Source organism: Epinephelus fuscoguttatus, linkage group LG7 (genome assembly GCF_011397635.1).
Source record: "Epinephelus fuscoguttatus linkage group LG7, E.fuscoguttatus.final_Chr_v1".
NCBI classification, from domain to species: Eukaryota; Metazoa; Chordata; class Actinopteri; order Perciformes; family Serranidae; genus Epinephelus; species Epinephelus fuscoguttatus.
Window position 1 is genome coordinate 23890295 of NC_064758.1, and position 288358 is coordinate 24178652.

At 40.9% G+C, this 288358-nt stretch overlaps 8 protein-coding genes and 2 long non-coding RNA genes across 16 annotated transcripts in view; 7 read left to right on the forward strand and 3 right to left on the reverse strand.

Moving 5' to 3' along the window:
- Window positions 1-2623: 2623 nt before the first annotated feature.
- erbb3b (erb-b2 receptor tyrosine kinase 3b) lies at window positions 2624-27264 on the forward strand. 2 transcript variants are annotated; one of them, XM_049581534.1, is made up of 28 exons: window positions 2624-2948; window positions 5746-5900; window positions 5993-6179; window positions 8181-8306; window positions 8396-8458; window positions 8614-8732; window positions 10562-10703; window positions 11837-11950; window positions 12032-12149; window positions 12235-12308; window positions 13616-13706; window positions 14494-14696; window positions 15086-15218; window positions 15313-15406; window positions 17185-17342; window positions 17437-17493; window positions 18732-18873; window positions 18987-19106; window positions 19207-19305; window positions 19412-19597; window positions 19685-19840; window positions 19973-20048; window positions 20158-20304; window positions 20385-20482; window positions 22431-22607; window positions 22721-22792; window positions 23090-23381; window positions 24659-27264. In XM_049581534.1, the coding sequence occupies exons 1-28, from the start codon at window positions 2876-2878 to the stop codon at window positions 25579-25581; spliced, it is 4395 nt and encodes a 1464-aa protein (XP_049437491.1). In that variant the 5' UTR covers window positions 2624-2875; the 3' UTR covers window positions 25582-27264. The 2 variants fall into 2 exon arrangements, with proteins under 2 accessions (XP_049437491.1, XP_049437492.1); XM_049581535.1 differs by having other exon boundaries at window positions 23485-24779.
- A 1729-nt stretch (window positions 27265-28993) lies between these two features.
- Window positions 28994-39885, forward strand: pa2g4b (proliferation-associated 2G4, b). Its single transcript, XM_049581293.1, has 13 exons — window positions 28994-29226; window positions 31256-31384; window positions 31466-31571; window positions 31688-31757; window positions 32296-32388; window positions 34933-34996; window positions 35107-35185; window positions 35269-35347; window positions 35443-35576; window positions 35677-35771; window positions 38457-38584; window positions 38764-38817; window positions 38918-39885. Exons 1-13 carry the CDS (start codon window positions 29139-29141, stop codon window positions 38975-38977), a joined length of 1179 nt encoding a protein of 392 aa, XP_049437250.1. The 5' UTR covers window positions 28994-29138; the 3' UTR covers window positions 38978-39885.
- A 962-nt stretch (window positions 39886-40847) lies between these two features.
- On the forward strand, window positions 40848-41734 carry LOC125892208 (uncharacterized). The gene is made up of 4 exons (XR_007449716.1): window positions 40848-40921; window positions 41020-41046; window positions 41293-41315; window positions 41406-41734. It is a non-coding gene; the product is annotated as an uncharacterized LOC125892208 (long non-coding RNA).
- Window positions 41735-49310: 7576 nt separating this feature from the next.
- On the forward strand, window positions 49311-70163 carry esyt1a (extended synaptotagmin-like protein 1a). Its single transcript, XM_049580669.1, has 31 exons — window positions 49311-49942; window positions 50970-51011; window positions 52991-53125; window positions 54743-54816; window positions 55035-55107; window positions 55194-55283; window positions 55380-55435; window positions 56962-57082; window positions 57261-57437; window positions 58620-58702; window positions 58858-58906; window positions 59208-59297; window positions 61183-61278; window positions 61367-61438; window positions 62149-62235; window positions 62475-62624; window positions 63090-63272; window positions 63368-63544; window positions 63635-63717; window positions 63824-63872; window positions 63962-64051; window positions 64919-65014; window positions 65232-65303; window positions 65404-65490; window positions 65587-65733; window positions 67416-67546; window positions 67695-67787; window positions 67890-68021; window positions 68101-68206; window positions 68898-68947; window positions 69061-70163. Exons 1-31 carry the CDS (start codon window positions 49619-49621, stop codon window positions 69086-69088), a joined length of 3243 nt encoding a protein of 1080 aa, XP_049436626.1. The 5' UTR covers window positions 49311-49618; the 3' UTR covers window positions 69089-70163.
- A 1147-nt stretch (window positions 70164-71310) lies between these two features.
- On the forward strand, window positions 71311-120047 carry fmnl3 (formin-like 3). 5 transcript variants are annotated; one of them, XM_049580605.1, is made up of 26 exons: window positions 71311-71882; window positions 92668-92751; window positions 92856-92936; window positions 94843-94919; window positions 98588-98671; window positions 99179-99319; window positions 100242-100350; window positions 100467-100543; window positions 103056-103149; window positions 105820-105894; window positions 105998-106108; window positions 106233-106382; window positions 106996-107097; window positions 107305-107668; window positions 108157-108252; window positions 108364-108488; window positions 109338-109540; window positions 109623-109926; window positions 110016-110096; window positions 110236-110365; window positions 111443-111603; window positions 111780-111881; window positions 113762-113854; window positions 113975-114098; window positions 115435-115556; window positions 118583-120047. In XM_049580605.1, exons 1-25 carry the CDS (start codon window positions 71769-71771, stop codon window positions 115524-115526), a joined length of 3174 nt encoding a protein of 1057 aa, XP_049436562.1. In that variant the 5' UTR covers window positions 71311-71768; the 3' UTR covers window positions 115527-115556; window positions 118583-120047. The 5 variants fall into 5 exon arrangements, with proteins under 5 accessions (XP_049436562.1, XP_049436561.1, XP_049436564.1 ...); XM_049580604.1 differs by having other exon boundaries at window positions 115435-115547; XM_049580607.1 differs by lacking the exon at window positions 115435-115556 and adding an exon at window positions 116069-116112.
- A 3309-nt stretch (window positions 120048-123356) lies between these two features.
- On the reverse strand, window positions 123357-241815 carry lrp1ab (low density lipoprotein receptor-related protein 1Ab). Its single transcript, XM_049580070.1, has 89 exons — window positions 241201-241815; window positions 224445-224585; window positions 208629-208766; window positions 197901-198020; window positions 197486-197614; window positions 196894-197154; window positions 187010-187172; window positions 184735-184957; window positions 183623-183812; window positions 183380-183523; window positions 182980-183216; window positions 182605-182785; window positions 180998-181220; window positions 179963-180152; window positions 179736-179858; window positions 179286-179426; window positions 177756-177881; window positions 176967-177083; window positions 176774-176854; window positions 176516-176683; window positions 174757-174939; window positions 174012-174209; window positions 173594-173839; window positions 172659-172856; window positions 170530-170734; window positions 169861-170025; window positions 169374-169618; window positions 167769-167900; window positions 166559-166786; window positions 166239-166413; window positions 165098-165192; window positions 164807-164956; window positions 164572-164712; window positions 164207-164335; window positions 163474-163605; window positions 163223-163357; window positions 162998-163127; window positions 162727-162853; window positions 161502-161653; window positions 161201-161325; window positions 160538-160912; window positions 154405-154594; window positions 154010-154214; window positions 153723-153915; window positions 152568-152693; window positions 152338-152466; window positions 151823-151942; window positions 151499-151612; window positions 151219-151368; window positions 151008-151130; window positions 150757-150873; window positions 150497-150625; window positions 150234-150359; window positions 149938-150078; window positions 149585-149772; window positions 146774-146957; window positions 146594-146679; window positions 146368-146487; window positions 146046-146233; window positions 145724-145929; window positions 142742-142930; window positions 142215-142363; window positions 141866-141959; window positions 141606-141722; window positions 141322-141441; window positions 140602-140724; window positions 140384-140509; window positions 140166-140282; window positions 138880-138986; window positions 138428-138560; window positions 138117-138239; window positions 137871-137993; window positions 137565-137702; window positions 137301-137438; window positions 137038-137157; window positions 136675-136928; window positions 136390-136568; window positions 136152-136258; window positions 135116-135235; window positions 134818-134994; window positions 134528-134668; window positions 134199-134372; window positions 133277-133438; window positions 132872-133043; window positions 132545-132646; window positions 131506-131579; window positions 131331-131424; window positions 130345-130489; window positions 123357-125228 (listed from the first exon to the last, which is right to left on the reverse strand). Exons 1-89 carry the CDS (start codon window positions 241271-241273, stop codon window positions 125091-125093), a joined length of 13626 nt encoding a protein of 4541 aa, XP_049436027.1. The 5' UTR covers window positions 241274-241815; the 3' UTR covers window positions 123357-125090.
- On the reverse strand, window positions 126380-130334 carry LOC125891100 (uncharacterized). The gene is made up of 2 exons (XR_007449605.1): window positions 128310-130334; window positions 126380-127104 (listed from the first exon to the last, which is right to left on the reverse strand). It is a non-coding gene; the product is annotated as an uncharacterized LOC125891100 (long non-coding RNA).
- On the forward strand, window positions 158282-159319 carry LOC125891099 (galanin receptor type 1-like). Its single transcript, XM_049580071.1, has one exon. The coding sequence runs from the start codon at window positions 158282-158284 to the stop codon at window positions 159317-159319; it is 1038 nt and encodes a 345-aa protein (XP_049436028.1).
- Window positions 241816-252872: 11057 nt separating the features above from the next.
- Window positions 252873-278665, forward strand: LOC125891771 (RNA-binding motif, single-stranded-interacting protein 2-like). 2 transcript variants are annotated; one of them, XM_049581265.1, is made up of 14 exons: window positions 252873-252997; window positions 263303-263499; window positions 267009-267067; window positions 269229-269320; window positions 271478-271635; window positions 273570-273649; window positions 273754-273863; window positions 273969-274015; window positions 274108-274201; window positions 274419-274469; window positions 274615-274725; window positions 276439-276519; window positions 276610-276700; window positions 278139-278665. In XM_049581265.1, exons 1-13 carry the CDS (start codon window positions 252926-252928, stop codon window positions 276685-276687), a joined length of 1230 nt encoding a protein of 409 aa, XP_049437222.1. In that variant the 5' UTR covers window positions 252873-252925; the 3' UTR covers window positions 276688-276700; window positions 278139-278665. The 2 variants fall into 2 exon arrangements, with proteins under 2 accessions (XP_049437222.1, XP_049437223.1); XM_049581266.1 differs by having other exon boundaries at window positions 252875-252997; window positions 263306-263499.
- Window positions 278666-288104: 9439 nt separating this feature from the next.
- The window catches only part of senp1 (SUMO specific peptidase 1), a 9958-nt gene continuing 9704 nt past the window's right edge, over window positions 288105-288358 (reverse strand). The window contains exon 18 of the mRNA XM_049581898.1: window positions 288105-288358. This exon is cut by the window's right edge and continues 924 nt beyond it. The gene's annotated coding sequence lies outside the window, so the exon portion shown is untranslated.

A 288358-nucleotide genomic window follows, 5' to 3' on the forward strand; every position in this document is an offset into this window, starting at 1 on the left:
AGATTTTGGCTCGCCCATTGGTGTACTTTGGGCAAAAAAATTTGAAAAGTACTGATCTAGTCAAACATTCTTACAGCTACATCCGCTCCTTCCTCATTGAAAAACCTAGAATCTTTTCACTTAAAGAAGCAGTATGTAGGATTTAGCGGTGAGGACTGCAGATTGCAGCCAGCCGAAACTTCTCCCATGTGCCAAGTGTGAGCTCCCTGTTAGGATTCCCTCAGTGTTCAATGTTCAGGAGCTTTGTACCAGGAGCTGAATTACCCACAGAGGTCTTCTCCTCTCCTAAACAAATGGACACTGTGATTTAAACTGGTAAAAACACAGAATAAAGCAGTTTTATGTTACAATTCAGTGCTTCTCCAAGCTCTTCAGCTCATTGACGAGGGGCTGCTAATGACGGTGGCCGACACAGTTTAGTTTGTCTGTTCTGGGCTACTGTACACACACTGCAGTGCAACATGGCCCGCTCCCTTTGTAGATATAAATGGCTCATTCTAAGGTAACAAACACAGGACAATGTGTATTTTTGGGTGATTATACACTAAAGAAAACATACTTATTATATTGTATTTCTGCCAATCTCTCTTTCTAAATCCTTCACACTGTTCCTTTAAATTAATGAATGAAATTGGTCAAGATTCTGACTTCAGGATTCGCACTAGCTGACAACCAAGACAAAAGCCAGATTAATTAACAGCACATATTACAAGCTTGCTTATTGAAAATGTGCCGGTGGACATGGGCTGCCTGGGAGAGAGCAGGTCAAGTAGGTGGGACGGACATGGATCTCTGTGGTCTTTCTCTTTTGGCCTTTCCTAACTACTGCCATCAAGAGAAGTTTGGCACAATCAGGTAGTTTCCCTGTGGAATTGCTGCACTCCACAGAGAGTCATTTTGTCTGGGCCAATCAGAGGTCCGTGTAGGGGAGAGTGCTGCTGTGTCTCCAGGGGTGTGACAGCAGTATGTGGGTCAGAGCTGCTCCCGGGGCCACCAGCCCCCAGGGCCCCCTGCAGGACGGCCACAATAGTAGCCCCAGGGCGGATGCCATAGCTGGGATTCCCACCCGTAACCGGGACGCCTTCGCCCAGGGCACAGACACACTGGCAGCAGCCCCACAATCAATTCATCAATCTCTGAAGGGAGTGGCAACCGCAAAAGGCCACAGCAGTCACCCCCACGGCTCGCCTTGGAAGGGACAGGGCCACCAGGGCTGACACTGAGGCTGATACCACGGTGGCCAGACGCTGCAGTAACCATCAGGGCCTTTATTGAAGCCACTTTTCTTGACCTGACAACAGAGAAACCCTCCTGAGAATGTGCACATAATCACCGAACACTCATTCGTTTAATTTCCACTGTGATATTTCCACTTTATAGTGTTTCACTGAGCAAGAACTCACACTGACTTGCTGTTTATGTAACTGAGTCAAGCTGTGAGATTTTCTTCCAGCTCACTGAGTAATGGGGCTCCGTAAAGTTTTCCATCATTCGATAGGCAAGTGGACAAATCACAGCTGATGATTTTACTACGAGAGATTGTTCTTAAACTTACGGGTCAGAGAGTGATCATGTAAAAACAGCCATGTAGGTGCAAACACTGGCCGAGAGTCCACCTCCCACAGACCCTGCTGCAGCTCTGATATCTGAGCACCAATCCTCAGACTCTGTCTCCTCCTGCTGGATGGAAAACTGCTGGCTGTGAGTTCAGCTTGATGCACAGATAATTCATGTGTACCTACACCATGTTACATTTAAAGAGGCTTTATTTCTTAGTGACTTGGTGATCACATCAAAAGAGATCAACACTGTAATCATATTTTATAATGATTAAATAGTCCTACTATTAATAAAATCCCCACATACTTCCAAACAAGCAGCAACTGTCCAGCTATCTCTCTCTCACACAAAATAAGATTAACAGTACAAGTGTCAGAAGCAGTTACTGATATCCATCCATTAGCGACTCGCAGCTTCTTGTTCAGGAATCTCGCCTGCTCTGGGGCCATTTTCTCAAATTAAGCGTGTTCTTGTTTTGGGTTCAGAAGTCACTTGACCATCTGACAATGTGGCCCATTGTGACAGGCTGCTCCATACGCATCAAAGAGGTGATTAACCAGTTGACAGGGCTGCTGGGACAATACTGCTCTTTACAGGGGGAAACAGTGCAGCCACTCACAGCACTGGGCTGCTGACTGGGAGACCACAGCACTGCTTGCACATGCAGCAGCTGACAACATGAAACCAAAATAACTGCACATAATGGGACGAGTAGGGAACATGGTGTTCACAAGGATGATTTGTTTGCCATTTTAGAAGCTGCATATTTGTATTAATTATATTTCCTATGTCTGTTTGGAGGTATTTTATTTGTTAAGAGAAAATAAAAGCAATATTTTATAATAAAAAAAATAATATTCCTCATGTATCTTAGAGGCTTTTACCCGCTTAGATGCTCGGTGCAACAATTAAAGCAGCAGCTCCTGAAAAAATGACGGACCAGTCTCTGATTGGTGCATAAATCGGGCTCCTGGCCAATCACATGTCCCTGTCTGGGAGGGGAAACCCAGCTTCAAAATAAACTGCCACTTGTTCGTTGTTTGCAGTTTTGCAATTGGCGCGATTTATCTGCACTTATTACTAATGTTTGGTGCGAAGTTTTAAAGGAGGAGTTGTATTTCTCCTTCACTTTGACCACATGATATTGGATTATATCTTTCCTCTGTCTCTCTTTATATCTCGTCTTCCAGAGACAGAACGTGGAGCCTTATTATTTTTGATATTTTTTTTATACACATCCATACTTTGGCTTCTCGGAGGACTACCTAAAGCTGTGTGATATGATAATATATCACTGAATAGATTCGACTACAACATGATCCAGTGGCAAGTCATTTTACTGTGTGTGACGTGGAGGCTACAAACAGCATCATGCCAAACCCATGAAGGTAGGGGGATTATTAATTACATATCAGAAACTTTGTCGTGCATCTTTTAATTAAAATTGTTAAACCAATTTTTATTTTTATTTATTATTATTATTTTCCTGCTTGAATTCACGTGTTGGCACTTACTCTTCAGCATTTGTCTGCCCTTAAAGGTCACAGCTTTTAACATGATATGCAACTATATATTAGAATATGATAGAATAATTAACATTTATGTCATCTAGACTCGTTGGAGGCCAAGATGGCTGCATTTTTTAAAAAAAAACTGTAAACCTTAATTTCTTCCTTTTTCTTTTTCTTTGTCATTATCATTATTATTATTAATTATCTTATCAGTTATTTCCAGCTTGAGTCCACCTGTTGGCACTTAATCCTCAGCATCTGCCTGCCCTGCAAGGTCACAGCTTCTAACATGCATTCCTGGAGTACAATATATAACATGATAAAATGAAACACAATTCAACAGAAGAGATTATAGTAATTAACATGGATGCCATCTGGACTTGTCAGAGGTGAAGAGGGCAGCATTTTAACCCTCATGTCTTCTTTTTCCTTTGTCTCAGCTCACACAGTACTCACTGTACTCTCCTCTCTGAGAGCTTTTTTACTGTTATTACCAGGCTCTAATCAAGGCCTTTAATGCAGCAATATATCAGCACTTTATATACTGTTAGTGACGACTTGCAGCAACATTAATGTCATGCTAGAGACAACATTGCCTGCATGGCAACGATCCCCTAGTTGTTAAAAGCTACTGAGGACAGCTGGTCCTGTTCATGTTGATGTAAATGCAATCTGCAGATGACTGTTTTTATGATAATGACAGTTTTCTTTTTGAAAGGTTACTCAGTTGTTTGGGTGATGCAGGCATTTTTGCATGCATGTGTAGTCAAAGATATGCAACTCTCTCACTTCTATTCTATGTTCACTCAAGAGAACCATGCATAAAAGTAAATGCATGGGGATATGTTATGGTACAGCAACATGCAACAAGCTTCCAAGGTTGTAAGATTCTGGTTTATACCTCTGCATGTTCCTGAAGGAGACAGGAGATGTGACTTGTGTTTATGGCTGCAGGTGCCACATCTTTGCACATAAATGTTCAGCCCCACAGTTTTTGTTGGTCAGTACGAGATGGTGTGCATGTCTCCTTCACGATATTTCCCTTCCCTCTGCCAGAAAGTCCTACTCACACACAGCCCATTGTCTGTTGGTATGATCTCAGCAACGCAGACCCCTCAGAGACACACACACACACACACACACACATACGTACGCACCATGTGCACACACAGAAGCACTGTCTGTCACTGCATCACTCTTCAGTCACTGGGACACACAGTCCACATTTATAGCATTACCACAATGAGGAACTTTGTCTGGGAAGAGCCCCTCTCCCTCGACCCTCAGCCTCCACTCCATCAGCCTCAGGCCTGGACTGCTCTGTGTACCAGGGTTACAGCCTGCCTGTTTTACTCTTCTTCACATCAAACTCTCCAGTCAGCACAGCAGCACACACAGTGACAGGAAGACTCACAAAACCTAAAAATACTTCAGAGACATATATAACCCCCACACTCAGACATTCATCAGTTCTTTCCTTTTAAAGCACCATATTGTGTTTTTGCCTGTCATTTTCAAAGGCATGCTACATTTTGGGTTGTTTTTTTTCTACCAAGCTAAGGTTAGTTTCCATTCATTTCTGGATGGTATTAAATTAAATTAGGAGACAACAACTCTTGAAACCCTTTGTCAAAATCACATTACAGCTGTATTCATAGGTGTAGATTTCAGGTGGGACACAGGCAACATGTCTCCCTTAATAATAATAATAATAATAATAATAATAATAATATATTTTATTTATCAGCGCCTTTCAAGACACTCAAGGTCACTGTACATAGAACATAATATTTAAAACATGTGCATTTCTCCCTCCATTAAAAATGTGAGAGTAACAGGACTTTTATTCAGGCAAAATTAAAGACACATAAATGGACACAGAAGAGGAACACAGCGGTGCATAGAAATTCACCAGAATGGAAATGATGTGTTTGGTGTCAGAATTTTCTTGTGAAGGACCCCCAAACCCCCATTTTTATTTTATATGATTTCTGATTTATATGCAATGATAATGTAACAGACAAAACATAATACAGACTTGATGTTCGTGCTGCGATGTAAAGTATATGGTCTGTAGTACAAGGATTTACATATCTAAGATACAAAATCCTTATCTACTCTGTGAAAGAAATAGCTGTAAAACACAACTCAAAGAGGGGCCTGATTTCACGATTCTCCAAAAAAAAAAAAAATCATGGACGGCTCCCAAAGCTCAAACACAATCCCTTAACACCCATTTTAAAATACTCCAATATAAGTGGGATAATGAGAATATATGTAACTCCAACCATGTTAAATGAATTCAATCCCAATACCCCTGACATATGTAATAAATATGGAATAAAGGGTACGCTATTTCATTGCTTATGGAACTGCCCAAATATCCAGGTATTCTGGATAGTGTTTTTGGATATCTTTTCACATGTCATAGGTGTCAGGTTGTCTGTTCGCCCCAAACTGTGTATCCTTGCAATTTTTCCTGTAAACTGTAAACTAAGCAAGGCAGATAAGAAAATGACACGCTACTGCTTACTACAAGCATGACACACTATAGCCAGACTCTGAAAATCCACTATGAGTTTTACATTGACCCACAGTTCTCTTCACCAGTCTTTAAATAACCCTTTGAGTATCTCTTGTTCTGATATATATCTTTCTTCACTGTGTACGTCAGTGGTGTGTCCTGGTACGCAGAACGGACTGAGCTCCACAGGTTCTCAAGAGACTCAGTACAACCTGATTAAGGACCGCTATGACAGCTGTGAGATCATCATGGGAAACCTGGAGATCACTCAGATTGAGAGTAACTGGGACTTCTCCTTCCTCAAGGTAAAAAAAAGCATCCTCTTCCTCTCTGCCTTGTCTTTTATCTTATTTATATGTGCAAAGCGTAGACCTGTGCTCCTCTTCTTTCCCTCCAGACAATCCGTGAGGTGACTGGCTACGTCCTCATTGCCGTGAACCACTTTCAGGAGATTCCTCTGGGACAACTACGAGTCATCAGAGGAAACAGCCTCTATGAGAGACGCTTTGCTCTCTCTGTCTTCTTCAACTACCCCAAGGACGGCTCCAACGGCCTGCGGCAGCTGGGGCTCGCAAATCTGACAGGTAGAATAACTGATAAAAAAGAAGCATGGACTAAAGCTGTCCTATGTGCAAGATTTGAAAAGCATTTTTTCTGAGATCTAAGGCCTTTAAAACAGTGAGAACAAAGGCATTAAGACTCAATAGCATCAAAAAGAAAAATGCAGGCCGTGCTATCAGTGGTGCCTGGGAAATTTTTCACAGGGGTGGCCAGATGAGACCACTGAAAATATTGAGGTGAAACACCAAAACCAATTTTTATGCAATTCAGCCATTTACATTTTATTAAGGCATATTTAAGGGTATGGCCACTTGACTGACAGGCTGTGTGTGAGGCATTGCTACAGTCTATAGGTGTTTCGCACAGAAATCTTGCACACTGTTTAACTGTTCTATTTGTTGTGAAAATCCGCAATATGTGCCGAAATCAAAGGACACATTTCCTCCTTTGTCTTGCTACACTGGGGTCACCTGTCTGGCTGGCACCACTCCCGCTCTGTCTCCACATTCTGTGTGTGGTCCACATCCTTCTCCTCGTTATCCACCTGAACATTACTATCTGAGTTATGAAATGATTCTGTGCACCCTGTTCCTTGTTGCGGCAGTGTCCCACTGCCACATTTTCTTCACCGATTCTTGGTCAAACGTCTCTAAAGTCTTCTGATGGATGCAGATAAATGCAGAAAATCCAACCTGTTTGGAAACTTTTAATGACGAACGAAAGTTTCGGACTCAGTGTGCAAACATGATTAACACGACATGAAGTTGTATTTATTTTTAGATGTGCAACAATTTCGGGCAAAGTGTGAGTCCTTATGAGTCAGATTCACCCCTTCACCTCCACAGCTCTACCTTCTCATCCAAATGTGGTCACCTGTGGCTCCAAAAAAACAAGATGGCAGCAGCCGAAATGTTGAACTTGAGGCAACAGAACAGGAGTCGAGAAACTACTAGGTGACATCATCGTAGCTGTGTCCATACAGTCAAGTTTAAAAACATCCCATAGAGGCGTCTAATTATTTTTTGATTACTTTGGTGGGGGAGGTCAGTGGGAGGCCAGCATTTGTATCAGGGTTGCCTTGCCCCCCTTGGCCACCCCTTGAGGGCACCACTGCAGGCTGCTCCTCTAAGTAAACTTCTTTTAGTTTTGTTGATGTGCCATTTCATTGGCAGAGAAATACAGATGTTGACAGATGTTATAGTGTAGCAGGACAAAATGTTGTTCCTAAGTGGTATAAAAACCAGAGGTGGTGATTTATGGCAAGGCATGCAAGGACTCGGTTTTAGTCTCCTCTCCCTGATTCCCCAAATCTCTGACATCTAAGAGGCCTTTTTCACGGCACGTATTTTGACTAGTTGTAGCAGGAAAAGCACAGGTGTTACTAATAACATTAACGTTGGCTGTGTTCTGATCAAGTGTCCCTGTAAACCCTGACAGTGTGACTGTGAGCCAGTGTGCACAACACCAGGACTAGGGGTCTCATTTATATACATTGCGTATGCACAAAATGAGTCCTGAAAAAGGTGTACGCCATTTCCCATGCAAAAGACCTAGTGGAAGAAACTCTGACCCATGCTTACGAACTGTTGAATATTCTGCATGCAATTTTTGGCTTTTGTCTGTACGTATGTATTAAGTATGGATCCTACAGCTTGCTTTATAAATGAGACCCCAGGACATTGTTGCTGTAGCTATAGACATATTTATGTTTTCAACATGATGATAAAATACTGAGGAGTGGGACAATTTCGGCTCCAAGAATCCATTTAAGGATCTAAACAGATATTAGAAAGAACCTATGGGGCCTCGCAAATATTTCATATGTATCCTAATTAAAAAACAAGATTATTAAGGTTGTTTATTGCCTGTACTTCCACCCTTGCACACACTGGTATACACACAGGAAGCATTTTATATTTTACCCAGTGACTCTGATTCGTGGGCTGCAGTCTGAGCATCTGCTGAGGGATATCCTGTCTACTCTCTCTTTATATAAATGTAATTTTTCACACATTTCTTCACAGAGATTCTGGCAGGAGGAGTGCAGATTATCAACAACAAGTACCTGAGTTATGGCCCTTGGATCTTCTGGCAAGACATCATCAGAGACAACAGTGCTCCTATTGACATCCACTACAATGGAGAGAGAGGTTGGTGCTGGTCCTATTTCACATATCCCCAAATTATCTTTCGATTGTCTCTTTCTTATAAGTGCTCCCTGTCTTTGTCTCTCTCTCAGGCCCATGCCACAAATCGTGTGGAGATTACTGCTGGGGGCCAAATGAGGACCAGTGTCAGATCTGTGAGTGCCCAATTGTTCAGATTTTCTCTCTCTCCTCCTTCGCTGTCCTCACTGTGTCTCTTTTCATAGACAGAAAAACACACACACAAAGACACAACACTCACACATGCACAGTGGTGACCTCTGTTCAACCCCGTCTCTCCTGTGTGTCTCAGTGACTAAGACGGTGTGCGCTCCGCAGTGTAATGGCCGCTGTTTTGGGACGAGCCCCAGGGACTGCTGTCACATAGAGTGTGCAGCGGGATGTAAAGGCCCTCTGGACGTGGACTGTTTCGTAAGTACTTCATCTTTGATGAAATGAAGAGAAAGGCAGTCTTTGCAGACACACTGTGGGTTTTTCATTCTTCAGTAACAAAGGAAGCTAAAAAGAAGCTTTGGAAACAATGATTTCACTCCTAATTTCAATTATATGCCTCCAATCCCATTTGATTCTATCGTAACATATACGATTTTAAGGACCTTAGAGGTGGATTTTATCCCGTGAGAAACTATGCACGCACTTTTGATTAAACTCGCATCTTCCAGGCAGCTAATGGTTTTTGTTACAGTAACACTGTACAGCAGTGTGGTATGGAAATCCCCGTTTGGTAACACACTTCAGCATACAGACTGTTTTTAGATCTTTTTGTTTTTCATTGGTAAATCTGGCATTTAAGGCAGCTGCCGAACACAAACAAATGGATTATTCTCTCTGAGACATCAGCTTATGTTTTGAATTCTGGGTTTGATTTTCAAACAGCATGTGAAAACAACAGTTCATGGCAGCTGACTTTACAGTACTGAATGCCTGGAGGATAAACAAGACTAAGAGACTGAGTTCACAGCCCAGCTAGCAGCAGTATAGGCTCTACCATGGATGTATAGGCTGAAGAGAAAACAGCATTGGAGGCGTGGCTCTGTTCATTCCTATGATAGTTGCTCACTGGCGCATTAAGCCAAAAAAAAGTTCGACTACCTGCGTGTAAAATAACCTGGATCTTTCTTTCTCTCTTGAGCCAACTGGCTTTATTCACATTTACAGCCTTCTGCTAACTTGAATGGGGATAAAATGATTTATCCGTGCAGCTCTTGTAGATTTTCAAAATATGTTATTAGGCCGAATTGGAATTTGGGATCAAACCCCAGTAGTAAAAGAGGTCGGGGAGGGACTGATTTATAGAGGACAGTTGTTGAGAATTTTTCTATTGAACCCTATTAAACAAAGTTTTAATGCCTCCGTTAATGCACAATGATATCACCAATATGCAAATGACCATATGAAATCAATCAGCAGTTTTTAGTGACTATTGCTAGTCCTGTCTACTTTTATTGGAAAACAGTTGGCAACACTGTTGGCCATTTATAATATTGGCTTTAAAGTCAGACTCACTTCCTGGGGACCTGGGCTCCACTACCAGAGGTACTTCAAACTAAATGCTAACTTTTAGCATGCTATCACGCTCACAATTATGACGCCACAGTGCTGACAGTGGATATAATATCAACCATGTTCACCATCTTAGTTTAGCATAATAGCATTCTTTAATTTGCTAACTGGAATATCATAAAGATAAAATAGAGTTTGACCTGATTGTGCTTGATGAAATGTCAAAGGTCATCATGAAGAGAGTATGAATCTGCAAAATTTCACAGCAGTCCATCCAAAGTTGTTGAGATTTCATGAAAAGCAAAAATGTCTCTTGGTGGTGCCAGAAAAAAAAAGTCAGAGGATCACCAAAATCTGCAAAATAATCTACTGAGTGTCATAAATTTCTGTACAAGATTTGTTCTGTAGATATCTGAGTCAAATATGACCAAAGTCAGACATTTTACATCCCCATAGAGCCATGCTGCTACCACGGCTAAATATCAGCCTAAAAGCTTATACAGTGTTATTTTGGAATGCAGTTAGAGGTCATATTAAACAGAGGTGATTTGTATGATTTTAGCAAAAACCTGAAAAACATGGTAATAGGTTCCTGTGAGATGATTTCTTTACTGTGTGAACCATAATGGATGATGACAGTAACCATAAGTTTGACTCATGTGATGTCATTGTTTTTAAACAGATATTTCATTTTGTCTGTTCGTCATGTCTGTTTGTGTCTGTGTGTACTTGTATAGGCATGTCGTCATTTCAACGAGTCTGGAGCCTGTGTGCCTCAGTGTCCCCAGACTTTGATCTATAACAAGCAGACGTTTCAAATGGAGACCAACCCTAATGCCAAATATCAGTATGGATCCATCTGTGTCTCCCAGTGTCCCAGTGAGTCGCCTGTGCTTGTTTGTGTGTCTGCATCCTCAGCATGTTGTCTTATGACTTTTGGTGCAACATAAAACGTAGCCTGCTTCAAACAGATTCTTATGTGGATGTCTAATCAGTGTTGATGGTAAATGTAGTCAGCTGAAGCGATCAGTTCCTCAGTGTGTGCTATGCTGACAAATGAAGCAGAGTACTCCTGCTCACCAAGCATTTCCAGCAGCACCTACATGTACCACGATGCACTGTGTGCAGTGTATCACCACCAGATGCTATTACCTGGTTGGCACAGACATAATATCTGTCCTCTCTTCCCTGCTGGTCTTGGCTGTCTTTTCCAGTTTATCTTTTGGATCCGGAAAAAGGTCTCTCGCACAACTCTGTCCAAGCTAGGAGTAAAACTTTAGTGCATAGTTACACATCGGCTCTCTCTGGGATGGTGTCAGCACCTGCATCCAACAAACACTGCACACAGTGAAAGGGAAATTCGCTGCAGCAGAGTGATTCAGCTTCTGCTGGCATTGGAGGGCAATGTGAACAAAGGCACCATCAGCCGGTGTTGGCTCTCGGCAGCTCAGGTTCTTTAGGGTCCCTAGTGGCCATATCTCTCTGCTGCATTACTTTGGCTGCTACATTAAACTATGACTCGACTAAATATGGCTGAATACCTGAGTCAGCCAAAACACTGTAAAATGTATCCTCTTCTGTAACATCCTCTGCACTTTTGGCTGCCATTTTTGCTCTTGGAAATGTAGCTGGTTTAGAAATTGAAAGCCTTTATTGTCATTGTAATGCATACAATGACAATAGAAGTGCTGCTTCACTTGGTGCAAGGCAATCAAAACACGCACACACACACACACACACAGAATAAGAAGATAATACAATGCAATACAAGCAAAGAGAAAAAGAATATTCTGTTTTTGAGCACACAAAATGATGGCAAAAGATGCAAGCAGCACAGATTTTTCAGCAACCGTTATGACACGGTCTGAGGAATTCATTGATCCAATCGACTACATTTACCATCTACACTGATTGGACATCAACATAAAAGGTGGTGAATTTGCCCTTTAACCGACTTCCCCGATATTGCAAACCTGTTTCATCATGGGTTATCTCTTTCTTTCCCCTTGCAGCCCATTTTGTGGTGGACGGCAGCTCCTGTGTGAGCGCTTGTCCTCCAGACAAGATGGAGGTGGAGCGAGAGGGCCAGAGGCAGTGTGAGCTCTGCAGTGGACTCTGCCCAAAAGGTTAGCATTAAAAAATACTGTTTGGTTGTTACACTGAGATTATTTGTCAGTCATCGAAGCTAATGATGGTCGTCCCTGTAGTGTGTGAAGGCACCGGCGCTGAACACAGGCAGACGGTGGACTCCAGCAACATCGACAGCTTTATCAACTGCACCAAGATCCAGGGCAGCCTTCACTTCCTGGTCACAGGGATTCTTGGGTAATTGTGTGCCCTGCATGATGGAACTCAGAGTGTGGCGATGTACGGTCAGCTTGTTAATATGATTTGTTTTTATTCTTCATAGAGATGACTTTAAAAACATCCCGCCCCTGGATGCCAAAAAGCTGGAGGTGTTTCGCACTGTCAGAGAAATAACAGGTGTGTGTATATACAGTTAAGTTTACTGTACAGACTCAACGATTTTCAAAGTGTACCAGTATGTTTTAAATTGATTTCCTTCCTGGTTCAATTCATTTCAGTGTAATGTAATTTTTTTAGACTGCTCCATAGTCTTGTCAGAGTTACATTCAGTCATATGGTAATAGAGCTGTTTATAAATATAGTAAATACCATAAATACGTGGGGATAGGTGAGAATACAAAATTGGGTTTTCATCTGATATCATGTAGGGCCTGAATCACTAATATTGATACCGATCCTTAAAAAAAGCTACTTATGTACTGTCATGTAGGAGAGAGCTGTCTGCTTATGTGACAGCTAATGATGACCAATTACAGTTTAAAAATGTAACATTAACCAATACTAAAAGATCTGATTTCACTAAAATGGTACTTTCACTACCATATACCTGGATATTTATTGTGTGAGCCTCTCTGAAAAGACTCAGAGGATGCTGAGGAATCTTCCTCCTCTTTCCTTCTTTTCCGTTTTTCTCCACTTTCGTTCAGACATTGCTGCAATTATGTGTCAGATTAGACTTGTCAGGGTGCACACTGCAGTGTATGTTGTTTGAGTGCACACAACATGACAACAGCAGTGAATAAGCAAAGAGTACACGCACTAGATGTGCTCAGTGGAGTGTTGTTGGCATAGACACTTTTACTCTTTAAATACAAATGGGTACATTGTTGAATAGAGAAACTGATCCCTTTTTTGGTATTGATCCTATTAACACTAAAATTGATCTTCAAAATGAAAATGTACTATCTATATTTTGTTATCAATCCGTCCACCCTTGGAAATAAGTCTTGGATACAAGACAGTAGAATGTGTGTTGTTGTTTTCTTCACCCAAGATACCTATTGCACAGCCAGACAGCTAACAGAACAATGTCCCAGTATCAGAGAACAAAAAACTGAATATGTTTAAAAAGTGGCCTATTAAAAAATACGTAATACGGAGAATCATATAAAAGGTCTCAAAAATACCAGGAAAACTCATCACTATTGCAATATGTGTTCAGAATGTATCCAAGTCCCTTATTTCAAACAAACTACCTGCAGTTATTGTGTTCACTATCAGTTCTTCTGTACTGTTATTTTTATGCACTGAATATATTAGATAGCCATAAAATATGTCACTTATCCAAGAATCGTCAGTTTACTCACTGATAGATAAAGGTTGGTAATAGCTGGTATTTGCAATATGCTATAAATGGTCTATAACAGCTGACACTACTTTTTAAATTCTGATGTTTTAGTGTTATCACTGTGTTTGATTGTCAGATATCCTAAACATCCAGTCGTGGCCCAAAGAGCTGAATGATCTGTCTGTTTTCTCGAGTCTCACCACCATTCAAGGGAGGTCGCTCTACAAGTAAGGCTTGTTTACACACACTGATGTGCACGTTTAGTAAAGCGTCAGTCAGAAAATTAATTCAGTAAAAGACAATAAATTAACCAGATAGAATGAATAATCTGTCAACACCGATCTCTTGTTTAAATATATCTTCATTTTTGTCTGGCCTTAGTTTGGCATCATAGTTTGTCTTCTGTCTTCATAGTTTTGTCTATTGTGATATCGCCTCTGAGTTTTTTTTTGCTTTTGTTTTGCTTTGCTTGTCAAAGCACTTTGTAAACTTTGTTTTTTAGGGGGTTATAATTAGTATTATCATAACATCTTCTAAAGAGTAGATATTTAAAGCCATCGAAGCCTTTAAGATGTAATTACACCTGCTTTTGGCTTCAGGCTGGTTCTGGTTCTTGTGTTTTAATCTCATGTCGGTCTGTATTACATGTGAAGTGTGTTGCATAAGCGTGTGTCATTGCTGCTCTCTCACACACTCCACACCCTCCTATCTACTATAAGCTGCTCTCTGTGTTAACACCTCATGACAAGCCCCCGTATATTGTGCTGACACTTTCTAACCTCTCTCCTCTCTCTGTGCTGCACAGCTGTGAACAGGTATGGACTTCATGTGTGTGTATGATCCCTATAATGTAGATCCCCTAGCTGCAATATGCCACTCGGTTTAGATCTAAAACAACATGTTATCCTTTGCTATATGCTCATTTTCAAATATTTCTCTGACTGATCTGAATGTATTTTTCTTTGTTTTCTTTTTGTCTGTGTCCTCCTCCGTCCTCCAACCCTCCAACCAAAGGCGTTTTTCTCTGATGGTGATGCGCATCCACACTCTTACCTCACTGGGTCTGCGCTCTCTCCGGGAGATCAGTGACGGCAGTGTGTACATCAGTCAGAATGCCAACCTCTGTTACCACCACACCATAAACTGGGCGCAGCTGTTCAGAGGCCGCAGAGTTCGAGTCAACAACTTCAACAACAACAGGCCGCTGGCTGAGTGCGGTGAGGACAGACTGAACAAAAACTGCCCATAATCCAAATAAAACATTGATTTATTTTGTTATTCTTTGAGCTGCTTTCTCTGGGACTACAAATACTGATTATTTTTTTCTTAAAGACAAACCCAAATATATTCAGTTTACTGTCATAGAGGAGTAACGAGAACCAGAAAATATTAACATTTAAGAAGCTTGAATCAGAGGATTTGACTTTTTATTTCTTGAAAAATTACTTAGGCAGGTTAATCAATTATCAAATTAGTTGATGATTAATGTAGTTGAATTTAGTCTCTATATTGATATATTACATATATTTTGGTCTGTAAAATTAATTCCACACGTCATCTTCTCCTTCAGTTAACTGATGCTCTTCTCATGTTGTTGTGTGTGTAGTTGCAGAGGGCCATGTGTGCGACCCGCTGTGTTCAGACTCAGGTTGCTGGGGCCCGGGACCCGACCAGTGTCTCTCATGTAGGAACTACAGTCGAGACGGCACATGTGTGGGCAGCTGTAATTTTCACTCTGGGTCAGTAAATCCATGCATTTGTTCATATTCTTGCTGATATGTGTTGAATTTATTCATCTTATCTGACTCTATATTTTGAACATCGTGTCCCCAGAGCTCCGAGGGAATTTGCAGGACCTGATGGCGAATGTGCCGCCTGTCATCCAGAGTGTAAGCCTCAGAGTGGGAGAGCCAGCTGTACTGGACAGGTAATCACTTTCAGTCAGTGCCTTTGTATGGATTCTGACTTGCATTTGTCTGTTTACCTGATCTTAATATTGTGGGGGGCCTGGCTCTACAAATGTACATAAAACGTGTCCTGCCACAGTGGTATATATATATAATCCTTTTTTTGTCCCACTTCTTAACAGTTTCACTTTGTTTCACTGAGTCTCCCCTCTTCTAAACTCAAATCTACAACCCTGATACAGTTATAAACCATTTTCCAGCAGAATTAGGGTGAATATGGGGGTTATTCAAATGCGTGAAAACCCACTTAAAATAAGCAATAGACTCATTTCCTATAGCCAGTAGACCAGAGCAGTGTACACGACCCTGCAGCAGACCAGTATGCCTTTCTGGGTTTTTTTAGTGGTGTATCTCATTTGACGTCACAGATATAAATATATAGAGCCAATGAAAATGTATGGGGAAAACTTCTTAGTCAGTCTCTTCTTTCAAATTCTGTACCGACTAATTTGGAATGATGTTCGAGTGCTGCCTGAAAGGAGATGGTCAGAATTTGCGGTGGCAAATAATTGCACTGTTCAGCGAAATGGGCGAAACTAGCATGTCCAACTGGGTGTCATGTTTCCATCACTGCTGATCAGTGGCGTAAGGTAGTTACAGTGGGCCCCAGTGCACGTTATTATGATGGGCCCTCGTGCACACTGATCTTTTCATAGATTATATATAGCTTATGTTGAATAAGCATATGATTTTGTTTCAGATGCTACTGACTATTTCACAAAAAATGATTGTATTGCCTTTTTCAAGGGTATATATATATATATATATATATATATATATAGCAAAAGGCACCTTTTTGAATTTAAGGAGAGTTCAGTCAGACAGCTCATGTTTTAAATGTTTGTTTCAACAGCAGAACATAGTTAGAGTTTGGCGTCTAGAATATTCCCCCCCTTGGTCGAAGCCTGCAGGTGGATGATGGGGCTGAAAGACCAAGCAGCAGTACTGATGCAGGGCAGCAGCAGCAGCACAGACAATGCAAAGGGAAAGCTAGGAAGATTTTGCAGCTTAAATAGACCGCCATATTAGGAGGGCATGTTTTGTGGATGACATATGTAGAGTGACATATGACAAGTGTGTATGAATCAGTGCAGCTTGAGCTGACTTCTGAAATAGCTTGCAGGTGTTGCTCCATTTCTTGTTTGAATATAGGCATATTTCTAAGGTGACAGTCACTCATAAGGGCCTAGAGAATGGGCCATTTATATTTACGCCCTGCTGACGATCACAGGCAATCAGAGCCGGGGCTGATAAATACACGTGACTACTGCAGAGTCAGACAAAAGCCAGATATTAATGGGTGTCAGTGTTTTTTTAATCCAGTGGGAAAGGGGCTATATAAATACTGTCTAGACATGAGTTACTGTTTGCCCTGCATTAGAATAAAATTGTTCTGCTGACTATCTAATCATCTTTAAACCTCTGACGTCCTTGAGACACCGTCTGTCCAAAGTAAAAACTACAACTAATCTATACAAAATGCTGACGAAGTCGCTGCCTGCTTCCATTAAGACATTTTGTATCAACTCTCTGCCACTCCTCGTCCATCATATATAAAATCATATGCAGCAGCTAATGGTCTTAATTATTTACTCTGTGTTGGAATCAGTCTGTAGGTAGAACACAAACGCAGTTTCTTGCACCGTTGCCCAGTTCATTGCAGGTTACAATGCCTCCCCATGGAGTTATAAATAACCTCCCTCATCATATTTTCTGCCTTCCTCTAATTCTACGACAGGGTGCAGATGAGTGTGTGGAGTGCGCCAACCTGCGAGATGGTCCTTACTGCATGTCGTCATGTCCCACTGGTGTGAATGACGGACAGAGGGGACTGATCTTCAAATACCCCAACAGGGAGGGTCACTGTGAACCATGTCACCACAACTGCACACAAGGGTGAGACTGGACTCAAAGTATATCTTTGTATTTTCATGAGTTTATCCACAGATGTGTCACAGTAATTAAATAATGATGTGTTTATCTGTTACAGGTGCTCAGGCCCAGGGTTAAATGATTGTTTAGAGGCAGTCAGGCTGGCAGTTAGTAGGTGAGTGTTTCCCCCTGCTGGTGAATATAAAACACTACACTGTTGCCGTTTCTTTAATATTTTCCTTAGTCCTGTTTTGGTCTCAGTTTAGGTGGGATTGACTATAACACTACCCATATGTGCCCAAAACTATATGTGGTATGATAAAGAAAAATGCCACAACAATTATTTAATTATTCATTAGTCCTGAAATCTGGTACCGACATACTTTGGGCAGTATCTAACAGTACAACTTGAATTTTTTTAAATTACATTTTGTTTATCAAATGATTTTGATTTTATTTTTGTATTCCATATTTGTGCATATCTTTAATATTCAACTTGATATGAGTGCATAGATACCAAAAACTTGACTGTGCTCCCTGTAGTTTCTGAGATGCAACCATGTTCTTAACATATCTTATTTGGTCTTTGGGCACATGGGATTGCTGCTTTCACTAAGATATAATGGAATATTAGAAAAACTGTGGTCCCATGTGCCTAAACACTTGATATAGTATTATAAGAAAAATGAACCTTTCAGCTAAAAGGTTTGATTATTAAAATTAAAAAACAATAAGAATTTGATTTGCAGGCACAAATAGGTAACGGAAATGACCCCCTGTCTTCTGTCTCTTCCGTCTTCTCTGCCCAACAGAGCAGAGTGATAAACTCAGTCTCTGCAGTCCTGTGCTTCTTTCTATTTTTCACTTATAGATCTTTATACAGTAATGTAAACTTATTTAAAACCCCTTTAACATATTGATCCTTTGCGTAAGTTTCAATTCACATATCTCATGTGAGCACACTATCTGGCAGCACTCAGTGCCCATGACCTGTGACATATTATTGAGAAGCTGTTTCATCCCATAGAAATCATGCACATAACTAATGAACTAATGGAAACTGTAATGCCAGTCTATTATATATATGTTTTGTTTAATATTCCTTACTGACCACCTCTTGCAGTGTGAGTATTTATGGACATCAGTAACTTTGCCCTTCTTTTGGCTTAATGTAATTGGTCTGCTTCTGTTTGTGCACGACATGCATAAGAATTCATTCCCTGTTTGTTTACTGATCAGTGTCTCAGCTGCTGGAGCAACCAGCTGACCTCACATCGACCTTGAAGAAACCCAGTTTTTGATGAATTAGATCTGCTTGCTGCCTTTGCCACAGGACATCAGTTTCTGACAAAGCAAAGCCTTTTTTTTTTTTTTTTACCTCTTATCAGCATCTCTTTCTGCTTCACTCTGCAGTGGTCAGATCACAGGCATCGCTTTAGGTGTCCCGGCTGGCTTGATTTTCTGCCTGGTGTTGTTTTTCCTGGGTGTGCTGTACCACCGAGGCCTGGCTATCCGCCGCAAGAGAGCCATGAGGAGGTACCTGGAGAGTGGAGAGGTAAGACTTCAGAGACCATCCAGCCTCATAAGCTACTTCTGCTTTGGCTGCTGTGTGCATTTGTATTCAGAGAGGGAAAAATCATCTGGGGATTAATCTTGTGTTTTTGGCAGAGCTTTGAGCCACTGGGTCCCGGAGAGAAAGGTACCAAGGTACACGCCCGCATCCTGAGACCCTCAGAGCTGAAAAAAATTAAAGCCCTTGGCTCGGGGGTTTTTGGCTCAGTGCACAAGGTATTTATTAACCTCTTAACTATATATGTGCAGATGTAGTTTTAGTCTGAGGCCTACCCAAGTTTCACAGACTCCTGCTGTACATCTAATTGTGTTTAAGGGTTTTTGGACTCCGGAGGGAGAGACAGTGAAGATCCCCGTGGCCATTAAGACCATCCAGGATAGCTCAGGCCGACAGACCTTCACTGAGATCACTGATGTGAGAATCAGAGCTTCCCAAAAGTTATGACATCACACAAATAGCAATTAATGTGACATATAAATATGACATTTCAGAAGTATAAAAACTATTGCTCTCTGTGTAGCATATGCTTTCCATGGGCAGCCTGGACCATCCCTACATCGTTAGGCTGCTTGGCATCTGTCCAGGTCCCACTCTGCAACTGGTGACCCAGCTCAGCTCACAGGGCTCCTTACTGGAGCACATCAGGCACCACAAGAACAGCCTGGACCCCCAGCGCCTGCTCAACTGGTGTGTGCAGATTGCTAAAGTGAGTGCATCTGGACTTTATGAGCGACCAAATGTTGTGAATACCAGATTATAGAGAGCATATACTGAACGTATGTTTGTGTCTCAGGGTATGTACTACCTGGAGGAGCACTGCATGGTCCACAGGAACCTGGCTGCCCGCAACATCCTGCTGAAGAATGACTATCAGGTCCAGATCTCTGACTACGGTGTGGCAGACCTCCTTTATCCCGACGACAAGAAATATGTCTACACCGACACCAAGGTTGTTATGACTCACTCAGTTTGAGATACACTCTGAATTGTTGAGTCAGAGCTAAGTGTTTCTCACTGTCTCTTCCAGTAATGTAAACAAAGCGATCTGAATGACTTGTCTGCTATTTGTCTCTTAATCCAGACACCCATAAAATGGATGGCTCTTGAGAGCATCTTGTTTCGGAGATACACCCATCAAAGTGACGTTTGGAGTTATGGTAAGAGGCTGTGTGTTTGTGTGAGTGTGTGTAGTGTTACACACTATGTACCAATCAAATAAACTTTTGGCAGGCAGTGTTTAAATGTGGCGTCTCTCCTCCCGAACAGGGGTGACAGTGTGGGAAATGATGTCATTTGGGGCGGAGCCTTATGCATCCGTGCAGCCTCAGGAGGTGCCGAGTCTGCTAGAGAAGGGCGAGCGACTGTCACAGCCCCACATCTGCACCATAGATGTCTACATGGTCATGGTTAAATGTGAGTGTGTTAAAACATTGCAGCCAGTATGCACATACACACAAAGACTGGATCTAAATTGTTTTGCTTCTTCTCTTTAGGCTGGATGATTGATGAAAATATAAGGCCGACCTTCAAAGAGCTGGCCAGTGACTTTACCCGCATGGCAAGAGACCCACCCAGATACCTTGTCATCAAGGTGAGGCGATCATGGTCATTTATCTTATAGCCAGGTGTGGAGTGGGGGGTCAGGGGGTTGGCTTTTGGGGCTCCAGCCTTGAGTGTTTACTCAAAGGAAATCTGTGTAAATGTTCTAATGTTTGATTTATGGGGCATCCGGTGGCTTAGTGGGTAGATAAAGCATCCCATATAGAAAGGCAATGTCCTTGCCGCAGCAGCAGCAGGTTTGATACCAGCCTGCAGCCCTTCGCTGCATGCCATCCCCCCTCTCTCCCTGTCAACACCCAGATCATCCTATCCGAGGAAGAACGAAACCATCCTATCCAGCGAAAAATAATCTCTAATATACGATTCAGCGTGTTGATGACCACATTTACTTGGCATTGTAATTTGCAATTAGGACAGCCCAGATTATTACGGCATACATTTAAATGTGGCATATTTGTCAGATAAACATTCATTCTGTGAACTCCACTCCAACGTAACGTAACAAAAATTGGTTTCAAGATTAGAAATGCTGCTTACGTAAATTCCTACCTTACCTATGTAACTTGAAAATAGTAACATCAGCCAATTTTTTCCTCTTTTTAGGTGGCAGGACTGAAAATTATTCATCTTCAACATTTGTTGTGTGACGGTTTCAGAACAATGACTGTATATAAAGATGGATGATGCATCTCTGCTTCCTTCCACAAAAATGAAGCCAAAATGTCCCGGATATGGCCGCTGCCATGTTGTACTTGTGACATCATTTGGAGTCTTTGCAGAGGCAACATCAAGATGCAGTATCAAGTTTGAGCCATCAGACCTATTTCAAGCAGCACCACTGATTGCTGACACTCAGTTGACGCACAAAGCTGTCATTAAACCCCTTTTACAGCATCAAAAATTAATTAAATCCAGTCAAAGTAAAACATAACCATGCACCAGTGTGATAAGAACTACCTAAAATTGCATAGACTATGACTTTGAAAAAATTTATTTGACATTTATTTTGATCTTTTAGTTTGGCCCATGTCTCATCTGCTAACATGAAGTGTGCAGGCTTTATGAGATGTACTGCAACCAGCCACTGGGGGTGATCGAGATGTTTTGGCTTCACTTTTGAGGAGCAGTCTTGTCGTCCATCTTTATTATATAGTCTATGTTTTAGAATGATGAAGACAGTTGTAGAAAAATTAGATACAAAATAGGGAGTAGGGTCTACAGGATGATATTTTAATTTGGTAAAAAAAAAAAAAAATTTTCAAAGGGCTTGAAAAAAAAAACGTGCATATATTTGCCAAAAATGGGGGAAATATCTCCCCTGGGGAGCCTGGCCGCACTCCAACTTGGGCAGTGACTTGCGGGGTCAGAGACCAATGAAAAAAGGTGTCCTTTTACGTTGGCATGATGCATGGCTGGCGGCCATTATAGTTTAGTGGTGCCCGGTGGTGTCAGGGGAAAACGCGGCAGGACAAAGACTAAAGTTAGGGTGGCAAAAGGCGGGCTGAAGGAGTGGTGGATGGGTTCAAACACCGACTTTCAACTGAGAGAGCGGCATCCGCGTCTCGTAAGATTTTAAAGCCAAACCCTGTTCTTTTTTCCTAAACCTAACCACATGCTTTTGTTGCCTAAACCCAACCATGTGTGTTTGTTGTTGAAGTTAAAAAACGTCAATTTGCGGTGTTGTACCAACGTAGTTTATTTTGAAAGAGACTGTATGTAAACGTTAAATTTCCTGTGAAAACAGAAGTGTATTTTGAAAGAAGACAATGCATGTAACAGGAAGAACTTGACACTGTGTCCCAGAACGTCAACAACCAATGCACCCAGGGTACCTTGCACATCATATGTTGACGTGGAAAGCATGCCTCCAGACCCCCTAGGTTTGGAATTTGCCCCAAATGTTTACAACATCTGGCTTCGCCCCTGCTTACAGCTGATTACTTTGACTTTAAACCCTTTACTTCCGTGTATTTCTGTAGACTGAAGGAGGAGAAGCTGCCTCGGTAGAGATCCATCGAAGAGAATCCGAGCGAGGGCTTCTGGAGGAAGATTTGGAAGCTCAAGACGAGGAGAGACTGGAGGATGGTTTGAATACTCCTCCTCTCCAACACTCTCCATCTTGGAGTTTGTCTCGTTCACGGATTAATTCTTACAGGGTAATGAAACACACCTTAGATTAGATAGTCAGATACTTTTTTTTTATCATATTTGTGACTGGAGCAGAGCCAAGAAAACCAGCACATAACACTTTATCTTCCCTGATTTGTAGAGCGGTACCTCTCAGGCCGGACCTATTGGATACCTGCCAATGACCCCCAGCCCTGTGGACAGTATCCGTCAGGTGATACACACTCACACATTCACACAAACAAACACATTCCCACCCTGTAACTGCACAGGTGATACAGTGGATATATTAAGCTGTAACTCTGAACAGCTTCTCTTTAATCAACATTATTACCACACTTTGCAAATAGCCATAATAAAATCAATCTTACGACCCAGCGCTGCCAGCAGGTCATTACCTCAGGGAGTGAGACACATTCAACGTGTCATTCTGCTCCCATTCGTCTTGTTTAAAAATAAAAGGATCCATTACCTATGAGCTGCTGCATCAGTTTATGTCTTTCTGTCTCAGCTGTGGCTTCAGAGGTCTCGACTGAGCTCGGTGCGGACGCTGCCTGAGAGGTCAGAGTTCAGGGGGAGTGGCAGAGAGGCAGAGCTGCGTGAGGAAGGTTTACGGACTGGGAGTCTTCACAGATCCAGGTTTGGCTCAGAAAGGGGTACGCCTCGTATATCCATCAGCCGGCACAGGAAGCTCTCATCAGCATCAAGTCCATCCTCGTATAAAGTGTGGACGGCAGAGGAAGAGGACGAGGTGGACCACTATGGCTACGTCCTGGCTGGGTCCCCTGTTACTCCAGAGAGAGGTAATGTGTCAGCAATAAGATGGGAGTATGATGAGTCATCATAGTACTTGCTTGACTCAGGGGCTCGCACACATTTTACATTTCAACATTTCATATTTTCCAGACTTCTTGGGAGATTTTTCAGACCATATTTGACATCTGAGTCCAAATCACCAGCCCTCAGAAAACTTGCATTTACTCATTGTGGCTGTTCAGCTCACACTCCTACACAGAAAGTTGGATAACGTTCCGCTGTCGGAAATCTCTGCGGAAAGAGGAAGTAAACTAACCGGTGCTACCTATAAATGTATTATTTTCCTTTAATATATTGAATAAATGATGTTATATCCTGCTGAGACCCTGTGTCCTAATATGAGGCTGTGTCTATTTGCAATTCAGTGATATTGCCACATTTTCTTTCAAACGAATTTGGTTGCAGACATCTGGATTTGGTTTAGTTATAGGATGCTTATTGGGACTTGGAGGATCTGGTGGAATTCTTTTTACACCCTCTTAAGGAGAATTTAATCTTTTCCAAATGCAGGTGGTACATCCCATCCTTCACGAGGGAAGAAAGGCCAGGATCCCGTGTTTGCTTCCAATTTAATAATATCAGTCTGCGTGCGAGTAGGGTTACAAATAACATCATATTATGTAAGATCAGAACCTTTAATACCAAACAGTGTGATCAGTGGATCTTGAGCCACAGGTCTACCCAGTACGTCTGATAGTGACTGAAAAACATTTTGCAAATATGTTGTGACTCTTGTGACTCTTGTGTTGTGACTACATTTTACGGAGCTTATGTTTTGTTATGTGAAGTCTATGCAATATTTTAAATGGCAAAAGTCCACGTCTAGCTCAAACTTAGAAAGAATGTACCAGTAAATGGGCTTTTGTCCATGACTCTTCTGATATAGCAACCCCCAAATCATTTTCCCAGGCTATTTTTGAATAATCTAGGGAGGCGGAACAATCTAAACATGAAATTGCATTATAAATAACAGAGGTGCCTCCTTTGATTGTTGGGTTTGACAGGAATATAGATTCCAATGGGCGGATTGATTGGTAAACTAGGGAAGGGGTTATAAGGGATTATTTGTAGAATACCAGTGTGAAGAAGATTAAGACGAATAGAGTAGGACTGAAAAAGAAGTTGGGGAGCAACTCTTTCTTTCAATATAGAGCCAGGAAGGCCTGTTGACTGCTTTTCAAATAATTGGTATATAATATGATTGATAAACAATACATAATCAAGGCTTCTTCCCTCTGATCTTCTCCCTTCTACACCCTCACAGTTTGCAGAGTCTCTCACTCTGGGCGAAGAAACTCAAGACTCAAGAATAATCTGTCTCTTGTGGTGATAAATCCGTCTCAGGAGTATGAGATCATGAGCAAAGAGTCTGGTGCTCCTTCTTGCTTCACCAGCAGCATCTCATCACAGGCAGACGCCCCATCTGTGGCAGTTTGTCGTAAAATGTCACCTTTACCCTCTCCATCCATCATGGCTCTGTTACCTATAGATGATGCGCCTCATGTGGAAGCTCTGACGCCAGTCTCAGCTGTACGGAGTAAGATAGTAGATGAGGGTTGTGAAGGAGGTGCTGCAGAGCAAAGAGACTCCACAGAGAAATGTGAGCGCACTGAGGACTCTGACAGCGTGATCAGAGGTGTGGATGACCAAGGGGAAGCAGCTCATGGGCTGGGCAGGTATGAATACATGGATATCAGGCGATCCGACTCCACAGAGGGAGAGGATCCAGCATGGGAGAGACGGGGGAGTCAAACATCTGTAAACAGTGCAGGGGAGACAGATGAAACAAACCAAACAGTGGAGGTGTTGAAAAAAGAGCTGGAGGAGGAAGAGGAAGAGGAGAAATACCACAACACAAATAAACAACATGCACTCCAGGGGAGTGTGAGCGGGATGGTCATGCCCAGGCCAGATGTGCTCACAGCTGGGGGGGAAACGGTGGAGGAGTATGAGGAGATGACCAGATTTGGAGTGATGCCAAGCGGATGGGAGCAGGCGGACTACCAGAACCTCCCTGTGAAGGGGAGGGCTGTTCCTGAGGAGATGGGCAGTGGCAGGTGTGCCGGGATCGGGGGATACATCAAGGTGTGTGCTGGCATGGGGGAGCCTGGCAGCAACACATCATTTGATAACCCAGACTACTGGCACAGCAGACTGTTCCTCAAGCCAGATGCTGTACGTACTTAATAATGTGGACTGGGACAGAGACGTAGCAACTTTACTTCCTGTCATAAATGTGGCTGTTTTTTTAAAGTTTCCCAGCTTTTTATATTTGATTACCAGCATTCAATAAACTTCGAAAGATAGAAGTGGTGAAAGAAATACACCCTTGAACCTCATGTCACAATTTTAAACAGCAGAAGTGGGTGTATGTCACACGTCTCATGCAATTCCGAAGTTACTGTAGGGAGAATAAAGCAACACATGTCAGGTCAGACAAGTCACAAGTCAAGTCATATGAAATTCTGATGTTCAGGTCATATGTTTGACCAGCCAATAAAACAGTGAGTTAGCTAAAAAGACACATTTGTGTGCCTTTGTTTTGTGGTTTTGACAGACAAAGTTGGATGTTGTGGTGGTCACATCACTGATTTTTGAGCTGCAGACGTTAGATACTGTTCTCTCCTGGTGCCATTGACAACATAATCCTCGAATCCATATTTAGTATTTTTGGACAGCTGTAGCCCCCACCATGGCAGCTGCTGCATGCCTTGGCCTCCATTGGCCTGCTGCATCTTTGAGGGTTGCCATGTTTGCATGTATTGCACCAAAATCACCCATTTGTGTTTCAAAAACAAAACTTTTCAATATCTAGACCAGGGGTGTCAAACTCATTTTAGTTAATGGGTCACGTGCAGTCTGATTCCATCACAGGTGGGCCAGACCAGTAAAACCATTGCATGATATCCTATAAATAACAAACATCTCCATTTTTTTTGTTTAAAGAAGTACATTTTAAGAATGCTCATCCATTTACAAAACAGATGACAAACAGCCTGCGATGTCTTCAGAAGAATAAATGTCATTTCAATAATGTGTCTCAATTTTTTCCACAATCATTTTGCACATTTTTCATGTCGTGATCCTGATGTCACCACACCAAACTGAAGTGAAAGAAAAGATCTGTACTCTGGTCGGGGTGGAAAAGCCTCTGAAGCAACATTTTACATGACGAAAGCGACTCAGTGTTTAACTTGCGCCTTAAACTTGGCACTTCTAGACCTTCACAAGTGCATCACTATTGTACAAAATCATCCAGTGGGCCGGACTGGACACTTTGGCGGCCGGTTCTGGCCCTGGCGCCGTATGTTTGACACCCCTGATCTAGACAAATGCAAAAATTTAAAGTGTTTCAAGTTTGAGTCAAGTCTAAAGTCATGATAACCAAGTCAAAGCCAAGTCTAGCCTCTTATCAGTGTTGGTCAAGCGAGTGTCAAGTCCTCAGATTTGAGACTTGAGTCTGACTCAAGTGATGTGACCCGAGTCCCCCACCTCTGTGATGTTTGTGAAACCAGCTGTGAGTTGACACAGAAATAAAGAGGTCAACACTTGCTGGAGTTTCGACCTCTTTAGACTTCTTTCTCCGCTCCATGCACCTTGGAAGAAGGTGAAGTTGTGCCAGAAGCCCCCACCCCAGAGTACACCTGTGAACTTGAAGTGTATGATGAGAAGTCCCTGAATTTAACAGGCATGCAAAGTTGACCTTACATCTGTATCTGTATTTTTACTTGATAAATTGGTTTGTTGGATACAGTGTTACATGTCTCAGCTGCCAACTGTAAATCCTTTGTATCTATGATTGCTTTATTGTGACAAGATGTGTGTGTTGTGTTGCAGTATGAGGTCACCATGTCCCATTTATAAGAACCAGTCGTTTTGTACAATTTATGATAGCATGGATTATTATATTAATGAATAAATGCGATTATTTTGCAAATAAAAAATTAGGTGTCACTGATTTATTTGGTACAACAATAAAACACTTGAGCCTTTACATTCAGTTGTTTTTTAAAATCATGTTGCAATATGATACTCCTCATTATATAAAACAAAAAACGAGTTATTTCTGCACATCTCCACCTTGTGTGCGGTCACACTGACACAGGCAGAAAATGAGATGGAGGCATGTGAAGCGCTGACGCACTCGCGCGCGATTTGGTCAGAGGTTGATCAGAGATGATCAGAGAAGTGAGAGAGTGACGCCAACGTTATTCCGGTTTCGTTTAAATCCGGTTTAGGCTGATGGGTTTATAAAAACTCATAGTACAAATGTTGAAATGTTCTTAGATGAGAGAATAACTTTATAATATACAGTAATATGACCTCTGTGAACTTATACAAAGATGAACAGATTATTGGTACAATTAATAGACCTATCTATAACATCAAAATCTCTCTATAACATCAGGGTGAACTTGAGATATCAGGTAATAAAGGACAAATTAGGTTTTACATCTTGAACCCTTTAGTATTAGCAGCCAGTTACCAAACATGTTATTGTATTGTTTCTACAAATGTCCTTCATGTGAAAAATGTGGTCTGAGACTAAAAATATGCACAGAGCAAAGAGTCAAAAAATAAATAAAAATCACTGGTCCAAGAAGTTGCAAGGTCAGCCATGCAGCATGCTGATTTTCTCTTTTGGGTAATATAAGTGCTGCAGCTGAATCAATAACAGTATCAAATGCTTAACTTGTGATAGAAATATTTTCATAATACACTTTATTTTAATAGGAAATGGTTTTGAGTGAGTACTGAATGCATTCAGGTAAAACGGGAAAAAAAAAATTAAGCTCAAATGGGACATTTTTCTGAAGTGAAACCAGCATGTTTTGAGGGTACCAGGTGCCATAAAATCACGAGTTATGCTATTGTGACCCACCCTGCCATGTTACATAGCATTTTGTCACTTAAAAATATCAAACATGATGCAGTGAGTCAATGTCAGCAACAATAGTAAAAGATTAGCCGTAATTGTTGCATGTAAGCACGTCCAAGGAAACAAGAGAGCATGGCAGAAAAGTTGGATAATCTTTTCTAATGAAAAGGTAGGTTACATAAATGATTTAGTGAATCAATAACTGACCTATTAACTAGATTTAACAATTTAAAACACTCAAGCATGACTGTACCATTTTACCTGGACATGCCATTGGAGTGCGGTAGGTGTGCTTGAGGTCAAAAGCTTCTAAATTATTTTACTTGGCAACATATTTTCTTTTTAGAAATATGGCAAAGAACAATAACACATTATAAAAGTAAGTTTTTTTGTAATCTATTAACTATAGAATATCTATCATTTTGTCGTTAATGGTGTGTCTGAAACATAAGACTGAGAATGTATCCATTTAGTGTCCCAGTAGCCTATAATCTACCAGTCATTGTGGTTTCTGTAACTCTTGATTCTGTTTATTTGATAAATATAATAAAGACACAACAGCTGTATATCAGCAGACATCCTGTTGGCTACTAATATAGGTCCATGTTCTAATTTTAAATGCTGATGATGATATAAAATAAAAATACCACGCTTTCCTTATTCGGTTGTATCACTTAACGCACCCAGCTTGGCGGTGAACTATCTTGACGGTGGAGTGTATCTTTGGCAGCAGGCGGGATCTAGAGCTCGTAGGCTGCCGAGCGGAGTCGGGCGGGCCGGTACAGAGAGCAGCGTGGTCCATCCTGTGACTGACTGACACCCGCCGGGGAAAAAGTTACTCTGAGTTCGCGGACACACTGCCAACATGTCTGGAGATGACGAGACACAGGAGCAGACCATCGCCGACGACTTGGTGGTCACCAAGTACAAGATGGGCGCAGAGATTGCGAATCGTAAGTGAAATGCGGCGTTTACGTGCCGTTTGGACTCAACGGTCCAGAAGTCTGAGGACCCGTCTCATGTTAGCTAGCAGTGTCAGCTAGTCATACCCGGGCAGCAGCTGTGCCATGTGCCGCACCACTGCCAACGACAGAGCTTATTAGAAAGCAGGGCTTTATTTAATATGAATGAAACATAACGCTTGGTGTATATTTAGATCGAGCTTTTCTTTACAGGAGCCCGTGTTTGTTTAACGAGCCGCTGCTGTCACATTAGCATGGGGAGCTAGCTAAGCAGCTATGTGGCTCAGCTACCTGACTAGCAAGCGTTAGCTAGCTGTAACTGCTAACAGATGTAACAATGACAAGTACAAACTGAGTCACACTATGGGGCTCTTACAGATATTAGTAGCCGGCATTTAAATTCAAGCATACAAATAATTCAAAATACGTTAAATAACATATTAGTCGTACAACAGACTGGGAACCTGGGTGTCTTAAATGGTGCCATTTAAAGTCATAGTAATGACGTTAAGCAGTTTAACACCCAGTGTACTGCCTTAAATTACGCCAATTTTTAATGCATTTTGAAGAATTGAGTTAAATCATAAACTCCATGTAAAGTCATCAACATAAGTCATAAACTATGCAGTAATTTCTTATAGTTAAAGCTAATATTTAAGGCAATATATTATTGTCATGGCCACCTGCACACATTATCATCAGTGTGATGTCACAGTCAGGAGTTATTTTATAAATCTTCCAAACTTAAAAGCATAAAAATATCAGTTTTCAGCTGTGCATTCAGTTTATGAATGTTTTTTAGAATTTCTGCCTTTTGAACACAAAAAATATATCTCTCTGAATTTAATTAATCAGGGGTGGGAATCACCAGAGGCCATATTATCACGATACTTAAGTCATGATACAATATTATTGCAGTTTTAAATCTTTTATGATGTTGAGTATAGCATTAATATTTATGATGATATTTTGCAATTTACTACATTTTTTTCCAGTGCAAATAATGTCTCAAAAATCAGCATCAATTTTATCTAATCTATCAGCGCAAAATGCAGATCTAATAAACTGAAAAAACAACTAATTTTATTAGTCTAGTATGCTAACAAAAGTTTAATTTGTTTTTGCAATATTAATAATTTATATAATTAAAAAAAAAAATCAATATAGATGCTTGTAACAATACAGTATTGTCATGCAAATTATCACAATACTGTGTTGTATCAAATTTCTTCCTCCACCCCTATCATTAACCCAGGGAAGGCTCGCAAAGCACCACACTTTTACAACAGCGCCCACTTCCACACTTGTAGGTTAAAGTCACTCGCACCTGTCAGTTTCCCATTGCGGTTACAGTCTTTATGTTTGGCCATAATTCATCAGCCAGTCTTCAAATTGAACAGCTGACATTCCTGCCAAGTTGAGCTTAAATACACAAACCGTAAAATCTTTAAACTCAAAACTGCAACCACGTTAATCTGAGTTAAACTAATCTCAGATAGTGTATCAGTGGTGTAAGGGAATCAACCACCTTCCTAATAAAAAGAGGCCTCTGAGTTTCCAATTTTAAGAAAATAAAAATATAAATGGCTCAATATCAGTTTTCAATGACTTGTCATGTGTCATGATCAGTTCATCCTCATACCGCTGCTAGGTTGTGGAGATGACTGCATGTTGTAGTTGCCTTATATCAACTAGATTCTGCGACCTTGTGGTTTCATATTGTAGCTTATCAGAGCTGGCCTACTTATCTGAAGTTAAGGCATCTAATTTTCTGTGAGCATGATGCTGTTTCAAGCTGATATACAGCTGTCGGACAATCTGTCAAATGTTTATCCTCTACTTAACAGAACATCAGCTTAGTCAAAATCAAATGGGCTGTTTGCAGTGTAATTTGCTGTCAGCACTCAGACTCACTCCATTAATTGAGCCTTTGACAGTGAGAGGGAGGCGTTTTTTGTTAATGTTCACTATCGCCACCATTTTAACTACATCATGGCTCACTTTACCTCTCGTCCTGCAGAGGCTCTGAAGACGGTGGTTGGGGCAGCTATGGCCGGAGTCTCCGTGCTCAGCCTGTGTGAAAAGGGAGATGCCTTCATCATGGCAGAAACTGGGAAAATCTTCAAGAAGGAAAAAGACATGAAGAAAGGTACGTCTTTTGTTGCATTTCATCAGTCACCATGAATGTCTGTGACTCAGCACTCCCTCATCCACTCCCTTTCTTTCGCAGGTATCGCTTTTCCTACTTGTGTGTCAGTTAACAACTGCGTATGCCATCACTCCCCTCTTAAGAGTGACCCTGATGTCATACTGAAGGATGGGGACCTCGTCAAAATGTAAGCTACCAAACATATACATGTCCATCCTGTGCACTTGATAAATAATAGTTCATATTTGTTAGCAGATTATAGTTTCTTCAGCTCATGTTCTGTTCTGTTGTGTTTGTTTGCAGTGACCTGGGTGTGCACGTTGATGGCTTCATCTCAAATGTGGCTCACAGCTTCGTTGTTGGAGTGACCAAGGTGTGTCATCACTACTGAATTATACCTGCTGGGGACGTCAGTGGTTATCCATTTAATGGTTAACCCCCAAGATTATTTTTGACTGGTTACGTATGTTAGTTAATTTTGCTGCTCTTGGGTTTACTGCACAGTGAACCGCCTGGGTATGCTGGGAGCTATATAGCGGCGCCGCTCATTCGGTGATTACCACAAATAACACTGTCCTGTCCCAATAGCATTGCTGTGGACACACTGTGCCTTTGAGCCTCGAACCTCCTGTTAGCTCTGTAAGCACCGTTAGCAATGTAAGCACGGCCAGTGGTGCTAACATAGTAAACATTGCTGAAGGTGTTTCACGCCTCATAATGAAGCTCACTGGGGCTACCAGGGAGGATAGACCTGAAGGTGGCCACCACTGTAGCGCTCATTGGTTTATTCACAAAAGCCATGATTTGTAATGTAATTTACTCGATTACTGGTACTCACAGCATCAACAGAGAGTCAGACTGTGTTATTTTACCTCTTGCTACTCTCAAACGGTCTTCCTGTTTCACCTCAGGAGAACCCACTGACTGGACGGAAGGCTGACGTTCTCAAAGCAGCTCACCTGTGTGCTGAGGCTGCTCTGCGTCTTGTTAAGCCAGGGAACCAGGTAAAACTCGCCCACCATAACCACCGTTTTCACTGACATTTAGCCGACTACAAGTCTGGGCATTTCACTCTTACCTGAGTCAGAGAAAACTATTTTAGTATTGTTTCTGTCAATGAATGCTGTTGACATTTTCATTCATTTTTAGTCATCAGATTATATCAAACATTGCAGTCAATTTAGTCCAGCCAAAACCAATAATTTTGTCATTTTTAGTCAAACTTATTTTAGATAAGAATCACTACTTGCACGACGCCATTTAACATTGGCATCCCTCTGGGTATAACAGAAATTTGTGACATCGACTGACATGTTGCATCCACATACACACACTTCAGCATATAAACTACACTTGCATTTTCCAACACACGTGCTCTCCTCTAACATGTCTTCTCACCCCATCCCTCCAATGCATAGCAACTGACTTAGACAGTCTAATATCTATTATCCTTATTTTTGTCAACCCACTTAAAGATTTTAGTGAGGTTTCCTTTTTAAAGATGCTGTTGATAAGCCACCAGATGTCTCACTCTCCCACATTGCATTAACGTTACCAAACTGCTGTTGCTCAATGCACAAGTGGTTGCCAGTTTTTTGCATAAACTGTATATTCTATGGCCGCTGCGGCAAGGACACTGCCCCTGCACATGGGGTGCCTGCTCCACCGACTATGCCACCGGGCGCCCCTGTTTGTTTTTGAATGAAATTGGCTGTTCTTGTGTGTAAATGGCAGGAGTTTTAATGGACCTAATCAAGAGTTAAGGAGGGGGGACAATGGAGCAATCGTGAAGAGAGAGAGAGGGCATGTGCGTGAGATGGATGGAAAACGAGAATAAGAGACAGGGAGGCTGCAAGGCGCCTTAATTGGCAGTGTTTGCCTCTTCCTACCCAGCAGTAGGAGAGATATTTGTAACATGCTGCTGACAGTGGTGATCATCATCTGCAGGCTGCACCATGGACCACTGGGTGCACTAGACGCACTGAGGGATGCAGCCCGCTTTGCTGTCTCAGTCGTGCACAGGACTACAGACTATTTAAATAAAAAAGAGAAGAAGGAGAAGTTGTGCAAGGAAACACACCGACCCTTAGCTTGGAATAAATGCTTTAATATTAAAAGTATATTATAATATATAAAGTAGAATATATTTTATACTGGAAAAGTTCTGGTATTTAATTAGACTCCGTCCCAAAAGTGCTGCTCGGATTTGAGCTCAGTTTGTGCTTAGACAGAAACCGTGCAGGTCATGTAGGATCAGTCCTGATTTTTTTTTTTTTTTTAGGGCCTGATCAGAGCTCTGATTTGTGTAGTGTACAAGTGTACAAACAGCCTTGGTCATGGCAAGTGCTGGATTTTTCCTGGTAGGGTAATGAAATAATTTTGCAGCATGTAGCTATAAATTTGATCTACGTTATTTTGTGTGGTGGTGTTTCAGGATTCATATAACGTAATCTAACCTTATGGAAATCTTAAGATGTGGCTAGCTTTAGGTAACACTATGCCATGACAAAAAAAAGTTCCACTCTTGTTTGTACTATGTCTCATCATATTTTGGAGGGAGAAAGGCCACTATTTTAAACTACAATTTAAACTTCACCCCTGATTTCTGGTACTGAGCCATAGAGATGTTATTCTCATGACTTGCCCCTCACTCTATCTGTTTATCATGCAACCCCACAGTTTTGTAAGTAGACTTCTGCTGCAGGAGTGTGAGCTCTGCACCAGGAACAGAGTCTGTCCACACACACACACACACACACACACACACACACACACACACACACACACACAATATTACAGGGCTACCTGTTAGCAGCATCACACAGCTTACGGTTATCAACGGGTTTAATGACAGATTTTAAATATTTTGGTGTCAGTAGGAGTTTGTTGCGACCGTTTAACAGCTTGGTGTCGGATGATAGCCACTGTTTGTGTCTGCTTCTGCTATCTGGGTAGACATTGACCTCACTGTTCGCCCCCCGCCCCAACAGACAACTACGAAGACTGTTGATCACTGACGACGCCAAGATGCCACATAATACCAATACTGTTATACTATCGGCTCACAAGCCTCGTTAGAAGCAGTAACTTAATGTCAGACATCTTACACAGTGGTCAATGAAACAACAATTTTAGACCTGACAAATTTTTTTAAATGCTTGATTTACAATCAATATTTTTTGTAGGAAAAGCAATACTTTTATTCTGTGCCTTTCTAAAAACTCTTTCTTCATTTTTATTTTTTTTTCGTCAAAATAAAAATGTTCTTAAAAAAACCTTTTAACTACATTTCAGTCTTTTCTTTTTCTGTCAACAGTTTACATGTTGATATAGTCACATTTAGTCTTTAATGATGACGGTTCCATTTTGTAAGCGCCTCGTCTTCATCATGGAAATAAAGGTCATTGACGAACATATACAGTCAGTTTTTAACGGAAGTAACACTAGTTCACACCTCATCTGTTGTCTGTGTGAAGCACTTTGTAACCCTGTCTTTAGAGGTGTTATATAAATACACGTATCACTAAACATCATGTCTCTTTCATCAGAACACACAGGTCACAGAAGCCTGGAACAAGATTGCAAAGTCATTCAAGTGCTCCCCTATTGAAGGTGGGTGTTTGTGAACATTGGGCACCTTCAAGCTCTGTGATTCAGATGGTTTACATTTGCCAGATGTAATTCGACATGCTTGACTCATTTTATTTCTCCATCGTGTGCAGGCATGCTGTCCCATCAGCTCAAACAACATGTGATCGATGGGGAGAAAACTATCATTCAAAACCCAACGGACCAGCAAAAGTGAGTTTACTCAGCAGGTGCTTCCTGTCACTAACCTGATGAGTGTTTAACCAGTGGATGATCTTGTCACTTTGTCTTTGTAGAAAGGACCATGAGAAGGCTGAGTTTGAGGTGCATGAGGTATATGCAGTGGATGTACTTATCAGCAGTGGAGAGGGGAAGGTGAGAGGGAATTTGGTACAAATTTGATTTTTTGCTTAATTTTGAAAATCCCAAAGGCAAGACATTTATAATGTATGTTCTCTTGTGTAATTCAGGCAAAGGATGGAGGTCAGAGGACCACCGTTTACAAACGAGACCCCAACAAGATGTACGGTTTAAAGATGAAGGCATCTCGGACATTCTTCAGTGAGGTGGAGAGGCGCTTTGACACAATGCCTTTCACTCTGAGGTAATATCTTTAAACTTCAGATAAAATAATTTACTTTATTTTCAAAATTCCCCAGGTTTCACCCCCTCATTTTTCTTTTCTTATCTTTTCGTGTCTTCAGAGCGTTTGAGGACGAAAGCAAGGTCAGGTTGGGCGTGGTGGAGTGTGCCAAACATGAGCTGGTGCAGCCGTTCAACGTGCTGCATGAGAAAGAGGGTAAGTGGAACAATGAGAGATGTGATTAAGGGCTTTGGTGACCTTGAAAATCCTGAAGGTTTGTGTATTTGTGAACAAAGTGAAGTGAGGCCTAAGAGTCTCTCTGAGCCGTTGGAAAGCTTCACGTACTTGAATCTGTAGAAAAATGTCACCGCACAGGTAGCACTGCTGAAATAATTTGTTTTTCAGCCCGGAGGATTTAATTACTCCAAAGCATTCTGGCTGTTCCAGCTTCTTATAGATCATACATGCGAGAAAGACCTTGGTTTTCTGGCGAGCTCGACAAAACCTTCTGCTGTAGCTCTACTCGTTCCCAATTGCGATGGCACTGGCCAAAGTCAAGGCTGGGTTTAAGTGCAGTCGACATGTTTACGTATTACATTTTTGTAAGAGTTGTGTAATGTGTGTGTGGCAAGCGTGAGGTCAAGTCAGAGAGAGGAACACACTGCGTTCTCTTAACTCAGAGCTATCTTTATCCCTAGGCTAAGAGTTGACCCTGCGCTAACTTAGCGCGGTTCAACGCAAACATTGTTAACCAAGGGTTAGCCGAAGCCCAGGGCTGTATGAATCACACTGCACTAGTACTAGACCTGAATTAATTGTCATTCAAAAAAACGTACATGCTAAATTTCTATTGTTGCTCAGCCACATTTCACACTGGCATCTTTTAGCCCCAGGTTGAAGGTCCAGTGTGTAAGATTCAGGTGGATTTGGTGGCATCTAGAGGTGAGGATTGCAGATTTCAACCAGCCAAAAAAACAGACTAGGTGATTGATATTGATAAAAACTCACTTTACAAATCAATGTTTCTCCTACCCCGTTTGGCACGTTGCAGAAGGCCCACTTGCACAGTACCTCCAAATGTGTGCTCATACTATTTTCTCTGATAACTTCATGTGTGCTCACCTTATACTGATCGTTTAGACAATCATTGAAAAAAAACATTGAATAAAGTGGTTTCACGTTACAAAGTAGCGTTTCTCCGATGCTGCTTGGCATGTCGGAGATAAGCCGCTAACATAGCAGCTGCTAATGTGTGCTTTGATGACTCAAGATCCAGACGTTCAGGAGCTGAATTATCTACAGAGGTTTCTTCAAATCCAAAACAAACGGACCTGGTGATTTAAACTGCTAAAAACACTGATTAAAGCAGTGTCACATTTAAAAAAAAAAAAAAAGAAAGAAAGCTGTGTTTTTCCAACAATCTCATTACAGAAGTAATGCTAAGTATAGTGGCTGATGCCAAAGGCGAATGGCCCTCTAGAGTCAGTGTTTAGTTTGTCTGTTTTGGGCTACTGTAGAAACATGGCTCCTTCTAAAGTAACAGTCCTGTTAACACCTGTAACATCTTGCAATTTCTTTAACAGGTCAATTAATTAATTAATTTAAAAAATCTGTTCAATTTCTCCACGATTATTGTCCGTGCAAAAAAAATGCATTCATACAGATGGGTCTTTCATAAATTACAGAAAAGCATTTTTGTGCAGCCTACTAACTGCTACCACTAGCAATGTTGAAAAGAATCAATCTGTTCTTCTAAGAAAAATCCTAATAAATTGGAGAAGTGCACTCAGAGTGGAGATCTCTGCCAGGTGGCTGCGTTCCGGCTGCCCAAGCTGATCACAGCCACTCTTAACAACTCTTGTATTTCTGGTGGACACACTGCAGCTCATTTCAGAAGATGAAATATAAGAATGACGGTGAATTTATTTTTTTAATAAGTAAAACACGGCCGCAAATCGTTCATCTATGTCATGTATAACTGGACTTTCAGTGATATTAACTTTATCTGTAGGCTACAGCGCAACAAAGTAAGAAATAACAATAAACACAATGAAAACAAACAAAGAAAGTAACCATTTAAGTACTCCGCATTCTCACCTTCTTATGGTAGAAGCACAAATATTAAGTAAAAATGACCAAATCACCAAAATCTGCAAGCAGGCAAAGCACTCCGCTTCTGAAATGCTCCCAGTGTGGTGTGACACGCGCAGAGGCAGGATCAAAACCACGTCACCCTCAGAACGTTGCACAGCTGTGTCTGGTGATATTGTCCCTTCTGGCCTCCTCACAGTCAAGATGGTGGCAAGGATAATGAAAATAGTAACTTATTCATCTTGTATCATGCCTAATTTTAGTGGATCATAACATGCCAGGTATGTAATTAGTCTGCAGATGCTTCGTTTCCAAATGAGACCAATCTTTTTTGAGCCACAGTGAGAGCCAAAATGTGGCCTGCAGCAGACGGTAAATCTTGTTTTTTAGCCAAGCCGATTTCTAGAAAACTTACAGCACCTACCAGCTGATTTAGAGCAGTCGGAGTCAATGATGAAACAAAACAGACGGTAAAACAGGTTTTTCAACAATCATGAATTAACACAATAACAAGAGATCCTTAAGCACACAGTCATAGAAGTGCACACATAATATGAGGCTGATTTGTTCAGTAGTTTGAGATCAGGTGCGAATACACGGATAGACCCTCACTCATGAACGCACACACATAACCAAACACATGATCCCCTCCAGGTTTACACATGGGAGAGTCCATGCATTTTAATCAGTTGTTTAACAGTATGACAGTGCCCACACTTAATTTTGCCCTGTGAACGTAAACATTTGACGTCCAAACTTTATACAAAGTGGGGACTGTTTAATGCAACTTTGAATCTCTTCTTTGTCCAGGTGAAGTTGTTGCCCAGTTCAAGTTCACCGTGCTGCTCATGGCCAATGGACCTTTGCGAATTACAAATAGCCTCTTTGAGCCAGAACTCTACAAGTCTGAACATGAAGTGGAGGACCCAGAGCTGAAGGTAAAATGCATTTGATGGATGGGGTATTGCATCCTCTCCGTGAAAAGGAAGGATCAGTCTAATGGGGTCGCTACAGCACTCTGTTAGCTGATGAGGCATTTTCCAAGCCATTATGCATTGATGTGCTGTGTGAGGTTATGAAAGTCATTTTTGACTGCCTTTTTTTTTTTCCTTTAAAGGCTTTACTTCAAAGCTCAGCCAGCCGCAAGACTCAGAAGAAGAAGAAAAAGAAGGTGAGTTACGAGGCAGCATGTTTTTTTTTGTTTTTTTTTTTAAATAAACAAGAATACATGTTTCAATTGTTTCCTCTAATTTGTCATTTTGTCTTTAAAGGCCTCAAAGACTGTTGAGAGCGCAACAGGACAGGCAATGGAGACTGAAGCTGCAGAATAGATTTCTCTGACGGACATTGGATGACCCAAAGAACAGACGTCACAAATCCTTCTGTCCCAGCTGTCTGAGGCACTTGCGGGCATAGCCGCTGTGAACACCTCTGAATCTAACTGATGTCAGTCTGGGATGATGCTGCTCCTAAATTCTGTCACTCCACCTAAAACACATACACACACGCGCACACATGTACAACCATAGTAAATCTCACTGTTCTTGAGACTGTCTTCCTCTCTTAACAGCAGACAATAGTTCTGCTACAAAAGAGGATATTTTGTGCAAGGGCGTAACACTCACTGGAACATTTAACCATTCGACTGACCTTGAGCCTTCGTCCCTTTCTCCACAATAACTGTAGTGAAAGATAAGTGAAAATAAAATGAGTTTGACAGAGCGGCCAAGGATGATGAATGCACAATATTGTGTCAGGGTAATTGTGTGGCACTTAGATAACTTTGTTGAGGTCATAAACCTGAAAGCCATGCCTTTTTGAAATGAGTGTTAAACTTGCTGTGGGCAGAAAATGTGCAACACCTGTCTGAGCCCTGAAGTTACGAGCATGACATGAGTCATTATTACCGCATTTATACTGCTCTCGCTTAGGTCTCTCTACTAGTACATTGTGTACACTTGTAGGAATCTACTGTAGGTTACTCAGCTAACAATTCTTAAACTGACAACTTAAAACCTGCTGGTTGAGTAATTTAACTAGTGACGAAAAGAATTTCTCAGTTGTGGATGGTCTTACTCCTGCCAAGGGTTCAGCATTCAGTCCTCTGGTGCCACCATCGAGTCTGACAGTCTGTGTTTACATAAGAATTCCATACCTGTTAGATATATGGATGCTTTTGTAAAACAAATCCCAGTTTCAGAGACTATTTTTGGAAACATTAAAAAGCCACCTGACATCATTTGTGTAGTTGTTTCTGGACTGTGTGTATACAACTGATTGTCCCAATGAGCTAAAGTGTGTTTTTCATGAATGTGAACATGAATGAATCACCATTGTTGTTATTTCACTCTCATTACACTGCATTGATCAAAAGCTAAGCCAGGAACTTGAACACTAGCCATCAATAGTTAAATGACTGCCCCATCACCTTTAGAAAGTGTATGTACATTTACTGCACATTTTCATATATTAATATTCAGATTTTATTCATTCAGGTAACTTAATTTCCTTTCTTTACATATTGAAGGTCTAAATATTTAAAGCCTTTCCATGTTAGGAATATAAAAAAAAAAGGCATGAGCATTAAAATATTTCATTTTTAGGACTGCTAAAAATAGTAAAATTTAAGCATACTGTTAAAAAAAATACTGGAAATTGCTTGTTAATTATCTAACCAGTGCACTAAGTTACCCTGGTTAACACCCCAAATTCACAAACACATTAAAATACACATATTTAGCTGACACTTTCATGTAAAGCAACTTCAAATAAGTGCATAAAACCATGTAAATGGGCCAGTCCATCAATTTAATCAAATAACATTACTTCAAGTGCTACTTTTAGACACAATAGGATATAGATAAATTATTTTTAATGGGCCAAGATGGAGTCTAAACAGAAATACACAAAATATAAACATAAAAATACTTAGGACATTACTTCTTTGTTCCTAATGGTAGCTTTGGGGCACTGGGCACAGACTGTACAGCGTCTGTATCAATCAAAACAGTATTACTAATCAAAATTTTTTATAATATCTGTGGTACAATTATCTTGTTGAACATTATCAGTGTATAGGTGGACCACTGCTCAAATAAACAACGGCGGACCTTAAGATCACATAGAAACATGCACCGCTAAGCATACTCTGTACATACCTTATCCTCTGGACAACTGTTTTACTACGGTCCAGTGAAGATGACGTAGCACAACCCCTATAAATAGGACGTCGCTCTTGTGTGACGTCCTTCGTGGAGACGGTTCCTTAGTGATTGGTACGTGAGTTCCCAGTTGTTCATATCAGAATCCAAGTTAATCATCTTGTTTTAAAATCAATCGAGCTAATTCTTTACATGTTCCCTTCTGTTTTCAGCCTCCCCTTCTCAACATGAGGGCTAAGGTGAGTGTTTCATGTCTGTATGATCAAATAATCACGGTTTCAAATGGTGCTAACATTCGCTAGCTAGCTAGCTAGCTTGAGCATGTCGACGGTTTAGCTTTAAGTCCTCTAGGTTTCACCCGTAAAGTTCGCTTTTGTTTTTTCCCCAAACGTTTGTGTGTCTTTTAGTTAGTTGAGCACATTTGTATTTTTTGGAAATGTGACGCAAACTACAAAATAGTTTAACATCATTTTTCTTTTCCGCAGTGGAGAAAGAAGCGCATGCGCAGGTAAGAACGTGTGTGGCGCATGTTATTCACACCATTACACCGTGTTGTTTAGAGATGTCCGTCTGATTGACTGTATTTATCATGTCATAGGCTGAAGCGTAAAAGGAGAAAGATGAGGCAGAGGTCCAAGTAAACTGTCCTCTCCGCCGTGGCTGTGACAGCAACACGTTGCCAACAACCAGACCGGTGAGCTCAGCTGAAGACCCAGGACCCTCCCGGTGTCAAGTCTGTCCGCGGCGCCCATATCGACCAGAGGCAGCGGAGCTGCAGCAGCTGAATGATGCTGGAGAGCTGATTCAAGACCTGCTGGATGACAGGCTTTTCTTCTGGGACATTCTGGACTCTTTTACTCTTAATTCCTCAACTTTTGTCTTTTGTTTATACTGTGATTAAAGGTTTTGGTTTATAAATACTTTAAACACTGTTTGTTTACTGTTTGCTTTGAAGGAGTTGCTTTTCACAAGTTGGTTTAGTGGTGAATTTAAAAATACTTAATAGGGAGTGGTTTATATTTCCTCTTCAGCTGCTCTTGAGTTAAACAACTAGGCTGAGTCATGTTTTTTTCATGCAGTTCATTTTGACAGTAGGAAAAGTACAGGTTTAAATAGCCTTGATGGGTGAATTTCATTAAGCTGCTTTCAGGGTCCTGGTATTGTGCATCAAATCTACTAGGACACTTGAATTCAGCAGAGCCAGGATTAATGTTGGCAGTTACACCTGTTTTCCTTTTTTTTTTTTTTTTTTTTAAATCAATATGTCAGCTGTGAAAAGGCCCATTAGAGCAGTAAGTAAACCAGGTATCTGCGCTGACTGCTTTACCTCCAGAGAGCAGCTAACCAGCGGTGGTGGAAGTACTCAATTTCTGTGATCTTTGAAGCGTATCACAACGTAAAAATACTGTAGTAAGGGACCTGCCTTTGAAATGTTGCCCTTTACAAATGCTAAATCTTAATAAAATGTAGATAAAACTTCATCTAGAGGGAAATGGCTGTGTAGCAGTTGTAATACAAAGTGGGGAGAGTGAAAATCCAAAATATGGATGGTGGTTGGAGAAAATGACAATCTGTATGAGATGCTAGAGCCACCTCAGCTCCCCGTGTCCCTGCCATCATCCTTTCTGCATGAGGTAGATGAGTTAGTCATAAATGAGAAGATGCTTCTCATTTATGCATAACATCCTGTTGACCCAGTGTTTTGTATCCTTAGTACTGTGTCAGCATTTTAATGATATTTCAATGCTGATTTAAACTACTTTATATGTTTGGTTTGCAACAATCCATCCGTTAGGGAAAGTTGGAACAACTTCCTCCAAAAATGTTCACATTCTTAACATCCTATGACTTGAGTGGGTGTGTGAATGCTTCAACCTCTGTATAAGAGCTCACTAATATGTCTTGTTTTTACCCTTGAAGGCAGTCCAATAATTCATCCTGTCCTCGGCCAAGGTGATCAGAATCAGGCTGTTACTGGAAATCACTGTTACAGAGGGTAGCACTCTATTCTACTCTTGAACAACTTAATTCTTCTCTTACATTTTAAGTGACAACTCAAGCAGTGAGATCTCTGCTGTCAGTATTAGCCTATATTTAATACATCACACCTAGTGAAATCACCAAAAACACTTCCCTATTCAAAGCAGAAGTAAATTATGACAGTACAACAGTGTAAACTGAAACACTATTGAGTTCCAACAGGCTCATTTTATTAATCAGGTTTTAGAAGACATATACTCAGCATTTGACAAACTTGTGTCTAATCCTCTAAGCCACAGAGTACCTCCAGCATGCTCAGATGAGAAACGTCTGTCGCCTCCATGCACAGTATCAACATCCTTATGTGTAACTTGAATTATGGTCCTTTTGTTGTCTTAACTGTCTTGGTGGCATTAATGTGAGCATGTGCTGGCAGAGCTCCAAGATCCTCTTAGCACTGACCTTAACTAAGTGGAGGATGTAGAATCACAAGTAGATGATGTAACTTAAAGGGCACAGACCGAACACTGCTAACAGCCTCCTGATCAGTGAGAGCAGAATACAGTTTCAGGATGTAGACTTTTATCAGGCAGGATGGAAAGGCTGGTTTATTTTACAGACTTAGTATGACAACTGAAAAAACAGATTCAATAGACACAAAAACTGTTTGCTGGAGGCAGCATGTATATTATTTCTTAACAGTGGTAACACTCCAAATAGCCTCTGCTGAGTTTGCAATTGCAGCCACTAAAACCCCCAAATGGATGACTTAGTATTACACTCTTCAAAACAAGGAAATGCCCAGAGACAGATGTTTCTATACCCACATTACCCTCATTTAACAGCTGTCTTAAAACAACTCATTAAATTTCACTAACTTTACTCAACAAAGTTAGTAAATTATGGCATGTTTACTACATAGTTGTTAGGAAATGTAATATTGAATCCTAAAAACAGGCTACTGATTAAAGGAATACTGAGTATTCTGTGCAAAGTCATCACTATCATGATAAGGTATCTTCAGGTCCCTAAAAAGTCTCAACACTTCTTAAATTCAGTTTTATAAATTTTAAGCTATAAAGACTATTACAGGGATGGTTCAGATGTTATTTTTCAAGTGGTGTTGTTTGAGGTCCTTATCCATGGACAGTATATTACATACAGGAGATGTCAGTCAACACGCTCCCAGTTTGATGAAGCAGGCAGCAGTCTGAGTCTGAGCCAAGCAATGTGCTGCGGTGGAGGAGTCAGCAATAAAACGTATTTTGGCCACTTAAAAAAAGTCCCACTCAAAAACAATCAGTATCAGTTTAAGTGTATGTTATACTTAGGGTATTTTCACTGCTTTACTTTAATGTCACAGTGATTTTCAAATGGAAAATGAAGCCATTATATTTCTCTCTTCAAGGCCAGACTCCATTGAAAAAGACAGCAATTTAACATCATTGAACTCAGGAGCTGCTGGCCTACCACTACCTCATTCAGTTAGTTAGTTAGTGTTATTGTGTGACTTTGGCATTTACAAGGGTTAGTTCAGATTAACCAAAGTCACACAATAGTACTAACTAACTGACTGATCGAAGCAGCGGTAGACCAGCAGCTCCTGTGTTCAGCAAACTAAAATTACTGTTTTGTCAATGGAGTATGGGGACTGATGAGAGCATAGATGGGGAACTGAAGCCATTAAAAGCTTTCCTGTCTGAATGGACTGTCTGACACAAAGGTAAAGCAGTGAAAATACTCTTAATATAGGATACACTTAGACTGATATTGATTTTTTTTTATGTGGCTAAAATACGTTTGTTGCTGACCCATCCACAACTGTGTATTGCTTAGCTTTTGTGTCAGACTCTAGCCTGCATCTCCAAACTGGGGGCATGCTGACTGACTTCTGCTGTAAGTAATACTCTGACTATGGCTAAGTACTCCAAACAACACACCACTTCAAAAGATCCAAACTATCAAATTAAGTAGTCTTAAATTTCAATTTGTGAGGTCTTCATCACTAAAAACATTTTATCTAGTATCATTTATCCATCTTTCAATTTCTCTTTGTCAAAATGAGTCAAGCTCCTCTGGATGAAAGTCCTCATTACTGATGTTACAAATCTAGAAAAACATCAATTGATCAATTACTTTACTTTATTGGCCTACTTGCACTTACCTGTTGGCAAAATGTAGATTAACCTAACTCACTCTAATAACCATATTTCTACATAAAACCTACCTCTGCACAGGACCCCATATATACTACTTACCTCTATACTAATCTGCAATGCATGAGTAAGAAAAAGATGATTTGTCCAAAAAATAAGTCTTAAATTTGGTTTAAAATTATTTTGAAAAGCATTAAATTTAATTGTCTGATAACCGTAGACACCTTGCATGAACACCAGCACCATTTGTTGTACTTAAAGCAACAGTAACACATTTAAACATTACAACAAAACATGAGTCACGTTAGAATTTCACTTGTCCATTCAGTTAACAGCTTTTCTTGCAGCCCTAAACACTTCTCCACCATTGCCGATAAATCCATGTAAACAGTTACTGACAAAGCCAAACTGACAGCTGACTGACACGGGGTCCAGTTTGATCTTTGACCTGTCATACATTACATGATCAGTATCATTCAACACAAGACTCATTGTCCTGTGACTCCTACTTCTGCTTCTGCCTTCTGGAGAACAACACAGCTGTTTTCATAAGTCACTTTTCATTACTGAGATGCAATGATGTGGTCGTTTATTGAAATATGCTTGTTCCTTATTGTCGAGAGCCTTGCAAAACATGTGAGCAAATGTGGGTAACAGTTGCATTGTGTTGGCTTGCCGCATTTTTTGGTGACTGATACAGATTTCTATCACATCGTCCAGTGAAGCATGATGATTCATGATGGTGCTGCAGGAAAATGGAAACTAATAATCTGCATCATCTCCATCTACTCATGGAGAGGATCAGCTTGTGAAAGTGCGACATGAAGCCATAATGGTGTCCTCTTCGGTGCTAGGTGAGGTAGCAGTAGATGCCCGCCTCCTTCTGCGTGGTGATACAGTTGGCGGGTGTAGTTCAGTGAAAAGAAAATAGTTCTTATGAAACTGCTCACAACAAGGTCTCTGGATTATCTTCAGTAACCGGGTCATGATTTCTGGAAACAGACATGGCTGTTAAGTCTTTCAAATGTAATTAGCGACACTTCGAGCAGCACAAGCCAAGTGCCATCTACTTCCATTATATTCGAGAGAAGGCAAACATCAGACGCCAAAACAATCAAGGTTGGTATTGTGGTGTGTTGGGGGCTGAATGGGTGGAGTTTCCCATAATGCCGTGAGACAATGTGTTTAAGGCCATAAGCCAGGGACATTGTGTTTAAATGTGTTTTAAATCTCTCAGGTTACCTGTTACACAGTGATAATGTTCCTGCCTTTTACAATGGTTGTAATGGGTTACGGTTAATGTTGTGACATATTGTGCATGCAGTTAGTGACCTCCCGACTGTGTAAATTTTAAAGAGTTGAAAGAGAAGGTGTGCTGCGGTTAAATAAAGAGCACCCTCTGGTTCAGAGTTCATCTCTCTGCTGCCTTCTTGTTAGCAAGAGACTCCAGGTAGCTACTGTTCCAGTTAGGTCAAAGGAAAGGGTTAAAGGAAAACTGTGTATTTTTGATTTTGGGTGAACTGGCCCTTTAAACTGATGGACGGCACATTGCTAAATTCCATCTCGGTTGTAAACAATACTCCTGTCAGTTCTGGGAGAAAAAACACACCTCTGGTTTGTAGCATGAATGAGAAGACCAGAAGGAGGGTGTTACTCATTTTCTTTCTTGCAAGCAAACATCAATATTTGTACGGACACAGTCAGTCGAGAACCAGAGGGAAAAAACATTGTAATACTGGTTTGGAGGTTTACTATCAACAAAACTGGCACATGGCGAGCCACCACAACCTGGTTACTGCGGTCAAATTGAGCACTGACCTTGCTTGAATTCTCTACTTTTAAATGCAACATTTTGGTATCAGTTCAAAGGGTGTTAGCTTTCAGTAGCTATCCAACACACGCTTACTCTGCACTGTAAATAAATAAACAGTTTGCTGCTGCCTTTTATTAAATATTTATTCATTTCTTGCACTGCACTGTAATTGTTATTAGTCAAATACTTTTATTGATTTTAACTGCACTGCAGCTTTATTCTTGTATTTTAGATAGATAGATAGATAGATTGATAGATAGATTGAGATCTGAATTTCCCTGGTGTATGAAATGTGCTACACAAATGCAGCTGCCTTGCCTTGTCTTGACTTCACTGATGATCTCTGTAATTGATTAAATCAAGTGAAACTAATGGATCTAGGCAGCATTTGTAATTATAATATGTATTGGGGGCACACATCTATGCTGTGTTATGACAAGCAGCCACGCTGTCTGAAATAATCATTAACAAATGTAATCATTATCATAAATAAACGTAACAAATTGCCATTATTATTATTCTTATGACTGGTTCTAATGTTACAGTGTATTACAGATCTGTGTGTGGTTTATGCAAGTAGTGTTACCATACCCCAACAGAAGCCGTTGCTCTACTGCTGTACAGTCTCTCTGTTTCATTATTTTCAAATGTATTAAAAAGTGGAGGACTAAAATGTAATGTGAGTGTTACAGAGGCTGTTTTTGCGAAGCATTGGTGTGCCAGAAAATAGGTCATAGCGTGCACACATTTCCTGTGTGTCTCTCAGTCATATGCTGGCTCCCTGAAATGAAACTCAGTCATCAAAACCCTTGATCTAAGATTCATTCATTTTTTTAATTTTTGACATTCACACCTGTGGCCAATTTAGAGTCACCAATTAACCTGCATGTCTTTGGGTTGTGGGAGGAAGCCGGAGTACATGGAGATAACTCACGCTGACATAGGGAGAACATACAAACCAGAAACCCTCTAGCTGTGAGGTGACAGTGCTAACCACTGCACCACCATGAGTTTAGCTGTTAGGTTTCTTAAAATTTATCCTGGAGGAAATTTCCACTCAGACGCCCCTGGAGGGTTGGATCACAGTGTAGATTGAAAATGGTCCCCCCAAATGATAAATAGGTGTCTATGGCCCTGCAGTGGATTATTTGATTTCAACAACAAAATTCTGATATATGATATTTGGCCATCAGTCATTCAGAAATATAAAAACAATACAAAAACAGCTCAAAAGCCTACACATGTACAATATAGAAGTACCAAATGTAAAATAAATTGCACAAGACAGACACCTCCTTAATGAAAAGAAGGGCTTAGCATGGGTCTATAAATATCAAAATGCAGTAGATGTACAGTGAGTTGTACAGAGGGAACATTTAGTGCAGTGGTTCCCAACTGGTCCAGCCACGGGTCCAGATTTCGGGTCACATCATTGAGTTAGTTTGCTGTCTCTGTCAAGTAGCTTTCCTTTAGTCACTCAACAACAACTCTATACCTGCAATTCATTGTGCCTAAAAATTAAGTGTGTTTTTTTACAAACTTGATACATTTACAAGTCACTTGGTCCATTCAGAATGGACTGGCGACCCACTTTTGGACCCAGACCCACCATTTGGGAACCCCTGATTTAGAGGACAGTTGTTTGAAAACATATTGCATTTGGTTTCTATGCACATTAGCCTTTATGTAGCCTGTGTAACTGTTGTATTGCGCATTGTGGGAATCATATATAAAGCTATGGAAATGAACTCTTAGTCTCACTGGATCTCCTGTAGGCCTACATGTCTTACAGTAAAATAAATAATAATGTAAGCTGAAGACAGTGTTTGTTGCGTTAGGGCTGTTTGCTGTGATTATAACAGGACCTGGTTATTGTTACTTCCCTGACTGCCTGTCTGTGTCTTCGTGTATCCGTTTACATAAAGGATCATCAAACTTTTCACCCTCTGAGCAAACACAGGTAATTGGCTGTATCTAGGCAACCAGAGAGCCTGTGCTGTTTTAGTTGCCAAGCGTAAATTAATTTATCTAGGAGCAATGTGAAACACCACCTGGCTACCCAAAGTGCACCTGAACAACAGAGTCTCCACATGAGGCTGGGTTGACCTGCATTTTGCTGGTGCGCAAACATTGCGTTGGTGACATTTGGCGCATATCCTGGTGTTGTCACGACTCTGCCGCTTGGGTTGTCTCTCTCAGACAGTGATCAACACGGCAGCTGATAGAGCTTAGCAGCAAAGCTAATACACCTTTCTGTCAACAGACCTGTCAGCGCTCAGTTGTGAAAGCTGCTGCAGTGGAGCTGAGCGCTTGCGCATGCAGCAGGATTTCATCCGGTTATGTAAAAGATAACGGGTTGAGCAGCCTGTGCACGAGGACAGTATTTTGGGCGTAGTGGCTCTTTTAGTTGACACTCTGATGATACTGTTATTCTGAATAAAACACGTCCTTTGGTGTCTCCGGATAAAATAAACATTCACTTTGCATACAGATCGCAATACGCTCCGCCCGAGTCTGTGCGTGACGCTACAAGTTAATTCTAGGGTTTAGGTTTCTACTGGATTTCATGTGAAGGAGGGCTCCAAGCAGAGCCCGCCCTCACGGGTCTTGGTCTCTGCTTGCCCTGCTCTGAGAGAGAAGCTGCACACGTAAATGAAACGCGGAATAGCCAGTTTTAGTGCCCTGCGGAACTGAGGGGGAGAGGAGCATGATCTAACCGACCTAAGCGCGCAGTTTATCGGTGATTCCTCGATGTTTTCTGTAGTGACACGGTGGTAGGTGTTAAGTGGCGCTTGCCACTCGGTCGTTGAACCAGCGAAGCTGAAGGCCAGGTCGAGCCAGTGAAGTCAAACGAATCTTGCGATGCCATCCGCGGATGCAGAGCCGGGCATGAGCAGGAGCATTGTAGCCCCGGCCTCAGCACCGAGCCACCCCCCAGGTGAACGCGCTGTCAGTGTGCTGTGGTCGTTTGGAAAATGCCTCGGTGCTCTTCTGCCAGTGTACCTGGCTGGATATTACGGCTTCAGCATCAGCGTAGTCCTGTTCGGTCTCATGATCTACATGGGATGGAAACACAGTCGGCTGGAGAAAGTCATGAGGCTCGAGTCTGCCATGTATATCCAGGAGAACGAGAGGGCATTCACCACCGAGAAGGCTTTCAAAGCCAAGAGGGATCTACCTCCCTGGGTAAGAGCTGACACACCTCCCTGCCACGGTCATTCTCTGCAGTTTGTATCACCTGTCACATCTGCCACATCTGTCAGGCTGAACTTGAGCTGCATTCAGCTACTGTGCATCACTGTGACAGGCTCTGACATGCTTATCACTCATTAGTAGACACTTGCTGTTAATGAAGAAACTTAAAGTGAACACATTTAGACAGAGAAATCATTGCTCCGTGATAACCATCAGATAAATAGGAGACTGTCCCTTTTGCTGACAGTATTTTCCTCCGGTCCGCCGACCAGCCCCATATTTAGACATTCCTACTGTGCAGTGCCTGGAGAATTAGTCTCAACAGCTTCCACACTGAGGAATGTGAATTAAAATGTCAGATGAGGTCTTTGTAGTGCAGAGGTGGAAAGAATGACACCAGCACTGAGGAGACTGTAAGTAGACTTGCATGTAGTAATGCATGTCTATGCTGAAAAAAAAGTAATTTATCTAGCAGTAGGAGAGATTTTCTGTGTGTTTCCCCTTCATGTTTCCTCACAGCAGAGCTGACCATTGACCTTATCTGGCTCCAAAAACTTGATGACTCATAAACATACTTCAGAGCAGAGGCAGGGACCATGTACCACCATATCTGGATAGAGAGCAAGACAGAATAAACTGTGTGTGTGTGTGTGTGTGTGAGAGAGAGTGGGTGTTTCGGGCAGATAGGCCTAATCTATAGATCTCATGTCTCTGTGGCTTGAAGGAAGGGCTGATGTGCCTGTGGTTGACAGTTTATTCAAGTAGAAATACTTCCTTGTAATTTAATCGTCTAATGTACAGCTAGGAATGCATGATCTGAAAATTGCTTGTTTGAAATAAAAGTACACTTTTAGAACTTTATTGCAGCAAACCTACTTCTGTTTATGCCTCACGCCCAGAAAAATATTACCAAGAGAATCATGTCAAATATTTTAGCTACCCCGCTATAAGCTGGAGGTCATTTTACACTGCCATGTTGTATTTGAGTTCATGCCTGACCAATATTACTTGTCCACAGGTCAACTTTCCAGATGTGGAGAAAGTGGAGTGGCTGAATAAGGTATGCTTTTTTTCCCTTTCAGGCTTTGCATATGTGCAGCTGTGTATTCATACATAAGGCGTTCATTTGGTTCAGCATTCTTGTCATGTATGATGAAGGGCCGCTCTTCAACAACAAATTTCAAAATAAGGTGTTTGGTTTCACTTGAGCAACTCCCACAGTAGCTGCAATGCCTCACATTTAGTATGGGGATAAAGAAACACTTGTGTGGACTTTAAGTGACCCAGCTCCCGTTGCAGCCTCTCTGTCGGAGCAGATTATCTACTGGTGTAATTAAGAGACACGGAGAGTGGCTGAGATCATATCGAGGAGCTCTCCGTCTCTGTCAGTACAGTAACCTCGCATCAGTGCAGGGCAAGCGTGGATGTGAATACTAATAATCCAGCTCGCCCTTCTAGAGGGAAAAATGTAATGAACTCGGTGACAGAAGCCCCGATTGTGGGATGGCAATTTGCTGGACTCATCTTTCACCAGCCCACGTCGCTCCTGCAGGCTTTCTGACATGATGCGGCTGCTCAAACACTCACAATCCTCACTTTAACCAATAAACAAACACACATCAGCCTTGAAATGTTCACACCTCTGACAACTTGTAAAAATTTGTGGCAACAAATAACAGGAACTGGCAACATGTGAATGTGAAAAAAAAAGCCAGATAAGATTTCACAGGGTGCATCATCCATATCATGCATCGTTTAATGCACTTAATTATGTTTACTCCTATTCTATTCTTGTTTTATTCTATTGATGTATATATTGTAGTTAAATGTTCACTCTTACAACCTCAGCACGGTGACGATTTATATTTTATTCTTTAATATTTTAATATTTTAAGTACTATTGTTAACACAGTAGCATAATGCACATTTTCATTTTTATTTTATTTTATTGCTTTACAGATTTCCATTTCATACTCTTATTCTTACTTCTTATAGTTCTCAATTCTTGACATTGGAGCGACTGTAACGAATCATAATTTCCCCTCGGGGATCAATAAAGTATTTCTGATTCTGATAAATATTATATCGAAGACTCTCCTGTGGCTGTAGCATCACCACTCTCACAGGCAGTTTGGAGGTCAGAGGATCAGCAAACAGTAGCTGACTGGACTTTGCACCTTCCCTTACACCTCACACTAAAATGCTGAAGCTAACACTACTGTGAGGCTGTGAGGAGTGATAATGCCACCACCAATACACTGATTCAGTTGATTAGACACAAGGGCGCTAGTTTCACTGCAGCATTTTGGACACATGTTGAACACAGGGTTTGGGTGTCATTTGCCAGAAAATATTAAGCATCAAACCCTGAATTTCCTGCATCCTGATGATTTTTTATGCACCATTTTTGTCAACAAATTTGCAAAAAAGTCCTGCTCCCCCCCTTGAAATCTACACCGATGAAATTACGTGTTATGCAACTATTTCTCTCTGAAAAATCCCCAAGGAAATTATCAGATAATCATGGACCCGTGAAATAAAGCATCAGCGATTTTGTTTTCTTTTTAATCTTGTGATGTTCTCCAAAATGATTCACAACTGGGATGTGCTTGATAAATTTATCTAATAACCATCTTGCTGAATTATTGATGGCAGAGCTGCTGTTAACTGTTTAGATGTTGCCCTCTGTCAGATGGCTTTTGTTCTCCTCTCTCTCTAGAGAGCCTTTTAACCACAAGGCAAACAGTCTGTGGTCATGTGTGTAAAGTGTGTGTGTGTCTGCATGCATGCATGGTTCGTTGTCATTTGCTGTCACGCTCTCATTAATTACTTAATATTCGCAGGAAGCACTTTGCTATGACTAAGCATTTGCACAAATAATAATTCATTGTTAATCACATCATTATATTAGCCGACCACAGATGCAAACATGCACCACATTTGATTACTTGTAATTATTTATTACCTATTGTATCTGATGCATAACAAAACTTTGGATTATGTCTTTGTATTCAAGTGTGTGTTGTCTCTGTCATATAGATCCTGCAGCAGGCTTGGCCCTTCATCGGCCAGTATCTGGAGAAGCTGCTGGTGGAAATCATCGCTCCTGCCATCCGTGCGTCCAGCATTCATCTGCAGACTCTCAGCTTCACCAAGGTCAACATAGGAGACAAGGTATCTGAATGGGACATCATGAAAGCAGTTTACTCTGTGCATGTTCTGTGATCAAGAAAATGCAGCTGAGTGCAGAATGTTAATGTGTATAATGTGTGTGTTATTCTGGTAATGCAGGGCTGGTCTCACTGGTGCGAAAGACAAATGCCCATTTAAAGAGACGCTCTTGACAGAGATCTGCTTATCTTTGACTGTATGAAATCGCAGCTGCAGCCTGGGACTTTTGCTCAGGTCTAGTTTCAGTCCTAGTCAGCGGTGTGCTTTTTACAGTTTTATGCGGCCAGCTTTGGTAGTTACGCTTCAAACGCTCAGTGCCTTCTGCCAAGCCAAAACCTGAACATTCAAATGCTTGCTGTAGTTTTCTGCCATATCCAGACTCTCTGATAAAGCACTGACCTGCTTTTCTAGTTCGATTGTTGGCTCCTGTGTTGTGGCGGAGTTTTCAACAGCTAGGATTCTAGCCTCAGCGTCATCTATCTGCTTGCTAGTAGTCTGGAGCTCCGTGGAATGCTTATGGATAGTCTCCGCCAGGGGAACGAGTTTTTCATAAGTTACCTTTATAATATTAGCAGTCATCACATAAAGGCTTTGGCGAGATCTGGGTCCAGTTCATCGGAGATATCAGATTCAGTTTGGTCACCATCTTGTGTGCATTTCACCAGGCTCTGCCAGGGTGTCTTTCTTGTCTGTCGTACTCAAGTTTCTTCTCATTTTACCAAAAAGACTGCGGCTAAAACTTTTCTAGAGACATAGTATGACCATAACTGCTATATCATAGGCAACTGGACTTGCTTGCGTTTCTTGAAGACTTTTCACCTCTCATCCAAGAAGCTTCTTTAGTTCTAAATTACGCTTCTTGGATGAGAGGCGAAACGTCTTCAGGACATGCAAGCAAGTCCAGTCGCCTATGATATAGCACTTATGATTACCATGACCTGGATGACTGAGAATCATCACCAACAAGACATAGCATGACCTGTCCATTACAAAGGTGGCTCCCAAAATACAGTTGTTATATAAGTTGCGCTCACCTCGCTGCCATCACTTAACCCCCTAAGTTGCTGTACTTAATGACATTGATCCCTACAGACCTCGATAGCTTGCCTCCCATTAACATTTTAGCTCCCCTGATGTCTATCTGGTGTTGGCGTGAGCGCCTATATCTGTTAGAAATTCAGAAACTTAAAGTCTTTGGAGGCCCATGTCCAGTTTATAAACAGGTGGGTACTGGACCTTCAGATCTACATGCCAAATGCCAACGACACAGTCATCTGGAAAGATAAAGATAAGCTCGGTTAATGTTATGCTAACAGAATGCTAACAAAATGTTGGCCAATCATGCATAATTAAGCCACTGGTATTTTGCTAAATGAAACACAAAACATTAGCCTACCTTTGTGTCTGACTGTATACTATATAGTACATAGGGTGTTTTGAAGCTTACTCACTGAGAAGTGTTTGTCTTAGATAAGCAGTTCTTTTAGACACTTGAAGCAAACAGCCAGCGAATGGCTCTCTGAACTCTTATTCCTCAAAAATGGCAGACTCACTGTTGATGACAGCACATTCCCTATTAGTTTTATTTGCTTTGTGTAACAGCAGCTGTTGTGTTCACAGGCTTTGAAGGTGGTTGGTGTGAAGGCTCACACAGAGCACGATAAGAGACAAGTGATGTTGGATTTGTACCTGAGGTAATGCATCACAGCTTTTGTTTTTGCTCATACATAAGCACCCAGACACTGAAATAATACCTGAGTTACTACATTGTTTCCTTCATTAGAATAGGGCTCGTCCTTATCTGTCACAGCAGATCATTGTTTACTTAACACAGCCGTATCATAACTCACATCAGCTGCTTCCCTTGGTTAAACATGTATCTCTACACTTGTCACTGCTCTTCTGCTTGCAGCTACGCCGGTGATGTTGAGATCAACGTAGAAATCAAAAAGTACTTTTGCAAAGCCGGAGTGAAAGGAGTCCAGGTATAAGAATAGATATTAAGATATTCTTACATTACCAGTCATAGTCAAATGGCCTGAAAACTTCACTTCGATATTTCTCTTTGTAGCTCCACGGGAAGCTGCGTGTGATCCTCGAGCCTCTGATCGGTGACGTGCCGCTCGTTGGAGCCATCACGATGTTTTTCATCCGCAGGCCTGTGAGTGCAGCACCAGTGAACCACATTTGATTTTGCACTGCATTGTTATTTGAGGTTCACATGGATGTATTTATATGTCTTTTATCTGTGTCATAGAAATTGGACATCAACTGGACCGGGCTGACTAACCTGTTAGATATCCCCGGACTGAAGTGAGTTCATGTGACAGAACTTTGTGTAGATAGATTTAAGGGTGCGGCTGCATTGATCTGTTGTGTCTCTGGTGTTTGTTTTCAATAGTTTTTAATGAGGAGTGCCTGTTTGTGGAATAGGGCTTATGAACTTTTGACATGCAGAAAAGTTTGGGGGCTGTGCCTTTTGGAATTGATGGCTATATTTCAGAGGATACATGATTTATTTAGCCATCAGAGTAGCAGAGGTTTCCAAAACAAACTAAGACAGAGAGTGTCGATAATATTTCTGTCTGTTCGATGAAAGATCTATGTGTTCACATTCTCAAAGGGTAAGAGTGGTTATATGCTATATTTTTATTCTCACCAGCAAATCCTGGGAAAAGACTAAAACCAACAATGAATTGATCCTATTAACAAGAAGCCAAACCCTCATATAACTTATTCCTGTGTGCCACAGAGCTCCTTTGTTGTCCAAAAACTTTTTAAAACACATAAATGAGTCACGCTGTTGCACTGGGTAACATGTTCCGTCATTACAATGAACAGGGGCACTGTAGTTTATGTTGAGTCATCCCACGCACACCATCCTGCTGCCTTTAAGGGATACTTTGCCAGTTTTCAGCCAGCTTTATATCATAACAATGTGGGTAGTATGTGTAAATGAATTGTGGTAAACTTACCTCAAACTTGCCAGCGCTCAGATCAGAAAAAATAAAGTGTATATATCTTTGAAGCCTTTTGTAAAGATGTATGTCTTTAGTAGAAGTGAATGGTCCTGGAGTATCATTAACAGGGTAGAGAAGTAAAAAACACCAACAGACAGAATAAAACATTCTTGGTTTTGTTCTTTTTATGGTGTTTGTTGATAATAAGAAAAATACTGAACAGTGCCAGCCTTTTCCTTTATGTTGTTCAAATTTATGCCATGCTGTTGTTCTACTGTTTTTTTTATATTCAGTACGTATATAATGACTCCATGAATTTATATGGAGGTAGTTTTCAAGGCCCATTATATAAGGTCAGAACATGGACAAGGTAGAATCAGCTACGGTACAGTTAAACTGAATATGAAGACAAATGGATGGTCTGACAAATAGGAACAAGTCACCTCTATTTATCGTTCATATTCAATGCAGCTGTATGGTGGCTGATTCTGCAGTGTGTGTGTTGCGATCTTATATAATGTACTTTTTGTGACAATACAATTAAAGCATTGTCAGAGGTGTAAATTTGTTGCTGACGCATCAATCCCCTCTGGTGATGCTTTCAATGACAGTTTGTCATTATTGTTTTAATTGTATTCCTCCTGTAGATGACATCAGCCAACATGATTTCCTAAAAAAACAAAACAAAAACAAAAACAAAAAAAAACACGTCCTCATCTGTAGCCAATGGGTGCTTCCTGTTGGTTCTGTTGCTGAGAACATGGATATCATGTTATTTATGCATGTTCATATTGTCAGCAGTAGTATATAGCCTCTGTCTGTTTGTCTGTGTGTCCCTCCCCCGTGTTTCCCCAACATCGTCCTCGCATTCATTTGCAGTGCCATTTCGGACACTATGATAATGGATGCAATAGCCTCCCACCTGGTGCTCCCCAACCGTCTAACTATACCCCTGGTGGCCGACCTGCACGTTGCGCAGCTCCGCTCCCCTCTGCCACGGGTAACTGTCTTAATTATGAATGGCCTGGGAAACATGGACCCACACAGACTGAAGCCGTGTCAGCATATACAAACACATAGCTTTAAATTCATACAGCAGACTTGTGAGGACTCTTAACTAACATTTTGATTTTCTTTGTGCATGAACGTGTTTTCCTGCACATATACGCACATGCTAGGGAGTTGTGCGTATCCACCTGCTGGAAGCTGAGGACCTGACTGCCAAGGACACTGTCATCAAGGGCTTAATCGACGGGAAGTCGGACCCGTATGCCGTCCTGCGTGTGGGGACCCAGATATTCACCTCTCATCACGTGGATAGCAACCTGAACCCACAGTGGAGGGAGATGTATGAGGTGAGAGGAGGGCGAGAGGGAAGAAAATACACCCGAAACTGAGCTGATACTCAAGTGCTGCACTCCCACCCAGTTTGTGTGCTAAAGGTTATAGTTTGGTGTTGGTGTCCTGGCTTCGTAGGTACTGCTTAGAGAAGTCTTTGGTAGTAAACATGTCGGAGAAAAACAGTTTTGACTTTATCTATGTATGCGTTAACAGGAAGCTCCTGTTTCTGAGATAAGCAGCTGTTGCGAAACTGCTTGCTCAGGGACACTTTTTTTTTGTTGTTTATGAAATTCAAGCCACTGAATAGATATGAAGTTATTAAAGGAATACTTCACCTGCAAAATGAGCATTTGCATATCAGTTACTGACAGCGTGTTACCCTGAATTTGTGAGGAAAACTTTGTGTTTCTCACATCCCTCCATGGTGAAGGGAGAATCCAAAAATGGCAAACATTTTTTTATGAATTGAAGTAAATGGGACTCCAAGACTATATCAAAACCTCAGTTTACAAACTCTTACACAACTCCTGCAGTGTGAGTCTCATTTATCCAGTTGCATGCCCAGTATTTCCTAAACACATGCATTTTTGCTAAAACATAATGATTTAAAATAAATCATTATGAACAGTCTTGTGCATGGCCGAGTAGCATGCCTGAATATGAGCTCCGTTTGAGCAGAGTTCAAATGCACTCACATGTTCAGGCACGCTTAGGGCATGTGGACGGAAGTGTTTTAAATCATTACTAAAGAAAATGCATGTGTTTGGAAGCACTGAGCGTACAACTGGACAAATTAGATCTAGATTACACTGCATGAGTTGTATAATCGTTTTTAAACCAATGTTTTAATATAGTTTTGCTGTTGTTAAATGTGGTCCCCATTGACGTCAATTCATGAGGAGTATTTGGCTTTTTTGGATTCTCCATTCAGCATGCAAGTATGGGAGAAAAACAAACTTTTGTTCATGAATTCAACACGACACATGGTGAGTAATTCATATACAAATAGTCATTTTGTGGGCGACGTATTTTTTCTAACATCCACCTGGCAAAAAACATGGAAACTTCTTGTCATTGTGATTCTGTTTGCATGTCCTTGTGTTATTGTGTCACATGTGGCTGTATCTATATTTGTATATTTGTCGTGTGTTTTGCGTATTTGCCCATTTATGTGTGTATGTGTGTGTGTGTGTCAGGTGATTGTCCATGAAGTACCTGGTCAGGAGTTGGAAGTGGAAGTTTTTGACAAAGACCCAGACCAGGATGACTTCCTGGGGAGGTAGCTTATTCATTCTCATTCATTTACTTGGTGTTATGTGCTTCTCATGTCATTCCCATTTCTGCTATTGCCATGTTGGGCCATGATTATCTTGAAATTTGAAGGTCTTAGTCTCTTTGATTCATGGCTTCATTAATTCTCTGCCTCTCTTTCAGGGTCAAGGTGGATCTCGATATTGTAAAGAAGGCGAGAGTTGTGGATGATGTAAGTATTAAAGCTTGTGTTCGACAAGATTCAGTATTTCACCATGGCATTTTTTACATGTTTCTCACTCAGATCATGTTATCATCAACAGGCACAAGAATGCAGTTATTATATTGTCTAACTCTGGAAAACATCTGAGCAAGACCTCAGTAATCCTGTTAGCATGTGACATTACGGAGCCCATGTGCCTCCTCGTGATCTGCTCTGATCTCTCCATCGTCTCCCCTGCCATCCAGGCTCAAAGTAATCAGCCAGAGGAGGAAAAATGTGTGTCTTATGAGTTCTTTGTTTTTGTAAACAGTGGTTTAATCTGAGGGACGTCCCATCTGGCAGTATTCACCTCCGGCTGGAGTGGCTCTCTTTGCTGTCCTCTGCTGACAGACTGAGTGAGGTGAGTCCACATTAAGGTTACTGAAAACTAAACAACAAACTAAAACTGGGTGTGAAAAATGTTTTAGTGAACTAAAATAAAAGTAAAAATAGACAGAAGAAAAAAGTAAAAAAAAATAACTATAATTATACTGTGTATTTACAAAACGAATTAAAGTAAAATACAAATATACAGAAAATGTCTTTAGCTTTAGTTTTTGTCAATTTGTTTATTGCATGAGAGGGCATTGGCACATATGTATGAGATGTCCACATGAGTGTGAGTCAATTGCCTTCACAAAGTGTTGTCATTGTGTTGTAATACCTATTGTGAACTTCTTAAATCTTGTTCCTGACAACAAAAAACATTATTATAATAAAAACAAAACAAACACAGATAGTGAAAATGATACTTAAAACTTAACATTTTCAATCAATTAAAACTAAAAGAAAACTGAAAAGAGCAAACTCACTCTGCAAACTAACTGAAACTAAACTAAAAATAAATGTTATAACTCTGGTACAGCTTTATGGTACTTATTTGTTTTTGTGCCTGATTTGCGACTTAGCTTTGGTTAGTGATTTGGACAAATATAACACACTCATGAGAATCAGAGCATTATTTTTATCCAACATTATTTTGGCATCGACAGAAAAGAGAGATGGTACCTTAAAATGTGAAGTTATTATAATTTAACTTGTTTATTTAACCTGTATTGAACCAGAGAAGATTTATTATCTCTTCTTCATGAGTGTTCATGAGTTACAAATTTAATAAAAAAAAACAACAACATTACATCCTAGAAACGATCTAAGGATGCACCTGTAGTATGGATGAAGATGGCCATATTCACAAAGCTTCCTGGTACAAAGAGTTGCTTCTAGTGATGAAATTCTAAGAAAATTCTCAGAATTGTTACGTTTTCTTATAATTTCCCCTTAAAGTTAAGGTCCTTGTTAAGATAAAAGTCATTCACAGAGCATCTTAGCCCTTAAACAGCTCCTAAGGTGAAAAAATGTTAGGAGCAGGGAGGAGGACTTTTAAGAGGCTGAAGAGTTTCTTAAGGAGAGGAGAAAATGGTGAAAACACATAGAGGTAGAAGAAATATTCTCCAAATGCTTCATGACGGAGATAATGAAATGCTACATTATGCAGGGACAGTATGTGGTTGATCTCAGTAGGGGTACACACACATTTCCCACCTAAGGCTACAACACTAGAAATAAAGTGATCATCACTAAGATATTTGGAAAACTGGAAAACACATCAGTGCAGCTGTGATGACTTGAGTCTCTCTCAGAATGATCAGCAGAATGATCACACTAGCAATGACACTTTCACAGTCAGCAGTTCATTTCATTTCCACTGGGTGTCCACACCTTCAGGCTCACAAAGGGGTGTGTCTCTGACAACCAATCACATCTCCTAAAAGCAAGCATCACACCTACCAACCACACCTCCTCACTAAGATAAACTTTTCTGTCCCTGCCTTGCTCAGAGTTGCTCAGAGAACTTTCCTATATCACTCCTAAGCTAGAACTCCTTACTAGAAGTTTTGGGGCTAAGTTGGGAGCTCTCTGACAGAATTCTCAGAATGTTTGTGAATATGGCCCGAGGTTTTTTGTTATGATTGTGTGAGCGGTGTTACATATTGTTTTTATCATGTGCTTAATGCATTTTTGCCTTATGGACAATAATATTACGTTGAAGTTCCAGACATCCTGAGAACAATCTAAAAACATCAATCCAAATAAGTGAGACTCATCTTAAACAGTTTAACAGTCAATCAATAACACATTCTTTATCAATATGTGTCTATAGTGATAAAAAAGTAAAATTGTGGCCCTGGGCTTTTAGGGTCTCGTATAATTTATCTCACATGCTTTGCTTCTGCTTCGTCTAACAGGTGATCCAGAAGAACCAGAACTTGACCAGTAAGACGGCTGATCCTCCATCTGCAGCCATCCTGGCCGTCTATCTTGATCAAGCTCATGCACTGCCTGTAAGTCTAACGTTATTTAAGACTCTCTCATGTAGTGTGCTTTAAATTTTTATCTGTTACCCACATCAGCTTATTTAATACATTACAGATGAGAAAAGGCAATAAGGACCCAAGCCCAATGGCGCAGATTTCCATTCAGGATTCAACTAAAGAGAGCAAGGTAAGGATATACTTTTTTTTCAACAGTATCTTTATTGATTTTAACAACAAAAAACAAAGACATACAGATCCAGTATGTGTATATATACATCTACAATTACACAGGAAGAAAAGGACACCTGAACAAAATCTTTGTACAAAGAAAAGATTTAATACACGCGTAATCCACCCTAACCCCCACTCCAAAAGTATGAAATTAAAGATAGATAAATAAATAAACAAAAAAACTTTGACAGATTTGGACAATGCAGATGCATATCCCCCGGTGCTTCCATCATGTGGGTTAAGTCTGTCCTCTCTAGATAATACATGAAGGGACCCCAGATGTTGTGAAAGAGTGATTGGTTACCCCTGATAGCAAATGCAATTTTCCCCAAAGTCAGAGTTGCTGATACTTCAGAAATCCATTTACCCGTACTCCGCCTACTGACTTTCTTCCATGAAAGAGCAATAACTCTTTTAGCCAATCTAAAAAATGTGAAAATGAAAATGTTTTCTCCTTCTTATGTTGTGACTGGCTTGGTATAAAACTAGTATTGAAAGTTTTGGGTCTAGAGGTATTTGTATGGATAATATGTCCTGGATACTATCTCTCACTGCGTCCCAGAACTTTTCTATTTGAGTGCACTGCCAAAACTAGGATCTAAGTTTTTATAAAACTTTTTCAGCCTTAATCTGTGCATAATGAATGTTTTCCTCTCTTTTCTGCAGACTTGCTACGGGACCAACAGCCCTGTGTGGGAGGATGCCTTCACCTTCTTTATTCAGGATCCCCGCAAACAAGACATCGACATTCAAGTAAGTCATCATGAGTCAATGATTGAACGCACCGATCGATGTAGCTGGAGGGATTTTGCATAAATTACTCCCACGGTGTTGAGGTACCTCATTGATTTTTCCTCCTCATTTTCCCTTTTTTCTCTGTAATGTCTGTAAACTGCACTCTTCTCTTTTTAACCCATTTACGTCCCTTTTTCCTTCATGATATTTGCCTTTATGCTAACTCCACATCTCCTCTTCCTGCGTTTCTCAATCAGGTGAAAGATGATGACCGTTCTCTGTCCCTGGGCAGTCTGACCATCCCTCTGGCCCGAGTTCTGGCGACGCCTGAACTCACCATGGACCAGTGGTTCCACATGGAGAATTCTGGTTCTGCCAGCCGCATCTATGTCAAAATTGTGCTTAGGGTTGGTATCTCACACATACACTTTCACGCAAGATGTGGATTCAGGCTGGTATTGCAAGAATCAACCTTCTTGTGAGGAAGACTTTGAAATCCTAACAGCTCCCAAAGGACCGCTTTGGCCTCAAGCAACTGTCATCAGACACATGCTTCAGTTATCACACCCACAACCAACCCTTCAAAGCTGAGAGCTCAAATTTAAATGTATCATAGCTCCGTGTGATTCTTTTATTCATGGACATCAGATCCTGTTAAACAGAGCACCCTGAGATTAGAGAATGTGAGATACTGGAGAGGATATAAAGTACTCTCTTAACTCTTAACACCTCCCCTTTTACATGCACACTGATTTTAACCCTATAACCAAATAAAAACCTAGGAGAGGCCATCCACATGTCTTCTTTCTGCCTCATCTTTCTATCCTTGTGAGAACATGCAGTCCTCAGTCCTGTTGTTTGTGCTCTACTAGGTTTTGTGGCTAAGTGACGATGCCACTCCCACAACACCATCTCCTCGGCCTACAGCTCCAGGGCCGGGGATGGGTCAGGGGGGAATCTCATCTGAACTGAACCCTACGGGGCCCGGCGGGTTAGGAAAACCTCAACCAACACGACCACAGCACACCACACCTGACCCAGAGTTTGCAACTGAGGTAAAACTGTTACCTAAAGTGAAACAGCAGCAGACATCACTCAGCCTCTCACACACACACTATAGTAGCATTTCCTGCCCTTGTTCTGCTCACAGGGAGTGCTGCGTATCCACCTGGTGGAGGCCCAAAACCTGATAGCGAAGGACAACTTCATGGGGGGCATGGTGAAAGGGAAGAGCGACCCTTATGTCAAGATCCGCGTGGCTGGTATCACCTTCCGTAGCCACACCATCAAAGAGAACCTCAATCCCATCTGGAATGAACTCTATGAGGTATTACCTTTGTTTGATGCTTGTCTGCCTCTCTGATGAAGTTGTTATGTTTTAGCTTGGATATGATACAAATTTTCCTCTATGATTTAGGTGATTTTGACTCAGCTTCCTGGTCAAGAGATCCAGTTTGAGCTGTTTGACAAGGATATCGATCAGGACGACTTCCTCGGAAGGTGCGCCCTGATGTCACAAATAAAACATTTACAGCATTTTTGGCTACACAGCTCTTATATCTGAAAATAAATATTTAAATGAAAAGGAGGATAATGACTCTTGCAGGTTCAAGCTCAACCTACGAGACATCATCAGTGCACAATTCATGGATACGGTGTGTGACACACAGTGAACATATAATTTAACAAATAATTTTTGTATATATATCAGAACCTGGACATTGATGTGCTGCTCTTGTTACAGTGGTACACTCTGAATGATGTTAAGTCTGGCCGAGTTCACCTGGTGCTGGAGTGGCTGCCCAGAGTCTCTGACCTACCCAGACTGGAGCAGGTCACACATTTACTCTCTTCATTTTATTCTTGATTCTGTTTATATTTAGATATACCAAGGCAACATACAAATAATATAGTTTTTCAGTGAAAATAAGAAGCCTTGGGCATCGGTGGCTTAGTGGTAGAGCAGGCGCCCCATGTACAAGGCTGTTGCCACAGCGGCCCAGGTTCGACTCCAGCCTGTGGCCCCCTGCTGCATGTCACTCCCCCTCTCTCTCTCCCCCTTTCACACTTGTCTGTCTTGTCAAATAAAGGCTAAAAAATGCCCCAAAAAATATCTTTAAAAAAATAAATAATAAGAAGCCTCGATTGTCCATAAACAGTTGCAAAAAAAAGAGTAATAATAAACTAAGTAATAACAAAAAATACAAAAGTAAATAAGTACAAAGAAATTACTAAAAAAGGATGAAGATACAGGTATAAAAGTAAAAATAAAAAAATGCATAATAAAAAAGCAAAGTCAGTAAGTAGAACCAGAACTTTGGATTTGGATTGACTCATGTTGATTTCAGCTGAATGTTAGAACGCATTTTTGCACAGAATGAGTGCTGTTATTTTGTCCCATAGCTTATACAGCGGAATTTAGTGCTAAGAAGGAACTGCGTCAAGGACAATGGTTGCTGTGGCAGATAGCAAAGAGAACAACTTTTACAGAAAGGATCTTGAGTTTTGTACATAACAGCAGTGTGTTTAGTTGTGAAACAGGAACTTCTCCCCACTGATGCTTTTTGTAGATTATTTTATTCATATCTTGTTGATAGTGTTGTGAAGGAAACTTTAACCACAACTTTCTTATTGCAACATCAGTCTCACAAAAACTCTCACTCTTCTTCTCTGTGTGTGTGTGTGACATAATTCCCCACAGATCTTGCAGTACCAGTCCCAGCAGTCGTACCACAACAAGGTTGTGCTATCATCGGCGGTGCTGTTTGTGTATGTGGAGCGTGCCCATGGCCTGCCGGTGAGATCATATCTATGAGTCCTTGGGGCTCTATTTGTTGTTTATTGTGGTGTGTTTTTCCTTGCTTTGGAGAGCACAGAAATACAATAGTTGGTTTTAGCAGCAGTGTTTTGCATAAAACACTGCAGTGTCCCAGCTGCAGTCTCATTTATATATGAAACAACGGATGGTGTAATGTGTTTTTGTTTAAAATAATATTATTTGCATGCAATGTCAGCTGAAGAAAAGTGGGAAGGAGCCGAAAGTCGGGGCTGAGATTACCCTCAAAGGCGTTTCATACAAAACAAAGGTACGATCACGACTTCTTTGATGAGCCTGTGAATGCAACAAAAGAAAAATGCTGTTTTAAAAAAAAAATCATTAAATTCTGCTGTTTGTTCTTTCCTAAGATTTGTGAGCGTTCCACATCCCCACGATGGGACGAAGCCTTTCATTATTTGGTTCGTGACCCCAGAGATGAGACACTCACAGTGAAGGTGGGATTCAAGAACAGCAGCTGCATTTATTATTTCACACTGATATTATAAAAGGCAGTCTGAAGAGTGTTTGTATATCTATATGTTTGTATCTAGCTCTCCCACAGCTGGGGCCAGGCCCTTGGGTCCTACACACTTCCTCTCAGAGAGGTGCTGCTTGAGCCGGACTTGGTGCTGGACCGCTGGCTCAATCTGGATGGAGCACTGCCAGAAAGCCAGATCCTACTGAGGGCTACGCTCAAGGTGCTGACAACATATCCTGCTTATTTTCTTCACACTACCAATATAATACTTATTTAAATATATATGTTAATATATATGTTGTTCTCTGTCTTGATTCCATAAAGACCTAACAACAATGCTGCTGCCATTTTTGACAATTATTTTGACTTTAGGACAGGGTCTAACTCATCCTAATTTAGAATTCCTAATTTGGTAAATCCCCTAGTTAGGGCAGTGTTGTAATAGCTAAATTCCTATCTTCAACATCATACTTAAGTGAGATAGGATTGAATTTCAAACTTAGGAATTTTCCCATTGAGTGTATTTAATTCTGTACTGTATCACTTGTGTTTTGTGCAGCTCACAGGTATTTCCCTGTATAGAACTAGCTTTGCAATGCACAGAATACTATGATGGGCCAACATCAGATATACAACATATACTACTGAATATAATACTCTGCAGACTCAAAGATAACAGATATCCTGCACAATGTTTGAAGGGACAGTTCACCCAAAAATCCAAAATACATGTACCTTACCTGTAGTGCTTTGTATCAGTCTAGACTGTTTTGGCGTGGGTTGCAGTGTTGGAGATATCAGCTGTAGAGATGTCTGCCTGCCCTCGAATATAATGAAACTAGATGGCACTCGGCTTGTGGTGCTCAAAGTGCCTAAAAAAATACGTTTGAAAAACTCAACAGCAATGTCTCTTTCCAGAAATCATGACCTGGTTACTCAAGATAATCCACAGACCTTGTTGTGAGCAGTTTCATGGAGGAACTACTTTCTATATACTACACCTGCCAACCGTATCACTGCGCCGGTCTTCCACTCCCAATCCACCTCACAGAGTTAACTAATGTAACAGCTCAGCAGGGAACATCACCACTGATGTTTATATCTTGCACTGTTACGAGCCTCTTGTTTATGAGTAGACACTTCCTTTTGCGTGGTGTAGTAGAAAGAAAATAGTTCCTTCAGCATCTAATTCCATTGTATTTAAGAGAAGGCAGACTTCTCCACAGCTGATATCTCCAACACTCTACAACACATCTAATAACTGTAGCTTAGCTCAAAGACTGGAATCAGAGGGAAACGGGTAGCTTGTCTCTGGAAAGGTTATAAAATATGCCTACCAGCATCTCCAAATATTACTGATTTAAACATTATAATCATTTTTGAATTCATGCAAACACTGTTCTTTCATCCCCGCTTCCAAAATGTCAAACTATTCCTTTAACATCAAAGCGACACAGTCAGCACGTACATACAGAGACTGGCAAGTGTCCATCAACACAGGGGTGTTGAAAGTCAGGAGATGATGACAGATTGATATCATATATCTATGTACCAATATCTGACTTTGGATTTCCTCTTTTATAGCAGCAGCAGTAGCAGCAGCAGCAGCAACAACACAGCCAACTTTAAGTTATGCTGCATAGCTAGTCTGTAAATGTTAGTCCTTATCAAGTCATGAGTAAACGATTATTATGTAGCATTTCATCCACATCTCTTCTCCTCTATTTCTATTTTTTATATTTATTATCTGTATATATTTTGTTATATTTTCTTGCATACTTCTTATTTCTATTTCTGCTTTCTTATCATTTCTCTGTGCCTATATATGGTATAAAAACAGCTGCTACATGTCTCAGTTTCCTCCAGGGGACCACTGATGTATTTCTAATTTCTGATTTGCAGGTCTTGGACACTCAGCTGGCGGTGTGTCGTAAGGCCCCAGGGGACGCAGGTAATGATGCCAGCGGAGAAGAAGTCATTCCCAGATGGGTTCCTTCCCATCTAGACATCAGACAGAGAGCTGGATTCTCCATGTGAGTCATACAGACACACTAGCATCAAAACAGCAGTTATCAGGGGTTCCTCAGAGGGTTGTTTTCCCGTATATATTATCTTGTTTTACCGTAAATATTCAAAGACATCATGACGTAAATAATCACATTTTCTACACTGTGTCTTTAGAAATGATAATCCTAACTCAGCAGGCCAGGTGAAGCTCAGCATCGGCTACTCCAACGAGGAGAGCAGGCTGTACATCACAGTTCACTCCTGCAGGTCTTTATATGACACACATCACCTCTTTAGCATCACATTTTTGGACCTGGAGCACAGGATCCCAACAATTTTTTGTAAATGCAATGACCCCTGTACACACAGAGCCCTGGCAGCCTGCTCCAAGGACGGTGCAGACCCTTATGTTTCCTTCATCCTGCTGCCTGACAAGAAGGCCACCACCAAGAGGAGGACTGGCACCAAGAAGAGAGACCTCAACCCAGAATTCAACGAGAGGTAAGACGAATAAATGAGACACTCATGATGGTGAAGGAAGTATGAGGATATTAACTGATCTCTCTCTCTCTTTCCGTAGGTTTGACTTTGACTTCTCTCTGGAGGAGTCCATGCAGAGAAGACTGGACCTGTCTGTGAAGAACAGCGTCTCCTTCATGAGCAGAGAGAGGGAGCTTATCGGCAAGGTATAGTTTTACTACCAAAACTACTGTTACAAAGTGCTTCATACACAAGGACAAATAAAAGAAAGCAAATAAACAATCAAATACATATTTACAGTCAGCAAATAATACCAGTAAAAAAGCTAAAAAAAATGACGAAGAAAATGTGTCAAAGTGTGCATTAAAGAACAGATAACAAAGGAAACAGATCAAATAATGTAGAAAAGGCCAGTTGGTAAAAGTGAGGCAATGTTACAGTGACAGACGATGTCAGAGGGAGGGGAAATTTCTAATCTCCTCTGGTCAGCTGTTCCAAAAGGTCGGAGTCCTAACAGCAAACACTGGGGAATGCTAACAGGGCCTTATCAGAGGACCTCAGGCTATTGGCTGGTAGCTCGGGGCCTTACCACGCAGGGCCTTAAAAGTCTAAAAGTTTAAAATCAATTCTAAAATGGAGAGGCACCCACTGAAGGGAGGCTAAAACAGGGGTGATATGATCAACAGTCTGGTGGCTGCATTTTGGATGTCCTGACATTGGGTAAGCATGTTTTGGCCAAGGCTTGTAAACACAGTATTACAGTATATCATCATCTGAAATGCTCTTCCGTTAGTTATTGCCAAACTTCACAAAAAAATCTTGGTGTTGATGTAGTGATTAGGACCAGACAACAAAGATACAGAAATGTTAAACATCATCTTCTCTTGTTGCCCTCAGTTGCAGCTGGATCTGGACCAAATTGACCTCAAGACTGGTGTCACGCAATGGTAATAATTCAAACAGCTACCAAACAATATTGTTTATGAAAGAGTTTTATCAACACAGTTATGTTCATATGTTATTTTCTTCAAGATCATACAACAAATTTCTGTTTTTCCAGGTACGATTTGGTAGCAGAGGCCAATTAGAGGGATCGGCGGCTGGTCTTAAGTACTATATAACTTTATGTGTTGCTTCTGTGAACTGTGATTTGTGCGTTTGTATATTCAGCTTAAATGAAAATTTCCACCATCACTGAAGAAAAAGACGACGACATATCTGCTCCACACGAACACAGTTCATCAGTATTTATGAAACTTTACATGTAGCTTTCCATCCGTAAAGTGTTAACTGTGGTGAATCCATGCTGTCTTGGACAGATTCTTCAGTAGAATATTTTGGCTGAGTAGATATTTGATAATAATGCAACTATGTTGCACGAACCTACAGAGTTTATATGTGTTCAAAAGCATGTCAAAGTCCTCATTGAATTTTATTCACAAAAGGGCTTATGCTGTGTTCAATATCTTAATGAGTGACATGGATTTACAGCATCCAACACAAGTGAGAGAAACTCCTTTGAATTTTATTTTTTACAATTTTCAAACAATTCCCGATATTACTTTGTTTATATACGTTTATATTATTGCCTTAAGTATTAAAAAACTGTGCACAGTTTGTCAGTGTTTATGAATTATGTTCCAAATGAAGTTTTATATGTTTTAACCAGAGCTCTATTAAAGTTACTTTTATAAGTCAAAGTATTACAAACCTAGACCCTCACATTTACCACTGAAAACAGAGGTATGATACTGTAAGCAGAGTCTAAATCACTGTGCTTTTATGAAGAGAAAACTTTGTATATACTAAAAACACATCGCTGGTGTTGTTACACCGCATGCTTACTTGTGTTTGTACGTGTTTGTAGCGCTAAGATGCAACAGGCTGACGATATCGGCCTTGTTCAGACTTTATTTTTCAAGCAAAACAGTTATGACGTTATGAGAAGCAAGCTTATATTGTACACACAGTGGGACAGCTTCTATTTACGACTACTGTCATCTCACCACAAAGGCTTGGGCACTGATTTGTGGTGATGGAAAGAAAATAATGTTTGAAGTGTCAAAACTGAAGAAAACTGCTGAGCTTTGACATTATTTTAACATATCATCATGTATCTGCTGAAGTTGTTGATTAAAGTTTGCACTCTCATGAATCAAACAAGTTTTTTGACTTCATTTTATTGTAAAAGGCTGTTTTTAATCTAAGTAATATGAGTGTCATAAAAAAGAAACAATCTTTAGAAAAAATAAGAGTAAAGACTAAGAATAAAACAAAGCATAAGTAAGTAGAAATAAAACATGGAAATAAAGTGAGAAAAATAAATATATATATTTAATTTAATATGGAAATATTAAGAAAAATCAAGAATAGATAAATGGAAATATAAAGACATAAAATATAAAGAATAATTATTTACATTTATTTGTGTGTGTATATATAATGCATATATTTATTCATTTAGTGCATATAAGTAACTATTTTCAATAATTTGTATTTTATGTAGTGTCATTTATTTATCTTTATCCCTTTATTTATATTTATTGTTTTGTCCACATATTTTTGATTAACTTATTTATTATTCTATTGATTTTTATCCTTTATTTTAAAAATTTTTATTCATTTATTCACTCATTGTTTTATTTATTCCACTTTATCTTTCCATATTATTTATTTGACTTTTTTAATTTTTAAATTTTTATTTATTTTTTATCCCTTTATATATATTTCTTATTTATTTCATTTTACATCCACATATTTTTAATTTAATTATTTAATCTATTTCTCATCATATTTCCATCTTTTTATTTACATATTAATTTCTTATTTAATCCCCTCAATATTGCCATATTTACTGTCCATAATGTGTTTTTTATTTTTTTTATCTGATTTAATTTATACATTATTAATCTTTATTTACATATTTTCAATTATTTATTTCTATTTATTTCCACGGGGCTTTTTTTCTTGTTTTTTCTTTGTTCTTACAGGTGTTTTATTTTTTTATGGCGCTTCTGTAACTCAGTAGTTTTAACTAAATTTTAAAGTGTTAAATTTTGGGGGCGTTAGATTAGGTGTCATACTCCTATTTGTCCACCAGGTCGCGTTAAAACGCTGACAAACCCGCACTCTTCCGTCCAGTTGTATGTGGGCTCCCTGTCTGCTGATGTGAGGGGCGGGGAAACACAGATTTAATTATTGACATCTGTTTGAACCAATAGCAGCCTCCTCCCCCAGCTGGGGGCGGGACTTGAGGAGAAACCCTGCCCTCTGAGTGGAGGCAAGAGCAAAGAGTTTAATCAGGATCACACAACAATAATGAATGGAAACACGTCGTAGCCAAGAAAGTTGAGCAGCAACTCAAAGCAACTGTTGGTCGGCTTTTGAAAGTTATTTGTCGCGCGGGGGAAACTTTTTTTAAGTAATGGATTGGCCATGCAAATTAGAAAGTACTTTCTGGAAGAGAAAGCAGCCGCACTTTGATTGTTACGTTTGAAAGGTAGTTTTTGAGGGGAAACTACAGTGGGACTCACTGTAAAAACCTAAACGCGTGAGTAAGTGTAAATGGCATTTTGGGACAGTGATACGAGACTACTGCACTGTCAGCAGTTCATCTCTGCTTGGAGAGGTGGATCAACTGGATTAATCCGTTAATGAAACTGTGGGAATACTGTTCTTGATTTTTGTTTTGCTTGGATTATCATCACTGTGAGAAACTGAAGGATTCAAGTTGATCAGAGGATAAAGCGCAGCACATCTGGGGGCAAAATGGGGAACATAGAAAGTGTGGACGGCCAGTCGGAGATGAAGCATCACATCATGCCTCTGAAGGTCCCCATGCCTGACCCCACCGAGCTGGAGGAGAAATTTGCCATTGTTTTGGTAAGTTGTGATCACCTCAGTTTGTCATACGTGCCACAAATGTCAAAGAAATATCTAAAAACTTTACTTTCTGCCTCATAAATTAATCATTCACAGAATTAAAATTCAAAACAGTGCCAGTATAAACATCCCCAGTAATGGATGGTGTTATTGTTTTGCTCTTTTGCTTCTTGTAACTTTTATTTAAGGTGTGTTTACATGTCTTTATCGTCCATAATGAGCTGCTGATGTTGTAAATGAACAGACCTGTGCTGTCCCGCCCCTCTCTCTCTCTCTCTCTCTCTCTCCCTGCTGTTCCCCCTCTCCTGCGGTTCTTTTGTCTCCCCTAAAGTCAGACAACTCAGCGTTTGGCTGAAGTGGCAAACACTGAGCACAGCATGGTGGGAGCTGGCAGGGGGGGTGGAGAGGGTGGAGGAGGAGGTGGGGGCGGGGGACATTATACTGTATATCCTTGACGGAGCACACATCTCTGCATTCTCCGTCTGGGTTTATTTAAAGTTTTCTCGCTGCAGGCTGCTCATCTGAAAACAGCATTTTCTGAATTCCCCCAAAACTCCCACACCCGAAGAGTCTCTCTCTCTCTCCTCCCCTCCCTCCACCCTCACTCCACATCAGGCTGGAGCTGAGCTGTCTGAGCGCTTTGTAATAATGAGCACACAGTCAACACCCACTTCTACAGACTATCAACACTGTCAGGCAGTGGAGGAATGTAACAGAGTACATTTACTCAAGTACTGTTTTAAGCTTCTGTATACTTCTACTTCACTGCATGTAGATGGCATATATTGTACTTTTTACTCAACTACATTTATTTGATATTTTACAGAAATTATGATTTATTATTAGAGATTAAACTACCCAGAACTGTTTAATGCAGGGGTGTCAAACATACGGCTTGTGGGCCAGAAGCGGCCTGCCAAAGAGTCAAATTCGGCCCACCAGATGACAAGACAAAACCCTGTTTCCACCAAACACTTACACTATGGTACCTTTGGAATCAAAAGTAATCCTTCAGACATGTTACCTAGACCCTAGTGTTTCCACCACAAACACTACCCTTAAATGTGGGCGGGGTTGTTGTCACTCACTGCTACGTCCAGCACTTACTGTATTTTCTCATCACCAGTAACACAGATAGAAGTCTGCACCTCGTTTATCAGCCACAGAACGGAGTTACCCGCCGACATTTTCAGAACAAAATAAAACAGGCTGCAGTGAGAGTCTCTCTCCATGGCATATTTAAGAATAGTGGGTTTGTGCATTTAGTCCTTCTCAGGCAAGCTCAGGGGTTTAGTGTTGCCTGAGCCCACAGGAACAACGCTCCACAATACTTTTTTTCACTGAGTGAACATTAGAATATATCCTGTCACGTAACTCGGCTGATACTGAGATACATAAACGCTTGAAGCTCCACTCATTACTAAAAGTGTATCATTTAAAAACTAAAGTGATGGTCAAAGTTGTCACAGTGAATTTTAAGGTGTGCTGATGGATTCACGTTGTTACCTCATGCATTGAGTAACATTGCAGGTTAACGTTCCACCTTAAAAGTTGCAGGCAGTCGGCCCAGTGAATAAAGTCGGGGGTTTTTCTCCGTCTCAAGCTGCTGTGAGAGGCAGCAAAACTTCCTTTCATTTTTATAGTTACAGTCTACTAATTAAACTCTCTACGGTATGAACAGTGGTTACATGAGCCTCAAAACCAGCCACAACTCAGCCGTCTGAGTGACCGTTTGCTATTGACCAATCAACAGACTGCAGTGTTCACAGCTCCACCTTTTTAGTAACAGATCTGTGTGCTAGGTACCCCAACAGAGGGGGACCAAAAATGGGGAAGGTATGGAATGGTTCAAATTGGACTGTGTGCAGCCCATGAACTAAAATGAGTTTGACATCTCTGGTTCAAAGTAGTATAAATACGCTCCACCTTTACCAGCTGCAACAATTAAATGATGTGCATGTAAACGCGTCACTAATTATAATCCAGTGAAATTATTATAGAAATCTGAAACAAGCCATTTGGTGTAATTACTGTTTTTCTTTTGGCACTAAATATACTTTTGTACTTTAACTGAAGTCAGATTATGAAGGCTTGACTTTTAGGCTATTTGCTACAGAGTGTTTTTACACTGTAGTGATGATGTAGGGTGTGGTATCATTTTTCTTTTGTAACTCTCAGCAAGAAAGTTGAACTGTTCCTTTAAAGGAGTTTTAGAGGCCCAGTAGAGGTCAAAATAGTCCATTGTGTTGCAAGAAAAAGCACACTCTTGACCGATTCCTACCACTTTATTTCTCAGACCTGCATGAGGTAAATTTCACATGAATATAAAGGACCAAAACATTGTGAACAAACTGAGCAGCAAGGAACAGTTTTTGATCTGATGCACCTGCCTGACTTTGTAGCGTACAAGAACTTTGTTGTTATCTTCACCAAAAAAGTAACATTTTAAGAAAAGAAAAACTAAACTCTTAACTTTCTGTGACAGATTTTTTTAAATTAGTATAATTTTATCCCTTTTATCATATGATGACCCCTTAGATGTATCTCAGGACCCTGGATTGAGAATAGGGCTGCAACGATTAGTCGACTAATCGATGACTAATCTGTTTGAGTAAGTTTTCATAGAAAAGTACTATAAAAGTACCCCAAAATACTTGTTCAAATATTGGCAGCTTTACACACTCTCCCATGACGGTGAACTAAAACCCTTTGGTGTGAGTACGATACAAAACATTTGATTACATAACTTGACTGCAGTGGTGGAAGAAGTATTCAGGTCATTTAGTTAAGTAAAAGTAGCCTAGCTTAGCTTAAAGGTTGGAAACTGGTGGAAACAGCTAGCCTGGCTTTTTGGTTTAATCTGTACAAAAACCTGTGATGTGGAGTAGATATTGCCTCATCTTAAGGGCTTACAAGCCAAAAAAGGCTGGGAATCACTGGCCTTTAGGAAAGCAATAATAGCACAATTATGGGAATACTCCATTTTGGTTTGCTCTGGACTGAAATTAAATTTTCCTTTTTGCAGTATCCCAGAAAAAACATCCATTGCTGAAGAGAGCTGGCCTGAGCTAGAGACGTGGTTGATAGGGTGTACTTACTGCACATGTTACATCAGGATGCCACATTGGCCTTTTCACAGTGACACAGTGGTAGTGCTTTAACAGAGCTACTTTCTGTTACGTTTAGCTGAGTAACACTGTAGTCATGCAGTGTTCTTCGCACAACTTGTATTTAAGCTGCATATTTGAGTCTTCTCTCCACCCCTGCTATGCTCACGCATATCTAAACAGAAAACAGAAAGCCCAATAACATCAGCTTATTGCTCTGCTGCAGTGTGAGTAATCCAGCGCCGCAGAGACAGAGAAGCATAAAATACATATTTACAAAATTCAAAACAGTTTTTATCACAGAGACCATCCTACCTGTTTATTTTTTTTTGTTAAACAGTGGCATGAAGGTTTCTCACAAGTGCTTATTTCAACATAACCACACCCGGCCTTGATTTTCAGCTGTTTAAGACCTTAATTACGGCATCGAGCAGCACAGAGCTGGGATCTTCACAGCATCCATAGTCTCATTCTTGAACAGTTTGTGTGCCCTCCATGTTTCTGGAATAAAGCCATTATTTGCTTGCCAGAATTATGAACAGCCACAGAGCAAAGCCCTAGTATGAAGAGACGAGCACAGCGAGAAGCCATTCAAGGCCTGCTTGTTGACTGCTGTGCTAAGCCGCAGCTATTATGACAATTATACACCGAATTACACTGTAAGCGCTATTACAGTCGTGTCTCTTCCACACAGATGATTCACTGCTTGGGACATTTTAGATAAAGTTTTTCCATGTGATTTGTAGTCGTCACATTTCCCATGAAGAAAAAAAAAGATCGACGTACTTCCTGCCCAGAGACGGGAGCAGTTATTTGACTGCCCTGCAACACAAAGTGGATCCCTGTTATTATGTTCAGCCGTGCAGAGCAGATGATTTCTATGCAAGAGGCAGTAGACTCAACATTTCAGTTGTGCTTTTGACTGGGAACATATTTCAAGCTCTTTAAACCCCACCCCACCCTACCCCATAGTAGCTCCAGATTTCCTTTACTTTGTGGGAAAGAACAACATACTTGTATATTTAAGTGTTCTTATCAGACAATGGTCGTCTCTCTGCCCTGCTGGCCCCTTGTTGCGAGATAAAGGTACATCAAAAGCTTCTGTCTTCAGGGTTGGAGCTCTTCAGGAAGACAAGGCCATTGATCTGTTATCTGGCAGTGTATCATAAAGCTAAAAATAGCCTGAGAGACTTAACTTTGCTTTTTCTAAATTCTGTCTTCTGTATTTCTTAGCCGGGACATAATTGGCTTCGTTGCAACACACTTTCCATAAATGGATAGTTTGAAATGGGTAATTTCCCCTCCTCTGGACCACTGTGTTTCCTGTTGTATGATGGCATGCTGGTGTGAATGGATGTGTCTGCATCTGTGTGGCGGGACTGCCCACTCCTCTCAGACACAGCGCACAGACGTCCCACTGGACTGACAGCAGCCTGTAATGATGTCATGGGTGCAGCAGCTTTCGCCAGTGCAGTAATATCCCAGAGCTAATGACTTTAACAGCACCGCTCTACTGTAGACGGTGGAGGGGAGCGGAGGAGGGGGCGAGACCCCGGGGCTGGTTTCATGCGGTCTGCTAATAAAATGCCTGGGTCAATTCTAAACCGGCAGCATGTGCTAAAGGCATCGTCTCCCTCTCGTCTCTTTTGTCCAGCATCCTCAGAAACAGCCTCAGCTCTGTCTTTTGTGGCTGGAAACAGCTGCCTGGCATTTTCCTTTCTTCATTTTAAAGGGGAAATTGCATTGTAGCCAATGGTCGTTGTGGTCGGTTCGCTTTACAATGAGAACTGTGTTCCTGCATGCAGGCTGCCACTGGTGCACAACATGCCATTAGTTCAGCCAGTGATACAGATCTGCCTAGACCTCACAGATGCACAACATAGATGCCATATCTATAAAATGATATCTTAGTCATTGGTAGCGTTGTCTTGATAGTTTTGGCTCTTCCTCCCCTTTCTTTGTCTTTGCTAACTTTTACTTATCCTTGGCTTTTTCCAAATGGAAGTGGAACCTCTCATTCTCTCACCCACTCAGTGTTTCCTACCTTCCTATTCCCCGAATTCACTCTCACTGTGGGTCTGTCCTAGAAAATAACGTTCTCCATATGACTCTGTCCTTATGAGAACGATGTGAGATGAGTGAATGGCGTATTCAAAGGTGCATGCCTGGCCTGGGATCCTCTTTCAAAGTGCCCGAGCACCAATCCACCACTGAATTCCTGCGGTCTAGTCTCGGCTGAGGCCACAGGAGAACTCAGAAAGGGAAAATTCTCTTTGAACTGGCGGTCTGCCACTGTTCTCGGTTGTAATGACTTTACCAACATTTTTAAACAGCGCACACGTACTTAAGAGCTGTTACGGGAGCAGCATGGGATTATTTTCACCAGTTGATTGCGTTGGAAACAATCCTAACTGATTTGTCTGACTCTGCCCAGCTCCCATCGTTTTTCTATACTGTGACATCAAGTTGCATCACACATAGATGTGCCGTTGCAGCATTTCGTTTGAGATTTCACAATTAAGTTGTAGCAAATGTTGGGAAATCTACAGATGAGAAAGTGAAGTCAGTGGTAGTAAAATCAGACATGCTGACAATGTGACTTCAGCGCCGTGTCTGACATCACTTTTTCTTGATGGCTGAAGTCTAAAGAAAGCTGCAGCGTCTGATAGATGCCAGTCAAGTGGAACTAATGGAGTCAAGCTGTGCGATGTGTTTATTGGACATAAAACCTAAATCATTTTCATTTGTTTAATGGCGGTCGCAGTTTATTTATGTGCCTAGTATGTCTACCACTCCCTTTCTCACAGGAATCATCTTTTCTAAAAAGAGAAAAATGTGTTTGTTGTGTCACTTAAGTTGGAAGAGTGCATACATCTGGCTCAGCCACCCACCACTGTGGCCCAGGAAGAGGGGGATTATGGGAGTCGAGTGCACACAGTTAACTTGGTTTTAGAGCAGCAGAGGAGGTGGGGGGGTTCGGCACAAGGCCGTCCACCTGGCTCTCTACACCCTCAGGCTACAATTCCCCAATCTGGTGCAGGCTTTATGTTGAGTTTTAGTGCTTCTTCTCCTCCTCTCTCCTTGTTGTTATTTTGAAAAGCAAAGGTCAAGTTAAAGACCATGACTGAGCAGATATAACATGTCCACAGATTTTGACATTCTGGGAAATACGCTGCCTTGTTTGCAGTTAGATGACAAGATCAATGCCACACTCATATTATGGAAGTCAGAATTTCCAATGTGCAGTCGGAAATTTCAACTGGAATGTCCCCTGAAGTCAGATATTTTACTCAGAAAGTCAGAGAAACTTCACCAACCCTGACCTCAAAATCCAATATGGCTACTTTGAGCATCAACATTAGTAAAACCTGAAGTAATATACTGTTTATGAGCACTTCTGTCACGTTTTTGTCTCATTAAAAGAGTAGTACATAGTAGTGCCTAGGTTCTATTTGTGGAAATATTGCTATGGTGTTCATGTGCGCAAAATATAGCAGAATACGTTGTTATCAACTGGTATTGCTAACAATATCTAACTTGGCTAGCACTGGTACTGTTTGCAACATCTTGGTTTTTCAACTTGTTGTACTGGAATGCAGTCAACGCGTGTGTGACATCATTACTTGTTAGGAAGAATGCTAGCTTACAGATCATTTTTAGCAAGAGATTTGTTCTTTTTCGACTCTCCAGCCTCAGAAACAGCAACTAGCAAGTTGTTTGTTCATGTCACGAAAGTGTGTGTAAATCTGGATGTATCCATTTATGCAAATAACCTGCATGTGTTTTCCATTTATATGCATATGTAAGTGTTTTTTGGTGCGTGCATTTGTGCGTGTCAGTGGGGGTTTGCACGCTTCTCCAATGCAGCTGCACCAAGGCTGTAGGTTGGAGAAGTGGTTTCCTCCTCAATACAATGGGGACTCTGTCAGTCAGTGTTGTTTTAGAAAGGGGGCCTCATCCCCTGGTGCCCTTTGTGCTGCTACACTCTTTTTACGCGGACGCTCAGAAGAACTGCTGTAAGCCCATTTAAAGAGCCAGTTACCTCTCCTACACTAGTGACATGATGTAATTGTTTCCCAGGCCTTCCTCGAATGACATACAGTAGTCTTTCTTCTTATTTCTCAATACTTCTAGCCTACTTCTGTATTTTTACAGTAATGCTTCAAGTGAATGAAGTCATGTTGAGAATCAAAGGGGAACTTTTTAAGACGTCAGTGGTTGTCATGTGAATGCTACGTGTCTTTTGTCTGTCTTTTGGTTGTAGTTTTTATTCCTCTTTATTTTATTATCCCCATTTCCTTCTCCGTCCAACATAAACCTTCACCTAGAAGTTAAATCTGAGGAAGTTAATTTGATTGAGACTTTTATTTCTACACAGCTCAGGCTCAGATTTGTTGCCCTTTCTCTCTGGCTGACCTTCATCTTTTTAACCGGGCAGAGTGTCAAATAGTCTGCCCAGCATGAGTTATTGAGGCATTCATGTACCTGCATTCCTGACATTCCCTGTTCATATCATCTGTTGGCTGGGGCTTCCCTGGGCCCTGCTCGGACGCACGGAGGAGAACAAACAGGATGTTCGCCACAGGAATGAAAGAGTACCTCCGATTCATGACCAATTGTAGTATTTATTTATAACCCAGTCCTAACGTCGCTTATATCCTTGTTTGTGTTCACATTTCCTAGATACAGTATAAAACAAATAAATAGGACAATATAGTTATCAGGTGGGATTGCTGGAATGGTTTTATCTCGCTGTTGTTTTAGAATACAAAAACGCCCTAGATAAGCTCACATAAACAAGTGCGCATTTCAAGTTCGCTCATGTTTGAAGCTTGAGGAACATCTGGCTTCAGAGGGACATTTTCGTCTTTATCTTTTGTTCAACTTAGAGAACTCTGTGATGATAACAGTCTCTAGCTTGAACCCAGCCATCACTGCTGTCGATCACTGGTATGTCACCAGGTAAATAAACAGAAATTAACAGTAAATTGGTTCTGGGAGGCGGTTCTTGATTTATCAACTGAAAACCAACTTCCTGTTGCTTTGACTGGCTGTGGAATGTCCATGTGGTATTTAGTTGTAAAAAGGGACTTCAAGGAAAGTTATTTTTCTCAACAGAGTGACTCAGCAGTCACGCAGTAGAAGACTAGGGGTTCATGGGAGAAGAGAGGAGGCTCCAGAGTGCATTCAGGAGAAGCAGGAGAAGGGAAGGTTGTGGACTGGCAGGAGGGCAGATAAGGCTAAAGGAGTCTTAAGAGCCTCACGCCACAGCTGTAAACTGTGTTGCTCCTAAAGTCCCGATTTAATGGGGATTTAACACTCAATGATTTAAGCTGTGACACCACTTAAGTTTCAGCCATTAGGATGACTTTGAGTTTTGACCGTTTGTGCTCTGAAACAGTCAAGTAATCAGAAATGAGACCGACAGACAATTCTGATCACTGATGAATCATTTGTCATCATCATTCATTTTTATTTTGAGTCATTTATCAGGCAGAAACCCCCTCAAATTCACTGGTTTCTGCTTCTCAAACTTGAAGATTAGCTGCTGTTTTCTGTTTTGTTTCAGTGTAAATACAATATCTTTGAGTTATAGACTCTTGGACTGATAAAACTAGCAGCCTAAAGATGTCACCTTGGACTGTGGGAAACTTTGCTAGGCACTTTTCACTATTGAAATGGACACGAACTCTGAGCAGCACCTTACATGGTGGTGGGCAACATATATGTTGAAATTACGTGCTGGTAACACAAAAACAATGCCAATGCGAAGTCAATGTGCATCTTTTGCCATGGTAAAGACACAAATTAAGTATAAAGAGCAAGAGAGTCCACGTAAGGCAGGCAGGAGAGGTGGTGGACGGGTCACACATGTGAAACCAAAAGTCACACAGTTACGTGACTTTACAGACTTTACGTAACTACGGAAAGTACTTCATGTAGATACTTCACGTATACGCAGATTTCATTAGTTTACATCACTTGTCCCGTATTTAGCCTAGTTATTTTAACTGAAACCACAGTTTTTTCCCAAACTACCCAAAGTAGTTTTTGTTCTTTAAACCTAACATAACTAAGCTGTAACTGTTTCACAACGTTACCCACGTTGCCATTACGTAATTTAACACATTTCGTACCCACCACCATATAATGCGTTGCCACTTTGAACTTTGGGTCTAGTGATTTGAAATTTTCTCAGTTTTCTGTCATTTTATTGAGTAAACATTTCCCTTTTAACTGGGAACAGTTATCAACAGATTTATTGATAGGCTCTATTTATAGCCCTACTATAAAACTGCATTATTAAGAAGAGTTAAAGTTGCGTATTGGTGAAGGATTGAGAAATGGAAGGCAATTTATGTTAACTACTTGGATCAGTTGTGTTTCATTGTTTTCATGCTTCCTGCTTTAACCTTCACATGTCAAGAATGTGGTTTGATCACTGACTCTTCAGTTGGCTGTAAGTGAGGCGTTGCTTTACCTGTTATGCTAATACCTTAATAAATAAGCTCTTAACTGAGTCTGTTTGCTTTGTAAATAAGGACCAGCATCAGGAGGAGAGGACAGGGAGGAGCACTGATCCTCATGAAAACTTCACTTCTCCGCCTGCTAGAAAAACATGTTGTCCTCTCTGCTTTCTGTCCCTCCCACCTTCAGTCTCTGTCTCTGGTAGCGTCTGCTTTGTTGGCCTCTCGGTCTTCCAGCATCTTTGTGCAGGGACTCATGCTTTGTTGTGATTGCCTGGTTCGGGTTACCTCACAAAAGAGCGATAGGATGATCAGATGTCTTCTCGAAGAAAGGGTGGGCAGTGTTTTCTCACACTCTGCTCTGTCACTTTCAATTCAACGAGGCGTAACTTGGAGCTCGAAAAACACCTACAATTCATTCATACACACATGAACTCAGTGTAGGGGTGGATGTGCAGAAAAGCACACAGGCTCGTAACTCAGGGCAGTTTTTGATTTCCTGAAGAGTTCAGGAAGTTCCTGCAGCCCTGTGACGACAGCCTCTCATCCTGTCTCCTCTCATTGTGTTCCATTACCAAGGAAATAGGAGGAATCCAAACAATAGCACTGACAGCAACGCTCATTAATGAAAAGCTGGTGTAATGGTGTGATTCACACTCTACCGTGAGTGATGTAATAAGGTCATCTGGCCTGTTTAGCCCCACCTCATAGAGTCATCAGTGTACTTGACGTGTACAGTACGACAGACAGACGCCCAGAAGTTGGTTCTGTATTTAGCCTTCCTGCCCGTCATTGCGTTGGCGAGGGTGTAGACAGTTTTATCTCTCATCTGTTCTTTTTTCCCCCCTAGAGGATACATTTATCTTGAACTATATCCAGCCATCTCTGGTATAAGAACTGGTACATCACTTTCTATTCTCATTGTGAGGGCCTGAAATATGCTTAAAGAAAACATAGTCATGCCAGGTCCCATATTCATAATGTTTTCTTTGCCTCCTTATTGGCTCTACTTCCTGACAGGGATCAGTGGTCTGGCTTTTTCCAACCTCTTCAGACAGTTCCCTTCATTAAAGAGCTACTGGTCTTATCTTCCCTCTTATTGGCTGTTCCAGTATTTTCCTTTGTTACTGGATGATTGAAATATGCTCAGAAATGTGTTGCTTTTGCATACATAGTTGAGATGCTTTGAAACAATATGCCAGTGCTTTTATTTGGATTAAGAAAAAAAAGCCAGACAAGAATTTTTCTCTGATATTATTAATGATAATATTCACAGACCGCACAGTCTGTTTACCACTTTGCTATTCTTAAAAAGTATAATTCAGACCAGATATGTGAGTGTTATCCTGGACACAGATTTTTTTCTAGCTCAATAATATTTTTCAGTGTCAGCCTTTTCTCATACAGGAAGAGTCACAGGATTAATGCCCAAACAGGATCTGAAAATAGCTGTTCCATGCTTTTATTTCTTGTAGGTTGGGAAGAGTTTGTTTTCAGGCTTCACCTCCTAAAGATGTAACAAAACAAAAAAAATTACATTAACGCTTAAATCTCCAAACTGGTAACTAATTTTATAACAAATGCTACTCATCTACACATCAATTGATGAGTTAGGACCAACATTATTTTAGTGTATGGTGACACTGTTATTATTATAATTTAGAGCTTTAAAGGAATGTTTTGACATTTTGGGAAATACGCTTATTCATTTTCTTCGGAGTTAGATTTAGGGCTGGGTATTGGTACTCTTTCCCTTGAAGGTATCAACCAAAATAACGCAATATCAAGTAGTATCAAAAAGTCTCCAGTGATTACTTGATACCCGATGATCCTGGACTGTCCATACATCAACAAACTTTCTGTTGCTACTGTCTCTGGAGGTTGTCTTTGGAGGTCCTCTCTTCTGATAAACAGTCAATACAACGTCTGCCTGGTTAGCACGAGCTAACACAGCAGCAGCAGAGCCCTAACATCCGACACCGAGCCATATAATGGTCCCAACAAACTCATACTATGAGTTTGTTGGGACCATTACCAACTCATAGTATGAGTTTGGTCCCAACAAACTCATACTATGAGTTTGTTGGGACCATTATATGGCATTATATGGCTGTTTCTGTGTCAGTGACACAGAAACAACTTGACTCTGCAGTGAGACCTGTTCTAACCATTAGGTAAGGTTAGCTGTATGATGCTAACAGTTAGCCCTGTCATTGTGTGTGTGCGGCTGGGTGGACTCTCGCAACTCCTTCAGCAGCAGCTACAACCCATACAGTCTGTGGTGTGGTGAAGTCAAGGGTGGTGTGTTTGGCAGAGTTGGCAGCTCAGCATGCTGAGCAAGTGGCAACCTCTGGGGCTGAAAGATGCAGCCAACACAGAAGTGCCAAAAAGTGCAGTTCCTTAAATGGCCACTTGAGGCTGGCTTCAGTAGCCAGTCAATCCCTGTAGACACCCATGTTAAAATGCCTGACATTACAGCAGAAATAAACATGTTTGCCGTCTGGTACAGAAAACAGTTTTAGTCTGTACAGTTAATTTCCCCCTTCATGACAACTGTACAGGGAGTGTTTTTTTTTTTATAACTCACCATTTACGTTTTATTAAGGCTTAAATTTACGCATAATAAAGGGCGGGCTGCTTTGTGTGACAGTTTGTCTGCCGATAGTGTCCTCAGGTTCTCACTCAGATCCACTCCTTGCTCCATATCTCCAGCCTCTTGCCCTAATGTGGTCACCTCTGGCTCCAAAAAACCAAGATAGCGATGACCGACGTGCCGAACTCAAGGCTTTAAAAGGGAGTCTGCAAATCAGTGGGTGATGTCACGTAGCTACGTCCATTATTTTTACAGTCTATAGTGCTGAGATGCCACCAAGATTACTGTAAGGGTACTGGCATTGTATCTAGTATCCTAATTTTTTAGCTACAGCCAGCAGGTAAGCTTTGCTTAGCGTAGCTAGCTTCATATTTAGTGTAGGCTAGAGACATGAGGGTTTTTATCAGTCTTCTCATTTAATGCTGTGTTCCTTTTACCTCAGAAGTTGGACATTGGAGCTGGTAAGGATGTCACTAAATTTACCGCCTTCCAATACAACAGCTAAAAAAAACAAGACAATACTAGTCACAGTCAGGTTGGCCATAATACCAGCTGACAACCATGTATAATACTGTATTTTGCAAATTCAAACACTGTAGCAAGTTGGACAGTAGCCTACTGTGGGTATGACTGAATTAATGTTACAAAAATAGGACAGAAGTGCTACTAAACTACAGTTTTTACTAGCAGCAGCCATCTTGGATTTTCAGGTCTGTGTTGGGGTAGTCTGGGGCCGTTTAGTGGCCGTTTTGGTAAGGATCCAGAACCAGGGCGAGAGAGACAGGATCCAGAATTCAATGGATGCGCCTTTCCATCAAAATAAAAGCACCAAGCTAATAAAAATGCGGTGAAACTTTTTAATTTAAAGAATATAATTTACAAGAAAAGTCCCAAGCCATTAAATTAACCTTTTTCTTTAATTGTAAATCGATGGTGCGCCAGAATTTAAAGTTTTACTTTGGTGAATGTGGTGAATTCCGGATCCGCTCTCTAGACCGGTACCAGAATCCAGACAAAATTCAGAATGAAATGGAGGCTAGTGTTGGGGAGGTTATTCTGACACTCCGCTTTGAAAATCGGACTTCAGGGGGCGTTTCAGTTGAAATGTCTGACCTGGAAGTCTGAAATGCAACTTGCCAAGTTTAAAATGTCCCCAAATTTTAAACTATTCCTTCAATTGTCAGATTTCAAATGTTACTGTAGTTTTCTCATATTGGTCTTTAGTTACTTTGTACTGGTTGTCTAAAACACAATCTGTGACGCACCTTGAATTGCCATTGTGTAAGAAATGTGCCGTACATGAACAACTAAATTACCTGGCCTTGTCTTGGGTGTGTGTATTAAGCACAATGCATTGTTGTGTGCAGCTGTGTTGGTTATGTTGGCTTACAGTTTAGTCATTGGGTGTGAAGATTTATACAAACATCACGTAGGTGCAGTGCTATCAAAATTCGGCGCACATTAAGACAAAAGTAAAGCCTGCACGCTTACTCCATGCCACACAGGTTTAATAAAGACAATGTTTCGATCCTTCTGGGATCTTCGTCAGGTAAAAATTGACTAAGACCTGATGAAGATCCAAGTAGGCTTACACTTCAGTCATGCCATAGGTATTTTCTTCTTAGACCCCACCCTGATGAGCAGACACTCAAACTTGGTGGGGGCAAACAGGGCTGTCTGGGCCTCAATATCTGAACTGCCACTGGCTCTGTCCAGCATCCTGAGCTTTTTAGCCGCCCACTCCTTTCCCTCTGAGCTGATGACAACTACATCTGGCCTGTGTAATCCTATCAAAGTAAATAAAAACACAAACTCTGTGTTTCTAACCCCACTGATAGAGCACAGAAGGCAGAATCACACTGAATGCATCTGCTCAGTAGGCCACTTACAGGGTGTTTCAGTCTAGAAATTAGATTTACATGGGATATGACAAGGCACAATACCTTTTTTATTATTGTGTCTTGCATGCAGCTAGCTAGCCCAGCTCGCATGGGCTCACAAGTAACCACAGACTCATGAGCTAGATTGAGAGTGCTGCACATCAGGGCTCCATGATATGGGGAAAATATGCAATAAGCATAACGTTGAATATTTTTATGATGATATTACTTGCGATAAATAAATAAATAGGTATTAAATTGTCCTCAGGTCTGCCTTTATGTTGCCTCCAGTATAGTAGTAAAAATATGACAAACTACTTGTTGAATTTGAGAAATGAAAGGAAATTCTTTCTAAATTAAACACTGAACTAAAGACAATAGGCACAAAGTAAAAAAGCAGAATTAAAATTCAGTTTTTCACTGATACTCTCATACAAACAACTCAAAAAATCCCTGAGTATAATATCGTAGTCCACGGCAACATGTTTATCGTGCAAGTGGACATCTCAATGACAATAAAAACAGGATAATTTGCTGTCCTACTGCACATACATTTTCAAATAACACCACAAAAAAGGAGGATATTCAATTAAATTCTTTTTTCACAATCATCATCATTGTCAGACCTTCACTGATAATAACATGTACCGAATAATACAGAGTAAATACTGGTCAGATACTCCATTTTTGTCCTTGTCGTTCAGGCTTAAACAAATCAAAATAAAAAAATATCAGTCTCTGATCACCTGTACAACAAAATATTTCATGTTTTTTCATGGCAATTTCCCATCCTTTAAACATCATAAAACAGACCTGTCTTAACCAAAGAGCTCTTGCTGGAAAACCTCCTGTTGCATGCCCGGTAGCAACCTATGCAACATACAACAATACATAGAAAAACAGATAAAAGAAATTCTGCTGGCAGGGCTCTGAAATCAGGAGTAATTTAGTCTGTCTTATCCTGACTGAAAGTGTGAAGCTGTGAAAAAGATCAAGGGGGAAACATCCTGTCATTCTTTCCCATTTGTTTGTCCGGGTCTCAAGTCATAAGTTCAACTCAAGGCTGATTGTAAATCAGCTCGGATTAGGAAGCTGTCTGGTTGAGGGCAGATGGAGTTGCCCTGTTGACTCTGGTGTTTGAGGTGACCATGGGCTCTGCAGCATCCCCCCTTGGCTGTGGGGGTCTATGCGTGACTTGAGCGCTCTGCTGGGTCCCCTGATGGCTCTCCTGGACTCTCCATGCCTTCTTAACCGGCAACCTGACCCCAGTCAACTACTTTAACTGTTGAGGCTTTACAACCTCCGTCTTCCTTTGTCGACGGCTCAGATGTCTTTCTGTTTTAGAGGTTATGCCCTCTCTGTTGGCTGGTGTTACTCCTGCCCTTTTTTTCTCCTCCACAACATCCCTTTTACCTCTAAATGTTCGTCCCACTTTGATTTTGCTTAATGCTTTCTATTTTTTAGGTCTAGTTTTACATTATTTACTCTATCAATTAAACTCGTAATCATATTTTTTTGAGTAATTGTTTAATTATTTTGTTTTAGATTGTTTGTTTTGTCCAAAACCCAAATTATTCAATTTATAATGATGTACAACAGAGAAAAACAACAAAAAATGCACATTTAAGAGGCTGAAACCAGCAAATGTTTGGTATTTTTAAAAGATTAATCACTGAATTTATATAAATGATCTTATTTCCTCCATTATGTCTTTTAACACAGCATTTATTTACTTATTTTCTGTAACTGTGATTTGTGAGATGTGAGAGATGTCTACATAAAAAGCAAAAAGACTTACAGTGTTTTGGTCTTTTAACCAGTTTAGCTAAATTTAATACAGTGGCGTTTTTCATTCTCTGTTTGGAGTCTCAGCCTCCTGCTCTGGTTCACAATGGGGGCTTAATGATCGGAGAGATAGTGTTGATAATGGAACCAGTTCATCTGGTTGTGCAGTGTACTGGTGTTGTGTTTTAGCCGGATTTTGCTCTCCACAGCACCAGGGGGCATACGCTGACCCTGCCCACCAGCCATTGTTAGCGATTTTCTATGAGGGGAAAAAAATAGCTCAAATGTCAAAGGATGGGAATGGCATAGCACCAAATCAAAACAAAGCACCACATTGAATCTTTTGTCGAGCCAGTCTCAGGTCAAACTGGAAAGGCCTTACTGGAGGAGAGAGTATGTGGGCAACATGGCAACATAACAAGCACCAAACATTTTTGGCATTTCTGTAGTATTTCACCCCTAACATGGGCCGGTTAATCTGAAACTGTGAAGTGCAGCTGCTCCCTCTCCCCCATCAAACTACTTCTTTTTAGCTTCTTATAAACACAGGAAGTGCGAGATGGTATCGCTGTGGGAGAAAGTGAAATGAAATTAGCTAAATTGGGTTACTTGGGTCAAATTACCCAAATCTAGTCAGAAAGGAAACATCCCCTCTGCCTTTTGCCTTGTCGCAGGAGAAACCTTTTCTCTGTCTCCTACTTTTTAAACCCGATCTTTAACATTTGTGGCTCCACACACATCTGTTCACAGTCCCACCTGTATTTGTTTACATTACCTGAGGCTCCAACTGACAAAGAGCAGATCCGTATTAAACATCAAAGTCTTGCGTGTGTCCTGGTGGCTCATGATGAGAGGGGACATGTTGCATTCACTGATAGTTTACTGAAATTCTGCTCTTTTCTTCACTTGTAATTCATGTTTTTATAACTGGAATTTACAAATCCAGTAACAGGCAGCAGGTTTTGACTTTATTTTGCTCCTTTTTCTCCTTTACTAAATGGATGAACATGTGTGTGTGTGTGTGTGTGTGTGTGTGTGTGTGTGTGTGTGTGTGTGTGACTGGTCTACATGTTTTCCAGTACTTCAAAAAGGAACTTTTCTTGCCCTACAGTTTTACTTTACTATGCATGACTGACCAAGAAAACTAAATGAGCCAGGCTTTGAGCCTGGACAGATGCTGGAAAAGATATCTGGCCTTATTTTTTCATTTACCACTCAGCTGTTTACATTGAAATTCAAGCCTATGGAACATTACCTGGAGCGTATTAAAGAGATCCAATTCCTGCAATTGGTACTTCTCAAGCATTGCTTTATTATAAATATGCCAAAGGGTCAATGTGCTTACACTTAGGTAGACTCAGGTAAAACTTTTTAGTCCCATACTCTGTAAATGAGGGCTACAATTAATGATTATGTTCATTATCAATTATCTGGCCCTTTTTTTTCTCGATTAATTGATTGGTTGTTTTGTCTCTCGGACCAAAATATTCGCCAGTCATCATTTCCCAGAGCCCAAGGTGACTTCTTTAAAAGTCTTATTTGTCTGACCAACAGATATATATTAATATATTCCATTCACAGTGATATACTACAGAGGCATAATGCATTCAGCTTAACCCAGTTTATCTGCATTAACTAGATAATCATCTTGTAAATTCTTGTTTTGTAATGTTTTTTTTGTAACAAGGTTACTATCTCATTAATTCAGATAAACAGCCCTTTTTTTTTTCTTACAAGCGATTGCATTACGCTTCCGTAATAGACTGTCATAACATCATGATATCTTCACATTTGAGAAGCTTAAACCAGAAAATATTGGGCATTTTTACTTGAAAACACATAGATGGTGTAATTTAATTAATAAGAATTAGATGAGCCCTTAATGTAGGCCTGGGCAATATGGAGAAAATCAAATATCTCTTTATGTTTGACCAAATACCTTGGTATCGATATTGAGACAATATTGTAGGGTTGACTATTGGTGCTTTCACAACGTATTTACACAATAAAATTTTTGATAAATAATCGTCAGTAATGTAGATATAACGACTAAGTGGGTAAAGCCAAATAATAGAGCAGCTAGAAGAGTCTGTTAAGTTCAGAAAATTTACATCACTTTACTGAAATACAGCCTTTAAATCCAGGAGAAAGACAACACGTACGGTATTAAGATAGACAAAATCAAAGATGATATCTATACTCGAATCTCGACATTAATGTAATATTAATAGATCAACCATAATAAATGTTTGAGAGCTCTTTGAATATGTGGATTTTTTAATATTTCTGTTTTCCAAGGATGATCACTTACTCACTGTACTAGTAAAAGTTATCAGCTCATTAAATTAGCGCTCATTAAAGTAGTGTCCAGATACATTATTAGAGAGGGACACAGATGGGAGATACTGCTCTTCACTTCCCAGTACAACTTTCCGAACGACTGTGTCGTAGGTGAAATTTCTCCCAGGAGAGGCGTAGGAGGAGAGAGCAGCTTGAGGGTCAGACAAGAGAGAAATTTACTACTATAAACAGGACACATTCCTCCTGTAATTCTGGACATCTGGTATGCATGTTGCTTCTCTCTTCTCTCCTGCGTGGGATTTATAGAGCAGGTTATGTCAAAGGCCTCAACATCTCTGCTCTGCCTCCCACTTCAGTTGCAGCTTTGTAAAGTGTTGCTTTTTGTAGCTTTTCTATGACATCCATCAACAGTTTAAAGAGACAGTTCACCCCAAAATCATCCTTTTACCTGTGCTGCTGTTTATCAGTCTAAATTATTTTGGTGTAAGTTACTGTTTGTTGGAGATATCAGCTGTAGAGATGTCTGCCTTCTCTCGATATGGAACTAGATGGCACTCAGCTTGTGGTGCTCAAAGCACCAAAGAAATACATTTAACATTTAATTTAATACATTTAAACTTAACAGCAATGTCTCTTTCCAGAAAACACGACCCTGTTACTCAAGTAATCCACAGACTTTGTTGTGAGCAGTTTCATGTAGTGAACTAGGCTTTGAAGCCTCAGGATGAATTACCTACAAATATTCAAAGCTTCAAAACGTGAGGTCATTATTCATAAACACTGCTATTATTGCTACTGTGAGTCTAGAGACATCTGAGTCAGAGAGATGAGGACAAACATTTGACTTCAAGAATTTTTCATTTTATTTAAATGAAATGGCTACAAAATATGCAATAATCACATCAAGTAAATTACAGCTATACCCCATAAAAAAAAAATAATGTAGGATTACTATTCCTTATTTCATTGGCTATGTGGGATTTTTGGGGTAATGCCTATATGATAAAAAGATATATTAAGCATTTGATCACTGATTTGGATGACTATTACGATGGCAACAGTAGACGCTTCAAAGCCTCTAAGCATTTAGAACCGACCTAGTAGGAACTATTTTTTAAGCGTGCATCTATTGTTAGCTCACCTAGCAAGTCTGAGCTAGCTAATGTTACAGCTTAACCAAGGAGTTAGTCATTTATGTTTACATCTCGCACTGTCATGAGCACGTTCATGCTTCCTTCTGCGTGGTGATAGAGTTGGCAGGTGTAGTTTGATAGAAAGAAAATAGTTTCTGCATGAAACTGCTCACAACAAGGTCTGTGGATAATCTTGAGGAACCAGGTCATGATTTCTGGAAAGAGACATTGCCGTTGAGTTTTTCAAATCTATTTTTGGAGCTTTGAGCAGCACAAGCTGAGTGACTCTGCTTGCTGTTATGTATTATATTATATTCCAGAGAGGGAAGACATCTCTGCGGCCGCTATCTCCAACACTCAGGATCTCAAACTCAAAACAATCTAGGCTGATAAAAAGCACTACAAGAGGAAAAATGTTTTTGATTTAGGGATGAACTGTCCCTTTAAGGATGCTACATGTGTTTTCGAGTGTGCTTTGTAATGTGTTGATCCAGAAATATGCTATTTAATGTAAAATTATTGTTCAGCTGCAGAGAAATACAAAAGCATTCATTTGTGAACAATGTGAGTGAACAATGTGGTCCAGACGTGGAAAACTTATTTTAAAATACACACACGTGATGTTCCACCCTTAACAGGGACTGAGTGGTTGTCATGGGAACATTTATATGTCATTTTCCATTATCCAGTGGGAAAAATGTCAGTGTGAGCATCACGTCTGGCCTGGGATGGGTTAACAGGGTGCTGTGTTTTCAGATTGGGAGCTGAGTTATAGCTGCAGGTTAAAAGTCAAGCTGACAGGCCGTTTGTGGTTGGGCTGACAGGGTTCTGTTGATACGGATGTAAAATGAGAGCTCTCAGTGCAAACAATCTCTTACGTCTCTTCAAAAAGAAACGCTGAGGTGATCAGTTTCACGGCTCGTGAGCTCGCTCATATTGTATTGCTTCCTCATTTTTAAGGTTTCCGTGTCAACCCCCTGTTTATAAGCTGTTGGCTTAGTCAAGGAAGTTATTAGTCAAAAGCTCGTGTCATATATATTTTCTTTACTGTTGTCACAGAGACATAAACTGCTTAAGCGGGTTGGTCTCCAAACACAAATTAGAGCATTTAGGGTTTAATTTGAGCCTCAGTAAACAGGCTGCCTCAGAACGACCCGTGTGATGTTCAAGTGTTTTCATGGCTGTAGTAGATGACACGTCTGGTAATAGGCTCGTACTTTGATTGTGGCTTGTTGTGGTTATAAGCAAAGTGTTGCCTGAATGATACTGCGACTCGAGAGTGCAGAGGAGATGTGTATCATCGCCCCTGCGTCAGGATGCTGAGAGTCAACACAGGAAGTGAGGTCATGGTGTAAGTCCCCAAAATTTTTGGCGGAGCTGTGCTGTTGGCGCCAGAGGCCTGTAAAACCCCAGTCACTGACACACACTCAGTCACAGCTGCTTTAAATAGTCAAATAAACAGAAAGCGAGGAAATATGTAGTTGTGAATTAAACTAAAGCTCACATTTTCTGTTTTCAGAATTCTATGAACCTGCCTCCAGACAAAGCCCGGCTCCTCAGGCAGTATGACAATGAGAAGAAGTGGGACCTGATTTGCGACCAGGTGCATTCACGAACTTACAATGCATTGTACACACACCTGCCATCATCACTTCTCCTATTCAGTAAACTAAACATTACAATGCTTTCTTTGTTTTGCTTCCTCAGGAGAGATTTCAGGTGAAGAATCCGCCTCACACCTACATCCAGAAGCTACGAGGATACTTAGACCCTGGAGTCACACGAAAGGTGGGAGAATACAAATGAAAGTTCAAATGTAGTTTATACTTAAAGGGAAACTCCACCGGTGTTACACATCACAGTGTGTTGACAGGTGATGGGGAATTCTGCAAATGTGAATGTGAAAGCGTTCAATTAAGCCCATTGCGTGAAGTCACCTGCTTCAGATGATGTCACTTGAGTTGGTTGGGGCTGAAAACAAGAAGATTGAAAGAGTAACCGATCAGACCTCTGTAACCTGCTCCTCATCTCTGCTTGAGACTAGTGGCTCAAGCAGTGTTTATTTTCTCTACAACAGATTTTACAGTAGTTATTCGTTGATGCCTTCCTTGACGATATTACAAGTCTCAACTCAACTCAAATTTATTCACAAACCACATTTAAAAAGAACCCACATTTACCAAAGTGCTGTACAAAAGGAATAAGACACTAAAAACACACACGAGGGGCAACGTAACTGACAGGTACACAGCTCATACATTCAGAGACACAACACACACAGGCACACATCAGTGAAAGCTACATTTTAACATACGTTTTAACATTAAAGACAATACAGTACAGTACAAGAATTAAAAGCAAAACCACTTGCAAGCATTCAGTCTGCAAATTTGTGAACAGTAAAACGTCACACAAAATACTGAAACTTGTTCATCCTCTGACGTAGGAATTGAGTTGAGTTTTAAGTGGTGGTGGTGCAAGATCATGAATTCATTTATACATCAGGCACATAAAACAAAGAAAACTCAGAGGTCAATAGGTTATATTTTTGAACGATGGTACAATGAACATTCTTGGTGGTTTGTTTATACTGACAACAAAAAATATGGTGAAATATCTGTTCATTATGCGTGACAAGGAAGGACAAAACACAATAGTTGGCTCCGTTTGGGCGGACTACACAAGTTAGATCAGTATTCATCTCAAAGCTTTCGTTGTTATTCTATCCTTGTCACCTTAGTGATTATCTTGCCTTGCTCCATTTACATATTGTTACATTTAACAGAGCCGAGCTAGGTTACGGTAAACATCAACTCCTTCTAAGATGATGGGTGATTTGATACAACTCACAAACATACACTAACTCATTCGAAGAACATTTAACATAATTCAGTATAAATTTTAGCTCCATGTAAAGTGAATAAACATGACGTTTCCCAGATAATGCTCATCTGCACAAACAATATGGTTTCAACATTTTTATAACTGCTGATTTGTAAAATCTGAGTTCTAGCAAGAAAAAGGCATGATGCTGAATCTAGCAGAAGGCTTCAGTTATGTCAGTAATATAAAGTACTAGCAATAAAAACACCTTTAGGCATTCATTTGATAGGATATGAATGAAGTACAGCACGTCAGGAACATTCTCAGCCTTGATGACTGAACACTGTGTTCGACATTTGCTTATTTTTCACTGCAAGTTTTACAGCCAGGAGCAACACCCTACAGCAAAATCCATTACAGTGTCATGAAACCATCTGAGAAATTGTGACTAACATTAGACTAAAATTAAACCTTGGTTCCACTGAGTGAATCTGGACTAAAACTAAACAAACATGTGACTTTAAACCAACTACAGCTCTCCCTAATTGACTTAAACTACATTTAAAATTCTTTTCAATACTGGGCTCAAGGCTACATCAGACAATACTAGAATAACCCATCTGGATCTCCGAATAAACTGCCAGTGATCTAGTTGCATTGTGGGTAATGTAGGTGCAGAGAAAGAATAAAGTGTAGAATAAAAAAGAGGATATCTTTGGTTATGCTGAGTGAGTCTGAAGTTACAGAGGTGTGATGGTAAATCAGTGTAGATTTCTTACAAAAGGAACCTGTGGTCTCTCACTGCTTGTTCAGTCGTTCTTGCATCATGATATTTCTGCAACAAAACTCTTTTCTTCATTTTGTGTTACAGAAGTTTCGCAGGCGAGTGCAGGAATCTACAAAAGTCTTGAGGGAGCTGGAGATCTCACTGAGGACAAACCACATTGGGTAATCAATACTTCTCTACCATCTTTCTGGTGAATCACACAGATCTTATTTGTTGGCACACGAAGCTCAAGGAAACCACACGTTTTGTTTTTTTTTCCTGGTCAAGAATAGTCCTTTCTGTGCTCTTGCTGCTGCCACAGAGCTCTCTCTGGTGCCCAGATATCCCCCATTGTTCTAACTTGCCAAGCTCTGCAGCTCCACTTCATAGAGCTGGTCCTCATAATGCCCAGATGGTAGCCATTGTGCTGCCTCGTCCACTCCCCCAATAGTGTTGAGCAGGAAGCTTTGTTGTGTGTGCCAGAGGGACAGGAAGCCTGGCTGACCAGCGCTGAACCCAGTGAAAAGCACAAACACACACACACACACACACACACACACACACACACACACACACACACACACACAGATTCTTTTATGTTTACACATTTCTCACTTTTTAAAGCAAACAATCCGTTTCTATTGTTTTGTCATATTTTGTCATAGACATTCAATATTTACAGTTCACCCCACACCTGCTGTGTCCGTGGATGTTATTGTAAAACCTTTCTTTATCTTCAGTGTTGCAGACATGATCCTTGACTTTATAATCTGATGACACACGGATACTTTCACAAGAAAAATGTGCTGCAGTGTCTTGCCCCTGAACTCTCAAACCCAAAGCAGCCTGTTAAAGGGCTTTGATTTTCCGCAGCATTCATTGAGCTCCAAGAATAACTCATATTCTATTTGGCCTCATCAATAAAGTTCTGTTTGAATGTGTTTCCCAGAAAGACTAACAGGCAAAAAAAGACGAAAGTTATTTTCAGAAGACCTTTGTGGATGGGATTAAGTGTAGCAGATGCTGGTTTATTGTGTGTGTCTGAATCCTGGGCCTGTGCTGATGTGTTATTCCAGAAATTGCCAAGAAAATCTGAAATGGCAAACGTTTGGAGAGAAGTGAAGGGAGGGAGAGAGGAAGGAGTGAGGGGTCAGAGGCAAGGAGGGAGAAAGGGGAGGGAGGGTGGTAGACAGGAAACTGATGATGAAGCCCGCCTCCTTGTCCCCCACCTCCTCTCCTTCCCTCCTGCACCCGATCTCACTGCTTTGTTTGCTTTCCTCAGTTCTTCTCCTCACCTCTCTTCCTTTTGCCTCCCTCCACTACTTTGAGGCTCTTGATTGCTTTCCTGCCTGTCTCACTATTGGCTGACTTGCAGTCTGTCATCATAACCAGCACTCCAAGACTATTTTAAGAACCTTTTACCCCAATCCTGTCCCCTTCCTCTCTCCCCTGGAATTCCCTGAAGAAGTGGGGAGGAGGTGAAGGGGGTCTGTGTGGGGGAGGCAGACTAAATACTGTTGACTGTCAGGGGTTCGACCTGAGCCCAGCTCCTTCAGCCATATGCCCTCCACATTCTTTCTCTCATCGCAATGGGAATTCCTTTGTTTGGAGTTGTTGCTCTCTCTCCAAAAAACTGGAGTTAAATGTGGAGGAAATCTGAAGCCTTGCTCTGGTTTACTTTCCATGACATTCCTGCCAAGTTCCTTCAGTCAGGGGAGCCCCCCCCCCCCCGAAGCTGCCTTAAAGGATAATTCCAGTTTATTACAGTAAACAGTTCTGATAACATCGTACCCACAGAGTCCTTATTGAGATATTGGAACATCGTTACATTGCTACAACACTAAGACAAGGAAGAGAGAGAAATTAAAAAACTACTTTTTCCTCGGTAGAACTGTAAATGAATGCAGCCTAAGTGTCTGCAATAATCTCCGGTTGCACAAAAACATTGTGTGCATGTACAACTATGGCAAGGTGGACCAGTTGATAGATGAATGGCCAGTTTGGGTGATAACTTCATCATTTTATCAGGGTGTCTGCAGGTCCTTTAAAAGTCTTAAAATATCTTAAATTCAGATATATAATACTAGGCCTTAGGGGTCATTAAATGGCCCTGAATTTCAATATGTGTAGTCTAAATTACCGCAAACATTTAATCTATTTTCAGGTCTTGATTGCCCAGGGCAAGTAAAATGTCATGTTGGGCCAGTAAATCTAACAACACACTTACCCAATTGGGCAAGTGGTACAAAAAAACTTAAACACAGGTTTCTTTCCGAAGCTGATGATGGAAGTAGCTAAGGAGTTAGCTCTCTCGCCTTCTTTTCATCTCAGTTGAGGGTTGCACAAGCGTGGTCCTGATTAGGCACTTGTGAGAAAATAGGTAAAGACAAAGTTTTGAGCTGAAGCGCAAGCAAACATTTCAGTTATCCTGGAAACCGGAGTTTAGTTGGATGGCGTTAGAGGATGTGTGCCAAACTCCTGACTGTGTATCACGCAGTTTCCCGCAAGTTTGAAAACAAGGCTTTGTAAAAGACATTAGATGTGAAAAATAAAGTTTAGTCTCTGATGTTATTTGATAACCGCTAGTATATATATATTTAACCTTTCCTAAATGGGCAAGTTAAAAAAAAGTTTATGTTGAACCCCAATTTTAATTAATTCATTTTTAAAATCTATTTTTGTCAAAGTGACTCAAGCACTATTATGTGACCGTCCACATTTCTGATGTTACAAATCTTTAAAACCACTTCCGAACCTAATACTGTCTTTTTACTTTATACTTGCACTTACCTGTTGTCACAGTGTAGATTAACCTAACTCACTCTAATAAGCATTAGCATACTCCCACATAAAACCTACGTCTGAACAGGACCACATACACACTACTTAGAATTATTCCTTACCTGTAATGTTTGAATAAGAAAAGGTGATTTGTCCAAAAATTTGGTTTAAGACAGTGAGGCCTATTAAGCATCAGGAAAGTCAGGGGAGATAAAGTATGTGACTATACATACACCCCAGGTCTGGGCAGTGTATCTATATTATTGATATCAGTATATAAGACTTAATATTTTCTTAGATTTTGGATGTCGTAACATTGTAAGTGTTGTCCTTTTTTAAAGGCTGCATTACAGTGGACTTACCAGTCTGTTCTAGTTGTTCTGTTATTTGCCTTTACCCACTTATTCATTATATCCACATTACTGATGTTTATATTTAAAAAAATAAAAATAAAAATCATTGTGTAAATATTTTGTGAAAGCACCAGTAGTCAACAGTACAGTATTGTGGCAATATTGATATTTAAGTATTTGGTCAAAAATATTGTGATATTTGATTTTATCCATATCACCCAGCCCTTATGCATAGTTATAGTTATACTTAAACATGCATAAGAATCTGTGTGTGCATGCATATCTAAACATATAATAACATAAATACACATCCACCCATCTACACGTATATTTGACGAGACTTGAGCTTTCATTTTGCTTCGTATTTATTGTAATTACTTTACTGGAATTAATCTCAATATTCAAAGTAAATATTGGTTCCTTTTATACTATTTCAGGATTCATTACAAGCAATACAACAAATAAATGTTATTAATGTTATTAGTCAGGACGGCCAAAACAAGATTTGAGTTGTTATAAACCAGATTGATCCTTTAAGTTCAAAAAAGTCCTATAACAGGGCTTTTATCAATCTTAAAAATTACACAAATCTCTGTTTTCTGTCTATCTCTGTTTCTATAACTGTTCTTGGATGAAATATAGTACTAAAGGATAAAAGGATAAGGGTGTGTTCGTGATTCGTTGCCCTGCTAACCTCGTGTTCTCATGCGTCACAGGTGGGTCAGGGAGTTCCTCAATGATGAAAACAGAGGCCTTGACGTCCTGGTGGAGTACCTCTCCTTTGCCCAGTGTGCAGTCATGTGAGTACTTTTATCAAAGTGTACTTGACACACACAGACACACACAGACACACACACACACACACACACACACACACACACATTTCTCCTGACTGTAGCCAAAAACCTTTCCTAAGGAGCTGGGTTGGGCAGTGGATTCAGATGCTGGGTTAACACGTCGTGTCCTGTGTAGAGCCTGTAATAAACCGCTCGTGCATCTAAAAGTGTGCTCTTGGCAGATCTTACTCTTTGGATGTCTTTGTATGCCCTGTTGCATACTTGGCAAACTGAATGTGTTTCTGGATAGATGCTATGTGGTGTAGTGCTGAGCTATACGTTGCCTGAATGGGATGGGATCTCTGTGCTGAGCTTTTATCATGCAGCTTGATGACAGTTCTTGTGATAACCCCTGGCTCTCTACCAAGCTGCCTCGCTGACCTAACCTCCCCCGTGCCTCTCCTCTACACCCCCCTGTGCCTCTCTGTCGGCTTGTCTATCTGTCTGTCTGTCTGTCTGTATGTGGCCCAGGTTGGATTTTGAGGGGCTGGAGAATGGGGAGGATGGCTACTTGGACAAGGCTAAATCTTGGAGCAGGTCCATAGAGGATCTGCACCACACCCAACCCTTCTGCAACACACTGGTGCGCTCTGCCCGCCAGTCTGTCCTCCGGTACGTATTGCTAAGCAAGCTTCCTCGCTGTGTTACCTATCCTTGTTGCCTCGCTCTGCTAACCGCGAATGCTATAAACATGTATTAGCATGCAAGCCGGTTGTCTTGGTGCTTGTATTGTTTCAGGGGGAAGCCTGAATGGTTGATGAGTTATTACTGGGTCTGCTGACCTAGCTCTTGACCTCAAGGCTCTGCACAAAGTCAATCAGAGATAGATACCAGAAATCTTTGACCTTTTTGCGTTATGAGTCTCTCTTTGTTAATAGTCCTCCCTCATCTGTCCAGATGTGCCTCTGCACCGTCTTCAGATGAGAGCCAGCTGTGAGCAGCAGCACATGTTGGACAGTTTTCTTCATCACTGAGCCACACACAGACAAGAGATGAAGAGACACAAGATGTAAAGTCTGATAGGAGTAAAAGACAAATAGCTTTCAGGCTTTATAGCATTTAGATTAAGATAACTACCGAATCTGTATTAGTGTAACTGTGTATCATGTATACCTGGGACAATGTATATGATTCAGAAATGCTGGATCATGAGACACGGTAAAGGCCATTTATAAACTGCACAAGGAAAGTAATAATACTATGTGCACATGATGACTGGGCATTACAGTTACATAACAGCAGTGTGTGTGCATAGACCTCAGTCTGTTGACAGAAGCAAGGAAACCAGGCTTCTCCCATGATGCATCTGTAACCTCAAAAGCCATCGAAGTTTTTTCTGTCAGACCTCATTCTCTGTAATTTTCTCTCTCTGCCTCTGTCTATGTGACAACACTTTAAACAAGAGTCATATGACTTCCAGATAAACTCCAGAAATAAATGAAACGAGCTTTGGTTAAACACCAACGTTTAAAGTCAAACACTGAGTTTGATTACTGAATCTCTTCTACATGTTAACTTCTGTCATCTGTTGCAGCTATGGCACGGTTTCCAACAGCAAAACCATCAAGAACTCCCGCCTCGTGAGCCAAAAAGATGATGTGCATGTGTGCATCATGTGCTTGAGAGCAATCATGAATTATCAGGTAACACCAGCACACAATGTGAGGATTACGTGTTTCCTGTGCTCGATATATTCTTAGGTTTTCCTTACCACATCCTGTTCTCTCTCCCTCTCACTGTCTGTGTCTTCTTCTTGCAGTATGGCTTCAATATGGTCATGTCTCACGCGCACGCAGTCAATGAAATTGCTCTCAGCTTGAACAATAAGAACTCACGGTAAGAACTGTGGCCCCCCGTCTCCTTAGACGCAGGGCTGGGTCTAACAATGGGGGAAACCCTGCAGCCAGTTCATATGATATGCCTCTCATTCTTCATGGGGCTCAGCTTCTCTCTGAAGTTGGGATCAGAGGCGTATATACAGGCTGTTAAAGGAATGTTTACTAAAGGGAGATTAGTGGTAAACCACCAGGGCTGATCACTTCATAATGAAGGCTGGGAGCGTAAACACTTGAAAAGCTCTAAAGACCTGCCCTGGCTTCAGACTTCAGCATTGATTATAGATTTCAACTTCCTTGCATGCATTTTGAGAACATACATTCTGGTAGCGTAGATAGTAGGGATAAAAATATTGGTACACTTAAGTATTACAAGTTTATGTTAAGTGATACTGTATCGATTTTTATGAATAATTTACATGCACAGATTTGTGGCAGTGGTTCATTTAATGTTGTGTTTAAACCTTTGACTACCAGATAGCAGTGTTGTAATTTATCAGCCATTTGACTCGTTAACTCCAACTTAACAACTGTTGCTACACTCTTAGAAATAAGGGTTCTCCAAGAAGGGCTGAAGTTTTACCCAGAACCATTTGCTTCTAAAAAACACCACATTGAAGAAAGGGTTCTTCAGGGTTTCTCTGTAAGACTAAGGGTTCAATGCAGAACACCTTTTCATCTAAGTATTTAGAGATCTTCACCCTCATATATTCAAATGTATATCCATGTTTCAAATGGTATTTTTAAATGTAGACGTATCTGTAATCACCTTAATTAGTTCATTTTATCTGCTATCATAGCTGATATCTTTACCATTATTTCATGCCATACAATTCCACATGATTTATTGTTTTTGTTTATGGGTACCAGGCACTTGGCATTTTGTATTCAGTCCTAATTTGGAACGGAGTTTCAGTTCCCAGCCCCACTGCACCATTGAAATAGTTAAGACTGCAGTAGTAGTGATTTCATGAAATCTCCGCCCTTAAAAACATGATTGTGAGCCCTAAATATTGTGGGTTGTGCTGGACCACATCAGCCCTTTTGGAACCTCATGAAGCCCGATGCTGCTGGACGTGGCTCCCTTGGCCCCAGTCTAACCTATTAAACTAAAACCATGAGAAGTGGAAGAGAGATCTATAAATAATGTAGTCACTTACTATTTTTGGGCTCCCTGGGTTGGTTCTAAATTAAACTTTTGGAAAATAAAGTTCTTGGTAGAACTCTTTGGGTGGGTTCTTGTCAGCACCTTTAGAAGATGGAAAGATTCGGGATGGAACCCCCTTAGATGGTTCTTGGTGGAAACTATTACATTTCTCTGTAGTACCTCTTGTAGGTAGTTGTGGGTGAAACCTTTCACAGATGGCTCTAGGTGTAATCCTTCCTGGTAGGTACGAGGAAGGACACTCTGAAAGGGTTTCAGGTGATACCTTTATAAAAGGTTCTACCAAAAATGGTTCTCCTATGGCAGGGGTCGGCAAACTTTGCTTTTTAAAGAGCCATTATTGGCCAAAAAAAAAAACTGTCTGGAGCCGCAAAACATATTTGAATAAAGGTAACAGCCTATTAAGTCGAAATTAGCTCATCAACATTACGAATAGGTCTTAATGACGATTTATTAATATGATTTACTACAAGGTGGCTACTCTGTAATTAGCAATTCATAATTATTTAGTACTCAAACTTTGCAGCATTGGTGGTGAAAGCAAATTAATCTGTCTACACACTATTAAATCTTATATTTTCTTCTAGGACTTGCTTTTTTTTTGCTTTTTTGGATTTTTTTGCTACAGAGACTCCAGGCTAGCCTCCACTACTGAAGTTCAGCAGAATTTAGAGGAAAGGCACTAGGTCATAGACGTATGATGCATACATTAGTTGTTGAAATGTCAAAACATTTTTTTGATTTGATGTATTGGCCACACATTTTTCATTAGAATGCAGTAATCACTTTAGGCGTACAATAATGACAAATGAAAAAATGAATGAAAAAAGACAGCATATAATTTTATGTCAAAGTCACAGGGAGCCAATGGAGATGGTCTAAAGAGCTGCATGTGGCTCTGGATCCACAGGTTGCCTACCCCTGTCTTACTGCTTTAAGCTGAAGAACCCTATATGGTTCTAGTTAGCACCTTTATTTCTAAGAGTGTAGCGTGTTACAAGGACTGTGATGATTGCAAATGCAGATCCCACTGTTCTGATGGAGAGTAAACTTTTTTTACTCAGACTTTATAGATACGGTGTTTTTTCTTTATACTATGACAGTTTTCCAAAAATTCGATTAAAAAAAATCACAATACATCAACTTGTTTATAATATTGCAGTATATCACAATATATTGAATTGTAACCCTCGTATCATGATGCATATTGTATTGCCAGCTTATTGTCAATACACAGCCCAAGTAGACAGTATACATTTTGTGCTTTTCGACTTTAATTTGACAAACTTAATGTTTGCAGTTGAACTTTATCCACATATGCTCTAACGAGTGTCTCTTTTACTTGCAGGACAAAAGCCTTGGTCCTGGAGCTGCTGGCTGCCGTGTGTCTAGTCCGAGGAGGTCACGAGATCATCCTCTCAGCATTTGACAACTTCAAAGAGGTGCCCAAAGCAACGTTTTAATGATACTTGAACCATTATCATCTAAAGTTGCACTATTTATTTTGGTGTTAATACATGACCAACCCTGTGAGCATTGAATGTACTTCAAAAAAAATCTAGCGGGCATTAATTAAATTGAGACGATTTCCCACATCACTGGTGTGCAAGAGGGCATAAAGGGGCAGTGTAGAGGAAAGTGGAGGAGCTGAGATTTCATGTCTACTGAGGGTGTAAGCAAAGCTCTACGGTGGCCTGTCTGCAGTCATTAGTCTCATTAAGACACCAGATGTGAGTCAACCTTGAACAATGATAAAGATCAACTCCCCGATGGGAGCCAGTAGACCACAAAGGTTTGCTTAGCTTCTCAGTTTCTGCCGACACAGTCACCTACCGGAACAAGACGATTACCTCACAGTCGAAAAGCCCCAGAGACACAAGAGCTAATCAACCCACCAGTCAAAACAAGATGGTGTGTCTATAGTGGTATTTTTTTTTAAAATGATACATTAATACAAGGTGACGGGTCTTTGAAATCTCTAAAGAAGGCCACCTATGGTATTCAACCACTGCTGTTCAGTAATATAAGGTCCATGACTGCTTCTATGCTCAGTTAGGATTGTCAGAAATTATTTTTGCAGTATGAAAAAATAGAATTGAGAATGCTGTGCTTGTTTTTTTTCTTCCTTGGATGTATTTCGGTGTAGGAATTTTGCTAAAATAATCTGTCCCATGTCTCTATCTTTCGCTGGCTTCCCTTCCCATGAGTTATGATCATGAGAAGAGGCTGTTGTTGCAAATGGAGTAAGCTTCCCTCTGTTTACATGCAGCTAAGCTCTTATTCGATCCTGGAATGTGTTTCATCATAACAAAATACTGTATTATGCCATGATCTGTCTCGTGAATTAATATAATACAGTAGATACACAAAGGATTTTGGATGAGCTCTGTTAGTTGTTTTGATATGTTTTAAAATTTATTTTTATTGCACCAACTCAAGACACAGCAGAACAACCCATAAACATGGAAGATATATGATCTCACTGACAGAGAGTAATGGATAGTAAAATAAGCAGTAAATTGTAGGAGAAAAGGAAAATTGAAGCAAAATTAAAAAAAGACAGTGGTGCTTTTTACTCTGAAATACAAAGTTCTGGTACAGCTCGTACAAGTGGTGCCCATTTCTTAATAAAAACCTTGATTGTTTTTGATTTGCTTTGATCTCTTCACAGACACAAACTAACTTAATCTTTCCTCTCCAATGCACTGAATGTAGAGACTGTGATATGTACATATTTTTGTGATTAAGAGCAAAATCCCTAATAGATAAATTACTGTTTTTGGTATGCACAGAGGATACCAAGAACAAAAAGTGCACTGTTAATAGTTAATACCCAAAATAGATTTAATCTCTTTTTTAACATTTAGCCAGTGCTGTAGGAGTTTCGGGAAGTCCCGAAAAGATAAAAGGTGAAGTCCCCTAACGTGCAACAGCCCCTCCAACATTAGTCAGATTAAACATTATGTTTTGACATTTAGACAATTAGTTTTAAAATAGATCATTTTGACCTTCCATTCAGATTCAGTGCTTGTTGGACATCTTGTTATTCTAAGACGTCACCCACTGGATTGCGGACTCTTGTTTTAAATCCTTGAGTTCAGCATTTTGGCCGTTGCCATCTTGTTTTTTTGTTTGTTGTCTTTTTTTGAGCCAGAAACTGGTCCCCAGGAGCCAATTTTCGTAGTGGCCAATCAGTTGTATTAAAACTTTCGAGTCCATTTTGATAGGACTGGGCCCAAAAAGAGTTTTTCTCATAGACTTCCATTGTGAAAGAGCGTGTGTGTGACAGTTGTTCAGCTTCACAACCCCAACAAAATTATTTATTTTACCTACAGCTAGATGCATGCAGTCCAATAACATTTGGAAAGTCAAGAAGAGCCACACGATTAAATCATATTATCCCCATTTAAGTTAGTGGAGTGCTAATAGGGAAGCAGCCAGCTTGGTCAGAGGAAGTCTCTAGTGCCCTTGCTCTATGGGCCCAATGATGCGGATGCAGCACTGATCATCTGGGTACCTTTACTGCATATGAATGTATTTAGCTCTTTACACCACTGAAAAACTTCCATAGGAACTAATGAGGCCCCGCCTTCTACGTGCTTTCCAGTTCTCTTTATAAATCCATGGCCAGATGTGACCATATTTGGACGAGAGGGTGGAGCTATGGAAGTGTGAGGGATGGATCTGACTGAGAACCTAAAGACAATATGAATATGTACAGACAGCCTGTCACTCAAAGCGGCCATGGTCTTAATTATGCATAACTTTAAACCTTAATAAAATGTAAACGGATGAGTCATGTAAAAATTCAGTCCCCATAGCAACCAAAACCGTTTTTTGTACCAGGCTTTAAACATGTTAATTTCACCTGTAAAGTCAGGCATTTTAACACAGGTGTCTATGGGGATTGACTCGCTTTTGGAGCCAAGTGGCCATTCAAAGAACTGCCGTTTTTGGCACTTCTGTGTTGGCTTCATTTTTCAGCCCTGGAGGTTGCAGCTTAGTTCAGTTGTGACTTTTTCATCCCACATTTCAGCTAAAATTAAAGTATCATAATTCATATTCAAAAATTTTTGTAAATCATCACCAAATGTCTTTTAATGTCCTTTTAGGTGTGTAAAGAGAAGCATCGCTTTGAGAGACTGATGGAATACTTCCGCTGTGAGGAGGGAAACATCGACTACATGGTAAGATTCGTGTTATGGATGTATGCTTTGGGGTATGACTGTGTCCAATTATCCATCAGATTAAATATTTTTGGATCTAAATCTGTCTGTGTCTGTGGTCCAGGTCGCTTGCATGCAGTTCATCAACATCGTGGTCCACTCAGTGGAGGACATGAACTTCAGAGTCCATCTGCAGTATGAATTCACCAAGCTGGGACTGGATGATTACCTGGAGGTAAGGTAACAATGCTGCGGTTAAAACAGGAAAACCAACAAATATCCTCAAGTGGAGATTATTTGTACAGTGGGTATAGAATATCTCTATATCTCTAATGCTTATTTATTCTCCATCACGTCAGAAATGTAAACACACGGAGAGTGACAAGCTGTCGGTGCAGATCCAGGCCTACCTGGATAACGTGTTTGACGTGGGTGGTCTGCTGGAAGATGCGGAGACGAAGAATGCAGCTCTGGAGAAGGTGGAGGAGCTGGAGGAGCACCTGTCCCATGTAAGTGCACCACCCAGTCTGGACCACCAACACAGCTCCCTGGGCTCGTTTATGAGATTGTTGTGGTTCACCAGCCATGTACTTAACTCCGCTGTTTCTACGTGGTGATTAGGAATCTACTCAGTGTTTGCATTTCACGAGTGGTTCAGAATAATGACGGGGTGGAGAACGCTGGAAAATACTGTGCGTGAAACAAGCATAATATTGTTCTCGTGTTAGCTCATTCGTTCTGGGCATTTGCCTTCGTAACCCACGCTGCTTTGCAAAGACCTTCTTCACACAGAAGGGTCGTGGGCAGCCCTGACATCACTCGAGGAATTTCATAACAAACTCTGCTCTCAGGGGTCAGGAATGATGGGGGAGGATGAGGGTGAAGAATCTACTGTGAACTCCTGTGCAACATGTGTAATCTGTTCAAAATCAAAACTAAAAGCTGTGTCATGCTGCTGCTGCGTCATGCTGCTAGGTATATCTTATTTCTTATTGATGATGCAGTGTATAGGGGAGAGAGTGGGAGGGAGTGGAACTGGGAAAGGTGCCCGTGCTGTGGATCAATTCTTGTATTCACTTCCTCTCATCTCTGCGTTGTTGTTCTCTGTGTCTTCTCCCGCAGGTGACGGAGAAGCTGCTGGAGGTTGAGAATGAAACCATGATGAAAGTAGCAGATCTGGAGAAGCTGCTCCTTCAGAAAGATAAGGACCTGCATGCGATACGGGTAAGCCTGCAGTCGTGATGATGTAATGCTGCTTTGACTGCCTCGCATCAGAAAGGCTTCACCTCACTGAGCGTTAGCAAAGATCTGTTTGAATAGCATGTAGTTAAATTGCTGTGATAGCAAATTAGGTCAGCAGGAAACAGGATGTTTCTTTGGCATGTGTAGTCATTGTGTTGTGCTCTTTATCGCCCCCTGGTGACTATTTAGGAGACATACGAGTCGACCAACACCCAGGTCAACACCCTGCGGAGGGTGCTGAAGGAGAAGGATGCAGCCTTCCAGAGACACTTCAACATCGAGAGGCGGCTGCTGGAGCTGGAACAGCAAGGCACCATCCGTTTGCACAAGAAGGCTGATGGAGACATTGCCATTGAGCCACTGGGCGTCGGGGGTGGAGGTGGGGGCGGTGGCCTTGGGATCCCACTGGGTGACATTGGGCAGCTGTCTTTGGGTTCAACAGCTGGCTTAACCGAACCAGGAGGGATAGACACCAGTTTACCACCAGCCAGTGAAGCCCCTCCACCTCCTCCGCCACCTCCACCGCCTCCTCCTCCTCTTCCCTCTGCCTCAGGTGATGACTCACAGTGATTTTGTCTGGTGACACATGCATGTGAAAGTTGACTGTGTTTGACTACAGACCCACAGCAGAGGTCTATTTTCAGTTCCCCTTCTTTGTTTATTCGTGCCAAGCCAGGTGATGGGTCGCAGCAGTGTGTTTCTGTGCCAGACAGGAAAAGGAAATACAAGTTGTTTCCTTTGTGTGTGAGTGTGAAGGCAGACTGCAGCACATGAGAAACACTAACAACTGAAAGAGTGGTTTTCGGCTCAGAGAGGACTTGCAGGAGATAACAGCACCGCATAGAATATAACACACAGATGTCACAATACATATAATACAGGCGTAGAATTAAGTAGATCGAATATGAAGAGACTAATAAGGAATGGCAAAACACAGAGGATCAAAGTGAGGTTATGCGATTGATAAAATGACACCAAAATATCAACATATAAAATGGATAAACAAAAGCATTTCAACATTTTCTTGTACATCAATTCCAGGTCAGAGTGTGCCAATCCCACCACCACCACCACCTCCTCTCGCTCCACCTCTGCCAGATGCTTCTCCATCTGTTATCCTCAGTTTGGGTCTCTCAGGTGAGGGCTGATACAAATGATATTATTGTTATGCACTTTTTCCTTTGCTTTATATTCCACTGCAGGCACATAATAACAATTTTATGTATTTTATTTAATTCTCGACTTCAGCTATCAGAATCAAGAAGCCCATCAAGACAAAGTTCCGCCTGCCTGTGTTTAACTGGACGGCCTTGAAGCCCAATCAGATCAACGGCACAGTCTTCAACGAGATTGACGACGAACGTGTGCTGGAGGTAAATTACACAGATAAAACAGCTTTTTATTATTTACTATAGAGTGCTGCAGGAATGAGTCCTAAACTCAGACATGCACTAATATTGTTGCTCTTGTGGTTCCCTTGTCTTAGTCAGTGAGTTGATCAGATGCCTGAAGTAAGGTTTGTGGTTCACACAAGCCCAAGTACATGACAAAAAATAAGTCAGTACATACCCCACTCTTGACTATTCAAGCTTTTGCATGTCTTAAAAAAGACGCTTGCTAACAAGTGGCTAAATGAGACCACAGAGTGTTGCGCTGAGCACAGCTTCATAGCCTGGTTGTGGTGGCCGTGTGAGGTCTTGTGATTGTAGTGTAGTTCGTTTATGGCCTGTCGTTAGCTTTCTACTTCTGTAGATTGCATTTACGCTTAAAAAATCATGAAAGTGGTGTTCATTTGTGAAGATTATCTTGCTGAACAAAACGTGTAAGTATCTTAAACTTTTGTTTGCCACAGAGCTCATTTTCTGCAATAATCCAAAATCCAATAGAAAAAAAATCTGCTGGCTCTTTGTTGAGGGAACCAAGGTGATGATAACTTCCAGGTCGGGCAAAAAAAAAAAAAAAAAAATCCATCCCTGCAGCAGTCTATTTATTTACACTCAAAAGTTCAGGTAAATTTGCTAAATCCTGACTGGTGCATGGCAATACATGACATTACCTTTTTTCCCCATTGAGCCACACCCACCTTGAATCAGTGAGAAGAGCATGGAAAAAACAAAGATCAGATACCGCTCGTGAAATAAAAAATGTTCTAACCAGCAGAAAATAGTGTTCATGTACGAGCCCATAACAGAACATGCCAGTAAACTGTCACTCATGTGCAGGAGCTGGATCTGGAGAGGTTTGAGGAGCTGTTTAAGACCAGAGCCCAGGGTCCAATTGTGGATCTTTCCTGCACAAAGAGCAAAGTAGCCCAGAAGGCTGTAAACAAAGTCACCCTCCTGGACGCCAATCGCTCCAAGAACTTAGCCATCACACTGCGAAAGGCTAACAAGAGCACAGAAGAGATCTGCAGAGCAATAGAGAAGTATGCACTCTTACTGGAGTTGAGATCCTTTTAAAACCACAGACAAGATAGAACAAATTACTAATGTGTTATGTTCACCCAGGTTTGACCTCAAGGCCTTACCTGTCGACTTTGTGGAGTGCCTGATGCGTTTCCTGCCCACGGACGCAGAGGTGAAGGTGCTGCGTCAGTATGAGCGTGAGCGGCGTCCACTGGACCAGCTGGCGGAGGAAGATCGCTTTATGTTGTTTTTCAGCAAGATCGAGAGGCTCACGCAGAGAATGAACATCATCACGTTTGTCGGGAACTTTGCTGACAACATCAACATGCTTACACCACAGCTCAACGCTGTCATCGCTGCTTCTGGCTCAGTGAAATCTGCACCAAAGTTGAAAAGAGTGCTCGAGGTAACAAGTGTTTGTTTGACTGGTTTTTATCAATCAGCATTGTTTCCATTCTTCATATATATTCATTTATTCTTCTGGTTTACTTGTAGATCATCTTAGCCTTGGGGAACTACATGAACAGCAGCAAGCGAGGCTGCGTTTATGGCTTCAAATTACAAAGTCTCGATCTGGTAAGTATTACGTAGTGGAATTTAGAGACATTTTTCAAGTGCTCAGTTTATCCCCACACCAATAATCACAAAAATATGCCACAGAGTTTATTTGTACAGTGCTTTGCTGATATTCCCATTCATTCCTATTGCTCCACAGCTGCTGGACACTAAGTCTACAGACAGGAAGATGACGTTGCTCCATTACATAGCTCTCATTCTGAAAGAGAAGTACCCTGAGCTGGCCAACTTCTACAGCGAGCTGCACTTTGTGGATAAAGCTGCAGCGGGTGAGTTATGAAGACATGTTAATAAAACAGTCAGCTACTGTATGTTCAGTTAAAGGTTCAGTAGGTAACTTTTATGAATTTAACTTTTTGTCATATCTGCTGAAACCGTTACTATATCCTGAAAGAAGAAGAAGAAATACTGTATTAATCCCAGAGGGGAAATTCAATTTTTTCACTCGTCATACACACACAGGCCTGAAATACACACACACACGCACAAGTAGGATCTGTACATGCTTTAAATGGAGAGATGTTGTTGTTCAAAGTTTATTAAGGATAAACCTCCCCAGCTTTCAGTCCACGTTCTGTACTTGGTCTGGATGGGGACTTGAGTTGGCGACCCTCCGGTTCCCAACCCAAGTCCCTATGGACTGAGCTACTGCCGCCCCTGTCACTACATCCTGACAGACGTACATGGGAAAATAATCTGTGAAAAAATCAGGTTCCTCTGCCTCCTGAAAGTGCTCCAAATGGCATTTTCAAGAATCCACCGAGTCAGCAGGAGTCTCAAACGTAGTGTCAATTACCGCTTGTGCACATGCTGCACAGCCCCACTCCCGTGCATACTCTCACTCAGTCAAGCTCATTATCTTTAACGTACGGCTTCTGTTTTGGTTTCAGTTTGAAATCCTTTCAGGTCCTGTACCTGTCTCCACCTCGGAAAAGCTGCTCTGGTGCTCCTGTTTTCTTTTGGGCGGGGTTTAAATCTTTCTTTTTAGCTTGCTTTTCATCATTGGTCTTCTTCTGTTTGCATGTCTTTTCTGTGTACGCTGTTGTTGGCAATGAAACGTGTACACATGCAGTGTTTGGCAGCTGCGTAAGAGACTCAGATTGTTTTTTTCTGTTGAGGCACGGTGGATTCCTCAAATGCCAATTGAAGCACTATGAGGAGGCAGAGGAACATAATTTTTTTCACAGATTATCTTTCTAGTGTACTACTCTCAGGATTAGCGACAGTTATTTTTTTAGAAAGTTACCCATTGTAGCTTTAAATGAGAACAGTTCTGTGGTAATGTGCTCATATATGGTTGTATTGCTGTAAATAAAACATATTCCCCTTCTGATTGTGTGCAAAAGTATCTCTGGAAAATGTGCTGCTGGATGTTCGAGAGCTGGGGAAAGGCATGGACCTGATTCGGAAAGAGTGCAGTCTCCATGACCATTCAGTTCTGAAAGGCTTCGTCCAGGCCAGTGACCCACAGCTGGACAAGCTGCAGAAGGACGCCAAGACAGCAGAGGTATCCAACACTGTCCTCACCTCTTAACCTCAAAGGCAACAAAATGAAAATAGACATGAGGCAAACGTCTGTCACAGATGCAGCTCACTGACCTCTAACACACAAACCAATCATCATGACTCGACAGTGTTTACACACAATGCTTCCACTCTGGCACTGTCCTTTCCCGATTCTAGGAAGCCTTCAACAATGTGGTGAACTACTTCGGAGAGAGTGCCAAGACGACTCCACCCTCGGTGTTCTTCCCTGTGTTTGTGCGCTTTATCAAGGCCTACAAGGTGAGGTCACCCAGCAGCATCTTTCCTCACTTCTGTACTGACAGGGCGCAGCTTTCTCTCCTGGTCAGATGGGAAGTTCCCTGGTTTCAGACTTGGATGTTGTCAGACTCAGTGAGAGCAGAGCAGGGCAGAGCTTTGGCTGCCTCTGTGCCACAGGACGTGGCGCATAGTCCGAGGCCAAATAACAGGAAAGGCCAGCTGGGTCTGACTCCAGAGCTGCAGCTGTGGTGTTTAGACTGGTTCTTCCCCCTCCCTCTCCCCCTCTTTCCCTCATCCCCTTTACCCCCGGACAGCCTCGCCCTGCCCCACCACACAGCACACTTCCTGGGATTGTTCTCAGTCTGGATTTATGGGATCTGCTTAAGGAAATGTGCAACACAAGGATTTCTTTGTATGTGTGTGTGTGTGTGTCTGTCTGTGTATGAGTTACTTAAAGGTATAAACTTAAACTTTTAGGAAGTACGTTTGTTATGACCCCAAGATGGCCCAGGGGAGAGCGGTGTAACATAAAACCTGGTGCAGAATATGGGGAGTTGAAATAGTAACAAAAAAATAATCAACCAATTAAATAAAATTTGACAGCAAATTCACTACCTTTCTAATATTAACCTGGCAACAACATACAACAGAAATAACTTGTGTTCTTGCAGAGAGTTAGATGAGAGGATCGATACACCTCCTTGCCAGCCCTTTAAAGGAATACTTCATCCCCCCAAATGACCATTTGTTTTTTCAAGAACTCAGCCCATGTTTCACTGAATTTGTGATTTTGTTTGCCTCCAAAGAGAATGAAGAATCCAAGAACTAAGAAAATTATTGATCGGCTGGAGTAAAACGGTGCTACATTTAATCCATTTAAAAACTCTCAAGCACCTCTTGCAGTATAATCCAAGTCTTATTCAAAAAGTTGCATGCTCAGTTCTTCCCAAACTCTAAAACACTAAAACGTAACTATTTAATACTGATATGAAAGTGAAACGTATCTATGCTTTCTTCAACGACAGACTCCATTGACAAAAACAGTCTTTCAGTCAGGAACACTTTAGTCGAGGAAAACTTTATTTCTATTTGCAGTATTATATTTGGCAGTATGGCTCTGTCCTGGGGCCTCTCTGCCTTTCCTTGGGCCTACACAGGAAGCCTCTTCCACGTGCCTATGTGGAAAGCCTAAGGCAGAGAGAGCACACCTCTCCACCCTTCTGCGTGCTTACATGGAAAGCCCAAGGCAGAGAGAGCAAACCTCCCTGCCCTTCCATGTGTGAATGAGAAAAGCCTGAGGCAGCGAGAGCAAACTTCCCTGCCCTTCCATGCGCCTACATGAAAAGCATAAGTCAGGAAGAGCAGCAGCAAAGAGTTTTATTCACAAATTCAATGAAATGTAAGGTTAGTAATTGATGTACAAATGGTAATTTGGGGGGTGAAGTATTCCTTTAAATATAAGAGGCCAGTAAATTTAGCTTGGTATAAATACTGGAAACAGCTCGTTTGGCTCTGTCCACAGCTAAGATAATTTGCTGCTGGCTGTAGCTTTATATTTACATATAAAGTGGTATTGATCTTCTCATCTAACTCTCAGCAAGAAAGCAAATATGTGCAATTCCCAAATTATTATTATTACTGCTTTAAAGCAAATTTAGTGTTATGTATAGAAAAGTTGTGTGTGTTAGAAAGCTTAAAAGAGGAAAACAGGAACAGAAAGATTACATTTCTAATGATTGATAATGTTCATCAAAGTGTATGTGTTTTGGTGTGTGTCCTGTTTATGTTCCCCTTTTGACCTGTTTTTTCTACCTTTAAAGGGCCACACACGTGTATTGACTTGGATTTGTTTGAGCTTCAGTGTCTTGTGGCAGACGGTCATGTTTTTCTCTTCTCAACAGGATGCAGTGGAAGAAAACGAGCAGAGGAAAAAGCAGGAGGAAGCAATGAGAGAAAAGTTACTGGCTCAGGAGGCTAAACAGCATGACCCCAAGGTACAGTGCATGCAACTGAGCTGGATGAAACCTATCAGATGTTTACTCAGTGCTAAATAAAGCTGTGTGGCGTGCCAAAAAGCACAGTGAACAGCACAAATATCCTCTCTGCCGGTTCAGGTCCAGGCCCACAAGAAGAGGCAGCAGCAGCAGGAGCTGATCGCGGAGTTGCGCAAGCGGCAAGCCAAAGACCACCGGCCCGTGTACGAGGGCAAGGATGGCACTATTGAGGACATCATCACAGGTGGGCCAGACAGCACCCTAAAAAGACCCCATGTGGGTACCAGAAGCCCCGGTCGTCCCAAGTCGAGGATGACTGTGGTCATTCACTGCTCGGCTCCTTTGAATTGCACCTTGTGCTACGTAGTCCAGACACCACCACATCTGGAGCACAGCACGTAGCAGCACAGCAGCCTCTGGTTATTCCATGATGTGCTGTCTAGCTAGAAATGCTGCTGAGCCTCAGTATGTACATAGACAGACAGTTTGAAGTGTACATGAATATCAGTATATAGAGTCCTAATTTGCAGGATCCTTCTTTAAAACTACTTTGTGCAAATTTTTATGTGATAATAGTATTTTTCAAAGTATTCTGATGATGGTTTTTGTTTGTAGAAAAATAAGGCAATGCCAGTGAAAACTGGTTGAGGATTACACGAAGGTCTTCCTTAACTTTACCACTAGGAGTCGCCATTTTAAAATCCCTCCTGTAAGGGCTTTAATGGGAGACAAAAAGCAGCATCTACAGCCTCAGGATAGCACATGAGCTAACAGATGTTTTTGTCGAAAACTATTAATCAGTTCCTAAAACATGAATAATATAAATGTTCCAATAACATAATTGTAAGTAATGTTAATAATGCTTCTAAGCCACTACTCTCAGAGCTGTTAACAGCCCTAAGACATGCTCAGTGTGTCCTAATCTGATAACACTTTAGTTTAAGTCCCCTGTTTAGCGTTTAAAGCCGTACACAGACATTTAAGAAATGATTTATTACACACTAAAATATAGTTGTATGTAGCTATATGGATGTTTTAGGGTGTTTTCACACCTGCCCTGTTTGGTTCGGTTCAGTCAGACTCAAGTTTGTTTGCCCCCTAATTGCAATTTGTTTTGGCAAAATGTGTCTTTATATACTTAAAAGGGACTGGGCGTTTAATTGGGACTAGGCTTTTAATTTAAGTTTTACAGTATATAAAGACACATTTTCTATATTTATAGCTGTTTTTGGTACCATTTTATAATACAGATGCCTCCGCTAATGGCTGCCCACAGAAGGAGTTATAGTTGATTACAAACACATGAATAAACACTACATTATGGCATGTTATAAGACTTTTATTAAATGTTAACATAGTGCTTATAAATGCAAAATAGAGGGACGTAAAGTAAAATGTTGCCCCTAATCCTACTAAAGACTTCCTGAGGGTTTTACTGTGCGACACACAAAAAGAAGCGCAGGTTCATTAGTCTCCTGAAAGACATTTGAAGATGGTCCAGTGTTTTTTTTTTCACCCCGGAGAAGGGTAGCAGTGTCTCAGGTGTGACATGTTTTCTCTCCCTCACCCTCCTCCCCCAGTACTGAAGAGCGTGCCCTTCACAGCCCGCACTGCTAAACGCGGCTCACGGTTCTTCTGTGAAGCCAACCTCTGTGACGACGCCAACTGCTAGCCCTTCCCCCCTAATGCCAAGGTTGTCCAGGTGTCTCTCGTACGCCTCCTGACCCCCACTGTGCATGCAGCATGATCCCTGTCACCCAAACCCAACCCCACCACTACAACTACTGTGAACTAACTTTGGGCCGTCATTTGGTTGTTTGTGTTCTCCTTCAGAGGACTCCTATCAGGCGTCTGGTGATAGGAGTCAGCCAAACCTCTTTGCCTGGTGCAGATCTACATGGGAAAATAAGAGTTGTACAGCGTGTCAACATATTTTCTTAAAAGTGAAAAATATGTTGATGCATTCACGGTACAATCAGCCATGACTGTAATTAAATTACCATCATGCATGACACATTTAAAAGGCTGTGCGTTATAATGGTGTTTTTCTCTCAAGAAGCTGAATTCAACAATGATAACATAAAGAGGTTTGGCTAATTTACTGGTTGTATAAACGATGCCTTGTTCCATGAAACTAACTTGTTTGGTGTTGGTTTCCGGCTAACATGTGACTCTTCTTTCCTCAACCACCACTGTTCATTCTACCCCCTCCAGCTGAAAAGAAGATTAATGACAGTATTTCCCACTCTCAAGAGAGGGTAAGGAAGGTAGCCTGGCTGAAACCCGGCCCGCTTGGCCCTCGAGCTCCTGTGTGCTGCTACAGTGATGTCAGCTGCTTCGGCTAGTGCTTTGGACGCAAAATAAAAGAAAAAAAAGAAAGGCTTCACAGCACTAAGATTTGCTTTTCAACACAATAGTTAGGGAACAAAGTAACTGAAGGAGAAAAGAAGCATGTTACAGTTTATAGTTTAAGAGAAATTCAGTATTATGAAAGCCCACTGACCACAGTGTGATAAAGAAAAGATCCTGTACGTCGGCTTTCTCAAAATAATGACTCACTTATTTTAAAATGATGAGTCTGCCTCTCAAGATAATGACTTAGTATCTCAAAAAATACCAAGTTAGTATCTCAAAATAATGAGAAGCTTTTTCAAAACAATGACTTGCTTATCTACAGAGTACTGACTTTGTATCTCAATATGGAATGATTTATTCCATTTTATTTTGAAATAATGACTTAGTACTTAAAAAATAATGACTCAGTATCTAAAGATAATGAGATAGTATCTCAAAATGCTGACTTATTTATTTCGTGATAATAATAAGAAAGGTTCTCAAAATAAACTAATAAAATAGACTTAGTTATCTCAAAATAATGGCTTACTTATTTCAAAATATTAAGTATCTCAAAATAAAAAGAAACATTTTTAAAATTATAATTTTTGAACTTGATCTTAAAATATTGACTCACTTATCTTAAAGTAAGTATTTATCAAAGAATAATTAGTAGGTATCTCAAAACAGTGATTAAGAGTCATAAAATAATGAGAATGTTTTTGTTCTCACTATTTTATTATTTATTTTATTTATTTATTGTTTTATTTTATTTTGAGATCTTAAGTTAATTTTTAAGGTCTCTTAGTATTTTTAGATACAAAGTCATTATTTGGACTTACTAACACATTATTTTAAGAAAGTTTATTATAATGACGTGAAGAATCTTTTTTTTTATCACACTGGTGAAAATGGGCTCCCGTACAACATCACTTCCCCCCAACAGTCTTTAAAACATGAATTCACTTTTTTAATTTTCCACCAAGTCTTTACCTCAGAGAGGAAGTTTTTGTGTTTTTTTTAAGAACATCATTGTTTAGTTTCAGTGACTACTTGTACCCTTAAATCATCATCCTCATCATCATCCTCATCATCATCATCATCCTGACCCCCTCCCGTTATGTGTTGCATGTTGTCCAGTGTTCATTTACTTCTCACCTGTCAACAACGTCCGCCATGTTTTGTCTTTGCTAACTGTCATCCGCGGTGTGCTCAACAGCTGTTTGGTCAACAGGCTCTAGAAAACGAAAACACACACAGTCAGTCAGATAAACATGAACGCAGTCTGTATCCAAAATGTTTTACAGAGCTGAGAGGTTTACTTCAGACACAGCCAGCTTGTTGCTCATTAACCTGTAGAGCTTGTTGACCATTGTACTGTAACTGTAACAATGACGGCTACTTTTCTGTTGTTACTGCTGCATTATTAGTGTGACAGAGTCGTCATGACTACATTCCCAAAGCCTTGAATTTCACTTTTGTGTATCAGTACGACCAGTTGAAATGCAAGGTTATGGGAATGTGTCATTCAATGTTAAGTCCATTGTTTATGCCCTTATGTGCTAATTTTATATTTCTAATACACAGTTAACAAAGTTTAACTGCAGGAGCAGATTTTTTTAAACAATTGTTTGACTCAAATATACAACTATACACTCAGTTGCCAGTTTATTAGGTACACCTAGCTAAAACTAATGCAGCCTCATGCAACAGGCCTGCAAGAATGTCTGCCTTCATGAAGAGTTTATAGTTATTTATTGTCACATGTACAACAATTACAAAAGCAGCTAATGCCATTGAAACTCTTAACTCCCTCCAACAATGCAATTAAATTTGGCCCAATGCCAACTGGAGCCTGTCCCAGCTGACGTTGGGCGAGAGGCGGGGCACAACCTGGACAGGTCGCCAGACTATCACAGGGCTGACACATAGAGACAGACAACCATTCACACTCACATTCACACCTACGGCCAATTTAGAGTCACCAATTAAACCTGCATGTCTTTGGACTGTGGGAGGAAGCCGGAGTACCTGGAGAAAACCCACGCTGACACAGAGAGAACATGCAAACTCCACACAGATGAGCTCTGATAATTTTGAAGGACGTTGTTTGTGGCACTGTTGAACTGTATAACATTATACAGACAGGTGTTTCTGTTATTTAGCCTACTCTTATCAATACAACCAGGGTGGACAAAATAATAGAAATGTGTGTAATGAGGTGTACCTGATAAACTGGCAACTGAGTGTATGTGTTCTACATTTTAAGCCTAAGCACAAAAGAAAAAAAAAGAAGTGTTAAGTAAGTCAAAGCAAGTTTGCAGTTTGACCTCTGCGTCCTCTAACATGAGTGTCCCCCATGTCTCTGACCCCTCTCTCCATGCCTACTCACAGATCTCCGAAGCCAGCCTTTCCTGCGAGCTGACGCGTTGATCCGGAGCGGTTGGAAGAGACCCTAAACCACTTATTCGTCACTTATACTCCCCTCCCCACTATAACCTCCCTCCCTGTGTCCCGATGGTCTGTCTCAACCCTGAGGCTGCAGATCACAAAGACTGAAAGGAGGGACAGGACAGAGCCCTTGTTATAGCTGGGTAATTTATTTATTTATGGAGGCCCTTAACAGCCACTTTAAAGAGAGCAGGCATCATTACAGAAGCACAATGGGTTTCTCCTGTCTCACCGCAAAACACAAGACTTTCCCTGCTCCGTTGCCATGGAGAAGCGGACCAGTCGGACGACAAAGCAGGTGAGGTGAGTCGAGGACTGGTGGACCGCAAAGCAGGAAGAACTTTGCTCCTGCCAACATGTGGATCTTATTCCCAAGAATAATTTCCTCAGATTATGCCGTCGTAGCAGGATTCAGACTGGGAGTCAGCCAGGCCCTGCTGCCGGGATGTTTGCCTCGAAGAGACGTGCAAAAACCTTCCTTCAGATAACAGAGAAGCTTTGATATTACAATGAGACATGTGGGGACTGTTTCCTAACTTTAAGACAAGTCGACACATTCAATCAAGAGCTATTATTTACATTTCAATCGCATGTATCTGGGAGGAAAGACCATTGATTTTACTGGTTCTTTTGGACAAGCTAGCCAAACCAAAACTTCTCAAATGTTTTGCTTAAGAAGTGCCTTTTTTGTGTAAACAGTGTTATCTCTCACAAGTCAGCCATAATTTGTTTATTTTACATCTTTCATGTGTTAAAGATTGTATTTTTATTGCCTTGTTCTATAACAGTCTTATAATACTGACAACAATATGCAGAAGTTTAAAATTTCCAGCTTTAAACTAGAAGCTGAGGAGAATACTGAGATGACTCTTTTATTCACCTCTCTAGTACATTGATGTCTTAAAGCTCATTATGATTGATGAACTCCGTGCCTTGTCCAAGTAGTTCTTAAAATACTGAATGTTAAACGCTTTGACGACACTTCCTGTCACACTGTAAGTGACATTTTGGGATGTGACAAATGTATGAAGAAGATTCCACATGGACTGCTGATTAAGGGCCCAGATGATGTTAACCTGCTATAGATGTGGTGATGGATGAAGGACGTTTCCATTCCTATGAGGTCTTATTTTTTTTTAAAGTTTTTGTTTTTAAATCTCCTCTGTTTTAAAAGAGATGATGCATTCCTTCCTGACAGCTGTTGAAAGTTATTGGCACAGAGGAAGCGATACATCTTTACACTACTAAATTTGGCTCAACATTGTATGAGACACTATTCTTAAAGTGGACATTTATATTAATGTACATTCAAATCAAGATATTGACTTTTTAGAGGAAATTATCCATGATATTGTCTATTGACTGAAAAATGACACTTCCTGTTTAATAAATAAGATGAATTATGGAACTACAAGATTGAAGACTGTTATTGCACTCAGAAATGTGAAACAAGGCTCCTGCAGCTTGAGACCTTTTAGATTTAAGACTTTTTTAATGCCACAAGAGATGAAATTTAACACCAATTTTATCATAACCAAATCTGAAGAAAAATAACATATGAGCCAACGAGGCCAGTACTCCGCATTGTGCATCTGTCCCCTCTGTGCCCTCTGTCATATGGGCCGCACCATAAGTCATAGTATAGTATGTCATAAAACTATCATCTTATTTTTTTATCATTTTGAATGCCGTTGTCCAAATGAAGTGTGTGATTTTTCTCTGTATATTTATATGTACTGCGTGGACTGCCATGAATTTTGATACCGGTATTCATGTCCCCCTCAGGACAGGTCAAGATTGAAAACATCCTTATAATGATGATGTTGATAGGTTGATAGAGTTTAAGCCTTTGATTTGAAAGCAGAGAGTCTGCCTTCTGAACAGCTGTCTCTAATTAATTCCTTTGACTAGTACACCTTAACAGCTGACTTTTGAATGCCTTTGTCCAAAAGAGAGACTGAAAATCTTCAACGAAGAGAGCTCATGTGTCTCCAGTTCATTAGCGCAGTGGGATAGAAGACTGGTTTGAAGGTCAGCGGATTGGGGTTCAATTCTCAGGGGAACAGTCAGTCTGTTTTGTAAGCTGATGTCTGAAGGAGAAAGTTAAAATGTCTAAGAAACACAAAGTGTCTTCAGCCTGGTAGCTCAGGCTGTTAGAGGACCGGTTGGAAGTCCTGAGGTTGAATGTTTGATCCTAGTCCAGGGCTGCTGAATTTTAAAGGCCGCTGTCCAGAGGAGAGAGTGAAAGGCTCTGTGAAACACAATGGAAGTGTGAGGTGGACTACCTCAGGCAGGTTAAAGAGCTGCTTGGGAATTCTGAGGTGGGAGATTTGAAACTTATCCAGGACAGGTAAAAATTAAAGTCAAACGCCCAAATAAAAAGGTTAAATGTGCCCGCAGAAAAGTGTGTATGTGTAGGCAGGAAAACTCAGTGGTTAAGACTACTGACTTCAGTGTGGGAGACTGGGGTTCACATTCAATGCTGTCTCAGGAATATGCTATGGCAAGGGGGAGCCAGAAGGCCAGGTCAAAGTGGAGATGTTGTTGTCGTTGTCATCATCATCATCATCCCCATCCCCACATTTTATACACGATAAATGCACAGAACACTTTTCACTATAAAAATACACAGTGGATAAAGAACAAATAAATCTCCTCCTGAGACTGGGCCATTCAGAGGTAGCAAGGACCAGATAATATGGTAGGGTGGGTAGGTAGGAAATGGGTATGTCATCAAAACATTTTTGATGACATACTATACTATGATTTTTTATCACATTTTTGGTGACACGCGATACTATGACATTTTTGTATGACATTTTCAGTACGTCATGGTATGTCATCAAAAATGTGACAAAAACGTCATAGTATAGTATGTCATCAAAATGTGGAAAAAAAAGTCATAGTATAGTATGTCATCAAAAGTGTGACAAAAACGTCATAGTATGTCATCAAAAAATGTGACAAAAACGTCATAGTGTAGTATGTCATCAAAAATGTGACAAAAATGTCATAGTGTAGTATGTCATCAAAAAATGTGACAAAAATGTCAGTATAGTATGTCATCAAAAATGTGGGAAAAAAAGCCATAGTATAGTATGACATCAAAAGTGTGACAAAAATGTCATAGTAAAGTACGTCATAAAAAATATCAAAAAAGTTTTAGTATAGCATGTCATCGAAAATGTTGTAAAAAAAAAAGGTCATAGTATGTCATCAAAAATGTGACAAAAACATCATAGTATAGTATGTCATCAAAAGTGTGACAAAAACGTCATAGTAAAGTACGTCATAAGAAATATCAAAAAAGTTTTACTATAGCATGTCATAAAATGTTGTAAAAAAACGTCATAGTATAGTGTGTCATCAAAAATGTCACAAAAACATTGTATAGTATGTCATCAAAAATGTGATAAAAACGTCATAGTAAAGTTAGTCATAAAAAATATCAAAAACGTTTTAGTATAGCATGTCATAAAATGTTGTAAAAAAAAACATCATAGTATGCCATAAAAAAATGACAAAAATGTCATAGTACAGTATGTCATCAAAAATGTGACAAAAACGTCATAGTATAGTTTTAAAAATGCCATCAAAAAACTCATAGTATAGTACCTTACCTGTGGGGGGTGGGAGTATCAGATGGCACATTGAAATGTTTTGATGATAAAAATACACTTATTTATCATGTAAATACATATAACTTGTATTGTCGGTGGTATCATTATGTAAATTGTTGTACTTGATTAAGTTCAAAGGTCAACCACAGACCTTGTTGTCATTGACATGGGGCCGAGGTCATGTATAACCCTCAACCCCCCTGACAGCGGGCCTTGAGCCAACATCAGTTACTTTGAGTTAAGAATAATTTTTCCAAATGTTTATTGTAACCTAAAACATGACTTTTGTTTGTTTTGTTCATGGCAGAGAGAAGGGTAGGACAGAACTGGAGTTTGTTGGCCGTTTTTTTTCATGATTTTGTGTTTCCATGATTTTGTAGGATTCCACTGCCTTGATTCACATCGTTCTGAGTTTTAAAACCAGAAAATACACCAAGCCTTGCATGCATGGCCTTGAACCAGATTTAGCCATGACATAAAATCTTGGTTAAATAGCCAGTCTTGGGTAAATTTGCGCTCCCCCATGTCATTCAGGGTGCAGTGACAGCTAACTAGCATCCAACAGATCCTCTGCTTTGAACATGGCCAGAAACAAAATATGAGTGTTGCTGGTCCTAACATCCCATTCTGCGTCACATTAGTGCGAGGGCATACAGTATCAAAGAAATTATGTTGCCAATTATCTGAGAAGACAGACAAACAACTTCAGAAAAAGAAAGGTTGATAAAATCCCTTTCCCCATGTCTTTGCACTTATAAGACTTGATTTTTTTTAATTGACATTTTAAGACCAACTCAGGCCTCATTTTTAGATGAGGTCAGTACCTTTCAAGCCTTTTTAAAGGGGAACTACTTCAATTTTCAAAATTCATACGTTATTCTTATGGTCTAAGACAGTGCAAAAATATTAGTAAATGTGAACAAGACTTTCTGTGATGAAGCAACATCCAAAACAAGTGATTACTACATGTTCATGTTTTATTTCCTCTTTTCTTTTGTTTGTGAGAAGGATACTTGATGTTCACTTCTGATGCACTCCAGTCAGAAATAATAAGCGATTGCTTTTCTTCTTCAAATGACGAACAGAGCCACCGTACATTTCTACTATAAAAATCCATTTAATTTTCTTATATCAAAAAGAAATAGAATCATAACAAAACAATCAGAACCACAAATATCCATGTGGGTTTTTGCCACCAAAAGAAATTCTCCAACTGAAAAATGATTGTTCTAATTTACATGGTCGGGTGAAAATCTAACAGAGCAAGATGTAAAAAAAAAAAAAAGAAAAAAGAAGTGATGAATACTGTTAACAAGTGAAGGGCAAAGCCACAGAGTTTCCTCTAGGATGGGTGTGTGAGAGCACCATGCAGAGTGATATGGCAGGTATGGCTGATAAGCTCAGTTAAAAGCAGCGTGGTGAGCAGTGACACACAGAGAGAGCAACACTTTAAAGACTAAAAACCAGTTCGACAGATAAACAGATGGTTAGCATTAGCAGCAAGGCAAAGGAATTAACAAAGGAATGCTTATCAGGAAGCCGATCAGTCCCCTTCCTGGGAATGCACTTAACAATGAGCATTAACCTAAATTACACATCCATGTAATTACATACAATTTAAAAAACAAAAACAAAAAAGAACTCAATCTCACACAGAAGTACGTACCATCAAACGGTCTCCCCAGCCTTTCCTGAAAGTACATTTACAATCAAAAGACAAGGAACAAAAGCCAAATGCAACCAGCTAATTATTCAGATTGTTTTTCAGTGATGACCGTAAATTCACAGAAGCTTGCCGTCACTCCCAAAAGGAACTTTCTAGAACAGTTTCAGAGCGAAATCCGACTCCTGTTCAGAGTGTCCTGCAGTAGGCTAGACCAAGGCCACGGATATCCATCCCAGACTTTTTCATCCTGGAATGTGGACTTTGTTACAATCATCTTCATCCAGCGCACTCGCACACTGCCATTGACTCATTCATTGCTGACAGAGTATGTCAATTATACAATGACTTAAAAAAAAAGAAAAGAAAAAAAAAAGACTGTTAAAAAGTACAGACTGCTATTTGTTACTGATGTTTGTATTCCTGGGTATATTTTCAAGACACTTTGTTAATATTTGTTTATATATATGCAAATATATATTTAACTTTAGTCTGTGCAAGGAGGTAAAAGACAATCACTTGAATGTAGTTCTTTGAGACGACAGAACAGACACCGTCGGAGATGCCAAGTCCTCCATGTGTACTCTCCCAGCCACGGCCCCCCCTTTTAGACCTCCAGCAGCAAACGTACACACGATGTGAAACACTGAGCCGAACCAGCATCCAGGAAGCATTCATAGTGAGCACTGACACTTCTCCTCTCTTTCATGAACAACAAAGACTTGGCAACGTTTTCTAGGATGGAACAATATTCTCTTGTTTTTTTCCTCTCCCCTATACAATTCATACAAAAATAAAAATTAAAATTGTCCCACTGCCATTTGTATCTCTCTATCTTTTACATTTGCACAGAGGTAGTGGCTATATGCGTGAGAGGGGAGGGAGAGTTGTGAGGAGGAGGTGAGCAAAATTAAAAAGAAGAACTGAATAAATGTCTATAAAATGGTTCCTTTTCGTCACCAGAGGATTTTTTTTGTCAAAGAACAAAATATAATACTGCAATCACTTAAAAAAGTAGTCCTTCATTTTATACATTTTATACAGTGTTCTCGCTTTTTTTTTTGTTGCTTTTCTTTTCAGTTGGTAAAAGGCATAAGATGAGAGCGCTCGTCGGCTCAGCACTGGGTCGGGCAGGGCAATGTTGGCAGAGTTCAATCCATGCCGAGCTCTACGCCAGCGGGTCACTCATGTCCTCGTCGCCCTGGGAGAGAAGCTCCTTCTTTTCATCTGTGCTGGCCAGGGAGTTGCGGCTGTTGTGGGCGCCCATGTACAGGGTGGCATACACTGGGTTGGTGAAGTTGGTGGGCTGCAGAGCGAAGAAAATTACATGGTGACTCAAAGGGCATGAGAAAGGCAGACAAGCTTTAAATGTGAAGGCAGCATTTACTGCATTTTGTGCTTGAAAAGGTCAGGTCATTCAAATTACAAAAAATAAAAACATTTCGTCTCTTAAAGGGTCAGTTCACCCAAATGGAAAGAACCAAAGATGTTTCCCCTTCCCACCACTACAACCCTTGCAGATAGTTTTGGTTAGTTACTTGGCCTGATATAGTGTGTCTGCCTGCTCTGGGTCTTTGTTTCAGGGGGTCCAATCGATTAGTCCTGACTGATCAGTGGCACCCGTAGAGGCGTTTTTTTTCTTTTTCTTCAAAAGACTTTTTTTGTCACATTTTTGATGATGTACTATACTATGACGTTTTTGTCACATTTTTGATGATGTTTTTATCACATTTTTGATGACATGCTAAACTATGACGTTTTTGTCACATTTTTGATGACATGCTATACTATGACGTTTTTATCACATTTTTGATGACATGCTATACTATGACGTTTTTATCACATTTTTGATGACATACTATACTATGACGTTTTTGTCACATTTTTGACGACATATGATGACATAGTATACTATGACATTTTTATCACATTTTTGATGACATACCTATACTATGTTTTTGTCACATTTTTGATGACATGCTATACTATGACGTTTTTATCACATTTTTGATGACATAGTACGCTATGGCGTTTTTATCACATTTTTGATGACATGCTAAACTATGACGTTTTTAATCACATTTTTGATGACATACTATACTATGACGTTTTATCACATTTTTGATGACACAGTATACTATGACGTTTTTATCACGTTTGATGACATACTATACTATGACGTTTTTGTCACATTTTTGACGACATATGATGACATAGTATACTATGACATTTTTATCACATTTTTGATGACATACCTATACTATGTTTTTGTCACATTTTTGATGACATGCTATACTATGACGTTTTTATCACATTTTTGATGACATAGTATGCTATGGCGTTTTTATCACATTTTTGATGACATGCTAAACTATGACGTTTTTAATCACATTTTTGATGACATACTATATACTATGACGTTTTATCACATTTTTGATGACACAGTATACTATGACGTTTTTATCACGTTTGATGACATACTATACTATGACGTTTTATCACATTTTTGATGACATAGTATACTATGACGTTTTTATCACGTTTGATGACATACTATACTATGACGTTTTTGTGATATTTTTGATGACATACTATACTATGACGCTTTTGTCACATTTTTGATGGCATGCTTTACTATGACGTTTTTGTGACATTTTTGATGACATAGTATGCTATGGCGTTTTTATCACATTTTTGATGACATGCTAAACTATGACGTTTTTAATCACATTTTTGATGACATACTATACTATGATGTTTTATCACATTTTTGATGACATACCTATACTATCACGTTTTTATCACATTTTTGATGACATGCTTTACTATGACGTTTTATCACATTTTTGATGACATAGTATACTATGACGTTTTTATCACATTTGATGACATACTATACTATGACGTTTTTGTGATATTTTTGATGACATACTATACTATGACGCTTTTGTCACATTTTTGATGGCATGCTTTACTATGACGTTTTTGTGACATTTTTGATGACATACTATAAAGTTTTTGTCGCATTTTTGATAACATATTATAGTATGACGTTTTTGTCACATTGTCGATGGCATGCTATACTATGACGTTTTTGTCACATTTTTGATGACATACTATACTATGACGTTTTTGGTGACATAGTATACTATGACGTTTTTGTCACATTTTTGATGACATACCTATACTATGACGTTTTTATCACATTTTTGATGACATGCTTTACTATGACGTTTTTGTGACATTTTTGATGACATACTATAAAGTTTTTGTCGCATTTTTGATAACATATTATAGAATGACGTTTTTGTCACATTGTCGATGGCATGCTATACTATGACGTTTTTGTCACATTTTTGATGACATACTATACTATGACGTTTTTATCACATTTTCGATGACATACTATACTATACTATGACGTTTTTATCACATTTTTGATGACACAATTGTGACATTTTTGATGACACAATATACTATGACGTTTTTGTCACATTTTTGATGACATATGATGACGTAGTATACTATGATGTTTTTGTCACATTTTTGATGACATTTTTGTCACATTTTCGATGACACAGTATACTATGACGTTTTTATCACATTTTTACTGACATGCTAAACTATGACGTTTTTATCACATTTTTGATGACAGTATACTATGACGTTTTTATCACATTTTTACTGACATGCTAAACTATGACGTTTTAATCACATTTTTGATGACATAGTATACTATGACGTTTTTATCACATTTTTACTGACATGCTAAACTATGACGTTTTTATCACATTTTTGATGACAGTATACTATGACGTTTTTATCACATTTTTACTGACATGCTAAACTATGACGTTTTAATCACATTTTTGATGACATAGTATACTATGACGTTTTTGGTGACATAGTATACTATGACGTTTTTGTCACATTTTTGATGACATACTATACTATGACGTTTTTATCACATTTTCGATGACACAATTGTGACATTTTTGATGACACAATATACTATGACGTTTTTGTCACATTTTTGATGACATATGATGACGTAGTATACTATGATGTTTTTGTCACATTTTTGACGTTTTTGTGATATTTTACGTTTATACTATATTTTGACATTTTTGATGACATGCTTTACTATGACGTTTTTGACATTTTTGATGACATACTATAAAGTTTTTGTCGCATTTTTGATAACATATTATAGTATGACGTTTTTGTCACATTGTCGATGGCATGCTATACTATGACGTTTTTGTCACATTTTCGATGGCATGCTATACTATGACGTTTTTGTCACATTTTTGATGACATACTATACTATGACGTTTTTGGTGACATAGTATACTATGACGTTTTTATCACATTTTCGATGACATACTATACTATGACGTTTTTGTCACATTTTTGATGACATACTATACTATGATGTTTTTATCACATTTTTGATGACACAATTGTGACATTTTTGATGACACAATATACTATGACGTTTTTGTCACATTTTTGACGACATGATGACGTAATATACTATGACGTTTTTGTCACATTTTTGATGACGTTTTTGTCACATTTTCAATGACATAGTATACTATGACTTTTTATCACGTTTGATGACATACTATACTATGATGTTTTTGTGATATTTTTGATGGCATACTATACGATAATGTTTTTATCACATTTTCGATGACATGCTATAATATGACGTTTTTGTGACATTTTCGATGACATGCTATAATATGACGTTTTTATGACATTTTTGATGACATACTATACTGACGTTTTTGTGACATTTTTGTTGACATACTATACTATACTATGACATTTTTGTCACATTTTTGATAACATATTATACTATCAATCAATCAATCAATTTTATTTATAAAGCCCAATATCACAAATCACAATTTGCCTCACAGGGCTTTACAGCATACGACATCCCTCTGTCCTTAAGACCCTCACAGCGGATAAGGAAAAACTCCCCAAAAAAACCCTTTAACGGGGAAAAAAAACGGTAGAAACCTCAGGAAGAGCAACTGAGGAGGGATCCCTCTTCCAGGACGGACAGACGTGCAATAGATGTCGTACAGAACAGATCAGCATAATAAATTAACAGTAATCCACATGACACAATGAGACAGAGAGAGACAGAGAGAGAGAGAGAGAGAGAGAGAGAGAGATGCAGGTAATGACAGTAGCTTACAACAACATTAATGAAAGTAATAATATTATAGTTATAGTTCTGGTTACTGCGGTACAATATGTTGAAAGTATGTATTAATACCTGGCAGTATACATGTGTGACAATAATCATATGTGTATAATAACAGAAGAAGTATGACTAATGACTAATGATGGCAGCAGCAGCAGGAGGCATCTGGCGGGACCACGGCAGCAGCACAACCACACACGTCACGCTGTCCAGGCACCGCTGCGGTATGAGTTATGACTATGACGTTTTTGTCACATTTTTGATGACATACTAGTCTTGCTGTAAATGTAATTTCCAGTAAATATCACATTATAAAACACGTTTTCTTTTTTAAAAAGTACAAGTGTAGGCAGACAGCAAGTACTCACCTATCTCCTCAGTGGTTATGTCTCAAGTATGATCGAGCGCACAGCTGATTTCCTATGTGGTTTGTTAACATTAGGCGCACAGCTGACAGGTGCAGTGGTTTGTTTACATGACAAAATATAAGTGCATATTTAACAGATTCAGTGAGGACAGAGAGGCACTTGCTTTCTGTTAGGACAGCGTGTCAGGCCTACATATTTGCAGAGGAAAATATTTTTACCAGACTTTATGACCTCAGAAATTTAAATATATTGGACTATAATAGAGTTTCTTGGTCAAAAGCTGAATGACGGAAAGACTCAGTGCAGCAACACTGATAATAGAGTTATTGCTGAGAAAGACGGAGACGGGAACAGAAGTTGTAAGTTGGATTATTGCACAGTGTTTCTATGAGTTATTAATAGCATAGTCAGAATGCTGCTTTGTCACCCTCCACTTTATGCCCCTTGCCCACATTCATTTTTAAGTTGCGGGTCCTGTATCTTGGCTGGAGTGATCCCAGTGCAAGATGGTCTCTAGTTGAGTCTAAAATTTTCGCTACCACCCCAAGACAAATTGGGTCAAAGCATTACGTGTGTCTTTCTACAAACAATGTCCCAGTTACTCTGGATCTTTTAAAGAACAGAACAGTTTTTGATGGAACTACTTTTTACCAAAGAAACGGCAGCAAAAATGAAATTCCCCACCACTAAGAAGTTTCAGAAATCTTCAGATTTAGGTACATAAACTCAAACTACCTACATGGCTATTGACCACTAGGTGTAAGTGAGAAGATATGTTTTCTGTGATTTGAGTGAGCAGACCCTTCATATGAAGGTGCTTTCAGTTGCGTTACCTTATCTGGGTCCAAAGCAAAGTCTGAATCCAGGAGCTCCCCAGCGTCATCGTCTGGGTCTCCTTCATAGATCTTATAGGCAGGATTCCCAATCTCAACATTCATGGCTCCGTTCGTCATTCTGTGGTGCTGGAAGCCCTTTGCACTGCAGACAGACAATATAAACAAACTGATTAACCATCTAAGCAGTTAAAAAATAAGACTGTGAGCTATCTTTGGGGGGGAGAAACCTTAAATTAAAACACTTACAGGGGCTTGAAAAGTATCAAAACTTGGCATAAACCAGGTACTGACTCAGTACCAGCAACATACAATCCACACAATCAAGACAACAAACATTAAAGGTTGTCAAATGAGCTTTTGACAAAAGGTCATTTGATCAAACCCAGAGAATAAACTGCAGCATGTCTATAGTGAAGAATGCTGGATTTTCACATTGCAAATATTCAGCTGTTTGCAAGCACATAAACTTTTTTTTATAGATGCACAGTTTTATACTTAACTATGCAAGCACATAGCGTAAGCCTAACATTTAAACATGTAAACAAGGGAAGGTATGGAGACGCAAGAAGGACGAAACACTTCGATTGTTTGTGCATCACCATCAAAGCTACTTCAGGTAAGAGTTAATATGTCCCTGTGGTGCTGAGCATGAAGCCCAGTGGGAGGCAAACAGGAGATGGCAGGCAATGACAAGCAGATTTCTACAATGACCAACAGAAAAGACAAATGGATTGACGAACAGCATGACCAATCTGACTGGATATTAAGGTAAGGAGGGGGACAGGATTTGTGGGTCAACATGTGTAACCCTATGAAGTTACCGCGAGCACTGAGAACGAGATTTGCCCGGCCATAGAGACCTGGGAGACAGGAAATAGATGGTTATCAAAAGGAAGGAGAAAAAGAGAAGCTAGATAGCAGAAAGTGTGAGGAACGGATGAAAAATGGAGTCTGGATGTAAAGTATTTGAAACCAGGACTCACCCGCGCATTCTCCGCTTGTACCACAAGATGGCACCAACCACCAGCAGTGCCAGTAAGAGCAGCAGAAGCACTGGGATGACGACGGAGGCAGTACCTGTGAGTGGACAAATAATGTGTGTAAACAGAATCAAAGTGCATGTTTTACTGACAGGACTGTCTGAACTGTGAAACTTACTTCCACTATGAGGATTAGAATCCACAGCAGCTGCTGCAATTTCACATCTGTATCCCCTCCAGTCTACAGGACACCTGGACACACAATCAGAGTTACAACAATGAGTGTGTGTGAATGAGAATGTGCCAGCTCCCTTATTGGATTATTCCTCACTTAACCTGGGAATTGTAATTTTTGCTTTTAATCTGTATCATAGATAACGTTATAGTCAGGGAGTGGAGGAGACTCTGATGCAGGGTATCTACACCTTCTTAAGCATCATATTCATGACATTTCAAGGCCAAATTCCCTCGAATTCAAGGACTCAACATGGCATGGTTTGAGGTTAATTACTGAGAAATGTTTTAAAGAAAACTAGCACGCTTTTAAGAAGCTCACAGACAGCAATTAAAAAGAGAAAGAGGCTCCAATGTCTGAACACTTCTCTATTGTGCTGTGTAGGTGGTGGCAGGTGGCGTGTGAAACAGTGACGCAACTGCAGGAGACGCACACACAGACAGCAGAACATGGTCTATTTATCAATGTTCAGTGAAAAAATATATAAATCAAAAGGACTTTGAATTTATATATTTTGTGTAAGAATAGAAATTAAACACATAAATGACAAATATCTATTTAGGACCTTGTTCTTTCCCTTCTTTTCAATTCATAAACTTTCAAGGATTTCAAGGATCTGTGGGAACTCTGCTGATATCTTTTTGGCAATAAACACAACTATTAATCCTTTATTATTTCCATTCAGTCACGCAAGGCTAAAATCCCCAGTACACTGGGTAGAAACTATAGATTAAGACAGTCTAATCATAACCTTGAATATTAAATGATGAATTTACAAACAGCATATCAGTAAATGCACAGGCAAATGAGCGGTGAAGCCCATTAACACAGGGTGGGTTGCCTGATTTGTGCACAGTAAAAAAAGAGGGGTAAAAAAGGAGCTGGCATGAGCCCTATGTGTATTTCAGTGTGAAAGACAGACAAGACAGAGAGAGTGTATTAATGTGTATTTGATTAGTGGTGGTCAAGTGATATATCTTACTTGCACTGAGGCAGCAGTGTGCGAGTGTCGACCGAACATTGGCCATTTGCACAGTAGTCCAAACAGGAGTAGCAGCTAGGTTGCGTCTGACCGTTGGGACAGCTAAACACACACAAACACAAACACAAACACACACACACACACACACACACACACACAGATAAAAAAATAATTATGTTGCTCAGTAACATCTCAGAGTCCTCATATAGCAGCAAATAATGTCCATGGTTTTAGAATGATGGGTGCTATGTTCAGGTGCCAGTTTTAGCATTCTTTGTAAAGTGAGTGATAGATTGATGTCTGACCACATCGTCACAGTGTACCCACCTGCAGGAAACCTCGCCTGAGGCTGACGTCAAACACTTGCCCGTTCCGCAGAATAGACATTTGTCCAGCTCACACTGGTGTCCGATGTACTGAGTGGGGCACAGACACAGTTTGGTGCCATTGGAGGTTTGTAAGCAGGTTCCACCGTTGTGACAGAACCCTTCACAATCAGCTGGGGATGGAAAAGAAGACATGTGAGAGGTGTAAACAGCTGCCATAGATTCAAACTTCTACCATAGGATTGTAATGGTAGTGGGGCTTTTTTTGTTCTCTGAAACAACAGAAAAATAGATATAAAAGAAGCTGAGAAACCAAACAGATTGTTTTTTCATCCATCCACAATCTACGGTGAAGTAAAACTCCTTAAAAACAATGTAGCAACCATGTGATAGTGCTCCCACTTACTGTACTGGCACTGGTCTCCCTTGTACTCAGACGGGCAGCTGCAGGTTGGCTGGTTGCCCATATTGACGGAGCAGTTGCCTCCGTTCAGGCAGTAGTCCTGACACGTGTGGCGGTTACAGTTAGGCCCTGTGAAGCCCTTTGGACATCTGCAGGTTGGGGCACCTGGGACACACGTAAGATATGAATTGTGAGTTTAAAAAAAATAGAGACAAATATAGGTGAACACAACTACAATGACTTACACAAAGCATATAGCTATGTATCTCAACAACTGACTTCCTTTACAAGATGCAGAATTTTACTTGACTGTCACTACAAGTTTACATTGATTTTACACATTATAGAATCAATGCAGAACTAGCACAGGACGAGAGTTGGTGATTTTTGGAAATCATCTGCTTCGTGTTCTCCCTACTGCAGCACTTGGGCATGGGATCATTACTACTGAATACTCCAGAGAGCTTTCACAGACATCAAAAGGATGGGTGGAAATTGTACTAATGATTTTCAGAGCAAATAAAACATGTTTGCCATCAGTGGCCTTAAATTACTTGCCAGAAAAGCATATCATTTCACATCAAATTTGCCATAACATGTTTTTATTCACTTAATAATTTAGTAGTTAGAAAGATTTTCCCACAAGGAAAAGTGCCTGTTGAATAACCTCAAGACAGACGAGGGTATTTACACTCACGCTGGTGTAACAAAATCATTACAGAGATGGTTTGTCTCCACAAAAATATACATAACTGAGACCTTGTTATACATCAGTTATCATTAAAAAGGAAGAAACTTCATGCTAAAGGGACAGTTCATCCCCCTGCTTAACTGCAAACTAAGTAAAGGAGCTAATTAAAAATCTGTGCAGGTTGGTCTACGGTGAATACATCAATCATTAAGTATGAGTGTGTTGTCTTCTTACCTGTATGAGAAGCAGTGCATGTGCCCCCATTCTTGCAGTAGTCCCGGCACTGGTTGATCTCACATCTCTCTCCGGTGTAGCTGGGCTGGCAGCGACACTTGGCCACCTGGCGGGCGTTGAGGAAGCAGCTCCCGCCGTTCTGACACTGAATATCGCAGGGCCCTGAAGGGGGAGCTGTGGAGAGGGGTGGGGGAGACTGCATTATGAATCAACATTTTGTGTGCAGCATCTGAACATAAAGCCACCCAGGAGTTTGATGAAGTGAAAGTAGGGTTGTTGCTCTACTGCCCAGCTATATGCACATCGGTGGACTTTATCTGCAGACTTACAGAAGGGTGACTGGGTGGGGCTTTGTCTCTCCACACATGTGCCGTTGTCAGCCACGTAGTTGTTGGGGCAGGTGCACACTGGTCCACTGGGGCTGAGCAGACACAGCCACTCACACTTCTTCCTGTCACATGGGTTAGTCACTGGTGCAGAGAGAGACAAGACATCCATTAGGCAAACCAGCATTAAATGTATAAAACCAGTTGTATTAATTTACATGACTAAAAATAATATCCATCTCATGACTTTCTTACTATACGTGTAGAAAGGCAAGAATCAGTATGACACTCACTCTCTGGCTGCTTGTAACGGTGGTAGAGGACAATGTCAGTGGCATGGTTGATGCCTGTGGTGAGATTCTCCATGGGGCCTTTGCCAAACTTGTTGACCCGGAAGACAAAGTTATTGATATAGGTGACCCCATATATGTAGTCCTCAAAGATATCTATGCTGAACGGATGGAGCAGGTCTGAAAATGAGAAGGAAAAAAAAAGAAGTGGGTTAAAAATAGAAAAATCTTCAGGCAATGTTTAATGCCAGATTTCTGATCTTTAATGTTTCAAATGATTTTAAGAAAAAAAAAACTCAACTGTTTTTGATGCCGGAGACAGAAATGACTGGATCAGAGCCATCCAGACGAACACTGCCAATTACTGAGAGTTTAGCATCTGCCCAGTAAAGACGCTCGTTGAAGTAGTCCACTGCCAAACCTGGAGAGACAGAACAGCCTTGCAAGTAAGACCTGACCAGTGTTGAGGAGTAACAAGTTACATGTAACAGCGTTATGTAATTAAATTATAAAATAAATATAAGCGTAATCCATTACAGTTACTAATCAAAATGTTGGTGAATACAAATAGGTTACACTGAATACATTCTTCATTCTTTTCAGTAAAAAGCTCTTGCAGTACGACCTTCATTCTGTTCTGTATAGCATCTTTTCACTGCACAAGCATGCCCTCTTTTGGCATATTTCCAGACAACACAGTCAAATACGAGCACCATCAAGGGTAAATGCCTTACAAGGAGCTGTCTTTATGTCCAGACAGGCTCCATTTATTTGGCAGTACGCGCTTACATTTTGAGTGTTGTTTTTGACTGGGTCTCTTGTTGTAATTTGCACTGCCTTTGAAATCAATGCCCATTGCTCTAAGCAACCTAAGTCTGCCATGCCTAAGCGGATGGCATTCTTGTTGGACAAGAACACCTGTCAGTGCTGTAAAGTCAACAACATTTTTTTTTTTTTCTGAAATCAGAAAAGGGTTGTAACAGTGCTCTACAGTGTAAAGCTCATTTACCAGTTGTAAAAATGCTGTTAAAATGCTCCATGTCAAACCTTCAGCTTTATATAACCTTGATGAAGTAATTAAAATAGTTACATTTCTTATTACATTTTTAACAGGTAACTAGTAATCTGTAATCCATACATTTCAAAAGCGACCCCAACACTGGACATGACAAACTATACACAATAAAGGGCTGTCATTGTGCTGCACAGTTCCTTAAAGTGGATCTATCTAACTGTGAATGTGGAGCAGGAAGTTGCTCAGAAACACGATGTGTGATTTCCATTCTCTGAACGAACCAGGGTTCCCATAAATCATTCAGTGCTGATGCAGTACTGACCTGTGGGCCACTGGATGTTCTCATGAACCAGAGTTTGTCTCAGAGTGCCGTCCATGGCAGCTGTCTCAATTTTAGGGTGGTTCCCCCAGTCTGCCCAATACATGGTGCTGAAGGGAATCACAGAGTTGTAACACATTATTACAAAACAAACGACAGTAAAAAGCCATGATAGAAATCGTATATTTTATATGACTGTTGCCTTGAAGCCACCATCAAAGCGCTGATCGCTGTCTCTTACCCTCTCTGTGGATCCACTACGATGGCGTAAGGCTCGTCGATCATACCAGAGACGAGGGTCTTGCAGTGCTGGCCTGACATCTGAGCCACTTCAATTACATCTCGACCAGAGTCGGTCCAGTACAGATTACCGGCCACCCAATCCACCGCTATACCTCGAGGCATCTTCAGCTCTTTGATCTGGACACAAACAAAAGGTGGTCATAGCATGCTCATGTGAATGTGTGTGGTGTTTTTGTAATATGATGGAGCATTTTTGTGTCGTACACATTTAAACTGATGCTACCTGCAGGTTGGTGATCCTGCCCTCACTCGAGGAGGATGATGATGGTCCTGGAAGTTCATACGAGGAGATGCGTCCTGTGTGCCAGTTGGTCCAGAAGATGCGGTTCGTCTTCACGTGCAGGTCCATCGCATCAATACGTACACTCGCATCACCCTGGAAGGTCTGCTCGTAGCGCCAGTTAGGCATGCCAGGGTCCAGGCTGCGGATTTCATTGTCATCGGCTATGTACAGAATCTGTCGACTGCTGTTCATGCCTGGAAGGAAAACAGAAAAAGTTACAAGGATGGCCTCTGAAACTAAAGTGAACAATTACCAAGAGAAAGGACAAGCAGTGTTTATAACAGATGTAGCTCTGGTCCTCACTGTCGGCCTTGCAGGTGTCATTGATCCTGGTGAAGTACTTGTGGCAGCTGCATTTGTAGGAACCTTTGGTGTTGTTGCAGATGTGGGAACACACTCCGAACTGCAGACACTCATTCTTATCTAAAAATGGAGAACCAGAGGAAAGTCATATTAAACAGACAATTATAACTGCCCAGTTCCTTACCTCCAAAGCGTTAACATACTCTATGATTTAGATAACTGAAGTGAGTCATCGGTTGTCAGGTGAAGTGTTCATGGTTTACCTCCACAGGTGTGGTGTCCTGTCTTCTGGAAGCCTGGTTTGCAGGAGCAGAAGGAGTCTGTGCTGTTGGTGACACAGTGGGCCTCATCTCCGTCACCACACTGAGTCCTGTTACTCCTACAGTCATTTAGTTTGGTGTCTAAACACAAAAACATAAGTCTGTGAATTTTTAAAATTTAAGGGATGATCCTGCTGATGCTTAAACAGATCTAACATCAGATCTGTGATGTGCTGTGATACAGAAATCAGTTTTGACATGAGGCACCTGTCTTGCAGTTGATCTCATCAGAGCCATAGTCCTCACAGTCGTTGAAGAAGTTACAGCGCAGAGTGGAGCTGATGCATCTGCCGTTGGCACAGAGGAACCCATCTTTTTCACATGTGGGAACAGCTGGAGGAGCCTCTGTAGACATATGACAGCACACACACACACACACACACACACACACACACACACACACACACACACACACACACACACACACACACACACACACAGGTAAGCAATCTGTTTAATCAAAGACGAGAAAGAGGGGGAATTCACAGCGATCTGAAAAGCTCTACAACTTACGGCAGTTCAGTTCATCTGACTTGTCGCCACAGTTGTTGACACCATCACACCTCTTTGACACCTGCAGACACACACGGTCGTTTTGGCAGCGGAAAGCTCTGGTGGGAGGACACTGGAACTTCCCTAAGAACCGAACAGATAAATGACAAGAGGGACGAAGAAAGTAGAGAAAAGAAAATAGGTAAGGACAAAAGATGAGGACTGAGAGACATTTAACATGTGTGTGAATCACAAGGCTGCACTCACTGCACTCTTCGGGATTCTCATCAGAGTTGTCTCCACAGTCATCCTCGCCGTCACACTTCCAGGCGAGGGGTTTACACAAAGTGTTGTTACACTGGAATTCATCCAGAGGGCAGAGACGCCCAGCTGAGAAAAACAGGAAGACATCTTTACTACTTCTGTGGTAGATACATCTTTTCATGGCGTTTGCCTTTAGGTGTTTCACATTCATATATATATATAGGCAGACATGGTTAAAAAAATCTGATTAGAATAGTAGTAAAAATAAATAAATAAAGTCAAACCAACACATATAGACACAAACATGCACTTACTAGCACTGCCACAGTTCTCCTCATCGCTGCCGTCCATGCAGTCGGGGTCAGCGTCACACCGCCAGCGGATGGGGATACAGTGTCCGTTCTTACACTGGAACTGGTCGTTGTCACACTTCAGATCACAGCCATTCTGAAGAAACATCATAATCCACAGGATCAGCTTTTATTTTTAATTAGATATTTTTTGGGCATTTTTTGCCTTTAATGGACAGGACAGTTAAGTGTGAAACAGGGAGAGAGAGAGGATGACATGCAGCAAAGGGCCACAGGCTGGACTCGAACCCGGGCCGCTGCGGCAACAGCCTTGTACATGGGGCGCCTGCTCTACCACTAAGCCACCGACGCCCAGAGGATCAGCTTTTATACTCTAAATACATACAATATAGCTTTTTTTCCAGATTAATACAAAACATTATTTTAAAGGACATTGAGACTTTAAGTTTCTTCACCTCATCAGATCCATCAGCACAGTCGTGGTCTCCATCACACTTCCACCTCCCGGCAATACAGCGGCCGTTCGTGCAGGCAAACTCGCTTTCTGAACATTGTCGAGGCACTGCAGAGGATGAAAGACAAGGTGACAAGGTCAGTGACATAACACACGATTAAACACTCCTAACAGTGAGCTACGGCTGCTCTAGCCTTCAGCACAAAGACAGGACAAGGGTTAAAATAGCCACAGAGAAAGACTCTAGACTTGTGATGCGTGGATCAGCTCTGACATCATTCCAATCCTCATGTACACATAAATCATCCACCCACAATCCACCCGAATGAATTATCTTCTCTGATTTACAGGCCCACACTCTACCAGTCCCTGTGGGCTATGTTGCTTTTTTAGTTATGCATTGTTTTGATGTATGAGTGTTTTCTTTAACAATTTAATGATTAGAGAGGCTGCTCTCAGTAACTGTGACTGTTTCCATGTGCGCAGTAATGTCACTGCAGCAAATATGGTGGGACATGTGAGCAGCAAATCTAAAAACTGTAACTTGACAGGAAACAGAACTAAACATTTAGCTTCTGTAAAAGTGAAGTTACGCTGCTGATCCTCGTGCATAAATGCACACAGCATCTCTCTTAATGGAGGTGCCCTTTTAGTTTCTGCTGCTGTGATGCTGCAAGTATTAAACTGACTCAATATCATGAATTAGCATGATCATATTACCCTGTTTTTAAAGAAATGAACATTTATTTACACTTTAAGTTCTTTAAGATATAACTGCAAACCGCGCATCAGTACTGTAAACACTGCAGGAGGTGACGTGAAAGAATGAAAGGAGGTCATTAACATCAAATATAAAGTCTTATGCAGTGGCATCTTGTGGCAGTAGAGACTAAGAGCACCAATGTTACAAAGTTAATCTGTCAGAGCTCAGCTTGCAGACTCTCACAAGAGGGTGGGGATCACAGCTGGACAGGAGCATGAGAGTGGACACGGCATGGACACACAGCAGAGAGGTGACATATGAAGGTGGAGTGACTTACCTATGGCTCATGCCAACAGGACAGTATGAAATGAAACAAACATCAGTTGAGGTGAGATGCATCAGAAATGACAGAGAATGGATGTTAGTGCTGAACGAGTAGCTTGTATACACAGTTAACAGGTTAGAGGTGCAAAGTGAGTATGCTACCAGTGGACAAGTTATGAGTGTAAGTGACACTGGACGAGGTGAGATAACAAATGTTGACAGTATGATGGTGTTGTCTCCAAGCTGAAAGTGACACCTACTACACTTGTCTTCATCCGAGTTGTCCCCACAGTCGTTGTCATAGTCACACTGCCAGCGACCTGGTACACAGCGGTTGTTCTTACATCTGAACTGGTACGGCTCACATGTCCTCTCAGCTGTACAAATCACAGAAAATGTTACAGTCGATACAATAAAATCAGCAACAACACAAGCCTAAAATTGCCTCTTCTTTTCTAAAAAGAGATGATATTCTTACCACACTCCTCTTTTGGCTCATCTGACGCATCACCGCAGTCATCCTCGCCATCACACTTCCAGCGAGCAGGGATGCAGCGACCAGAGTCTTTGCATCGAAACTCGTCCACACCACAAGTCATCTGGGCTGGAGAGGGAAACATTTGGGGGTGGTTACACTTAAGAACTAATCAGGATGACTCAGAATAAACAAAATGCTAAATAAAATGAAAGTCTTACTGCAGTTGGCAGGCTCATCAGATCCGTCCACACAGTCATTGTCACGGTCGCACACCCAGACACGAGGTATGCAGCGTTTGGTGATGGCACACTGGAACTGGGTGGGTGCGCACGTGACCTCAGCTGTGGGAGAGAATGACAGATTTATAGTTACTACGTGAAATAAAGCATCAAAGTGACAGAACAGCATATCAGCGCAGGCATTATAGTATATATAAAAGCCCATATCTGCCAGTGTGATGGAAAATAGATCCCGAAAGTCTTGTAATGAGAAACTTACTTGAAATAATGAGTTGGTTTCTCAAAGTAATGAGAAACATTCTCGAAATGATGACTTGACTCTCAAAGTAATAAGTCAATATATCAAAATAATTAGAAGCTTTCTCCAAATAATGAGCTACCATGTCAAAGGAATGAGTTTGTTTCTCAAAATAACAACATAGTATATCAAAACAATGAGAAGCTCTCTCTAAATAATGAGTTAGTATCTCCAAAAAATGAAATACTATCTCAAAATAATGATTTAGTATCTCAAAATGACTTAAATATCTCTGAATAGTAAATGAATCTCTCAAAATAGTGACTAACTTATCTCAAAATAATTAGACACTTCCTCAAAATAATGACTTTCGGGAGCTTTTTTTTATTGCAATGGTGAAATCAAACTTTCATAAAATATATAATGCAATTAAAGGGGGAAAAAAAGAAGCTTCTACTCACGGCAGTCCTTTTCGTCCTCTCCTTTTCCGCAGTTGTCCTGGCCATTACAGCGGAAGATACCTGGGATGCAGCGGCTTGGGTGGGAGCATTTGAACTGGCTGGGCAGGCAAACGTGAATATCTGTAGTAAAAACAAACAAGTAGCAGATTTGAGCAATAAAGAGGTGATGGTAGTGTACAAGAAAAAAAATATACAGGGCAGGATGCAGATTATATCAAATGTGTCAGACTATTATTTGGGGATGAAATGCATTTTTAAAAAAAAAAAAAAAAAAAAAGACATACCGCAGTTGGCCTCGTCAGAGTTGTCCTGGCAGTCGTTGTCTCCATCACAGATGTAGGCGGGATTGGTGCAGATGCCTGTGCCACACTGAAACTGCCCTGGCCTGCATTTGAACTCAGCTGAAATGGGGAAAAAAAAGCATAAATTGTAGGAGTCACAGCAAAATATTTAATCCCAATATCAAATCAAAACAAATCCCAAACATGTCACATGTTACAGGAATGTGACACACCATCGTCTCCTAATTATGTTAAACACTTACGGCAGTCTGCTGGCTCATCCGACCGGTCACCGCAATCGTCCTCTGTGTCACATTTCCACCAGAAAGGAATGCACTTGTCGTTCTTGCATACAAACTGCATTAGGAAGAAGAAAAATTAATCAAAGAGATGATGGGGCATAACACCAGAGCTCCTCTGCTTCGACGCTGTTAACAAAGCAGGAGCTAGATACTGTAGCACTGGGCAGCCAGCCAGCTGTCAATAGACAATCACCAGGCATAAGCAGCTCATCAAACAAAACACAGCGAGACACGGAGATATGAAAATCCACTTATCAACTGTAGTCACTCCGTCATATTCACAGTGATGATGTTTACACAGCCTCCTCACCTGGCTAGCCGTGCAGTTGGACATGCAAGTGCGCTGATCGTTGGCCAGGTAGAAGTTGGTGGGGCAGGCACACTTGTAGCCTCCTCCAGGAGAGAGGAGACAAAGGTTACTGCAGCCGCCGTTGTTCGTCTGGCACGGGTGGTCGAGCACTGGAAAAGACAAGGGAAAAAGGGAGGTGTTTTAACGTCTGGCTGCACCAATATGTTTTTCAGCACAAGGTTTAATGATAACTGGATTAAAGTAGGGAAAATAATAGTTATGTTTTTGAGAGTGTGTGTCTTTGCATCTTCATATTTATTAACACATACAATGTATTCCTACACTGTAACACACTTAAATGCCTTTTAAAATCTTCTTTGGACTAGATGACTACCATTCTCATCTTTTTATACACAACCAACATCTGGACCAATGCTCCAGCTAAAGATTTATTTCACAAGTACAAATATACACAGCGGGTGTACAATGACCTGTGACTGTGAACTAGGGCAGTCATTGCTAGATGCTTCCTACAGTGCGTCTCTTACCCGGGGGCTGGCGGTAGGGATGGTAAATGTGGATGTCCATGGGCCGATGCAGGGTGCTGATCAGGGTGGTCTTGTTGGTACCCAGAGACTTATGAGCTCTGTTGATGGACTTTGTCTCCCAGTCGGTCCAGTAGATGTGCTCCTCAAACAGGGTCATGGCAAAGATGTGGGGGATGTCTTGGCTCAGAACTGCAAAGAAACAGAAAACATTAAATCATATTATCCACAAGCCGTTAGGTTCAGTAAATCTATCACACTAAAAGTTTCCTACTGTGAGCCCGTATTTATATTCTGTAAAAATGTATGTGTTGGTAAGACATATTGTATAGGTTCTGATGTTATTTCATTTTACACAACAGTTGCTGTATTTTTCTTATATTACATAGTAGTAAACTATGCTACGGTTATGTTAATATTTACAATTATTTCTGTGTTAGAATACAGGTATAAGTTGTTTATGACAGGTATGATGCTGTAAGGCCGTTAACTGTGCATGACAAAATGAGACTTGTAAAAAGTTGTGCTTAAAGATAACGTGAAATTTACCTAGGTCTGGATCATAAGAAGTTTTAAACTCTCTTGTGCAGTGTTATATTGTGTAATAACCTGTAATATGTAACAATACATAGGAACAGAACATCATGTCAATAGTGGACTAGAACCTGGGTATGTTCAATGACCACTAAAACTGTTATCCTAAGTAATGAATTTGTATAACAAACAAATACACTTTCTGTGTCCAAAAATCTATCTTTTCCTGATATGTTGACATTTTTAGCTTAAAAAAATCTCGTCAATAGTTAACACTCTGCTTTCCCAAAGAGAGGGACTTGACGTGTGCATGAGAAGAGGAGGAGAGGTGTGCATACAATGAAATTATACTAGCCTCTAATCAAATAAATTTCATAAAACATGTCTCAAATTTTCATGATATCCTAGAAATTCAATGACCAATGGAAACCTTAATAAAAAAAAAATAATAATAATTAGACTTTCCTCAAAGAGAAACTGTTGGGACAGCCTTGCACTGTAATTATAAATCAGAGGCAGGGTGGGGAGCACAGCTACAGTGGCTCCATGCTATCTTGTTCTTATGTAATAGTTTCTACACCTCATTTGGCTTTACACTCTAATTGCACCTTTTTCTGCTCCCATATTCTTGACATTTTGTGTGTTTGCTCTCTGTATTTGAGGTTGGCGCATTATGGAAACACACCATTAGTTTCTGTTGTAAAACACAGCAATCCAAATACATCACACACGCATGGATCGGCACACACAAGAAGACACATGAAGCACGCAGTTCAAAACACCTAGGTGACCATGGTTTCAGTATTGATTATAACAAGTGAGGTGCTTTAAAGGACTAAAATGTTGTTAGCATGTTTTACGACATCGGGTCAAACTGTTATATTAGTCAGATTAGCATGAAGCTCCCTTTGGTCAATCCTTATCTGAATTCAAACAAGTCTTATTCTGCAAACACACAAGGGGCCACACTGGTGTTTGTGAACGTGTGTGTGTGCACGTATGTGTATCTAAGGATGGCTGAATATCTCCCTGGACAAACCACTGATGGTCTGACACAACAAGCTAATACAAGATTGTCAGATGTCCTATTATGAATTGTAATTCTGTATATAAAGTAGTTTTCCTCCATCATCGCACACTCATAGTACAATGCTCTCTAACAAGTGTTTTACACTATTTTACATGTGTATTCATTCTTCATTCAGAGACTGCTGGGATGCATCTATATGTGTTGAGCAGAGCTTAGCGAATAAAACAATACAGATGCCCGTTGCACTCCAGAATTCTTCTGCATGCCTGGTTGGCTCACAATATCAACTATTGTAGCGAGTGTGCTAATCAACTGAGCGCTACACAGACGTCATACATGCTCGAAGCCTCACTGATCGGAACAAAAAGGGCTTCTGTCCCCTGGGCCTGTGCTGCAGGACTCCAGCCCAGCGGGTAACCATCTGACCTGCCTGCTTATGCTTGGTGGCTCCCAAACAAGTATGTGAATGTATGCATGACTATGTGACAAGAGGAAACTCATTCAGACAGTTGACAAGCCCATTAGCCTGTCACCCCACAAAATGCAGCCACAGCAAAACCTAATCGGCTGAATATTCAGTTTCTTCTGCACTTCCTTGTTTCACTGCCAGAGTGGTTTTGTCATAAATCATTTCTCCTGTTAAGTGGACAGGATGAAAACCACTTAAAGCGTCCCAGTTCCCCATCAGCTCTATTTATATGACTAAATTAATAAATGCATCAAAAATACTGCCTTGAGTAAGTCCTCTGTCTATTTCAAGCTAAAGTTGCGACTGTGGCATTTGACAGCTTCCTGCCTCCATAACTTTTCATTTTAATGTTACTTTGAACTTACTAAAAACATTCAATCGCACACACACATATCTTACGTCACTGCAGACCAATATTTAGACTAATACATGCAACTGGAGTCCCATATTGTCAACAATTAGTTGAGAAAGTATGGTTCAGCAATATGAAGAAAATCAAATGTCACAATATTTTAACTAAATAACCCTGAAAAAGAAATTGTGACAATATTATAGGTTTGACTAGGGTTGGTGCTTTCACCAAACGTATACGCAGTGAGATTTTTGGTAAATAATCATCGGCTAGCGGAGTCATATGAAGCCAAAGTAAAACACACGAGACTTAAAATTCTACCTTGTGTGGGCTTTGTTGTCTTCAAAATTTATTGTTTCTGTTTCTGTAAAATAAAACTAAATAAAAGCTTTGTTTCCACAGAGGGCAATGGTTTTCAGTTTATAAAATTAATGGGAGGTCTGAGTCACCACGACATGTAGTTACACTTGTGGGGATATAACATACAACATAATATGGATATATTGCCCAGCCCTATGAGAAAGTGTCACCAAGTTGCTCTCAGTGTGTAAAGGCAGTAAGAAAACTGTGTCTGTGTAGGAGTGTAGACTTGTTTGTTACCTGTGTGTCTGTTGGTGCCATCCAGGCTGGCAAACTCAATGTAGTCCTCTCTGGCATCAGCCCAGTATATACGGTCGTTGATGAAGTCCAGGGTTAGTCCATTGGGCCACGTAATCTTATCCTCTATGATGACACTTCTGTTTGTGCCGTCCATACCAATTCTCCCAATGTGAGGGTTGTCGCCCCAGTCAGACCAATACAGGTAGCTAAGCAGCACAGGGATAAAGATAGTGTTACAGTGACAGTATTTAAATACAGCTCAGCAGTTACCATCAGAGTGTTTTAAGAGCCTGTAAAATATAATATCAGTTGTGCTTCTCACCCATAGCGAACATCCACAGCCACAGCACGAGGTTCCCTCAGGCCATTGTTCACCAACACAGTCCGGTAGGCCCCATTGAGTTTCGACACTTCGATGGTGTCCCGACCTTTGTCACACCAGTACAAGTTCCCGCCAACCCAATCCACTGCCAAGCCATCTGGGTTACTCAGGGAGGTCCGGTGCAACACCTGCCAAGTCAGTCAATTACAAGGATACACAATGATAAAGTTTCTAGTCAGAGACTCACACAAAATTTTAATCAAGCGAGGTAAACAGTATTTATCCTCATGTGTTGGCTGGCTAAAAGGGTTTCCTCACTGACCTCCATGTTGCTGCCATTCATACGCATGCGTCGGATCATGCTGCCCTGAGTGGTCACATCTGTCCAGTAGATCATCTGTTCTGCATAATGGAAGTCCAGTGCCACTGCATTATTCAGACCCTGAAACAAAGGAGGGTACAATATTAACAGGTGAATGGAGCGCAAACAATAAGAGCTTCACCTTGTTGTGTTTCAGTGGGTCAAACTGAGAACCAGTATGTCTCACCTGTTTAATAAGAGTGTAGTTGGAACCGTCCAGGTTGAGTTTTCTCAGGTAGTACCGGTTAGCAAAGATCAGGTAGGGCTCCTCTTCTACACACATATACAAGACAGAAAACATTTGCTTCAGGATTGAATTGGCTGTAAGCAACCAGCAAAAAGCAAAACCCACACAAACGAGCCTCACCTGACGTGGACTTGCAGATGGTGGGGTCGTTGGGGCTGAGTTCAAAGCCATCCACACAGAGACAGTGGAAGCTGCCGTGTGTGTTGATGCAGCGCTGAGAACAGGGGTAGGTGGTTGTGCACTCGTCTATATCCACACACGTCTTCCCATCCCGCTTAAGCTGGAAACCAGGATGACACCTGCACTGAAGGGGCCAAGAGCACAGGAGAGATGTCAAAATCTCACAGCCTGCAGGTTCTGGCACTTCTCACTTTTAGTAAGGACCAATTACAAGGGGCTGCCACTGCCTGTCACAAAACCTCTGTCAGTCAACCTGATACACTTGCTTTTCCTTTCAACAAAAGCCAAACTTCCAATGTAGAGTGGTACTAATATCTCAACACTGTCATGAAATCCAGTTGCTGCTGACGGATAAGCTGCATAAATAGCTACGATTCTCACTTGCAAAGACCTGTAACAGAGAGCACTGGTAAAAAAAAATAAATAAAATAAGCTGACACCCAATGTGTTTGTCAAATGTGTGGCGTGGATATCATCTTCCCACAAAGCATGGCAAAAACATTTATTCATTACTAGTCAAAATCAGCTTAAACTGTCACTTCTCATAAGCACATCTGTGTTTCAATGCTCACACTTCCAAATTCTACTCCTTTGCCATCATGTGGGAATTTGCAGTAAACTGCACTGGTGTTTGCACAAAGGGAGTCACACACACAGGGTTTTCTCTCCTTATAAAACTTAAAGGTGGGCCGCCTTTGAGTTACTGGCCGCCGCCTTGGTTGAAAATTCTGCCAAGAATGCAAAGATGAATTGCTATTATTGGCGAGGCAAAAAAATGTGTTTGTCATGGAGCTATGTTAAGTTACAGAAGTAAATAGGACTGGATATTGTACCTCAGATGCTGTATACTTTTTGAGCACCACCATTTGACAGATCATTTAAGAAAGAAGAGATTCCAGTTCCATGTGTTTATACAGACTGGACATCTGTGTGAAATTTTGTCATACATAGTATATAACTTGCGAGTTATGGCCAAAGACATGTTTTGTGAGGTCACAGAGAGCTTAATCTTTGACCTCTGACCACTTAAGTCCGACGCTGGGCAAGAAGGTTGTGAGTTTTTTGATCATATGAATAATAATAATAAATCATTATAGTGTGTATAGTTTATATTTTGCATAAATTAATTAAACCTATTGTTACACTGTTCAATATTTGGTCACAGCATGTTTCTCCCAAATATATTGGGCATATAGCAGTTGTTCGTGGTTACCATGGTTACTGCAGCAGCAAAATGCCTCTGTTAGCAGGCCTGGTATTGAAGAATGTCAAACCATCAACAGCCCTAGAAATAAACTGTCACTGATGTCGAAAATAATGCAATACCTTGAATCCTAATTGTCTTAATGTCGGTTTTTAATACAAGACCGAAGAAAGAGGAGTAAAAAGATTTGACAGACTATAACAGGCTACTGTAGCATCTCCAGACTCGACTGCCCTGGAAAATGACTATTCTTTCCCGGGACACAAATTGTCACGATTTTTTGAAAAAATATATTTATAATTTAAAATGTCAGAGATCCAAATTAAACCAGATTGTTCTACTGCTATTCTGTTTTTTCCTCTTCACGTTTAGACATCCAATCCTGTGTCTGTAAACAGGTAAGAATGAGTAGAACACAGCCACAATTGACCATATGTCCATACTATTTTTTAATTGGTAGCAGAAATAGTTTACCATATCATCTAGCAACTGCTGCACGTGCTGTCGCTGTCTTAGGGAGGCTATTGGGTCATTTTACATTATTTTGTGCAGTTAGTAGGTGTCTATATTCCCTGCCATACTGTGAGAGCTTCACACTACATAACTGACACACTGGAGTGCAGAGATTATTTTATTTTGAAAGCCAGCCCCTGACCGGATGTCGCAGTTAGGCTTCTCTCGTGTCTCGTGTTGCTGTCGGGATGATTAAGATGCCTCATGTCATTGCTGACGAATCACCATGTGCATCAAAAGCCTGAATGTGCATCTGTGTCCATGGCAACCAGTCTCTTTAACCCCTTCAACTGAATGGAGTGTAAGCACTCCTGTTTCTGTCATGGACATGGTATAAACCCAGCATACTCATGTTACTCATACATTAATAACTTTTCTTATTACTTCAGTAGATGGTCAGGTGTAGTTGGTGAAGCTTATATCCAAAAATGGTCAAAGGGGAGAGCAACAGCTGTATCTGACGATTGTTATCAGCCTGGCTGCATGTCATGACAAATAGAGGTGAGAGAGACAACAGGGAGTTCTACAAGTGTGAACATAATATATTTGCAAATGTTTTCACACCCTGCACTGCGTGTCAAATGTCCTGGTGTTTCACAAATAAAATGTGGCAACCTTAATAACAACACGCCCACCAGCACAAAAGTAAATCTTTTTGGTGTACAAGTAGTTCCTCAATATTTTCAAATGAAGCTCTGACCACAGCCGAACAACACAGACATGTAAGTTCACTCAGAGTTCAAGCTGTTCTAAGACTGGCCTCCTACTTTCAGAAAGAGAGCCAAAACATGTTTTAGTCTTACATAACTGCATGCCTGAAGTGAGTGGTTCCCAACCTTTTTACTTCAGGTCCTCCCTAACTCTCCATTAATAGCATACACCCCATTTGTCTGTGAGGTAACTGTGTGCCTATTAGGCGCATAATTTCTTGGCCAATTAAAGTTAGTGAGTTCACAAAGTAATTTGATTTGCTTTAGTTGTTCTTGAGAAATTGGGGGAAAAAAAGCATTTAAACAACCAATTAGACGGCTTACCTTGAAGCCAATCTTGAGGTCATCGCAGAGCTGCGAGCAACCACTCAGCTTACTGTTGAGACACTCGTTGATGAAGCAGTTGAGTTCATCAGAACCATCACCGCAGTCATCGTTGCGGTCACACAGCAGAGTCTCATTCAAACACTTCCCATTACGGCACATGAAGGCTGACTCATTACACGTCCTCTCTGTAATCATAGACAAACGCCATGTCACATTAGTGTCACTGTGAAAGAGGATGTGGCTATGGCTTTTTTGAACAAGAAGTTCCTCATATGATTCATATTTTATTACGTTGGTAGAGAAATAAAAGCTAAAAAGAGATTTAAAAAAATGCTGAGTAAAATCCTGACCCGAGTCAGTGCAGCGAGGGTTCTTGGGAGCTTCGTCTGAGCCATCCTGACAGTCAAACTCTCCGTCACACTCCCATTTCTTCTGGTTGAGGCAGCGGCCGTTTGCACAGCGGAACTCATCTGGACCACATGTTGGGTATTCTACACCAGAACAAGAGTATGTTTATCATTAACCTCAACCCCCTTTGGGTGGTACAACAAAAATAATCACGAATCAGACTCTCTCACAGCCTATTTTGTGGTCAGAATTTTCTAACTTTCCACCTCCTGAATTTCTCTTCCAGGATCACACTCACCACATTCTGGGGATTCATCCGAGCCATCAGAGCAGTCGATGTCATGATCACACACAAAGTGCTTGGGGATACACTGTCTGTTCTGGCACATGAATTCATTCTCATCACAAGTGCTGTTGGTGTACACTGGAAGTGGAAAAGAACACATTTTAGTTAATGGACATGGAACTGTGTTGGAGGGAGAGTTTCTGCTTTTTTTTTTTTCCTATCACGACACAAAGGGGACAGATTTTTTCAAGGGGGTTTTTAGCTATCCCACTCACTGCAGCCAGCCTTGACACTCTCATCAGCTCCATCAGGGCAGTCTTTGTCTCCATCACACTTCCAGCGTTGAGGCACACACATGTGGGAGCCGGGGCACTGGAAAGCCTCAGGGCTGCAGGTCTTGGATTCTGTGACGACATTACAGGAAAATTACCTGATGATATAATGTCAGGAAATCTTACACATACTGTCAAATGCCTCCACTGAGCGTGGGAGAAAGTACTTCTACATTTGTGAGTGTAAGTAATATGTCACTTACTGCATTTCTGGTCCTCATCAGTGCCATCACCACAGTCATCAGAGCCGTCACACACCCAGTGGCTGGAAATGCAGCGATGGTTCCCACATTCAAACTGGGTGGATGTACAAAATTTGTCTGCGCAGGAGGGCAAAAAAAGCTCAACATTGTGGAAAAATTATTTAATTTACCCTAACCACAAGTTTTTCCATGTGCACTGGGAAGCCCAAAGACATAAATAAGGGTACTAGAGGACAACTTTGTACACTGACCACAGTGCGTCTCATCAGCTCCGTTTTCACAGTCATTTTCCTTATCACAGGTCCAACTCATAGGAATGCAGCGACCACTGGGACAAGCAAAGAAGTTGACTGGACATTTAAGCTTCCTTTTATCTGCAAAACAACACAAAAACACAACGTGGAATCTCTAACAATTTAAGAAAAGCTGAAAGCCTTTTAGGGGGGAAACAAAGCACCCAACCTGGGCAGTTTCTCTCATCTGAAAAATCTCCACAGTCATTGTTGCCATCACACACCCATGAGGGCAGATAACACAGAGTCGTTTTCTCACAGCTCTGGAAGGACGCTCCTTTCACTCCCAGGCGGAAGAAACGGGAGCAATCAGTGGGTTCTGGGAATTATGGAAAAAGCTTTTAAAAATTATCTTTAAAGAAATCTTAACTAATCCATTAAGCTCATTTATCCTCATGCAATCCCAGTTTTGTTAAAACTTTAATAATCTTTTTTAAATCATTACTTACGACAGTTCATTTCATCACTAGCATCCGCACAGTTGACCACCTGGTCACAGCGGCTGAAGTTGGAGATACAGCTTCCATCTTTGCACTGGAACTCTCCTACTTTGCACAGGGTCACTGCAAGATGCACACAAGTTCTCTCAAATGGTGAATATGAGGCAACTTGATCATGTAAGCAAACATATTGCCGTGTTATGTGGGCATCATAGTTAAAACTGTGCCAAAATCTGATACCAGGCAAACACAGTTTCTTTTTGTGCATATATCAAAAGCTTAACTGATGATTTTTAATAAGCTGCAGCTATAAAATGGACACAAATTGCTTACCATTGCAGGGCAGTTCATCTGAGTGGTCACCACAGTCATCTGTGCCATCACACCAGAACTGGTGGCCGATACAGCGGCCGTTTATGCAGCGCCTGTAGCCTTTCTTGCAAATTCGGTTGGCTGTGGAGGAACAGCAGTTGATTAGCATTTAGTTGAAGTGCAGAGTCCTTTTTTTTTTTTTTTTTTTTTTTTTTTACATATTCTGAATGTGGCCTAATCTTCAGAATAACTATTTTATAAATGAAACTCATGGGCTCTACTACATTCTCTGTATCAAACATACTAAATTTCCCTCTACCCCTCCACTTAGCTGTAATAATGTTCTCCTTGAATTTTATGGTCACAAATAAGCCCTTGCTCTCCTCTAACCTAATGATCGAATAATAATTTATTGCATTTTTGCACTCACTCTAATTTGCTTTGACCATCAACTAATTATCTGCAAATGATAAAATATAAATCATGACCTGTTACGGCTCATTGTTCACTAACTAATAGCTCCATAAAAAACTCACCACAATATGACTGCTTCTCATCAGACTTGTCCTTGCAGTGCGCCATGCCATCACAGGTCAGGCTGTAATTGATACAGTCTCCGTTTCCACACTCAAAGTCATCCACACTTCCACATGACACATTCAGTGCTGGTGAGGTAGAAACATATGAATTCAGCAACATTCAACCATTTCATCAGGAGGAGGCTTTGTAAAATGTTACCCTGAAATAATCAAAGACTTCCTCTTACAAGAGCAGGTGTTATCTTCCAGGAGTTGTCTATCTCCACGGCAGCTGCAGTTGACCCGTCCATCGGATGTGGGCAGACACAGATCTTGGCAACCTCCGTTATTTGTTCGGCAAGGAGAAAACTCACCTGAGAAATACATACCACAGGTGGTTAAGTAAAGGCAGTAACGTTACATGTTATTCCTTGTGTAGACTTTTTCCTCTGAATGTCAAATGATTGACAGAAAGCCCAGTATGACATCATGTGTATAATGACATGAAGTTACTAAACTATATGGTAAAAACTAAGTTTTGCATTAATATTTCAAGTCTGTGGAAGTTGTCTGTACAGAGAACAAGACTCTACAACAATGATGTAGATCTGTAACTACATTTACATGCACAACACATTAACATTGCCCTTATTCCAAAAATGACAATATTCCTACTACTTGTTTACATGGCTAATGAAATTAAATATCCCACTAATATTTGCATTCACATGCAGCTGTGCATACTCCGATTAACTTGCACTAATACGTTGTTTATCTTGGCTTTTGCTTGTGCCAGGTTATTTTCAAAATTTTTCACTGGTGATGGACTTGTTTGACAGTGTGAACACAGCCTCACTCTTTCATTCCTTTAACCGCCTTCTTGAAAAGGTTAACGTCTCAGTATGTGCCCATATCCAAAAACCTGTTGGTATCCTAGTCTTTCATAATGTTTAAAATTTGTTTCTCCTGCCAACCAGAAATGTATGCTTTGTTTGTGCATGTATCTTTGCACCAGCCTGCAAACTGTTGGCCAGTTGCTTTATGTACAATGTATTGATAACAATGCACAGAGCTGAGGCCATGCGCCACAAACTGCGGTAAAAACCCCCAAGTATTCGACAAATTAAAATTTGACTTGAGGAAGGTTCAGCAGATCACCAAGGTGACTACAGTTCATCCTCAGTGGGACATGGATATCAGTGCCAAATTTCATGGCAATATGTCCAATATTTGCTGAGGTATTTCAGTCTGAAGTGGTGGACTAACAAACAGGTGTGGAAAACACAACAAACACCTCCTTTTTCAAACATGGCAAAAGAAAGCTTTATAACACCCCTGACACTTTCTGGAATTGCGTTAAGTGAGAGGAGTGACCAACAAAAACTTCAGTGAGTAATACTTACAGCTGTTGGTGTCATTAGCCACAGCGACGATGCCCATTGGCTGCTGAGGGATGTCAGCACGCAGTACTTTCATGTCTCCTCCTGTGTATTTGTCAGCTCTAAGGACGGCCCTCCTCACCCAGTCAGTCCAGAAAATGTAGTCACCATACACAGCCAAACCAAATGGATGAACAGGCTCATTCTTCAACAAGACCTGAGGCAGAAAAATTTAGACATCATTTCACAGAACACCGAGGTGAAAGTCAACACCTCTGTAAGCCAAAGGAGAAATTAAAGGGCTGTCTTACATAGCGGCTGCTTCCATCATATTCGCAGCGTTCAATCTTGTCCAGCGTGGCATCAGAGAAGTAAAGTTTCTCAGCACGGTGATCTATGGCCAGGCCGTTGGGAGTTTTAATGTCAGTGCCGATGATCACGAGCACATTGGCTCCATTCAGAGAGGCCCTCATAATGCTTGGAGACTGCTCATTCCAGTTGGTCCAGAACATGAGACTGTAACGGGAGCAAACAAAGGATAAGCACAATGATGTGCAACTGGAGCTTCCAAATTGTATTGGTATAAACGTTATGGTTGACTCAACTAAAATAACTCCTCTGTTCAAAAGAAATAAAAAAAAGAAACAGTATTGGAACTTGGCCCTGATACAGTCCAGAGCACCAAGTTTCGATATTAATGACTCACTCCTGACACTCGTCCAGCACAAAGGCTCTGGGGTGGTCCTCTCCAGACATAGTGACCACAGTGTTGCGGTTATAGGCCACAGAGCGGCTCTGGTCCACAGTGTGACGAGTGATGGTAGAGGTTGTGTAACTGGTCCAATAGAGTGTGTCCCAACCACGGTGATATGCCAGGCCCTCAACTGACCCTACATCTGTGGAGCAGAGAAAGAAGAAGTTGGCCCTCTGTAAATATTTTGGTCCAATTACGATAGTTTTTCAGACAATAGCTCTTTTGTTGTCGTCCAGCCAAAGCTGTAAGAAGCAAAAAGCTTGAGAAGAACAAACTCTTTTTATTTCACCATAAAAAAATCACCTCTCAGGGGTGCTAGAGGGAGCTTTAATGAGGACCATCAGTGAGGATTCAACAAATCATTAATCACTGTCATAGTTTCACAACTTGCCCCCATGGTTAACTCTGTGAGGCTTTATTAAAAAGGCAGCAGTAAATGCTTTTAAGGTTATCCCCATCCTCCCACATTAGTTCATGAATGGTGAAACACTGAGGAAATAGGACAAGGTTAAAAAGAAAAGTAAAAAAAAAAAAAGAGAGAGTGAAATGGAAGTGGTACCACACAGAGCCAAGTATGAGCCACGCCTGCTGTTCCTGGAGAGACTTTAAAGAGTCTGTATCATCCTGTCATTTCATGGCTGGCTGCCTGCACATACAAATACAGTTCCCTGTGGACACTCTCATTCATGGCGACTTCTTGTTCCGAAAAGAAAACCACCACTGGAACAGCTTGAGTCACTTTGGGGACATAGGCCAGGGTGAAGAAGTCAGCTGTGCATGGCATGGATAAAGCAGCTGCTCTCGATAGGCATCGTCTTTTTATCCTGTGACCTCCCACTAATAATACATACAGTAGTAGCAGGCTTAAGCAGTATCTGTTTTGTCACCCTTCCTGACATTACACCAGGGTGTATGGTACATGACTGTATTTGTTAAGAAACTAGAACTGCCTTACAGTTGTATGCCTCCGTGAACCAGTCAAGTTGCTCATTCAGTTTACTTTAATTTCTGTAAAAACATGGATGGAGCACACGAGATCTATACAATCAGCACAATTTCAAGTTGGACACCCGAGATTAGCTTCAATAATTCAGTATCTGACCAAATGTCTTCCCTTCTGTGGCTGAGTTATGATGTAACGCCCAGAAAAGTGTTTTTGCAGAACATTATTATGTCACAGGGAAGTTAACCTTTGTTCTTTAGGATATAAAATGTCATCAATTCATTATATCCTATCAAACATTTGTGTGAAATTTCGTCATAATTAGCTTATGAATTCTTAAGTTATGGCCCAAAACATGTTTTGTGAGGTCAGAGTGACCTTGACCTTTGACCATCGAATTCTGATCCGTTCATTGTTGGGTCCAAGTGGACATTTGTGCCAAATTTGAAAAAAATCCCTCAAAGTGTATTTGAGATATGGCATTCACGAGAATAAGACAGACGAGGTTACAGTGACCTTGACCTTTGACTTGTGACCACCATCGCCAGTACGGAGTCATAAAAAAAAAAAGAAAAGAAGAAAAAGGTAAGTTACTGCTAATGGAAGGCTCGTTATAGTCCCCTTGTTTCGACTAGGAGATGACAAGGAGATGTATTAGAGTGTCGAGTTTGTTACGTTCCACAGGCTCTCTTAGCTTTTGTAGTCTAATAAATAAAATAACTCAAATATTCTTATACCCATTTTCCTCATTGAATATAAAGATTTAACCATACATCTTCTGAATTTAAGTTTCTCTCTTCAACAAACTAAGACTAGCTTAACTGTCTTGTTAACTTGTCATACAAAAACACTTGTTCAACTTGACAAACAAAATAAAACTCACCAAAAACCATCTTGATTAGTCTTTCAACTCAACTTCCAATAACCACCAACTCTGGTTTGGTCAAAATAAACCCTTAATTCACCAGTTAGATGTGAAAATATGCTGGCTCTACCGCCGTTTTCCCCGCTGTCTCTCTCTGCTTTTGTCCCGTAATGTTATCCCCACCACTCACAGTCACCATCTATCTCAGCTCAGCTGGATGTCACACCAGAAGTGACTGACCTCTGGTGGCACATGCTGTGCACTGCAATACATCACCTTAACGTGGCATCTCTAATAGAAAGAAAGCCATCTGTATTTTTGATGGTATTGATGATTATACCATCGAGATTTCTAAATACCCTGGATTTACGTAATACTTTAATACTGCCCAAGCCTAAGTAGTATAAATATTTTTAACTGTGGTGCCTGTATGACACACAACATAATGGAGAAGGATACTGTACAGCAGCCTCACAGGCTCCAAGGTGTGCATCCATCTGTTCTTGGTCGTACTAGCAACCACATTTATGACCACTTACGCCCAACAATATAAACCTGAACACTCCAAGCAACTGTTTGCTCCTGGCTGAAAGTCAATAATTGCCCTTTAATAGATGTTTCAAATGAAAGAAGGAGTGCCATAATCATCCTTAATGCAGGAACATTTTAAGACTGAATACCTTGTTAACCAAACCGAATGCAACTAAAAGGCCAGTTTAGGACTGAATATAGAGGGACACAAACAAAGTCTTTTCCATACTCAATGATCAGGCTATGCAAACAGAAATGAGAAAAAGGTGTACTTGGGCAGCTAACTGCGAAGGTTAAGGGAAGATCACGTACTACACAGGGAGAAATGAAGTAGGTTCAAGCTTGTATTATGTAATGAGCAAAGGCACAATCTCTCCTCCCCTTGCCTAGATCAGTTCAGCCCCTGGTTACTGTGCAAACACTGGTGAAAACCTGTTGGGGAGACAATTGCCACTCAGAATAGAATCTCTCTGACTATCACAGTAGTAAAGTACACCAAGTGAGAATTATAATCTTTTCCTACTGTTAATTTCAAGATCATTTATTACATTTTTTTTCCTTAAGCTATTCAAGGTCATGTGAAATTTATAGTAACTGTTCTGCTGGTGACGTCTTCAAGTCTCTTGGGAGCTTCTAAATGGACAAGATGCCTCCTGCCGCGGTGACCACTTAGCATCAAGTAGCATTGACTGCTTTTAAAGTGGAACGTCTGTTAGCAACCGCTGGGATGAATTTGTCCACTGTTGCCTGGTTTCAAGAAATCAATATAGCCACAGAGTAACTGCTGCAGCGACATCTCTCCGGTTTTTCTTTCCCTCTTCCTTGGATTATTGAGGACATGCTGATGCAGCTAAGGAAAAGCCAGTGTGCAAGGACTGCTCTTTAAGGTCATGTTTTTATTTTTATTTTTATTTTTCTGAGTCAAACCGGATAACAGCACAACAGTTTTTCTAAAACTATCCCTTAATCTTTTTTTCCACACAAGGAGAGTGCCATATCCAGCCATCTTTTAAGTAGTTATAATTTCTGGAAAAACAGTAGGAGACACATTTTTAGAGGGACTCAACCAGCCACAGAGCAGGAGGAGCATGTGTGGCTCAATAAGTAGCGGACTTCACCACTTGACTATCTGTGGGCACTCAAAAATAAATTCATACTGCATAATGATGGAGTGTATATTTTTGCAGGTCACATTTACAACTCCGCATACAAATTAAAAATAAACTGGAATGTACTCTTTCTATTCTCTTTCCGTGCGAGTACATGGATTATAAATGTCAATGAAGAAGTCAACTGCTTTTTTAAGTGCTATCATTATGAGAGGACTAAATGTCTTAATGGAGTGCAGCCCTGTCTGTGATTAACACAATTTAACACATAAACTGTTGCAAACAGATGCATCCCCAAGACACTGTGTGAACATGCTGCTCTGATGCTTAACAGTAACAGGCCACTAGATTAATTTCTCTATAGAACTTTGTTGTGAATGCATGGAGACTTTAGGGCAGCAAATAAACAGCAGTGGCCTTGGCCAAACTAAAAGGACACATGAGGCTTGGATTAAGGTTTTGGTGCCCATTCTGGATGGGCTAATTCTAGTGACTGGCCTGGTGGGTCAAACCCTGGTCATCACCATTCTTACTGGCAGGAGGAAGAAAGAAAGTCAACCCCCACATGGTACAGACACCCTGCTGCTGGCTTTGAGTGCTGCTGACCTGCTGCTGCTGCTCTGCCTGCCTTTCCACACCTCTGCCATCACCCTGGGCTTCTGGCCTTTTGGCAGCTTCCTGTGCAAAGCCATCAGCTTCTTGGGTGTGGCCTGCTCAGCTGCTTCAGTCTTTACTCTGGCGGCTTTGGCTGTGACACGTTACCTCACAGTGGTACACCCCACCTGGGCATACCGTTCCAGAATGCACCGACGCATAAAGCTGACAGTAGCCCTGCTCTGGGTCCCTGCCTCGGCCTTGGCAGCGCCACAATTTGCCTTTCGCACAGTTAGCGCCTCCAGCGCTGTGTACTGCTTTGCCTTCCTGTCTGAATTCAGCCAGCTGATCTACAGCATTGCCCTCTTCATAATCGGCTTCGCTTTACCACTGGGCATCATTGTATTGATGTATACCAAGATCTACTGCTTTCTTCGACACGCACGGCTGCTGGGGAATGCTCCCCAGCTGGAGCGCTACCAGAGCCAGGTCACTCACACCTCAGCTCTCCTGGTCCTGGTCTTCACTGTCCTCTGGCTGCCCTCCTATGCTCTCATGTTCTCCTACGTTGGAGGAAATATTACAAGCTCACCTGGCTACAATACCATTGCCATCCTGGCCAGACTGTTGGCATCCTCAGTAGCAGTAGTAAACCCTGTACTGTATGGGTTTATGTCTCAGAAGTTTAGACGAGACTTACTAGAGCTGGGGAGAGAACGCTGGGCATGGTGCAAAAGCTGTCTGATAGATTGCCCTGATGTGATGGGCAGGGACATGGTGCAGCCCTTTGAGCTGGACACAACCTCAGAAGGAGGCCAAAACTGACTCTCTGGCCAGAGAGAATACACTGCTGCTACCTCATTACTCACTTGAGGGGATAGTTCAGATGTTTTGAAGTGGTGTTGTACAAAGTACGTATTTGTAGTCAGTGCATTACCTACAGCAGATGGCAGTTGGCACAGCCCCAGTTTGGAGAAGCAGGCTGGAGTCCGATACAGAAGCTAAGCAATGTACTTGGGCATGCCGACAGACATCTACTGCTTTACTATATATTTATCTATTTATATATCAATATATGGAAATGTATGTAAGATTCCATAGACAATACTCTAAGGGATATAAATGCAAAGAACTTCATTCCATTGTTATATATTAAATCAGATAAAAAGCTCACTTACCTAATCACCCATTTTGTTATGTTTTCCTTACAATTTGCTTGGATTTATTACTTTGGACAGCAGAATGCAATAAAACAGTGTTACAATATGATTGTTATTGCGATATGATTCTATTAAAGGTGATATATAATAATATTATTGATTGCCAAGTGGTATCTGGAACTAGAACGCTCCTCTAACCTCAGCTGAAAAATTTAATTCTCCTTCAACTGGAATAAATTCTGTGTTTTGATGGATGAAAATCTAATGTGGAAACAACAGCCATTATGTTCACAACCTGTTCAAAATGACATGAATAAACATGCTAACTACATGCACTTTACTTGTTTTCCTGTCTTTTCTATCAAATAATTCATGTTTTGAATATTGCTTGCTAAGAACAGCTTTTCGTCCAGGGCTTTTAAATACGATGCTTTTCTGGATGGAGTTCAACAACCTTCTCTTGAATCATTTAAAGGGAATGGGATTTAAAAGACACTTCAGTGTTGAAACTAGCAAAAAGCACTGTGCATGTGTGTGTGTGTGTGTGTGTGTGTACGTCTTCTTCAAGTGGCAGCCCTAAGTGATGTCAGTCTCCTCTAGTTGAGAAGCTGCAGCTGTGTGTACATACAGTGGATCCTCCTGGGTGCTCGTGTTGTCAAAATGCGTGATGATGGCTGTTTACAGTGTCGAGGAGACGAGGGACAACACTCAATTATTAATGGGCAGGATAAAAGAAATGGTACCACGAGGCAACACAGCTGAAATATATGTAGACAGGAGGAGTGGAGGGAAATGTTTGGGAGAAGTGATGAGTGATGCAGAGTTTTGCAGATTATCTGAAGTGTTGAAAAGAATGACATGTGATTGATGACTCCATACTTACTGTCCACCACAATCTTGCGGTCTGTGCCATCATCGTTAATCTGCTGGATGTTGCCAAAGTGGATGTCGCTGAAGAAGATGCGGTTGGCTCCCTTTCCTCCACCACCATGATAGTCAAAGCTGAGGGCGATGACATTCTTCATGTGATCCGGGTCCTCAAACGGCTTTATTGGCGCATTGAGGTTCGTTTCATCTGACAGGTGAATGCTCTTCAGGATGGTACGTTCCGAATACAGCAGGTATCCGTCATAGTCGCGACAACCCCGGTTGTCCTCTGCCAGCATGCCGTGAGCACAGGCGCAGGTGCGCTGCCCGTTGCCACGGAAAAGACACAGCTGTTCACAGCCGCCGTTGTTGTCTTTGCAGATGTTGGTGCCTGGGGAGAGTGTGACACATTTATGAGGTGTGTTGTTAAAACAAATAATGAGCCTTGTTAAACACAATTTCAATTTCATTGATTCTTGGCAGGAGTGGATTGAGTTCGGTGGTAAAAATTTTTTATTACTGTGTGTGTGAGGGCTTGTATTTGTGTACATGTGAGGACCAACTCATGGCAGCCCACTGTTCTTAAGAGGACATTTTTGCCAAATTTAATGGCAAAAAGCTGATTTTTAGGGTTTTATGGTTAAGTTTAGGAGTGGGTGTCTTTTCTGTGTGTTCCTACCTTGCTGCCGGGCCCTGTTGAAAACCTTGATATCTTTCAGCTGTACACCAATGCCAGTCCTGAGCTGCACAGCATCTGTAGCATTGTCTTTGCTGCCTCTCTTAATGGAGCCATTGGCATGAGTCCTTAACAAAAGACAGCAAAACTGTGAGTCAATTAACAGCATGATACAATATGAAATCTTCCACATGACTCAAAAGCTGTCATGCATTAACAAGTATGGCTAGATAATAATAGAGCAATGGAGAAAAAAAAATGGTTCAATGGTTGGTTCAAGAAATTAATTAAGCTCTGAACTGACCGGTCACTCCAATAGATGAATTCCTCAAAAACAGACACAGCAAACATGTCCATGTTGTTATTGGCCAGCACCAGCTCCCTGTTCTCTCCAGTCTCGAGGTTTATACGCTCAATCTTGTCTGTCCTGGCGTCGCACCAATATAGCATACCCCCCTGCAGAGACAAAGCAGGAACAAAATAGAAATGCTTATTCAAGGGAGGTCACATTTTAAAAATGAAAATTAAACCAAAAGACATAAGGGAAAGTGTTAGGGCCCTGATCACATGGAGCATTTTTAGCAGCCTGGAGTGGCTTTTTGTAATGGTTTTCAATGAGAGTGAGGCTTTTTGCTCGCTGCTTTTACGTTGCTGAGCACCTCAAGTTTTCGCAGGAGAGCCCTGAAGGCCTCAAGTTTAGAAAACTTAAACTCAGATCAGGAAAGCTCCTAACGTCATTTGCCTTTTATCCCATTGTCCCACTGGATGAATGTAGAAGTGGGCCTTCTGTGGTGTTAACAACAACATTCATGGAAGACAAACTAGTGGTTGCTGACGCTGATACTTGGAGCTGTATGACTTAAACTATCTAAAGAAAAAAGAAATGTGAGTTTACTTCAGAGCAAAATAACGGTTAAGCTAAAGGTAGGTGACTTGGTGCCTAGCAACAATAATAAAAAAAAAAAAAAGATGCCACAGCAAGCAGCAAGTCTTTTTTTAAATGGTAGACTTCAACCAAAAAGGCAGGTTTGCAACCTGCAAAAAGCACTCTGTCTGATCGGGGCCTTAATTCATAAACACAAACATCCTAGAAATCATTCTATTGCCCCCATTTGCTAGTTCACTACAGCACCTAACACTTTAATGTACAATACTAGAAGATATTTACATGTGATTCTAGGTAAGCATCATTGCAAGAAAAAAAACAGAACTTGTAGTAGCTCTAAAACTAAATTAACAGTACTTTGAAATATGATACAGCTATATATATCTGGCAGACAGAGTAACATGTGGGACTACTAAAATTTACTCAGAGCAAACAACTATTTAAAGCTATAACTGTGGCTACAGTAAGTAGAATTGATTGAACCAAGACTATAATCTAATCTGTAAAATGATGACCAATGATGCACTCTTTGGAAAAATTGCAGTATAGCTGTTTAACCTAAGAACTAAAAACTACACATATTAATAATGACAAATGTGTTCATGAAGGTCTGAAGTGCTATAATGTTAGCTGTGGTCATTACCTCGTAGTCGATGGAGATTCCATTGGGCCAGCTGATGCTCACATTGACCAGGACCAACCTCTGGGAGCCATCCAACCTGGAGCGCTCAATACGAGGGTACTGACCCCACTCAGTCCAGAACAGGTACCTGCACACAGAGACACACAAGATTATCTTAAAGTGCGATTTCTTGAGTTTAGAAATATAGCAGCATGGTTGAGTAGACATTGCAAGCACCTAGAGGCAATAGTTTTACAGAAGGCAGAATTTAATCGTTGTCAGCAAGACTTACCCTTTGACTGGGTGAACAGTGATGGCTCTGGGCTTGTCCAGGCCCTGGGAAATGACTACATAGCGGAAGGAGCCATTCAGCCTGGCCACCTCGATCACATCAAAGCCCTGGTCAGTCCAGTAAATGTTTCCTATAAAAGATCAGGGATGCAAATAAGCTTTGTGGTCCTTTGTGTAATATGGACAAGAGAGTTTAATTAGGATTTTAAATCTGTTATGTCTAGACCTGCTATCCAGTCGACAGTGATGCCCTCCACCCTGCCAATGCCGTTGGTGACCACATCTTCTCTCCATGTCTGATCTCTCTTAGCTCTGCTGATGGTGCTCAGGCCCATGTCCACCCAGTAGATGGTGTCATTCTCTGAAAACAAAGAGGCCTTTTGTGTCATCCTATAAATACTCACTGAGATAAAGACAGCTTGAAAATGTCACTTAAGCAAAGCCATCTAGTTAGTGATGTCCCTCAGTGTCACTCACCAGCGTGGAAGTCGATGCCGACGGCCAGAGAGGTGCCAGACACTGGCACCAAGGCGTCAGATTTGTCTGCCGGGTCAAGTGGAATACCTCGGATTCCCTCATGAACAGAGTAAAGCAGGAAAGAGCCCATGCCTGCTCAGAGACAGTAAGAGACGTTTCTGTTTTTGAAATACACTGCATTTTTACTGTATGTGTGACTGAAGCTGTGACACAGTAGCTCCTTTTACACTGCCTGTTTAAAGAGGAAATGTCACACCGTTGTTTCACCTCGCAGTTCTGTACAAAAACGTACAATCACAGAATAGGGGGATGGAGCTGTCATGCCTTTACCAGCAGCGTGAGATAGTAACAGCACTGAATCAACGTTTCACTGAGAGATTTTAAAAGCAGCTAGAAGCAGCTAGCAGCTAACTCAAAGAGGAAGAACAGAAGCTGAAATTGTCTGCAAACTGGAAGGACAATGAGGTCTGGGAGCTCCTTACCCTCTGTGCAGAGGGCAAGATCAGCCACCACATAACAGGGATGGTAAATGCTTGTTATTGCCTTACTATGCCACTGTTACTGTTTAGACAATGCTGCCTAACAGGTATGTTAAATGTCATATTAGAGGCAGAAACCTCTTTTGCTTCGGAACGTTGTTTTGTTCTGTGTCAAAAAGAAAAGTCACCATAATAACGGGTTCTCATTGCTTCATCATCCTCGAACCTCCATGTAAAAAGGTCTAGTGTCTTACCTTCACAGGACTGCTGTCCTGTCTTGAGGCTGTACCCAGCTGTGCACATGCAGGCCCTGGTTGTTGGTGACGTGGGCAGACAGAGCTGGGAGCAGTCTCCATTGTTGTTACTGCACAGATTGATACCCGCTGAAGGAAAAGGAGAGGCTCAGTAAGGCCCAGGAAGAAAGAAAAATATTTTTCTTTTCTAGTTTCATGCTGAATGGAACATTGCTTTGCTGAATTTTGCATCTGCTTCAAAACATGAGACTCAAGTAAAACTCAGTTGTCCATCCAACTCTTCCAAACTATGTAGTATTACATTTTGATTTATTGCTGACAAAAACCACAAGCAGTAACGTTTCACTTCAAGTGATATCTCTTACCTTTCTGCACATCCTCATCATAAATCCTCATGTGCATCATGGGGGAGGTGTTGTTTCGCAAAATCTTCCAGTTTCCTCCGTCCTTCTTGTCACATGTTCCTATCTGGTCAGTTCCCTGGTCCGCCCACCACAACTTTTCTCCTACAGTGAGGGAAATGTATTCATATATTTGTATGTTATCCCTTTAACAGGGACCAATGAGTTTGGATAGGATAAATGTGAAGTATCATCTTACCCATAATGGCCAATGCAGTAGCCTTGGTAAGTTTGCCTTTTACACCTTCCAGGATCTCCAGTTTAGTTCCATCCAGTTGACAGCGGTTAATGGTGCTGTTTCCTGAGCTGATCCAGTACAGCTGCTCTTTTTCATAGTCAATTGAGAGGCCTGCGTGAAAAGAATAATGATGCTACCATCAATATACATCTCTAATATGCTTAATCTGTACTGGAACCCCGCAGAGATAAATAGATATCCAGTATTATTTAGCTGACAGTGATTTTTCGCAGTGGGGGTACATCGACTCACCTACTGGTCCTTTTTGATCTGTGAATAGTATGGTGCTGTTGGTACCATCCATGTTTGCCATGCTTATGTTGTCACCATCTGTCCAGTAAAGCTTCCTGAGGAGGGATATGAATGTTATGAGTACTCTACCAAAGAACCATAACAGTAGGAGACACTACAGGAACATCACAACATGAGGAAAAACTACAAGGCCAAGGAAGAAGAGGCAGCCAAGGAATGACAGCTATACCTCCAAAACCTTCCCCAAAATGTATTGTTGTAAGGCAGCAAATGCTCTTGAATCTACTAAAGTAACCCTCCAGACATGTTTTGGTGTATGTGAGGAATCTCTGTTAAAGTTAATATTCAGATTGACATGGTTTTCCCCACATAAAAAGTAAAAGACTAAAAAGCATCTGGAAGCAGATCTACTCTTGCTCCCTCATTGAGAAATTCTGGACTAGGATGATTGGTGAAAGAGCAGTGCACATCATGGTGGTTAGTGTTAGAAGAAATGTTGGAGAGATTAAGCCATATCTAAGCCTCAGTTAGACCCAGACTCAGGTGAGGAGTCTGTTGTCGGCAACTAACAGATGTATCAGAACGGTAAGTGTAGTTAGCATCTTTATTTGTTTATATTGTTTGTTAGCTTGTAGGCTAACTGGCAGTGGTTGGCATAGTGTTGGTGGTTGTGAAACATACAATAACATCTGCTACAATGTTCAAGTGTGTTCAGATTTAAATGCATGAACTGCACACTCTGCAAACTCTGCACTGATAAGTCCACTCTGCACTGGAGGTTTCAGGTTTCTTTGATGGTGTTGTGTTGAAATCTGATGTCCTGTAGATATGCCTTTCCCGTATTAGACAACGACTGGCTTTCGTATTAGGAAAAAACCTAACCTAGCTTGCCCAGGGTACATTTGAATTTCCAGATTTTAGAGAAGTGCACGGAAAAAAAAACACCTTTCTAATGACAAACTTTGCATAAATACAAGACAGTATAGTCAAGATCAGACATTTTAGATGACGTAACCATAAGAAAAACATAGTTTTGACTGGAAAGGATCTTTAAGTGAAATGGACAACAGAAAAAGAGCACCATAGAGAGAATTCATATCTCTGACTGAAAGCAGACCTGATTAACTGAGAGAACACTCACCCCAGTAGAGGGTGCACCACCAGACAGTGGGGCTTGTCTAAGCCCTGGATGACAGCATTCTTGAAAGATCCATCCAGTCTGGCCACATTGATCTGTTTCTTATTGGCATCATAGCTGGTCCAGAAGAGGTTTCTGGACACCCAGTCTACTGCCAGCCCATGAGCGTTAGGAAGGTCTAGGAAATGTTAGAGCCGCGATAAGGAAGGTTAGGGTTTATTCTATTTTTTCAGACAGATATAGAAAGTTTAAAATGTATACTGAAAAAAAAAAAAAAACTATTATAAAAACTGAATCACAGATATTTCTGTAATCATTCTCACCAGCAGACACAACAGTCTCCACCCCTGTGCCGTTAATGAAAGCTCTCTTGATTGTCTGCGTTCGAACATCTGACCAGTAGATGCGATGCTCCACTGCGTCGTAGTCGACCACTGTCACATTGTCAATGTCCGGCACGGTGAAGGAGATGATGTAGTTGTAGTAGGGGTTGTCAATGTCTACACCTCGGATCTCAATCTGACGAGCGTACAGAAGGAACTTGCGAGACTCTGTGGGGGGGCAAAAAACAAAACAGGATTTTAATCATTTTTGTTGCATTTTTATAAATTACTTCTAAGTTTTCTGCAAATAATGGAAAGTGTGAAGAGAGAAAGAAAGAACAAATTTCTCAGACTTCTCTGTAAAGGAACCCCCTGTTCTCATGCTCAAGTTTAGCCAATCTATATTCTTTAAAGCGCATTAAGATTAAAAGTTAGGTTTAGGGTTCTTCTCACTGTGCGAGCCAGACAATCAAAGGGTGGGGCCAGCTGGGTCCCAGAAGACAGAAGCCCATGACGGTCAAACTGACCAATGAGTAACATGTTGCCCGACTTGTTGAGGCTTGATTAGCTCCTGAGAGATGGGATATAGAGATAACAAATGACTCCCTCTCAGTCAAGAATTCATGCAGCTTTAACTCAGTGGTGAATGTGTCCAAGTTCAGAGAGACTCTGCCAAGCTCCCTGAAAATTCCCACGTTGATGGGGAATGCATCAGACGCCCTCTAATCCAATTATCCTTAAATCTACACTGCTGAGATGAGGATTGTTCAGCAGAATGCTTAACAGACACAGATGCCCACAGATTCCCACAGCTACCCCTCAAAACCATCATGAAACCCACTCATGAAATCACATAGTAATAAATGAAGACCTCAGGCACATCACTTGTGACAGTCTTTTATATGAAATGAAATGGAAATGAGAGTGAAGAAGGCCGTGTGGCACAAATAGAGGATAAGTAATTAGATCTTCTGTCATAAGAGATGACAGCTAATGGCATTGATGTCGCATTTGGGAGCTGAGCACACCGTAGCAGCCATGACAGTCACAAGAAGAGATTCCTGCAAACAAAGAGCTTGTTTCTTGCGACTTGATGACATGGATTATACTGTATATGACGGTGTAGCGTGCGCACACTTGGCCTGAGCTTTTTAAAGGTAAGAGAAAAAACAAGCCTGTAGGTGTTTGTGAGGAGAGTATCCATCCTTACCTTTGCAGGTGCGTTTGTCAGGCTGCAGCTTCATGAGGTGAGGGCAGGCACAGGAGAAGGTCTGGTTGAAGTTGATGAGACAGAGGTGGGAGCAAGGGCCTTTACCATCACCAGTGGCACACGGGTTAGGTGCTGAAAGAAAGGAGAAGTCAGAGGAAATGTGGTGAAAGTGAGAAAGGAGGTATTTCATTGAAAGGGACAGTTAACCCCAAAATCAAAAATACATATTTTCCTACTTAACTGTAACGCCATTAATGAATCTAGATTGTTTTGGTATGATTTGCCGAGTTTTGGAAATATCAGCCGTAGAGATTTCTGCCTTCTGTCAAATATAATGGAACTTGATGGCACTCGGCTTGTGGTGCTCTAAGTGCCAAAAAATATATTTGAAAAACTCAACAGCAATGTTTGTTTCCAGAAATCATGAGCCAGTTACTCAACACACGCCACAGACCTTGTTGTGAGCAGTTTGATGTCGGAACTATTTTCTTTCTACCGAGCTACCAACTGTATCATCGCGCAGATTGAAGTGTGCATCTACCATTAGCTCACCTAGCACCACCAAGCTAGCTAACGTTACAGCTCAGCCGAGGAGGACACCATCAATGTTTGTACATTTTGTGCTGTCATAAGCATGAGACTCTCGTCCACGAATAGATCCATGCTCCGTACTGCACCTTGATGCAGTTGTAGTTTGGTAGAAAATGTACTCTGCACAACAATCGGGAACCAAAACAATTTAGATTGATTAATAGCACTACAGGTAACAGAGAAAAAATCTAGTTTTGATTTTCGTGTGAATCCCTTTAATGCTCACACTATGCCCTGCTGTGTATATATTTTCCAAAAGCTCTCCACAAAATCCATAAAAGCAGCCCATTTATTCTAGTACCATACTAAGCCAATAGTTTAATCTGAGAAGCTATTTCCAGAGTCAAGAGTGTAATGGACCTCTCCATCAATGGACCCTCAAGGAAAGTGAGAGTGCAGAAAAAGACTTTGTCTGCCAGACCCGCTTGTTGCCTCATCACTGTCATGAGCATTGGCTGCAGCTGTCAATCAACGATTCTGTGAGATCTCCCTTTTTCTGCCTCCAATTACAGGTCCCAGTGCCTCTCTGTTGCCCCTACACCCTTGGGATCCCATAGCCATTGGCTACTAAACACCAAGGTGACAGTTCAATGTGACAGAATACTGCAAATCTTTTTGTCATCTTGTCAATCATGTGCTCCTATGAGATCAACACATGACATTTAAGTCACAGGAGGAAGGTTTTATTTCCTACCCAGCCGGTGGGAAATGCCAAACAGTGAGGTGACTTTTTGATCAACGAGGCAGCAGGAGGTGTCCAAATTGCTGCCGGTGTGTGGAGACAACACGTCTCACAGCTCTGAAAGGTCAGCTGTCTTTGGAGAATAGGAGTTGTGAATCAACGCGGTCAGCAATGAACTGTGAGCTCGCCACCGTTCTCCTATGAGTTAAAGCCCAAATCAGTCAGCCACACTGGCAGGCAGGGGTGAATCTGAGATACTGTGGCACTATCTCTCCGTGTGAGTGTGTGTTTCTCTTTGAGAGTTAATGCACACGTCGCTGGTGGCAACCTACCCTGCGGTTGTCTGGATGGGTGATAGACCTGCAGGTCAAAGGGCTGTGTGTTGGTCCGCTGGACAACAGTGACGTTGTGTCCAGTCCATTTGTTTGCCTTGGCCAAAGTGTTAGTCCTCCAGTCAGTCCAGTAGACTTCACCTCCATACATGGTGACAGCAAAGGGGTGGGACAAATACTCATGACCCCTCAACACTTCAATCAGCCCAGAGCCGTCGTACATAGCAGAGTAGATAGCATCTGACCTGGAAGAGGATTAAAGCAGAGAGATGTATACTTTACATAACGTGCATCATGTTACTAGATGAGCCTGTACTGTGTATGCAATTTTGCATAAGCAAAGCACATCTGCATGTTTATTTAAAAAAAAAAAACAGTGATGGTGAGCAAGCAAATAAAAAAGAATGAGCGAGTGTGTGATGCAATGAGGGAGTGGGTGGATGCTGTGCAATGAGAGCATTCTGTATATTCTAGTGACAAATGCTACCTGGCATCAATCCAGACAATGCGTCTTTCCATGTAGTCAACAGTGAGTCCGTTGGGCCAGCCACCACTGCCTGTTTCCCTGTGGATGGTGCGTCTGAATTCACCACTCATAGATGCTGCCTCAATCCTGGGCAGACTGGCATCCCAGTCTGTCCAAAACAGAATACTGCAGAGAGAGAATAAATCAAAGTGAGGAGGGATTTATTTTCACAGCTGTATCAGTATCAACACAGAACATGTAAGTTTAATAGAAAATACACTGAGTGAAATATGCTTTGAGCTAAGTAATTATTAGGGCTGGAATTAAAGACTATTTTTTTATTGTTGATTAATCTGTTGACTATTTTCTAAATTAATCAAGTGGTTGTTCAGTCTATAAAATGCCAGAAAATGGTAGAAAGTATAGATCGATGCTTGCCAAAGCCCAAGATGACATCCATGAATATCTTGTTTTGTCCACAACCCAAAGATATTCAATTAACCGTTATATAGGAGTAAAGCTACGACAACATATTCACATTTAGGAAGCTTGAATCAGAGAATCTGACTTTGTGTTTCCTTAATAAAAACAAATACTTAAACCAATTAACTGATTATCACATTAGTAGGTGACTAATTGTTGCAGCTTTAGTAATTACAGCTTCAAAATCCCTACATCTATGCTTCTTACCCATCACGAGGATCTAGGGCAATGGCCCTGGGGTGCTCCACCTCCCCAGCCAGCAGGGTGGTTCTCATGGTCCCGTCCAGTTTGGCCACCTCTATCTGGTCCAGATTGCTCTCCACCCAGTAGATGTTTCCTGCTATCCAGTCCACAGCCAGGCCTTCTGGAGTAGCCAGTCCATACTGGATCACCACTTCAAAACTGGTCAGGGCTGAATGGGACACACACACACAGACAGAGGAACTTCAAATTAGGATTGTGTTTGGTTCTTTTTCATGTGTTTGACATCTGAATGGCAAATCGCAAAAGGGACCAAGGTTGACAATACGTAGCTTTTTATAGAATTTTAATGTTAGAAAAATGGCTGGGTATTGGTATTGCGTAACTTAAAAGTAGCGACCCAACACCAAGTAGTATTAAAATGTCTCAAGAACGTTCAAACACCCTGCCGGAACAGGAATCTTTCTGTTGCTGCCATCTCTGGAGCCGCTCTCCTCGTGGCGAACAGTCAGTTGAATGTCTCTCTGATTAGCACGAGCTGACAAAGCAGCAGCAGCCAGCATCCAACACCGAGCTCTTAAAAGGTCCTAACATATTCACACTGACACCCAAATGGGTCAACTCTGTAGTTAAACCCTTTAATAACTGTAATGTTAGCCATGTGATGCTAACAATTAGCCCTATCACTGTGTAAGTGCAGGTGGATTCTCACCAACTGTCCTCGGTGCTGAGCTCACACTGCGGCAACAGCAGCCACAACCAATACAGTCTTTGGTGTGGCGAAGTTGAGTGTGGTGTATTTGACAGAGTTGGCAGTTCAGTGTGCCAAGATGTCACCAAAATGGTCGAAAGTATTGCTATACTACACACCATGCCAAACACATTATGGGTATCAAATGAAGTATTCAGTTGGTATCTGTATCACTTTAAGGGTACTGCAATCAGTACTGGTATCATACTTTTTCAATGATACCCAGCTCTAGTTAGTGGTGATTTTATGTAGGAAAAAAAAGAAGCTGTAATAGCTTGGCATATGTCACATTCACCAACGAGAGAAACTCTCCAGCCAGCACATATGGTTCACTGCAAAAATAAAAACCCTGACAAACAAAGAATTGTTTAGAATTCTTCACTCTTATGGAATCTGTCAGCGAATGGCACACACTGCTGCTGTGTCTGTCAGTGTGGCTCTGATCAGCACTATCTTTCCAACCCCACTGCCCCACCTCTAAGAAAACAAACACCCAACACCAGATCTCCCACTCTTTTCATTAGTTCTCAGAAACGACAGGCTCTCATGCTGACTAAGTTCAAACCAAAATGTGTGATCATTTCTGGCTGAGGGTGATCAGACAAGTTCTTCACAAAGCCTTCCAGTCATAATTAGAGGGAGAGAGATATGCCTTCTTCACAGTTTGCTTAAAGGAATGCTGGATGGCCGTCTTTCTGTGTGTCTGTGTGGGTAGGGGTGTCTTTGTTGAGCTGCTGGCACTACACAGTGTATGCCACCAACTTGAGAGATTCTGAAATGGCTTCAAGAACAAGCAGCAGGAGCTGATCTATGAGTTGGTCACAATGTCTCTCTGCTGTGGAGTCCTTTTTTAATGGTGAAGTTGGAGGGCTGGGAACTGGAACTGCAGTGTGTTGTGCCTCCTACGCTACATCAGTGTTCTGGCTGCAGTCACGCACATCGAGTACTGAGACAAATGGGAAGAGACAAAGCCTTCCGTGTGCCCCCTAAGTGCTGTGCTGGGAACACAACCTTGATTGGCAAGGAGACCTGGGGTTTTGGAGCAGGAAAGGCCGACCATGACCTGGCCATTTATTCAGGGTCACAGACCGCCGCTGCTGACCACAGACTCTTTTTAAAAACATTTGGCTCTCAGAAATTACAGAGTGCTCAGGGGAAGTTAATTTTGGAGAAATGCTCAGTCAAAAGCACAAATCGGATCTGCTATCTCAGAAGGAGCAATCCACTTTAGTATTTTTATTTTACTTACAAAAAGATGACAGTGAAAAATGAACTTATTACTATGTAAATGAGACTATTCTTAGAGGCTATTCACTCCACCACCCCATCTATCTTTCTGCATAAACTACAATTACCTAAAGCTGTACCTAACTGGCTGCCTCACCTCCATTATCAGACAGTTTCCCGCGGTAAATCTTGTCCTCTACGACATCAGTCCAATACAGGGTGCTCTGGTTGAGGTGGAAGTCCAAGGCGATGGTGTTCCTCAGGCCTGGAACCAGCACACTGAATTCCCCCTTGTGAAGTTCAATCCTTCTGATCTCATGGCGGTTGGAGAAGATGATGAAAGGCTTGAAGGGATCTGAAAGCAAACAAGTTGTACCCGGAAAAAGTGTTAGTGTCTCAAAACAGTAAATCTCATCTCAAATTCCAGATTCACAAAACCCCTTGTTGGTCTTGGATCAAATCCTGCCACAACTCTCTCTGCAATGTCTCCCCCTCCATCTGTCCCTTTCAAAGAAAAAAACTCAATAACTAAAGGGGTTTGCTACTCACTTTCTGGAATCAAAATATCTACAACACTATGATGCATTAAATATATATTCAGCAGGATTTAAAAAAAAACAAAACAAAACAATGAACAGATTCATGCAGTAGCAATCCCTGTAAATCATCACTTATGACCCTCTAGAAGTGTGTGGTGAGAGACTCCATCCTCTAGCTGTATTTTCTTATTTTGTTCATATTTTCTGTGTTCGGGACATTTATCCTCATAGCGTTCAGTGGGGGTCAGGGGTTTATAAAAAGGTGGCAACCAGGTGTCAGACTGTAAGCAGCAGGGATTATAGCAATTACAGCGAAGTGAAACACAGAGAGAGAGTGAATCTGAGGTTGGCTTTTACTTTCACTGGTGAGCATGTTTACAAGCAGTAACTTAAAATTGCTTTAAATACCATATATACATACTGTATCGTAGAATCAGTATTGTAGAGCCTCTTCAGCACAAGAAAAATACTTTTCTCTCAATCTGAAGCCAAATTCTTCAGTTTGTAGGAGTAAATAAACTCTTACTGCCAAAAAGGCCCTCTTTTTCCTTACCAGTGCTTTTGCAACTCTCCATGTCAGACTCCAGCTCCCAGCCCTCATAGCAGGAACACTTGACGCTGGATTTCTCCTGCTCGCACTTCTGGCTACACTTGAGGTGTTTGGCGCAGAAGCTCTGGATCTGGCAGGTCTTGTTGTCAGATCCCAGCTCCATGCCCAGAGGACAAGAGCACATGAAGCCCTCACCAGGAATGATGCTGCAGTTGTGGCTGCAGCCACCATTGTCCAATGAGCACAAGTCTGCAGGCAAGAAACAGATGAAAGAGTTGGAATATATCCGAGACAGGAGGGTTGTATGTTCTGTTTGTGGTGTTTTTAACATCAATATGGAAGGCACAGGACAAAAGAACAAGGTAATGAACACATTTTCGTGTTCTGTAAAAAAGGTGTTTGTGTCTAAAGAATGTTTTACCACAAAGTTTCTCGTCAGAGCCATCCGGACAATCGTCAGTGCCGTCACACAGCTTCTCGGCAGGCAGACAGATGGAGTCGTTGGTAGCACACATGTGATGAGACAACTTGCACACCAACGCTTCGCAGTTGTCCTCATCAGAGTTGTCCTCACAGTCACTGTCACCATCACACACCCAAGCTTTGCTGATGCAGCGAGCTGTCAAAACCACAAAATATCAATTTTCAGCTTGTGTAGTTTTAAGACTGATAGCTGCTATTCTCAGAGATCAGTTTTAAGCAAGTTTTTGGGTTTGCTCACACCAGCATTTATACCAAAAACCAATCCACTCCAATTACTGCAATCAGTGGATTTGCTAAGGAAGGCAAAGTGAATTAAACTTTTGGTGAACTAAAATGCAAATTCAAGTCTTTGACCACTTGCAAATCATCTTGATAGTGCTGACCTTTGAGGGAATGGAGAGAACTGGAGAGTCCAAAATAAAGGAAGCTTGTGCTATCCAATTTAATATAATACTGCTCGCCGAATGAGAAGCAATGGTAAGAAAGTTCCTTTTTGTATCCAGTTTTCTGCAAATTAAACTAGCTACAAACTAGCTGAATGACGCATGTGCAAATCAATTTTCCACCGCAAGTTTCCGAAGTGAACAAGCACTAACTCTTTCATTCCTTTGACCTCCTCTGTCAGAGAATAAAAACCTATTTTATTACAATCTGGTACTTGAGCCATCTGAAAGCATCCTCACCAGAGTCCCTGCAGCTAAACTTGACTGCTGGGTCACATGTGTGGGTCACACCCTCGCAGTTGTTCTCATCACTCAGGTCCATACAGTCTGTGTCACCATCACAGCGCCAGCGCATGGGAATACACAAGCCGTCCATCCGACACTGGAACTCGTCTACATGGCAGCCACCCGGAGGACGTGTAGCTGGAGAGAAAACAATAAGACAAAGTGTGATAGTCAGCCAACAAAAAGATAGAGGGTACAGTTAGGCCAATGTCAATGAAGCAATAAAACTCCAGTATAAATCAGCAACTGAAAAATAACTAGACTGGAACCACAAGCAGCAAACAACACTTGCACAGACCACACACCACACTTGGCCAAAAACTGAGAGAACAAAGAATAGGCCATTCTAGTCATTAATTAATGCGTAGGTATGCTGGGACGCTGGGTTAACAACCTGACACTGAGCCAAATCAAACAACAATGACACACAGAGCTCACTGACTGATGTCACAGGCAGATTAAAGGCACCAGTGGGGAGGTGGCACAATGACATCCCCTCACGGCAAAGGTCAGCTCTTGGCACGGCTTAAGCAGGAAATGGGCCGGGGACCTTTCAGCACAGGACTACAATATACAGGAGGGGAAGGCGATTGTATTGCTTTTTTATTTCAGCTAATGACTTCCAGACGGCAGGCCAAGAAAGCCCACAAACACACACACAGCCAGACACACACACAGCACAGACTGCTCATTAGACCAACAGGTCACGCTGGGCCCCGTTTTTGCATGCTGGGACTTGACAGCAGTTGGCTGCGTTTTTGCATGGATCAAACCGTACATATAACACCAGAACACACACAGGGAACAGGAGCGTATGTTTCTAGGCAGGCTGAAGAAAGACTGCGACAGTTGTGGTATGACGCTGCCTCAGTCGTCGTTACAAAGAGCGGTTAACCAGCAAAACTCAATGTTCCAAATCAGCCAAGCGTGGCCACCAGCTATTTTCAACTCAGAACATATAAGTCCATATCACTGCAGCAGAGTCAAAACATCTGTGCCATTTACACAAGACCATGAAAGAGTTTAATTGTTATCTAACCACAAAACATAATCACATCCTGAACAGAGCAACAGAGAGGATTTGCTGTAAATGATAAGTGGAAGCCAGAGGGCAGGCAGGGGCATGCAGAACAGAGGAAACACATCGGGGAGGAGGGCAATCCTATCTTCATTGTGACAACCTCTTTACAACTGCAAACGGCAACATGTGAACACAGTGAAATACAATACATGGTGTGATGAGAGCTCGACTCAGGCAAAGCTGGCATGAGTACAAACAATGCCGTAAAATAAACAATTCTTAGAGCAGAATAGGGCTGCAAGTTAAGCCAAAGAAATAATATTACTAATATTTTGACAGATAATGCTACTGTAATATGAGTCATGATTTTCATTGGAATTGGAATTTTTGCATTTTATTTTCACTGAAAAAAAAAACATAAAATGATGATGATGTGATTCTCACTGGGGTCTGTACAAAAAAAGCATGTTCCCTTCTGTCTGGAATATTATTAGTAGGCCTGGGTTCTCTCTAGCACCACAATGCCTCATTTATAATGATATACTGTGGCACATCTTACCTCTTTAAAAAAATGCAGCTTCTGTGATTTGGATATTGTGCTTGCCATATTGTGTTTTCCCTTATTTTTTGATTAATTGTGCAGCCCCAGAGCAGAGTTATTTCAGTTTGGTACACGCACTAATTGTTCCTTACCCTGGTTGGTACAGTTGGCGTGAGTCTCGTCACTGTAGTCTCCACAGTCATTGTCGCCGTCACACGTCCAGTATTCTGGTATGCAGCGGCCACTGTTACATTTGAACTGGACACTGGAGCAGGAGTGGCTGCAGCCTGCTTCGTCACTGTTATCCCCGCAGTCGTTGTCTGTACATGAGCACACACAGGATTTTATTTTCAGTTACTGGATTGTTTTAAACTGCACAGAAGGTGAGGGAAGTCTCAGAAGATAATTACCGTTGTCGCAGCGCCAGTTGATGTTGATGCAGCGACCATTTGCACATGTGAACTGAGTCAGAGGGAAGCAGGTTGGGTAGGCTGAAGAGGGGTCAACACAGGATGTGTTAAAATCATAAGAACATTTGTTGGCTTGAACTAAAATGTGTTATTAGAGAAAAAGCAACAATATAAAGCTGCAGTAGAGACTCACCACAGGAGTCTGGCTCATCTGAGCGGTCTCCACAGTCGTCATCCAGGTCACACGTCCAGGAGATGGGGATGCAGCGCCCACTGGCACAAGGGTACTGGTTTGGTGGGCATGTGCGAGCTGGCAAGGGAACAAGGTGTAAAAAAGGTAAGTGCTGTAAAAGGTTCCTCTTACATTATCCTTGATTCAATCTGGCAATAACTCATCCCCATTAAACAAACACTGACAAGCTAATTTCCCATAGTCTATTGCTACAAAAAGCACTTCAAACAGTTGTAACCTCAAAACAAAACATTCACTTTATCTTAATTAAGTTAAAGACAATTTCTAATCTCCTTCAATTTATTTGATACACCGAGGCAGCTCTTATAAAAGCAACCAGCACTGTTAGCCAAGGACCATCACAGTGTTCCAGCCCATTATCATCGATGCTGTAGATCAATACTCCTGGGCTGTTTGTGAATTCATGCTGGCATCCCCTGCACTCATCGTAACTGAATTAACTCAAAAATAACACGTCTGCTTGAGTTGCAACTTGTCTGCCTGCCCAAAGTTTAGTCTAGTGTTTCTCTAACTTCCCCCTTATCCTCAGCATAAATGCCTCCTCTCAGTAATACCATTTTTTCACTAGTTATTGATAACTTTAATCATCCAATAGCATCATACAGTACTGTACTGCATGTTCATTTGCCCATTCTGCAACACAGATAATGAAATCAAATCAAAAATAAAATGATGAATGAAAAACTGTAATGCTCCTCTAGCTACAAAGAATTCCAGCTTTGTTCATACCAGAGCAGGTGGTGTTGGATTCATCTTCATCATTGCCGCAGTCATTGTCGCCGTCACACAGCCATCGCAGGGGGATACAGCGGTTGTTCTGGCATTTGAATCGGTCAGCTGGGCAGGTGTGCTGGTCTGGGAGAAGAAAACAGAAAAGTATGTGTTAACACTTCTCCAAAACGATGTGTCCAGGGGATGCACCCTATAATTTTCCCTGGGAATCCTACATTGTGAACAACAAATCTGTGTCGAAATACAGTGGCATCTCGTGACTTTACTTACTTATTCTTTAAGTATTTCTTATGTCACAGAGACCACTGACAGTCAATCTTATGTTTTAGATGCTGTTATCATATTGTCAATGATGTGTCTGTGTTTTTGTTCTTGTGCTCTGCACAGATCTGTCACCTAACCACTGGCAGTTATCCCTTGCTCTCTGAAGCTTGGTGTGCTGCCGTGGTGGCAGCACAGTGCGAAGGTACCTGGAAACTGCATGTAAACTCCAACCTTATAGTTTTAGTTTCATATAATGTACCCAAACTCACAATTATGTTGGATATTACTATAGACATTACTGTTATCTTATTTCGCAACATCTGCTGTGACAGCAGACGCTGTATTAACTTATTTCGATGATGAGCCGATGATGTTTACCATCTTGTGCTAATGTGATTATGCCACTGATCGATACTGCACTGACTCATGTCAGTGATGACCTGATGAGGCTTTACTGTTTAGGGAGCGCCGTGTTGAAAAAACATTTACACCGGCGGGTCGCCATTTTCCTACCGTCTGTACGCTAGACTCTGATTTTTGGTCTGAATGAGTGAAAGGAAAACACAAAAACTCTTCGCAGAAAGAAAGAGAATAATGAACTATAATATTTATATAAGAACTTATTTAAATTTTTATGAATGATGATCACATATTACAATCATATATCACATCCAATTTCCCTTATTCTAGGTAGATGACTTTGGTGCCTGAAGATGTGACTTGTGTATAATGTTTTGTACATAGACTGTATATAAGGATACATATATAGTCTATGGTTTTGTAAATAAAGTTTTCAGATTTCAGATTTTGTTTGTTTAATTCTCAGATACATTTTCATCATACATGACCACAGGGTGTAATTATAACTAGATGACATCACACATAAGTTAAAACATCTTTGTCAAAAAACACAAATTTTATTGGAGACCCACTCAAATGATTTCCTGTTGATCCTGGGGACTCACTACATTGAAAACCTATCAGCACCACTGTTAGCCTGCTAAATAATCCTCTCACCCTTTAAATGTCACTTTAAATAAGAAAATAAAATCCAAGAAAAATATGAGTCCCTGGTTCTCACTATTGCCTGATGAGGAGAAAGCTGGCCAGTGAAATTACAGCCACATTACGCTGCATGGAAAGAGACAATCTTGGAAACTGCAGTTTGCGCCCTGTCGGTCCACGTTAGCTAAGACCCTTAAACTGAATTTGTGTTTTTCTATGTGTTGCTGTGTATCCATGACAATGACGTGGCGCACTTACGGCAGAGCTCAGGGGCCTCATCACTGTTGTCCAGACAATCGTTGTCCCCGTCACACTTCCAGCGCTCTTGGATGCAGCGGTTGTTCTTGCAGGCAAACTCCCCGGGCTGGCACTGGGGCGGGGGCACGTAGGAGGGGTTGGCTGGAGATGAGATCAGGGGTAGGAGGAGAAACAGATGGGCCATTGAGACAAGAGTTGAGCACCAAAACAAAACACAGCCTTTTGGTGCCTGGGTCAACTTTCATCTCTCTTAAAGTTGCAAAAATATTGGTGGAGGTTTTATAAAACTTCTCCCCAGATTTGGCAAAGACGAGGTATAGTACAGCCTGCAAATGGAAAGTACAGCCTAGAATTCTTTAACAGCCTCAACTCCTGCTGAGTAATGAATTTTCCTTAACCTTCCACATTGATCTTTGGTGAAACCTCTCTACTGGTAAAGCTGCTAAGTACCTTTGCAGGTGACATTATCGACATCCAGGATTTGATCGTCAGCACAGCCACAGGACCTGCCGTCAGGAATAGCAAGGCACAGACTGCTGCAGCCGCCATTGTTAACTCGACACGCATTAGAACCTACAAGAAAAAAATTAACCAAGAAGAAAGGTGGAACATCATCATCATATTTTAATTAGTAGCAAGTCATTAAATGAGAATGAAGGAGTAGAGAGGAGATATACCCTGCTGCTGGTGTGCATCATACACTCTGATCTCAAAGATGGGTGGCCTCTCATTGCGGAGTAGGGTGACTGTCTTAGTGACCTGGTCCAGTTTGTAGATGCTGCCGCCACGGTACTCATTCCAAAAAAGAAATTGTTTGTAATGACATAAGCCGAAGGCGTGGTTAAGCTCCTGCCCCTCATACACCACCTGAACCAGGAAAGAGATAAAGGTTAGATCTCCAAATATAACCTGCGTTCCAACAAACAAAATGTTCAATTGAAGATCTTTTTTTAAATAATGTGGAGTAGTATCTCTTTTATGATCTGTGTATACACAAATACACCACAGTCAAAGATTACAGCCACACTAACACATTTTGGTTTTAAAACGCATAACTCTGTCTACGCCCAGCGTCCACACTACTCCAGTGTTTTGGAAACCCTACAATGGAAAACTTTGAAAACTCTGCTAACCCCGTTGGAAACAGAGACTTTTGGAAACAAGGACGCAGACACCCACATTAGCTTCCTGATAGCAGTAACAACATGTCAAGCCAACACATTATAGCTACACCTACATGCCTTTTCTGATTTTATCATCTTGTATGGGTAACTTTACCCCTTCTCCATCGTCACTGCTTCCTCCGGTAATAATTAATGCACCCGGTACCGCTCTAATATGTCACTGTATTGTCTTTGTATTGACTCCCAGTCTGTGTGCCACTGCCTTGACTGCCTAATATCCATGTGTTACTTTCAAAAACAGTTCCACCTCATCATCAGTCCAAGCAAAGAAAACTTGGGTCTTACTTTTCGCCATCTCCATAGTATTTTCTGTAACTAAGCAACCAACTTCAGAATATAATAAAATGTGCTTCCTGTTTACAATGGTATGCCCCCAGTGTACGTGAATGGTCATGTAATATGCATTTTCAGGCATGTTAGTATGGACAGCACTTAAACATTAATGTGTACAAAAGGTGTTTTCCTTTAAAAGCTTTGTTTCAAAATTAAAACATGTTAGTGTGGATGTAAGCTGACTGCATTACCAACCTTTCGCTGAGTGGTGTTGAGATAAACCAGCTCAATACGGTCGTAGTAAGCATCCACCCAGTACAGGATGCCCTGGGGAATGTCCAGACTCAGGCCATTAGGCCACAGCACTGTCTTGCTGGTCAGGAACACTTGGTGATGGGAACCATCCATCCAAGCTTTCTTGATCTTCCCTCTATTGCTCTCTGTGGGGTCCTCCTCCCAGTCAGTCCAGTACATCCATCTGGGAGACGAGAAAGGGAATCACCGTGTTCAAAAGCCGTGTGAGATATAAGACATGCCTTTGAGAGCTGGAGCCGTCACAGTGTAGCTTTCTAGTTTTGATGCCCTTTGAAAGGACTTCGCACAAAAAAAAATAAAACAAAAAATAACAACAACAAAGGAAACAGTATCCAAAAAATCCACTGAAAACTCACCAGCTCCCACACACCAATGTAACCAATGAGTTCAACAAACATCTGCAGTGCGGGCAGCCCACATAGCTGCAGGTAGCAGACCCTCAGACCATCCTCTGGCACTACATCAAAAGTATTAACACTAATCGTAACACACAGGTTACAGGAGAGGAAAAATATTAATTCTTAAATGCACTATGAATCCATAGAATCTCTTGAAAGATAATGTCTTGATGCGAAACAGTCAATAATAAGAAATTTAAAGCCCAATTCTTGACATTTTGCACAGCCGTAGGACCCGGCTGTATGTTCCTTATGGCTATAATTCGACCAATCCAAAGCCCTGCCCCCTCTAGTTACTGTTACTAGGTGGGACAAGCCTGACAAAAAGAAAAATGGCAATGTCAGTTCCATTAAGCCAGGTGGTTCTTTGACACTCTTTTTTTTGACAGTGTAATGTGGTGTTCTGTGTGAAGTAGCATAGTCTCGCTAAGCTAAGCTAGCTAAATGAGCCAGACATGCGTCTGTGCCGTCTGCGTATCATGCAGGAAAGGCAGTTCAGATTGTGGTTGATAGTTCATTAGGGTACTTCTTAATGCTACATAGATGAGCCTAGCACACAGCATATCTACGTAAAATGGGAAAGTTGCTGGAGGTTCTGCTGGGCACCAGACTTGCTCAGCTGTTATTGGAGGACAGAGTGAAAAGGGGCAGGACTTAGGGAGTAGTAGTAGTAGTATTTTAAAATGTAACCTTTCAGTTGATACATCTCTCCCATCTGTGACTACTATTGTATTAATATTTGTTTAATGAAATTAAACAAATCTGTTTATTTTAATCATGAATTATTACAAATACACTATGCTTTAAAAGTTACAAGTGGGGCTTTCCTATCAATTAAAGGCAAAATATGCCCCAAAAATATCTTAAAAGTTACAAGTAGCTGCACTGAGACATAAAAAAGCATGTGTAGAAATCAAAAATTTTAAGCATCACAATGCATCCATAATCATTCAATAATCACATTGTAGCCCTCTGAATCAGAGTCAAATTGAATCAAATCAAATCATGAAGTGCCTTGACATTCCCACACCTAACACAGGTCAAATGCTGCTAACCAAAACATTATAAATGGCTTACGAACTTTGACATAGCATTTGTGAGAAAAGAATACTCATTAAAATAACAATACCCTCCCCTCCAGTGTCTCACCCATGCTGGGGGTCCACCACAATTGCTCGTGGGTGGCTCATCTTTCCCTCAATGAGAGTCTTGCGGGTCTGAGAAGCCTTTTCCAGCCTGGCGACGCTAATAGTCTTCTTAGGCCCATCATCTGTCCAGTAGAGATTACCTCCCATCCAGTCCACTGCTATCCCCTCCACTGTGTGAATACCTGAGATAAGCAAAAGGAGTGAGGGTGAAAAGGAAACGATCAGCTGGCCAATTCAGGATGAATATCAAGAGAATAAAGTGGAAATGATATGGAATAACCTGACTGAGTTCTTTTCCTCACTGAATTCCAGGATTTTTTTAGAGAGTAGGAATAGTTCACAGCTTACCTGTGCAAAGCTATCATTTTATTCTTACCTTCTTTTAGTATGGTGTCTCTCTCTGTACCATCTATCTTTTGTCGGCCAATAATGTAGCTGGTGGCATCAGCGAAGTAGATGAATTCACTTGCGGCGTGGAAATCCAAAGCTCGGGGGTTCATTAGGTTCTCAATGGGAATCATATATTCATCAGGCACCTTAGCGTTCATGTCCATGCCCCTGATGATTCCAGGGCGACCCTTTCCATACACCAAAAACAACTCATGGTCTGGTTCTGCAGAGGAAGAAGGAGAAAAAAGACTGACTGTCATTACTTCTGCCAGTGATTGCGTAACCGCCATTACCTCATTGCCATCATCAATCATCACTGCCGAAACTAATGGGAAGGGGTTCATTTTTGTCAAATGAAATTTTTCCCCCAGTCATGATGTACTCACTCTTGCAGGACTTTCCATCGCTGCCAAGGCTGAATCCAGAGCGACAGCGGCACGTACGGGTCTTGTGGCTGTTGCTCAGCAGACAGATGTCGGAGCATCCTCCAGCCTTCCCAAACTGATCCAGGGCACATGCATGGCTGCGCACTAAGCCGCGAGAAAGGGGTACAAAATCAAAACAGTTGTAACTGTTATTAAAGGACAGATAATTTGGAAGTCAAGCTTATTGCCTTCTTGAATGAGTACCTTGCGGTTGGCGCCTCTGGTGGTACACGTGCAGTGCGGCTCCCCGGTCAACCCGTGTCACCACCTGGAAGTCGGAGCTGTTGAAGCGGTTCACTCGGATCACGCTGGTCTTTGGGTTGAGGTTGCCTTCATCTGAGTTGGTGGCATACAAGTAGTTCTCAAACACAGTCAGCCCATACAGATGCTCGATCTGAAATACAGCAAGACAATAAAGCAGCAAAATTTAAAAAGTTGTCTTGCTACTAAAAAGCTGACATAATCAGTGAAACAGCTCATGGTGCATGACTAATGGCTTTTGTGATATCGTTTGTGTTCACATTTTTATCTTGAATGCTGTCTGCTAAATTCTGCATGATGGAACTTTCCTAACAAACTATTTATCAGTATAAAACAGATTTTGACAGGTTCAAAAAAAGTGAAGAAATCTCTGACAGACAGAGACAGACAAACACAGACAGAGAGATAAAGAGAGAGAGTCTGTGTAAACTTGGCACAGGGCAGCATAATGGCTCCACTTCCCATCTGCTGTTAAACAGAGAGAGGTTTTACTTTTATAAGGGTAGATTCTGTGCAGCTCTCCTCTACTGTCAGAAAGATGTATGGGTTGGGATCGTATTACCTCCCCCACCTCTCTCACACACGCCGCCACCACCACCACCATCACTGCAGTCCTGATTTCATTAAGATCATTACTCCACTTTAAGTTTGAGCCAAGCTTCGCTTGGGCTAGACTAATATGTTTAGAGAGGCACTAGCCAGGAAAATCACACACTCTTTAAGTAATATCAATCAAGGCAATAAAAAGGACTTATCCTCATGAGAGGCCGGCTCTCTTTGCCTTGATACATAGGAGACAACTGGAAAACAGCACTGCCTCTAAAGATGATGATATTAAATCTGTGATGAGACCGATTTGGAAAACAGATGTTTTGTGTTATGGAAGGGGAGATTGAAAAGTCAGTGGGGACTCTGGGCTATTGCTGTTTCATTCAACCTTTAAAAGAATGCCAAACAATTTAAAAATCTATATGTTTGACTTAATCTCTGTGTATGTTTGGGTGTAGTTGGCATTTTCTGTGTGTACACCCCTCCAACCATCATTCAACCCTCACCAGCAGGCCCTGGATAATAGTGTGTCGGTTCTTGCCCTCGTAGTCCACTACTTCAATGTAGTCCAGGTAGGCGTCAGCCCAGTACACCAAACGGTTGACCAGGTCCAGTGTGATACCATGAGGGAAGACGATCTTGCTGTCCACCAACTTTGTGCGGTTCTGGCCATCCATGTCGCAGCGCTCCACCCTTGGTGTAGACCCGTAATCTGTGAAGAACACTTTGCTGTAGCACAAGAAGAGGAGCACAAAGGAAGGAGGGGTTCAGTAACGGTAAGGTGACAGAAAAGGGTATTTCATAAATAAATTATATGATTTTAAGAAACTGTGTAACAGCTCCTTGGACTTTATGTATGTTTCAAATGTTTCACAGCTGAACTTGTCCATACAGGGAGTGTCTGTGAAACCAGTAGAGGAAACAAAACTCTTGGAGTGACACAGAGTGCCGAAGGGATGACGTATATTTGCAGGCTAACATGGAAGTTAACATCGCCCTGGTTCCCTCAACAAAATGCTAATGGGATTTTTCCACTAGATTTTGGATTACTGAAGAAAATACACTTGTGGCAAACGAAAGTTTATGATTCTTAAACATTTTGTTCAGCAAGAACTTGACAATTAAAAATGACTTATGATTTCTGTAGCATAAATGCAATTACCAGAGGTAAAAAACTAAAGTTACGGCTATAAACAAAACTACACCACAATCGCATGACTTCCTTGTCACCCCAACAAGGAGGCTGTAAAGCCACGTTCAACACGATGACGTTCTTTAGTCTCAGTTAGACACTTCTTAGCACAGGTCTTTTTTCTGTCACGTTAAGGCTTCTGAATTTATGAATGGCATATTTACTGATGTATTTCATGTCGTAGAAAAATCTCTTAAGCTTGTGTTATCCACAGACTTTATTTCAGGCACCTAACCAAAACCCATTCAAAAAACCCATTGACTACATTGCTAAAATGCTAACTCATTTGCCGGTTTTAGGACTCATTCTGCACCACTTTATCAGACAGCAGACTGAAGCAGTCAAAACAGACTAAAAAAACTGTAGCAGTTATGAGAAGAGGTCTGGCAGTTATTAAGCAATTAACTAAATTCTCACCACAACAATACATCTCTTACATTTTTCAAACATTAGTTCTTACTCATTTGGATTACTGTCATTAGTGTGGTTAAGTGCTTCAAATAAAGACTTGGAAACACCACAGTTAGTCAAGAATAGAGCCGCACAAGTTGCTCTGAAATGTAACAGAAGCGCTGACATCATCAGAATAAACATAACCTTAGATCGGTCACTGATCAAGGACAGAGCGGTTATTTCCCTGCTTTGTTTTATGAGAAATATGGTCTAATATCCCAAATGTCCTTTACCATCAATTTTCTTATAGTAGTAATGACCATAACTTTAATAATGCGCATGAATCAAGAGGTTATTTTTCACTTCCCATTTCTGGAATGGTTTGCTATCGGACATTACACATTCAGCGAGTATAACTGTTTTTATAAAGTGCTTACAGAAATACCCGATGGCAAAAAACACCAGTCTTTCTCCAAAAGGGACATATTTGTTCAATAAAATCTGACTATATGATCATTAATGAAGATCTCTCTCTTGGTCATTTTATTGTCTCAGTGACTGTATATGCTGTTTTTAGTGGTTGTATCATAGTTTTTCAGCTCTATCAAATGTTTTCCTGAGTATGTAGATATAGTGTGGTTCTCATTGTTGTAATTATTGCCATTAGTAGTTCAATTGTTGTTAATTTTTTGTAGCTTTCCTGCTTCTTTTTGTTTTTTGATCCCTTATACCTTGGATTTTTAATTACATATTTGTATTACTTTATGATGTAATGTTTACTTGAGATGACCCCAGGAAGAGTACCTTTATTCTGGCTAATGGGGATCCAAATAAATAAACAAATGATCAGTTTAGCTTCACATCATACCATTGACCACAACAAACATATCTGCAGTGGTCATTATCATGGATTTAAATGATATCCAGAATAAAAACAGAGAAGTAATACTTAAGAAAAAGGGAACTACATCAGATACCAGCTGGTCAGTATCAGGAACCAGAAACAGTCAACATGCAAGTGTTTCTGTGGCGCACAAGTATCTGTCTAGGTTTCCATCTGGAGGAAGTGCTTTGATTTTTGACCGCCTGCTTGGTCAGCACGTCGTCTGATCATAAGACAGCATTTTCCTCTCAAGTGCTGCTAAAAGAATACTGAGGGTATTATTAGGTCAAGAAGACTGGAGGGAAGTACAGACCCCATGGCTGGGTCCAATGCGATGCCTTTAGGGTTGTACAGCTCTTGGTCCAGCAGGGTCACGCATGTCTGGCCATTCTTGTTGCAGACAAACACCCGGTCATCCACGTCATCCACAAAGTAGAAGTTTCCGGTCAGCCAGTCGATAGCCATCTGCTCCACATCTGAGGGACGCAGAGGACAGAGAACAGGACAGAACCATTAAAAACAAACAAGGCCTCATGCGAGTACATTCACATAACTTTTTGTCATCTACCAGCCTCATTTCAAAACCTCTCACTTCATGCTGCCGTGACCCTCTCCTCAAGAGTGCCCACACTCTTGAAAAACAAAATAATAGCACTGCATTAATGAGCTTCAGTCATGTTCTTGCACTACTGGGTCCAACAGGTTGTCCATTACCAGCACTCCACTCGTCTTTGATTAAGGCAACCAGGGCATGAGGGAGGGGAGAAAACAAAACAAACGATAGATACAGAGTGAGAGGTGAAGGCCTGCACTTTCTAAGCTGAACATAACACAGAACTCCAGTAAGGAGACAGAGACTCAAGACTTTGCATTCGCATAAATTTTTAGGACATACTTTATTTAGAATGTCTGGATAGCTCACATATTGTAAATACGAAAGAAGATTTTGACTACGGAGAGAAAGTCTGTCAAAGCAAAGTTTAACAAGCCCACTGTCCTTGCATAGGAGCCGCATAAACTAACCAACATGACACAACACTGATCTACTTATTTCTACTAGCTTTCCCACGGGAACAAGAACCTTTTGAGAAACTCCTTATCTGTGTTTTAGGAGGAGGAAGTAGACATAGACTGACACAGACACTGCAGGAGATACCACTTGTGAAAAACTGCATTCACAAATTAAGGAATAATTCACAAAATGAGGAAGACCTGAGTGACATTATCAATAATAGGATAATTATACGTATTGTATGTTTTTCACAAAGAGCAAGACAGATTTCAACAGCAAAAAGCAGGTAGGATAACTACACAAGCTGTACAAAAAGAACAACTGAGATTAGAAGCAACGTACATTTGTGTGACCAATTAAAAGAAAACAAAAAACACACAAACAGACCTTTTTCATTGGCACTTTTAGGTGCAGAGTCAAACTATGCTGTGCTGATTTTCATTTCCATTAGCAGTTTAAATGCCTGGAATTGTGCCATTCACATCCAAGATAGACTACCTCCAGAGTGAGGTCGATGTGCGCCCAACTGCCTCCAATCAGGTTGTGAGGATGTCAGATGGGCTTCGTCATCATTCACTGATGACTAAGTGACATGTTAAATAGCCTTTGCTGCTGTTGCCAATCCTTTTTTTGAGCAATAAGCAGTAGATGCCAAGCAAAATTTAACAACAGCCTCAAAATTCATGATGCTAACTAGCTGGCGACCAATGTCACGAACCAGGCGACACTGCCATGACAAAGAGGGAGACACATACACAAGGAAAGCCAATTAAAGGATTTTATTTACTAAAGAAAAAACATAACAAAAAGAACCCAACTAAACATGGCGTTTGCAATCAGTAAAGTCAGTGGTGTAGGTGAGGGCATGAGTGAAACAATGTATTTGTGTGATGTTGTAGGGTGTAGAAACTAAGATAAAACCAAACCCAAAACCAAATGCTGCCTCAGGAAGGAGAAGAGAAAGAGCAGTGAGCAGCCAGAGCTTTTAAAAGCTCACTGAGCTCAGGTGCTGCCACTTCCCCGATTACCCACAGCCACGCCCACTGCTACCTGCAAGGGAGAACACAACAACGGTCGCACAGTGCACTAGTAACCAGCACTAAAGAGGGTGCTGCTTTTAAACATCATCAGCTCAAGACAAGCACATCATCAGTTAGAGACACCTTCAAGCAGGTAACCCTGTAGTATGGAGATGCAAATCCCTACCGTGCTGGGCTGACATGACGAGTCAAACCAAGTCAAATCACCACATGTGCACGGCAAAGGGCTAAAAATGTCTTGGAAAAGCAAGAAGAGCGTAAATACTTCTTGGCACAAATTTCAAATGTCTCTGGAATCTACTGAAAGGGATGAAGGCCATAACATATGATTTATATAATTAAACTTTTAGTGACCCCTGGTGCCGTGCACGGCAACACCTGCATTTGTTTCTCCCCCTTTTTTTCTTTAATTTTGCTTCACATTTGTACATGTTGACAGGGAATGCTTTAAAAAAAGAATAATTTTGCCACGGCAGCACATGAATCTCAGGCATTTTCGGGATGAACTTGAAGATCAGTCAAAGTGACTCAAAATACTGTTGCAACACCACTTAGTGAGTAACATGACATTTTGTGACCCCCACTGCTTACTAAGCCAACCTAGAAAGAGGAAGCTTTGCAGATTGAGAACTTCATTTCAGATGTATGGAGGGGGCTGAAGTGTTGAGTTAGCACTCAAAACATTTCTCACTCTCTGAGAACCTCTGTCCTGTATGAGACTGGGTGCAGAAATCCCAGATCACAGGGAGACCCAGCTGTGGGAGAGGGGGGAGCTTGAAGATACATACAACCTTGTGTTTTAACAGCTGCCACCACACTTCCTTTCAAAGCAGAACACTGTATACACACATACACATCACACAGGCTCACTACTCACACATACAGTATCAAAGTGACCACACGTGTCTCTCCAGTTAATCCGAGGGACAACTTTGATGTTGGGGTACAAGAGTGGGGTCTGACACCGTTGACAGTGAGCCTCCAGTCAGAGCTGCAGAGCTTTGACCACTCATAAAGAAAACATCTGCACTGGAGCACCCCCCCAACGATGATAACCATGCTGCTCAAAGACAGAGCCAAAGCAAGCTCCACAGCGGTGCATACACACATCTGGGCCTGATGTAGAACCCCCAACTCCACCTACCAAACATACACAGAGCTTCAAAGGGGCTGCCCCACATGGGACTTACAGTATGCTTGGTTATGCTACAATGTAAGCAGAGCTGAGGAGAAAATAGTAAACCGTGAAGGATGGGGTTGTGGCAGTGCACGGGGAAGAAAGGGAGAAAGATACTGATGGCAAAATAAATCTATGTAAGAACATTAAACGTCCTGGTGCACCTCCAGGCTGGGAATAATTTATTGACAGTCAGCAAAGGTACTGACTATCTCACGTCTAAAAGGGAGGTAACTGTAAATACATGAGCTGATTAAAAAAATAAATAAATCAAAAGAGCAGAGGGAGGGAGTAAAAACCAGTCCAAGATGTTTCATAAACATCAGAACCAAGATTCTGACAACGGGGGAGAATTTGTCAAAGAGTACAGAGGGTTAGTGATACTCCCATTGGTATCAGCTCTAAAACCATACTCCTTTAAAGAAATCCAGCTGGAAGCCTGACTGCACAAGGCATTGATTAGACTCATATACAGAGTAGAGGAGTCAGTTGTGCAACACAGAGAGTATTGCGTTGTGTAACAGCCAACAACTAGTGGACCCCCTGATCCAGAGAGCCAGCCAGCATGTTGACGTCCTTGCTCTTTCAGATTCTGGTAAGTGGAAAGTTTGCTGGGAAACTGAATGAACCCACCCCTTTCTCCTCATCCAACCACCCTGCCCTTACAACCCCTTTTCACTTCCTGCCCTTAACACCTACCAGCTCACACCGCTCTGAGGAAACATTTCACAAACTGAGGGGGTTTCACTGGCAACAACAACCATGCTTTCTGCCCAAGTAGCATACGTATTTACATACAGGGCCATCGCCTATGTAGCTCTTCAAGTTAGCCGCACACCGGCGCCTAGACACAGAAACAGCACCTCAAAATTTGTACTTGAATATTATTTACTTTCGTTGCATGTTGGGACAAGAATTTCTATTATTTACAAGTTAGTGCAAAGCAGAAAGATTTGTCATCATGCTGTTTTGATGATCCTCCCCATGCCAAGATTATCCTATTAATCTGAGCAAAAACCACTTGAACCTCCCAAGGGCACAGTTTGAGTTTAGCGATTATGATTTTCCATAAGATTAACTCTATTAAAGAGGCTATAATTCCAGTTATGCCATTGGCAAATCACGATCTGTTGCAAGTGAAAAAGTTAGGCTAGGATCGGAAGAACTGTTGACAAGGGTAATGTGACATGAGTCCACTCATGACAAAAAAACAATGAGGATAAGAAATGATATAAAAAAAAATAACAGGTCTTTTTGGACATAGACATTTGCTCTTTGAATGCAAGTAACAACAGAGACAATAATGTTGTACATCAGAAGCCTTTCTTTAAACTAGATACACAGTAACATCTAGTAAAAGAAAAAAAAAATCAGATTTTTTGCAGCAACACAGGATGCTTTCAATGATTTCTCCCCATGAAACTATACATTTATAGATCTTGACACATTTACAAAGACCTTCTGTGCACTGATTTATTCTAGAGAAAAAAAATTCCTGAAGAACAAAGGCTAGGAAGAGGGAGGAAGGAGGGCTGAACGAGGGGCAGAGGGACACGGGGAGAAGAGCCGGTCCCTGCTGTGGAGTTACTCTCAGAGGGTGGAGAGGATGGGACGGGTAGACTAGTCTGCTCCCCTTTTATCTTCCCAGTCAGAGAATCACACGTGCAGACAGAGCAGGCCACATCTGGAACACTCATCTACTTATCTGTCCTGCTCTCTCAGGATCCCAGAAGCTATAAATCACCCTGTTTGTGTGAACCCTGCACTAACTCCCCCTTGCCTTTATCCATATCCATCTAAGGCCAATCCTCAGGTCTGCCCACCATACTTTTAGGAATGCACCTGAGCCCTTCTCGTTATAGAACACTGAATGGAAGCTATGTTTGTACCAATTATATCATCCAAATTTGTTTCAGAAGACCAAGTTCACCTTGAAGAAAAGAAAAGGCAAATGGTTTAATCAAGAGGGACACATGGGTCAAAAGCTTAGCCCATTTTTTAAAGCTAACGACCACAAGGGAAGCCATACGGTATTTGCAGCAAATGGCCTTTTGACTCAGCTGAGATCCACAAAATTAACAGAGAAGTTTTCGCTCTCTTATCGCAGCTGAAAGCCCAGACTGATGCAACATAAAACTGTGAAGTCAGCCAAAGTGCAAAGAGAAGCTCTTGTCTGTTTGCTCTCTGAGCGATTGACGACAGCCAAAAAAACCCCCACCAACAGACATGACTGGAACCACATAGTCAGGGTTTTCCACAGTGTTTTATATGGGAGGTAGGTCATCTTACCTGAAATTTGGGATGATTCTATTGACTTATTTCCCTGACGTTCATATGAAAGTTTGAACTTTAGACTAGTCAACTCACTCTGCAAGTAAGAAAACACTTTGTAAAAAGGTCGACATTGAGCAAATTATAATCCATAAGTTTAAACATTGTCCAAAAAAATGATTGCGGATATTATGAGCGTAATTTGAAACCATTAATCACATTTTTCAATCCAATCCAATCCAATCCAATCCACCAAACCATGTTTTAAATGCACTTTGCAACATGTGTTATGAGCATTGCACTTCATCCCATAAAACAAACAACAACTCAGTACGTAAAATCAAAATACTGCCAAACTGCACTAGTTTTACAAGGTTTAATTTTTGCATTTTTTTCATGTTATTTATAAAGCAGCATTTGGCGAGGAAGGCACTACATTTCAGTTCAATTATGCCAATATGTAATTTAAATGTGTTTCAATGTGTATTGAAATTATAATTTTATTAACTTTATCCAACTAGTGTTTCTGGTGCCAACTAATGATGGTAGCAACGTTAAATCGACTCCTCGACTAATCATGCACATCCCTATCTAAGACTGCCTCTGCTGATATCTAAATACATGACCATTAACCTTTAGGGGGAAAGATGAATGGTCCCATTTCACATAGCAAAGGACATACCTTTAATGAGTGTGACTATTGTTCAGTGTCCAAGACAAGATGCAACAAGATCTGCGTGGCTTATCGCAGCTGCTAAACAATTTCCTCACTGTACTCTTTCTGTACATCACAGTGCAAGAATGAATGTCTCAGGCACAGCTCACTTTGCCCTTCTCATTGTGTGAGCACTGCAAAGCCATTTCTTAAATTTAATAGAGCCAATCACCTGATACTCCAAACTGTACTTTCTGATATCAACATTAGATTAGATCAACCTTAACGCTTAAATGTTTTACTAAAATCAGGTTAGTGCAGCAGTAACAGAAGCTTGATTCATATTAGAACAGCTCTGCCTACTTTGACCACAGTTCCCAAGCAATGACAGACATGACAGCTGCTGCAGTGATGATGCAAATTTCCCCGGCTGTGGGACGAACAAAAGATCATCCTATCTTATCGTTTCTTATCTGATTCACTGACTCCTTGGCTCTGACTGGTTGTTTTTGGTGCGCCGCAGTAAATTCTAACGAATGCCATTAGGAACAATGCATGCATCCCGAGTCTCTTATTTAATATTTCCTTGCTCCTCCATCCTCGTTTGAACCAGAACTTGTTCTAAGGCGCCATCTTGAAGGCCATCCCAAAACTCTTTGTTCTGCTTTTAGGACCGAGGATCAAGGAGTGAGGAGAGATCTCTAAGGAGCAAGGATGAACAAGGATACAAAAGAGTAGCCTTCACAGGCATTTGAAAGACTGGCTCAAAGCAAATCAGACCTGTATGACCCGATCAACTATTTTGCACTGTATCATATTGCACTGTACGTATTGGTTTTTCATTGTGAATTATTGTCTATCTGTTTGTTATTTGTTTTACATATTATAATTTATGTGTCCCTGTTTTTGTTTGCAATTTGTTGTTTTATATATTATGACTTCTGTGTTCCTGTTTTTGTGTTTTTTAACGGCCTGAGGTCTTTTTAACATCATGCCAGAGGACTATAGTTGAAAAGCCTTTGGCTAACACCAGCACATTTATAGCAATGTTCATTAATGTGCACTGTCCTCTAAATAAATAAATTTAAAAAAAAACAAAACAAAACTTGAGATTAAACTCAAGTGTATCACTCCCAAGTTTTCTATATTTTTTCTTCTTATGATTGACCATCTGGTTAAAAATCTGAACACCGAAAGGAGCAGAAACAAATGTCTTTGTTTAATAAAAACATTTTTCTTTTCATGATTTCCCCCATTATGTTTTATTATGGAGGAAATTAAAGTCAGAGAGAGTGTGTCTGTCTGCCAAAAAAACCCAAAAAACTTTTAACTCAGTTATCATCATTTTCATTCAGTCACATGTGAGGCTGATAATTCCTGAGCATCGGGTTTGTTGAGTTACAGAATTTCAATTTTTCCCTGAAACATTTAACCTGATAAATAATTTCCATATTCTGGGTTATTAATAATGAATTTATGATCAGAAAATCAATAAATTCAGATGCAAATAATAAATAAATAATATAAATGTATTCTGTGTGTCTAAGCAGGGCATAAGACACAGTATAAATACAGAGCGAAGGTTGTTCTTTATGTGCGGGTGTTTGTTAAACGGGGAGAAAACACTGTTGCTCTGGCAGTGATAACTCTGTGTCTTTAATTTGTATCAGCACTGCGTACATAAGTGAAGGCACAAACTCCATCAAAAGTCTCTACAACTGTTAAAGCCGACTGATCAGCTGCCACCATCATCAGAAATGGACGACGATTCATGAGACACTTCAGAGAGAAGCCTCTCTCCATGTATGATTTTCTTGTGTCTCCCTATGCATCCCCAATGGGAGAGACTAGGATGCAAGGAAAAGACACAAGTGAGGGAAACGCGAATACAATTTAAGAGACTGGGGATGCGGCCAAAGTGAGGAGGAGGAACATAATTTTTTTCACAGACTTTCAGTCTCTTGTAATGCCATGTAAATTTCAGCAAAAATGACAAAAAGTTATTTCCATAAAGGTGACCCACTATACCTAAATGTGTACACAAGTTGGAGAGCACTTTTACAGAACGGTGTACAGTGACATCCAAACAGAAATGAGTAAAAAATCTTAATTCATAAAAGGTAATATGTCACTGAGTAATGGGTGCATGAGTCAAAGGTATTTAGGTCGATGTCTCTTTGTCTGTGTGTGTGTGTGTGTGTGTGTGTGTGTGTGTGTGTGCTGTACATCTGAGCCACAGCCATGAGCGTGTTAAAGTGACCTGACTGGACAGGACATGAGACGGCTGGAGGAATGTAGGGGCTGTTCAGGCTGACATAACCCAACGGAGGAATGTAAATACCATCTGCATGACCACTCGCATATACACACACGCACACGCACACACACACACACACACACACACACACACACACACACACACACACACACACAACACACCTCAGAAGTACAGCAAATCACTACCTTCTCTCTTTCCCTCTCATTTTATCATTCCCCTGTCTCCTATGCTTCAATCTTTCTCTCAGGGTCCCTCTGCACTTCCACCCCTCGCCCCCATTTACCTCTCAGACCACTTAACAGAGCAGTGGATAAAAGCCACAGCAGCAAGCCAACACAATGAGGGTAAGGTGGGATATGGGCCACTCATGGGAGTGCAGTGAATCAACTGGAAAAACCCCATTTTAGGACGCTGGGGTTCACTGAGCCTCTGAGCCTCGGCTCTGCCCCGGCTGTCAGCGGTGACAGCAGTTGCACAAGCATCATTTGAAGTGGATATGAGCCGAGGCACTTCTAATCACGTTGCAGGTTTTCGGGGTCTGCACACCCGGCTCTCTCCACTTGTTTCCTTCACGTCTGCCTTCCAAGCCTGGGGCCAATTCTCAAGGGGATGCTTCCCACATACACGAACGTATGCATATACGCGCAAACCCACACCCACACACTCATTTTTATGTTTCGTCTACATCTCTGCCCCCATTCTGAGAGAGTAACGGTTCTGTCAGCCAGGCAAATAAAAACAAACCTTGTCAGGCTCGTAATCTGGGATAAATCATGTCACTATTATATGAGCAAGTCTCTCAGAGGGAAGTGTTCACATGCTCTGTATGTTAGTCTGTGTCTGGGTGTTGCGCAAGACATGATAGTCTGTAAGTTAAGACGATGCCTGTGGCTGTAAGGACATTATCTCCACAGGGCAGACATTTCACTTGTCATTGTTCATCACTTGTGGCCTATATAATGTCCTCTTAGACACACACACACACAGCACAAACTATCTATCTACAATACCCTCCAGAACAAAATGTACAGTACTTGTTGGGAAGATTTTTGTGGGAAAACCTAATGCCAAATGTCATCATATCAAAAATCAATGACTGGAGTTTGGATGCAACCGATTACATTCAAATGCCTTAAACAAGAGCAGTGGAAAAATACATTCCCAGGCTTGTGAATGGCCACGCACAGTCAGTGCATAAATCAAGCTACACAGCAGGTTACCGTTTGCCTGTCAAAAAATGTGCAAATTAATGCCTGAAGGTATGCTGCCAGCCTTACATGTATCATATCACTGTAAGTAAGCTACACACATATTGCCTCTACGGGATGATTTAGTGTTGTGTCAGGGTGCCCCTGTTCTTCAAAGACAAACCTTTTGAAAAATAAAGCTGGACTCAGCGTTTCTACTTGGCACTTTTATGCTGGTACGAGCAGCTTTCGGAGACGAGGCTGTATTGCTTCACATCTTACATTTGTCTGAGCTAGCAAATGCAAAGTTGACCATTTGATTCCTGAGGCAAAGTACAGAAATTTCACACAGGGTGGGCTGACAACTCGAACTGATTACCTGAGCGTTGCTTGCGTGCTCTTACGTAAGGAATTCATTTCTCTTTCCCTGGCGGTCTACAGCTAAACTGTCATGCCCTCAAAGTACCTGACAACATTTCTCTGTGTCAGCAGAAAATACTATTTCTCGAAACAAAAGCTTTCTGTCACAGTCAGAGGAGATTTCCCGCATTTTTTTGTCAATGGAATCGCAACTTACGGTGCAGGCTGAGGGAGATGTTGATGGTGCGAATGTTGGTGACAGTCTTGAGGTCAGGAATGCTGGCGCACTTCAGCTGAGTGGCGGCAGGGGTGTCACCAACATCTATCCAGCAGACGGTCTCGTCAGCATAGATGAAGTCCATAGCCATGGTCTGCTTGGTGGCGATGGAGGGCAGGCGGGATGTAGAGCCGCTGAGAGAGGTACAGCGGATGTCATGAAGGTTAGCAATCAACAGCATGGGCAGACGATCCACTGGCTCTGGAGAGGGTGATCAGGACGGGGGAGCAGAGGGGAGGGATAAGCAGTGGAAGAGAAAAAAATAAGGGAGAGGAGGCATAAAGGGGAGAGATATGAGGAGGAGATGGAGAGGAGCCAAAGGTCATACATCCATTGCATATCCTTAATACATCTCTCACCAGATAACAACTTTACAAAACAACTGGATGTGAAAAATCGCGCAGTCCTGACTGCCTGATATAACACAGCGGGGATCCAGTTTCAGCAAACTAATCAACTCTTGTTTTCTTGCGGTGGTTAGTGTGAACTGCATACTTGGTCTCTGTTGTACCTTTTGGTTGAGTGTTCTCACCGTTTTTGGCTTTGCAGGAGCGGTTGTCAGGCTGTAGCAGGTAGCCCTCCACACAGCTGCAGGTGTAGGAGCCGTCAGTGTTTGTGCACGTCTGACTGCACGTCCCATACACATTGCACTCATTAAAATCTACGAGAGAATAACAGTGCAATAACAGACACAGTCAGTGATGAAATAGAGATTATAAAGCACTGATTCACAAATCATCTCATTGGGTGTACCTAGACACAACATCTTTTAGCACTAGGTAAAAGAAAGCAAAGGTTACTAGCAAACCCTGGAACATGAATTTATCTTTGGTCCTAAGGGAAGTGTTTTGATAAAATCATCTCTGTGTGCTGCCCCACGCAATCTGATGATTTTATGAATTTTACTTTGCCCAAGCTAGAACAAATCTGCAAAATCACCCACTCACCTTTACATGTCTTTCCATCTGCAGCGACCTCATAGCCGTTGCTACAGTAGCAGAGAGGCCCATCATGAGTCACAGCACAGTGAAACTGGCACCCATTGGAGGCACAGCCTGGTGCTTTTTCTGAAACAGAGAAAAACAGAAACAGAAAATATTTAATACTGTGGAGGCAAACATGGGAGGGGGGGCAGCCTGTTTAAGTAATTGCCTGCTTGATCAGTTTTGTGTGCAGATCAGATTTCTAATGTTAATCTTAATCCCAGCACAGTCTTCACAGAACCATACTGTCATGTCCTATCACATCTCCACTGGGAGATCAGATAGGATTGTGTGTGTGTGTGTGTGTGTGTGTGAGAGTGTGAGTGTGTGTGTGTGTGTGTGTGAGAGTGTGAGTGTGTGTGTGTGTGTGAGAGAGAGAGAGAGAGAGAGAGAGAGAGAGAGAGAGAGAGAGAGAGGGGGTCGTACACGTGCATGCATGTGTATTCATCTGTGCATGTGACAGACGAGGTGATTTGAATGCGCACGCATTAGGGGGTCTCTTCTTTCCCGCCCCCAGAGGGAACTCAAGGACACATCCTTTTGGCAGGAAATGAAAGAGGAGCATCCACACATCCCCTCATGTTGCCAGCTATAGGCTGTGTGTGTGCATGCAGATGTGTGTGTGTGTCTAGGCTAGGAGATAAATGGGGTAGGCTTGAGATAGTGGCAAACATCTGATATTTCAAAACAAATGATATTTCAGACAGCTTCTATCAGCTTTAAACCTTCAGTAAAGAGTGTTGTGACACTCTTGTAGTCAGACTGATAAAATATTTCATTACTTAGGTCACGTGTGAGTCTACCAAGAACAGGCCTGTGACCCACACTGGGTAGGTCCTGCCCCAGAGTTCAATAAACTTTTCAGAGAAGTCACAAATTGTGAGGGCAGAGGGACATAGATTATCCTGATCATGATCAGCTCGCATTTGTTCAACAATATTCTCTTTGTCTCTTCTGTCTCTCTTTTAATGTTCCAATTCACATGTGGAAGTTCCTCTCTCCATTTCTGCAAGCTTTAATCTCGAAATTAAGATTGATGCTGACATGATCTATGACAGGCATGCTGCAGTACTACACCCTAACAACACTCTATGACAGTGGCCACAGCAATATTCCGTATCAGTGTGTAAGACCTTTCCATAACCTACTAACACTAACAAACCCCACACTGATCTAAAGAGCTAAACTTGAGTGAACCTGTTGAGAAACATCCCCATTAATCATGTGCCAAATGTAAACTCCAATATAATAAAGCTGAAAATAAAAGAGGCTTCCACGAGCACAAAGACATTTGCCTTGGCGTCCAACAAAAAACAGTTAATGGTCATGGGCACACTATTCGTACAGTAGCTAGTGATAGTATGGCTGTGAAGAGCGGAGATTGAAGGAGTGAAGGGCCCTTATTATATAAAGCCTGCGGCACTCTTGGCCACAATGACCCTTTTGTTGTGGCCCCACTGAAAGGAAGAGTCCCCCATCAAACACTGTGGGCCATATCGAATCCATTCACCAAGCCCCACACTGTGAGAGACCACAGGCAACTGGAGTGCGAAAAGACCCAGAAAATACACCTCTGTCCAGGGTCATTTTGTTCCTTTTTGTGCATGAGTGTCTAGCTGTGGGTGGGCGATGTAGACAAAATTAGTATTGCTGTAATTATTAACAATATATGTCAATATCAGCCTGTGATGATACAAAGTATAAAGATTACATAGCAAAATCACATCCATCCATTTCTAATGGGTTTTATGAGATCGATCTGTTCTAATCTAATTTAATTCTATAATTTAAAGAAAAATGTCACCAAATTTACTATTACTTTAACGGATTTAGGTGAAATCTAAATTATCAGTCCTTTACATATGAGAACCATATGGTATGATATGCTCCGTTACAATTTCATAGATAAATGTTGGCATTGGTAATATTAATGCCCAGCTTCTACAAGCTCCAAAAATGCATCCAAAAATATACTTTAGGGCTAACTTTTTATTCATTTTTTGGCATATTCCTTAAAAAAAAGTATTTCTCCTATGAGAGAGTCTGGGGGAAAAAGTTTCTGGAATGTGAATCTGCAAATCCTTTTGCTTGTTCTAACCTCAGAGAGTATTTGTAGTTGTACGATAGCAGGAAGAGCAGAGGAAGGGAGAGAAGTGAGGAGTGAAAATGCGAGGAGAGGAACAGAAAACAACAGGGACAAATAAACAGAAGAACGGGGGTGGGGGGGTGCATAACGGGCTTAAGGATGTGGAGTGGTTAGAAAGTTCCAGCTCCAAGCAAACAAGCAACAGCAGCGTGTTAGACATTTGACCAGGGGTTAATGAACGAGGCAAACAAATCACACAGACACACTGGAGGCCTTCAGTCCTAAACAAGCATGCCAAAGCCATTGATCCTGTTACTGCATGGATGGCAACCCTCAATTTCACTCATCTATAGCGCTTTAAAGGGAAGCGGGGAGTGAGAGTGTAAGGCTGTTTGCCAAAGGGCCCACTAGAGTTTCATCAGAAGACATCTCACATCTGTGTGTATAATTAAACAGGCGTCAACAAATCTCTGACCAAAATATGAAGCATATACGACAATGACAGCACAAGTTCAGATGCATCATATTGTGACCTCCTCGAAGACACACATGATATGATATGCATATTATGAAAATTTGTCTGGAACTAGTCCTGCCTTATCGTGTGCCGGAGTGGCAGATGACTGACGGCATTACCAACACATGCAGAGAATAAACAAAGGGCAGATGGGTAATTAGCATTAACATAAAGACTATGAGATAAATAACTTTATTTTTGATTAATCATTATTATTTTTACTTTATTTACTTGAATCTGATTTTAATATCACTATATGTATTATTATATTTAGCAATATTTATTAATTTTATCATCTTTATTATCCTCTTATCATTATTTGCTCAGTCCTTCTTCTCTCCCATCTCTTCTTTATCAGCTAACATAAAGAGACACCTAAGTCATACACAAATACATGAGTGCCCTATGCAACCGCCCTCAGTACAGCAACAACAAGCAGTTTGCATATCTATAACAGCAAGAATGCTATTATACCTTATTATTTTTGGTTTGTTTCATCTCATTTTGTCAATATACTAATCTCCATAAACACCATATACGTCCTGTGTAGCCCCTTTTACACTACATCTTCAAGGCAGGAATATCATGTTGTTATGCCACCTTGCCTTACTGTACATAAGATATGATTGCAAAACAGGTCTTGCCTTAAATCCGCCATGGGAGGTAGTAACAGCACCAAAACGGTGTCTGTATAAGCAGGACAGTCTGAGGGACAAGGTCAGGGGCACAGTTGTGACGTTTTGATGACGTGTTATGCGTGTGACCCACTGTGGGGGATTTAAAAAGTAGCTGTTAGCAGTAAGCGGCTAACTCAAGAAGTTAGCTCAGGAAGAAGAACAGCAGCCATAAATGTCCGCAAACTGGGACAACTATGAGGTCCAACATATATCATGTTAATGCCGCTGTTGCTTAGAAAGCGCTGCCAATGCGTGTGTTATATGTCACATTTTCGGCCAACACTGATGTGTTACATGTCACACCCGTCATGCTTCTTTTGATTCTGCAAAGCTATGATGCTGTCAAAATGCAAAGGAAGCATAAAGAAGGGACTTCCTGGCGGCTCTGCAGTGCGATCTAAAAGCCAAATTTAAAAAATAAATAAATAAAAAGAATAACATGAGAGGCAACAAAGAGACGAAGAGGAGAACTGCACTTGGACACTGTCCAGGGACAGTCTGTGAGAAAATATATGAAAGTTGACATTTTCCTCTAAAATCTAATCATGTGGCTGACAAGCTGGGTGCAACAGGGTGACACAGGTTGAGTGAGACAAAGACCGGGTGGTGTTGGGCTCATGACTTTAGTTACACAACACAACTGTCACGACTGAATGATTTCATAAACCTAACCCCTAAAAAAGATCAGCTCATCTATCCATCAGGTGGCTTGAGAAAAAAAATCCCTTTTCTTCTAAAATATAAAATAAAATAAATACAGCCTGCCTGCATTTCTACATCCAGAGGCCGTGACTGAAAGCACTAATTAAACCTAACAGTCACTTTAGGCTATTCCACTGTGTGACATCTTAAAGAGAGGTAATTCCCAGGACATTCCTACCTTTGTGCTCTCACTGTCTGGAAACAAGTCTACACATGTCTCTGTCCTCTACCTGCAGCTGACATGAGTCTACCGTTTTCCTACATGGCTCCATCAAATTACCTGATCTCTACTTCTTAAACTGAATGATTTGGACACATGTCTGTTCACTTTGTATGGATACGCAAACCTTTTATACTTAATTTGCATCCTAGCTTTGCACATAATAGTATGAAGAATTTGATTAAACTTTGAGAATACCACCCTCATTTAAGTTTAGCAGATTTCCATGCTCATTTTAACACACAATCAGTCAAATTCATTTTTTGGAAGTACTTTGATTATTTGGATGATTCCATCACACACAGAAGTTGGTGGTAAATGCTGCATTACTGAAAAACAATAACCGTTGAAAGAGGTAAATCAGATTTAGAGGAGAAAATTATGTGCATATCCAGGTTGGTGGGTATGTATAGCTCAGTAATTATGAGCATAAAAGTGTATTCATTGGCAGCTGTGTGGAGCTGCAGAGTCAAAGGGGCAAAGTAACCATAAGCAAACCCAAGCAGGGCAGTGGCTTGAGTAATGAGCAAACAGTAGCTATCGTAGTCCCAAACAGTGGCAGCATGCTGCTCCAGACGCTTGAACTTACACAAATACTCAAACACGAACGTGCAAACACACACACACACACACACACACACACATACACACATACACACAGTGGCACAAAACATTCCCGAGCACACAACAGTTTAACTTGCCCGAGAAAATCAATACTCAGATTTTCTTTAATCTGCAGCCCATTATGAGCCAAGAAATACAGTTTCACAACACTGTCTCTAAATACAGTAACTGGCAAAGACTGGCAATAAAACAGGTCTTGTCATGCGAGACAACTCTAACTGCAGCCAATAAACTCATTTAGGTCAAGACCCACTCATGAATAAAGATGAAAATGTGGTCTTTCCACAGGCAGCGTCAAGTCGCCTATGACAGATTCTCATTCCACAGTTAGTGGGACATGAAGGACAATGAAAGCCCACTGCATGCATAAACAATAGCGTCAGGCCACTACAATAATCAGGGTGCCTTTCGAGACAGCGATAAAAAGGGAAAAGCTCTCAAGAGTACCGCCATGACCCCATTCTCTGTCTTCCCTATCAATCAGTCACTTCTTAGGGAGGCAGGTCTAAGGCCTTGCCCCCCAGCAGAGGCCCCATCACCCACAAGATGACAGAGAAAGGACAAATGCCGGCCTCCAGATCAATGAAAAGACTCAACTTTCCCCCATATGACAGCAAAAACAACATAACTGCCAATTGTCTGAAAAGGCTACATTTAGTTTAAAAAAAAAAAAGAAAAAAAAAGCTTTTTAAATACAGGTCTGGAACTGTACTTTGTGTTTTGGCCAAAGGATGGCAAAGAAAGTTAGACAAGCAAACTTTAGACATCACATTGGGAAACATTCTCAACATATACCTTTTACATGCTCTTGAGCAAGGCATACCTTCTGCTGCATTCAGAGAAGATTCTTGAATGGGAAGAGTGTTTTCCAACAGTGTTTATCAGGCTTGCTAAGGCGACCCACAGCTATAGTAAACATATGGTACAAACTGGGGCTACTCTACGGCCAGTCAGTGTTATGATATTTAATCTTGGCACGGCAGCTGACATACATAATAATCTTTTCTCAGTCATACTAAGAGAAAAAGGTTTTCAGAGCCTTTAACGGACACTTTACAAAATCAGAAATGTATATTTTTCCTCTTACCTGTAATGCATTTATCAGTCTAGATTGTTTTGGTGCAAGGTGCTGAGTGTTGGAGGTATCGGCTGTAGAGATGTCTGCCTTTTCTCCAATATAATGGAACTATATGGTGCTCTGCTTGTTGTGCTCAAAACGCCAAAAAAATACATTTGAAAACTCAACAGCAATGTCTTTATTTAGAAATCGTGACCTGATTTCTCAAGATAATCCACAGACTAGGAATGCACCAATTTATCAGCTCAACATCAGCATCGGCCAGTATTTACCTTGTTGACTACAATCTATCTATCTGTCTATCTGTAAATAAGATGATATTCATTGATGGCAGTGGCTAACATCTAATAAACTCAACACCGTCTCTTTCCAGAAATCATTACCTGGTTACTCAAAGTTATACACAGACTTTGTTTTGAGTAGTTTTATGTAAGCACTACTTACTTTCTACTGAACTACACCCACCAACTGTATCACTGTGCAGATGGAAGCATGCATCTACTGTTAGCTCATATAGCACCACTGAGGTAGCCAACATTACAGCTCAGCGGAAGAAGCCTTTCCATCCATGAGTAGATGTACACTTCCTTCTGCACTTTGATATGGTTGGTGGGTTCAGTTAAGTAGAAAGAAAATAGTCCCTACACAAAACTGTTCACAACAGTCTGTGTTTGAGGTGCATCAATGGTGATCAACATCAAATTCCCTCTCCAATATCAAATTATTTTGCTGTGAACACTTCTTTCAAACAGCTGTAATTATTCAAGGTTCTTGCCAAATACTACATTTTACAATATTAGATTATTTCACTAAATAGCTATCTTTTTTTCACTAAATAGGGCTTGAATGCATCATAATTTAACTCAGCGCAACCTTCATCAGGAGTTAATGGCTGCTTAGAGCGAGCATTAACGGGCTCTCCTCCTGCTGATCTCAACACAGATTTGTTGTTCACCACGTAACCTTATCAGGGAAACAAAGGGGTGCATCATCTGACGCAACAACAGTGAGTTTACTATGTCCTTTGTTTCAAAGGAGACCCAGGGAAGATCTCGTTTTGTCCCAAACATGTTTTCTTTTGTCCCCAGGACGATGGGAGGCCGGCTGCTACCAACCATCTTGTCACACAGCAGTAAGATCACAGAGCCTATCTGACAAAAGTCAATTTTATTCTTCTTGTATGTGTTCATTGAGACCTGCTCTTAGGCCTGATAGATGTGACACAACAGAAAAAACAGTGGCCACTGCCCAATGAATATCATCTTATTTGCAGATAGACCGATTGCAGTCAACTAGGTGAATACTGGCCGATGCCGATATTCAGCAGATAAATCTGTGCATTCCTAGTCTGTGGAATATCTTGAGTATCTTGAGTTGAATATCATGATTTCTAAATAGAGATATTGCTGTTGAATTTTTCAGATGTATTTTTTGGTGCTTTGAGCACAACATGTTGAGTGTCATCTAGTTCCATTATATTTGAGAGAAGGCAGACATCTCTACCGATATCTCCAACACTCTCCAACTTACACCAAAACAAAAGAGACTGATAAATGGCACTACAAGTAACAGTGTATGTATATATATATATATATATATATATATATATATATATATATATACACACATTACATATATATTTTGATTTGAAAACATTTTTCTTTCCAATGACTAGGGATGCACTGAATATTCAGTAACCGAATATATTCGGCTGAATATTGAAAAAAAAAAAAAACCACATTCGGTATTCGGTGAAATAAGTTAAAAGCAAGGCCGAATAATAGCAGCATGTTTTGGTAACGCAATCAAACAGCGTGCCGTGACGGGCGGATTAAAATATCGGCAGTGTGGCGATCCATCCGTCACCGCACTCGCATTTGCAACTAAAAATAGTTTTGAGCGAGCAAAATAGGCTTAAATCATTCAGCACGCTGTGCGAGCAGCCTACAGATTTCAACCACCAGCAGAAACGAAAGGCGAATCCCACCGATTGTGGGTTGAACGGGGGTCACAGACATGGACAGTAATGCATTCCTGTCAATTACGGCAGCCATCGGCTTACCGGCGACGGACAAGTCGGCTCCAATAATTTCCTCTTCTTGGCGTGTGGACTGCCCAGAAGTACCTGAACAGCCGAGCCAGCCGAACACAGGTATGTGACGTGTCAGAGGGGAAACGAGCCGTTCAAGGTCCACAAACATCACCGCATCACTGTTCTTTACTTACGAAGGGACTGTTCATTACTTGTCAGGGGAGGAGGGTGGCTGGTCTGGTTGATTCTTATTTTATTTATTTATTTTATTTTGATCCCCCCCTATGTTAATCACTCATTGATGCTGTTTTTGAAGTATGAATAAGTCAATAAGTAATTTATTCCATTGAAATATCATTGATGTATTATAGAAAAGTGATTTATCTTTTTATAAATGACAAAAGGCACATCTGCCTCATTTTCGCTGTGGTATCGTGATACTACTCAGAACCATGATATTTTCATTGGTATCGCACAGTGGGTCCCAATTTCGGTACCGTGACAACACTAATCTGGAGGGGGTTCATCTGCAAAAACTAATGAAAAACTAAACAACGATATTCGGTATTCGGTACTCAGTATTCAGCCAAGCATTTAATATTATTTGGCTTCAGCCACAAATTTTCATTTCAGTGCATCCCTACCAATGACAGCATAAAAATATGGGTTACTCTCTCACTATCAATCCTATACACAAACAACAATGCCAACGTGTTCCAAACTTTGCCACACACTATGAAAATGCTGAGAACATTTATTTCAGTGAGATAAAATTCCTGCCTAACCTTGCTACACTCTCCTTTCTAACTACTCATGTCAACAACTTTTGCAGAATTACTTGGACACGCTGACTGACAAAGTGTGCTTTCAGACACCAGCGCCCAGGTATACTTGCACAACCCGGCAGTTTGTACAAGCAAACACTAGGATGCTTGTGAAAGGCCAGGCCTTTCCCTGAAAAGAGGGGAGCTCACAAACAGCAATGCCAAAAGTTCTGGACACACGGTCGGTGTGTTTGTGTGTGGGGTTATGGGTGTGTTTGGGTGTGTATTTGCAAGAATGTGACTGTGTGAGTGTATGCATGCATTATGAGAACATGTAGGAGTGTGACCAATGCCTTACTTACTGAGGACAGCTGGACTTGTGTCCTCAGGGACAGGCAGTGCATGTTGTGATTGGATGACATCATCGCTGTGTTGTGTAAAAGCTTGTCTCGCGGTGATGACCAGTGTGTGGGATACTAACACTCTCACCCACTCTGTACAACTGTCCACTTCATCAGCCCAACAGTGCTCCTGCTCTTGTGGACAAACCATATCACACTTGAATGCTCTGACTAATGCACTACAACTTTTTAATCTAATAACCCCATGTAGGAGATCTATTTATCAACTCAGTGTTGATCTATGCAAGGGGGTCCAAAAAGAAAACTCTCTATTGCATGGGCAAACAGTGTACAGAGGAGAGTAACATGTACAGATATTAATTACACTGTAATACAGGCCAGGAATTAATTGTCGGAAGTTGCCTAGTGTGGCAGATAGTTGTGCAGCCTTGTTTGTTGATGTTCAGTTCCAGATTTATATATTTATTTTGGTATTTATTACTTTGAGTTAAATATTCAGTAGTCCAAATTTAGGTATTTATAACTTTACTTTACATCTAACAAAACTTTACAGCACTTCACAGAAACTCTCACGTAGGCGCAGATTCAGTGTAACACTTATCCAGTTTCTAATAAAGTCAAAGATTGTCCATTTCTGACATTGGCAATTGTTTTCTGCTGGGGGTGGGGTGTTATTGGCCGATTAAGCAGCTATTTGCTTTTCCTTCTTTCAAGCTATTGTTATTATTTTATCAAAAATGACTCAAATTTAAGTTTGCAGATACTGGAACAGGCAACATAAACTTTGGTCAATAGTTTAAAATTAGTAGATGAGATAAGGTGATCCGAGATTACAGACATTGTTTGTGAACCTGGCAGACCAACCCATGTTCCAGGACTTTGGTCCACTGAGACTTGATTGTAAATATTTGAGTAAGTGTTTCCTTATTCCAGGAAGAGGGATTTTTGATCATGAACAGCACAGTGCATCACTACTACAATAAGCGAAATGGACAGAGACACAAGGGTGTGCTCAACAGAAATTAAAAGCATGTATCCCAACATGAGTTATTGCAACTACAAACAGCCAGCGCTTTAGACAGCTGTATCTGAGGACTGCCTGGCTGAATACTGAGGCAATCCTCTGTGGACAGCCAGTGTTTGCTCCTTTGTCCGCCGCAACAAAGACCAAAACTATGGAGTCAATATGTTCCATCGCTCATTCTTCTATCGACCCTAATTAATAGTAGAGGATTTGATGGGATTCTTCTCCAGCTGCATCCGGACTGAATGCTCATCATTCCCACAGGGATTGGGGAAACAGCCTCATAGCTGAGCTGATTGATAAATTAATGACTTTTTTCCCCAGAAAGAGAAATTCCATTGTAATTGCACAAGCCAGAGTAGGCCAGCTCATTAAAAGGCCTAATAGAGGAGATTATTGGATAGAGATTATAGTTTTGGATGGGAAGACAAGGAGATGCTAGCAAGGAGAAGCTAGTTGGTCATTTCTAACCCACAACAAAGGCTGACACTCTTGTCTCTGTGCGACAGAGGAGATAGAGAAAATGACGATACAATCGCTTCTGAGTGCGATTTGCAGAAAATGGGAGTTAGCAGATGTGTATGCATGCCTTTGTGTGTTTATTACCTCTGCAGTGAGGGCCTTCATCCCAGCCATCAGAGCAATCAGGGACTCCATCGCACACTTTGCTCATATGGATACACACATCCATGTCCAGGCACCCATGTTCGTTAACAGGACACTGGTTCACCCTGTTGTGTGAGCCTGGAAACAAGCAAAAGACATGTAAGAAAAAACAACAGTACAGAGCAAAACATACAGAGAGACAAAAACCTATACACATATAAGAGAGACCTGAGCACAGAATATGAAATACAACAAAGATACAACACGTAACAAAATGCAAGCACAAACTATGGCACCAGAATAGGGCTGCAAATAACTATTATTTTCATTTTTTCTTGAATAATTGTGAGTTGTTTGGTCTATAAAATGTAAAAAAAAAAAAAAAAAAAAAAAAAAAGATGTCCTCAAATGTCTAGTTTTGCCTTAAACCCAAAGATATTAACTTTACTGTCAAAGAGGAGTAAAGAAACCAGAAATTATTCACATTTAAGATGCTGGAATCAGAGAATTTGGAATTTTCCCAAGCGATAAAATGATTATCAAATAAATTCAACATTTAACAACTAATTGGTTAATCATTGTAGCTCTACATCAGAAACAACCTCCACATTCCTATGCACAACCTGGGTGATGATGACAGGTGAAACATGGTCGAAATAGTCCTCAAAATGTCTTCAACGTTGGCTCAAACAACTGAGGAAATGTGTCTTTGACTGGCTGCCTTTACTCAGTGCAGTAGGTTTCAAGTTTTTCAATTAACTTCTCTCCTGGTGTGAGGAGGACAGTGTCATTGATCAGCATTAAATAGTCAATTTAGAAAACAACCCCTACATCCTTGTTAGCCTCATTTTTACATGTCAATCTAGTTTAGCTGTCGTGAGACAACAGGCAACAGGTTAAATTCTGCAGTGAAACATAAAATCATAACGACCCTCTGGCAGATAAAGGGTCTGTTGGAGTTCTGCTCTGTTCTGTTCTGTTGAATCTTTAGCACGAGAAACAAAATGTTCCCTGCATGCATCGAAGAGCCAAATATTATGCACATGTGACATATGTGCACACATTCAGTTACTGTGTACACCCTCAATGTGTACAATATGGCAAAGCAATGAAATGTGGTCTGCAAATGTGATTATCTGGCAGAAAATGCCAAATGCAAACACTGACAACGATATATTGAATCCAAAGGGGCGTGGAGGCCAAAGGACAGAACGTGATCTCCTCTGGTCCAGAAAAAGCAGAGACTTTTTTTTCTCTTTTTTACCAGCGTCACACCAGAACATACAGTAGATGCAGTCTCTTCCCTTCATTCTCTCCCACTCTTCTCTCTATCTCTCCTCTCAGCCCACACTGCACAGCAAACAGTTTGCTTTGGCTGTTTTTCTTCTTCCTCCTCCTCCTCCTTCTCCTCCTCCTCCACCTCTCTTTCCCTTTCTCTCTCTCTAACATCTGCTGACCCATTTTAGAAAAACACTAGAAGCAGAGAAAATAAAGTTCACCGCCTTCACAGGAAACGATCTGTAGAGTTCTGCGGGTTATGTACGGTGCTGAGAGAGGCTTTGAGAGGATGATAGCTGAATTTGTGCAGCCTGAGCTGCAAACCTGTTTCAGATGCCTCCTTCAGAATCTGACTTACACACAGTCTTCAGTGTCTCAATATTAAGCAGCCAAAATGCAGTTCATTTGACCCTTAATTCTGCCTTATGCGTGTTTCTCCTTATCTGGAGTGAGGCTGAGGATAGAGGGTGATGTACTGTAACAAAAATACAATTGACTTGGCATTCAGTATGCCTTTGTGTCATGCACATCCAGTTAAGATGTGGAAAGTTATTAGGTCTTAGAGGAAAGTAAAAATACATCTCTCATGTATTCTTGCAAGGCATACCATCATATAAATCCAAGTGTGGGTGTGCGTAAAGACTTATGAGGGAGAACATTTGCCTGCATGTCGGTATTCCCTGAAGAAAACCACAAGCATTCCCTCTAAGTCCTCTCTATCCATCCAAGAGATTAGTAACCGCACAGATCATAAAATGTAACTCAGTTAAAACAAGTACCTTAAAGTGACAAGAGCTTCCATAATGATCCCACCACAGCAGCCTGTGTGGAAAATGTGCCGCGTTCGAACAGAGAATTAGCTTCTAATACATCGGGCTTAGGGAGAGGGAGAGCTCTCCCATCTGGGGGACGCTAGCATATTAGCAGCCCTCCTGCAGCCTTGGCCTCTAAGCCTTCCTGATTTACATTCAATAAACTGCCAACCTGGGGATTTCTACATAAACTGCAGTACTGAGAATAAACCGCCATGCACACTGGGAATGAAACCCCTGCCAAGGATTTATCATTTGTCAACAGTTTTCTCTGAGTATAAAAGACAAATCACAGTGAAAGTCATCTGAATGACACCCACTGCACAAATCTGTGTCTCTGCAACTATGCATACAATAAGCACACTTGACAGAAAGTGATATGCTGAGGACTAAGCAGACAGGCAGATAAACTAATTCACTGACATAATGTCTGTGGTAAACTATCCCAGGAACCAGGTGCCTGTACAGTGCACACTACAGCCACCAAAAAAAAAATGAGGAGAACTCTACTTTCCATCACACACTCCTGCCTTTCCGCTCACCAGGCAGCAGCAGAAGTTTTTGGAAATACACTAACAACTGCCAGCGATACACAACAGCCGGAAAGAATTGTTTGAGTTCCACAACACAGTAATACCTTGGCAGGAGCTGAATAGGCACCAGCAGCAGAAAACTAAATAGAAAGGACAATATAGAGGATTAAATAACTTTGCAGGAGGGACAATGGAGATGAACCCTGTACACCCTGCTCCAGTTTGGGAAGTTGTTGGCAGTGTATTACAATAAGCTCCCCTCATACTGGCAGTAGCCATTTCCTGCGTCATCTGTCAGTGAAAGCAGAGCGTTACTGTGCAAATCTGACGGGAAAGAATACTGCAGAACTTCTTTTGTCTTTTTGTTTTCAGATGCACAAACACACACACACACACACACACACACACACACACACACACTATACATATTCAAGTCTGTAAAATATTTTATTCTGTAGCTGCTAACTTTTAAAGGGGTTTACTTTCAAAGTGCTGTTTTTGTCCAAGGTTTTAGAGGAAAGAAAACAACACAAATAACTTATTTTGAGCCAAAGGAGGATTTGGAAAAATTCCTACTTCAGAGGATCAACTAATCTTTGTGACACAGTGACCAACTATCTTTATTTAGCAATAAAGTTTTATTCCTTATGAAATGTTTTGGATCTTTGGTCTGGTTTATCCCAGAAAAACTTAAGTGGCCCTTTAAACCAGATAAGTAAAAACGGTTCTCTTAAACATGGCTTGGACCAGCCCAAGATTTACCACAGTCTTATTTAGACTTTTCAGTTACATGAACCACCATCCAGACAAGCACCTCATGACAGGAACAAAGAAATTGCAGAGGAGATCGTTTTACTACTGGAGCCCAGAATTGCATTGTTGTCACAAACAGAAAGGCGTCTGCTCCTTTTGCTCCTGAAGCATTAAGGTTTTTGACATCTGTCATTTGGCACCTCACCCTGTCAAATTAGATTAATGTGTCAGTGAAGCAACAGGACGTAAAGTAATATATCAAGTGTGGAGTGCCTTTTCTGTACTGAAAGATCATAATGTCAAGATGCTCCAGGCAAAGCCAACTACAAGTTACAGTTCCATGAATCTGGAAACTACCCAGAAGCACTTGGCTGTATAGACTCTGTAGAAGTCATGTTCCCATCCAATCTCGCTCCGCCCCAGATGCTGGGGAGAACAAGAACTAAAATAACTGCCTCTTTATTAATGTTTAGGGAGTAGGCATGAGACAATATGAAAATTTAGTGTCGTGATTATCCTAGCCAAAATATATGCATATATTTACCTTATTGTCCTGGTAATCATCCAAATATGCTTACACTCTTAAAATGGCAACAAAACATACTGGAATCATTTTACTTTACATTTTGTTAAAAGATGATAAAATCATATGGCTTCCTACCCTATAAGGAGGTACCAACTGCATATTTACAGTCCTCAAACTCTGTTGCTGTGTGGAAAGATGCAACTTCAGGGTTTCCACATATTGATATTCTATCTTTGGAGCTGGACCGTTCATTAGGTGCACTGTTGTAATATATACGCAGTTTGATAATTCATTGCACCACACGCGCAGAGCGCAGAGCACAGAGTGCAGAGCGCAGAGCGTTCTCTGTACATCCCCTCTCCCCCTGGCGTACACAGATTCTAATTCTGTGGGAAACACTATGCAACTCATGATTAAAAGACTCTTCTCTCTTTTCTTTTTTGTATACTCAGCTTGAAAAGGATAATTTACTCCATATATGAATGCAGCATGTACTCATTTCTAGAGCATAAAGAGAACACTGAGTTACGAATAGAAAAAATGTATTATCATTACAGCAGCAGTCTTTAACAGGATGTTAAAAATGTACTTATCAATGTAAAATGGTGCTGTTTTGACATGTTGACTTGAATTCATTCCCTACTTTTATCAGGTTGCCTTTGGTTAAAATAGAATATTATGAGTTGGTGTGATATTATTTCTTTTGTCACTTATATTTATGGACTTAGATCTTTCTTCCTGACTCTCACTAATAAGGCTCAACACAGATCGTTATCTTGTTTAACTTAATCTTAGTCAACTCTTTAGTTAGGAAGTAACTAAACCAAAATAAAGATCCATTTCAGAAAGCCACTTTCTAAAATATCATAAACTATTCTAGATTAAGCCCTAGTTCTGATTTAATTTATACCCTGTCTGGGAAATCAGCACTCAGTGTGTTTACAGTAAACACAAGCAACTTTATCTTAACCCTTAACTTGCAGTGCAGCATTTCAGCTTTCAGTTCCATTTAATTCACAATCCACATGCCTCTGTGGCATACCATTTATTTGCCAGCAAAACTATCATTTTCATTGTTATGTAGATTACACGTAATTATATTTTAAAAATAAATGGAACACTTAAAGTGGAGCCACTCACAACATGCCATGGGACTATTAAATACTCAATTTAATTAAACTTCATAACTAACTAAAACGTCTGACCTTATCAGTTCATGTTTTAACAGGCTGACCGATATTTTATCTCTTTTTAAACAACAACAAAAAAAATCCAACATGAAATATATCTTATCATTTACCATTCTGGACAAAGTAATTCATACTTTTGTTATCATACTTAATCTAGCAAATTCCTATGTGCTTGCCTCGCCTTGAGTCAGAAGTGCCTCCTTGCTCTCAGCTTATAAAAAATGCAACTGCTAGGATTTGTCTGAGACCAAAAGATAAGATCTATCACCCTGTGGCTTACATTTCCTACCACGCTCGTATTACTTTTGCTGTTATTTTTACTTTGCAAAATGTTTTGCAACTCTCCTTAAAAGTTCCATAAAACATAGATAACATTATAAAATGATAATCATCTCCATCTGTGAGGGGCCACAACACAGAAATGTGAAACCACTTCTATTTGCAGGTACCTTTCTGAAGCAATTTCCTCTCTCACTTCAGTGCAGACAAAACCACAATAAGGTACCAGAAAGAGAAGTGAACACATGTGAAATGAATAATTTAAATCTAGAGATTTTGCACGGCAAACAGGATATCACAATCTGGAATGTGTCGTCAATAATAAAAAGGTATCATATGCCTTACAGTATCATTAGCAGATGCTATAGAAAGTGCTATAGGAGAGAGGGAATATATTATCCAAGAGCCATATTTCACAATAACTTAACATGTCACTTCAATGAGATAGCGCTGATTCTTCAGTAAGTTTGGCAGCCTTGGAGACAAAAGCACTGCAATTGAGAACAATGTAAGAAGCCTGGCAGTGCAGTGGATAACAGACAAAGAAATAGAGGGAAAATTACAACCCTCACACCTATTAGAGGGCAGAGTGAGGATAATTACATTATTGCACTAAACTGTGTGATCAGCTAACAGTGATATTAGCATATCCCCACTGTGTCCTCAGGGATCTTAATTGTTAAAATCTTTCTCCAATCTGCTGCGCTATCTCTCTCCCTCTCATCTCTTATAAGAATCACATATTAAAGAAATGAGCTCTGGGATTCGTCATGATTAAAACATTGTAAACTATGAGTCATAATGCAGAACTTATGTTCAGCTTTATTGAAACTCTTATTGCAGCACGCAGTCTTTGGAGTGAAATATGACTTTGTGCAAAGACAATATTACACATTTCCCTGAGCACGGTGTAGATTCAGGTAATGCATCACTACCTGTGTCACCTTCAAATAATTCCCCCAATACAGAGTGCAGTCATCCCTCGCTTGTGGCTCTGGGTTCCACTAACTTGTCTGACCAGCGCTAGGCATTAGGGTTGGGATGTGAAAGGACGATCTCCCCCAGTGCGTGCTCCCCTCCAACACCTTAACCTCTGGACCCCACCATCCCCCCACCCCTCAGTTTCCGTAGTTATGCAATGACCTTAAATTTGGATCCCCTGTCGACCTTTTGTCCTCAGCATAAAAGCCTGCTTTTCTTCCTGCTCTTCGGGTTCCATGCCAGCCCCTGACTGACTCCCATAAAGTCTGCTGTCAGCTCAAATGAATATGTTGTGCGGGGTGACAGGCAGGCCTGCGCACTGACTAACTCTCCCCTCTCTGGAATCCCACTTTACAGCAACATGCACAACAAGCACATGGCTATGCCAAACCCTACGGAGGCAGCCGCAGCACACAGGACTAACAGTACAGCCTTACAGTATAGCACATTGTGCCCTCACTGGAACAAGACATGATGTACTCTTTCTTCCTGCGTGCTTACTATAATCTTAAAGAATGAACATAAATAGCAATAACCTGAGACAACATGACTTAATACATGAAAGAAATATATATAACTGTGTTCTACTGTGGATTATTGTGCTTTATTTTATCTAGTCTCTTGACTATAGGAATTAGCTTCTATAAAGATCCTGACTAGGATCACGTTAAAGTGATACTCCCCCCAAAAACTGGGTTGTACCCAACTCAGAATTATGTCAGTGGAATCGGCTTTGGCTGTTCAATACAAGCATTTGACTATTAGTTCCTTTTTCTATAAAGAGTTAGAGAGTTTGAGCAGCACATCCAGGGTGACAGCAGCATTCAAAAATAAAGTAAACAAGCCAAGTTAGCCCTCTGATCTAATGCGTGCTAGCTACACTAACAATGGATTGCAAATGTGCAACATTTTTTCTCACAATGTGTCTGGGTCTGCAGCTGCCTTTACTGGAGAGCAGCGTGAAAGCAAGGAGCACTCACTCAGCTAAATCTGGGCACCAAAACATCACCCAGACTGTACACTGGCTGACGAAAAAACAAACAAGTGCTCAACGCTAATCTTTGGTTTTCCAGGAGCAGTGCTACCCAAAACCTATATTTAGTGTTTTTAACATATGAGTATATTAATGGACAGCAGATAGATAAGAATTATGGCACACAATAGTGTGGGAAATTTCTAAGACATTTTCAGATTTTATTCCCCTCCACTGAAACTTTTTTTAATCCCACAAAAACCTTCATAATAAACTGACATTAATTTGATCCACAGTTATTTTTTACAAACTGCAGATGATTTACAGAAACCTTTCATGCCTGCAGGGGGTGAGTGTTTGACACTTAAAAATGATAAATCTTGGTGGAGTATCACTTAAAGCTGAGTTTTGGTTTTTTTTTTTCAGGAAAACAGCAATTCAAATCTATTAAATCTGTGTTCATCTTGTTCAAACAGTTAAGTCTGTTAAATTTGTTGCCTCAGAGTAATATGGTATGGTCTCCAGCTTCAAACACAATCAAACTGTCACTGTGTAAAATGCACTGCACAACATTTCCCCAAAGTAACATACAAAGAGACAGCTAGCAAAAACAAACCAACAAACCATCTGCAACCAGGGGGGGAAACTGTGAGCCAATTACCCCAGAGGAAAGACTGCAGATGAGATATGAGGAACAGAGATGACTCGAGTCTAGCTTCTCCACCTGCTTTGACAGGCAGAGAAGAAGACAGTGTGACACAGGAAAGAAAGAGGGAGAGAAGGAGACAGGGCGTGGAGGAGACAGCAGAGAAAGCGAAGTGGTGCCTGTGTGGCGTGAGAAAGCCCTGTGTTCCCTGCCTGTTGATAGGCCAGTGAAGCTGAGGAGGGCTCAGGGCCGCAGACCAGAGGGATTTACAGGGCTTTGCTCCTTCCTCTGTGGAAGTAGTGTGTCAACCACTGCCACTACAGACCCTCCTGCCCCTGCATGGTGCCCCCTGCGTGTACAGCTACACGACTGACTACAGGCAATGAAAAGACACCCCCTCCCCACCTCAACTTCACTGTAAAAGGCGGTTTCTACAAAGAATGGATCAGAGCTTTACAAAACCATTTCCATTTTCCTCCACAGCCTAAATGCTAATCTGCTCATTTTCTCCTATACAAAGGCTTTTCCTGTAGGATCATCCCGTCTCCCCGTCGCTCCATGTCTCCATCCCATCCCACCACCTCAGCAGTCGACTCTTCCTGGTCGTCTTGGAGAGGCTGCTGAGGCATGACAGTCAGATGGGCCGGACAAAGGACCTGGCTGGCAAGCGTCCAGAGGGGACTCGAGGGCAAGAGATGGACAGATAACCTTGTTGTGTGGCCCACGGCCGCCTCAGGCAGCTGCACCGAGATGATAACTCAATCTTGCCATCAGACCTCCCCACCAGCTTGGGCCCCAGGCCACGGCATCCACTGACATGGGCCAGAGTGTGTAGGCCAACTGACATGGTATGGTTGTGTGTTGGTAGCTACTTTGACCACAGTATCGTGCCACTACTGTTACATCAGACCAACTCTTTGAAGGAGATTCCAGTGAGCAAATTGTCCTGTTGAAAGCAAAGACATAAAATCACATGTCTGCTGGAAGCTTAACGTGAAAGTGTGTGTCTGGATTTGAGATCCACATTTGGCTATTGTTACATTAAATACTTTCAGCCTTTTCAGCCAAGGGTCCCTCCGTTTCATTATGAAACTGCATTCCAGGACATATCCCTTCAAAATTACTTTCAAGCATCAATAAGGTAAAACAAATGAATTTGTGTGCATCTATATGAGTGTACTACTTCTTCCATCCTATGGAGACCACTTTAATGACAGCTTTACAGTAAGACTACAGGGAGTGGCTTGTCATTTGCAAGTGTTAACTACTCTTGAGTTATCAGCTCATTTTCTCTCCCTGAATGAAAGTGGATAGCACTGCATGGGAAAAGAAAGGCAGCATATTTGCATGATTGAGATGCATTTCACCCCCTGCTGGAAGTCCTCCTGCAGACATTTTCATGCTAAATCAGGGGCTAAAAAGTCTAACAGAGAATTAGGCGCGTAAGAAGTTTTTTGATGATGAAAGGGATTCCTTCATGGCAAGCACTTCTCATGATGGAGAAAGTGCTTACATGCTAGGGCTCATTCAAACATCTGTTCCCATTCGCTGGCTCAACCACAGTAAATGTGGTTCACGCAAGAATCATAATTGCATACAGACTTAGGATGCAGACAGGGAGTCAGTGTTTTGTACAGCAACTGTTCCAACAGTGCTGTGAAATCAAATGAAAGCTGTGACACAGCACTTTCAGTTCTTACAACAGCATGAAAAAAACTGTAACCAGAACGGTTAGAAAATTAAAGTTGTGTTTGTTCAAATGATAAATTATTATATGCTAAAAAGTCTTAATTTTGGGACAGTGACATGAAAACTACAGCCAGGACCCATCTCCAAAACCTTTAACCAGTTACTGTTGTAAAATTACCTCATTCAACTCTCTATGTCTCTCCATAAATAAGCCAACACATGAGAAAAAGAAGTGAAGTATGAAATAGTATTGATACTAGTACCTGTTATGGATACATCTTTTTATTCCAAGATTAAAAAAGACCAATGAGAACATTGCACACAGACTAAGGATGCACCAATTTTTGTCCGAACATCAATTTCAGCCAACATTCACTATGTTGATTGTCATCAGCCTATAGGCCTACCAGATGCCACTCACTAATGGCAGTGGCTGATGTTTTTCTGATGAGTCACATCAATTTTGCGCAGGCTTAAAAGCAGGGCTCAAAACTGTCAGCGTGTCATCGTCCAAGGGACAACAGAAAACATGTTTGGGATGAACAAAGATCTTCCCCAGGACACCATCAGGATGAAAAGACATAGTTAACCCACTATCAATGCGTAAGGGACGCACCCTATTTTTTCCCTGATAATGCAACATTGTGAACAGCAAAACTGTGTTGAAACGGGCAAGAGGAGAGCCAGTGAACGTTAGCTGTGCAGCCAGTGATTGGAACTAACAGCTCAAGGAAGCTGCATTAATTTATATTGGGCTAAGCTAAATTAGTGTTACCATACATCCATCCTTTTATCCACTTTCATCTGCTTATCCAGGGCCAGGTCAAAGGAGCAGCAGGCCAAGCAAAGCACCCTACACGTCCCTGTCCCCAGCAACACTTTCCAGCTCCTCCTGGGGGAACCCAAGGCGTTACCAGGCCACAGGAGATATGTAATCCCTCCAGCTTGTTCTGGGCCTCCTACCAGTGGGACATGCCCGGAACACCTCTAACAGGAGGTGACCAGGGGCATCCTAACGAAAAGCCTGAACCACCTCACCTGACCCTTTTCGACGCAAAGGAGCAGTGGCTTTAATGTCTGTGCTCCTCACCCTATCTTGAAGGCTGAGCCCAGCCACCCCACAGGGGAAACTTACTTCGCTGCTTGTAGCCACAATCTCATTCTTTCGGTCACTACCCAAAGCTAATGACCAAAGGTGAGAGTTGGGATGTGGATGGACCAGTAAATCGAAAGCTTTGCCTTCCAGCTCAGCTCCCTCTTCACTTCGGTGGTCTGGTGCAGTGCTTGCATCACTGCCAAAGCCACACCAAACTGCCAATCCATCTCAGATGATGGTATATTATATAAAGTAAAAAGGGTTTTGAAGTTGTTGGTTTTCATGTGAAAGAAGATTAAACATGTATTAAATGTGTATGATTGAATTTGTGCTCATTTAAAAAATAAGGTAATGATGGCTGAATGACTTGAAAACAGTTCCATTATTGTTTTTTCAATGAAGATTTATTTGTTTCAATGGCACAAGAGGGGGAATAAATAACAAAAAAAGAAAGAAAAGAAACAGCAACAACAAAAAAAGATCAGCAACATTATCGGCTGTCAGTCAAATTTTAATTTTGAATATTGGTATCAGTATCGGCCCAGAAATTCACAGTCGGTGCATCCCTAACACAGACCCAAAAGTATGGTTAATGAAAACAGCACTCACACACAAAGCACAACCAAGAGGCCTTAATCCACATCTTGTTGGCTCATCAGTCCTACGTGGACACTACACTGTCTGCTCAACGTCTGTGAGCAAAGCCAACATAAACATGAACAATCCTCACCACTTTATCTCTGCTAGATACATGCAAGATAACCCTTCAACAACATACCACAACTACCTATCAGAGCATTAAAAGCAGCAGTCCTATACAGAAAACTATCACTGAGACACACAGCATATACTCCTGCCCTGAGGGCACGTGTCAACCACTTCCTGAGCCCTAAGCCTGTATGTAATTGAGGTGAAATGGCTTGTCTGAGACCAATTGAAGTCATGCAATGAGGGGGAGTCAGTGCAGTCCCTGGGAGAGGATGACAGGGTCACACCTGCAGACAGGGGCCTGTACAGGCAGACTGCTGATGGCTATCTGAGTGCGTACTAGGGGCTATAAGAGGGAGGTGCACACTGGGGGTCTCAGGGCTATGACGGCCCAACAGCTGGCAACCTGCCCAGACCCCCACTGATCCATTTAGGATGACAAGTCATGCAGATCTGTGTGCGAAAAAATGCGTCCACACACGTACCTTCCCATAACTCTGCTTCAGTACCCCTCTAATAAATAAGCCCAAAAGCTAAAGGATGCTAACATGCAACACTGACCCTCAGCATCAACTGCCGCTTAAACCACAGCATGTTAACGCCTCATGGGACGCAATGTTAAAACACAACTACTGTGGCAGAAGTCTGTCTTTAGCTCCTCGACATAATTACAACCCAGATGAATGGTTTGGGAACGACAGGCAATTAGACCTCCAGACAGTATGATACTGAGGAGTGCACTTTCTTCCAGCATGGGTACCAGAGGTGCAGATCAAAGATCCAAACCAGACAAAAGCACACGTTTACAACACCCACCACTGACAGCAAGTGAATTCATGATCATCATAAACAAAACAGGTGGTATTTACCAGAAATAAAACCGGTGCTTCAGCCAAGTAAGCTACAGTCATCGTGTGGTTTTCAACGAAACACTTGAGGATGAGTTGAATGATGCAGGCAGATACTTATTTTCACAAGTACCCTTTTGAAATGATAATCTATTGAAAGGAATACTATGGAAGTTTTTTTTTCCTTAAGATATTTTTTTTGGTCATTTTTAAGCCTTTATTTGATAGGACAGACAAGCGTGAAAGGGGGAGAGAGAGAGGGAGTGACATGCAGCAAAGGGCCACAGGCTGGAGTCGAACCTGGGCCGCTGCGTCAACAGCCTTGTACATGGGGCACCTGCTCTACCACTAAGCCACCGACGCCCCTATACTATGGAAGTTTTTAATGGACTAAATTATTTGTAACCCACACAAGAAAATCAATAACTGTGTACCGTGATCCCCAAATATTTCACTATCCACAAAATTTACACAGAATGCCTCACCCCCAAATTGATCTGTGTTACGCTAAATTCATGAAGAAATCTTTGTTATTCTCGCATATCTTTTACAGTGAACGAAGAATCCAAAAATGGAGAAAATTGGTCGGCCAACTTTCAAAACAGCAAATCTATATCCAAATATTTGTTTACAGACTCTCACACAACTAGTGTAGTAAAATCCAAGTCTCATTTATCCAGGTGTATACTTAGTACTTCCTAAACACATGCATTTTTGCTAAAACTTTACTATTCAAAACATTTCCGCATTAACAGTCTCCCACACTATCATTGCACCTGTGCTGTTTGTTGTAGTGAAAATGTTTATGCTTGGGAAGTACTGAGCATATGACTGGATAAATCACAATTTTAATGTGGGAGTTTGTAAACATATGTTTTGATATAGTTTTGCAGTTGTTAAACACAGCCCCCTATGACTCATCAAGAATATTTGCCTTTTTTGGATTCTCCGTCCACTGTGGAGGCATGTGAGGAAAAACAAACGTTTTCTTCCTGAATTCCACATGACATGGTGAGCAACTGACATAAATTATCATTTGAGGAGTGGAGTATTCCTTTAAGAAACAAAGCTCCATGTTGGCTGCATGCACTGCCTGCTCTGTCACAGTCTCTGATTTACACGATGGCCAGACTGTGGGGCGATCCCACACCAAGATCGGAGCACAGCCAGCCAAGCTGCCACAAAAGGGAGAGAGGAAGAATTGAAAAAGAAAGAGGAAGAAACTAGGAGGAAAACGTTTTAGCCCTGTGAAATCTCCGCGAGTACTCTTTGTAAACCAAGCCTGTAGTTAGTAATTAACTTGAACTGGAGATAATGTCATAATTATAGCAGCATGCACCGCTCTAATTCCCATCAACATTAACGCACATAACTAGACTGTGGTCAGAGGGCATGTTGGGACAAAGGTTTAGAGAGCAGGGAGTCTTATTGGAATTCTCTGACTTTCATAAACTAAGTCTGAGAGAGAAAGTTCACCTGCTTTTGTAAACTTTGCGGCTGATGAAAGAGAGCAGTGGATGAACACATGACACCTTGAGCTTTGGAAATACAAAAACTGCATCAACACAAAACTTCCCCAGTTGATCCAGATTTCAGTCCCCCTCTTGGACGGATCAGTGTTTGGCCTGCCTTTTCATCTACCACTTCCCAAACAGCTCAGTTGAGAGCAGCCTTGTTTACAGCCCGCTGGTCAGATTGCCTCTTGTAATGCTTCCTGTTGGGCAGGCTGATGACCTGCAAACTGTTTCACCCCGTGAATGGAAAAGCCAGGGTAAAAAGTAAAAAAAACTTCTGCATTCCTCTGAGTCAGAGCAGGATTTTAAATAACCTTCAGAGCCATACTCCTCCAAACTCTTCCGTCTCCATCTGTGCTGGCTCAGGCCCATTCACTCTGCAGCTTTATCTGCAGCGCTCCTTTCCAAACACTACTCACATTTAATGGATGGATCAACTAAACGTCTGTGGATAAAATCACAGTCTGGCTGCCTTTCATTGTGATACTTAAAAGGCGCCTTGCCTTTAGACTATGCTTGTTAGTCTGCAAACACATAGCACTGTACAGAGAAAAAGTGCATTAATTGCAGTAACAGATACTTATTATGACTGCCTCAGAAACTCACATGAATGAAGAAGCGCCTTAACTAAAGGTAAAGTGACAGGCAGAGTAGAGCTCATGGGAAGTGGGTAATTGAGCAGAACATATCTTGATGTTCTGGTGAAACACCGCTCTCCATCTCTCCATTCAGAAGATGAATCGCACCATTGTCAGTGTCACCAAATTACATAAGTGCTATGGAAAATTCACTCAGTTCAATTGCTTAGTAAAGAGGGGCAGAAATTGAATGGCCGCAGCTTGCTTGAGTGAATTATGTGGGTCACACTTGCATAAAATTGCTCACGTTCTGTGATTGCTGTTATTTACAAAGCGACAATTGATCATTTTCTGTCCCTTCTGAAAACTCCTTCAGCAGTTTTTTTTGCTGAATTTACTGAATACTTTAAAGAAAGGCTAAGCTGTTGGAAGTAAATTCTGTATCAATAAATATCAGAGAGTGACAGAGAAGACGACAGAACTTTTTATTAGCTGCAAGCTGTAACTATAGCTCACTCTGTCAGTTAGTTGGTTGGTTGGTGCACAAAACTTTCCCCACTCTTAAGCAGCCACCGTTTTTGCCCTTGGAGGATGAAATTTGGCATGGAGGTCACAGCTATTGCGAATTCACGCTTGTTGTGTTCAGCTTCACCTTTGTGTTTTAGCTGTGAATCATAAAATGCTTCATCTTGTCACCCTCCGCTGTCTCACACATTTTCAATCCCTAATCCTATGTGTTAATACCCACAATAACAAGTCCCTTAATGCTGGGTGTCAGCTGCTTGTCTCTGTGCACCAGACTATTGTGAGAATGCTTGTGGCATGACAGATGTAAGGTGTGGCACATGCAGACAGTAAAATCACCATTAGTGCCCGCATATAAACAGAGGGAAGGCTTTTACCAGGAAGAGTTTATGGATGGAATGGCAGGATGGAGAGGCTGACAGATGTGAGTGGCTGGGACAAGACTCTAAGGGACTGCACAGATCCCACAAGAGGCCAGACAAGAGCAGACACATCCCTGAACATTCAGACTAAACACGGCCGCATAATTAGAGCTATAATTCAGCAGACCAGCCCAGAGCACACACTGTGAGCCTGTGTCCTTCGTAGAAAGGGCATAACCCACCCTCTTATTCAGGCCCAAATTAAACTGTCTGAACATTGTGCTGTTGCCTCTTCAAAGCCATTTAGAGGCAGTGAATATGATGTTATATAACTTCATGTGCAGTAACAACATTGCTAACAACATGAGGTATAAAAAAGGTTGCAATCTCAAGTAAACAAAGCTGAGTAAAACCAGTAATAGTCCTCGTTGCCCTGCACCAACAGCTTGGCGAGAACACGAGAGCTGACAACACAAGCCTGCTGAGAGGCAGTTTTAGTAGCTACTTTCATGCACGCATACTTACAGATATCTGGCGATTCGTCCGAGCCATCTGGACAGTCCTTCTCCCCGTCGCAGCGCCAGCCTTTGGAAATACAAGTCACCTGGTCCTTACATACAAACTGCTTAGAGCTGCAAGTCTTGGGCTGGTCATCAGCTTTGGGGGCTGAAAAAGAAAAAGGGAAAAACTGATGTGTCATCACAAAGAGCAACTGTAGCTGGCAATGCTTTTCAATCACAAATACATTTAGAGAGAAGTGCAATTCTCCAGCTCCCAATCTAAAAAATACCAGCATTAAAGCGAATGTTTTTTTTAATGTGTAATAATGTCTTTAAGTACTCTTTTAAATATTCTCTCCTGTGCAGAATCTATAGGAAATTTCCAGCTTCCAGCAACATAGATCTTAGCTCAGCAGGGCAAAGCAACATGCAAGGGTCAACCCAAGTTTACAATGATGTTTTTGTATCAAAAGACCCACAGGCACACTTTATTCAGGAAAAAAAAACTCCTCTACAAGTTTACAACCAACAGTGGTGCCTTTTAGTTCTGGGGTTTGTTTGTTGTTTCCTCTCTTCTTACGGACATCTCATTTCTTTCCGCTTTTTTTTTTTATTACTCTTAAGGTGTTTTTCAACTTTTACCACAGAGGCTCTTTCATGTGTCACAGCACAGACATAACTGGGCATTCAATCACCGCCTGACCCATGGGAAAGTGCAGAGCGCGGTAGTTCTGGGCAGTAAGTCAGCACAGATTGTTGAGGTGTACCACAGGCTAGAAGCACCACAGCAACGCTCATGACCCATCAGCAGTCTGACACAGCTGACATGCTTTAACTCAGCCACACTCAGAAAAAGCCCTCATCAAATGGAGCTCTACCTACACAGTGTTGCATCAGTCTGTCAACACCGAATTAGTCACTTATTTAAAAATGTATCTTAAAAGGTACAGTTCACCCAAATTGCAAAAAAAAAAACAACATATTTTCTAATCTATTTCTTATGGTGTCTAGCCACGGAGATTTGGATTTATTTACCCAGGTTTAAGCTAAGATAAGAAGATAAGGAGATTAGACATATCAGCCTCCACCCCTATACTTCTATGGTGAATTGAAAAATTTTTCCTTAAAAACAATGTCCCCCCCACAGTGGATAGGTGAGGCCGAGACTTCATCAAAAGGTAATGACCATATGTCAGACCGCAAGCAGCAGGCATCCAAGAGACACAGTGCAGAAAAAAACAAATATAGCGCAGCTAAACACCAAACAAGAATGAATCTGGGGTTGGCTTTTACTTTCATTTTAGCTGGCAAGTGTGTTTACAAACTGTAACTGCCAATCCTGCATGGTATAGCTTTAAAGGCTGTATGCAATAATGAGAGTAAGAGTACATTTTGAAATTCATTGATGGCATAATCCTTCACTAAAATAGGCAAATTCAAATCCAACTTAGATACAAATCAAAGCTGAATTTCTATGGAAACATTTTCTCTAAGAATATGAAAGAATGAAAATAGGTTGCCAAATATATACAAGTGAAATTCTTCCAGTTGCGCGAGTGGTCAAAAATGTTACACACAATAAAAAGAAAGACCACAAAGACCATTTCTGGCATGAGGTTGCTGTTACTGTACTGTTGTGCAGCAATGCTCGGGGAAGGACAGCGCCGAAGGTCTCATTGTGATTCTCTGCAGGGACTGAGCCCTCTCTCGCCCTGGATGACTTGCCTCCCTACGTACTTGGCAGGCAGAGAGGTGTTTGGGGTGGGCGGTGGGGTGGGGGTGCACCGCAAGGGGGCTGGGATGTGACTGAAATCACAAGAGAGCATGAGGCTAGTGTATCATTGCAATCACGTTCCTTTTGACTGTCAGACCAAAGGGTTTAGACCCTGGTCTTTTTTTTTTTTCATGTGACAGTGAAGTGTATGTGTAAGCACTAAACACTGAGACTACTGAGTGTCATGTTTTTGTAAATACAATTAGAAGCTGAAGGGTTGCAGGGATCAGATCACAGCTTTCCTTATGTGAACAACACCTTGATATTTGAGGAGATTAAGAGAAAGAGAGGGAGCTGGGTTTTAAAATGCAGAGCGTTTGCTCCCTTCTTCTCTCCACACAATGGTAGGGGCAAGGCTCACAAAACTAAATTCAAGTGATGCAAGAGAATGAGATTTAAACTCAGCCATGAAACGCTGTTATACAGAGTGCGTATCAAATGTTGTAAGAATGTGACAGGATAAAAAATTCGAAATGAGTGTGAGACAGAGAGTTGCAAAAGAATGGATAGAGACCAATGACTGAATCAGTTTCGACAACGTGCACACACCCAGCCCCTCGATAAAGCAATGAGAGAGAGGCGAGCAATGGCCTGAGGCCAACTTGTTAGTTTTGCTTCCTTTTAGATAACCAATGTCCTGGTACATTTTGTATGGTGGTAAATACATTGGATTGCCTGCGCTTACATGTTGCCATTTAATCTGCCAATACGACCAGCAGCCAAACAGCCACACTGACTGAGCTATGAGCTGAAATGAGTAAAAGCATCGAAGACAGGCTGCTATGTGAAGGCATTCCCTCCATCTCTCTGGTCCCCCGTGTGAAGCAGCTGGGCTGAGCCAGTTGTTCCCTATGAGTGGGCATAAAACTGGAAATAAAACATTGTGGGTTCTAATTTTATCATCGCTTTACACACCAGCATGAAATGACCGCAGAGGGGAGAACCTCTGAGCCTAATTGGAGGTTGTGGCAGAGGAGGGGTTAGAGACTGGGGGAAAGACTGGCAGCCTTCCCCCTCAGCAGTCCTCTTTCAAAGCCCACTGAAATATCTCAAACAGAGATGTGAATTGTTAATTCAGCCTGCAAGTTGCCTTTTTTTCCAAAGTTCCTGCCAAAATGCTGACAATTTTTGGAGGGTCCAAATCAGGCTGGGATGTTAAACCATTTGAGTCCACTTTTACCTACAAAAGGGAATGAAGACAGCCTTTATTTGGTCTCCTGGGATTGGACCAACAGCAAACACCAATCCCATTGAATCAAGGTACATACTCTACTTACAGGAACTCCTATGAGCCCAGTGTGTTTGCCTCCAACACAGTCCCCTCCTGATAATGCCATTTGAACTAAAGTATTTCCTGCCACAGCTGAAAAGCAACTTGATCACACTGCTGTGACTAAATGGTAGGAAATCCCACAGTGTTCGACTCTTCTATTCACACAAACAGGAGGATTATCTCATTAAAAGTAAGAATCTCTTGCAGATGATCAACTTCTTAAAGTTAGACAAGTATGGTATATACTTCAACATAAAAAAATGGCTCCCTTCACATTAAGATAACCTGAGAAAAACAACCATCCTCTGGGTATCTATTAGAGCAAAAAAAAACAAAACAAAAAAAAACCCACCTAATTAGAGAAGAAAACGAGAAAACCAATTTCCACAGACTTAGCTGAAACCCTCAAGAGTTTTGAATTTCACACCATTACTCAGTAAAAGCAACTTTGGATGCTCTACAGGAAACAGAGTTTCTATTTCCGAAGATAAATTACACCATGTACGAATATCTTTATTTGGCTGGTTTAAAAAAAAACAAAACAAACAGCTGTCTTACACGAAAACCAAAATGCCTGTCTCTGTCACTCTAATGTAGTTACAATATGTTGCACTGACAGGGTATTTCAGTTAGAATATCTTTAAAGGAGAGTAATACAGCAAAGGCATTAAATGTGGAAGCAGAAGACCTCGAGGCTACTGTACGCCCAAGAATGCCTAAAGGCCAGTACACTGTAAAAATGTCTAGAGTATTTGTCCATTAGACACAGGATTAATGTTTCTACTGAACTTAACATCGGATTACAGATTTTTTCTCAATGGTTTTAAAGCTCTTATTTAGAGGATTTAAAGGACACTAAATTGGAATGTTTGTGGTCAAAATTAGAAATGAAGTCTTTCCTCATTATTAGTCAAATCAGAAAATGTTAACAATATACATTAAAGTTTCCTCTATGCTCATTTTCAGGTTCATACTTGTATTTCATGTTCCTACTAGAACATGCCTGCATGCTTTAATGTTCAAAAAACACTTTCTTGTCCTCATACTGTCTGTGCTGAGTCATCCTCTGTCTGAGTTTAGCGCCTGTCTCTTAAAGCCCAGTCTGCTCTGATTGGTCAGTGTTTCCGATTTCGCCACGTCTCAGTGTCTCTGCACCATCATTACAGCCAAGGAATTACTGTAGCTGGGAATAGCAGCCCTTTCTACCATGAAAATGTGTCAATAAAAGCTCCTGAACACAACCTGACATGCTCCAGCAGGTATCTGATACAAAATCACGGAGGAATTACAAACATTGCCAACCAAGATGGCATGTTTACCTGACGTTCGCCTATAGCTACCCATACTTTAGCAGGGTACACGCAGCCCGCGAATGACTGTAATGGTTAATAGCGGCACTTTGTAAAATCAAAAATCACCAATTAAAGCTAACTAGACACAACCAGAGGTGTTCCCATAGGAATGTGATCCGAAATCACAGAGAAATTAACATTATATTGGAAAAAGAGATGACTTGATTCCCATGTAGCTACATCTAACAGTGTACTTGCAGAAGGGGATAAGTGTAACAGAGAAAAAAAGCGCTAGTTGCCATGAAAAATTACTGATAAAAGCTCCTACACACAACCAAACCTGTTCCAGCAGGAATATGATCCTCTTAAAAGGTCCTCTTAAAGTGCTGAATCCAGTACACTTGGTCATTTTAATGCCCTGAGGGGAGAATAAAGGGCTACACATGATTGTGTAAGAAAAGCTACACAAGCTTCTCCACAGTGTTGTCACTAAAAAATTCACTGAACAAATGTTTTAATCCTGAGTTGACGCACACACCACGCTATAAATCACTGAGTTGCTTCCTACTATGTGGATGCTCCGGCTCCAGTTGGCTGACTTGGTTTGATTTTGAGCACACTCTCAGTTGTACGGAGCACACACTGTATTTCCTTATGCAGGGCCACTGGAGCTCTGCGCTGTCTAAACAGTGCACACTGAATTGCCCCACAGCACTGTGCATGGCAAAAAGCATTAAACACGAGCGAATGAGCAAATGCATAAACGTATACAGAGCCTGGCTCTTATAGAAACATCTCTCCTGAGCGCCTAATAAAAAGAATAAAGTTTCACGGCCAGCATTTCATTTGCAAGAAGAAACTTAAGGTGTCGTTTTGCTTTTATGTAATCCAAAAACTTTATTAAACAATCTCAAAAGGCCAAGAGCAACTCTGTGGGATGGAGCAGGATGGGATGGTGAGTAAATGGTGTTGTGGCACCAATTCAGCAGCCAAGTGATGGAGGCCTCCAGACACCATCACCAGCTGGGCCACAACACTGACCCACTTCCCCCCGCTCCGATCTGTCTCTCTCAATACAGCCATCCCTGCTCTACAAATCAACTCCAGATCCATGCAGCACATTCCAGCACCTTCTAATTGATTTCATGTGTGTAGCTTTGACTCAAAAAGACAATCTGTTACAGACGAGCAGCTATATTCAAAGAAACCAAATGGCTTTGCTTTCGAATTCAAGGGAAAATGACTTGTTGCTTGTTTCTCCTCGCTGTGAGACGGGCTTAGAGTGCATATACAAAGTGTAACAGAGGCTGACTGACTTCATGCTACACTTCATGCCACCCTAACACCAACGACTTTTCAAGAGATTTCACTGCAGCAGTTGAATTTCCAATGTTGAAATAAAATCATGAGAGTTTTACCACAGTAGGGGTGTGCTCCCGTGATCTTGAGCATTTGTTATAAGGTGGTCTACGCTGTCTGAAGTCTGTTGTGTTCTCGTTTTCTCTGTCTTTTTGCTGTTCCAACAAAGTAAAACATGTTTAATGTTATTGTTAGTTTGTAGTATTGGTTCATACAAATAGTAAAGAATGGGTGCAGTAAACCAGGTGGATGGTAAACACAGAGGGGACTCCCAAGAGGTGCGAGAACATGAACGAGTCTCGGTTCTCTTAGGCTATGGAAAAGCAGGAGAAACTGGTGGAGCTGTGGACTGAGTAGAGTCGATGTTTAATTCGGCGTGTATCTGATTCACCATCCAGCACTTATTTTAGTGAGAAATCTTGATTTTTGAAATGGCTCACCTCTCATTCCCATGGTCTCCACTAAAATGGCACCGCTAACAAGCATAGGCTGGTGTTGAGTTTAAGTGACAAAATCCAAAATGTAAAGTTTGTACACCAATACAGCTTATGGATTATATTAATGCCGAATTGACAAGAATACTGTCAACATATAACACCTTTTATTTATTGTGTTTCTGGAGTTATGTTTATGAGGACATGTGAGGAATTGTTCATATGTCATATTTCTTAAAGGGAGTTTGGTGTAACATTTTCCACTAGGAGCAGGACAAAGAGTGACCTTAAAAGGAATCTAATTGTAGTCATTGCAAATAGTGACCCTGCAAGATCCCCAGTCTTAATAAAATCTTATAATGTGTGACTAAAACAGTCGCATTGTCTTTAGATGTGAAAGGGTGTCAGACTCTAGTCTTTCAAAGTGTTTTCAAAGTCTTCTAGTGTATGGTAGTCATTACCTAAAAAGTTCTGTGATAATAGCGTGTCATTCAAATGCACACAGACTCAGCTGGAATTCTCACCAAACAAACTGATATGTGAAATTTACTTTTGTTTCACAAGCATGCCTCCAACACCGAGGACAACCTGGTATTCAACCAACCCAATGCCCTTGGGGATAATTTCCAGGCTGAGCAATAGAGCATGGATTCTATTAAATGCTGTTAAAAGATAACTGTACGAATGGGAATGTGAAATGACTTGAATGAATGAGTAAATAAATGGGTCTCTGGGTACAATGGCAGCCACAGGAGAATGTGGAAATAAAACCGGACTGTTTCTCATCACCCATCACTTCTCACCTTCCTGGTCCTCCACTGTGGAACTCAGGACTTTCAGAGTGTTTCAGGGAGTGGGGAGAAAAAAAAAAATCAGAGCGACTACAGTATGTTATTAGACCCCTGAGGTCAAGTTTGAAATGATTTCTCTGTGCTCAGTTGAGCAGGATTTCAAAGCAAGAACCGATGCATTATAAATAACAATTAAAACCAAACAAGGACCACGGGGAAGAAAAAGAGGGCAGAGGGAAGCCGTTATTTTGAATGTTGTGCTGTATTAATTATTCACATGGAAGATGGACTATTTTTTTTAACAAAAGTCAGACCATTTTAGATATAAAACTTGGAATATAAGAGGGTAGAGAGTGTGATAAACACCAGAGGAGGGGCCAAGTCATTGTTTTGCAAGTCCCAATTTAGTCTCAAGTCTTTGTAGTCAGGTCCTAAACTTAAAGTTTCAAGTCCTAAATGTGTCACAATGCCTTCTTCACCAAATGCACTGCCATTTTAATAGAGTAATAATATATAAATTTTGTAAATATTATAAATGCTTTTTAAAATGTGTGTTTATTTGTTAAAACATGTTTGGTAAAACAAGCGCAACTGAACCTTAACATAAAAAAGCATGGCATATACAGCACTAGTAACCACAACAGAATGAACTTTGTGCATTTCTGTCCTGTCTTGCTGCATTTAACTTACCTTGTCATGAAAAAATGTCTATAACTTTCTCTTCCAAAATTCATAAGACATTTTCTGTAAGACTATTCTTTCTTTAAAGTGATATTGTATGGCACTGTTTGGTCCGCTTTAAACGAACCCTGGTCTGCTTATACGGATAGTTCGGTTTGTTTGGCGTGGTGTGAACCATAGACTGTATAAAATAATGGGTGTGAACACCCATTCGAACTCTGAAGCAGACCATATGAGCAAACCCTGGTCCACTTGAAAACTGGGGGTCTCGCAAGTGAACCCTGGTGCGGTTCGCTTACAGTGGGAAATGCAAACGGACTATCCAGCGACCAAAGACAACCAAAGAGAGGAAGTGAACCAAAGAGAGGAAGTGACATAGAGCGCAGTGCATTCTGGGTACAATAAAAATACCAAAGCCAACAGTGCGAACCGGGAGAAAAAAAGTTAGGTTTTAAAAAACAGAAACCCCCAGACTGCATAAATTTGTTTATGTGGTGACCAAGCCAGCTGAAGGGGATGGATTTCCGTTTTCAGTCCTGGTTAAACGATGAATTGGGTTTTCTTCTTCCTCATGCTTTTTTTCTTCCTGGTCAGTGGTCGTTTCAGGCAATACCGCCCCCAACGAGCAGCTTTAGTAACTGCATGACGTTGTCAAGGCAGTTTGGTCCGCTTTAAAAAGTGCAGTGTGAAAGGGAACCGAACCAAATGAAGGTGTGAAATTTTTCGGCATTCCCCGCCCAATCGAACCATGTCCCCCAGACTAGCCTGGTGTGAATGTCCCCTAAATCAAACAAAAAGATTAGTCTAAAATATTAGTCTATTCAGTAAATGAAGGGTAATTAATTGATTCATTTTGTACTTTTTAAATATACTTTAAAAAATATTTGGGCTTGAGGGAAGGTATCAAGAATTTACCTTAAAAGGCTCAAGTCCAAGTCAGGTCACAAGTTACTGGTGTTAAAGTCCAAGTCGAGCTGCAAATCTTTTTTGATTTTTTTGAAGTTGAGTCTACAGTCATCAAATTTGTGACTTGAGTCTGACTTGAGTCTGAGTCATGTGAGTCCACACCTCTAATAAACTCTTTCTAATGTAAAGCCCTGCCCTGGCCACTGCTGCAGCCATTGAATGAACTTCTTCAATGGCCACGCTGTGCAGAGCCCATCCAGACCACTTAGCTTTGTGTCAAGCTACAGCCAAGCACTGGAGCACTTTAACCAGCTCACAGTGCACATTCAATGACCATAGGCTATTTGAGTTCTAATCCACAATAGCTATTTTCAAAGAGGTTGAAAATGCATAAACAGCAGAAGGCTGAGTTTGAGTTAGTGCCTGCTCTTGTGCCTGAAAGCCCAGTTTCTGTGTCATCGTACAACAAAAGGGTGCAGCTTTGACCTGGGAGGTAACATGATGAGGCTCTGCAGAACGTCACAGGCCAGAGCAGCAAAAGGCAACGCTGTAAAAGACATACACAAGTGAGTGTGATTGATGGGCATAAAGATAAACGTAAATAGGTCTCATGGTGTCTTCTAAAGAGTTCTTCCACACCCGCAGTGTAGTCTATGCATAGCACAGCTCTGTGCACCCACAGAGGAAAAGTCAAACCAGATTCAGCTGTTATGAAAACAGAATATGTGAGCCACAAAATGAGGGCTGGACCACATATATTGAGGCATTCACCGCAACTAAGATGAATGTAAATCCTGCTTTGCCTATGTCCTCTGAAGCTACCTGGAGAAAACCATCCAAAGCTACAAGAATAAGGTACAAATACAATATGTTATTAAACAAAGATTTACCTGAGATGAAGAATGAAAGTGGATCTCTATGAATCTCTCATTAGATTCACTCTAAAGGAGGCAGGAGGGAGGAATGTTCCTGGCTCAGTAATTGCTGGGAATGACTCATAAACAATACAACAAATGAGCTGTCATCTACTCCACATCTTAATAGATGACCGCTTTGTTCAGCAGTGAGATCCCATAACTTGACTGTGTGATAAATAAAAGTCTCAACTTCACATAATGTTCCTTAGATGTTCTGAAAATGCAGAACGCACCATAATGCATGAGTGATTTAACTCTCACAAAGTATGACTGTCCTATAAAAAACAGCAGAAAATCACAGTGAACTAGTTACTTTACTTTTACATAGAAGCTGTAGACCTTGGCAAGCACGGTTAAAGTCAAAGATTACACACACGCCCTTTAATCTTGATAGTATTGTTAAGAACCACAGAGTACATTCAGCTGGTTCCCAGACACATGCAGTGGAGTTCTGAGGTGATAACAGAATCAGACAAGGAAGTATAAACTAAACAGGTTGTAAACAGCTATTAATAATAGTTTTCAAACTAGAGTGAATTTGTTCAAATATATGCACAAGATTTGAGAGAGTTCAGGTGAAACTACTGCTCATTAGATTTGGCTGCAGTGTCTCAACAGGTGTTTTTCTGTGACAGATATCAATATGGAAAACATGTCTGTCAGTAACACTGCTTATTGTGATGTGAGCACTTCACTGAGAAATGATTTTACAAGTTGTTTGATTACAGTTTATTATATCATCATAACAGGTGCCTGATAGTTGCAGATATAGTCTGATAGTACAGGCATAATAGATTACGGAGCAACAGAAATGAAAGTATGTACATATGTACATATTATTTTTGTCAACATACTTAATGTCTCCAATCTTTTTAATGCTTCTTTGTGAGCTTTTGTTAATTGTGGTATTGGGTAAAGTATTAATGATATGATGAATGTGATTGTTGATTTTCATGTAATGTGCATTAAATGAATGTAAAAGCAGTCGTACCCATGGGTTTTAAGTAGCAGTGTCACATTATGCTTTGAAAGGATGCATTCAGTTTATATCTTGCTGTTGCATTTTCAGCGCATGTTGTAACTTGGCAACATTGTGTGTAGACTGTTAACCTTTCTAGGGACACGTTGCATAAATGCATTGGCAGGTGTCAGCTATGTCAGCTGGGTGTACTACTTATATATTCATACATTTGGGGTGTTGTGTTGATAGGCTAGATGATCATGAGGCTGCAAGTTATCAGATTTAAAGTATTGAAGTTGCACTAAATTACAGAATATATAATATAGCCCAAGTGGCCAAACCATGTAACTACAACTTCCGGGTCTGTCACATGATGCCATTGGGCCCAAACAGACTTTTTCCAAAGACCTCCACTGGGAAAGGGACCTCTGTAAGGGATACATTTGAGCGTCGCAACCCCTGTGAGACAACTCGTTTAACAAGCACAATTTGATCCATTCAGTCCGATAACATTTGTAAAGTCTAGAAGAGCTGCACAATTAATTCATTTTATCCCCATTTAAGTTAGCAGAGGGCTAGTCTCGCTCACCAGACCTTTCTCAAGAAAAGAAAGGTCTGGCTGGGCCGACTCTCACTTTAAGATTGGAGAAAAAAACGCCCCGGCTGCTTGTATTTGGAGAGAGTCTCAAGTGCGCTTGTGTGCAATTTAATACACAGAAGTTGAATCTCTTTGGCTTTGGCTTTATGCACCACTTAGCAACTTTCATAGGAATGAAAGAATCCCCACTTCCAACACTGCATCCCATTCTCTTTATACATCCATGATCTTTACACCATCAGCAAAAATCCTTTACATTTGACTTTATATCATGATATATCCATACATAATGTCAAACAACACATTTTCTGGACAATCGTTAAAAATTGTTGGCTTATTAACAGGTTTACCTGTTACTGTGCTGAAATGATGATGATAAATATGTAATGCAATACTATTAAAATAAACAGAATTTTTGTACATTTTTTATTATTTTATTACCATATGTTTGAGCTGTTTTTTCATTTTGCTGTCCCAGATCTCAATATCTTTACACTGGATTTGTAATATGATGTTATATATGTCGCAGTATTGTATGCCTTTAAAGTGCATGTTAACCGAGTATTGAAATTTATGCCAGCTACAGTAATTCTGATACAATGCTGTTCAGATCTTTGCGACAACACAGGTAACACAAATGTTTGTTTCATGCAGAGCCACAAACCAATGACTGAGAGCCGTGGCTGTGACTTTGATGAAAGTAAACAGCTTTGACACATTGCAGCAGTCCATGAAATTGGAATCTTATCTCCATATATCAGATTCTCCCCCCTGACCAGGTGTGAAAACAGCCGAGGGTCCCTGTGATCAAAACGATTCTCCAGTCTAGCGCAAAGCCAACGTCATCCGCAACATCTGAGGTGTACATGAGCGTGACCCAGTAAAGCCAATGGGACCAACACACAGAGAGCAGCAGCAGAAAGTGTCCAAAAGTTCACCATTAATGGTGTCGAAGCAAAACAGGAGTCACAGACCCAGTATTCTCACAGCTGTGCCAGGTGTCAGGCAAACGTTGCAACCCTCTGCAACATTTGAACAGCTCTCTGCGTACTCTCTTTATGAAGTGTGATGTATCCTTATCTAAAGATGTGATATGCTGATGTTAAAAAACCCCACTTATTTCTAGGAGGCATCTTCATATTTGACAAGAAAGGAAAGCAGTAATGCATAGCGAGCCTGATTATATCACCGACAAAAACCCAATGAATCTTACAGAGCTGCATTAACACCCACCCACACACCCTGTTTTGTTAAAGAAGCCGATCCGTTTCTTTTTTTGGGTCTTAGGGAGCTAAACAGGGTAAACAGTGATGTAGCTAGCAGAAAACACCAATTACAGTACACCCCTGCTATTCACAATCAACAAACACTCTTTCATCTGTGGTCTCACGCCTTCAATATGAGGGGAACAACACTGAGGACATTTATGTTAATCTGGTTTTACCTTCTGGTCACAGATGATTGCAATGCAGCACAGGAAGTAGAGGGATAAAAAGGGGATCTTTTCTGCAGCTACGGTCAAGAATCCCACCGCCTGCTATTATCATTTCACAAATATTTTCACTAGGTCAAGACCAAAATGCAAAACACCTGCACACAAGCTCTACATTAAATCTCACTCAGAAGCCAAAGAATGTACTCAAAACTGCACTCTTTGGCTGCATTTCAATCCACATATTTTATACCTTTTTATCCTATGTTTCTGTGAGGAGACTTTGAATGGCAGACAATCATTGAGGGGATTATCTGTGTTATCTGATAAGAGTGCATCAACAGACAGCCTCAGGTGTACATGGTTACAATAACCACTCCCCAGTGACCTCCACTTGGAAGAGCTAAAGAGAGCAATCCAAGTTCTATTAGCTGTTGAATTTGTTTGAGGGATGCTGAATTTTCCCAGCAGATGTTTCAAGTGACAGTTCTAAGGAAAAGGTAAAGCCAGGTCCCATTAAAAAGGTCAGGCAAACAGAGCGTAGGCTCCTCAGGAATTCAACCTCTTTAGCCTCTGACCCACATTTACACTTTTCACCGACGGGATTCTTCTGCCTCTACATGTAAGCTCAGTGGTCGTAAAGTTATCCAACATGGATGTCTGATTCTTAACAATAAGTAAATATGGAGGGTTTCATTTAACATAGGGGCATTCTGCTGCATGAATGCAAATGGAATTAAAACTACAAATAAAGAAAAACTGAAATGCTATTTTCTCAGCAAAATGCTAAAATGACTGGTAAAATAATAAAGCGTTTTATTTACCTTAAAGGAATACTTCACCCACAAAATAACCATTTGTAAATCAATTAACTGTGCTGTATTTCCTTGAATTTATGAAGATAACTTTGTTTTTCTCACATTCCTCTACGGAAAATGGCAAACATTGGCCAATATTGATTTAATGATTGATTGGGGACCACATTTAACAACAGCAAAACTATATCAAAACATCCATTTTCAAACTTTCACAGAACTCATGCAGTAAAATCCAGGTCTCATTTATCCAGTCATATGCTCAGTACTTCCCAAACACATTTTCACTTAAAACTTCACTAATTAAAACTGAACTAAAAGTGAAACTTATCCATGGTCTCTTCTAAGCCAGACTCCAATATTTTTTCTTAAATGACAATGCATATATATATGTTTCGGAAGTACTACAACAAATTGACCTACAAATGGTCATTTTGTGGCTTACACATTCCTTTAATGTCAACTAGAGCTGAAACAATTAGTTGATTGATTGTGTAGTCATTAATCACCAACTATTTGGATAACCAATTAGGGCTGTGACTAACAATTGTTTCCACTATCACTTAACTGTGAAATATTTTCTTAATTAATCGTTTGGACAGTGAAATATCTGAAAATAGTGAAAAATGCTCATCACAACAAATCCTTCAAATTAGTTATATTGCCCAACCAAAAAAACCTAATTATATTCGATTTACTAGTACAAACATCACATACAACAAAGAAAAGCAGTAAATCCTCACAACTGAGAAGCTGGAGCTTTGGTATGTTCTGTAATTTTTGATTAAAGTTGACTTAAACAATTGATGAATTACTGAAATAGTTGCAGATGAATTTTCTGATGATCAACAAATCATATCAGCCCTTTAACTGATTAGTTGTTCTTCAAGCAAAATGCCAACCATTTGATGTTTCCAGCTTTTCAAATGTTAGAATTGTATGCTTTATTTTGTCTTATTACTATCGGAAACTGTATACCATTGGTTTTGGACTGTTGGTTGGACAAAACGAGCAATCTGAAAATGTGCCTTTAGAGTCTAGGCTCTAGAATATTATATTTTTCTTACATTTTGTAGATCAAGTAATTGATAAGTTAACAACTGAAAGGATCTGCAGATTAATTAGTCATAAAATAATGATAGATAATGAAATTATCTTTAGTTGCATCCCAAATAAGGCTGGGAGATATGACGAAAAATCAAAAACAACCATCTTTTTGACCAAATACCTCGATATCAATATTGTGGCTATACTGTAGGGTTGACTATCGATGCTTTCACAAAATATTGACACAATGAGATTTTTGATTTTAATTTTTTTTTTAGTGATTTGGATATAAAGACAAAGTGGGTAAAGGCAAATAATAGAAAAGTTGCATCACTTTAATGTAATGCAGCCTTTAAAACCCAGAAAGACAACACTTGGAATAATACGATATTCGAAATCTAAGATGTACGAGTGTTATTTCATGATACTGTTATAATACTGATATATTGCCAAATCCTAGTCCCAAATGTCAACAATCATAAATTTAGTGCAAGCATCAACTCAAACTGTGTTCAAAACTCTTCATTTTCCCTCATTCACTAGAACTACAAGGCTCTCAGTACTGTGCAGAACTGGACTGGATCTTGTCAGTCTAAGATGGATGACACCTCTAATTGCCAAGATAATAAACTAATCAACACCAAAGATCAGTAACAAACAAAAAGGGTCCGTCCAATGTTTAACTGTCAACTATGGCCTCTTGACCTTTCTCTCACTAATCCTTTCCCATTCGTAAATTCATGCTGTGGCCCAGCGGTGATCCGGACAAATCCAGTCCAAGTGGCCGGCCTTAGAGCTTATATCCACTCACTTGACCATCTCTACCCTTTTGGCCCAACACTGCTCCAATGGGAGGCTGACAAATCAACTGTTACTGATGACGTAACACATACACACACACACACACACACATATCATTCCCATCCCTGACTCCCTGTGATGTAACTAAGTGTCAGTTTCAGAGAGCATCCCAGACTGATTCTTGAAGTTCATTTCGCTTCACCCGCCCTCACCCCCGGCTCTTCAGCTGGTCCCTCCCCCTCTCTTTTGCAGTCACATCTAAGTTGGATTAATGGTCTCCCTGTGTCCAGATGTTACATACTGATGGAGGAGGTGGGAGGAGCTTGCCCACTCCTGTAACCTCTGCTATGGCTTTCACTCTGAACAGCCTCCATCAAAATCTAATGAAACTTACATAAGATCTCCCAATGTAGAGAAGGGCGGAAGCTATTTTTGTAGAGACATTAACAGTGGCAGCTGGCTTCAGTGGCAAAATTAAGGTTTTAATGTGTTAGCTTTTCCTTTGGGCACCAAAGTAAACAGAGGGTAAAAGAGTGAAATGAAATGTCAGGTTGATGCATGCATGTACACAGCTGTCAGGTCTGACTTGGGTAGTAGAGCATGACTTTTTCACTGTTTTTTATCCACAAAATATTATGGAAGTCTGACAATATGTTGGCTCAATATAGTAGCCTATGTGCTTTCTGGGTAAACATGCTGTGTGTAATGTTAAATACTGAAGGTGGCATATGTAGAACAAACGCAAATAAATGTGCTATTTTGCACCTTCAGGCTTCCCTTAAAGTGCCCAAGAGAGGAAAGGCTCAACAGGTCTGCAATGCATTGTCACAAGAGCAATGGTGCATTTAATATCTCATTATTACTATCAGGGATTCGGGAGTATTAAGGCGCTCCCGGGACGTAACAGGATAACTGATCATTCCACTATCACACAGTACCTGGCTGTCACTAATAAGTTGTGATTCCCAGCCAGCCACTGACGCCACACGTCGGGACAAGCAGCGCCATTAAGATTACACCTTTTACGAGCAGACACAACTGTTGTTTTCATGTGCGAAGAGTAACTGAAAACAAACATGCAAACTGATCTGACCGATCTGACTCCCACAGGTTTGATGTGAAACTCAAGCCTGCTGCTTCATTTTTTCTGAATAAAAAAATCAGCACGTTTGGTTTGAATGGTAGCTATCAGCTGTAGCCACGCACACAACAGACATGAGGAATTGTGTATTTCTTGAAAAAAAAAAAAGGAGAGGGGGGATATAGCCATTTTGTCGCAGTCAGTCAGAAATGATGTCGTTTTGTGGAAATGGGTCGTTCATGCAAGTGTTTGTCTTTTACCTGCTGGATATTCCAACAGTGAATAACCTCACTGTCTGCCATCCTCACAGGCAGGCCCATTCTGTCTGCTCAGACAGGAGCACTGCTAAAAAAAAAAACGCAGACTGATTTTACGCCAAAATAACCAAGGCGCTGCTTATTTGTGCGCTACTTTCTGTGATTAAAGGCTTTCCTAATTATCGATCTCTTCCTCTGAGGAGACTGCTGTGGGCACACTGTGTTATTGTCAACCTATTTGCGGTGTTGGCTCCAACTCTGGTGAACACAGGCCTGTGCACAGATGCTTTGCAGGAGGAGGAAAAAAAGTGGTCATGCTTTCTCGAGTATCACAATGCAAGATAACACAACAGGCTTCTTACCTACGGTTGCACCGTTAGGAGATATGATCTCCAAGCAGAGTATAAATCCCAAGTAGAACAACCTCATCGCCATCTCCTGAGCAATGCTCGGCGGCACTGCTGTTAGAAAGGAATAGAGGAAAAGTTGGCAGGATTTCTCAAACCGAACAACCCGATCGACCACCTCATCCGAACCCCTTCAATGGTCCGGGTGCGATTGTCCGTTCAGTTGCACCCTTCAGCCCCTCAGCACGGCGGCGGCTTCAGACGGGCTTCAGCAATAAAAGGAGAGTTGCTACAGCCCGGCGAGGCTATAGGCAATGCAGCAGCACAGTCATGTATATTTCTAATTGATTATCGGCATTCAAACATGATGCACTGTGTAACCTCTGTCTCTCAGTGCTTTGCTGGGGTCTCTTGTTTCACCACACCATGCCACCAGAATCGTCCACACGTCCAGGAGCGCTGCAGCCGCCGGCTCCTCTCAGCTCATTCCGTGCCAAACTAAAAAGAAAAATTAAAAAGTAAAAGCGTTTTTTCCCCTCGGAGCGCCAATGCCTCCCCGTGCTTGTGGTTGCATGAGTGGATGGTGAATCTCAAGCTCCAGTACTGTGGACGAGCCCGTGACGTAAGCTCGGCTCCTCAAAAAATGGGATAACTGAGCGGCGAGCTCCGTGTGCGCATGCCCTAACACACCTCCTTCTCTCCTGTTTCATGCGCTTTTTCATCAGTCGTGGAGGTGGGAGAGAGAGAGAGAGGCGGTGCTGCATGCAACTGGCGCTCTGGGGTCAGCCATGTTGGCTCGGTATTTCTACAGAATCCTGATTTTTATTTCTCGTTACAAAATTAAGTGATGATGAGTAATTATAATATTGCAAAGTCAATGAAACACCTGTGAAACACCGACATGCTGCCTACAGAGTTGTTGAACATAGTGTTTTTTCTACTATCAACAGTTATTTAATGTAGGTCTGCAGCTTCTTCTGCTTTTACCACCAATCATATGGTTGATAAATCCAAAATATCACTTTCAAGTTGTTGTATTTGTATAGAAATTCCTATTTTGAATTGCACTGTCTAACAGAAGCCTGTAATAAATTCCTGACATTAAAGGTACAAGTTACTCAAAAATCAATGACAAAAAAAAAATCCTACGCTTCCTCTTACATGTAGTGCAATTTATCAAGATTGTTTTGGTGTGAGTTGCCAAGTGTTGGAGATATAAGCCGTAGAGATGTCTGCCTTTCTTTCAAAAACTCAACAGCAATGTCTCTTTCCAGAAATCAAGATCCAGTTACTTAAGATAATCCACAGACCTTGTTGTGAGCAGTTTCATATAGGAACTATTTTCTTTCTACCAAACAACCATATCACTACACTAAAGGAAGTGTGCATCTACTGCTAGCTCACCTAGCACCACTAACCTAGCTAATGTTATAGCTCAGCCAAGGACGATGCCATTAATGTTTCATCTAATGCTTCGAAAGCCGATCTTGTTCATGAGTAGATGCACACTTCCTTCTGTGCGGTGATACTGTTGGCAGGTGTAGTTTGGTAGAAAGAAAATAGCTCCTACATGACACTAGTCCCACATTGCCAGACCTAGCTCTGCAGTGCTGTGTAAGCGCAAGAGAAAGGTCTGGAATTACAACTATCTGTCTGCTATTGGGGAGAGATAAACGCTCTGGTTTGTTTTTGTTTCTTGAAACCAATCATAGTAATTTGGATGGCACTAAGCCGAGGATGCAGTGACTGTGATGGTGCCCTGAGACAGTTCGGGGTTGAACTTGTTTTGTGGGAACATTTGCACATGGGGAAGGCAAGCACTGTCATCAAAATGGCCGCCACAGAAAAAGAAACCGCAGCAGAAACATTAACAGACATAAATCAATTGTGTGATTTAACTTTTAGTGACAATAAGAGAAACATAACTTGATAATTGGTGCTCTAGAAATGAGGTCTGACTATACTTTAGCTCTGGAGGAACTCACTGAACCCATAAAAATTTCAGACATCTGCTAGCTGTATGTGGCTCTAGCAGAACATTATTATGACCATATCACAGTAGCTCGTGTGAAGAGGAACAGATCGCTACATCAGTATAGTCATTGTCACTGGCGCATGCTGCTGCCAGGGTAAAAGATGTGGAAAATCAGCTCTGGCATGAGAGTCCTGTGAGACTGAGTCTGGGCTTTTCTGAAGTGAGTTCACAAGCTGTTACGTTTGTTGTAGATCTTTACAACAATTCACCGAAAGAACAGAGCAGGCATGCCATATTGTAAAATCCATATCTTCATCAAAGCTTGACATTTTCAGCTTGTTAGTTGTTAGCTCAGTAGTTGATTTGGAAACGGTAACACACAGACAGTGGAAGGAAGGCAGAATACCGGCCAAAATCAGCACAACAATGGCAGGTTTATAGCCACAGTCAGTTGAGTCAGACTAATATGAAACTGCTCACAACAAGGTCTGTGGATTATTTTGAGTAACCAGGGCATGATTTCTGAAAAGAGACATTGTTGAGTTTTTCAAAAAAAAGAAGAAAAATAAATCAAATTTTATTTTCTTTCTTTCTTAGTGTGGGATTTTGAGCACCACAAGCCAAGTGCCATTTAGTCCCATTATATTTGAGAGAACGCAGATAGCTCCAACACTGCAACTCATACCAAAATAATCCAGATTAATAAATAGCATTACAAATAAGAGGAATAATATGTATTTTTGATTCTGGGTTGGACTGTCCACATTTAAAGTTGCACCTACAGATTACAAGTCAAGACAGAAAAGCACACAGTGAAACAGTTCATTGAGAGGTGTATGTGGAGGCCCTTCACCCTCTGCAATTCTTCACTAAATCATGCCCCCTAGTGGTGCATGAAAATCAGAACTGAGGTAAGGTTGCTAATTGAGCATGTACAGTATTTCAACAGTCTTCCCAGCTTTAAGTAGATGTGATTATTTACAGAACCAACATGTGACAGGTCACAGTGCGGCAACAAATACTCCAATAATCCACAAAGATTTTTATAGTCTGTAAGCATTCACCTTATCCATTCATTATGCACTATGTCGAGTAAGAAAACAAATGAACCATATAGATAACTACATCTGGATGTAAAAAATGAAGTGATATCAAATATTAGTAAGTTAACAAAGAAAAATAGCTCTTACAAGAAAATACCAGTGGCCTCTGAAATGTTTACAGACTTAGGCATCTTCAATGAAAATCAAAGATCTATCATAATTCACGTTATTAAAAATTCCATTAAAAAACAGGCGCCAACTTAGTAATGCAGCTGTTTATAGCTTCATACAAACAGCATGTAAGAGTTGTAAAATTCTTCTTCAAGTATGATTGGGTAGACTCAGAAACCATCCAAACCTGCAGGGGGCGCTGAATACTTACAATACAGAGGCACATGTAGACTGCAACTCATTTCACTAACACCACAAAAAGAATCCAACCATTTAATGCAATGTTTGGTAGATTTTACATGGCAAATCCTCTAAGGAAGCTCTGATTAAAGAGTCATTTGGTTATAAAGAGAACATGAGAGGATCTTTGCCTCCACCGCAGACATTCTGTAACTGAACTGCTCGTAAATGACTCTTTTTGCAAGTCTGTGGCGTTATGCAATGTGTGTCTCCTTTTCCCACCGGCATTTAATCGTGGGTACTAAAAACAACCGGTGTGTATTTCACACAAGCTGACAGTAACCTCGATGCCACCGGTGTTAAGAATAAGCGTGCCTTTCAGGGCTTTTCAGCTTACAGATGTTTACTCAGAGCCTGAATCACAGGAGAGAATGTGAAGTATGTCGAGAATCTGTGAAAAACATGCCTGAGGTGTCTGGATATCTGTTGAATCCCAACCTATTTTCACTTTGAGCATCAAAACAGAATTTAAACACAAAGAAAGTTAGAGGGAAAATAGTACGTTGGATTTTTTTTTTTTTTTTTTCAACCAAACCACCATTTCATGTATCTTATTAAAGCCCCTAATCAAGTTTGCTGGGATTTTTTTTATGTTAGCTAATGTGTTAAACTCTATTTACATTGCTGTTTCTCCTGTTTGTCAACACGGTAAATAAACACGATTGCTGGTGTCACCTCAACCTGAGAATGCCCCCTTTGTGGGAGGAGGGTTGAGCATTGTCATCCAGGAGAGACAGACGCCAGCATGCTGTGTGGGAGACAGCTTGAAAGAGTGCCAGTGTAAACACTCCCAGACCACATGTTCTCCCAGGGCAGAGGGGCTGGCCTCACTCCAGGCACATCTGCACACAATCCCTCAGCTTTTAGCAAGCCAGCCAAGGAGACAGAGCGGGGCAGAGGAGGGAGTGAGAAGAGTTCCCAGACAGGGGGAACCTGCTCCTTCTGTGACGGTGGTGTCAATTATGAGAGTGATGACATCTGAGAGAAACAATGAAAAGCAGCATGCAGAGGAAGGATCACAAGGATCTTCTCCCTGCATGCAAGCTCAATAAAAATTCTGTGTGTGAAGGCTGACCACCATCTTTGAATCTGTACGTCTGCATCACACCACTCAACTCACGTGCCAAGGTCTGCTTGGCTACAATCATTACCCAACCTGCCCATATCCTTGAGAGAAGATGGATTGCTGCATAAATCAAGCTCCAGACTCGCACACAGCCTCGCTCTGCATCTGTAGCTCCACTGAATGCATGAAGCACACCATAACTTTGATTTTTCAACTAATTTTCCTCTGGCACACTCAATCTCTTGTACAGAATAACCATTCCAGCTCATATTATGCCTAAATGTGAATATAAATGTACTCCCATCTGTCTCTGACATCTCCCCTAACAGCTTCTCTTGGTTACTGCCCTTCAGTTTGCTAGTAAAGTGTGGCTTTGTGCATGTTTTCACAGAGAGGTAATTACTGAGCAAGCTATGCTGACAACACCTGAGGAATGCGGAGCATGCACCAGCAGCCTGTGTTCTCCTAACCCCCCTCATCACTCACCCCAACTCCCTTCTCCCCCATCTGTAACCCTCCCCCACACAACCCACTATCCAGAGCCCCAGTCCAACAATAAGTTCAGCATGACATTTTCACAGGAGTTTTAGATTTGCAGATAATGCAGGTGTTATTTTATGTAATATTTTGGTTGTTCCACCAGGAAACATTCTTCAACTCTAGATTATGCTAGATTAAACTGCTGGACCAACAGCATTCTATTGCAGCATTCAGTTACAGTCCCTTTTCTGTCTGATAGGGGAGGAAACCCTATCCAAAAATCCACAGCTCCCAACAGGCCCCACTATTCCCGTTACTGGTGAAAACACAGTGTTTTGGCTGAGTCACTCCCCAAACTGTCCTTGAGCTCTGTGGAACTCACAGCCCATCTGGCTTAACACTTGCACACACATATCAAAACACTGCATAGATTGAAACGGGGTGAACAACTCTGGGTGACCTAATTGTGGTCTGAAAACGGTCCAGTCGAAAAAAGCGTCAATATCTGTATGGAGAGAATTATGGCGATGCAGAATGATGTTATTTTCATGCAAATGGAACCAATGCATCAAGTTTTGACATTGTGTGGATGTAATGTGTGTGTGGGAGACAGAGAGACAGAGCTAGAGAGAGAGAGAGAGAGAGAGAGAGAGAGAGAGAGAGAGAGAGAGAGAGATTATGAATTCAGCTGAGCCTCTCCGTCTGTCTGACTAGACCGTCATGATGAAATCAGGATGAAATCCCTCGTGCATCTAGATCAACATAAGTATACAGGCCTGTCCTCTGTCTTTCTGTGCTGCTAAAACTGTGCGGATGTAGATGCATTATGCAAATGCCATGGCTAGAAAAAACACACTGTATGGCTGAATGAACAAATGCATATGTTTTCTACACACTTGAGGGCTAATCAGTCAGGGTACGCACGACAAGACAAAAGGGTCAGGGGATTTAGTTGCCAGGCAACTTCTGTTGATAAAAACACCTTTTTTAAAATCATATGAGAGATGTCTAGAGGCAAGACAACCGAGACAAGGAAGAGGGATGGAAAATCATCTCTGACTTAGTTAGGCTGTTATCTTACTAAGAGTTGATTGTAAATCTGGGTCGGATCCAGAAACAGAAAAACATGAAAATCTGAGCCCCTGAGTAGCCAAATGGTTACATCGCATGCTACGTAACTGTAACGTCTTCTGGTTCGATTCCAGCCTTTGTCACATGTCATACCCCTCATTTCCTGTCTGCCTCTTCTCTCTGAGCCCCCCCACCCCACCCTCTGAGAAACATTGAAATTAGTAGAGGTGCTGTCAATCCTTCCAGTGTTTATATTATATTTTTAAAAATGGCATTGCATGAGAACTGATGGAGTAAATTAAACACTGGGTCCACTTTAAAGGGACAGTTCACCCCAAATTTAAAAATGCATATTTTCCTCTTACTCGTAGTGTTATTTATCAGTCTAGATTATTTAAGCCTCTAATCTACTCAAAGAGAGGCACAACGCAATATGAGATGCAAATATTAATGGCGTCCTTCTCAGCTGTACTGTAACGTTAGCCAGCTCAGAGTGCTAGGTAAGCTAGGAATAGATGCACGCTTCCTTCTGAGCAGTGATGCGGCTGGCGGGTATGGTACTGTACAAGAAAATAGTTCCAACATGAAACTGTTCACAACAAGATCTGTGGATTATCTTCAGTAACCAGGTCATGAAGTCTGGAAAGAGACATTGCTGTTTAGTTTTTGCAATGTATTTTTTGGCGCTGTGAGCACCTCAAAGCAAGTGCCATCTACTTCCATTAAAATCGAGGGAAGGCAGACATGTCTACGGCTGATATCTCCAACATATAACACTTTATACCCAAACGATCTTGATTGACAAACAGCACTGCAAGGGGTGATATATGTATGCGTTTTTGATTTTAAGGTGAACTGTCCATTTATGCTCCAGTATCACAGGCAAATAAAATACCATTAAAAAAATAAAAGGTATATTTTCAGGTAAGCATTACTTTCATGTTTTAAATGACCACTTTCCTTATATAACTTCCAAAAACGTGAATCACTTGCGACTAGATTACACCAAATGTAACATGATGACACAAACTTAGGACATTTAATTTCACTTTTGTCTTATTGTCTCATTAGATGTTAGCACAGCAAAAAGAGAATGCATTCAAATTACACTACTGATATGCTGAGGGATTCCTCTGTGATATTACATTTTATTTAATTTGTTCTTTACTTAAAGGCAGTAATCTATCTCATAGAGCTCCCGTTACTCAGTAGATAATGGACAGCCAGCCGTAAAGAGCTGCTAACTATGAATAAATGTCATTTGTTTAGTGCGCCGTGATGGTCTACATGCTGTTTCAAAGCTTTTCCACCCTTAGGAGATACATCTGCTTTGTTTGACAAATGGCCAAAAATAGAAGAGAAAGCCAGTGTTGACTGCAACCAGATAATCAGATTGTTTTTACATTATTTTTTAATTTGTTTTTCCCTTAAAATACAAGTATTTTAATGACAAACATATTAACTGGGGTCAAAATTAATAAAGATGGCCCAGACAAGATAATAAGGTTGTGACACTGGAGTTTGTCAGATAACATATTCTAATAATTAGGCTCTTTATTCCTGTTGGTATCAGGTGTTTGAGAATGATTTGTTTTGGGTGTTCTCCTCCACACCAGGGGTGTCAGAGTGGTGGAAAAAGTAGGAGTGATTACTCAAAGCCCCAGTGGGAGAGGTGTGCTCAAAAAACCTGGAATGAAAAGTTGGATTTGTTTGCAAGTTTTTATTTAAGTAAAACTGGATAAATCAATTGAGAGACTGAACTTTGTATAAAATAAGTAGTGGATGCTCTCTGAGGCCACATTCACCCTTAACAAAAGGTATAAAACGGTTTAGTGACCCCAGCATTAGGATTCATCTTATAACGCAGCTAGAACCAAGTGAATGACTGCCTATGCTGCTGGAGCACCAACGCATTCTGTCATGTGTTGCCCCAAAAAAGGGAAATTGGGGTTCCAAAGAAGAAAAGGGAAAGAAAGAGAGAAAATAGAAACTAGCTTTTGATTTCTTTCAAAATAAAAGTGAGCACAGCTAACACAGTTTTACAGTGGTTCAGATAATAGCAGTTGTTCAGACAGCGGGCAGTCAGACAGCCAAGAATCAAGCTTGCAGCATATTTGCATTGTATAAATTAATCAGTACCATCACAGAAACTGCTTACACATAGGAATTTGGTGCTACGCCCCCGCTCCACACCTTATCTTAACTATTTAAAGGTGTCACTCAGATGGCATCAGCTCAAACTACAAGGGTTTCAATAACTGTTTGAAGCTGAACCTGTGTGTATGCATGGGGGATGATTGGCTTTGACCAACATAAAGCTCACACTACACTAAGAAATTAAACTTTCTAGGCTTTGCCATTACATCAAAAAGAAAGAAGTTTGTTTAGGACATTCAATAAAACTTGATGGAAGTAAGGTAAATAGTTTATTCACACTTCATTAGTATATTTAATCATTGTATACTGGAGAAAAAGAACATGTTGCTACCTATTGCATTTATATTTGTATACACTACATTTACTATGATCACAGTTTCCTGAATAGTTTCGTTGATTTAGTTAACTTCACTTTAACTAGAGCCAGCTTTGAGACAAGTTTTTATTTTCACATTAAAATTCAGATACAGGACTTAAGGAAGGATATTACACATCAGGACAAAATATAAAAATTTCTATAAAAGTTATTTCAGGTCACAGTGAGTCATGTCTACTTCCTACTCAGGAAATAGCAACAGGCTATTCCTTTTCACTTCTGTTGCATTGCTGGCTCTTGACCTGGACCTCATTTAGCTTGACACTAAAACCAGCTGCTAAGAAAATATTGACTGAGAGGGGCAACAGGCTTGCTTTTGCACAAAGTCTCAAAATCACAATTTCCACGCCTCACTAGTGCAGTCAAAAATATTTATAGATATATATTGATTCTGAATATTGGAAATGGTTTTATTACTCAATTTCCACAGTATCTATACACCAGTACCAGCTGAGCTTTCTGGTTTTCTCTTACTGTTAATGTTTACCTCAGTCACTCTGAGTGAAATGTTTGGTTTCCTTTGCAATTTTTTATTACTAAGTAATTAGCACCATGACCAAAATAAAAGTGACTGAAAGAGTGAACTAGTGCCAGTGAGAGCCCCCTGCTGCATCGCCGCATGTCGCTGTGTCTCAACCAAACAGCTGCACATGAACACACCAAACCAATGGCCAACAAGCATGTATGTTCTGTGCCTACGTGAGAGGACATACCCCTCCACACCAGCAGACTGCAGCCATCTGTAATCATCATTCAAAAAGGAAAACCGGAAGACTGTTGACCCAATGAGCACACTGACAACACAATCCAGTGTTGAAAGTACAGAGCATATTTACTGTGCTCCAGTGAACAATAGGGGTGTAACGGTACACAAAAATCACAGTTTGGTACGTACCTCGGTACACAAGTCACGGTTTGTTTTTTCGGTACAGTAATGAAAAAAATAGACAACTATTAAATATCTTTTACTTATTGGTAACCTTATTAAAACATGCCACCACAGCAGTTAACTCTTTTTACACAATTTTTGAATGAAACAAATATATAAAATCCTGCTTTTTCACATTGTTTGAATGAAAATATAAAAGTGAAAAATAAAATCCTGCTGTTTTTTTTAACACATTTTTTGAATGAAAAATATAAATATAAATTTCTGCTTAAACAGTTTTACTCAATTAAAATAAAAAGTATAGTGCAGCTGGTCAGCTTTAAAGCCTGCTCAGATTCAGTTTTACTAGGAACTTACTTAGCTTTCCCACTTTGTTAAAGTGCAGTAAACAAAACATGCTTATATCTAAAGTGCAGCTTAAACAACTTTTTCTAGTTGTGCCGGTTATCGTTCAAACTCGGGTGGTGTCGCTTTAGATGCATTAGCATGTTAGACGTGTTTCCAAGTACATAACCGACCGCTGTTCTGCAGTGTCGGCACACTGCTTTTGTCTTGTCCACTTGTTTATTTCCATCTTCGTATTTTACCTTGAAACCAAAGTGTTCCCAAACGGAGGACTTAAGGTTTGCGGGTGGGTCTTCAGGTTCGTCAGGCTCACTTGCCATGTTGTCAAAATGCGAGAATGCGCTGCACAAAGTGAAAGCGGAGATTTACGGTCGGACTCAGTCCGTCACTCAATTATTTCCGTCGGGGAATTAGATATTTTAAACGGTTCGGCTCGCAAAAACGTAATTAAAATAAAATAAAATAATATCCTGCGCCCAATAATTCGGTACAGGGTCATGCCGAACCGAAAGTCGCGTACCGAACGGTTCGACACAAATACATGTACCGTTGCGGCCCTAGTGAACAATAACAGAAACCATCAGGAAACATCTCTGCTAAAGAGCTTAATGGCTAAGAAAAAAAAAATCTTACCTCATAATAGCAAGTTTGTTTTGACCTCACTTCTTTAAAGGCGCAAAATGATTTAAGGGCGATTTATACTTGTGCAGCAGACCCTACGCCGTAGCCTACGCACATGGCTTATGCAGTTGTAAGCATTTATATTTGTGCGGTAGTTTATCTGTGTCACTCTGCAGTTAAACCTCCAAAACACTAGTCAGCAGCGGAGGTTTCTGTGAAGTGCTGTAAAGTTTTGCTAGACAGATTTTCCCCACAAATACAACATGCTAATGTTTTTAGCACAAGCCTATAGCATTTTACATTGTATAAATTAGCCTAGTGGCTAGCAGATTTTCTCTACTCATATGAAGCCAGGGACAACAGCAACATTTAACAAAGTTAACGTTACAAAATTTGACTCCATTACAACTCACAAGGTTCAACAACAAAACAACTGTCTTATACTAAACACATTTTCCAAACAAATATAAGATGCTAACGTTATTAGCACAAGCCTATGGCATTTAACACTGAATAAATTAGCCTAGCAACGAGCAGAGATTTTCTCTGCTCATATGAAGCTAGGATAAATCACACACAAGACTTAAAATGCTATTTTGTGGAGGCTTAATTTCTCCACAGTTTATTGTTTCTTATCTGTGAAATTAAAGTAAATAAAAGCTTTGTTTCCACTGAGGGAAATGGTTTTCAGCTTACAAAAACAGACAGTAGGTCTGCATCACCACAACGCATAGTTTCATTACAGCGCAGGGTATGGCGTAGGCTCTACGTTAATGCAGAGCCTACAGCAAAGGTACAGTGTTGATTTGATGAAGGTGTGTGAGAGAGACTTAGACCAAGAGAGGAAGGGCAGGGGGCCCACATGTATCGTGCATAGGGCCCAGAATTTTGTGCTACACCCTTGATCAAGACAATAATATGCCTGACTCGAACAAACATCTGCTTTACTGCATTTCTTCATATAGTCCTAAACTCTACAGGGTTACTTGCATGAGCGCTTGTGGGATTTAATAATTTCAGCAACATATCTGGGTATTTATCTCCTGTGTTATCATATAGAGGCTGAAGAGGAGGCTTGTGGGCATGAAACCCTGGGATAAAGTGTGATATCGCACATTAAGCATATAGCCGGTGTAGTGTGTGTGTGTGTGTGTGTGTGTGTGTGTGTGTGTGTGTGTGGAGCACATTAGAGTGCTGTGAAGAGCGACTCCAATCACCACCGCTGTTCCTGGCTGAATTTCCCTGCTGGCTGACGTCAGCTGACTGCCTCGGCTCTCCGCTCCTCCGGACACAGCGCCGTGTAAAAATGCTGCTCTCTGTGCCGCCAAGGACAGGATTCAACCCGTACAACGGCTACACCGGCAAAAACATCAAGAAGGTAAATAACAACACTAATAGCCTTTATTTGTGTCCTCTCTCTTACTGTAACAGAGACTAATTTCTCGATGCGGTGTTGTTCCGAGCTCTTCAGTTAAAAGCTGCTCGGCTGTTTAAGCTGCAGTGTCCTTGAAAGTGGATCACAGGCGACGTTTAAACTCTCTTACTTGCTGTTGCAACCTTTGCTGTCGGCTTTCTGATGTTGTTGCTACACTGTTACAAACTACCGCGGACCCGTTACATTGTTGCCTGTAGATTACTACAACAGTTTGCTTTCGTTTTTTTCCCCCGACACGGTCGCTGTTCTCTTCCTATACCTAGCCTGCACTATGGAGAGCCGCTTATAAATGTGCTGTAGATGCGCGTTAGGCTGCGAACAAGCTAATAAAGGCTAATTACAGTCGACTTTATTTTGGATTCGTGAGGGTTGAATCAACTGCGTGATGTTTAGGTGATGTTTTCATTGAAATAACCACAAGTTAGCAAAGTTTTTTTTTCCTCTTTTACGCACCGATATGCCCCACCCCTTCATTCCTGCTAATGATGACGGGTTTTGCATGGCACTATGGAAAAGAGGAAAGTTACAGAGCCCGTGCAATAATGTAGATGTAATATATGTGGCTGTGTGGGATGTGCTGTCACAGAGCAGTGACAACAGAGCTGGAACAATATATATGGTCTCATATTGATTAGCTTGTCTTCCCATATGAATAATTCATGGGGCAAGATTGTTATCTATTTTCAGCCACCTTTTCTGTACAGACCATATAGATTTTTCAGGTTTTAAATCCTGCAACACGCAGAAATTACAGGATTTTACAGGGCTGCTTTCATAAACAGTGTAAATGAAACAGTCATGTCAAGGATTTGGAGCATTTTGAGTGTGAATTCTTGAAGAAATTGTTAAACTATTCATATTTCATGCCAAAATGCGTTGCAAGTGAAGTATGTTGATGGCTGACTCTCAACATTTCTTGAATAACGTGAGCACAGTGCTGAAATCAAATACCTCCCTCCTTCCCTATGTTATTCCCTTCCCTGCCTCTCGGCTGGCTGGAATTCAGATTGCTCAGATTAATGACCTGGAATTCCTGGAATCCTGGATTCAGACAATGTGCTCATTTCAAGAGGGGCTCTGCAAACTCAGACCTTTTCCTTGAAAGAAGACATGCACACACTTTTTTTAGAACACATTTCATATTGTTAGAGCGCCAAAGTCACACAGAGGGAAGACTTGTAAATCCAGTGTCAAGTGGTAACCCCTGCTCTGTGTCTTTTACTACGGAAAACGGGTGGAGAAAAGAAAAGGATTAAGAGACACCCCCCCACCCCCCCCCACTCACCCTTTCCTCTGCTTTCGATTAACTCCCCCCCCCCCCATTTTTTTTCCCTTTTCCCCTGTGTACTTCACATACCTTGATTTCTTGTCTGTCAGTGGTTCAGTTCACATGGAGAGGAGAGCCTGAACATTCCTCCTGACTGATGCATCCCTTGTCCTGACTTTCTGCTCTCTTCAGGGTGCTCCATACCTGTTGAAAACAGACTCTTTTTAACTGTCACAGATTTTTTTTTCTGGTGCTTTTTAATGAAACTGGACCAAGTCAGAAGAAGGAGAGCAAGGAGAAGTCTCACATTTTAGCCACAGGACGACAAGGATTATTATTACTTTTTTATTTGGTTCTTTCTACCTAACACGCTGCAGGAATATCATATAAAGAGATTTAGTCTGTTACACTATGATCTTTTCCACGGTGCCTTTTAAAGTGTCTTTAGCCAAGCAGGTAGGACTCCACATTTTTGGATATTACGCTCTCATTTAAAATATAATAAGTCATACAATCGTAAGCATGTACTTGTTGCACACCATGAATAATAACTGTTTTGGCAACACAGAGATTCTGACTTTGACAGTTTACTTGTGCATAATTGAAATGCTACTGTATGGCGATGGAAAGTACCATCATGTTGATAATGATAAGCAAAATATGTTTTATTTTGGAACTAATTCAAATAATTTAAGCGTTTTACACTTTCCAAAATGAATAAAATTACTTTTGCTAGGGTTTTGTAGCCAACTATATGCTTGATTAAATCAAAGAACAAAAGGTGCACAAAAGGTTTGTGTTGCCGGAGAGATGTACCTTTCAAGTATCGGACAATTAGACTCATATCTCTGCTATTACTACAGAGTTAAAGGCACACATCCTGCCTCACTTGGCACTTATTGTTCTCTCACGGATGAAAAAGTCCTTGAGTCACCTGCGCTCCCTACAGGTATCACCTCTGCTCCCTCCAACTGTAATCACCTCATCAGTCTTCAGCTGCTGCCGTGAGCACACTCCCTTTCTCTGCATCACGCTGTTGGCCATTTAGAGTACTTATGCTTCAAGCACAACCATAATATTAAGACATAGAGGTGATTTATCTTACTGCAACTATAACTGCAAACTGTGTGATCGTGATTGGGATGTAAGGAGGACTGTATATTTTTCCAGCTTCTCTGGACACAGAGTAGTAGTAGTAGAGTTGCTGGAAGCAACTGAGTATCAATTTTTCATAGGCAGGATAGGATTAATTTGTTATTACACACTTTAAAAATGCCTCTTTTTTAATCAGTTTATCATGCCAATAGTAAATGGTATATGATGCATGTGTACAGGAGGATTTCCTGTATTTATCTATTCCCACAGAGCTGCGATGCCTCCAGGAATGTAGCTCAATTTTACGATGACAGCTTGAACTCTAATGCTAAACCAAGACATGTCCCCCACAACCCCTGTCCACTTCAAGGAGAGAAACACAAACATTTGTGTACTGCAGAGGAATGTTAAGAATGCTCAGAGATGACACTGTGATGCGTGTAAGAAACAGTGCAAATAGTTTACATAGGCAGCTGAGGACTGAAGAGTAACAAGAAGGAAGGAAATCAGTAACAGGCTTAGAGGTCAGGTTTTGGACACAGGCTATCTGAGACGATATGCAACCTCACAAGCTAGGAAAAAATGTGAATTGTGATCCCAAATCATGCATGTTTAAGACACTTATCATACTTTCAAATCTTTCCTTTCTAACTGTGTTTGCGTTCTTCTGAATGCATATTCGCCTGTGTTTGGCATTACCTTACATGGGTGGCAAAACACCTGGAGCTGGGGCAGATGGGGAGTAGGTGTGGATCTGACTCACTGCCATCTTTTTCTCAGAAGGAGCCTAGCAGAGCGGCCTTAATGAGACACTACCTTCTGACTTGAGAGCACATGAGAGGGATTAGTGTTTTGCGCTAACAAGCTCAGATCCTAATTAGACAGGCCTCACTAGCCAGGCTTGGGCCCGGACTCGGTCTCCCATCAGATCCTATCTCCCCAGGCCTCTGCAGGTGCATCCCTCCTGACAGTCTGTGCGGGCTGCCTACAGTGAAGGCAAGGGAAAGCACAGGAAGAGGCTGTGATTGTGGAAAAACAAACGTGCACTATTGATGCTTAAGAAGAGAGGGAGATTAGAGAAGAGGGCCGAGATGAATGGGCTCTGTGAGTCACTGTGATTTTCTCAGCTTGACTGAAAAGACAGGGAGTAAGTTATGAAGGCTGCTTCCTAGACAGTTTGGAAAACATAAGGCAGCTGGGTTGCGTGGATAGAGTGATGCTTGCAAAGGAATCACTGTTGTTGCTACTCATGTCAATAGAGTCTGAGAGGATGTAGCTAAGTAATACGAGATATCAGAGTGCACATTTGTCCTGTATTTGGGGTTTCGCAGTCAGGTAAAATGGCTTTTTATTAGAGAATATTGCATTCATGTATTACACATGCATTTTCATACATGCTTAGAATGTATCTTTAATACTATGTCAGTTTCCCTAGTTATCCTATCTGTAGACCAGGCTGTACATCAAACATCAGCTGGCTACAGATCTATGTTTGATATTCCTCTAGTCTATGTGAAGGGAACACATTGAAATTGCCTCTACAGTTATCAGATACACAGTTTAAATTTTACAAACATGACAGAAAATTGTTTGACTTGATAATTATTTTCCTTCAACAATAAGATGAAACCATGTAAAAGTTGTATTAATTCCACGTCTGAAAGGGGCATAAAGTTTAACTTAATACTTAATGTTGAACATAGTTTTGAAAAGTGTCAGAAACGTAAACTAACGTTAGAGGAGTGGGAAAACATTTAATAAGTGCATCTAATGTAACGTTAACGTTAAAAACAACAACAGCTAACGTTAGCTACCTTCAGTCAAACCTTTTCAAACTGGTATTTTTCCAGATAAGATGAAAATAGCCAAAGTGATCCCAATCTATAAAAATGGAGATAAGCAATTTGTGTCAAATTACAGACCAGTTTCTTTACTGCCTCAATTTTCTAAAATTCTCGAAAAATTGTTTGTAAAGAGATTAGATTCCTATATTGAGAAATATGATTTATTGAATGACCATCAGTATGGGTTTAGGAGCAATCGCTCAACATCATTAGCAGTGATGGAATTTGTAGAAAACATTGCAACAGTTGTAGATAATAAGCAGTTTGGAGTAGGTGTGTTTATTGATTTGTGTAAAGCATTTGATATGATTGATCACTCTTTACTTCTACAGAAATGTGAACGGTACGGCATAAGAGGTATAGCACAACTTTGGTTACGAAGTTACTTAAATAATAGGTTTCAATATGTGAGCATTGATGATATTAAATCTCATCTTAAGCATGTAAACTGTGGAGTTCCACAAGGCTCAGTGTTGGGACCAAAGTTATTTATACTTTATATAAATGATATTTGTACAGTAAGTGATACATTAAAATATGTTGTGTTTGCAGATGATACTAATTTATTTTGTTCTGGAGGGAACATAAAGGAGTTGTTAAAAACTGTAGAAAAAGAATTGATGAAATTAAACAAATGGCTTGCTTTAAATAAACTATCGCTAAATGAAAGTAAAACTAAATTTATGTTGTTCGGTGGTAAACGGACTAACATTGAGGTAAAACTGAATTTAAACAATGTTGAAATTGAAAGAGTATATGAAACAAAGTTTTTGGGAGTAATAATAGATGATAAAGTTTGTTGGAAGCCTCACATAAAGCATGTAAAACAGAAATTATCCAAGTCTATTTTTATTCTTTACAAAACAAGAGATTTATTGAATAAGAGCTGCCTTCATTTGCTGTACTTTTCACTTGTGATGCCTTACATGACATACTGTGCTGAAATTTGGGGAAATACATACAAAAGAACCTAGATCCAATAATTAAACTGCAGAAAAGGGCTATTAGGATAATAAATGGAGTTGGATACCGTGATTCTACAAATCAGCTTTTATAAGATCACACACATTAAAATTTTTGGACATTGTATATTCAAAAACATTAGAAATTATGTTTGAGTGGTAATTAAGACAATTCCGTTTGTATTCAAAAATGTTTAAGCTAAGGCATGTGGTTTATAACTTAAAGGGGTTGCTAATGTTTGAAACTCAAAAAGTCAGAACTAATCTAAAGTACAGATGTGTGTCAGTTTTGGGTGTAAAATTATGGAATGGACTGAACGATGAAACAAAAATGTGTAATTCTATGTCAGTCTTCAAGAAGACTTTAAAATTTAATATTATCAAAAGTTACAATGAAATTTGATGATTTGAAGTCATTTTGATGATTTGAATTCAATTTTTCTGTTTAAGTTAGCATGTGTTTTGTAATGATGTATTAGTACTGATGTTTTATTGTGAATTATTCAGTTAATCCTCTGATGGTATAGGATAGGCAAAAATAAGCCTTGGGGCTTCAGCCTACTCCTTTTTCGGTTGCTATCTGATAAATTCCTTTGTAAAAACATGATTTTATTTTTGTTGTTAAACCGAAATAAAGCATTCATTCATTCATTCATTCATTCAATCAGCTAGCTAGCTAACTAGCTGTTAGCTATCCTGTTGCTTCGACATCAGCATTTTAAAGCTTGGAGAAACACCGTGTTTGTGAGCTTATATTATATTGCTCGACGCAAAAAATAACCTACTAATGAACGTTGACATGTACCTAGTTTAATACAGCTCTGTCCCTTTTCCCTTCTACCGATATTAGGCGCTGTTGTTGAACTTCTGCGTTGACAGACGTTGCTAATAAAAGTACAGTTAGTAGTGTGCATTCAAGTGCTCCTCGGATGGTCCGTTTTTCCGAGTTTTAACACCACAAGGAAGCTTGAGTTGAGAAGTCGCTCTTCTGACCAAGTTGTGTTCATGACTCTTCAGTCGTAATGATGAAACAATATGGACGCTACAAAGATGTGTTGTATTTTAAATCTCAGAGCGTTTAACGTGTCAGTGGGGATTCATGTTGATACCCATATGTTGAAACAGTTAGAAGCTTAATATAAATAATGGTCACAACCTTATATCATATTACACATTACATGTGTGCAAAAATTAATTTGTAATATGTGAATTAATAAAAAGTTTTTAACGTCAACCAAATATTTTCTGTCATCCACCATGTTCCTGTGTTACTGAGTGCCCTAGGGATGACGTTTTTCTCTAGACCGGAAGTTAGCATTAGTTAGCACCATATTCGCTCCCTTGTCAAAAAAACCCTACAGAATCAGTTAGATTTTGAATAACTGCCAAAAATATAAGATCTGTGGCAAACAAATATTTATATTCGTAAATGAACACCATTTTCATGATTACTGAAGTTAAAAAGTTAACGTCACCAAACACACACCACAAGACTGTAAAGCCGTGTTCAGCACAGCTAGGTGTGGCTTTAGTCTCATTAAGCCACTTGACTGCAACTGCTTTTTAAGACATGTAGAAACTTCAACTTTCTCGAATGGGGTATTTACTGACGTATTTTATGTTGTAGAACAAAAACTTGGACATCCCTTAAGCTTGTGTTAACCGCAGACCTTATTTCAGGCATCTCACCAAAAACCCACTCAAAAAATGTATTGACTTTTAGATGAGGGAACCAGGAGTCGTCAAGTGCTAACTTTTTTTTTTATAGCTTTTGGAACTCATTTCTGGGGCACTTTGTTTGAGGTCAACTTCGTAAATCTGCATTCACATGGAATCAGGGAGATGGTAGATGGCAAACCAAATATGATTTTAGTGGACGAGAGCAAGACGGTGAAATTAAGCGAGGTTGTCAGAGAATACCGGCAAGGGTAATAGTAGAAGGCATTGTGGTTCAGAGTTAAAATATTTAACTTTTTGCCATCCTATGGACAGAACACACAGCCAGATGTTACTATGTAACTCCTTCACTCCTTCAAAACAGTAATATGATTTAATATATTTAATTTCTATTCTTTGTAAACAATATGGCATTTGCTGTCACACCATAGTGTCATGCATGTTTTGTGTTACCATCCTGCCTTTCTGTTGGACTCTTTGTTTTTTTTTCTCGTGTCATCTAGACAGTGTTGTTCATCTGCCTTAATCCATCTGAATGCAGAACAAGTCCTGTACCAAAATTTTTGCTGACTTTCCCAGTTGTTCTGACTTGAGGGGCATTCATGTGAATTTTCCCAGTGGAGAACTAATTTTTCAGATTATTCCAACACCACATGAATGCAGGATAAGAGCTCTGTTAGTATATTGGTTGTAATATGTTGGCAGGGACATGAAGACTGATTTGAACTTTTTCTCCCCCTTACATTTTCAGATCATGTTACGACATCCAAACCAAATCTGAATCCAATTTAATTTTGTAATGTGCACATATTAGACTGTGCATTAAAACATTAATGTGTCTGTGTTTCTGGAATTCAACCTGCACTAGCTGGTGAGAAACAGATCCACCGCAGAGAGAAATAGAGGTGTCATAATTAGCTTGATTCTAGCAGTCTTCTGACAACTCCCTCTCTGTTAATAAGCTGGTGGTCCAGCGCTGACCTTGTGGTGTCCAACAAGCCATCCCATTGTTCCCCGGGGCCGAGCCTGCTGACCCTAACTAATCAAACAGTTCCTCCTCCACCAGCAGCGGGAGGGAGGCAACACCAAGACCAAACTTAGCTGGCATTTTATTCCCATACCAATTTAGATTTGTTTATTCCAAACCATGGTTCACAGTATTAATTGTTTCTTTTAAATGCAAGCATTGAAAACAGTCATCACATAAAAATATTATGCATACGCACACATCTGCACAGACATTTAAGATTCCCTATCATTGCCTTATATGTGGGCATGTTTATGCTGATGAATATATTGCACAACCCATAACATGCTCACTGCATGCATGTGTTGATGTGAGCCAAGTCTGTGCATACTGCTCTCATGCTTACACACACAGTACATGAGCAGTGTGCAGTGGCATACTGAACTAACAGGTCATAAAATCAGCTCAGCTTAGGTACAAGCACATAGCCCAGGGGATATAATTGCTAACATTACATTCATCTGAGAGGTTGTGGCAAAGAAATGTGGCATTCATGCTTAGTTTAGGAGTATATTTACTTAAAAGGACAGTTTATCCCAATCTGAAACAAAACATTGAGTGGTATCTGGCCGCAGATAGTTTAGGCTTTGAGTATTTCGCTACAACCCCAAGACAGTTGTGGGGAATGGAATTTGGTTTTTTTGCTGCTCAGAGTACTGAGAAATTAAATCTGAAAAGCCAATATAATTTTTTCTTGCCCAGAAACAATGTCCTGGTTACTGTGGATAATCCGCAGATCTCCCTGTGAACAGTGTTGATTGGAAGTGTTTCAAAAACTCCCAATGAAAACTCTCTTGCAGGAGTGTGGAGCTCAGCCACGTTAATTCCAACCAGATTTCATGTTATACACTTTGGTTTTACGTTTAAATGGACTCGGTTGCCACCACAAGTTAGGCAAAGCATAGTTCCCATGAATGCTACAGAGTTTTACAGTTAACATTTCTGCCAAAAGTAGCATTTCTCTCAAGTTCTGCACCGTTCAAAAGCAGGTCAGTTTGATAGGCACACTTAAAGATAAAACAATAAGGTAAGGTCTCAACATTCAAACCAACATTTCTCAGTGATAATCAGTGATTCATGTGTGTTAGCTATACAGATACAGTGGTCAAGCAATGATTCAGTGTCCCAGCCTTCACTAAGGCATGTAAAATACATGTACATGCAAAATGACATTACTGAAAAAGGTAAGGTCAGCATCGCTACAGAACAGTTTTAAAGTTCTTGCAAACAAAGAAATATTATCTGAAATATGAGCCTTAAAATCCTCAATAACATTACAACAGGGTATATAATTGTCTTAAGGATTTATTTGTCAACAGCTAGTCTGTTTAGACAGTGTTTCTCAAGTGGGCATATTTCAAAGGGGACATTATTGACAAAAAAAGTATGAGAACCACTGTATTAAGGTATTGATTCATACAACATTAAAGACTGGATCTTACTTAGCGTATCAAAATATTGCAGCTCTCCTCCATTTTTGCACAGACTAATGGGAACATTGACATTCATTTATCTTCTGCCCAAGCAAGGTGCACTGCCGAGGCTAAAATGATGCTGGCTGCTTGTAGAGGATTTTGATTTATTTTAACAGTAAATGTTTGAAGTTTGGAGGGGGCGGGGGATGGGGATGGGGTTGTTCTACTTCCCATCCCAGAGCGTATAAAGAGCCTGTAGTGTGTTGTCTACACAAGTGTACACATCACACCCATATGCAAAGATACTCCCTGTGTGTCTGACCTTTTAATATGAATATGTGCATGTTTTTGCACAGTCTAGTTTGTGGTACATGATGCAATCTCACATGTTATTTCTCACTTTTCCCTTTGAATTGCATTGTATTTTTTACTTACTTATTTTCCACTAGTGTTGTCACAATACTGGCAATTCTAACTTCGATGCAATACCCTGAAACATATAGACATTTGATACCATTTTCAAGGGCACACAATTTAACATTTTTGTTAAAAGAGAACAAGGCTATAATATGACAAGGATGACATTTCTTGGCTGGTAGCAGAGAATAACTGAGTGAACATTAGCAATAAGCGCGAGCGGGAAAGCGCAGCTGTTAGCGGGATATCAATACTGTGGAAAATGAATAATGAAACGTCTCAAATATACATATGTATTGATAAATCAATATTTTTGTCAACACTATTTTCCATCTCATCTCACTGCAACCAGTCACTGTGTCTCATGTTCTGGCAAACTGTGTCTTTAATTGACTTTCTCCTCACACATCTGTAGTTTTAGCAAGTCACTTAGCAGACCAGCTGCTCTTGCTTCATATCGAGTCTGCTACTGCATCACTATATACATTTAATTTCATGCACCTAACCATCCCAAATCTGACTGTGCCTTCTGTTTGTTTCGCAGCAGACGTATGTGTCCCCCTCCAACCATCAGATGGCTCCTCCAAGCCCCAACAACAACAGCAATAGCAACAACAGCACCACCTCCATCAGCAACGGCAGCAGCAGCAGTGGGGGAGAGCAGCTGAGCAAGACCAACCTGTACATCCGTGGCCTCCACCCGGGAACCACAGACCAGGATCTGGTCAAACTCTGTCAGCCGTAAGTCACCTAAAAAAAAAATCACTCCTACCGCTACACATACACTGCGTAAATCTCTCTCAGGCTGCCCCGCTGCACACAGGTTAGAGTTGCAGAGTGGATGACGACAACAGAGTGATGGATGCATGGATGGATAGGCGATGGCTGGCTGGCTGAATGCATCAAGGATTGCATGACTTTCTTAGACGTGAAATGCGCATTAATGCTTGAGCACACCTTAGCAGGTATTTCTGGAGTGAAGAAGAGGGCCACGTTTTCATCCAAATGTTTTTAAAGCCCATCGTTTAGTGGCCTTGTGGAAAAACCAACAATCGTCCTGGCGGCAAACTGAGTCCTTTCACTTTGGCAAAGCTGAGTGCAGACTTTCCGACAACTAGGTACAGAATGTTTAGTCTCCCTCTCTCACGCTAATTCTCTCTGTATGTCTCCTCTTACTCCTCCTTAGACTTTTGACCTACATGAGTTATTGCTCCTCTGTGCTTTAGTCTCGTAGATTACCGTCAAAGAGTATGATGACATTGAGGCTACGCTATCCTTATTCAAAGTCATATTCTGCACTATAAATACCACACTGCGTTGCTCATCAGCGTGAGTGCGAGTCTTTGAAAACTTTGTTGTGGCCAGCGTGTAAACTGACATCAAACAACAGCATCATCCAATCCATCTGATATGTTTGTTAGGCCTTCAGTGGAAGACATCAAAACAAGTAGGGCTGGGATGAATGGTCTGGGTTCACTTAATTGAATTCTGGAGCCTGGTGATGAGGACCAGAAGAACAGAGGAGAAGAGTGAGAGAAATGGAGGGAAAAAGGGGGCTAGAGAGATTGAGTAAGGGAGAGAGAGGGAGGGAGGGGAGAGGAGAGGCCTGCTATTTTACAGCTGTCTGGAAGATATGGCTCACATGAGGCTGCCCAACCCTACAGGAAACGGCGAGCCCAGGGGAAAGGGAAAGACAAACAAGGGCAATGGCATGAAGGGGGTGGATGGAGAGAATCAAAGGGGGAGGAGTGAATGGAGTTCAGGGTTTGTGTGTCAGGTGGTGTTCTGTGGGGGTAGTTCTCATATTTCTGCTTTTACAGAGCAGATAAAATCACTGCATGAAATTTGCCTTTTAGCAGAGCACATTAAGGCCGATGTAATTCTCAGTTAAACTAGACTGTGAGAGGATTCTGTATCCAATAATTGTTAATAGGGGAAATGCTTGTAGATTAGGATGTAAAACAGTCAGAGGACAAGTCACGGAGGGAATTTGAGTTAGTTAACTCCAGTTTGAACAACAAATGTGTGCATAGTATCAGGGCACAACACTCCCAGAGCTCTCCTCCCCCACACCAAGAGTTGTTGTATGCATGCTCTGAGATGTACTGTGTAGGGAGTGAAGGATGAGAGGATGGGATGGGGGTTGGTTCTCCATCTCCGGCCCCTGCAGTTGTCTCTCTCTCTGGGTGCCTCGCTGCCGCTCTGGCTTTCGCCCTGGTCCGTTTCTGGTGGTTGACCATGGATGGACATCGGGGCTGGACTACGCTGTGCTCTCTCACACATGGCTGCGTCTCCAGCCCCTCTTTTCGCTCTGCATCATGTAGCCCAAGACCTCGGAGCGCAATTTAGTAAACGGGTATCTCAACTGTGTAAGCAGGGGAGTGCAGCAAGCAGAGCTCACAGCTTAAATGCAACTCATAATGTGAAGTCAGGGACTGGTGGGATTGCTGTGCGCCCACAATAATGATGCTTGTTGAAATATAGGAGGACAGTGTTGGCGTATCCATCCAGTCCAGTTGGTGGCATCTTATGGCCTGGAATCAGAAATGCACCATGAAATGGTAATGATACTGGGTGGATTCAGTTTGCAGAGAATGTGTGTAGCGTTTTATGTCTGTCCGTGATACCTTGAATGTCAAGGAAAAAAATATTAATAGAGAATTTAGAGCATATTTCAAAGTGTTTTATGTAGAGTATGAACACAGATAATACCTAAGAATGAAGATTAACAGGGAATCAGACACACAGGGGTGTAAAGAGCAGGCGCCCTCCATCAGAGGACAGACCCTTGTTAGTAAATCAGATTGCTGTTTCGGAAAGATGTCTGAGTTCAAAAAAGAGTTCACATAGAATTAAAAACAGTGTCAGTTGCTATACAAACCCATCTCTGTCATGGTTTTCTTTCTTTTTTTTGTAAAATAGTAACAATCTAAAACAAACACCACATCAATTAAAAATATATTTTTAAAAACTCTAAAAAAACATTTGAGTTGAATTAATAATTTATTTTTCTTTGGTAATTTTGTCACACAAATAAGCAATAATGATTGCTGGATAATATGTATGTTGATGTTTTCCAGTGTCAAGTCTCCATTTGATCATATGACGAGACAATATGATATACGGTAGCTAGTTTAGACACAAAGTCTGTGGGGACTGAGAAGTTTATCACATCCACAAGCCGGGCGAACAGTCTCTGCAGAAAAATACTCCGCCAAACACTTCTATTGGGTCATAAATTATGATTGAGAGGGATTATTTCTGTCTGAGTTTATACATTTTTAGGAAAATCCTGCACAGTGTGCCTTTAAACCACCTTGGTGACGGAATAAAGATTTACAGATTTCTTTTTTTTTCTAAAGGGAAAGTAATCCTAAATTAAGAAACAATTTCATTTTCTATTTGGAGTAATCCAACAGATTAACTGTCAGATTACAATTTTAGCAGGTCATCGCATAAGCCTTACTCATGGAGAATATTTTGAAAGTGACTCTTGGAGCCCAGACGAGACGGGTAGCGGTGCTGTCAGTGTGGCTGGATAAAAGCATTGTGGGAGGCACTAAGACCCAGCGGAGGGCTGAGCGCTGCCTCAAGAGAAGCTGGTTAGTAGAATGAGAGTATGGCTGGGAGCCAGCATTGGACAGGACAGCCAAGGAGAGGCATATCAGATTACACTGCATGCACATGCCTGGAGAGATGGGAACCGATAAGACACTCTGCCGCACAGAAGCATTTGCCCGAGCCAGGCACTATCCTATGCATCTGCAGTGTCTATAGCCAGCCAGCTGGATAGATAATACAGGATTTTTGTATTGATAGTGCATTGTGAAGCATCCTGAAAATGCAAAAGAGACATTTATTTTTACCATGTTGTCATGTTGGATCCCCCTCGAGTTACGATCCCTATCGACATCTCTGTGAGAGCAGGGATGAATAAGACATGGGGAATCTATAGTTTCTGTAGCATGCAGATACCCAAGGGATATTAGTCTTATTTCATTTAATCTATGTCCCACCCCTCTGTAAAGATTTCCCTTTGCACATCATTTATTATCAGATGGTGTAATTGTATTCAGTGTCACTGCGCTGAATCTGTCAGGTGAATTATAATTCAGTCATCATTGAGCACGATCCCTTAGGGTGTTGTGAGTTTAGAGAGAAACCATGGTGCCTCAGCAATGTTGCAATGCTAATATTGAATGTAAACATTGTTTTCCAGCCTAACCCCTCAACGTCATTGTTTTTATCAGGTATGGGAAAATCGTGTCCACCAAGGCCATCCTGGACAAGACCACCAACAAGTGCAAAGGTGAGGCATGAAGGCATCAGCTGGTTGAAACTGCTGAGAGACAAACAGAGATGGCAAAGCAAACTCGTTTAATTGTGTTTAATTGTGTGTTTAAAAGTGTTTAATTGTTTGACATTTCTGTTGAATTTTACATGAGATTAATTGGGAAAAGTTCCTGTTGTATGAAAACTAAAATTACAGACAGGCTGTTTGTAACTTCACCTTAAAGTCTGGATAGGTCTGTGAGACAGGTATCATTTTGTTTGACTGTAAGAAGTTGAATCATTTCAGTTCCATGCTTATACTAATTTTGCTATGACAATTGGATAAGCCAAAAGCTGTTGGTAAATTGACCTTTGTCAACATAAATCATGTTGTACTTTGTTCAGGTGCTATTGTAAGATTATAATTAGGGCTGCAACTAAGGAATATGTTAATTATCAGTTAATCTGTTGATAATTTTCTTGATTAATTGATCAGTCATTTGGTCTAGAAAAAGTCATAACATCATGAAAAATGAAAAAGTGACCATCACAAATTCAATATCTTGTTTTTTTTTTGTCTGACTGGCAGCTCAAAAGACAAATTTGTTAGGTTTACTATCAAAGAAGACTAAGAAAACCAAATACTTTTCACAGCTAAGAAGCTGGAACTAACTCTCTGGGTTGGAGAGAGTTGCTGCCTCAAGTGAGGGAGTTCAAATATCTCAGGGTCTTGTTCATGAGTGAGAGTAGAATGGAGCGTGAGATGGATCGGGGGTTTGATGTGGCCTCTGCAGTAATGCAGGCACTTTCAATTTACTGGCCCATCTACGTCCCAACGCTCACCTATGGTCATCAGCTCTGGTTAGTGACTGAAAGAATGAGATCATGGATACAAGTGGCCAAAATGAGTTTCCTCCGTGGGATGGCTGGGCTCAGCTCTGAGGAGCTAGGACATCTGGAGGAAGCTCGGAGTAGAGCCGCTGGTCCTTCGCTTCGAAATGGGTCAGTTGAGGTAGTTCGGGCATCTGTTCAGGATGCTTCCTGGGCGCCTCCCGCTGGAGGTGATTCAGGCACATCCCAATGGTAGGAGGCCCCGGGGCAGACCCAGAACACATTGGAGGGATTACATATGTCATGTAGCCTGGGAACTCCTTGGGGTCCCCCAGGAGGAGCTGGAAAGCGTTGCCAGGGAGAGGGATGTAAGGGGTGCTTTGCTCGGCCTACTGCCCCCAGATAAGCAGATGAAAATGGATGGATACATTTTTGCCAACATGTTACTCGCCTGTTCAAGTCCCCCGTCTGGACCAAAATATGGAGCGTGGACTGGTAGCTGGAGAGGTGCCAGTTCACCTCCTGGGCACTGCCGAGGTGCCCTTGTGCAAGGCACCGAACCCCCCAGCTGCTCGGAGCGCCCCACCAAGGGCAGCCCCCTCGCTCTGACATCTCTCCACTTTGTGCTTGTATAGGTCCTGTTTGTGCATGTGTGTGTCTTTCAGACCTGTGTATAATTGACAAGCAAGAGTGAAAACATTGAATTTCCCCTCAGGGGGATTAATAAAGTAAATAAACTAAACTAAACTAACTAAACTAAACTATTTAAAACGCATTGCACATTTCAGGTGCACTACTCGCCAGTGTGTGAGACTCTTTATGCAGAAGTGTTGTAAGCAGTAACGTTTTGCAAAAAAAGGGTTTGGCAAGTACTGAGCATACAACCGAATAAATGAGACTTGGATTATACTGCACAAACTGTGTGAGAGTTTGCAAACTGATGTATTGATATAGATTTGCTGCTGTTAAGTCGTACCCCTATTATCCCAAATTATAAAGAATATTCACCTTTTTTGGATCCTTCGTTCGTCATGGAGGCATGCGAGAAAAATATTTTCTTCCCAAAGTAACACAGGGTTAGTTATTAATAAACATATTATCATTTTGGAGTGAAACATTCCTTTAACATTCACATTATGTACCAAACAGCAGTGCATTGCGTGGTTAATATGGAGAGTGTTGTATAACTCTACATCTGTCCTCCATGGAGCAGCACAGTCTAAACATAACTGTCTCCTCAGATTCAAACACTACTAATAAGAGTGCTTCATGAGCTCAAATGACATGCCTGTGTCCATAGAGTCCTGCGGTATGCATATCTCATTGTCATAACTTGTACGTCTTGCTGTATGTCTCGGTCCCCACAGGCTATGGCTTTGTTGACTTTGACAGCCCGGCCTCAGCTCAGAAGGCAGTGACAGCGCTGAAGGCGGGTGGAGTGCAGGCTCAGATGGCCAAGGTAAGAGCCTCACTTGAGACATCAATATTTGGTGGGTTTGTTTCTCAGAACTTCGTGTCAGCTTAAACCAAACTGTTGGTCAGAGTCAAATTCTCGGCGCATGAAAAAAAAAACCCTCTTGGGCATTTTGACAGTGACTCAGCAAAAAGTAAAAAGGATGAATTATTAATTACAAATTAAATGCTGAATTATTGACCTTGCAGCAGAAAGGTTGCTCCTCGGCCTTATCTGCGTCTTATAAAAGTGTCTTTTTAAAGCTGTTGCAAGCTCTTTCTCTATCTTGCTCTCTCCCCATGTTTTTTTTGTCGCTATATGAGCCTCAGTTCAGGAATATAAGCCAATTAAGCCTCAGCTTGTGTGTGCGCGCGTGCATGTGTGTTTGCTGGGCGGTGCACTGGGTGTATGCTTAAATCAGGGTATTTATGGGGTTTAATGCACTGTAGTATAGCTGCGTGCACAAACAAGAGCGCGTGGATGCACACAGGTACACATGTGTACACGTGTACATGATGTGTATGTGTGTTGGTGACGGTGTTGAGGGAGCGTGTCCCAGGCCTGCTCTCTGAGCTCCCTGTACAAAGGACCTGTCTGTTCTCCCTGGTGGCATCTGACTCAGTGTCTGAGCAGCTCCCCAGTCAGCAGGGCCCTGTGCCCAGCCACCCGCCCTGTCAACACACACGCACACACACACTTGACAATCACACACGCACTTTACCAGCCTTGCCTCAACCGGATTATGACACACACACTCACAAAGCCACGCACGCACACGCACACACCACCAACACCCTGGGAAAGCTGATCTCTCGTTAAGCTGGATCACTGACATTCATACGGCTCCTTGCTCACAGAATAACTTGATTTCACTCACCCCTTCACTCCGGGTTTACAACGAGGCTTATGTTTGCGTCAGAATTCTCTCTGACTCATTCTGACTCATTCGCGGTTGAAATCCGCAGCAGGTTCTTCTCTGCTCGCTCTCATGGGTTCGCATCTCAAGTTCGCACTGCTGTGGGTGGAGGAGGAAGAGGAGGGGGAGGAGGGAGGTGAAGGAGAAATCACCTTCACCACAGGTCGCAGCGATTACACATGCATTATTCATGGGTTGGAAATTAATTCACACTGCATTTACAGGTTTTTAATCACATCTGCACTCTGAGATAATGAATATGCATAATGGTTAGAGGGTGATACAGATTGGTTATTTTACAAGATGCTGCTGGTCAAATAAATCAGCTTGAGCAGGAGGCAAAGAGAAGAAAAAAGCCTACAACATAGTTCGAAAGCATAAAATGAAACTGTGGCACTTGAGGAGTTCTCTAATAATTTCAAATTCAGATTGGGAAAAGCTGCATAATTTGTCTGATTTATGCAAGCCAACAGAGCCGGCCTCTGTGCCTGCATTCAAGGTCGGGATTACCACATGAATATAACTGCTTGAATGCAAGCAACATATTATTACCATGACCCACGAAACAGAATGATAATGTTTGCCTTGTGGGGAGGGTGATAGCACAATGCCTTAGATGTTCTTCAGATCATTTCCAAAGGCCTTTGTCCAAAATGTCTCTGCTGTGATTCTCCACCGAGCGAGAGCACGTAATCATTTCAGATCATCCATGGATGGAGGAGAGCCATTAGAAATGTAATTATGCTTTGATATCACATTACCTGGATCCTGCGCTTTCATCCTCCTAAGAGGCTAGTCACACACAATGGGCCTGTCTTCTACCCTTTTTGGTAATAACGTATGGGTGATGGAGTATGAGAGAGGAGCGTGGAGAAGAAAAGGAGCAAGTTGGATGTATAAAAGTTGAAGAGACAGACATAGAGAGCCAGAATGAGAGAGAGGTTCAGCCAGAACACTATCTCCACCATCTCTGGATATCACTTTTCTCCTCAGACCTCATCCATGCAGCTCACGCCAAAATGAAATCCGCCTTCAACTTCAAACTCTGTACCCTTTCTCTCAGGCTATTTTTTAACTGTCTGATGACCTGCACCTGTCTTCCTTACAAATATCAAACACCTCAAACACTGCCTAATAAAAGGTTAAATAAATTCTCTCATAGGTTGTGGCTCCTGACATCATGACGCAGTTGTGATTCTGCCCCACATCATCGTTCATTAATCCTTTCGTGGTTTCTCTCCGTCCAGCAACAGGAGCAGGACCCCACCAACTTATACATCTCCAACCTGCCGATGTCCATGGACGAGCAGGAGCTGGAGAACATGCTGAAGCCCTTCAGCCAGGCCATTTCCACTCGCATCCTCCGTGACGCCAACGGAACCAGCCGAGGAGTGGGCTTTGCCAGGTATAAGCTTGTACTCTAAACAAAAATGGTGATAAAAAAGTATCCAAAAGCAGATATTTGGCTTGTAATCATAGGGAAACCTGTTCTGGTGCTGTGTGGCTCCATCTTTTAAAGGTGCCATACAGAGCCTTTGTCAGTTGGGGCTATATAGAACCATTAGAGGTGCTGTATAGCACCATATTATTTCTAAATGTTAAGCCTTGGGCCCTTGAATGACACTAGATGATATCATGGACGTCTTGCACAATGTCCCCCAACTACTCCATGATGTGCTGGTCAAACACAGGCGCACATGCAGTGCAAGATTCCTCCGAGATGCACCACCGCCACAGGAAGTCATTCCTGCCTGTGGCCATTAAACTTTTCAACTCGTCCCAAAGAGTGTCAGACACTCTGAGCCAATAGACCAGCCCTCGGACTTAATACATCTGTCAGCAGTTATAATTCCATAGTTTATTTATTATATTTTTAACTGTGCAGTAGTGACCTAACAGTACAATAACTCAATACACTAACTGTGCAATAATTCAACTGCCGGAATATTCTTTTCAGTATCTAATTTAGTGGTTCCCAATGGATCCAGCTATGGGGTCCAAATTTCTCCTTAGTCATTAGTCCACACAGTTTAATATATTCAGTGTCATACTTGTGTGTGGCCATGTTGTTGACCTAGTTAGCTGTCTCTGTTAAGTAACTGTCCATTATTCACTTACGCTACAGCAGAAAACTGCACTTCAAAATAAAAACTCTGTGCTGGAAATTCATTGTACGTCAAAATAAAGTGTGTTTTTACAAACTCCACACATTTGCGAGTCACTCGCAGTCTATTCAGAGTGGTCCTGTGGACTACTGTTCCAATTTATTATTATCAACACTACTCTTGAATGTATATTCAACACATGATGCACATATGGTACATCTTTTTTTGTTTCTATTTCTATTTATATATCTTGTGTTGTGCATTTTAGGATGATACACATATTTTTATATTTCTAAAACTTTACATAAATATAAATACTTATATATAAATAATATTTCTACCTAATTATAATATATTATGCTATAAATCAGAGTAACAGTAGCAGACCACATTTTCCTCTGGGGAATCATTAAAGTCATTTTGATTCTGATTCTGATGAGTCAGTATGCTTCTAAATAACACTTTTACTTAGTTCATGAATAATTATTAACAATATCTCACAAAATGTTGCCTTTAAAGATTCAGAATGCTGTTCTAAATGCTAACTAAGAAACACATTACATAACCTTTTCAAACCTTGAATATATCTGTGCACATGGGGGCAAAAAGGTTGAGAGCCACTGATTTAATATGTTACCCTTTGGAATTACACTGTTTGCAGGTTATTTTAATGTAGTGTTTTGAACCTTTTCCAGCAAACTAACCTAAACTGAGCTGACAAACCAGTTGAGAATCTCGCAAGAACAATACAGAGGCTTTAAAGGTTCTTTACTGGGTTCTCAGTTTAGTTTAGTTTGTCTTACTGGGGAAAGAACCATTAGAGAACCTCTGAAAAACTGCACAGGGGCCTGAATGTTCTCTACTGATTTTTCAGCTTAGTTAAGTTAAGTATACTTGGGGAAAAATAACAGTAGAGAACTTCTTAAGAACCATACAGGGGCTTGAACATTACTTTGTGCCTCATAGCACCTCAACCCACGCTGCAGAGCCGCTGAGGAACCAACATTTTTACTGTTTATTTAGTCACACGTATTAGGACAGCTGGTTAAGTTGATTAGTGATGGTGTGCTGTGAAGAAAATATCCAGCTGCATATTTCAGTATAGCTCATGGTGAGTGAGCCCTCTGGTGGCCGGTGCAGGAAATGTTAACACACACGGTGATAGCCTTGTAACTTGCTACTGTTAATCACTGTGATTCTTTGTAATTAACACTTACCTTTTCCTTGTCTGTAGGATGGAGTCAACAGAGAAATGTGAAGCCATCATCCAACATTTCAATGGAAAATATATCAAGACTCCACCTGGAGTACCAGGTGAGGTGTCTTTGAGGTTAAAATGTTGTCTCTTTCCAAATCATAAAATGTCATAATTTTTTTTGTATAAATTCATATAACGTAACATTTTCTTACTGCTCCAGTGCCACCAGAGCCCCTGTTGTGTAAATTTGCTGACGGAGGCCAGAAGAAGCGTCAGAGCCAAGGAAAATATCTGCAGAACGGCCGGCCCTGGACGAGAGATGGGGAGACTGTGAGTTTATTTCTTACGTCAATGACATCTGTGAGAATGCTTTATTATATAACATTGCTTGTGTTCAGCCTCATAATGACACAGCTCTTTGTTTCATTTCTCCAGGGAGGAATGACCCTCACCTACGACCCCACCACAGCCTTACAGAACGGGTCAGTGCCACACTCAAACAAATCCCTTGTAAACCCACAGGGAGTGCGATCATGTTGTGGTGACTAATAACTCTGTGTGTCTCTTTCTGCAGGTTCTACTCCTCCCCCTACAGCATCGCCCCAAACCGGATGATGGGGCCGACCTCCCTCTCCCCATACATGCATTCACCTGTGTCCACCTACCAGGTAGTTTCAGACTCTCAGAGCAGCGTGGTCTAAATTGTGAAAGACTGGAGTTTGCTGCTGTCACATACCGATAAAGTCTGAAACATTAGTTGTCAAAAATGCTTTAAATCTAAAAACAATACAGCTAAATATATGAGGGTTTGCTTGTCTGTTTTCTGAGTTATTCAAACCTTTTATGTAATATTCTGCTACACATTTGTCTTCCTTGTTCCTGCAGGTCCACAACCCATCCTGGCTACATCACCAGTCATACATCATGCCGCCCACAGTAAGTATCTTTAGGCCTTCCTTCTTGTTTGTGTTGCAGCAGAAGCCTTTCAATATTCTGCTGCCTTCACATTCTGTCCGTCTGACTAACAGTCTCTTTGATTTAATGGCAACCGCTAACACTGCTGTATGCCTTCTTTTTATAGGGAGCAGTCCTGACACCAGGAATGGACCACACCATGTCCATCCAGCCGACCTCCATGATGGGGCCCCTCACACAGCAGCTCAGCCACCTCTCCATGGGCAGCAGCGGCACAGTCAGTACAGAGCAGAATGTTCAGCATTCAGCTATCATTAATGTTTAGCAGTTAAAGATGCATAGGGTCTGTGATTGTGATATACTGTACAAGAAGATAGTTAGTGCAAACCAGCATGATAAGATCAGATGGGATGTTCTTCTTGAGTTGCAGCTCCCCTTTGTACACTGAACAAAAATATAAATGCAACACTCCTGTTTTTCATGAGGTGAAATAAAGATCCAACACTTTTTCTGTGCACACAAAACGCTTATACTTCCAAATTGTGCGCAAATGTGCACACGATTTGTTGAAATCCGTGTCAGTGAGCACTTTTCCTTTGCCGAGATAATCCATCCTCCTGACAGGTGTGGCATATCAGGATGCTGATTTAACAGCATGATTATTACACAGCTGTGCCTTGGGCTGGTCACAATAAAAGGCTACTGTAACATGTGCAGGTTTTTCTTGAAAAAGACATTTATTAGAGACTACGAACTATAAATTTCCCATGACTGAAGCTAAGGATATGCATGTTTTTAGTCACATGGGATTCGTCAGTGAAAAGATCACTTCTCCAGAATGCCAGACGACTTTGAAGATGAGCAGTTCCCCACTCAGGTTGCTTACGATGATGGACTGCAGTCAGGTTAAGACCCTGCTGAGGATGACGAGCATGCAGATGAGCTTCACTGAGACTTGTTCTGATGGTTTGTGCAGGAAGTCTTTCATTGTGCAATCCAGCTGTTGCATCAGCTGTCCCAGATGGCTAGTCTCAGACGATCTTGCAGATGACGAAGCTGGAAGTGGAGGTCCTGGACGGGCGTGGTTGCACTTGGTCTGCAGTTGAGAGGCTGGTTGGATGTGCTGCCAAATTCACAGAAATGACGTAGGAGACAGTTTATGATGGGGAAATGAACATTCCTGTAGTGAGCATGTCAATGGCACGCTCCCCCAAAACTTGCGCGACCTCCGTGGCACGTGTTTTGTGATAAAAACTGCACATTTTACAGTGGCCTTTTATTGTGACATCCCAAAACACAGTTGTGGAGTGATGTAAAGACCCTGCTGAGGATGACGAGCATGCAGATGAGCTTCACTGAGACTTGTTCTGATGGTTTGTGCAGAAAGTCTTTCATTGTGCAATCCAGCTGTTGCATCAGCTGTCCCAGATGGCTAGTCTCAGACGATCTTGCAGATGACGAAGCTGGAGGTGGAGGTCCTGGACGGGCATGGTTACACTTGGTCTGCAGTTGTCAGGCTGGTTGGATGTGCTGCCAAATTCACAGAAATGACATAGGAGACAGTTTATCATGGAGAAATGAACATTCCTGTAGTCAGCATGTCAATGGCATGCTCCCCCAAAACTTGCGACCTCTGTGGCACGTGTTTTGTGATAAAAACTGCACATTTTACAGTGGCCTTTTATTGTGACATCCCAAAACACAGTTGTGGAGTAATGTAAAGGATAGTGTGTGCTCACAAACATATGTGACCAAAATTTGAGAGAAATGTATCTGTTGAGAACATGAAAAAAGACATAGCTCTTTAATTTCAACTTGTGAAAATGGAAGCATTAACAAAAGTGTTTATATTTTTGTTCAGTGTCTTTTAGGCTGATAAAAACGTATGTAATTTGACATAAATCTTGTCTAGAGCAGCTTACTTGAAAGTGGTTTAATTGCCAATGTAGCTGTTATGTCTAATGAACTTCTCATCTCCACTCTCCTGCAGTATATGCCTGCAAACACTTCTATGCAGGGGACCTACATTCCCCAGTACACCCAAGTGCCTGCCACCAACATGTCAGTTGAGGTAGCGACCTCTGTTTTCTCTCACTACAACATTTAAATTGTTACATGAAACAGTCACTCATGGATTTAATCTTTGCTTTCTCCCTCGCAGGAAAGTGCCGTCCAACAACCTGTTGCCATAGAGACACCCACAGAACACACAACCTACACCTACCAGCATAACAAGTGAAGAGTTAGCAGAGGTGGGTTTTGATGATTTCCAGTGTCTCAGTGTGTTTGTCTCTGTACGTGCGCACATCTTAAAGAACACTTCACCCCACCAAATGAGCATTTGTGTAACATTTACTCATCCAGTGTTACATCAAATGTGCATCTGCCGAACGAAAGAAAGAATCCAAAAACAGAACCTTTTTCATGAATTCAAATCAAAGGCAACCCCTGTTAACAAGGGCAAAACTATATCAAAACATCTGTTTACAAACTCTCAGACAACTCGAGCAGCATAATCCAAGTCTCATTTATCCAGTCGTAGGCTCAGTACTTCCCAAACAGTCAGCCCTCTCTAGTGGAGAAAGTGAAACTTATCTATGCTCTCTTCAAACCAACTCCATTGACAAAAACAGTGATTTTACCTCACTGAACACAAGAGCTGCTGGTCTGGTGCTGCTGGTCTACAGCTGCCTCGGTCAGTTAGTTTGTGTTATTGTGTGACTTTGGTAATTCCAAACTAACCCTTTAAAACACTTAAGTCACACGATAACACAAACAACCTAACTGACTGAGGCAGCGTTAGATCAGCAGCATCCGTGTTCATGGAGGTAAAATCTCTGTTTTTGTCAACGGAGTTTGGCTTTGAAGAGAGCATAGATAAATTTCCCTTTTAGTTCAGATTTCTGTCAGATAGGGATGTATGTTTTTCAAGTACTGAGCATACGAGTGGATGAACTAGACTTAGATTATACTGCATGAGTTGTGTGAAAGTTCTTCAACAAATGTGTTATAATGTTGCTGTTGTTAAATGCAGTCCCCTATGACTTCAATTCATCTAGAATTTTTCATGGGGGCATGTGAGAAAAAGTTTTCCTCACAAATTCAGTGTAACACAGGGTGCGTAACTGATATCCTGCTAACACCCAAACTTTTGTTTGTTATGCATTTTTAATTCCTCCTAGCTATTTGGGATCAGTAGGACCCAATAAGTATAAAAAACTAAACATTAGCAATGATTACTGAGTCCAAATGTCCTCAAACAAGACGATAATAAAGTTCAACGTCTTCAAACGAGTCCTTCCAAATTAACAGTGTCTTAGCTTGTTACTGATGCTAGAATTGTCCACTTTTGTGTTGGGATCGGCTGCAGACTGACTTGGCAAAGATGGCTGCCACCTTGTTTTTACATGGATTAGTGTATTGTGCTTTTACTACCACTAGATGGCACAAAAAGTGTCCATGACCAAGGACAACAGGTCTAAGTTAAGTAGAATGAAGTATGAGGTCAAGTAAACCCAAAATGTGATGTCCTCATATGAGGATACAGAGTCTCAGGAGGACATATAAATGATCATTTGGGGGATGAAGTATTCTCTAAATCCAAAAACATTTTTTGTCTGTTACTGCAAAAGGAGACAGTGCAGCTGTAGCTCCTGTGTCTAATTGGCTGGTCTTGTCACCTTGTGTCAGATCTTCCTCTGGAGCCGGAGTGACTCTCAAGGGGCCCCAAGTGCTGACAGTCGGCACAGCGACTCCTCACGTAAGGCACCAGACACTCGGGAGGAACACGGACTGTTACACAGAAAGGACACAATTAAAAAAAAAAAAAAAAAAAAAAGATATTTTCTACAAACTCATATTTTAAAACAAACTCTTTTACTCCAAACATGCAAGGCTGGAGGCTAACAGGCAACGGGAAATGGAAGAACAGAACAAGGAGCTTCTATTTTGATAACAGTCACACACACACACACACACACACACACACACACAGACACACACTACACATGTTTAAAAGATTTTTTTTGAACGTTGTTCATCTTCTTTTCTAAAACTACTCTGGGGAGCTAGAACGAAACCAGGAAAAGAACATTTTCAGCACCACATTTTATTTTGAGTCATATTTTGTTTTGACCTTTCTTTCTTGTAAGATATGCTGATTTGACTTCACTTTTTTTGTCTGATACTTTCAGGCATTGAACCTGCCTTTTTGTACATAATTCTTTGTTTCGGTGTGTTTTTAGCTTCATGTGTCCTACTTTGATTGATCGGTGCAAATATTTGAAAGCTTAAAAAGAAAAAGAAGTCATTCAAAAAGCTGATGACTCATGTTTCAGACAGATATGGTGCTGACTTGGATTAGCGTCTTTCGAAGTGGCAGCAAGTTTATCAGGTATGAAACCTTACCTGAGGTGGTATCACTTCTTTTTGGCACTTGACTCTCGAGTAATTTATAGTTCCAACAATCTCGACAAAGCTTCAGACAATCAGACGATCACAAAGAAGAGAAAATTTAGGGATGATTTCAAAGAGAAGACGTCTTTAAAAAACAAGCTAAATAGATTAAAAGCATTCCAGAGATTATTATCAGAAGGTTTTAAATATTGGTTTGTGTCGAGCTGCTCCACTTGATGAAATCCAAAGTTTCTTAACAGGGATCACATCTCACACAGAGCTGCCTGTAAATAAGAGATTTAAATTTATTTAGGCTTTCTTTTGATTTCCTTTGATCAGTGTAGTAATGCTTCAGCTATTTTAATAATAATATTATACCAAATTGTCTGAACACAGCAACGTATGAATTGCTGTTTTCAGTTTTGTCCCTTTTAATTAAAAGGTAAGCTGAATCTGCATTACATCCCAAAAAATGTATTTTCTGAAGCAAGATGTTGTTATTAGAGTATGAAGTTCTTATTACACAGACATGGAGATCAACTGGTAAAGCGTGGCTCTGTCCTGTTATATCCTCAGAAAACACTATCAAGGTTTATTATGGATGATCACGGCCAGTACTGAGATGCTTAATACTGGCCATCGTTGTGTGTTTGCATCTACTTCTGCATTTCTGTTTTTCACCCTCATGGTTTGTTTTTTTTTTTACATTTCTTATTTAAAAGTTTTTTTTAAAATTCAGTTTTAATACTTTTAAGATTGATCCTATTTTTCAAAGAAGTTTTGTTTTTTATTTTTGATAGTGTGTTGTGTGCTTCAGATAGCGAGAAATAGATGTTTTTAACTTCTTCTGTTTTTTTTTAAATAGTGATTTGTTTGTACGTTTGTATACTTCACTCGGTCTGGTTTCAGTGTTGATGTCAAAAAACTTTAAAGGGGAACACCACCTACTGTAAGAATTCAAACATGTTTTTTCCATGGCCTAGGAAAGTTCAATCAATATTTGTGAACATGAGCTGCTCTCTCTCAAAGCCAGAAACCAGAGAAGTAAGTCTCAAACTTGTGATGTCATCAAGTAAGTCTGCAGCTGCTCCATAGACAATGACTGATTTTTATACCCAAATGAGCCTTATTCTATTGTGGTGTTCTCAGTTCTGAAACAAAGAAATGTTCCCATATAGACGAAAACCCTGTGACGTTGCAGTAAAAACAATCACTTCCAAAAAGGGAACTGGCACTTGATTAAAATTGCAGATATATAAAATTGGCAAACTTGTGTATTTCTTTTGTCGTTTTCAGCTGTAACTAACATTTAAAGATGTATCGTTAAACACAGTGGTCTGACCTATCTGATGTTTCTGCTCCACTTATTTTATGTGCTGTGTATCTTTGCTAGCATCTTTGATAAACCAAATCTGTCAGCACAGAAGATACGAATGTACTGACAGGGGACGCAGCGAAACGTATTTTTGCCACATAAGAAAAATCAGTATATTACAGGGTGTTTTTAATGGAGCCTGGTGGGTTTGCAATAATGGCCACGGGTACCTGTCAAAAAAGGATATCTGACGGCAAGGTAAAGTGGGGAAAATATTATACACTTAATTTTAGGTAGATAAAAACTAAGCAGGTGAGGCGGTATTGTGCTGTTTCATATAATGTACGTGACACAGAGATTTTCTACCTGAAAGTTATTGTAAACATTGTGATTAACATCTTTCCTAATTCATTGTCTGTGGAGATGCTCCAGACTTTATACTTGATGACATCAAAAATTTGAGTTTTGGATTTAGGAGAGAGTTCATATTTACTAATATTTTTGGACTGTTTTAACCCAGGGTGGCACTGTGGTGCTGCACTGTCGCCTCACAGCAAGAGGGTTCCTGGTTCAATCCCAGGAGGGAGCCCTTCTGTGCACAGTAGGCATGTTCTCCCTGTGTCAGTGTGGGTTTTCTCTGGGTACTCCGGCTTCCTCCCACAGTCCAAAGACATGCAGGTTAATTGGTGACTCTTAATTGGCCGTAGGTGTTAATGTGAGTGGGAATGGTTGTCTGTCTCTATGTCTCAGCCCTGTGATAGTCTGGTGACCTGTCGAGTGTACACCGCCTCTCATCCAATGTCAGCGGTTACGAAAATGGATGGATGGATGTATGTTTTAAACCATCGCAATAACATGTATGAATTTGGAAAAAGGGCGAGTTCCCCTTTAATGTTCTGTTTTGTATTTTTATTTTATTTTTTTTTTACAGGTATTTCAGTTCTGTCTGTGTCACAACTGTTGGCACTTTGCGAACATGACTCCTGATCATGGATGAATTATGTGTGCTAGGTTCAGACGCATTGTTACAGAGTTGTGCCCCAAGCAGTTGGGAACAACGTAAGAGAAATATATGTTCAAAAACCTCGACTTACCTCATCCTGCCAGAGAGATGTAGATTCAGTTTGTGTACAAGGTTCACAGGCAATAACCGACTACACGAGGTCTCTTGGCTGTTCACAGCTGGTACTGTGTCCACATCCTTTAACTCTTCCGTCCAATGTTCGGAAAACACGCCCAAGGTCTGATGATCTATGCAATTAATTTATTATCCTTATAAATGCAATACTACAGATATCCAAGAGACACCTCACATTACGACGATGGATCACCTCACAATACGACGTCACGTTCTGGCTTTTAACATTGTCATTTTACATACGTTGAGATTTGTTTGTTTTCTGACTGACACATTCATCGTGGGTTCATTAGTTGTTGGTAAAATTGCTGCGTTAAAAGGGAACTATTTCATACCAAAATGTGGTTGTTAATATGACTGTAAAAATGTAAGAACTTTGAGTAAAATATACGGCAGGTGAGCTTTATGTGAATGAAGGCGGGTGTTGCCCACTTGTCTACCCAGCTTTTTTTTTTTTTTTTTTTTTAAACCATGTAGCTGTAATTCACCATTCCATCCAGCTTCAATTTTTATGTTCTGGTTAGACTTTGTGTGTCTGGTCCTGTTTGTTAACTATCTTTCTTGCTGAGTAATTGATGCAGTTGGACATTTTCATTTCCAGGAGAAAATTAAACTTCACAGAAATGCCTTAGATTTCACTGGAAGGGATAGTGAAGTGCTACTCAGATTTGATGGGCTTGTTTTTTTTCATGCACTGTTAATGATGAAAAGATTTTTGTTATATCAAAGTACTCTGAACATAGATCTATGAAGCAAAGAAATCATTTCATCTTTAATATTTTGTGCTCCATTGTCATTCCATTTTTTTAAGAATCCAAAATACTGAAGAAAAACTGAGCGGTGGCTTATTGAGTCTAAAGAACTATTGCTGCTAATGTTGGATTGCTAAATGTTTAGAGATCTTTTAGCTGAAGGTCATTGAATATTACAGTTACACATGGGATCAGTTTGTAACTCATGTTCAGAGATGTCTGTGCAGTCTTCTGTTTGTTTTGTGCATCAAACGACCTCTCCTCAGTAAATGTTTGTCTGTCTGTGCCATGATGCAGGTCTTTGTCTTCTTCATAGAAAAAAACCCAACAGCTATTAAACTTTTAACTTGGTTTGATTTTGAACTTGTCATTTTTTTAATAAAAATTTTTCACTGTGGTTTGTGTGCTTTTTGTTAAACAGCGAACCATTGGTAGATTATACACTGAACAAATATTCAAACCTTTTTGAAATACTTGTTTATGCACTCAACAGATATATTTCTCTATCATTTTGATGACAAAATTGTTAAAACCTGTGTTAGTGAACATCTCCTTTTTCCAGATAATCCATCCATCTTACAGGTGCGGCATATCAAGATGCTGATTAAACTGTATAATTACTAAACAGGTGTGTCCTGGGATGTCACAATAAAAGGCCACTCCGAAATGTGCAGTTTGATGACACAACACAAAACCACAGATGTTGCAAGTTTTGAGGGAACTTGCCATTGGCATACCTGTGAACCTAATGTTCATTTCACTACTGTAAAACATCTCCAACGATGTTTCTGTAAATTTGGCAGTACATCCAACCAGCATCACAACCGCACAAGTCGGATGACAAATTGCTGTCAGGTCAAAGCCCTGGTGAGGATGACGAGCATGCAGATGATCTTCTCTGAGATGGTTTGCACAAAAATTCTGCAGTTGTGCAAATGAATTGCTACATCAGCTGTTTGGCTGGTTGGTCTCAGACGATCTGGCAGGTGACAACGCTGGATGTGGAGGTCCTGAGCTGGCGGGGTTGCTCATAGTCTACAGTTGTGAGAACGGTTGGATGTACTGCCAAATGAACATAAATGGCATTGGCGACAGCTCATGGTAGTGAAATTAACATAAAATTCATAGGCAACATGCAGCAACGAGCATGCAGATGAGCTTCACTAAGACGTTTTTGATGGTTTGTGCAGAAAGTCTTTGGTTGTGCAAACCAACTGTTGCATCAGCTGTCCTGATGGCTGGTCTCAGATGATCTTGCAGATGAAGAAGCTGGACGTGGAGGTCATGTTTTTGTGTAGTTACACGTGGTCTGCAGTTGTGAGGCTGGTTGGATGTACTGCCAAATTCACAGAAATGACATAAGAGACATTATATGGTGTAGGAATGAACATTCCTGTAATCGGCATGACAATGGCACACTCCCTCGAAACTGCACATTTTAGAGTGGCCTGTCTAATCTGCATCTTGAGCTGCCACGCCTGTAGGGTAGATGGCTTATCTCAGAAAAGGAGAAGTGCTCACTAACATGATTTTGAAATATTTGTGACCAAAATTTGACAAAAATATATCCACTGAGCACATGAAAAAACTCTTCTGTTTAACTTAAACCTGTGAGAAGAAAGTGTGATAACTTTTAGTTCAGTATATCCTGTAAAAGAGATGATCCATATAAAGTTTCCATACCATTTCAAATCATTCAAAATTATGAGTTCACAAAAAATCTATATAGGGGCTCCACAAGCAAGGAAAATACTTTCTTTCCTTTTCATGGTATGTTCATTTCTCCAAAGCCAGACAGGCTGCCAGTTCTCATATCCACATTCCAATATAAAGTGTATCCATGTTACTCCATGAAAGTGCAGTAATCCATCTGGCTTGTCAAAGTCCAAAGTCAGTGAGAAGCTGCAGAGTTTCAGCAAAGTCCCTAAGGTACATCCCTGTGAACAATCATCTTTATTTACTTTAAATAACAAAAATGTGACAAATAAAAGCAATAGTTGGGCAGATCAGTGGATTGAATCTGTAGTCCCACTGCACAGTCTGGCAATGTGTTAAAATGTGGATATGGTAAATGGATGCTGCGCTTCGATGCGCACAATGACGTCACATTTTAGCAACGCAAAAATTGAGGTTTGTTTTTTTTTCTTAATCATGATAAAAAATGCCCCGATACCTCATCCAGAGGACCGCTGCTGTGTTCCACATGTTTTTATTAAATCACCCTGGAATCTGTGTGTAAAAGCAAAACTGTTTGATATCCAGAAAGCTATCAAGGTCACTCACCGTTAGATCCTCACTCATCCTGTGGTGATAAATTAAAATAGGCCTAATTAATGCAGTTACTGGCGCTGCGCCACGTGCGTGAAATGCGCACAGCGCCTCTTTGAAGTGGAGACGCACATATCGATCCAGCTGCTGTGAAATGACTGCAAATATCGAATAACCCAAAAAGATAATACAAAAATAAAAACAGTCACGGTCATCAGCAGGCCTCAGCTGTTGATAAGACTGAACATGTAGCAGACAGTATGAGTGAGGACGCAGTCAAGTGTGGAGGCTGCATCTACATAGTTAGATATGGACTTGATCTCAGGCCTTTTGAACATGATTGGATGAGACTTTAGATCACAGAGGTGAGATGTGACTGTGACATCACACGTGCATAAAATGGAGGTGAAGGATTCCACGGTTGCTATGGTTTGTCTCCAAGTGCATCATTTATACACGAGATCATCATTTTAACACAAACAAAGCCGACAGCGGTCAGAAAAGTTTTCTCTTATCTCTCAATCGACGATTTCATCCAACTTAACGCTTCTGCTGAGGACTTGTTGCATCCCGACGAGGACTTCAGTCTCACAGACACTCACGGCCAGCGACTCAACTAACTTCCATCATGGAGACTGTAAGATTTCAACACTGTGACTGTTTTTCTGTGTTTTACCGTCGAGGCTTTGAAAGCCCTCAGAGTTCACACATACATTGTTAACAGGCCTTTGAAATTGAAACTCACAAAATTTGACATTTTAATATCAAAGAGGTGAATTCAGAACAAAAAAATCAGATACATGGTTTTCAAAGTACTATATTAGTAACACTTCATCTGGACAGTCCACCTACAGATAGTTTACAGAGAATCTGTAACATTTCAACAGCTTATTAGTTGAGATTCAAGTAGCTGTTAAAATTAAAATACTTATTTCTCTTATTTGCTTTCATACACTCCTCCCCACCCTGTAGATCACATGGTATATGAGAGTGGGAATATTTACATTAAAATACTATTTATTAACCTCAGGGGAGACTGTACCAGATCAATTTATCTGTTCATTTAAAAATAAACAAAAACATTCAAAATGGCTGCCTCACCGAAAAAATAATCATTGAATCAACTTGTGTCTTAAAAAATAATTTATATCACAAGTGTGTATCAGCCAGCTTCCAGCTAGGGTACAAAGTAATATTGTGAATTTAAGTGTAGCCATGAGTCCAACTCTGAAGTACATGAATTTACTGTGTGATTCCCAGCAGATATGTAAACGTAGTAGTTTGTGGTAATTTAAGGAAGAAAAACTCAGTTTGTTGAAAGGACTAATCATGCTCATGAAGAGTAATGTCATTTTCTCCAGGAAAGTTGAATTTGTTGCAGAAAAATGGGACATGAAAGTCTCATCATTCAGTGCTGTTTGTTGCATTTACTGTACTTGTGAAGCCTCATACTAACATGACTGTGTATTGCAGCCTTCTGCACGCAGGCCACAGAGAGCCAGGAGGCCTGCAGCCCGCAGACAGTGCCACAGTTGATCTATATTGAGCCAGAACTATATCTCACAGAACCAGTTTGGATTAACTGGTGCTAATATGGTGTTAAAATGCACTAGAATACAGGAAATGGCATCTACTTAATTGAAAATGTTCTGGGGGAGGACCCTCTGAACCCCCAGGGATTTATTTCCTTCATACATCCATGTCTCTGTGTGTTCTTCACAGTACAACATTGAATCTACACAGTTGTCGTGGATGCTGATCCTAACTACAAACTAACTTGAGTAGTCTGTATAGTTAGTCTGTTTTAAGGCTACATAATGTGTCATTTGTATAACATATAAACATGTCTAAAGTGCCCTTGAAAACACGCAGAACGAGAATGCGCTGTATGTGCCCTTTTTTTTTTCGCCCCTGCCCTTCCAAAAGTCTGTGCATGCCACTGCATGCTGAGGTATGTTTGAGTCAAAATCATCAATCTGCCAGTGAAGGTTTTTTATCACATATTTCATTATGATTTAATTTCTGTTTCTTCTGCTCCTCACAGGTACCTGGATGGCCGGCTGCATCCTTACAGTCTGGCGTTGGGGAGGTGCATCAAGCAGAGGCTCTGGGAGCGTCTGGAGCATCCAACGCTCACCAAACCACTCCGTGGGGACGGACTGGTTCGTGTGGGTGCATCATACAGGATTGAACACTATCCTCCCCAGTATGAGGTGGACACTTCAGATGAACCAAAGCCCTGGAGACCGCCACAGAAACGAGCTAAGCACTGAATATTACTCCTGTTAGCTCAAATATGTAAATAGTTTGTAGTTTAAGTTAAGTTGTGTTTGTTGTTTGCTTGTTTTGTTTGTTACTAGCCAATTGCTGCCACATGCTCCACCTGCAGACATTGGACAAACATCTCCACCAGCAGCTTCTTAAGTTTCCTGCTCCACCTTACATTCATAGCCTCTAACAACCACGATCAGATTCAAGCTCTGCCATCCACAGCCTCTGCCAACAACCTGCACCTCCACCTGCAGATTCTAGCAGACTGCTGTAGCCAAACTTCCACCTACTACACCCTCTGCCAGCAACCTGCACCTCTGCCTACACCTGCAGATTCTGGCAGACTGCTGTAGCCAAACTTCCAGCTACCACCTCTAAACTGTCCTGCTCCACCCTACACCAAAAGCCTGTTAAAGCCACAATGAGAGTTAAACTGGACAAACCTCCACCTACAGCCTCTGCCAGCAACCTGCAGTCACCACCTCCACCTGCAGATTCTGGCAGACTGCTGTGGTCAGACCTCCGCCTACTACAGCCTCTGCCAGCAACCTGCACCTCCGCCTCCACCTGCAGATTCTGGCAGACTGTTGTGGCCAAACCTCCAGCTACCGCCTCTAAAGTGTCCTGCTCCACCCTACATTCAAAGCCTGTCACAGCCACCATGAGTGAAACTGGCCAGACCTCTCTCTACAGCCTCTGCCAGTAACTTGCAGTTGCCGCCTCCACCTGCAGATTCTGGCAGACTGGTGTAGCCAAACTTCCACCTAATCCAGCCTCTGCCAGCAACCTGCACCTCCGCCTCCACCTGCAGATTCTGGCAGATGGCTGTTGTCAAACTATCGCCAAATGACTAAACCAGAGTCCCTCACTGATGCCTACAGATTCTTGTAACAACTGTAGCTCCATCTCCACCCTCCTGCAGCAACCTGCACCTCTGACTCCAAACCTGTTGCCATGTGAAGACCTCAGTGGAACAGCAGGGAGCAGAGATCCACTTGTAAATAAAGCCTTCATAAATAACCTCCTTTATATCAGTTCTCTAGGCCTGTGGCTTTTTGAGAGATAAATCCTCATATAGGTTAACGATAAGATGGATATGGATAAGATAAAATGATTCATCTAGTAAGTATCTTTTAAAAATGTTCTTGTCACACCTAATTGCTCACACAACCAAGTGAGTGACAGCAGATTGCTTTCTGCATATAGATCAATTAATACAAAAAAATGAGACAAAAGAGTCTACATTGATGAGAACTATTGCCACTTATGGTAAATATTTATAAATCTTTTAGCAGAAGGTCGCTGAATATAATCCAAGTCATATATGGGGTCTGTTCATAGGTATCTACCCAGTCTTGTCTGTTTCTTTTGTGCATCAAACGACTGCTCCTCAGTAAACATTTATCTGTGCCATGATGCATATCTTTGTCCCTTTCATAGAAAAACCCTAGTTATTAAAAATGTAACTAATATCTTACAAAAGACATGATACACTTTAAAAAAAGCCGAGACACACGTCCAGGTTCTCTCATGTTTATCAAATGTGGCAGATTTTTTATACCAAACCCAAAATAATCTTGAGGTAATACACAATGAACAGTCACAATACATGAGAATTTATTTCTAAAACAGACTTGAATCTAGATAAAAATAGATACGAAATACGTAAAGAAAAAGTATATTACACTGTTCAAGAGGCTGTATATGTCTTAACTATGTACAAAGTTCAAAATATACTGAATATGCCCAAAAGTTGCTGTAAAAGAAAAGA

Bases quoted from the DNA above. Each gene is read 5' to 3' on its own strand.
- pa2g4b (XM_049581293.1), top strand. From the start codon at position 29,139: ATGTCTGGAGATGACGAGACACAGGAGCAGACCATCGCCGACGACTTG. The intron at 35,577-35,676 runs GTAATATCTTTA...TCGTGTCTTCAG, and splicing joins ACAATGCCTTTCACTCTGAG to AGCGTTTGAGGACGAAAGCA. The intron at 38,585-38,763 runs GTAAAATGCATT...TTTCCTTTAAAG, and splicing joins TGGAGGACCCAGAGCTGAAG to GCTTTACTTCAAAGCTCAGC.
- fmnl3 (XM_049580605.1), top strand. From the start codon at position 71,769: ATGGGGAACATAGAAAGTGTGGACGGCCAGTCGGAGATGAAGCATCAC. The intron at 94,920-98,587 runs GTAATCAATACT...CATGCGTCACAG, and splicing joins CTGAGGACAAACCACATTGG to GTGGGTCAGGGAGTTCCTCA. The intron at 106,383-106,995 runs GTAAGTGCACCA...CTTCTCCCGCAG, and splicing joins TGGAGGAGCACCTGTCCCAT to GTGACGGAGAAGCTGCTGGA.
- LOC125891099 (XM_049580071.1), top strand. From the start codon at position 158,282: ATGGAGACTTTAGGGCAGCAAATAAACAGCAGTGGCCTTGGCCAAACT.
- LOC125891771 (XM_049581265.1), top strand. From the start codon at position 252,926: ATGCTGCTCTCTGTGCCGCCAAGGACAGGATTCAACCCGTACAACGGC. The intron at 273,650-273,753 runs GTGAGGTGTCTT...TTACTGCTCCAG, and splicing joins GACTCCACCTGGAGTACCAG to TGCCACCAGAGCCCCTGTTG. The intron at 274,016-274,107 runs GTCAGTGCCACA...CTCTTTCTGCAG, and splicing joins ACCACAGCCTTACAGAACGG to GTTCTACTCCTCCCCCTACA.
- lrp1ab (XM_049580070.1), bottom strand. From the start codon at position 241,273: ATGGCGATGAGGTTGTTCTACTTGGGATTTATACTCTGCTTGGAGATC. The intron at 176,684-176,773 runs GTAATTATCTTC...GCTCATGTACAG, and splicing joins CAACTGGCGCTGCGACAACG to ACAACGACTGCGGGGATAAC. The intron at 166,414-166,558 runs GTGAGAATGATT...AACATTTCCTAG, and splicing joins GGAGACTGTTGTGTCTGCTG to ACCTTCCTAACGCTCATGGG.
- erbb3b (XM_049581534.1), top strand. From the start codon at position 2,876: ATGATCCAGTGGCAAGTCATTTTACTGTGTGTGACGTGGAGGCTACAA. The intron at 12,309-13,615 runs GTGTGTGTATAT...TTTGATTGTCAG, and splicing joins CACTGTCAGAGAAATAACAG to ATATCCTAAACATCCAGTCG. The intron at 20,483-22,430 runs GTGAGGCGATCA...GTATTTCTGTAG, and splicing joins CCAGATACCTTGTCATCAAG to ACTGAAGGAGGAGAAGCTGC.
- esyt1a (XM_049580669.1), top strand. From the start codon at position 49,619: ATGCCATCCGCGGATGCAGAGCCGGGCATGAGCAGGAGCATTGTAGCC. The intron at 54,817-55,034 runs GTAATGCATCAC...TTCTGCTTGCAG, and splicing joins ATGTTGGATTTGTACCTGAG to CTACGCCGGTGATGTTGAGA. The intron at 65,491-65,586 runs GTGGGATTCAAG...GTTTGTATCTAG, and splicing joins ATGAGACACTCACAGTGAAG to CTCTCCCACAGCTGGGGCCA.